General features: G+C 41.6%; 2 protein-coding genes across 2 annotated transcripts; one reads left to right on the top strand and one right to left on the bottom strand.

Annotated features, from left to right (window-relative positions):
* Positions 1 to 2624: 2624 nt before the first annotated feature.
* Nr1i2 (nuclear receptor subfamily 1 group I member 2) lies at positions 2625 to 41729 on the top strand. The gene is made up of 10 exons (XM_038345721.1): positions 2625 to 2960; positions 20921 to 21117; positions 27040 to 27264; positions 35504 to 35637; positions 35951 to 36138; positions 37026 to 37294; positions 38827 to 38969; positions 39099 to 39215; positions 39451 to 39556; positions 40770 to 41729. Exons 2-10 carry the CDS (start codon positions 21077 to 21079, stop codon positions 40912 to 40914), a joined length of 1368 nt encoding a protein of 455 aa, XP_038201649.1. The 5' UTR covers positions 2625 to 2960; positions 20921 to 21076; the 3' UTR covers positions 40915 to 41729.
* A 2172-nt stretch (positions 41730 to 43901) lies between these two features.
* Positions 43902 to 189161, bottom strand: Gsk3b (glycogen synthase kinase 3 beta). The gene is given in 15 exon segments (XM_042055808.1): positions 43902 to 49357; positions 61898 to 61996; positions 70295 to 70481; positions 73344 to 73382; positions 87068 to 87163; positions 98861 to 98958; positions 100943 to 101049; positions 104416 to 104546; positions 107959 to 108069; positions 125780 to 125863; positions 141717 to 141739; positions 141742 to 141787; positions 141789 to 141880; positions 168952 to 169057; positions 189048 to 189161. Coding segments are annotated over 15 exon segments (1401 nt in total). The 3' UTR covers positions 43902 to 49289.
* Positions 189162 to 234338: the final 45177 nt, after the last annotated feature.

Below are 234338 nucleotides of genomic sequence, written 5' to 3'. Positions count from 1 at the left end.
TTTTACCGTAAGTAGTGAGTTGCTTGGTAACCCAGCTGACACATGGCACATGATCTACCAGGAGAACAGAACAGGAGGGTCCTGCATGATCCATGGTTGGTATGTACAATATTTGTCAGTAAGAAAGGAAAGGCAAAACCATAAAAGATATTGGAAGTAAGCCAAAGAGAAACAGGAGAATCGGAAACAGTGCGCATGATCCCCAGTATCTGCATGCCACCTTTGTCCAAACATACTTTGCATAGAACATGCTCTTCAAGGAAGAGAAGGCAGGATGCAAAGAGAAGGTTCCTCATAGAGTAGCGACCATGGCCAAAGTACACTGCAAGTCCTTAGGAAAAGGTCACCTGGGAGCCAGCTTTGTCCTCTACTGCACAGCAATTGACAACAACAACAGGAAACTGTTCTCCATCAACAGCTCTGCCCCAGATTTCTGTGAGAGTCAAGAGTATGATTGAGAATATTTCAAAGTTACAAATCAGTCTAACCTACTATTAGATCACCTGTGCTCTACCCCACCCACTTTAAGGTAACTTTAAAAAGGGAGGTGGGTAGGCAAAAATGTATGTGATATGAACAGAAACCAGGCTGTATACCGTTACAAAGGCATGGATTCTGCTTCAAGTGCCTACTTTGCTGGCGTTCTGGCTGGAGGTCCCTCAGTGATGGATGGTGTCCTGGATGAGAAAGTTAGATAAACCCTTTCCTGGCCTCCCCTGAGTTTCTCTTGGGCACTGTGTTTATCACAGCAACAGAAAGCAAACTAGGGATACGTGTCCTCCAAAGAAGAAAAAGGAGCGGGTCTCTCTGAGTCTACCCCATGGGGACTTCTGTGCTCTGAAGGTCAGCTTGGGCCACACACACCCAAGAAGGATGTTAAGAGATTTTGAGAAAGACCATTGGGCAGGTTGATAAATTCCTGTCTTCCTTCGACTTCACCTGTATTTACACCATCAGTCTGTCTGACTCTGTTTTTTATTTATAACGTTTTGTAAAGTTTTACCAAGGCCCCTGACTGCCTAGGCTTGCCTCTGGTGGGTGCCTCAGGAGCTCATCGTTCTCGTTGTAGCAGAAAGTAGCTGGGGTAGAGGCCAGGGCTTCAGTTTCTCCTTCCCAAAGTCACGCCTGGGAGTAACTCAGACTCCCTCCAGGGCGCCAGTCTGGAGTTCTCAGTGACCACCATGTACAGGGTGTTTTAACTGGCTTCCAAATGAAACCCTGCCTGCATGAACACATGAAGTCTCAGCAACCCTGCCACCTCCGTATGCCCCCAGGAGCTTGATACAGCATACCCAGAGAAAGACTAAACAAACCTTCAGAGACTGAAGGGCATTTCTTTCCTTGGGTAGGCTCCTAACTCATTCTGGTTTCCCCATTTCTGCTGTAAATAACTTGCTCTGTGTGTGTGTGTGTGTGTGTGTGTGTGTGTGTGTGTTTGTGTGTTGTGGTTTTTTGAGACAGGGTTTCTCTGTAGCTTTGGAGCTTGTCCTGGAACTAACTCTTGTAGACCAGGCTGTCCTCACAAAGAGCCGCCTGCCTCTGCCTCGATTAAAGGCATGCGCCTCCACCGCCCGGCTCATAACTTCCCATTTTTATATGAGATGTAAACCTAGACCTTTGTGTGCCAGAAGAGCTTGGAGAGATGATAAAAGCTGTAATAATTTACCTGTGGCTCAAGGACTTCTGGCTTGCTGCCCCGCCTCAGCTGGAATCCAGCCCATTCTCCTCGGCTACGAAAGTGCCAGTCAGAACGGAAAGACCTACCTCTGATCTTGGAAGTCAGTGTCCCTTTTCAGCTTTCCCAGCCTCTTAGGCTGTGACACTCTCCTGCTACCCCAGAGCTCACTAGATAGGCTGTTTCTTCTGGGGACTTCAATCTCTATTTCATGTGTTCTAGGGCCCTGTTGAAGGCTAAGGCAACCTTGAGGGTGGTGGAGTTTATTAGCAACAGCTTCCCAATTCTGGAAGGTTTCGGGGGAGAAAACGTCACTCAAAGCCTTCCTGCTGTCCCAACGGTGGTGGCACACGCCTTTAATCCCAGCACTCAGGAGGCAGAGGCAGGCGAATCTCTATGAGTTCAAGGCCAGCCTGGCTACAAGAGCTAGTTCCAGGACAGCTAGGGTTGTTACACAGAGAAACCCTGTCTTGGAAAAAAAAAAAAGCCTCAAACAAAAAAACCAAAAAACCCTTTCCTGCTGGGCCAGTTCCTAGCCAGTCTTCTAGGAGAGTCTGAGGAAAGAAGAAGCTCTCAGAACTTTCTCAACGGTCCAGTTGTCTGCTCCTAGATAGCGTTCTGCCCTGAGGTTGGAACTGCGAACTCATACCTGTCTCGTAGCCCTCGCCTTTGTTTTCTTGCCCCTCCCCGCTTCTCACATTAACGTGCCAGTGTCAGAACTGCTGTCCCAGAAAGTGACTTAGAAAAATAGCGCGTTAGGAACTGTAGACTCCAAGACACCTTATCTCCAGTGACAAACACCCTCAGAGAGGCAGGCCCAGGCCCAGAATTAGGGCAGACCCTTAAAACACCCTTTCCTTTATGTGTTTTACAGTGTTTGGAACTATGAAAAAAAAAAAGGAGGGTGTAAAACAAGAGTAAATACGGTAATCTGGTCATGACTAGTTCAGGTGCTGGACTTGGGACTTAGGAGTGCCATCTGGGGCCTCTTGGGGTGAAATGTGGGCAAGAAAAACTGTAGCTCCTATGGCCGGGGACGCCGTAGCAGAAAATTAGCCAAGAAGGAGGAGTGGAGACCCTGGTCATTTTTCTAGCAAGAGGCTCACCCTCTCCGTGGGAGCTCGACCTTGGCTCATACGAAACACTACAGGCTTACGGGCGAGACCTCTGTGTGCGACCAGGCAACCACTGCAGGTGTGCCAAGCTCCGAGCAGAGCCATCATTCCTGATTCTTCAAAGTGGACCCTTCGGGAGAAATCCAACGAAAACAGTGGCCTCCAAGCAGGTACGATTTTGCTTTCTTTCTCTTTCTGGGAGTCAAGTGCCTGCTGTCTCTGTACAGAAGGTTTATGGGAGCAGGGCTGAGGTCAGCGATGGGGTATGGAGCAGGGTGCAACCTTGTATTTTCCTCTCCTCCTCCCTGGGTTAAATACAGCGCGAAGACAGTTGCTGGATGTGGAGCCCAAAGGCCCTTCTACCTGGCCTACATTTGTGTTGCAGAGGAATTATCAAAACAGAAGCCTTACTTCTGCAGGTGCTCTCAGGCGTTAGATGGCAGCCAAGCCCCTCTGTAACAGGATTGGAGTCCCTGTAGAAAATAGCACTGCTGAAGACTATGAGAACCAGGAACAATTAACCCTGGCTCCTAGAGCTTGGCAGGTTAGCGTTGGCAGCCCCCAGGGTGGAGAACGGCAGCAGGACAGTCACAAGGCCTCACATCCTCAATACCCACTGTGCCTACCTCTGTAAGGAGCCAACACTTGCCCCCATGTCAGAATCACCCCCATGTATGCTCAGCATCCTGAGGCCCCCTCTCTGCCCCACAGGGCAGCAAGAGACACTGCTGTAAGGCTCCCACACACCTAGGGCTTCTTATGAGACACCTTCAAGACTGCCAAATTTCCCTCTGAGTTTCAAATGTGGTGCTGGCCTTTGCACAGGCTCAGCTGTTTTTCATTGCTGCTGGAAAGGTGAATGGCCACCACCCAGATGAATGGTGGCTGGGCTATCTACCCTGAGATAAATGTTTGGTCTCTAATGATGTGGCCAGAGTCTAAATCATTCTGAGCAAGGCCTCTGAGTCTGTGGCTTACCCAGTTGGCAATAGGAAGACTATTTATTATACTAGGTACTTGCTTAAAAATGCTTCAGTTACCTGGTGAACTTAATCTAAACTGTTATCACCATGTTATAACTCATAGGCCAAATCTGGCCCATCAGCTGTTTTTTTTTATCAATAAAGTTTTATTAGGACACAATGTCATGTGGCTGCTTTTGCCCTAGAACTGCAGAAGCAAGTGGCCTTCACCGAAAACACTTGCCAACTGGTCTAAAGGCGATCAACTTGATGCTAAATGATTGTGAAATAAAAATAGACCGCCACAAAACCAGTTAGGCAGTTTCTGTAGGGGGTCAGTGTTTTACATTGCCAGGTGATTAATGATTGCAGGCTCCTCGTAGAATGAGAAAGCGGTGTAAATTCAGCTAACTGATTTCACCTTTGTCCATTCTGCCAATCCTAATCCTCGGCTCCCACCAAAGCAACTGGCATGATGTGTTTATGCCAGACCACAATTCTGGCATTCATGTTCATATATGTAAACAGAATACACATAAGTCTAACAAACAGAATTGTCCTGTTATCTTCATTCTATTTCTCCACTACACGTGATATAGAGATCTCCCATGTCCACATTAAACCCCATCTCATTTATTTTAAATGCTTTGAGATACTTCAGTGTATATTTAAAATTTTTTTATTTGCATGCATGCGTGTGCATGCATACGTGCCACAGCATGCACGTGGGAGGTCAGGGGACAACTTGCAGGAGTTAGTGCTCTCCTTCCACTTTGTGGGTTCCAGGGAAGGAGCTCACGTCTTCAGGCTTGATGGCAAACCCTATCTCACTGAATATGTTCGTGACTGGTTCCTCCAACCTTCCTGCTGCTCCCCTCTGCAAAGATTCCAAGCCTTGGAGGCAGAGGTGTGATAAGCTGTTCATTTAGAGCTGAACACGCCACTGTCTTACTATCTGTATGCTGACCAGTTGAGCCTAATAATCAAAAACTGCAAGAAAGGAGCTTCTCTGATAAAGGTCGGAAGATACACTAATCCATGCACTCAGGGTGTAGTTTAATACTGTGTTTATTTAGCAGAATACTAACCTTGGGTTCCCCTCTAGAGTCTATGTCCTAGACAGCCATGGGGTCTCGGTGCAGTTAATTAGACCTGGTATGAATTCTGCTTTGTGAAATGGACATTAAACCCAACCAGAAAGCTGTCGCTTACTCCTGTAACATCCCTGCCATGAATGCGCCAAGGAGCAGAAAGCGCCAGGTCAGTCTTTACGGTAGCGTGCAGGGTTCGATTGCAGGGGAGGACGGTAGATGACTTTTCTCCCCTGGTTGCATGCGCTGAGCCTCTCATTACTGTTAAAGCTAATCAATGTTGGTGAAGTTTCCAGGTCAGGACCAGCGTGATTTCTCCATGTCTCAGGACCCGAGTATGCAGGGTCTGCCTCGATAGTCTAGTCATCAGGGTCTGGAGGGAAACCAAGAGCAACCACAGCCACCTGCCATGTTTGGGCGAAGTCTGTGAAACTTACATTGACAACTTGAGGAGAGGTAGCCCACACCAGCTGCAGACCTTTTTATTTTATATAGCCTCTGGTGTGTGGGGAAGGCATTGTCTTTTCCCTTCCCCCATTACAGGGTGGCTCCATTTAAGTTCCTTTAACATATGTGTATATTTTAGGAAGCTTCCATAGCATTTGGTTGCATGTGACTTTTTCAAAGGGCTTTAGTGCCAGTTATCCCTCCTCTACTCTGCCTTCCCATCTTCCACCCCATTTAACCCTTCCTTTTCCATTACTCCTATTTCTTCTTTACACCACCTTGTTCTAACCCTTCCTTGAAACCCTTCCTCTATGCCCCCTTATTAATTCTCTGCCTTCTATGGATACTCCCGCTTAAACACACACATCTAAAGAGTCAAAGCCAGCATCCGCAGAAGAGAAAGAAAATGTGACATTTGTCTTTCTGGGTCTGAGTTAGCTCACTCAGGATGACTATTTCTAGCTCCATCTATTTACCTACAAAGTTCGTTTTTCTTTACAGCTGACTAATATCGCATCGTGTATTATACTACATTTTCTTCTCATCAGCTGATAGACATCTAAGCCATTCCCATGACCTAGTCACTGTGAATAGAGTAGCAATGGGTGTAGATTTTAACTTCCCTGATTATAAGGTGAATATGGGCATTTTAAAAAATTTTAATTTATGGTTATGTGTCTGTTCCTGAAAGTCCATACGTGCACAGAGGTCAAAAGTATTGGGTGCCCTGGAACTGGGGTTCCAGGTGCTTGTGAGCTGCCATGTTGTAGGAACCAAACTCTGATCTTCTGCAGGAGCCGTAAGTGTTCTTATCCTCTGAGGCATCTCTCCAGATTTTATATAATTCTGGGCCATGTGTTTCTTTTTTATTTTGTTCTTTATTTTTAATTATTTTCTCAAGACAGAGTTTCTCTGTATAGCCCTAGCTGTCCTAGAACTCACTCTGTAGACTGGGCTGGCCTCACACTCGGAGATCTTCATACCTCTCTCCCAAGTTCTGGGATTATAGGTGTATGCCACTACCAACCAGCCTGTTTTTCTTTTTCACAAGTTGTCTTTTCACGCCCTTATCTAATTTTTTTTATTTGTTCAGTTTTTGTGATAGGGTCCTATGTAACATAGCCTGGCCTCAAATTTGCTATGTATCTAGGGCTAGCCTTGAACTCCTGACCCTCCGCCCTCCACCTCCTAAATGCTCGCATCACAGGTCTGTGGCTCCATGCCTAGCCTTAGCTCTTTTATTGAGTCTTCTTCCTCATCAGCAGGGCCCTGTTGCTTAGACTTGGAGCTAATGCTTTAGTTCAGAGTTGTGAGTTTCCTCTGAGTAACTTGTTGAGTTTGCAGCATCCTCTGCCACCGGTGCAGTGACCTGACACGGGGGAACTGGCTTTCTGCCCTCTGTCTTTCTCTGGGAAGATTTTTGTCAGCCTCCAGGATTATGAAGGTATTTTAGCAAACTTTTCTTATCATTTGAAAACAGATTTGTAGTTCGCATGGACTATATTTCAGTGGATTATTCTGGTGCCTTCATTTGAAGGGTCATCTGTCCCTGATTGGTCTGAAGCATTACCTTTGTCACACAGTATGACGTTTTGTCTTCTTAGAACCCGCTCCCCCTGAACCCATTCCACTATGGATTTCATATTTTTAAATTTTTCTCCTGGAGACCTATTTTGTGTTAGCTATTTTATCTGGTTACTGTATTGGATTCTCTTAATCTAGACAGATTCTATTAATTCTTAATCCTCTAGAGGATTTCAGTACCGACTAGGACCCCTATTAGCTTGGGAGCTACTGACCACACAGGAGGTATAAACTGGAACTCAGGTCAATTTGATTATGGTCTTGTCAGGAATTCTCAAATTCCCTTTCTACCCCGCCTGGAGCCACACCAGGAAAGGCTATGAGCTGCTGTGTTGGCCTCTGTGGCGTCACACTGAGGCAATAACCCTGAGGATACCCGGGCTCATGAGGAAGGTCATGACCTGACCCATCAGGCCTCCGGTGTTCCTGTATCACCCAGGCTCCAGGTCTGGAGGCAATAACCCTATTTGTATGGTACTAGTGATAAAACCTGTACTTTCACTTTAATGAGGAGCTTGTTTGTGTATAAAGGCCTCTGGGGGACTGGAGAGCTGGCTCAGCGGTTAAGAGCACTACTTGTTCTTTCAAAGGTCCTGAGTTCAATTCCCAGCAACCATATGCTGGCTCACAACCATCTGTAGTGAGATCTGGTGCCCTCTTCTGGCCTGCAGACATACATGTAGGCAGAACACTGTATATATAATAAATACATCTCTGGAAAGTACCCTGCGTTGAGCTCATGAAATTCTTGTCTATTCATCCTGGTTAACCGAGAATTTTAAAATCCTGAGTGGGTGTCGCATCCTAGAGATGACTTTTATCCTCTTAGTCTCTCTGTCTTCTTTGTGAAGAGGAGAAAAAAGACAAGATCTCCTCACCTCTCCTCCTGAGTTCAGAGTTGGGACACTTCTATACCGCCAGGTTCCTGAGAGAATAGTGAGGATGCCTACGAGCGTGTAGTTCACGAGCATGTAGTTCACACACATGTTCCACAGACAGAAAGCAGCCCTCTCAATGCCGCGGTTCAGAGCTCTGTCTTAAATAATTCTAAGAAACAGAGTGTAGTAACAAGGTCTTCCCTGAAAGCTATTACTTGGAAGGCAGGAGTGGGTGGCGGCAGGGGCAGGGGTAGGGGGTGGAGGCAGGGGCAGGGGTAGGGGGTGGCAGCAGGGGAAGGGGGTGGCGGCAGGGGCAGGAGTAGGGGTAAAGGCAGGGGTAGGGGTAGGGGGTGGCAGCAGGGGAAGGGGGTGGCGGCAGGGGTAGGGGGTGGCGGCAGGAGCAGGGGCAGGGGTAGGGGGTGGCGGCAGGGGTAGGGGATGATGGCAGGGGAAGGGGTGGTGGCAGGGGCAGGGGTACGGGGTAGAGGCAGAGGTAGGGGGTGGCGGCAGGGATGGGGGTGGCGGCAGAGGTATGGGGTGCCTGGAGTTTGAGGTTATCATGAGCTCATGGATAGACCCTGTCTTCGATGAAAAAGGGTTTAAAAATGAAGACTCGGCATTGTTAGAAGCACTGCCAAGAGGGCTGAGCTGTATCAGGTTTGCAAATGGGGTGAACTGAGGGGAGGAGTAGTGGGCCCTCAGAATCTATAGGCCCTGCCGGTGTCTCTAAGCTGAAGAAGTTTGTACAGTGTGTGTCTGTGTATGTGTGTGGCTGTGTGTGTATGTCTCTGTGTGTTCATGTATGTGTGTCTATGTGTGTGCATGTGTGTATATGTGCATGCTTGTGCATGTGTGTGTGTATCTATGTGTGCTGGGTGTGTGCATGTGTGTATAGTGTGTGTAAATCTGTGTATGTATGCATCTGTGTGTCTGTGTGTATGTATATGTCTGTGTGTGCATGCACGTGTGTCTGTGTGTCTGTGTGAGCATGTGTGTGTGTGCATGTGTGTTTATGCCTTTGTGTGTATGTGTATGTGTGTGTGCATGTCTGTGTGTGTGCATGTATGTGTGTCTGTGTGTGCATGTGTGTCTGTGTGTGCTTGAGCATATGTATGTGCATATATCTGTGTGTATGTATATGTTTGAGCGTGTGCATGTGCATGTGTGCAGTTCATTCTGTGCAGGAGGAAGAAGGAAGTAAGGGGAAGACCTTTGCTCTCTATGATTCCCTGTACTGGTTTTAATGAGCAGGAAAGGGCAGCATCTTCCTGGGTGGCAACTGCCTTCGGCTCTACGGGCTTCAATACTTTGGGGAGAAATGTTTAGACGGTCTTCATTTTCATTGTGGATGGGCTCCCTCAGTTAGATGGCTTATCCCAAGGTGGGTAGAGGCAGAATGGCCCAACAGCCACTAGGACCTTCAAAAGGGAGACCCTTGATTTCCTGAGAAAGAGCAGAAATCCAGGGAAGCAATGGCATCAGCTCAATGCTTGACGGGGCCGTGCTGATCTGGACTCCACCCCAGAGCCACTCCAGGGATGGGTGCAGGCCCTGGGAGGTGAGCGAGACCTCCTTTGCACATGAGACCTTCCACATGGTCTGTTTGGAGGAGCTGGGAAAATACCCCACTTCCTAGATCCTGTTCACCTACCCATCACACACATTTCTTGCACTCCCAGGGCACGTAGAGAATAGTGTCCCTCTGGTCCACGAGACAGAGAAGCAAATCCAAACCCATGGGTGCACAAACGAACTCCCAGTCTCTCTGAGTCCCACACGAGGAGTCAAAGTAAGAAACCATGGGTGTTATGCACTACACATGCCCACAAAAGATAGGCACCATATCAGAGTTCACTGTGTCCTGTTAGGTACGGGACAGGGGTACGGGGTGTACTTGTACTGACAGCCATGCCAGCTTTCCCCTCTAAACCCTCTGACCTCTTACGTTTGTTGACTCATATCTGGGAAGCACACAGGCTAACTTCTATTGATAGCAACTGAGTTCTAAAAGACTTGGAGTTTCTATCTAAATGACCTCTGGAGGACACCTCCATGGCAGGGATGGTGTGTGTGTGTGTGTGTGTGTGTGTGTGTGTGTGTGTGTGTGTGGTGGGTGTTTACAATACTTAAACCATTTCAAAACAATTTTACCTCCATGGATTTTGTGGCAGTCTATCCATTTCTTGTCCAGAGTACTCGGATAAAGGGGACGGGTGTGGGTCCAACCACTTACAGCCGTCATTAAACCAGACACATCTCAGCCTTCAGTTTCCCTCATTCCTTGCTCTGCTCATCTGGGCATAAATCCTGCTCTGCCCACTTCAAAGGCATATCTCTATATGAAGTCATGATTTTGAAATCATTTTGTAAACAGCAGCAGCCTGTGCAAATGTTAGTTAATACATTTACCAATCTTCTCCCTTTGTTGGACCAAGTTGGTAGTTAATGGTAGTTTTGCAAGCCGCGCTTTCCAGCTTCTGTCTTCTGAGATTTCCCGTTGTTTTTTCTTTCCTTTGCACCCGGCACCGTTCTGTCATGTATACAAGTATGCATCCATGCCCCTCTGGTATCTCCAGTGGTTTCTGTCATAAGATCTTGGTTCCTTCACCATTCGCCTTCTCCTTCAATGAGACTGTTATTTCACCCTCGAATTGTGTGCTCTCCTTCACCAAATCTCGGTAACCTGGTCTTGAAGTTTTTCAGCCATGACTCATTGGGAGCCCAGGGTATCTGCCCAGCCTCCTCGGGGGAAGGGACGGTCTCCTTGTACACTGGCTTTAAGAACTAGCTATCAAGTGAGTTTGTCTACTGAAAGATGTTTTATCAGAGGGGTCACCTCCATCACATCTTTTGTGTGCACTGCTGATTTGGGGTTCTGTTAGCTGGATTTCTGAGGTCCTTCTTTTTCTCCCAGAATGGCAGGCAGGCCAGCACCGTCAGTATCACAGGGAGCCTGTCAGAGCCAGATGAGAAGCTCCCAGGTGACCGAGTCTTCATTAGAACTAGAAGAGCGTACCCCGGGAGTCAACCCAGCTCCGGATTACTACTACCATGGGGACAAGGAAAAGGGAAGGTGGAAAATCTCAGTCGAGGCTGCGGCGCCACAGGGTTCCTGGCACAGTTCATGCCACTCAGATGGAGTCGGCTGGCTGAAGCCAGCTGCCTGTGGGTCCCACATTCCCTGCACTTAAAGTTCAGCTGCTCACTCCCCCGGCGGCTTCCCTGCCTCCTGGCCTGGCTGTCTTGTCTTTGTCTACCCTGGTCTGGCCAACTCCATACACAAGGCAGGGTACTTAATCCAGATTAATAGCTAGATTTTTGTCTTATAAAAGTCTTTAAATATTTGATCAACATTTGTTTTGGCTTTTTTTTTTACATTTTACACAGGATTAAATACTCATAAATTTTTATTATAATTTTGTTTAGCAATGCTATTTGAATTCGGGGTCTCATCCATGGTAGGCAAGCAGTCTACACAGAACCATATCCTCAGACACTTAACTTTTTTTTATGAAATTTTGTTCTTTGACCATTTCATATGTGCATATAATGTATTCTGACTTCTCTGTCCTCTTGTTTATTCCTGTCCCCAGCAACCCCCTCCCTCATCCCTGGGGCCCTTTCCCAGACCCATGTCTTTTGGGTTTTGCTTTGTGGCGCATTTGGTTTAACAGGGCTACCCTATTCAGCCATGAGATTGGAACTATCCGCTGGAGCCTGGTAGAGTCATCAGGGTCCGCAAATGGAGGGCAATGACAGCCCTTCTCCCAGTATCTGCCGTTAATTATTTTTTAAGCGTGTGGTTTAGTAATGATAAGAATATTGACATTGTTTGATTCTATGATGCTGAATCCTGGACCCATTGAGCACCTCCCATTTCCTTCCCCTGCAGCTAGTTGCCTTCTGTTTCTTTGGGTTTGGCTGTGTGTGAGTCTCATTTAAAGAAAACCACACATGATTTGTTTTGCGGTTGGTGTATTTCATGTAGCATACTGTCTGCAGGGCTTGTACACTGTAGCATTCTATAGCGTTTATTTCCTTTAAGCGTCAGCTAGTATTTCATCATTTTGTTGATCCATTCTTCTAGGGGATTAATTAGTTGTTTCCCGAGCAGTGCTAAGGGCGTAACCTAGGGCCTTGCACACACTAGGCAAGGGCTCTGTCGCTAAAGCCACATCCGCCCAGTCGTCATCTGGTGATGGACACGAGTTGCTTCTACCTTTTAGCTCCGCTGAATAAAGCTACTGTGTTCAAAGGTGTGGAAACATCTCTTCAAGACTCCAATTTCAATTTTTTTTTTTTTTTTTTTTACATAGACCTGGAAGTGGTTGTGGATAACATAGCAATTCTGCTATTCATTTTTTGAGAACTGTGGTCCACTGTTATAGTGGCTGTGCCATTTTACATCGCAGCAGCAGAACACAAGGACCCTGGTCTCTCCAGACCATTGCCAGTGCCTTTCGTTGGTTGATTTGGACACGGCTGCCATCCTCACGAACGTGAGGCCGTACCTCATTGTGGTTTTGATTTGCATTTCTCTAATGATTAATAAGGTTAGATATCTTTTCAGGTTCTTTTTGGCAAGTGATACACTTTTATTTATTTTCTTGTTTTTTTTTTTAAAGGTGTGCCATGTTCTTTATGGTGAGCATAATAATTAGTTCTGTGCGATTTCCAGCAACTTGGAGGACATGATTAAGCAGTTAGGTATCATTCCCCTCACGTCCTTCAAATGGCTCTGGGTCGCACGTTATTCTCTTTGCTCTGCCTTCAGCAGGTTGTCCTCTTGGAAGCTTGCTGGAGCAACCCTGTGTGACAGCAGATCAGCACCCCCAACGTACCATAGAGCTTAGTGTCTTACGTCTTCACTCGGCACAATGACAGCTCTGTAGGAGAAAAACAGCTTACCAGTTCTTTTTCATTTTTTTATTAGTTTCTCCCAACATTTTATTTAATGGCTTTGAGGATGGCAACACGGAGGTACAGCCAAAGCGGTCAGCCCTTTCGTGGGGCTCTGTCTCCATGAGTGTCTGATGTCTAGACTCGGTAGGACGGCAACTGAAAGAGTCAGCGGGCCACTTGTCCCTAGGGCACAATCCTACCATTCCTCACAGGCTCCATAAAGCCTCCAGTACTTTCTTCAGGAGACCGACTGATCCTGGACCCACTGGGAGCTCTGTGGGGTGGGCGGAGGAGCAGGAGGGCAGGCTACTGAGCAGCGCCCTGCAAGATCAGGAGGGACAGTTTTTAATAGTCTCCTGTGCAGGGACAAAGGGAGCTGTGGACACGCACATGTGACACCACTGTCTCTGAACTGTAATTGCCTTCTTCTGAGAGGGTCAGAGAGGAAGGAAGTTATTCTTTTGTCTTTCCCTAGTCCTTGTCCTTAGAAGAGGTCAGCTGATGGGCCCCTTCTCCTGTGCCCCCTGTTTCTGTCCTGCTTTTCTTCCCGAGTTTGCTCTCTCCACACTCACGGGAAGTGTGAGTGACCTCAGTCCTTGCAAGAAGGATCAGGAGTGACAGAACAGGGTCCCCCGTGGGGCCCTCCTGTGGGGACTTTCTTTGCAGAATCCTTGCCATCCACCATCCACAACTTCTAGATGGCATACCTTCCTTGAGTCAAGTTCCTCCTCCATGCTGAACGCCAGCAGCTTTAGCACTGACCCTTTCTTTATCGCTGCTCTTTCTGTGACTAACCCCCAGAAAGTTTCTCTGATTTTAGGGTTCCTATGATCAGATTAAACAAAACAACCGCCGCCCCTGCCTCCTGGTCTCTAGGTTCCTCATGTCTGCATAGACCCTTTGGCACACAGTCCCGAGGTTGGGATGCATGTCTTCGGGACCACTATGTGTTTATCTACAAGGCACAATCAGACTAGTGCACTACATGATTAATTTAAGCGTTATGCTATTTTTCAGGGTTTTGCGATGTTTGATTTATTTGTCCTAATACTTGTAATTTCTTATAATTTCTTTTTTCATTTTTTTCTCATAAATACATATTTCCTTTGGTACCTATATTTGTACTTGTAATCTCCCATTCCTTTTTCATTTTACTGGTTTATTTATGTGTTTTTGTTGCTTTGTTTTGTTTTTTGATATGGAGACAAAGAGAGAGTCTCTCTTGCTATGAATCTCAAGGTTCGTGGAATTCTCAACGTAAGCTAGAGTAGCCTCCAACCCATAATCTCAACTGCCTCAGCATCCTGCGCACTGATAAAATTACAGGACTGAGCGTCAAGTCAGCTTGGTATTATTTTCCTTGGGCGGGATTTTTCACACGGTGTCAGCTGCATATAAACTGACTGAGGGCCCATTAGGTAAACTGAGCACCCAATGAATTTCACCCCCCACAATACCACTGACTCAGAAGCTGGCTTGTGGCTAGGGTGGTCAGCAAGGGACCTGGGGAAGAGTAAGATGCAGCAGGCTTCCTTGGTGACCCTCCTTTGTGTGTGATCCCAGAGAACCCCTGGGCAGACAGGCTGCCAGCCTTCACAAGCCTGGAGGTGGGGGCAGGGCAGAGTGCTCACTGAGATAATGCTATTATAAGATTTTGGCAAGGGCCATGATTTGTGCTGGTTGTCCAGGCAGCTGTTTCCCCTCATTTATTGTGCCAAAACTGCAACTTGTGGCCATTTTTTCTGATTCTTCCCAGGCTTCTGCACCAATTGGCTGTCTCGCAGACTTGTTTCGTGCTACCTTATGATACTATGTAGTCTTGACTGGCCTCTCATGCTGCAGACCAGGCTGGTCTTGAACTCTCAGAGATCTGCCTGCCTCTGCCTCTGGTGCTGGGATTAAAGGTGCCTGTCACTAGGTTGCCAGCATCTCTTAACACTGTCTCCCCAGTGCTAACCTCCAGGAGCTCAAGGCCTTGAACTTTCATCCTGTTCCTTGACTCTTTCTAGTTCTCAATCCTGGGTTTTACCCCCTTAGTGTTCTCTGTCTCTGCCGTACTGGGTGACCAGCTTCCTCTCCACCAGCCATCCTTGTCTAGGATTTCAGCCTTCCTCTACTAACAGGAGTTTGCTATTCACCCTATCTCTCTGATAAACTTCCCAACCTACTCTAAACATCTCATTCTTTTTTGCTCCAAAGACCCTACTTCCCATGGCTGTCTGGGATCCCCCCTGCCTTTGTGCATGCAGCCATTAGAAGCATGGCTCACCTTTGTTCTCCAACACTTTCAAATATTTAGCTCCAAAGGTTACTAGTGGAGCTCCCTCCCCACCCTTCCACTTTCCCCAGGACTCAAAGTCTCTTCCAATATCTTCCCTCTGTCCTTCTGCAGGGACAAGTTCTCTCTCTTTCTCCCTCTCCCACTCCCTCTCCCTCCCTCCGTCCTTTCTCCCCCTCCCCCACTATCCTGAACTACAGAGTCATCTGCGATCATTTAAGCATTCACACAGATGTGCTGTTCGCTGTAGCATAATCTCTGTGGGTCAGCAGACTTCAGGTCTATGAAACTGAAGCAGGCAGGGTCTCTGCTGGCCCAAAGCTGAGTCTGAAGTTCCTCTGTAGCTTCTTTCCCAGAACCAAGAACAGTAGCCTGCCAGAGTCCCTGTGCTGAGCTTCTATCGAACTCATTGTCCCTCTCTGTTGGTCATGGCCCTCAGAAACTTCATTTTTAATCCCCCAAGGTGTCTTCTGCCTTCTTTTCTTGCCACCCCCTCTGTCTCTCTCTGTGTCTCTGTCTCTGTCTCTCTCCTTTTTTGGGCCTGAGTCTCTCAAGCCTCGCCCCACGTTCACCTGGGTGTCAATACTTCCAACTCCTCTCTCTCCTCTCCTCTCACTCCTGGAGAGTTTCTTTATAAGCAGTTATTTAACTCCTATAAGCCTAGCCCTCTGCCCTATGGTCCCCTTAAAATTAACCACGCCTTTTCCTCTCCTCAAATTCAAGCATGTGTCATCTGAGGAGCAAGCTCAGCTTTTGAGTGACAGTTGTGCCAACAGTCTCTCTGTCCTCCTGCCCAAAGCCTCGCCAGTTTTATCTTGTGGAAACTGAGCCCCGACAGGCCCGTGGGAGCAGTGAGCAGTCTCACAGCCATGGAGGCAGGGCTCACTTGATCTCCAGCCTCAGGGAGCTAAAAACAAAGTCCTCTGACTGGAGGAGAAAGGTTGGGTCCCATGGTGAATCTGTGTTTAGCATTTTTATTCTCTGAGCATTTGCTTTACTATGGGGCAGCAGCAGTTCACAGGCCTGCCAGCCGCAAGAGGCTCGGTGTCCCCACTTGTCACCTCTACTGGTTACAGTCTTTTTATTGTTGTCATTCCTGGGTGTTGTAGGGGTATTTCTTCTGGTTTTAACCTGTGTTGCTCTAACAGTTCTCTTGAGTGTGCTTTCGTATGTTCATTCATCTCTCACATAGGAGCTGGCTCCGCATTAAGACCTGTCGCCTATGTTGAACAAATTTTTGTGGATGGTATCAGATAAGGGTTTATATTCATTTTTCTCATGTGTGAAATTCCAGTTTTCCCAGTGCCATTTTGAAAGGCTATTCTGCCGGGTGGTGGTGGCACATGCCTTTAATCCCAGCATTTAGGAGGCAAAGGCAGGCGGGTCTCTCTGAGTTCGAGGCCAGCCTGCTCCAGGACAGGCTCCAAAGCCACAGAGAAACCCTGTCTAAGGCTCTTCATTCCTCCATTGAGCTGACCCTGATGAGAACAGGAAGGGTTCGCATCACTAACCTCAATTCTGATGTACCGCATGCTATACCATTTATGCCAATATCGGTGTTTGAGTAATGGGGCTTTGTGAACATTTTATCATTTAAAGAAGTGTAATTCTAAATGAGTTTTTTAAAAAACATTATTTTGATAGTTCTGGGCATTAATACTGGGTACTAACAGAGTACAATTCTCCACTCAATTTTTCTCAACTTTACTCTTTTTGTTCAATCTATTTATTTTGTCATTCATCACTGTTTTTTAAATTTTTCTTATTTCAATATTTGGACCAGTGTAGGCTTGATTTTTTTAAAGAATTATTTTTACTTAAAAGTTTTTTTTTCCAAATATTTTGATCATGTTTTCCCCATCCTCCAACTCCTCCCAGATCCTTCCCACCTCCCCACACACCCAAATTTATATTCTTCTCACTCAAAAAAAACACAAATACAAAAGTCAAAGCAGACAAACAAAAAACAAAACAATAAGACAAAACCAAAACAAGATGAAACAAACCAGCATTGCTTAGTATTTGAGTGTTATGCCTGCATGTATGTTCTACACCACATGATACCTGATACCTGCAAAAGTCAGAGTAAGGCATCAGATCCTCCTGGAACCGCAATTAAAGATGGTTGCTAGCCACCATGTGGGTGCTGGGAACTGAAACTGGGTCCTCGCCAAGAGGAGCAGGTACTCTTACTGCTGAGCCCTCCCTCCAGCCCCAGCTGTTTTCAAATCAGGAGAAATAGATTACATTGTCAGCACCATACTAAGATAGGAAGGTGTCTTATTGCTGTGAGGAGACACCATGTCCACGGTAACTCTTATAAAGGGAAACGTTTAACTGGGGCTGGCTTACAGTTTCAGAGGGTCAACCCATTATTGTCATGGCGGGCAGCAAAGTGGCATGCAGGCAGACACGGTGCTGGAGAAGTAGCCGAGAGTTCTACATCTTGACTGTAACACGAGGGAATACCAACCCTACAGTGACACACTTCCTACAAGGCCATGCCTATTTCAAGAAGGCCACGCCTCTCAATAGCAATATAGAGCACCACTCTCTATAAGCTTTAGGAGGCCAATCACATTGTAACTACCACAGTGTCTCTTCACAGCAATAGGATACTGACTAAGGCACATGGGAATAAGGCCCAGGGAAACAGGTCCTTTTTGACATTGGCCTCTGCTTGTAAACATAGTCTGTGACATTTTACCCAGTGGTATTTATGTCGTGGTACTTGGTGCACCTGAGTTTTGTGTATATTCATTTTGAATTGTGATACCCTCTTGATTGGCTGCTCCCTTATCACTGATTTATTGTAGAAGGAGCGGCGGACTGCGTCCCGCCACCCAGCTAGCTTTACACCCAAAATAATTACACAGAAACTGTATTCACTTAAACACTGCCTGGCCCATTAGCTCTACCCTCTTAATGGCTAACTCTAACATCTTGATTAGCCCATTTCTAATAATCTGTGTGCCACCACGAAGTGGTGGCTTACCGGGAAGATTCTAACCAGTGTCCATCTTGGGTAGGAGAAGCATGGCGTCTGTCTGCTTGTCTCTGCTTTCTTCTTCCCACAATTCTGTTCTGTCTTCCCCATCTACCTATGTTCTGACCTATCAGGCCAAGCAGTTTTCTTTATTAATTAACCAATGAAAGCAACAGATAGATAGAAGACACTCCTACATCAATTTACCTCCTCGGATCAGTTTTGGTTTGGAGTTTATTTTGCTTGCTTGTTTCCTGGTCCCATTTGCTTGGAATACCCTTCACTATACTTTAACATAGTGTCGATGTTGAAATATGTTTCTTTTTTGGGGGCGGGGGGGGGTTTTGAGACAGGGTTTCTCTGTAGCTTCGGAACCTGTCCTGGAACTAGCTCTTGTAGACCAGGCTGGCCTCGAACTCACAGAGATCCGTCTGCCTCTGCCTCCCGAGTGCTGGGATTAAAGGCATGCGCCACCACCGCCCAGCTAGTTGGTGCCTTTTGATTGGGAAACTGAAACTATTAGTTGAGAATAGTTACTTAAAGGTGTGAATTTAATTCTTATCTCCTTGTTGACTTTATCGTGTTTTCTTCAGCCTCTTTTGCTTAATAACTGTCCCAGCATCATTTTTCTCCCTTAGGTCTCTTGGATGTTATTTTCTCCCCTTTACTCTCCATCTGAAGTATTCCTTCCAGTATCTTCTATAGGGATGGTTTGGTGAGCATACATCTTTTTAGCCTCTTCTTATCCTGAGAACTTTTTCTCTTCTCTTCAGTTACGGCTTTGCTGCACATATTAGTATGGGTTTGCATCTATCACCTTTCTGAACCAGAAATATGTTGCTCTACGGCCTTCTGGTTTTTAAAGCTTCTGTTGAAATGTCAGCTGCAAAAAATGATGATGTGGTCTGTGTCTGTGCTGTAGTGAGAATGTTCACACCCACCCACACTCCCACACTACACCTGGTGTGTGTATGAATACCTACAGTATTCCCAGTGGGGTGAGTACCCAATGAGTGCTCTTGACTCACAGGAAAATGCCCACTGGGACATGACTGCTTCTGTTTTCCCATGTGATGTGGTTGCTATCAGTGAAGTGTCCTAATAAGCCTCCCTGCAGGATGGAGCATTTCCATCTCAGATTCACGTACTAGCAACACTATCTTCTATGAGAAGTGACTCTTGCAAACTACCATGGCACTTGATAATTGTAAAAGTCCCTGGGTTTCAACAATAAGTCTATAGGAGTCCCCAGAGGATTCCGGAAACGTCTTTAGTAATTGTTAGTCATGTTTGAACAAAGTCATTTACTGCACCTGTTTTAACAGTATTCTGCCAGCTGAGTCTATTGCTGGCTTATTACATTATCTGTTGTTTTTATAGTGAATCGAGATTTAGAATAAGAACTTTATTTTAGCCGGGTGGTGGTGATGCATGCCTTCAATCCCAGCACTCGGGAGGCAGAGGTAGGTGGATCTCTGTGAGTTTGAGGCCAACCTGGTCTACAAGAGCTAGTTCCAGTTCCAGGACAGATTCCAAAGCTGCAGAGAAACCCTGCCTCAAAAAGAAAAAAGAAGAAAGAAAGAAAAGAAAAGAAAAAAAAGAACTTTATTTTGTGTGTAAAACGGTTTCTTTTTAAAAAAAGAAAAGAAAAAGGTGTTGGCCTCTCATGTCTTTCAACACACCATTTTAGTTTTGTGTCATGTCACACTACCTATGATGTAAGGAGTTTCTTTTCTGGTCCATCTTTTGTTCTGTAGGCCTTACACCTGGACAGGCATCTCTCTCCAGAGATTTGGTTAATTTTCTTCTGTGGTTTTATTGAAAATATTTTCTCTGCATTTGACATGGAATTCTTCTTCTCTGCCCATAATTCAAAAGTTCCATCTTTTCATGGTGTCCCAAAATCTTATATGTACCATGCATGCATTGTATTTTCTTTTTAATGTACATTGGTGTTCTGCCCACATGTATGTCTGTGTGATGGTGTCGGATCCCCTGGAACTGGAATTACAGACAGCTGTGAGCTGCCGTGTGGGTGCTGGGAATTGAACCCAGGTCCTTTGGAAGAGCAGCCACTGCTCTCAACTGCTGAGCTGTCTCTGCAGCCCCTGTGTCTTGCTTTTTAAATTGTTCACTATCTCTGGTGATCCAGTTCCTGTCCCTGGGACTCTGACTCCCACACAATCTCGTCTATTGTTGAGACTTTCCATTAAGCTTTTATTTAACTCATTCGATTTTTCATCCCAAGCTTTATTTCATCTTGGGTTTTCTTTACTGTTTTTAACAATTTACTGGATTCTGTTTTCATATCCTGCATTGTCTTCACTCATTCATCTGTTTGTGTTCTCTTGAATTTATTGAGGAATTTATTCCTGGTCTCTTTAATTTCATTCTGGTGTCTCTGAATTCTTTCAAAATATTTACAGCTGTTCTTTTATGGTCCTTGTCTGGAATTTCGTCTAAATTGTTTTATTGAAGTTTCTTTCTATTCCTTTGGAGGAGACAGTATATCTTGGGTTTTACTGTTGCCTAGGGTTTTAAAATTCAAGTTATGCAACCTTCACTTTGTGACTTTTCGTGTCCGCCTACATTTTGTGTTTGAGTATGCTTGATGTTAACCCTTGATTGGTAGTTTAATCTTGGGGTCGTTTGGTGTTCTTTGGTGGGGGTGGGGCCCATATTGGATAGGGGAAAGTGTGGCCTTAAAACCCCACAAGTGGGTATCCTGGGGGGTGAGCCCCACTCAGGTCCTGATGCTCTGGGAACAGGCTCCATGTGGGTTCTGAAGCGTTTGTGGTTAAGATGCTGGAGGGGGGGGGAGATATGGTTCTAATCTCATTAGAACAAAATCTCATTCAGGTCCCAAGATACAGGGCAATGTGTTTTATGTGGGTTCTAGCGATGGGCTGAGGAAGATGGAACTAATGGCCTGAGATGCTGGGAGTCAGGATGACTAAGGAAGGGAGAAGGAGCCTCTAACCCAGGGTGTGAACTCTGCGCAGATCCTACAATGTGGAGAACAAGCCCCATCCTTCGGAGCTGGGAGTAAGACTGCTGGTGGAAGGAGACATGACCTCACATCTGCAAATCGGCCTCTACTGCGGTAGTCTGGAGATACTGGAAAACGGACTCCACGTCTGTCCTGAGAGATCAAGGCTATGTCCATCCTGAGAGACCAAGGCTATGATGCCGGAGGAAGGTGATGTGGTCTCTAACCTGGCGAGCTAGCTCCAGTGATGTCCGCGGAGCGGGGGAGGGAGTTCCACACCCCTCCTGAAATGCTGGGGTCGGGGGTAGGGTAACCTCTAGGGAGGGAAAGTCATTCAGGTCTTGAGGTGCTTTGGAGAAAAGTCTATTCAGATTATTAATACAGTGTCGCTGTCCCCAGGGCCCCCCTTTTGTGTTTCATTTTGAAAAGGATCTCTTTGTAATCTCAGGCAGATGCCAGGCAAGTGCCATTACACCAGGCTCATTTTCTCATTGTGCCTGCTGTTTAACTTCTGGGTTGTTTCGTGGCGGGTTCTTTATCTAGTCTAGATATTCATCTACTGTCAGTTAAATAGTCTGCAAATATTCTCCCTCTTCTAAAAATTTCTTTTCTGTCCTCTGCTCCTGGCTTCAAAGGGGAAGAGGAGGCGCAAGTTCTCCTTGGCTTATCATCCAGAAGGTGACAGACAGGCTGGGGGAGTCTGAAGTGCTGGGGTAATAGCTTTTGGGAAGGGAGACCCTGTTTACTCAGGAAACTGTGCCCATCTGACTCAGTGGAACTGGGGAATAGGTGATGCCGTCTCCTCAAGGTTAGTTGGTCTTCAACTGCCAACTTGACACAAATCTAGAGACACCTGGGAAGAAGGAACTGTTAGATCAGGATTGATAGAGGCAACTTGGAAATAAAAGGAAAAGGGGATTTGGGGGTGGGAAGGAGGGAGCTTTGGGGATGGACCATTCCTGCTGTCAGTTCCTCTGCAGTCTCTGTGTAAATACCAACCTAGGTATGTTGATCTTACCAGAGCTTCCAGGGTGCTAACAGCTAGTAGGAGTTATTAGTCAAATCAGCTTTCCGGTCTTGATTTTCTCAGCCAGCCTGGCTATGAGGTGATTAACCCTTCAGGAACCTCACCAGAAGAATTGCTTCTTCAGATTGAGATTAGCCTGTAGGACATTTTCCTTATAACTGATGCAGTGGCGCCCAGTGCCATCTCTAGGCAAGGGGGTGGGGGCGGGGCTATGTAAAAGAGGCAGCTGACCCTGAGCCTGGGAGCAGGACGGTAAGCAGCGTCCAGTCAGCAGACCATGAGCCGAGCGTTCCGTCACGGTTTCTGCCTGACATCCCTTGATGAGGAACCTGCAGGATGAAATAAACTCCTCCTCTAAACCGCATGGTGATCAGGTGGCAGTGGGAAGACACGGGGAAGGAAAGTCAGTTTGTCCTTTTACCCAGACGGCTTCATCTTTCTTACCTCATCCTCTCCAATTGCCCTTTGTCGGTGAGGCCTGAAAGTGAGCATATCAAGGGAAATACAAAACAGACCTGGGGAGGCATCCTGTGCCCTTATCTTTCCATATATTACTTTTATTTGACTATCCAGATTTTAGATTTCGGGGTATTTACTTCTATGGGATCCTTTACCTGTTTGTTTCTCTGCGTATGGGATGAGGACTTCAGAGTGCTCTCCTCCAGTGAATGGGATCTTAAATCCCTGTTCCCCCATCCCTGTCTACAACTCAACTCTGGGGGACTAGGGTGGAGGAAACGGCACATTTCCTGAGGGCAGTTTCCATGCTTATAAATAGTTTTCAGCATCTAGGGCATAAGTGTCTCTCTGTTTAACCAGAGCGCTATACATAAGTGTCTCTCTGTTTAACCAGAGCGCTATATTACGTAACTCTCAGCACCATTTATTTAAGATGTATTGTCTACTAGTGATGAATTGTTGGGTGATAATTTCTTGTTCTAATAGCAGGCCATCTCTAGGTTGAAACAATAAGTATGTATGCATACATACATACATACATGCGTGCATGCATACATGAAGCAAACCCCAGAAGCCATGCTCTCCACTCCAGCTGTTTCTAAAACTGATCTTTTACATTTACATTTTAAGAAAATTTTACATTACATTTTCCTAGAAAAAGAGAATAGCCACTTTCTGGACCTTTAAGAAATACAATCTAACCATTTAACCATCCTTTAAATGCAAGATATTAGCTCTCTATTTTGTAAATCCTGGACCATGATTTTTTTTCTTTCTAAAAAATTAACATTTGAAAGCCTCAGACCCAAATCATCCATCCTTCCTATAAGGTCAAAATTAACATTTCAAGTAGTTAACAGTTATGCTTGAGGTAAAGTGCTGTGTAGCCAGTTTTTCTTCAGTTCCAAATTCTACAGTTAAATGCTAGCAAGAAAACACAAATGATAGTTCCAATATGTTACTGTAGTCCCAAATCCTTACACACACACACATACACACACACACACACACACACACACACACACACACTTTTAATTATGCATGCCGGGAACAATATTTTTTATTGGTAACTTTAAATTTTTTACTATTTATTTATTTAGTCCTGGAACTCGCTTTGTAGACCAGGCTGGCTTTGAACTCACAGAGCTCCGCTTGCCTTGCCTCGTGAGTGCTAGAAATAAAGCTGTGCACCACCACCTCCCAGCTAAACTTAAATTTTTAAACATATTTTATTTTTATTTATTCTTTGAGAATGTACTACCTGTATACAAAGTATTTTTCATTATATGGCCCTCTTCCCTTTTCCCAGAATCTCTCTCAGACTCCCTGACCTTGCACTGTCTCTGTAGTGATTGATTTCAGCGTGAGAGGGTCCCTTGGCAGGTGAGGACGATGGAGACAAAGTCGCCCTAGAGAGGAGGGAGGGAGGGAGAGAGAGAGAGAGAGAGAGAGAGAGAGAGAGAGAGAGAGAGAGAGAGAGAGAGAGAGAGAGAGAGAGAGAGAGAGAGAGAGAGAGAGAGAGAGAGAGACAAAAGAAACAAAAACCTGTCTCTTCAGAAAAACCGCTGAATAGGAAGAATGAGGGGGTAGGGAGGAAAGAAGGAAGGGAGGGAGAGGGAAGGAGTAGACGGGACTTGGCTCTTAAAGGGACCTTTGCACCTGCGTACTGACTAGGACCCTGGGCTGGCCAGAGTAATGCCTGGGCGCATCCTACCAGATGACAGGGCAGGCCAGCATAATGCCTGAATTCTAACAGCCCCCCCCCTTTCAAAATCATGTTCTCTTTTTAATTTTTTGATAACTCCTTGAGTCCATTTAGTGCTACTATTATTGGACTTGAAGGTCACAACCTGTGCCCCAAGTCAGGTCCAGCCATCCCAAAAGTGGAAAACAGAATAAGATTTATTCAATGTGGCCATAACGGGGAGAGAAACAAGACCTAGGAACTCAAGTCCGTCCTAAAGTGAGCTCAGTCTAGACAGAGGATCAAGGACGTGCACAGGTACGCAGCGTCACAGTGTGGTCCATGAGCGACCCACCATCATCTGGGCTGCAGTCTCATCCTAAAGCTAGAACTGTATACAATCTCTTTCGGGAGACAAGCCAGCCCTAGTCATCGTGGTTCTGCCCCACAGCCTCCTGCACCGCCCTTCTTTCTCCCAGCATGAGAGTTTAGGAAAATTCCCATTTGTTCGGAGTCCGTTGTTTTAATAATCTGAGGCCAGATTAAGAAACACCCATATCAACAGGGCAGTGGCGGCGCACACCTTTAATCCCAACACTCAGGAAGCAGAGGCAGGCGGATCTGAGTAATAGGTTTTCTGCAAGCTGAGAATTCACGCCCCAGAAGTAAGGCAGGGAGATGATATAGGTTGTTGGTGAGCGGTGGTGACGTGTATGGTGAAAAGCTAACCGCTGTAAAAGGGACGTGGGCTGCTGGGGATCTAGGTGGTTGGAAACTCAGTGGAGGAAGCTGCCATAGCTGCCAAGAATTCAGAACTGGGCTTTTTGGTGCCTTCCCTTTGTTCGGAGACTCTCTGAACGACAAGGTTTCGAGGGACAGAAATGGGTTTTACCCGGATCATGCAGGGGTAAACTGGAGATTCCAACTGAACATTGACTTTGGGGCCAGCCTGGTTTACAGAGAGAGCTCCAGGAAAGCCAGGACAGTTACACAGAGAACCCCTGTCATAAAAAAACAAAACAAAAACAACCACCAAATCTCTTTGGAACATCTTCATTTCTGCCCAGTCTATTACACTACCAGCATGTGTGCACGGAGGCGTGGGAGCATCTACTGGAATTTGGGTGGACCAGCAGGGGTCGCACTCCTGAATAAAACTGACATTTCTCCTTCAGCAGTCATCAACTGTCAATAGCGCCTCAATTTCAAAATCATCAACAACAACAAAAAACAAAAACAAAAAAACCCCAGCGGTTTGCTACTCAGTTATCTTCAGGAACTCCAGAACAATTTTGGCCCCATGCTTCTTTAAACACAAAATGACACAGAAACAAATATATTAAAACAAAATGTACTTTTAGATAAACCATCGTAAATTTACAAAGACTAGTCAGCTAAAATTTTCCCAGGGGGTCCCCGAGACAACACAAACTAGTATTGTCTAAATCGTGATGGTGTGACAGCCAAGGAGCTTTCTCAGCTCTTGATGCTTTCACCAGCGGAGCCAGGGTACCAGGTAATTAACAGTCACCAAAGACACCAACACCAGTGTTTTCCAAGTCTGTTGTCTCGTGTCTTAAGAGAACAAGGAAATGTGGGTAGAAATGAGCAAAGCACACAGAGATTTATTAAGAAAAAACGAGCTAGAACTCCTGAGAATGGAGGTATTCCCAAGGCTGCAGTATCACAGTGATCTTTTAAGACAGAAACTGGGGTTATATTTTGGTTTTCTGTTTTCATTTTTGAGGTTGGCAATTTTTGAGTTCACCCTGGGCAGAGCCAGTAAGTGGCCTACACCCCCCTTTGCATGCACCCTTGGCTAATCAGAGAAGTGATCCTGCACTTCTTCTATAGCAGGGGAGAGGCCACTCATCACGGTCACCTTCACCCACCTGTTCTGCAGACTCTGTTACTCATTTTGTAGATTATTCACTGAGTCACTTCCTGTGTGATTAGCTCATGATTTACAATGGGACCCACCCTTACTTCCTGTGGAGAGCTACTGACCATCTCAACGGTAGAGAGAGACTCAACATCTTTGTTTCTCTGGGTCCTGAGTTGGTTCACAGAACCCAGTGGCTCAAAAGACCAACACACTTAACCTTCCCTATCATCTGGCAGATGCCTAACTGGCTCAAAGGAAAGTCCAAGTAGACAGAATTTGCCATGCAAACAGCACAACAGTCCACATGGCTCACTCAAGAAAACACTAAACAGTTCAGAAGAACCTCCAGGCCAAATGGAAGGCAAAACCCAATGTGCACTGATCAGAGAGAATTTATCAAGGATTAATATTTCTTGAGAGCAGAAAACAGAGTCCAGACATTTATTTCCCTGCTTATAAAATGGGGTATAGAGTAGCTGATGCTGGTTGAAATGGGAAGGTTTTGTTTTTGTTTTTGTTGTTTTTTTTTTTTTTGGAAAGTTTCCTGCAAAGAAACAATTGTGATCCAGGCTCTACTCTCACTGGTTGTCTGGTATTCAATTGAAAATCCTTGGGGGCAGTGTCCTTTCTCTCTTTGTGGAATTTTGGGCTATATCACACCTAAAAAGCCACCACCCTCCCCTGATCTCCCCAGCCCCCAGAAATAATATTGAATGCTAGTCTTTCACATGAGTTGGTCCCCTTTCCACCCTGTGATCAACTCATGACACTCTCAGTCCATTCAGTGACTCCGTAATCCACTCCAGACATCATCCTCTTTGCTCATTTATTCCTTCAATAATAGCCTTTTCTTTCCCATATTTTGGGTTAAGTGTTCTTCCTAGAGTCCCTACTATGCATAAAAATGCAGTGGTTACATCTTTCTTAACAACAATTCAAATAATAACCTACACTTTTTTTCCCCATGGGATGTCAGGTCCTGCGTCAAACCCAAATGTGAGCTTTACTCAAAAGGCTGTGTTCCCAGTATGTCCCTGTACAAAGCCTTCATTTCCTGTGCTTTTTTTTTTTTTTCAGGTCTAGTCCAAGACACACAGATGCAAATCTGGAGATGAGACCTAAAGAAAGTTGGAGCCATGTGAACCTTGTACGCCGTGAAGAAGCAGATTCTGTCTCAGAAAAACCCACCATCAATGTAGATGAGGAAGATGGCGGTCTCCAGATCTGCCGCGTATGTGGGGACAAGGCCAATGGCTATCACTTCAATGTCATGACATGTGAAGGATGCAAGGGATTTTTCAGGTATGATCACCCATCAGTTTTCACATTTGCCAGCACTTACAGACTGGATCACATCTAACATGGCTTTTCCCATTAATTGTTTGGGTGATGTCTCAAGGCCTCAGCTTGATCTGATGTCTAGGGTCATTGTATGGGCTAATGGCCCACCCAAAGCCCTCGTAAATGTTCTAAGACACACATGTCTACATCAGAGGAATCCTCTTCAAGTCTTCTTTGATCTACTACCCAGGAAAACATCATTTCCATTAAGGTGACACTTTATTCCTCTGTATATTCTTGAGTAAAATGAAAGGATAGTAAAAAGTTAAAATAACTCTCATATGGTAGTTATTAAATAAAAGTCATAAAATAAATCAAAACTAAGATAATTTCATCTAGAAACAAATTCTTTTAAAAAGACCAAAAACAAAACAAAACAACCCCCCCCCCCCAAAAAAAACAGCCTAATGCAAGAGAGAAAAAAACCCTACTTCACAGCATGTTAGGTCTGGACAAAAGGGTCACCATCAGAAGAAGAAGGACAGAAAGATTCATGACAGCTTGGCAAAGCCACAGTGGCTCAGATCCGAGGTGGAAGGGAAGGCAGGAAGCAAGATGTGAAGAAACAGCTCCAGTTCACCTCCAGGAAGGGAAGGGCTTTGCAGTTCTCGCCCCAAGGCCACACTTGGGACAGTCAAACATTCCCATGACCGACAGATGGGTAACTTTTTCTAGGGAGACCTCAACAAACATCTGTTCACTACAGATAGTCTGCCAACAATGCACCAAGACGTATTCTAGCCAGTCTACCTTGGAGAACTGCGGGAGGCCGCATACAGCATATGGCAATTGATGATTCAGGTGTCGACCCCTCAGACTCTGTCTTTCAAGGCTTACAGGACCACTGACTCTGAAAACGGGCATCCATAAATTCTCTCATGTGCAACTTCACTCCTTCCCTAGTAGCTTTGGGTACTTTCCTACTGCTTGCATGTTTATTTCATGAAATATTCCATCAGCTGGGCACAGATTTCTGTGGGTGGTATATGTATACACACAAACACACACACACACACACACACACACATACATACTGGGACACGCCTCATAACGGTCCCATGAGGAGGACTACAGACACCTAAAAGCCTGCCTTTCTAACTACACATAATTAGCTCATAATCACCTCAGAACAAGTTCAACTAGACTAAAGACTTTTTGTGAAAAGAAAACTTTATAGCTTACAGAAGGTAGAGTCACAGATGTCTACCAAGATTACTAGAAAAGCATGCCTATTCTTTGCTTGCCAGTCTGTTAACTAAAGACCTGTGCCTGAAAGTTTATCTCACCTTTGAACCCTTATGTTGCCATGGCAATGGCTCTGCCCTTATCGCTTAGCCTAAGCAAAGTGCTTCTGACCAATAAGAACTAACACTGGTATCTCTTCTCGGGTGCTTCAAGCCCAGGGAGAGGAAGAACTTCTAGACTAGATTTTAGAGACGAGACTAGAGAAAGAAGCTGGCAGAAATGAGCAGAAATGTAAAAGGATAAAGAATGTAGGAAAAACGAGAATGTAGGGAAACGAAGAAGAGAAAGAAAAAGAATGTAACAAAGAATTGGAATTGGGATTAGAATTGAGATGAAGAACTAGAGTTAAGAAATTATAGACAGGGGGCTGGAGAAATGGCTCAGCGGTTAAGAGCACTGTCTGCTCTTCCAGAGGACCGGGGTTCAATTCCCAGCATCCACATGGCAGCTCACAACTGTCTGAAAATCCAGTTTCAGGGGATCTGACACCTTCACACCAATGCACATAAAATAAACATAAATAAATCTTAAAAATAAAGCAGTCTTTAAAAAAAGAAATTATAGATAATTAGGACAGAGAACAATAAAGAACACAGGAATAAAAGCTACAGATAAACCCTGTCTTGGGGAAAAAAACACATGAATAGAAAGAAGGTGTACAAGAAGATTCTTTTTCTGTAAATCTCAGATTTTAGTTCCTACACTTCTTGTGGTGTCTCTTTCTGGACCCTGAGTGAAACTTTTAAGGAGGCTCTTGGAAGTTTTCAATAGAGAACCAATGGGTGACTCGGGCCGACACATCCCTGAAACGCATCACCCAGGTACTGGGGAGGGTACAGAGAAGCTTCCTTATTGATATTTCTCTGCACAACTTGGTTGCCCTAGTGCAGTTAATGAGATCCTGGCCCTCTCCACTGTGGGATTAATGCCATACTGGAACTGCTGGCTCAGGTGATTTTTGTCACGCCCCTCCTCCCTCCAACCCTCTGAATGGCTGGTGACACAAAGGGACCCTGAAGTTCTGCAAGACACGACTGTGTAGCCTGTCCTACAAAGATCTTTCTTAGGTGGCTCAAATGCTTCTTTCTGTACCAAATCTATACTGCACCTCCCTCTGATCAAGTTATACAAATGATAGACAACCTGGATAGTATGGGGTACAGACATCCACCGAGACCCCAGGAGACCCAAGAACATCTGTATCTGTTTTAGATTTACAGGCATAGGTTGTAGGATTTTCCCAGTAATACCATCATCTGCCTTAAGCACCTTACCTGGCCATATGTTCCGAAGAATTTGTGCCTTGTGCTAACTGATTTCCCATCCTTATTTCTTTCAATGTACTCTTGTATCTCAGATGGTTTTCCTAACTCCTTGAGACTAACATTCTATCATCTGTGTAGTGAAATCCTCTTTACAGAGGGTAGACAGGATAACAAAGCAAGCACCACTCTGTGACAAACAGTGAGACAAGACTATGGGGGTAATCTTGGGAAGAATGTTTCTGACTGCTCCCTGGAATGCAGGTTGCTCTTGGGATTCAGTAGCTAAGGGCGCAGTGAAGAAAAATGTTGTCGAGGTCCAGGATAACATGACAGGATCCAATCTCTTCTGCTAGTTGTTCTGTCCAAAAAGAGCGATGTTGGGTGCCGTGGCTGCTCAGGGAAGAGGATGGCCTAATTCAGCTCTTCATAATCAACAGTCATTCTCCACCAATCATCTGGCTTCCTCCCAGTCTACACCAGGCTGTTGAGAAGGCCGGAGTAATATCCGCCTTTCCCAATTCTTGATGAAATCAATACTGTTACATACCTTCAGTCCTCGGTGGGCAACTTTACAGGTTCCCATCTTGCCTAACGGGGGAGAAATGCATACTGTAAAGTCCACAGGGTGGAGGGAAGACAAAGACCCACCCCCAGGACAAGCTGACACCCCTGTCTCTGTATCCATCTACTGCTCATGCTATCCCAGTGTTTTGGGGTAGTGCCTGTAATAGGATTCACTTGGCTGTAGACTGCAATTAAACCCAAACGCTTTATACACGAGTAGGCAACCAAGAAACTTAGAATTCAATATGGTGCCTGTGATGTCCATGTACGGCCCTCACTGTGGCCACCATTTGTCACCCCATCAGCAGAGCAGCTGGTCAAGTTCCAATTCCACATCCCCTTCCTACAGTGGGGGCCACCAGTCCTGCTTTATCTCCCATTCCATCTGCCCCGCTTTGGTGCACTGCCATTCAGGTTTTAAAGCCTTCCAGAGACAAGCATGGTGTTTGGCTTTACAACATTCCCACCCCACCCCTTTCCCCCAGAAACCTCTGGCTTGACACAAATACTGCCACATTTGCTTTCATGGGGCCCAGATAGGTCCCACCATTCATTTTCCCCCCTTTCTCCTGTCCATTAATGCTTTAGCACCTTAAGAACCTGATTTTCATGACAGTCTGAATTGTCCAGATCCACCAAAGCCTCTCCTACCCAGTAAAGATCATGTCCCAACCACAAGGCCCAGCAAAGTCACTGAAAAGCCCCAGACCTGCCCTGAGGTCTTTGTAAAGCAACCTCTTAATTTTTGCTTGTTTGTTTGGTTTGGTTTTTGAGGCGGAGTTTCTCTCTGTGTGTGACCTTGGTTATCCTGGAACTCACTCTGTAGACCAGGCTGGCCTCAAACTTACAGAAATCCTCCAGCCTCTGCCTCCCACGTGCTGGGATTAAAGGCGTGCACCACCACTGCTCGGCCTGCCTCTTAATTTCTTAACTCTCACACCAATACATTCTATCCGGCCCTACAAACTGGATACAGAACACTGCCAGTCTCATGCTAATTCTCTCAGTAATTGCTGCCAGTACTCTAATGCCTTCCAGCCCCTGATATTCATGGGGACTTCAGCTGGTGATAACCCCGTGTGTGATGGTCATATGAACCAATCTCTTAGGGACCGGTTCCCTCATATGGCTTCAGCTTACACAGATTTTGCCTCAGAGAATTGGTGGTTGATTGTTTCTCTACTTTTGTCCCACTCAGATTGTTCCTAGTTACTCACACGTCCCACAGCTGCCCAAGCCAGGGTGTGAGAGTATAGGCAGAGTTTTTCTTTTTTCTTTTCTTTATTTTTATTATTTTTATTGCACTATACGTTTTTCTCCGCTCTGCTCCCTTTCTCCTCCTCCCCTTCTACCTTCTCCCATGACCCCCATGTTCCCAATTTACTCAGGAGAGCTTGACTTTTTCTCCTTCCTATTCTAGGGCCCTCTTTGTTGTCTAGTGTCTCTGGGGTTGTGTGGATTGTAGGCTGGTTTTCCTTTGCTTTATGTCTAAAAGCCACTTATGAGTGAATACTTATTATATTTGTCTTCCTGGGTCTGGGTTACCTCACACAATATGATTTTTTTTCTAGATCCATCCATTTACCTGCAAATTTCAAGATGTCATTACTTTTCACCACTGAGTAGTACTTCATTGTGTAACTGTACCACATTTTCTTTATCCATTCTTCAGTTGAGGGGCATCTAGGTTGTTTCCAGGTACTGGCTATTACAAATAATGCTGCTGTGAACATAGGTGAGCACATGTCCTTGTGGTATGAATGAGCTTCCTTTTTTTTATACCCAAAAGTGGTATTGCTGGGTCTTGAGGTAGATTGTTTCCTAATTTCCTGAAAAATGCCATACTGATTTCCAAAGCAGCTATATAAGTTTGCACTCCCACCAGCAATGCAGGAGTGTTCTCCTTACCCCACATCCCCTCCAGCATAAGCTGTCATCAGTGTTTATGATCTTGGCCATTCTGATAAGGTATAAGATGTAATCTCAGAGTTGTTTTGATTTGTATTTCTCTGATGGCCAAGGATGTTGAGCATTTCCTTAGGTGTCTTCAAACCATTTGAGATTTGTCAATTGATAGTTCTCTGTTTAGGTCTGTACTCCATTTTTAAAATTGTATTATTTGTTCTTTTGATGTCAAGTTTCTTGAGTTCTTTGTATATTTTGGAGATCAGTCCTCTGTCCGATGTGGGTTTGGTAAAACTTAATCATTCTGTAGGCTGCCATTTCATCTTGTTGACCGTGTCCTTTGCTTTATGGAAGTTTCTCAGTTTCAGGAGGTCCCATTTATTAATTGTTGTTCTCTCAGTATCTGTGCTACTGGGGTTTTATTTAGGAAGTGATCTCCTGGACCAATGTGTTCAAGTGTACTTCCTACTTTCTCTTCTATGAGGTTCAATATGACTGATTTTATGTTGAGATCTTTGATCCATTTGGACTTGAGTTTTCTGCATGGTGATAGATATGTATCTATTTGAATTCTTCTGTATATTGATATCCAGTTATGCCAGCACCATTTATTGAATATGCTTTCTTTTTTCCATTTTATATTTTTAGCTTCTTTGTCAAAAATCAGGTGTTTGTAGGTGTGTGAATTGATACCTGGGTCTTTGATTTTATTCCATTGGTCCTCCTGTCTGTTTTTGTGCCAATACCAGGCTGTTTTTATTACTATAGCTCTATAGTAGAGTTTGAAGTCAGGGATTGTGATGCCTCCAGAAGTTCCTTTATTGTGCAGGATTGCTTTGGCTATCCTGGGTTTTTTGTTTTTCCATATGAAATTGAATATTGTTCTTTTGGGGTCTGTGAAAAATTTTGCTTGGATTTAGATGGGCATTGCATTGAATCTGTAGATTGCTTTTGCTAAGATTGCCATTTTTACTATGTGAATTCTACCTACCCAAGAGTATGTGAGATCTTTCCATTTTCTGGTGTCTTCTTCAATTTCTTTCTTCAAAGACTTAAAGTTCTTGTCATACAGGTCTTTCACTTGTTTGGTTAGAGTTACCCCAAGCTATTTTATGTTACTTGTGACTCTTGTGATGGGTGATATTTCTCTGATTTCTTTTTCAGCCTGTTTATCATCGTATAAAAGAGGGCTACTGATTTTTTTTTTGAGTTAATCTTGTATCCTGCTCCATTACCAAAGGTGTTTATGAGTTGATCATCTTATTAGATGCTGAAAAAGCCTTTGACAAAATTCAACACCGTTCATGATAAAAAGTCTTGGAGAGAGCAGGGATACAAGCAACATACCTAAACATAATAGGCAGAGTTTTTCATCAGGATCGCCATCAAGTTCTGTCCAGCCAGCCACTCCCAAATAACCACACAGAGATTTAATATTAATATAAATGGTTGGCTGGTAGCTTAGACTTTTTACTAACTAGCTCTTACAAGTTAAATTAATCCACTTTTTAAAATCTAAATTCTACCATGTGGCTCATTACCTCATTTTTCTACATGTACTGCTTCCTCTGCATCTGGCTCACATCCCCTCCAACTTTGCCCTTCTGCCCAGCATTCTCTCAGCCTGGCTTTCACCCAACCTCCTTCTGCAGAGCTATTGGCCAGTAGGCTCTTTATTAAACCAATGAGAGCAACACATCTTCACAGTGTACAAAAGGATTAATCCACAGCATGAGAGACTCTTTCATTTCATGTCTTGTTTTGTTTAAGTCTTTCTCAGTTCACACAGATCCGAGGCAGTGTGTTTCCTGATTATCATGATAAGAATAATGGGTTAATATAAGCTACAAGAGTTAAAAAAAAAAAAGACTTCCTGAAGTGAGCCATTATTAAGGCCTCTTAGTGCTGAGGCACCATGGTGTGATACCCATGAACATACCCCCTAGACTGACAGATGGTCTGAGCCCCTAGAGCTGAGCTCAAGCCTGCCAGTTACAGTGAGTTCAGTCTCTACTTCAGGCCTCCCAGCATGCCCCTGTTCTGTTCCCAGGGTTCCAAACCAGCTTCTCTCATTTCCCGTACTGTTGGACAGAACAAAGAGAGGCCAGGGCCAAGGGACACTAAGGTCATCCAGATGTAGAAATGAAGGGAAACATCCATTTAGGACAGCAGAAGCAGTCCTCGGTAGGAAGCCCAGGATGGCTTGGCTGTGGAGTGGTCTGCCAGAGCCTCTGACATTATGTACTGCCCACTCACAGCTGCCTCTCTGTGAAGGTGGTAGCCCTTCAGCACCCCTCTGGCTGGTGACAAGCTGCAGCAGAGCCCCCCACTCCAATCTCACCCTGAGCTCTGTTCTACAGAGCTTCCAACCTCCCCACCCCAAGCCAATCAGAACCCACTAGAAGGGGAGCTGGGGGAGGGAGGGGACTGCATAGGTCCAGAAGCTGCTGGGAATAGGGCAAGTGAGGGGCGGAGGTGGCAGCGTTTCTCTGGCTCCCTCTTCCAAGTTTGAGAAAACCAGTTAGAAGCACTTCTCCATGGATACCATTAGTAACAAGGTATGAAGACAGATGGGAAGTGATTCGGGAAAGGCCTGCAGCCAGCAGTTGTCTTGTCCTGGAAAGAGGCTCTGGGGCTATAGGTACACATAAAAAGAATGTCTCATTGTCTGCAGAATCATCTCAGAGGTCTCTTCTGAGTCCCAGACTTTGGGGTAGAATGCCAGCCTACACATGTTCTGTAAAATCCCTGATGTGTCTTGTGTCTTGGGCAAGGGCTGGAAAGGCAGGTGGTACGGCCTCTAGCGCCTGACCCAGGAGCTGAGTGCCCTGTAAGAGGCTGCTGCCGGGCAGCTCAGACCCGAAATAACCATACAGATATTGTTTTAATTCAATCACTGCTTGGCCCATTGGCTCTAGCTTTTTATTTGCTAACTCTTACATATTAATTTAACCCATCTCCATTAATCTATGCATCACTACGAGGTTGTGGCCTACCAGCAAAGTTTCAGTACATCTGCCTCCGGGAGGCCCCATGGCTTCTCCCTGACTCTGCCTTTTTCCTCCCAGCATTAAGTTAAGCCGCCCCCCCCCCCCCCCCGCCGCCCCAGCTCTGTTCTGCCCTATCAGGCCAAGCCAGTTTTCTTTATTCATTGATGGTAATCACAGCATACAGAGGGGAATCCTACATCGGTGCCCCTAATGCTCTTTCTTGTCCCACAGAAGAGCTATGAAGCGCAATGTCCGGCTGAGGTGCCCCTTCCGCAAGGGGACCTGCGAGATCACCCGGAAGACACGGCGGCAGTGCCAGGCCTGTCGTTTGCGCAAGTGCCTGGAGAGTGGCATGAAGAAGGAGAGTGAGTGGCGGCAGGGCAGGGGGCTCAAGCTCGGTGGACTGGGACAGGCGCCAGAGAGCTGAGGCACCATGGTACGCCCTGAGCTCGTGTGCATTTGGGAGCCTGTGGGACTTCGGAGATACCGGACATCGGTTCTCTGCTGCAGGAAGTATGGTGGGAGATGCGTGCCAGGGCTGTGTCCTCTTTCCTCTCAGCTGTCCCTGCACAGTTTCTTTAGTCTCCATGTGTAACTCTAGTCCTGGTGGTGTATGGGGGCTGGGGAAGGACGACCCTGACGGGGCACATGTGCTGAACCTGCTTCTTTAACTCACAGTGATCATGTCCGATGCCGCTGTGGAGCAGAGGCGGGCCTTGATTAAGAGGAAGAAGAGGGAAAAGATTGAGGCTCCACCGTCTGGAGGGCAGGGGCTGACGGAAGAGCAGCAGGCACTGATCCAGGAGCTGATGGATGCTCAGATGAAAACCTTTGACACCACTTTCTCCCACTTCAAGAATTTCCGGGTAGGGGCTTAGAGCTGTGACCAATGCCCATGGCTATGCCAGCTCCTCAGTACTGAGACACTTTCCCCGGGTCGCTCATGCTGTGGTGGTCTGCATCACGATTCTCTGAGAACTGGCCAGAAATGGGAAAATCTCAAAATTCTTCCCCTGACCCCAAACTCTGGGGTGAGAAACCCTTTGATCATTCCCCAGCCATCTCAGGTTGGAGAATCTTTACTCTCTGCTCGCAACAGGTAGGAGCCAGGTGAGGGTAGTGGAGGCAGGCATGCTGCCCGTACTGAGGTGTCTCTAGGCTAGGACCGGAAGGGGGATGGCCTGCCGGAATGGTTGTTTGTTGGCTAGCTCTGTCTTCACTCCCAGTGTCACCTTTCCCCCTTCTGGAATTGTCACAAGTAGTTCAGGTGACTGCCCCAGCAAAGAATGGTCTAGCTGCCAGTGTCTGTGTTTCCATTTAAAGCAGTGGTTCTCAACCTTCCCAGTGCTGTGACCTTCTAATACAGTTCATGTGATGCCCCACAACAATAAAATGCTTTACTACTTCATAACTGTAATTTTGCTACTGTTATGAATCGTAATGTAAATATCTGATACACTACCTCCAGGTGAGAGCCACTGATGGACAGCTTCCAAACTCTTACTCTGTCTCCTAGATTAAAAAAGGGGGATGCTTAGGACATACTAGGCAAGGAGGCCTCCCTCACCCTTCACACTGGCCATACAGGGATATAGCTATTCCTTCACAGAACACTGCCTGTCAGACAAGGGCACCTGTGTGCCATGGCTATGATCTTGTTTCTCACATTGCAGCTGGTCACCAGAAGCCTATGTGGGGACATGTCTGTGACAACACACACCCTCCCCTCCTTGCCTCCTGCCCTTTATCCTAGCTGCCTGCGGTGTTTAACAGTGGCTGCGAGCTCCCAGAGTTTCTGCCGGCCTCGCTGTTGGAAGATCCCTGGAGCCAAATCATGAAAGACTCCGTCCCAATGAAGATCTCTCTGAAGCTGCGGGGAGAGGACGGCAGCATCTGGAACTACCAACCCCCCTGCAAGAGCGACGGCAAAGAGATCATCCCTCTGCTGCCACACCTGGCCGACGTGTCAACCTACATGTTCAAGGGTGTCATCAACTTCGCCAAGGTCATCTCCTACTTCAGGTAGGTCCTGAGGGCTGGGCCAATGGGTGTAATCTGCGGTAAAGCCCCACGAACTTGGGAGAAGCTGGGGTCAAAAGACCCTGTGATGTCTCTGCCCCTGGGGGACCATTGCTACTGGGGTACAAAGTCTATATGGCTCCTTAGTTCTGTTGCTGAGGGACAGCCAGCTTTCCCATTTTGGAATGGGAACTGATCTTAGCAACCTTGTAGGGTGTCTTAGTTAGGGTTTCTATTGCTGTCAAGAGACACCACGACCATGGCAACTCTTATAAAGGGAAACATATAATTGGGTGGCTTATAGTTCAGAGGTTCAGGCCATTGTCATCATGGTGGGGCATGGGGTATACAGGCAGACACGGTGCTGGAGAGGCAGCTGAGAGTTCTACATCTTGCCCAGGCAACAGGAAGTGAACTGAGACACTGGGTGGTATCTTGAGCATAGGAGACCTCAACATCTGCTCCCACAGTGCGACACTTCTTCCAGCAAGGCCACACTCTAGTAGTGCCACCCCCTATGAGCTTATGGGGACCAATCACATTCAAGCTACCACACAGGGCTGATGAAATTAAAAAACAAAACAAAACAAAAAACTCTGAAGAACATTTCCCCATGAGGACAGAAACCATAATTGGACATTTGCAGACTAAAAGTTGAGTTGGAAGGAAAAGGAGGGAAGTAGTACCTAGAAGAGAGATGTGGGGTTTCCAGCTGTGGGATATCAAGTAGACCATGGGGAAGGGTAGCCGCTCCTGTAATCCACAGACCACATCTCCCGAGAGCTGGGCATGGAGACAATGACCATGACAAATGGTGTCAGCAAGAGAACCTGGGATCTGATGGAGTAGGAACCAGCACTCCATAACATACAGTCTGTGGTGCTAGGGGTGATGCCCGGTGTCCTCCACCTTGCCTTGCCCAATGTGGGCAAGTAGGGATGAATTACACACACAAGGAGCACACTGTCAGGCAGAGAGCAGATCGCAGGAGTGGGACACCAGGTCTTCATTACTGAAAACAGCTAGGAACATGTATTACATTCAACATCAGGTAGCAGCTCTTTCCAGTGCAAGGTGTGATATGTGTAGGAATTTGCTCTCTAGAAACACTTCTGGGAAGGGAAGACACTTCTTGACCTGAAAAGTCACCAGGATATACTTAAAGGGGCAATCATTGCAGGCAGGCACACAGAGGCAAAAGTTTATGAGGCTAACGAGGAAGACCCAAGACATTAAATGTTGTTCAGAGGCTGACTAGGGTGTTGGAAGAGACAGGGCAGTCTGCAAGGGTCCTGGACACAGAGCTAAGGAAGCATGGAGTGTTCCCTGAGGTGGAGAGAAGACCTCAGTGGGTAAAGTAGCCTGATGGCCTGGATGATGAGGGAGAGATATTGGAGGTAACTTGGAAGGAACTGCATCCTTGGAAGGAGGCTGTTCCATCTCTCTCCCAACTTTTGGATTATGAGCTGGGGACTGGTACCATTCTGTGGACAGTCCGCCTAGGAGCTGTCATCACCTCCTGTCCTTACTGCCAGGGACCTGCCTATTGAGGACCAGATTTCCCTGCTGAAGGGAGCCACTTTTGAGATGTGCCTACTGAGGTTCAACACGATGTTCGACATAGAAACTGGAACCTGGGAGTGCGGTCGGCTGGCCTACTGCTTCGAAGATCCTGATGGTGCCCGAGAGATGCCTGGCAGAGGGAGGGAGGGAGACAACAGCCAAGGGAGACTGGGTGATGAGGGAAGCCTGAGTTCTTGAGGCAGGCTCCTGAGGTGCTGGATGTCTACCCTATACTCACCCCCAGGTGGCTTCCAGAAACTTCTCTTGGATCCAGTGATGAAATTCCACTGCACGCTGAAGAAGTTGCAGCTACACAAAGAGGAGTATGTGCTGATGCAGGCCATCTCCCTCTTTTCCCCAGGTGACGCCCCCCCCCCCAGCTGCTGGCCCCTTCAGTCATCTGCAGGAGGCTGCCAGGCCCCCTTGCTGCCCTGCCCAGGGAAGGGCTCAGCCACCATAAGCTTTGCTTCCCACTGTACAGGCAGACTGCAGTCTTCTGTCTTCTTGTTTGGGGTGGTCGGCCAGCCGTTCCTTTATCCTGGGTGGGACTGAGCTCTCTCTGTCCCTCTCTGTCCCGCCTTCCCTTCCCTTCTCAGACCGTCCTGGTGTGGTGCAGCGCAGTGTGGTGGACGAGCTGCAGGAGCGATTTGCCCTCACCCTGAAGGCCTACATTGAGTGCAGCCGGCCATATCCTGCCCACAGGTGAGGATGAGAAGGGAGGGACAGATATGAGGGGGAGCCTTCTTGCTGCCTCACTTTGGGCCTGATTTCTAAGCCCCTCCCATGCCTGGAGAAGCTTCCGATGACCAAGGCTCTGGGACTGTTTTGTCACCTTTACTGAGACTTCCAGCCTGAGTCAAGCTAAAGGGATACTTGTCTGCCTAGGGTTTCCTACATTTCTGTCAAGATGTGGGGGAGCCTGACTCCTCTGTCTCTCTCATAAGGTCTTCTAAAGAAGACCAGTAGCAACCACTATGACGGTGACTATAGTAATACCGCTCATAATGACAGTACATCTATAATACCTACTACTGATTGCCAAGTGTCCGCCTCAGGGCCAAGAAGCTTATGCATATTACGTATATTATAACCTACAATGTTCAGAACACTCCCCTGAGGTGGATACCAACACCATGATATAAGGGAGTCAAGGCGATGCCCCGGATCCCACAGGGTGGAGGGCTAGAGCCTGGCAGCTAGAAGATTACCAAAGCTCAAGCTTGTCAAGAAAACCTGCTTGGAGATTGGCATGATTAAGAGTCCCCATGCCTTTGCCAGTCCTCGGATTCCCATATCCTAGTGCCCAGTCCATGACCATAGGCATGAAGACAGCAACAAAACTGATCACAATGTGCCTAAGGCTTTGCTTTGAGCATTAAGGCCAGTCTTGGGTATTCTAGCATGAACTTGAAGATCTGCTCTTCACTTGGCCTGCTCAGTATTCTGGGTTGCTGGCGGGAGGGTGGTGGTGGTGGTTACATCTTTATCTGTTCAGTTACTTCTGCAAGAAGGGTGAAGGTGCTAGCTTCCTTACCTATCTTGGGGAGATCAAGGTAAGTGTGTTCAGATGTTGGATGCAGCAAGAGATCCAGGTCAGGAATCCAGCCTGCAGGTCCTAGCTGTATTGACGACTCAGTCAAGAGATTGACCAAATATTAACCTATGAATTTGCCACCTGCAAGGTCTGAACTTTCAACAGGGGTCTCTGTATGCAGGACTCAAGGTGGCAGGGGTGGGAAGAGAAAAGCTAGATTGATGGCAGCTTCTGCCTTCTCATGCACAGGCTGCAGGAATTCCAAATCTTGCGTGGCTGATCTTGGATTTTCTGAGACTGAATTTATGTGCTCTCAGAAGATGGTCAGTCTGGTGGGATGGGAAGGGTGGACTGAAGCCCCTACTTCTCTGCTGCCGACAGGTTCCTGTTCCTGAAGATTATGGGTGTCCTCACTGAGCTGCGCAGCATCAACGCCCAGCAGACCCAGCAGCTGCTACGCATTCAAGACACGCACCCCTTCGCCACCCCCCTCATGCAGGAGTTATTCAGCAGCACAGATGGCTGAGTGGCTGCCCCTGGGCAGTGAGCTCATGGGACAGCCAGATCCAGGCATTCTGAATTGTCACTTCTAGGGCTAGACAGACGGACACACTGAGAGCCAACAATGCCTTATGACTGCAGCTGGCAGGAAAAGGACACGAAGCCCCAAGTTCAGCCTGTGGCAAGTGCTGGCCTTATAGCTTAGCCCCATCCTTGTGGTCGGGAAGAAATCCCTGAATCCCACTAAATTCTAGTGTCCGGTGGGAAGGAAGGGATCAGGTCAAGTTATGTAAGGGTGTACATACCCCACACATTCCCAACCCCCAAGCTTCCTTTGGAGCTGCTTGTGTGTTCCAGACGTGAGCTTACCATCCGGCTCGTCAGGGCCACTGCTGAGTGCCAGGAGCTTGTCATGACCTTGTTCTGGATCCATCACTCAGGTCCTGCATCTGAGCAAACACTGCTAATCACTAACAACCTGACTGCTGTAGGGGATACAGCATAGACTCAGATGTGGATCCCAACCTCAGAGTTGAAGAAGACAAAAATGGCTGCCAATTTGTAAAAAAAAAAAAAATTCTTTTAACAGCTAATGTGGATGGGCACATGACATACAGTCAGGGAGCTTTATGTGGATTCTGTGGGTAACTGGAAGCCAACTGAAGGTTCCGAACGCAAGGTGCTTGCTGAGGAAGGGGTGGGAACTATAGCTGTGGGGACCTGTACGTGACTTAGTGTGGGTACGTCTGCTCCCCAGGGTCTGGCTTGTTTCCAAGACGGAGCACTGGGGTTACCTATGATAAGGCACCAGTGACAGACAATAAACATGTGAAAGCAGAATTACCTGTGTACACCGAACTCCCAAGTACACTGGGATCCTCAAAGCTGAAGGGTATGGAAGCATCTGCCTCATTTGTAATAGTTTGTAGAGCTGTCGTGTCTCTTCACGAGCTACGCCTTACTGCCACACAAGGTATTCCAAGCTTAGGAACTAAGCAAGTATGTTCCTGGGTTTAACGTAAGATCAAGACAAGAGAATTTCAGTAATGAAATTTTGGGTAGAGATATAAAACGTTTTTAAAAAGATTTATTTTCTGTGTGTGCGCGCGCACGTGCGTGTGTGCGTGCGCGTGTGTGTGCTGCGCACGCGCACACTCGCGTGCGTACAGGTGCCTGAGGAGGCCAGAAGAGGGCGCTGCATTCCCTGGAGCTGTAGTTACAGGTGGTTGTGAGCCACCCGATGTGGATGCTTGGAACTGAACTCTGGTCCTCTGGAAGAGCAAGTGCTCTTAAACCGCTGAGCCATCTCTCCAGCCCCTATTTTTTGACTTTTTTTTCTGGGAAAGAAAAAAAAATGTGAGAATGAGAAAACAGAAATAAAAAAACAGAGCCAGGTGAGACTGAGGTAAGAATACAGAGCAGTCTGGGGAAACAGAGAGACGGTATCTCAAACAAAACAAACCAAAGTCCCTCCACCCCCAAACGAAAGCAAAACACACATACACTGTTGTACTCTCAGCATTACCCTTTATAAGCCTGACCATCTGCCTTTACCACAAAAAAAAACCCGAGCTATTCACCTAATTAGCTTTTGTGCTTGATTATTACATATAAAAATATATACATACCATAATATAAATGTAGTAACCAAAGTTTAAATGTGTGAAAATATTCGGTTGCAAAGGAAGTTGAAAGTAACTGAATTTTAACAAACAGGTAGTTACTTGACTCTAACCATCTTACAAACAGGCCAAACCGTACTGGCATCAGATGCACACAAGTCAAAACAGGAAGCTCATCCCCTACCACTCCCCACCCCCATTTCTACACAAAGACGTAAAGAAAGCATTTGTGTTTGGGAGAACATGAAGCCCTTTGCAGCAAAATCATGAATATAGCTTTCACTCTTTGAAATTTGGGATAACTAAAAACTTGGTTATAACTAGCAATACATTTCTCATTTGGAAGTCTAAATTCTATTCAACTATATTCATAAACCACACATGCATCTCTCCTTCCTCTGGGAAGTTACCTTTGGTGCCACTCATTCAAAAGCCTGACAGTAGTTAGACGTGGGTGGGGTCGGAGAAGTGAGTTAAGATTAAGATGTAATACAGAAAACACTCCCTATCCTAGCTGATTTTTAAAACAGCCAGGCAGTGCCCTTAACACTAAACTGGTAAGGGCACAGGAATCACAGACAGTAAACACGTATTCCAAGAATGTGTACGATTCACGGTTGGCAGCACAAGAGTGCAGACAGGTTATACATTCTCTTAGCAACATGGCTAAGTTTTAAGATTCAGAGATCCATCCAACCTTCCTGCTCTCCAACGTCTGGTTTCCTCTACAGCCCCCTCCCCGAGCTTCTGAACAAGTAGAAGCAAGTATTGGTTTCTAGGCATCTTGGTGTCAACAGTTCTTTTTCTGGTTTCCCACTCAAGAGGGGATTGATCAATTTCCAAAGTGCCGGAGAAAAGATCTGTGAGCCACTGTAGGCCTCTGGCTCTCCCATCAAGCAAGAACCACTCAGCAGCCACTGTCTTGACATGAGTGACAGATCTTCATGTGGGAGGCCCAGGAGTGACCCTTGTTTTCTGGAAAGAAAAGAGACTAAAAAAACCAACCAACCCACCCGTAAGCCACCATTAGCTGGCAACCCCAGCTCCAGGGAGCTCACCAGTCAGAGCAGCTTCGATTCACTCAGGCTGCTTTTCTTCCCATAACCACAGCTCTCTAACAGCGCAAAGTGCTCGGAAAGACTAGCCCTGCTGCTGTCCTACGATTCAGCACTATGCCTAGAAGGACCCGGGAATAAAGAACCTTTCGGGTCCTACAGTCGCAACCCAAATGGCCACGGTAGGACCCAAAAATGATGGAAACCACCCCACTGCTGACCCAGCCCCCTTCCCCACTTCTGCCAGTGCTGGAATTATAGGCAGGTGGCACCACAGTGAGTTCCTTCTAAAAATGTTAATAGAACTAGCCCACTAAATAAAAGACCACACTCAATCGAATATAAATTTGTCTTTATTGAAGCAGCAGTCACATGACCTTATATCTAACCTTTAGGCCTGACAACGAGCCAGCCCTAAAAAAAAAGTGTGTTTCTGTTTGCACTAAGAGACATAACATGTTAACATACATTATCCAGTACTGGAAATGAGCAGACTCAAACACGTGTGGGTTATATGGGTGACACAGACCCACTGTCCATGGTGTTCATGTTTTACAGAGACTCCCAAAGACCATTACTAATAAGACGGAAGTGAAAAGAAAATACAGTCACACCAAACCATGGACACAGTAACCAAAGACAGCAGCTTACACACGTTACCACTGTCCCTTTCAGGGACATTTTCTTTCCATAACAGTATCTGCAGAACGTCCTCTCCATTAAGTCCAGGGGTTTCCAGGCCAGAAGCTGCCCCTCCTGTCTATACATCAGAGCAAGGTCATTTCAAAGAATGAGAGTTGTGTGTTCATAACAAAGATTCGTGTTTCCCCAGTTAGAGGAGATGGTGACGTGATTATATATTGCAATGGCAAAGTAGGCAGAGTAAAGAAAGAGGGGTGGGCACTGAAATAAAGACCACACACTTGTGAATTTTAATTTCATTTCCAGGCTAACCTACATTTTATTTAATGCAAATTACAGTACCAGTTAACTATTTCCAAACCAAGTCACATAGAACGAAATGTATTTACAAGGGAATGGGGGGAGGGGAAAAAAACATTGAGCATACTTTCCACAAAAGTTTATATTTAAAATGAAAACAACACATTCAGTCACAGAGGCATTCAAGTAGTAATGTGATACAGCGTTTGCTTTTCCTCTATATCAAGACAGGTCTGCACAAGTGTTTGCAATAGTTCGTATACAACCCACAGTCCTTTATATATATATATATATTATAATAATAATAATAAATTTTGTTTAGATTTGTTTTTAAGATGGAAGTGGTCACGCTAATTGGTATGTGTACAGGCCCAAGTGATCCATCGGCAACACATTTATAAATGCAAATATTACAGGCAAGCACATTTCCATACAACTATCTGTATCTGCCTGTAGACAGATATAGTAAGAAAAAAATAAAAATTAACACAAGGTAGTCTACTTTGTCAAGCTAACCCCTTATGTACTGGCTGTCATTTTGTTTGTATTGTGGAGATACACAATGGAACAACAAGCTTGAATAAAATGGCGTAGCCCCGCGAAAAGGCCCCAGACCCCAGGGATCACTTCCGAAGACTCTCCAAGGAGACCTCGGTCTGGGACTCTCCTGTGCTTCTAGCTGTTTCTCTATTTTCAGTGGCTTCAGTTTTTACCAGAAAAGACAGGCTTCACCATAAAGGATGCTCACTTTCCATACAGGGGAGAAATGTGTTCATCTCTGTGATGAGAACAATCAGTAGTGTCAATAGGAACCAGACACAATTTTGATTTAAACAAAGAAAGAAACAAAAACAAAACTCCAACTCTGGGAGATCTGGCACTGGCCAAACTTCCTTGGAAGACTCCAAAGTTAAAACCCTTAAAAGGGAAGGGAAATGTAACAGAATTGCCAGTGTCTTTACATCCACAGGGATAGAGAACACAGTCCTCTCAGGACCTCTGTATTGGTGTGGACAGGATGACCAGATACATACACTTTGCTAAAACACAAACCTAATAAATGGGTCTAAAAGAATTAAAGACTTCAGTAAAAAACAACACAGAATGTTATGGGAAAGAAGGTGCAGTCTTCTGCCATGTGCAATAAACACACGATTGTCTCAAAATAGCAACCTTTGGTTTGGTTAGTGGCTTCTTTGTTTTTGTTTTCCTCTTCTATCAAGGACATACAAAGTAGTTGGTGGCAAAATGAATACTTTTTTTTCTTTCAAAAGGCCATATTAGGCACAGTTAGGAAACTGATTTTCAAAAAAGAAATTAAAAATGATGCTTCACCAACAAGATGGCAGGAGGGAGGAAGGGTTCAGAGTCCACTTGACAGTCCTCACCAGAACAGCACATGGTACAGCAGCTGCCAACAACTTCACCAGGGCACCCAGACCACTGGCGTATCAAAAACCAAATGCCACCAAGACAGCGTGACTTCTTTTTAAAAAATCAAACAAAACCGATGTCTCTTTCTCTCGGTTGGGAGGGCAGTAGGTGGGGGCAGAGTGAGCGTGGGATCTTCCCAGAACTGCTGCAAGGCCCGCTTGAGGGCTTGGGGAAAAGATGAGCAAAACCCAATGCACCTGACACCCTCCAGGTCTAGGACTCCCTGCGCTCTACCCAGTCCCTGCATGGACTAAGTGTGAGATGAAACCGGTCGCTGTTACTGAGGAGGAGACAGACACACCCAGAACCAAAAAAGGCAAGGCTACAATGAAATGAGAGTTCAAACATAGTCTCCTCTCCCCCACTCAAACTGTGGAGGGGGCAAAGGTGCTGTTATGTTGTAACTTCAGACGGAAAGGGGACTGACAGGGACACATGGATAAAGGAAGTCAATTAAAAAACAAAACGAAACAAAAAAAAAAAAACCCCAAATACATGGAAGCGAAGGCACTCCAAACTATATAGATACACTATACATTGCTAGAGTTATTGTTACAATAATACAGGCCGGTACCTACTGTACAGAGTCAAAACTATATGGCTTTAAAAAGCTCGTCTACATTTTTGTCTGGTTATTAAACAGAATCACTGCCCTGAACAGTAACTTTTTGCTCATAATAACAGTTCCTGGGTCCACATATTTACATACAAAACAATAAAACTTAAATTTAAAAACATCGAAAGAAAATATAATATACAAGCTTGAATTTGGTGAGGAGCTTTTAATTATTATTATTTACAAAAAGATATTCAGACACCTGGATCTCACTTGTATAAGTTCTGTGATCCTGCCATGATCCTTGAGAAAGAAAAATCGTGCACCTCAGCCCACACACACACACACACACACACACACACACACACACACACACACACACAAACACACACGCACGCACACAGGTTCGAGAAAAGCACCTAACCTTGCTCTTCTCTTACCCCATCTGGGCGGTGGGGAATATTTGCTAAAAACAAGCACTGATTTTTCTGGACTCTAGCAAGTACACCAAGTCCAGAGTAGTGTCTGTGTCTGGCTGGGCAGTTTAATCTGAAAGCAGGTTCCCCTCTTAGGCCACAGAACCACTTATTCAGATTCTTTACAAATTCTTTCTGAAAATGGCCTTCCAAGTCACCCCTTCAAGGAACTATGCTGTCAAATACTTTGATTTCAGAATTCTTTCAAACTCTGTCTCTTGGAAGCACTTCACAGAAAGTAAAAGCCTGTCTGTTTGATTTGGTTTGACTAAGCATGCTTCCTTTCTTGTGTGTGCACTTTGATAGAAGCAGAGGTTTGAGAACCCCCTTTTGTGGCCCAAAGAGCTTAGCCGCACAGTGAGGAAAAGTCAGATGGCTCGCTGCTGTCTCTCTGTCGATTCATTTCGGCAGGCAGTGCAACTCTCTTGGAGAGTTACACACACGGTCGAAGAGGCATGACAGGGTGCTAGGGCCTGGACAAGGGCTGCCAAGAGACCCCTCTTTCCACCCACCTGGAGGGCAGGACCCCACCCCAATGACTGAAGGTGGTAATGAGGGCAAAGGTGGCCACACACAGCCAAGGGCTCTGTAGGCATCATCATTCGCTGACCTTAGCAGACACCGGGGAAGGAGAGGAAGGAAGGAAAGGTGGCCATCACTCAAGTGATCTTTAAATGTGAAAGGTAACTGATTGTGCCTTAAAGATTCATAGGTCAAGTAATGGCCCATAAGCACCAAGGTTCATTTTAGAGTATATAAGGCCCACAAAGATACCAACCTTAAAAGGATCAACAAACTAGTTATGAATTCTGTTCCTCACTCAAACGTAATCCTTCAGTCCTCCTTGCTTTCCAAGGAATATTGCTTTGTCTTCAAATAACAAGAGACTGATTCTTACACCATTCATTGATAAACAAAGAAAACTAAAACAAAACTCTTAATGATTGGGGGAACATTCTTTTCATGATTCAGTCAGTCAATTTTGATATTGTAGACAAAAAGAAAAGGCAGTATTGAATATATGTATATATAACATATATACACACATTGATATAATCAGTTTTCCTATAAAGTCACCAGGTACAGGTGACTTTATCATTTTGATGTGTGGTTTTTAATATGCCTACCACTTAAAATCATAATGGCCTATCTGACATGCATCAATAAATAAATTTAAAAAGCATGATGTTAAAAAGCAGAAATTAAATATAGAGTCTAGTTTGGATTTAAAATTATAATTATGTGTAAGAACGTGGAAAGTCTTGCAAGCTTGATTTTCAATTAAAATATGAAAAATAAAGCAGTAGACTGTTACAGTTCACATTATTTAGCTACAAGTGTGTTTTTCTAAGGGAAATAACTTTAGAAAACTCTGGACAAATTCATTCACAGTGGTGAGATCTGCCCCTGGCCTGCTGCCTTCCTGTCATTTGCCTTCTGATGCACCCAGAGCTGCTGGCTCATCACCATCTCCAATCTCATCTCAGGGCACCACCTCAAAACAATATGAAGTTATGCAGACAGCCTTTGGTCAGGTGAACCAAGATCCACCCCAGGGCATGCAGCTGTCGCTCTCCCTGCAGCCTTCCTAAGCCAGCATCTGCAACACTTGCACTGGTCAAGAGCAAAACAAACCTTAAATAATCAATCACAAATCTTCCCTTATAGTTTCAGACTTTAGTGACCTCCCTGGGCTATGAACAATACACATTTCTTCTCTCTCTCTCTCTCTTTTTGGTCTGTCACACCTGCCACCAACCTGCCCAAGGCAAGTCTTCAAATACCCGAGGATATGTATACATTTTACAAGTGACATTAAGTCCCTGTTGACTCTACACCTGCTAAGCTCCCAACCAATTTCAAGCTGTGCACTGTATCAAAGTCCTACACCAGACTTTAAAAGAAAAAAAATTCAGAAAATAAACCAGCACAGAACAGGTTTTCTTCTGCTGTGGTGGGGGCATGAGGCAGGAGTCTGGTCTTTAGTATACAACAGCAGACGTCTGATTTAGAAAGAAAAGAAAAGATTGTCGTGGAGACTGTGTGTTCTAGGGCTCGGCTCCCCCCACCCCAGCCCTCCCGCCCCTTGGATCTCCTGAAAAGTGAGAATACAATGAAACTGGTTTGTATTTATAGATATTTTACAAGGTTAAATAAGAACAACAATAATAAAAAAATTGAACACTAAAATGAACAGGGTTTTTTGTTTTTGTTTTTTTCCTCTTTTTAATTTTCTTTCCAAACGTGACCAGTGTTGCTGAGTGACACTCAAGTAACTGCTGGTTTTTCCTGCGCAGCTGGCTACTTGGGGCTGTTCAGGTGGAGTTGGAAGCTGATGCAGAAGCGGCATTATTGGTCTGTCCACGGTCTCCAGCATTAGTATCTGCAAATCCAAAGTCCCGAGAGAGCGTGAGCAATGTTATGATACCACAAAGAGCACAAGTACACTGCTCCACCCGCACACAGTGCCGTGGCCTTCCAAAGCTGTTAGCTGATATGCTGCTTTCTGTTTGGAGCTAAGTGATGGTACTTTTGTGGGGAAGACAATACATTTAATACATTACAGACTCAGGGGAACAGAAGTCGTTTCTGTCTAGGCATTCGCTATAGCTGGGACCAGCAGTACTCAGGTTGGAGTCTAGCTCCCCGAAAACAAAGGAAGACACACGGATGGGAAACTAGCTAAAGATTTTGAGCCATGCTCCAAAATGTATCTGGTAAAGTTATCCAAGAATACACTTTACTATTTAAGGGTATGTTGTTCAGTTTATCAACTCCATAACCACTGTACTTCCTTCCTTCCTAAACTCTTCGTTTTCGTGTTCCCCAAATAATCTACCCCACATCCATTTATCCCACTGGGGGTCAGGCAACATTAACTTTTACCTCAAAATACTCCTGGCTGCATTCAGTTCTACTTTCATATAAATAAGGTGACCTCAGAGTCATACTACCAGGGCATGGGGACATCTGACATGTGAACCAGAACATACTCTCCAAAGCCACACTAAGCCTTTCCCAGACATCAGTGGATTGCTAGGGATGAGGCTTCATTCATGACGTGATCTGCTGAAAGGGAGTTCCACTGTTGAGTCATCCACATTTGGTGGCCAATAACACAACAATTCCTGTCTAGATAACAGATCCCCAGGTCTTTCTTCATTTTTATGATTCAGGCACAGGCTGTATTAAAAACTGTCAGAAGAAGCCTGAAAAACCAGAGTTACTTCAGAGTTGTAATGTCCCCACAAAGCATCCTTCTTGTAGTATTTCCTGTGTTCTACACAACTGTCAGCAAACACACAACCATCACCAAACACCACACGCCCCCCACTTTCTGCACAAGATCCCAGAAACTGCTGCTCCATCTTTAAGCCCAGGACCTGAGAAGCACCCATTACACCCTCACATAAACTAGCACTGTGACAGCTCTGGCCACGTGGTCTAGCTGTGCCAGCTGATGCCAACCAAGTGTGCACTAAATACCTACCCACACCAGCAAACTGCACATTTATGGCAACTTACTCTTTGGCAAAGTCCTATATAGCTAACAGTTTTCAGATGCCCTTTCATGAGCTATAGCCCATTAGTGTATGACCTAATCCAAACTAATCTCCCCTTCCTTGAGTAAATTCAAAGACTGTTTACAGGATCACCATGAAATGTACAAACCTTCTTATATGATCATACAACTGGAAACTGAATGATAAAATCTGTAAACTCATTTCCAGTTACATGATCAGAAAAAAAATCTGTTCTGAGAAAAGGAAGGAAGGCATAGAATCATCCTAACATACTGTAGCATCCTCCAAAATGACACCAGGGATTCAGGCCTCCTGGCACCTATGCTCTTAATGTAGTTCTTTCCCACACTGAACAAGACTGACCCGCGTAACCAACCAGATACTGCAAAAACAATGGCATGCGATTTCTAAGGCTAGGATATAAAAGACACATGGTTTCCACCTTACTCTCTCTACTGGACCACTTGGTGCAAGGAAATCCAGCTGATAAGATCCAATTAATGCACCATGACGAGGCCCACAGAAAGGGTAGTTAGCCCTCCTGTCAACACATGCTTGCTAGCCACATAAAAGATGCAGCCTGGAAGTACATCTAACCCCAGGAAGCCATCAGATAACTGCAACCCTAGACAAACCCCCCTTATTAAAAACATTTATTTTTTGCTCATATAATATATCCTGATTATGGTTATCCCTCACTCTACTAATCCCAATTGCTCCCCACATCCCCTCCCATCCAAATCTACCCCCTTGCTGTCTCTCATTAGAAAACAGACAGACTTGTAAGGGATAATAAAATAATATAAACATAAAATAAGACAAAACAAAAATTAACACATCAAAATAGGACAAAACACATAGAAGGAAAAGAGTCCGAGAAAAGGTATGAAGAACAGATAGAGACAAAGATACCCACTCAGGAATCCACAGAAACACTAGACTGGAAGCTGTTATATACAGACAGCTTAACCACACCATTGAGACCCTCGCCCAGCCAGGTGGCTTCTGTTCCTAACCCATAGAAGCAATGATAGATAATGTTCAGGATGGTAACTCAGAGCTGTAAACAGCGAATACATCAACATGTTGAAGAACTTAAAATGCCACTAAGGGTTGTACCCAGAGGCCCAGGAAAGCATCAGTGACCAAGCCCCTCTGCACAGACTGTCATAGCTAGGTAAGACAAAGGTGACACCAGATAAACTGCTTCCTCCTCAACTGTTTCCTTAAAAAATTGTTTTCTGAGAAGGGTATGTAGTTCCAGGGTTTTTACGCTAGATCCCATGAAAAACTTACTGTAAGAATTAAAACTACTTTTCTGATTGTTTCTTTTCATGTGCGCTCACATGTGCATGTGTGCATATCACTGTGTAGGTGAGGCTGATGCTGGACCTTCTTTTATTGCTCTTTCATCTTATTCTCTGAGGCACGCTCTCTCAATCAAACCCAGAGCTCACTTCCTTCAAAAGTCTCCTAGCCAGCTGGCAGGCTCTATCTCCACCCTCCAGAGATGGTTGCTTGGCAGCCACACCCACAAGGTGTTCACATGGGTTTGGGGATCCAATCTCTGGCACGCTTGCTTTCTTGCTTGGACAGTAAGTACTTAACCACTGAGACATCTCCCCAGCCTCGAGCTATTTTTTGGTTTGGCTGTATTTTTTTTGAGATAGCACTTTATTCTCAGCCCAAGTTGTACAGGCTGGTCTTGACCTCTCAGTGACCTTCCTGTCTTGGCTCCCCAAGCTTTATTACAAGTCTGTGCCACCACATCAGCTTCTAAGTTTTTGTACATAGAAGTCTGTGTCTGGTAAACATTTTCTAGGAGAGTAGAACAGGTGTGTGTGTGTGTGTGTGTGTGTGTGTGTGTGTGTGTGTGTGTGTGTGTGTGTAAGAAGGCATACTGCCCCTAGCCCCAGATTCTCAGAAATGTGGAAGTTACTAAATTCTGGGGTTATGACTACCACCATCTGTATCAACACTGAACAAACTACTTCACTGGGGGTTTTCAGGCCATAAACTCATCTCGACTTCTTTCTTCTTCACTCATTTAGTATTAGCAATTCCTATCCATTTCGGGGCCAGATGTGATTATCAAATGTAAAAGATGGGAGACAGTGGAGGGTCACACTTTACATTGTTGCAAAAGGTCTTAAAGGCAGAACCCATGGAATAGGTTGGGAGGTAAGAACAGAGAATAAACATAGTTTAGGTTCTAATGGTTCTGCCACCATGAAGCCAATATTCCCAAAGTGTGGGTCTAGAAGAAAATGACCCTAATCCATAGAAATGCCTGTGCTATGGCCCAGTGGTAATGACAGAACATTCTATTTGTACTGACCATACTACATATGGCTACCCAGGCTGCAATTAAACATGAACACAATTTAGTATCTTATTTGTCCTAAACACTTTTCAAGTTCTCAAAAATAGTCATTAAAATTTTAATATTTCTACAACTGGCATATTAGAAGAGGATATTTTGGATAATCAAATTAACCTTGGGCAAATGCATGTGCGCTTGAGAACTCAGATGCATTTCACTTCCTCATTTCCTTTATAATGTTCGACCAACTTTAGTCTAATGCCAGTATGTCTGTACTTATCAGGCTTAAGGTCAGAAATCTCATGACATGTTAGGTCATATAAAACAAATTTTGGCATTCAGAAAATATTATTTATAGTACATAGGTAATTTAGTCAAGCTATTCGGAGTGGAAATAGTCTTAATGTAGAACAATGTCTGGTTATAACCTGTAGGGAAAACAGAAACTACTCTTCACTGGAATCAAAGTGTACCCCCAAACTCACACCGACACTGAGGCTGTAACCTACACCAGTGAGATCAAGCTCCACCTATGGTCAGGTTTTGCTTGTTTCTTCCTAACACTTATTATGATCTTGATAGTTAATCATAAGGGAAGAGACACCCCCTGAGCAACACATCTTCAGCTCTGTGCGTATTATCCCCAGACAGAACCGTGGCAGCTGCCGGTCACTGAGGAGACCGTGAAACACAGACGCTGGGACCCAGTCGGCCACCAGGGCCGTGGTCGGCCAGACTGCTCAGATCTCAGCTGCTGGCAGCGGGCGTCTCAGCTGTCTGGATGCTCAGAAGTAGAGCACATTCTAAGTAAGAGACTTCACTGTTGGGGTAGAGAACCAAAGAACATGGGGTTATGGGTGATATTTTTATTTTTTAAGCCGAAAGTGCTAATTTAGGAATAAAGAAAAAACAAATAAAATCAGGTAACTTCAAGGTGGGGAAGTGAAATGTGAGAAGCACTGGGGACATCTAGAAGAATGACCCGCAAGGCGCTCATCGGCTGAATCAAGATTTTAAACTACTTTAGGAGGAGCGCAAAATCCCCAGATAACATTTGACTTAATAGGACAGGGCACACTTAGGGGTTCAGTTTTGAACCCAACAAGTACCCTTTATCTGTCGAACTATCCCCCTTTGGGACAGGGTCTCTCACTGGCCTGGAGCTCACCAATTAGGCTAGAACGAATAACCAGCAAGTCCCAGGGACCATCCTGCCTCGGCCTTCTCAGCACAACATCAGAGGCACGCACCACCACGCCTGCATTTTAGGGGAACTGAACTAAGGTCTCATGCTTGCAAGGTAGTCTCATACAGCTTAGGTAGGCCTCAAACTCCTAGTCCTCCTACCCCTACCTCCCATGCCCAGTTGGCAGGTTGCATTTTAGCTATTCATATACAAGTTTATATAAACTTAGCTCTAACACAGAGTACATACAAATTTACTGGTGTGAGTTTGTTAAACTGCATTAGTTTAAAACAGAAATCTACGTATCTAGAAGAGCTACACACATTTGGCTGCCAAACTGGTAGCATGCAGAAGAATATGCATATGCACAGTGCAATCTCCCCACCCCACTCTCCTGGGAAATGAAAAAGAACTTTTACTGCAATGGGAGCAGAAACTGGGACAGGCTGTGCAGAAGGCAATTTGACAGAATGTATTAAAACTATAAAATTCCTCACTCCTTTAGCATTACTCCCAAAACTATTTAAAGAGAATAAGCAAGGCGTTATGCAATAAGTTTCAAAGCACTTTTCAGAAGAGCAAAAACAGCAAAAGGCCAAACAATCCTTAAATATAATTCTAAACTAAAAAATAAATAAATAAATAAATAAATAAATAAAATTCAAAACTAAAAAATAAATTAAGTGAACTACCGCAAAGCAAGGCACTCAATACTATTTAGTAACACAGTATGTGTCTATAGCAGTATACTTTCACACTCAAAATAGCATCTCTCTGGTTACTCATATATAGACTAAGAAACAAAACAACATTATCTGTGATTACCTCTGGAAGCAAGGACAGAGAACACGCTATATTCCAAATTAACTATGTATCTTTAGTGAAGGAAAAAAAACTTTAAAGAAGTCATGCAATTTTCTAAAATTCTACATACATCTCAGTGAGGATAAAGAAAAGCAGGGAAGACAGGAACAGGAGGAAAGGATGGTGAGGGATCCAGGGGCAAATGCCCTAATAAGCACTAATACACAACACACTGTGAAACTGGCACAGAGACGGTCTGGAGGGGGAGCTGGAGCAGTGACCCGAGGACAGAATTCACACAAAACAACTGTAAAACTGACAATGAGATGAACTGTTCTGGATCTTTCTTACGCAAGCAGAAAGAAATGGCTAGTGATGTACAAGACAAGAGGAATTTTGGAGTATAAATAGGAGCAAGGAGACCATGCAAAGTGGCTAAACTTACAAAGACTCTAGCAAAATAGATTTCAAGAAGCTTAGAAAATAGGTAAGCTTTAGCCAAGAACTTCCAAAGGAGCTCATAATGGAGAAGAAATAGAGAAGAAACGGTACTTAAAACAGCAATTACTTTGATCGCGTAATTGCAAATAATCTCACTGTGAGGAAAAGGGGAAAAAAATCAACGAAAAGGGTCCAAGTTTTAGAGGAGGGCACACGTGTTCAAAGAACCGAAAAGAACAACATAAACCTACGGGGACAGGCTTACGGGAACAGCCCAGAATTGGTTTAGATCAGGAAACAGCGAGAGCTTTCAAGGCAAGATCTAGAAGTTCAGTCTCCTGACCAGGTACAATGACAGAAGGGAGATCTTATTCAATTCATATCATGAATCCCTTTTTTGTAAAAGATTTTCAGCCAGGAAAGGAAAACAGGAATCCCAATAAACAAATGCAACCTGAAGAAAGGGCAAAACATGGGGCTGGAGAGATGGCTCAGTGGTTAAGAGCACTGACTGCTCTTCCCGAGGACCCAGGTTCAATTCTCAGTACCCACATGGCAGCTCACAACTGTCTGAAAATCCAGTTCCAGGGGGATCTGACACCTTCACACCAATGCACATAAAATAAAGTTAAATAAACCATAAAAATTTAAAAAAAGAAAGGGCAAAACACACAATTAAATGTCTTCTAATTCAGAATCCACAGTACAAGAAACAATTCTAAAATCGATTCCACAATTCATTTAATAAATATTGAAGACACTACAAACTTCACTGACTCGAACTCTCCCAAATAAGACAAACTAGAACAAGTTGAATTTTCATCTTTGACAGGGCTCTTCCCCTACCCCCCGTTGGAAAAAGACTGAGAATTTTCTTGACCACAGCAACTTCCTGAGGGTCTTTGTTTTTGTTCTGAGAGTCATGCGTAAAGAGTATTATATAGTTAGTTTAAAGCTAAGCAAACAAGAGTGGTTACCAGTCACTCTGAGGTGACTAATCTCCAGTAAGACCTGCCTAGTTTCTCATCTTATTAGTAACTGGGGCAAAGGCAATCTTTAGACCCTGTCTTGTGCCTTTTGGTATACTTGGTTTGTTTGATAGAAGAAAATGAGGAAAAAAAATGTGCAAGTGATATACAAGTTATAGAAAGCCAAAGCCTTGACACTATAGAACACTCCCATTCTACAACTGAACATCTTTGTCAGCACTGAGAGCTACTCTTAAGAGTCTGGTTGTTTGAGCGTAATCCTATATGGATTACCAAAGTGATCCACATAGAAATCACTTTTAGGGTGTGTGTGGGCTCAACTTGATAATGGGTGATGCAAAAATGGAATGTGCTGATTTTGCTGGCAGCAGTGGGTTCTGTTACTGGAATAATCGTGAGACAGATTATCTCTGCTCAGTAAACAATGAAGAGGCTAACTGAGATCTCGGCTTTAGAGTTGAAATCATCTGTATTCATTAGACTAACATCCTCAATGGACAGAGAAAAGTTGATCTACTTAAAATATCATAATATCCCTTACATTCAGTTCATTCGATAGTCAATCAAATGATCTTTGAAGAAGTTTGTGTGTGAGTCAATGGTCCAGATAAAATGTTTCCAGACAGGGACTGAGATGATCTGAAGGTGCTGAGAAATTCTAACACACATATAACTCTGGAAGAAATTCACAGAGAGTTCTCTCTATATATTTTCAGGAGATTCTTAAGTCATTTAGAGTCACGCTCAACTATAATGCTCCAAGATACTGAAGCATTTAGAGGTAAAAGTACTGCTAAAACTAAAACATAAATCCAACACTAAAATGGTCTTTTGGGGAGGAATTTCAACACTGACACTCTAATTTAACAAAACATTACACACACACACACACACACACACACACACACCCCTTCTTTACAATTTAGCATTGTCACCAACATGATTTTAAAGATTTACAAGTGCCCCCACAATATTTCCAAAACTGTTCAATCTTCATACAAGAATAGATTCTACAATGAATTCAAACCATTTTCTGCTGTTTGCCATCCAGAACATTGTTGTCCTGTCTATCATACATATAAAATCTGTTACGATAGCCTTTATTGTTATATATGTGATTCCCGTCTCTATATGTAGTGGCGTTTTCTTCTTCTACTAGATATATTAGGAAGCTAAAGCCCTAAACCGAGATTAGTGATTTTTAAATTTGAACTTTGATGGTTGTATATTCTAATATTTTCCAATGCAGTTTTAGTCGCTGTGCCTACTAGAGTGGCTACCTGAACACTAAACACAACAGAAGGAAAAAGTAATCAAAACATTTAATGTAATAGACACACTATCCTTGCAATTTTCAAGAAGGGTGAGAAATTGTGACTACAAAATTTAATAGTCAAAGTTTCTAGAGGCCACACAGTAAGAACTATATGTCCCCAGAGTAACACCAAGAGGACTTTAGGACTCTATCCAGGTATGTAAATATTTATTTTCTTTGCTTTCCCAGAAGCAGCAACAGGAAGAATTCGTTAACATCTAGGCATCTGGAAGCCACTTAGTGATTCTGGCCATTAGTCCAAAGCTTATCTCATGACAGTCAGCAAAATCGTGGTTAACGGCATCTTTTGTCAATCTGTCTGGCTTTTCTACTTCTGTCCCACTTACTTAGGACTGAGCTTTGCTTCCAGGCCAAAAAGAAAGCCAGAACATCCCAATCCTTTCTCTAGACAGCTACAAGCATGGACACTTCTGAGGCAGTCACCCAAGGGCTCGGCAGCTTTGCTCTGGACCACACACTTGCACTGTGTAGAGCAGGAGGAGAAATAATACTTTATAGGTCAGATGGTAATTCAGGGTTATGCCCAAGTTCTGAATTCATTTTTGTACCTAAACCTTTTTAGATGACTGACAGGCACATCCCTGGGCTGCTGAAGACAGGTATCTGCTTTTTGGCGATATGGTTTCATTAAAAACTAAAAGTGACTCAGCCTCAAAACTGATAAATATTTTTGATACAGAGTTTCTATTACAGTGACTTAAATCAAGAAGGGCAATTATTATAATAACTTAGAGGTTCAAATTCTAACTCATTAAACCCAGGACATGCTAGGGTTTATTTAGGTGGTACGATTTGGGTGGATATTAGAAATTCTGACTTTGAAAATTTAATATTTACAATACTTTTAGGTTCAGATATCCAAGCCTAGAGCTTTATGGCTTAAATGTTTATTTCTTTGAAGTATGAAGCAGACTAAGAAATGGTTTCTGAGGAGAGCTTTGTGTATGCCTAAAGGCATTCTTCTGGTATGTCTCTGTGTGGAGATGGACTCCCACTTATCCAAGACGAGAGAGACTTTGCCTTCCATGTATGTGGGACGCTGTATTGCTTTGTTGTGAGATAAAGTCTTGCTTTTAAGTCCTGGTGGCATGGTACTCACTCATGTAGCCCATTATGGCCTTGAACTCATGTCAACCCTTCTGCTTCAGCCTGTCACCTGCTAGTAATACCAGTGTGAGCCACCATGTCCAGTGCTTTTAAAACCATTACTGGACTTGTCTTAGTTTGCAAAAATAATAAAGAGAATTAGTAATGGCATTTTCCTTTCACCGAGGGCCTACTGAGAGGCCACAGGGTCATGCATAGGAGTATGTATGTCTCTCACTTCTCAAAATCCTACCTCTGCTGCTTTACAGATATGGAGCCTGAAGCAAGAAAAACAGATGGCATGTATTTTTAAGGTCATTAAAGAATGTCACTCCCACTGTCACACACCTATAACTAAATAGAGGCAGCTATTTAAGGTCATATAGTTGATCTGTTGGTAGACATCAGTGTTGAGGTATATTTATTTGACCTTCATTTGGCCCCTAGAAAATTCTATTTTTTGTGGTGTCAAACAGTTGGCTTACACGAGAAGGGCTTAAAGAAAGTGTCCATGAGAAATACACGTACTATGTGAAAATGATGAAATCTTCATTGACTGTCATTTTTATCAGTACCAAGTCTGAGGCCTATACGGAGAAAGTGTAGTGCCAGAAACACTCCTCCTAAGCCAATGAGCTTCTTGTCTAACCAATAACAGAAATTCTTAACTACTGGTAATGTTGACTTTACCAGTAGGGCTCTCAGAGAAATATATGCCACCCTCTCTGGTGACCACACATGCACGTCTTTACCCTGACTTTAGTAACTGTTCTTCTACGAACTTCTTCATGTTCTAAGTCACTTCAGCTTGGCCATAAACTTTCAGGGTCACAATCCAATGCCAGTTTTTCAGTTTTCTTTTACAGCTATAAAAAACCATGTATAATACTGCAATATGTTTTGCAAATTATTATAACCTGTACTAAAGCAGTAATGACCAGGTTACAACAGGCTCCTTTCTAAGAATACAGTATATTCTACAACCTGAGTTACAAACATCCTTAATTATTTCAGTATCCCACATTAAGAAAATTATTTTAGAAGCGGGAGAGACGGCTCAGTGGATAAGGGTGCTTATTCTTGAAGAGGACCTGGGTTCCATCCCTAGCATCCACATGGCAACTCACAACCATTCATAACTCCAGTTACAAGGGATCCAATACCTTCTTCTGGCCTGTGGGTACCAGGTATACACATGGTGTACAGACCTACATGCAAGCAAAAACACTTACAAAAAATAAATAAATTTTTAAAAAATTATTTAAAAATTTCTACTCTCTACTAGTTATCATTTATTTGTATTTGTGTGTTCACATTTATGCCATGGTGTTGATGTCAGAGGAAAGCCCATATGAGGCAGTTCTTTCCTTCTACCTAGAAGTTCCTAGAATTGAATTGAGGTCATCAGGCTTGGTGGCAAGTACCTTTACATGCTGAACTATCTTTCTAGCCCATAGTTCTCATTTTTACATATATTCTAAAGCATGACTGTCCAACCTTTGACACAAAGTTGTTATCTATCAATGTGCTGAGCCATACCCTAGCTATTTATCCTGGGATTGCCTGTAGCCTTCAGGGTACAGATTAGACATGTTTGGTTTAAAGCAGCTCTACTCAACCTCCAGGACACAAGCTCAGTGAGTAGATACATCAGCATAGCGCTTGGGTTTATTCCACATGGTCAATGGCCAACCTGATACATGTGGTTAGTGAAGCAATACGTTTATTGATAGTTCAGTTAACCCATAATTTGTTTTAAACAATCAGGCAACAGCACTAAAAAAATAAACCAAAAACCAAAACACCACTGTGTTTCTTTTCTATTTGAAAAAGAGTCTCACTATATACCTTTGGCTGGCCTAAAACTTGCAATGTAGATCAGGTTGGCTTCAAATCTCAGAGAGCTGCCTGCCTCTGCCTCAGGAGTGCTGAGATTTCAGAATGCACTACCATGACCTGCTAAAACTGTATTTTTACACTAAAGAATTTTAAAGCACATTTTGCAGAACACGATTTCAACAGCATTACTCTAGGAGAGCATTGCTATTCAGTGTGCAGTCCGAGTGATCGACATACAAGTATGAAGTTCAAATGCCTTTCTCCAAGTTCCACAGGCTGAAGGAATTAGCAAACAGACTTTTCCTGGAAGGTAGGACAGAGTAGAATGGAACGCTTAATCTTTAAAGATTTACACTGGATAGAAACAGAACTCTTTCAGAGAAGGTGAAGCCTGACCTTTCCTGAGAGCTGAAAGCTAACTACTCATAATAGACTTGTCAGCAAACAAAATATCTGATCTCCTGACGCAGAAATGGCCTCAAAGCCAAATATTTCAGTTCTATGTAATTGATAATGTGGCAAAAAGTAGCTCCTGACACTTGGTGTACTAATGTTTCCCAAGTTCCAAGCTAGCTGGCTCAGGAGCCAGAAACACATTCTATGATCTAGCTATAACTTGGAAATCTTTATGAGTTTTTATTTGTTTTTCTGAGATGGGGTGAGGGGGGAGTGAGAAGGGTGATAGTTTAATCACATTCTGATGTAAAATTAAATCTATCTTCATTGTACTTTTAGCCCCTTCCATGATTTAAGATTATATTAACTTACATCCATACTTCTTAAAAACCTGCCTATTTAGGGTGTTATAATGTAATTGACATCTAGAAGTTAGAACTAAAGTGGAGCATTCCTCACAAAGCTCCATTTATAAAACCTGTTTTCTCCTTTAAACATCTTACACTAAGAAGTCAGGATGTGCCTTATATGTAAAATGCATTATGTATGTGTCCACACTGTTTGTGGGATGCTTTTTCAAATGTTTTAGGTGGAAAGCAGTATTTTATTCTTTTTCACTCATGTGACTGATTTGTTTAGATAAGGGGAATTAAATGTTCATACTTACCACAGGAAATGGAGACAACTGTGTCCTTTTTTGTTTAGATAAGGGGAATTAAATGTTCATACTTACCACAGGAAATGGAGACAACTGTGTCCTTTTTTGTTTTGTTTTGTTTGTTTTTTTGGTTTTTCGAGACAGGGTTTCCCTGTAGTTTCTAGAGCCTGTCCTGGAGCTAGCTCTTGTAGATCAGGCTGGCCTCGAACTCACAAAGATCCGCCTGCCCCTGCCTCCCGAGTGCTGGGATTAAAGGCCTGCGCCACCACCGCCCGGCTCACTGTGTCCTTTTTAAAACTCAGCGTGTGAGAAGAACAAAACAGAGGGACCACTGTACTCACCTGAGGCTGCAGTGGCGTTCGTAGGGGTGGAAGCAGCTGCTTGAATCCGAGCGTGGGGAGGAATAAGGATGGTGGCCAGAGGTGGGTTACTTGACAGTTCTAGAGAAACGGGAACAAAGGTTAGAGTCTAATCCCCATCCTCTACACAGAACTCCCGTATAGTAAAATTAAGTCACGGTAGGAAACACCAGCTTATAGACTGCCCCTGGGAAGCAGTCAGCAATTAGAGAGGATGAGCAGTAGTGCGACACAAAACTGAAGTTTAAGAACTATATTTATCTTTGGCAAAGGTAGCAGCGAAAAGTTTCAGAGTAAGCGCGTACGTAAGAGCCGTCAGTCACCCCGCCACTCCGCAGCACGCGCTGTAAGTGAGAGAGCAGAACTTGAGACAACAGCAAACAGAAATGGTCAAATGAACAAAAAGGCAGTCAAGAAAGTGAGTCAAATAGGATTACTGAAAATAAAAGAATTTTTACCTTATTTCAAAACATTCCTTAAATGATTATTGCTGAAAAGTTTGATTTTTAACCTAAAAGTGGTTATTTCTGCCAATGTTATAGAAATTATCTTCTTTTGAAAAATTAATTTCTATTATGTCTTAAGTATAAGATAAAGTGAAGCTAATGAGATTAACGCTATGCATGGTAAAGAGCGGTGGTGAGCATGCATGTATAACTGGCGATAGTGTCGAGAGTGACTGTCCTTCCTGTCATGCTGGTACTCTAGCATGTACTCTGTGAACTCTGTTCTCATTGAGGTCTGAACACTATGTGCTCATGCTACCTACAGGAAGACATTATCCTCTCAACTACAGCATGCATCTCGACAACTTAAATATATGGCATTATAATAAGTTGAGGAATAAAGGAAGCCTTAAACCCCATAAAGTAGTTTGAGGTTTCCTTTTAATGCCTATTAATCTCTTTTCTCTTTCTTCAAGCTGCTAGAAAGCTGTGTTTTGTCAAAACAGTTTTAAAAGGTTTGAGGGCCAAAACCTTTTTGCCAACAGTGACTTATTTACAGACTGGCAACTAAATACTAATTTTGTGCTATATTAAGATTTTAAGTAAGATTATATTCTAACTAAGAAAAGCAATAAACTGATACCAAGATTTGTGAAAAATTAATGGGAGAGAAAGGCTTAAAAGGCAGAAAGAAGACTCATTTTTCAGTAAGTAAGAACATTTACAAGCTTGGCAAATAGCTGTGCCCTAATTAGGGTGCAAGAGGTACGTGTAACTCCCACTGAGGAACAGGAAGATGCCAGACAGTTTAACAAAAATCCTAACTGGGCCAGCAACAGAATCTGGTATGGCTGATTAAAGCAGTATGTGGTAGTTATTCCTCATTAACCTAAAAGAAATTTAAACTTGCTATCCTAAGTAAAATCTCCTAAAATGAAAAGTTAAAAAAACCCAAACTGTCCATCCATGTACCCATCCATCTAGTAACATTGGACATGAAACGGTATACTAGGTCTCAGGGTGGAGAGATAAGAGGTAACTGTCTCTGTTGGATCAACAGAAAATAGAAATGGTCAGCTGGGTGGTGGTGCACACCTTTAATCTCAGCACTTGGGAGACAGAGGCAGGTAGATCTCTGTGAATTCAAAGCCAGCCTGGTGTACAGAGGGAGTGCCAGGACAGCCAGGGCTACACAGAGAAACCCTATCTCGGAAATAAAGCAAAACAAAAGAAAACAGAAATGGTCAAATAAACAAAAAGGCAGTTCAGAAAAGGACCCAATCTATTAGAACTTTCAAATTAAAGTTCCCAGAAGTTCACCATCTAGCAGAACCTGTAAGAGGAAAGGATGAGTAAGGGATATAGTATGAAGTGTGTGGCAGAGCTACTGTGAAGGGCTGGAGGGATCATGAGCTGCTTTCCTCACAGCCCATGCTGCCCATTTCCCTTTGCTTACTTTTTTTCAGATCACCTGCTAGTTTATGTGCACACTCAGCTTACCTAGACGAAGGAACCTTGCTATCCATTCACAATTCCTTCACCTGACAGTTGTTATCTGGATGCTCTCTACTATGTAATCAGGTGGAGGATTATGTCTCATTCTTCAACCTCCTGAATTACATGGTTCTATTTTGATCATCCATTAATTACTAATTACTCTTATGAAGTCTGCATAGACACACACACACACACACACACACACACACAAGCATCTTAATATATTTAGTCTGATGAGAAATGAGTCCCAGGATATACTTATGGAGTATGCTTGAATAGATAGAAAGGCTCATGTATAATTTTCTCTGATAGTCATAGAATCACCGCTACTGATGATCTACCCACACTATATCCAAATACATGTATAACGTTCAGTTTTAGCTGTCAACCTGATATGACCTAGAGTTGAGAAAAGATTCTTGATGAGGGACAGTCTAGCTGAGACAGAATTGTGGCCACACCGGTGAGGAATTTTAATCATGTAATCTGATTTTAGTAGACCCAGTCTATAGTGTGTGGTACCATTCTCTGGGTTTGATATAGACTATATCAGGGTGGAACTGAGCTGGGCAGTTGTAATCACTCTCTGCTGCAGACTGTGGATATGACTAGATGCTTCAAGTTCCTGACGCCCTGCCCTCTCCCTGCAGTGATGACCTTCCTGGAGTTGTAAGTCAGACCAGCAAATGGAAAGGCAACTAGGACATGTATTCTTCAAACCCTGAAAAGCATATTCATACTCAGACCATGTAGAATACTGTTTATATTTGATACAGAGCAAGTAAAACAGTTTTCAATATAAAAATATTCATTTCTTAAAAAATGTGATTAGATGTATATGGTTAAAGCTTGAACTATAAGAAGGTGAATGCAAAGAAAACCATATAGTTATCCTCCTGGATATTGGAAGTAGACAAGATTGCCGGACAAAAAATGGGAACTTGGGGGTTGGGTGGGGTGGGGAGATGGGGGGAGGGGGAGAGAAAAGTGTGAAATGGAGGATGGGAAGAGCTTGGGGGAATAGGATGGTTGGGATATAGGAAGGGTGGATATGGGAACAAGGAATTATATATCTTAATTAAGGGAGCCATTCTAGGGTTGGCAGAGACTTGACTCTAGAGGGGTTCCCAGGTGTCCAGGAAGACGCCCCCAGCTAGTTCCTTGGGCAGCTGAGGAGAGGGTGCCAGAAATGTCCAGATCCTATTGCCATACTCATGAATATCTTGCATATCACCATAGAACCTTCAGCTGGCGTTGGATGGAGAAAATGACAGAGTCCCACATAGGAGCACCGGACTGAGCTCCCAAGGTCCTGATGAGGAGCAAACGGAGGGAGATCATGAGCAAGGAAGTCAGGACCGTGAGGGGTGCGTTCACCCATTGAAACGGTGGGACAGATCTAACGGAAGACCACCAAGTCCAGTTGGAATGGGACTGATGGAACAGGGGACCAAACCGGACTCTCTGAATGTGGCTGACGGTGGAGGAGGACTGAGAAACCAAGGACAACGGCGATGAGCTTGAACTCTACAGCATGGACGGGCTCACTGTGAGCCTTGTCAGTTTGGTTGCTCACCTTCCTGGACTTAGGGGGAGCTGGGAGGACCTTGGACTTAACATAGTGAAGGGAACCCTGATGGCTCTTTGGCTTGGAGAGGGAGGGAGTGGGGTTATGGGTGAAAGGGAGGGGAGGGAACGGGGAGGAGGAGGGGAGGAGATGGAATTTTTTAATAAAAAAATGAGAAAAAAAAGCTTGAACTATATTATGAGTATTCTTGAGACAGTTTGTTTGTTTGTTTGTTTATTGTTTTTCGAGACAGGGTTTCTCTGCAGCTTTTTAGAGCCTGTCCTGGAGCTAGCTCTTGTAGACCAGGCTGGTCTCGAACTCACAGAGATCCGCCTGCCTCTGCCTCCCGAGTGCTGGGATTACAGGCGTGTGCCACCACAGCCCAGCTCAGAGTTTGTTTTAAAAGACATGTACGAAAGCTAAGCAGAATGACAAACTGTAGGATTATGTGTGCACATGCATGTGCAGGTGCATATGAACATGTGCTAACGTGCACACTCGCGCGTGAGTGTGTGTGTGTGTGCGTGTGTCCTCACACATGCATATGTGGAAGGCAGAGGAAAATCATGGGTGCCTTGGGATTAAAGTGTGCACCACTAGTTTTGACTTATGTGGGTTCTGGAGACCGGCTCTGTCCTCATCCGTGTATGTCAAGCACTTTACCAGTTGAGCTTTATTCTCAGCCCAAGTTCAGAAACTGCCTAGCTAATGGTATATAAAATTGACCTAGTCATGAAAGTCCTTCAGTATTTTCAAGGCCACATTCTAAAGTACAAAGCAATTTCCTTCATGTTTATGGCTGCAATTTTACAAGAGAACAGATACAAAGATGGAGGAAGCTTAGAATGTGTTGTTGACATAATCTGGCCATGTCAAGAATCCCAGAGCCTCAGACCCATGGAAGAATGACGAAGAATCCTCACTTCACCTCAGGATGAGGCTCACAGGAAAAGGGCAAACTTTCCCTTGTGGTCTATGTGTGGATATTGATACTGTGTGCAGAAAATGCCCACCAGTGTTCCCCTACAGAGACTGCTTTAACAAGCTAAACCTGTCTGCTTGATACAGCTGTGTATCATAAACTCTACCACCTTATATCTGCATGTAATTACCCCACCTCCTTTTTCAACTGCATGCAATACCCTGGTTCTCTGTTTACCTCTATATAAGAAACATCCTGAGTTTCCAGAATGCTGAGATCACTCCAGCCAAGAGCCCAGATCACCTGATTCCAGATTCGTTCCACGTGTCCATCTGTCTGTCTCCCCTTTCTTCATTCCCTCAACACCCTAGTCAGGTCCAAGTCCCTAAACATGAGGGACACTGCAGATAGGTAATAGCATTTATTGGACTTTGACTCATCACAGTGTGATAAACAGGGTGATATATCATTTCACACCCGTTAGGAAAACAAAAACACACCAGTAGAGGAATTAAAACTCCTCTACCCTGCCAATGTGGAAAAAAGACATGTTCAGCTGTGGAGATAGTGTGCTAGTTTCTATAAACAGAATTATCATGTGACTGAGTAGTGCCTCAAGTATTCAAACAAAAGTCTACATATAAACTGCTATAACAGTACCCAAAAGTCCATCACAGATGAATGCCTAAGTAAACATAGGATGCAGCCACACAAGAAAGAATGAAGGAAATACATGCTCTATGGATGGAAATAGGTTAAGTGAAGAAATAAGATACTTAGGATCACACATTATGAGGTTCCCAAATAGGTAAATCCATGGAGACAAAAAGCAATTGACTGCTGCTAAGGGCTGCTGATAGACTAATGGGGAATTCATGCTTAATGAGGACATGATTTTCTTCAGGAGCAAAGAAAACGTTTTGGAAGCTGATAAAGGTGTTAGATGCATAGCATGAGGAATATATAATCGACACTACATTGCTTGCCCCTTAAAAGTTATTTGTTTGTTTCCATTCATTCATTCATTCATTTTTATTTATGTATGAGTGCTCTGTTTGCATGTATGCCTGCATGCCAGAAGAGGGCATCATATCCCATTAAAGATGGTAGTGCACTGCCATGTGATTGCTGGGAATTGAACTCAGGACCTCAAGAAGAGCAGCCAGTGTTCCCAACTGCTGAGCCATCTCTCCAGCCCCCAACTGTTTGCTTAAAAAAAAAAAAATCCTTCATAAATTTTATCTTTTTTTTTTTAAATTAAAAAAACCCTCAGGGATTTGGTGAATTGGTAACTTTAAATTTTTATTTCATTAGTAGTAACAGAAAGAAGGTTCTCACTGGTGAGTTAATAATCAAATGAATTACTTCAAAACAGCACAGGAGAACAATGTAAACTTAAGTATGGATTCTGGAATCTAATTAAATAAGACATTTAAGTGGTATTTCACTTTACTTACACATACACCCACACTCACGCATGTGTATTTACACACAGTAAAGAATATGTGCTAAATATGTCTGGAAACAATGAGAACTGCCCTTTCATATCTACCTGTCTAAGGATTAATCAATACTTTTATATGTATTTGTCACATATCTGACCAGGGGTTTTGCTAATTAGTTTATTTTTAATTACAAAAGTATTTATCAAGGATTATCAATGTATTAGAAATCTTGAGAACTATACTGCAGTATGTAACAAAATGATTATTACCCAAACTAACTAATCAGCAAGAGCTGTGCCTTCAGTTTCTCTGCATTTTTTCTGTTTCCAGCATTTTCTTTATGTGCATTGCTATTGGTGAAAACCAAAGCAATAAAAAGTAAAAACAAATTTTCTTTGTCAAGAGAACTGAGAAAGAGGTCATTTAGCATCCTAGTTTAACCCTTTGTCAAACCACATTGCCCTCCCTATCACTGACCTGAAGTTATGCAGCCTTCCCCTGACACTTCCAGCCACAGGGGCTGGTGATAGAGAGACAACTCGCTCCTGAGCTAGCTGGACTCTCATGGATTCACTGGCAACTTGATTCAGCCTATATGTACAGTTGCTCTAATTTTCTGCTATCATTTTCAACCCTATAATCTGGAGAAAGATTACATCCTTTATATGATATACTAAGGAGATGCGGAACCTTCTGTGATCAAGATAGACATTTCCTTTATTGGAAGAAGAACATTTTTCCCTCTGTATTTAGATTATTCTAAATTGAATGTGGAGGAATGCATGAAATAAATATGTAAGATTTGAGTAATGGCCTGTATGGCTTAGTTTACAAGTGTCAACATTATGTGATCACCATCTATGCTGAGGGTGTCTTGAGTCACATTTAAAAGCATATTTAGATGTCCAGAGATTGGTAACTCTTTAAAGCTGATCTGGAACTCTGATGAATTTGGGATCCTTATCACTCCATGTTAAGCAGAACAGTAACAAGTTGGAGGATAGAGTATTCAGAGAAACACTTGAATTATAGAGCCTGGAAAAAGGAATTTGTAGCAGTGTTGGCAGTAGTTCTAAGATGTACCCTCCACATTCAATAAAAGAAATGCCTTTTGATCTCAGAAGGATCCCCATCTCCCTCATGTATTTCCTAGCCTGCCTAATCCTTACCACTCAGTCAGTCAAGATACCCATCACTTCCTTCTCTTGATTTATTGATACGGAATTATAACCTTTTTGTGTTTAGTTTGGGGAGGAAGATGCCATTAGAGGAGGTGAGTTAAAAAGAAAAGGAAGACTGCCTGGAAGTCTTGATGAGGAGGAAGTGAACACCAAACTGACAGGCAGATAATGGGAATCTTTAGATTTCTCAGGAACCAGCAATGAACAAGTGAACTCAGCTTCCTTTTAGTGTTTACTCAGCAGCAATGTTTACAGACATGCAGGTGTGGATGAGTAAGAATGGCTCCCACAGGCTCATATATTTCAATGTTTAGTCATCAAGGAGAGGCACTACTTGAGAAGGACAAGGAGGTGTGGTCTTGTTGGCGTACATGTGTCATTTTGAGGTTTCAGAAGCTCAACCCAGACCCAGTGTCTCTCTCTTCCTGCTACCTGAAGATCAGAATGTAAAGCTCTCAGATTGTTCACCAGCACCAGGTCTGCCTGCAAACAGCCACACTCCCCACCATGATGATAATGGACTAAATCTCTAAGGCTGTAAGTCCCAATTAAGTGCTTTGTTTTATGAGATTTCCATGGTCATATTGTCTCTACAAAGCAAGAGAACTATGACAACAGGCAAAATTAATTCCTAAAGTTTAAAAACCTGTTTTATATGCTTAGGAAATACTAATAGTCTACCTTTTTAAAATTCAAATCTAAGGTTACACTATTGCTTAGTCTTATTGGTAATACTCTAAGCCACTGAAATCTCTATGCATTTTAGTCACATGACCAAATTTAGTACACTGGTAAAAAATGGTCAAACTACAACTGTTTGCAAACTTTTATCTGTCACTCCTCTGTTCAAACACACAAAGACTTGTATAATAAATTACAGGCATTTCTTACTTCCACAAGTACTTAGTATGATCAGTGTCACCTACGGATTCTCACTAACAAAGTGTCATTTCACATCCATTTATCGAGTATTTTAGTTACTTTTCTACTGCTGTGAAAACAGAACCACAGTGACTTATAGAGGTTTAAAAAAAGTTTATTTTTGACTTAATTAGAGTCCATGAGAGTAGATGGGGGTTGGCAGGCAGTTGGAGCAGCAGTGGAGGCCTCACATCTCAGAAAACAAACAGGAAGCAGACAGCACACTGGGAATGAAATCTCAAAGGCCACTCCCAGTGAACTACTTCTCCAGCACCTCTTAATCCTCTCCCAAACAGCTACCAACTAGAGCCCAAATATTCCAATGCTGGAGACTTACGGTGGACATGTCATTCAAATGACCACACCCAGAAACAGATAAAAATGAAGTATCTGGAATTACCTTGAGTGGTAAAGTTGAAGAGTGCAGGTGTGTCTCGCCCATTTGGTAGTTTGACATTTGGGTCCCGTAATTCATCAAAAAACGAATGTGCACAAGCTTCCAGTGGTGTTAATCGGGCAGTTGGTGTATATTCCAGTAGACGGCTACACAGTGCAATTGCCTCTGGTGGAGTTCGGGGCCGGAAGACCTGAAAGGACAAAGAAGTAGAAAGAACAATTAAGTTCTGTTATAAGAACCATCAAAAAAATCCTTTGAGTACTGAGTTAATTCCCACTATATAAAAACATGGCTATAAAATCTAGAATTAAGAGTTAACTGCACGTGATGAACCATTTGCTAATAAAAAACTATCCAAGAAAAGCTCAGGGAATACCCAACCTCTTAAGCAGGACCATAAACTACTGTAGACATAGAAAAGCTGAGATCTGAGGCAAGCACAACTATAAGAATATATTTTTTAACTTAAAGTGTTTACTGCTGTGGCCTCTGGTACTCTTTTTGACGGAACAACTGGTTTTTTGACAATGGGTGGCACTCTTCAAATCTTATTTTTTAAATAAGTATTTATTAAATAATTCAGTCAGTAGTTTTAAGAAAAGTATTTTTTTTTAAAAACCAACAGCTGTTGTTTTAATTGTAAAAATACTAATGGTTTGGTATTATCTTCTTAACTCACAGAGCCTTATTCAAAGTTTCTGGAATACCTAGAGCTTCTCAAACATCTGGCACTGGTCTCTTCAACAGTTGGACAGATCATTCTCACTTGAATTTCTTTCAATGAACAATAATCTAGAGTTTTAAATGTTTTCAGAAAGAGCCAATAATTTACAGAAAGGTCAACTGAAGACTATAATGAAGCAATACTAATTAAATTGATTTGCTTAAAAGAATAGACAGCTTTATACTCACTGTGTCTTAAAATGAATCACTATATATAATGATGAACATAGACTTTATTCTAAATGACAGCTAGTTAAAGGTAAAGAACAGAGGGGAAAACATAAGCATGAACAGATGGAACAGAGAACCTTTGAAATGAAAAGAAAAATAAAACAGATTCCTTGGTAGAAAGCATATATGAGCAAAGCAAAGGCAGGGTTGGTGAGGACGGACAAAATGGGCATACAGGGCCCTGGGCGGTGAAGGCTCCCTAAGGAGAGTGGCTCACATCACTTGGGCTGAAGACAGGAGAACTTGTCGTCACCACAGGGCTCATTAATAGTCAAGGACTCGAGCACTTTCTAAATATTAGTGGTAACTGCAGGGGTTGTTTTCTTTCCCCTTTAAAAAAATACAGTTTGTTATAGAAATACATTATTTTCCACAGAAATTGACAAAGTACCTTGAACAGGATCTTAAGAATTTATTTTGAGGTTTGGTTAATTTAGAACTCTAAGGCTTAATCAATTTTGAGGGCTTGGTCAATTGGCCATTTTAGAGAGCCCTTTGCAAATTCAAAACTGCCTTGTCTTTATGTTTTTGAGTACTGCAATTTGCCTTAGCCAAGGGAATCTCAAAGCTGCCGTACAACTTAAATGTTTCATTTCTCCACCATTTTTAGTCACCACCCTCTCTCCCTTATTTCCAAGTGCCAATCAAATCCAGAATGCAAAAAAGAAAAACAGTAAAAATTGTCATAAAAATATTGAAATTAGCTAGGTGGTTCTTTGTGAGTTCAGGGCTAGTCTGGTCTACATAGTGAGTTATAGGATAATCTGAGCTACATAGTAAGATCCTGATTCCAAATAACAAGAAAAATACTAAAATTACTGGTAGTTTGTATCTACTTGACAATATATGGATTTACTTGCTAGCTAATGCAAAATGTCTTGCCACCAATTATGATATTAGGTGAATAGAATTAGACAGCACTTGAATGCAAAAATAACTCTTGCTAAAATTTAAGAGCAAGAGACACAAATATTAAGTTCTTTGAAATCTAAAAGTTCATGCTTAACTGGGCATAATGACCTGGGAGGCAAAGGCAGAGAATTATCTGTCAGTTTGAGACCAGCCTGGATTATACAGTGAATCTGAGGCCAGGAGGGCACATTGTGAAGCTTTGTCTCAAAATACAAACAAGCAACTGAGTTGTGGTGGCATACATCTTTGACCCCAGCACTTGGAGGGCAGGGGCGGGCACATCTCTGTGAGTTTGAGGGCAGCATGGTCTACACAGAGAGTTCCAGGACAGCCAAGGCTACACAGAAAAACAAGCCAACAAACAAAACATGTTTTGAAAAAACAAAACAACCACAAATAAGCAAAAAGAAAACAAGCATACTAAATTGTGCTATATTAATGAAAAGTTTTCTGCTGAAAGTCTTAATAAATTAGAGTTCTGGTCTTATTTTGGACTATTTAAAAGAATCAATTTCCTGTATCATTTTTGGTATTCTGCTGGCTACAAGTGACCATCTATCATCTGGGTACTAAAGCACATATTTTGTGAAGAAATCCTAACTTGAGGAAACAGAGGGTTAAAAAATAACCTATGCCGAAAGTCTTTATTAGAAAAGTAACCTGCCTTTTAAAAAAGTATTCATTTACTTTGACTTTTCATGAGATTCCTCATGAGAAAAGCTTTAGTTCAGTACCTTATGGATAAAGATTAAGTGGGAAATTACGTGAATCAAAACCTAGCATCTCTCAGAATTCAGACTTCTGACCATAATAAGGGGTATGATTGCATGCAACTTCCAAAATGAATAGTCTCAACTAGACACTAGTTCTTCTAAAGCAAAGGGAACCAACAGCTACTGAAATACAGTTCCACATCATTCCTTACTGAAATAACAGAGAATCTTTGGTTGCATCTAAGAATAACTGAAATTCTCTTAATTCATAAACTTCAATCCAGATGTCAATAGATACTGACATGCTAAATATACTACATGAACCTATACCAAAAAGCACAAACACAGAAACCATCTTCCCAGTGTTTTCATCAGCACATTTCAAAAAGGAGCAGCTGCTCAGCCTTTCCAAGAAACATTTTCCCTAGTGTTATAAAACTGGCCTAAAGTTAAAAAAAAAAAAAAGTACATACCCGCACTCCTGGGGTGGAATGTCCTGTTCCTGACGAGTCCTAAAGGTGACAATGCAGTGGAATAATCCAAACAGGGGAAGTCAATGCAAAAGAGAATAGTCCAGCAAGGAAAATAGATCCAGTGTTATGAGATCCATGGTGTAGGGACATAGAAAATGTGTATACAGTTATAAACTTTAAGCATTCGTCTCCACAGTAGTAAGTCCAAATTTTAAAAATTATTTCACCACAAGTGTATGCAAAAAATTGTTTTGATTTGTGCAATGGTGAGGCACAGTAAAGAAACATTTCTGTTTTAGTTTATCATGTTCCAATGCCAGTGTGTTTATCAAAAAAATATAAAAGCAAAATAAGTTAAAATCAAAATGAAATCTAGAAGTAAAGTAAAGAGGTCTTCTATGACCTGGATTTATCATCCATAGACATGGCTGGGAGGGGGCATATTGGCCTGCTTTTAAAAATGGATGTTCCCAATATGCTAGAATTTCACAATTATTTTTTTCAGTTACACAGTATAAACATTTTTTGCTAAATTATTGGTCATGAGAGAGAAGTATTAAGTTTATTTAATTTATATTACTATAAATTTGAAGCCAGATACTTTTAATTTGTGTGAGCTAAGAAAGAATCAGGCCACCGCGGATTATTCTCCTTTTTTGGATTGACTTCCTTGCTAGAAGATATTTTTTTAAATGATAGTCTTATTATATTAGGACTCTTCAGGAAACTGACATATCACCTCAGGAGTGCAGGTATAAACTTACTTTTTTCTACTACGGGCTTTGCCCCCTCATACCCTTGCACCCATGACTTAGGAAAAAATATAGAGAACATTCTTTCCTTTTTACAAAAACTCACTGAAAAAAAAATCCTTTATCTTTGAGTAATACAAATTCAATACAACTTCACCTGCAAATATGCCCAATTCACCCACCAAAAGCTAAACAAAAATTTATACAATAAACAAAACAACTAAGGGACAGTCACAGTTACAGGTGACATGCAGAATAATGTACACCAACACCTAGGCAAAACGGAGCCACGTATGCAGGGAGGGAGCAGGGTCTATTGTGTCTAGGTATTGAGAACACAAAATTGGCAGAACTCACCAGTAGCTGTGAACTCCCTTGACTAAGCTAAGAGAATGTAACATTCTTTTAGGATAGTTTCCAGTGGGGGAATTAAACATTTTGCAAAAAATAAATAATCCGCGGATTACTTTTAGTCTGCAGACTAAAATTTAGTGCATGGGATTAAAACCCAGTCCATGAGAATAAAAATATAACACAACCAGGTGGACAAAAATAGAAAATCATATCAAAAAAATTAACAGCATAAAGTAAGATTCAATTGGGCAAACTAACAATTAGTATGCAGACTAAATATGGCCAGCCAAGTATGCAGCAAGGCCACAGACACCCCTTTAAAAGCTAAAATAAAAAAAAGTAATAAAAGAACCAAAATGAAACAAAGCAAAAAAGAAAAGAGAGAAAAATGAAACAAAATGAAAAAAGAAAATAATCAAATGAACCAAAACACTGACATGAACTTTTTTGAGTGCTTCAAATACTACCTCACCTCTGCAGCAACACATTTTCTTAAATTCAGACAAAGACACTTATCACAATTTCTAGTCCATAGAAAAACACTAGCATAAAAATTAATTTTCCCCCAAAAGTCTCTGTGATATTGAACAAATGCAAACAAATCCTTAAATGAAGAATTATTCAATGTAAATTTGCATTTGGGTAACTCAGATAACAGAGACAATTTCCTAAGAATTTGGCTATAAAAATTCAACCTGGAGTTAAGTACTATCACTGACCCTGAGGCCCTTCAGAATGGCTCTTTATGAACAACCACATACACATCAAGACCTGCAGTTAAAGCTGCTTCTCTGTCAGCTCCCACCAACGCTGCTGTATTATGCACCCAACCAAAGCAATATAGAATGCCCGCTCTTACAGTTATAGATAGTGGAAAATAATTTACAGAAACAAAAAATAAGTCTGTGGCTGTTCCAAACAGCTGTCCACTAGTAGCTTCCATTATAAGCTTATGAAACTGACACAATTTTTTGGTCATAGGCAGAATATAATCTTCCAGTTCTAGGTTCTAAAAACTGGTAAACTATGAATACTAAAGAGCAATTTCAATACTGGGTCAAGTAATCTAAAGCCTCTTGCAATTAAAAAACTAGATGTAAGATTGAAGTGAGACGGTATCATAGGTCTGTTGAATAGTTATGTAAATTAACAACAAAAGAAACCAACTAAGTAAGTGGTTTTCTAAGTATGTAACCTAATAATTAACACACTATTTAAAATACTCTTTATTAGTATTTTGCAAGCTGTCATACACTGATGTAGTGACATACTGAAATATAGGGTAGCCTAACCCACTATAAACAATGCATTTGTTTCCCCTCAGAAGCTACTTTAAACCAACTTTCAGAGAGTCCACGAGGCAAGTAATAAAGGTATGTCTGAAGTCTCTTCCTAACACGGTGGGCCAAACAGAATGTAGCTAAGCCTAACAGAGGAACACAATTTAACTTTTAAGGATTAGAAAAGCAGAAAAAGAATGCTGAAAACAAGAAACACAAAAAATTCTTTTCTTAGTCATGATAAAACTAGCTCTAGCATTTAATAAATTTCAACTGTACTAATTAAAAGGCTGAATTTTCCAGAATTGCATGACATGGAAGGAAACCTTTATAGACAGCAGCATTTGCTGGTACAATGTATTCCTCTACTAACATCCTCATTGAGCACACATTAGTGCACACCTACACATAAGCATCATTACCAAATGACTACTTACTCAGTTAAACTTTTTATGGTTTTGCAAAACAGCAATTGGAATCAAGCTAGCCTTCCTAAGAGTACACAAGTATCTCCTTTTCATCCACATCTCCCATCGTAAGATGTCTGCCCAGCCTTTTTTTCTATACCTCAGCAAATCATGTCATTCTGTCTCTCTTTCTCTCTTATATTTTAAAAATCCATTTGTGTGTGTGTGTGTGTGTGTGTGTGTGTGTGTGTGCGCGTGCGCGCACGCGCGCGCTTGCTTGCATGTCAGGGGACAACACACTTGACTCAGTTCTTTCCTTCCACCCTGTGGGTTCCAGAGATTGAATCAGGCTGTCCGGCTTGGTGTCTAGAGCCTTCATCAGCTGAGCCATCCCATGGGTCCCACTTAAGCAAATCTTAAATCTGCTTCAATAGCCCTTGTCCTGCATCATCTCTAGGGAGACTTCTTTCATTGCCTTCACTAAAGGTCTGTCTTGTGACAACCACTGGACATAAACAGCTTTGACATTTACAACACAAAATTTATATTACTTAGTACTCGCTGTAACTATGCTTTCAAAGGCAAGGACTGCATATTTCCATCCTTTATGGGACCCAGCATAGCACTGGTGATAAAGAATACATAGTACCTAAAAAACAATGATAAATATATATTTTTAAGACAGGGTTTCCTTGTGTAACAGTCCTAGCTGTCCTAGAACTAGCTCTTATAGGCCTCAAACTCACAAGGATTCACCTGCCTCTGCCTCCCAAGTGCTGGGATTAAAGGCGTGCGCCACCACCACCCGGCCAAATTAAAATATATATTTTTGCCTTCTCCAATCCATCCCCCAACCTCACCCTTTGTCCCCTTAAACAATTAAGCGCACACACACACACACACACACACACACACACACACACACACACACCCTCTTGTCTATGGATTCATCCCTCTAGGAGGTGGAGAGTGTACGTGTGTGCATGTGTTTCTCAGATGAGATGGCAGGTGCACTCACAAGGTAAGTAATAACTAGTTAGTACAACATTCAGGGTAAAGAACATTGAATACATAACATCTGATTCACCACAAGCAATGGAGTACATCTGAACCAACAGACATCCCCAGTATGTTTTATGTTTTCTGGAATACACGCAGATGTAGTGATTATTACAAAAAGAGCAGACAGAATGGGCTTCCAAGAAAAGCTTGTTCTTTGCTCTGTGGGCTTCTCTGAAGGTATTTTCAGTGATGTGCTAAATAAGGAGTTGAAATGGATAAATTTGTCAGGTTCTGAAAAAACATATTAAAGGGTCATGGGAAAAATGTAGTTATCAAGAATCTTAAAAAGGAAACACAATAAAGATTTTGTTTTGTTTTGTTTTAAGCAAAGAACATGACTTACTCACTGTAAAACAATTCCTCTGACAACTAAAAGGTCTCAAAGTCAACTTTCTGTTTCCATCTGGTAGCTAGATGGAAGCAATAGTATTCACTTGTACTGAAGCATGGTCTAACAAATCTAGCACCAGATAACTGCTTGAGTGGATACTATTTTCTGGGGTACTTACCTCACCAAAAACCCATATAACCGATGTACACACTGAACTGCTGAGTATTAAACTACCATGTCAAAAAGTTGGCAATAAACACTTTTTAGAAGTCTTTTCTTTACATTTATTTTATTTATTTACTTATTTGCTGTGCTTGCCTGCCCAAAGCTGGTTCTCTACTTCCACTATGTGGGATCCTGGGATGGCAAGTGCCTTTACCTGCTAAGCCATCTTGTTGGCTCTCATTCTGAAGTCATTTATACCCGTTATCATTATGAAACAAAAAATCAGAAATTGCTGGTAACCTATACAATGACTCAGTGGGTAATAAAGTAGTTACATGATGATGAATAATCAAACTACACAGATGAGAAAATTTCATGAGAGAAGAGAGACCTGAGCTGAATTAGTATTTGCTTGACAGAGAAGAAAAGGAAGAACACTGCATGTGGAACATGGAGAGGGAAAGATACTAACAAGATGGAGAAAAAAAAAATGTAGCTTCTCCTGGATCAATTAGGAAAGTTTAATTACATGATAAACATATACAGCTAACTTATTAAGTAGTTTAATATAAGGATAAACGATGGGACCCTTGGGATTCTGTTCTACTTCTTTCCACAAACCAGTAGACTACAAATGACTTCCACCACTTTATAAAATTACACAGATACCTGTGTTACTTATCTGACCTCAGAATTATTTGTTACTAGTACAACAGAGAATATTTGTCAGAATAATTTAAACAAAAGGTATCAGCTATTCAATACTGGAAATGGGAGACACCCATGACGACTACAGAATGAGAACGATCTGACTAGGGATCCCTGGTGTAAGAGGTCCTTCTGTTTATGTGTTGCTTTCATTGGTTAATCAATAAAGAAACTGCTTGGCCTGATAGGACAGAACTTAGGCAGGCAGAGAAGACAGAACTAAATTCTGGGAGGAAGAAAGCAGAGTCAGAGAGCTGCCAATGGAACTGCCAGGTCAGACATGCTAAATCTTTCCCGGTAAGCCACAACCTCATGGTGACATACAGATGAATAGAAATGGGTTAAATCAAGATGTGAGAGTTAGCCAATAAGAGGCTAGAGATAATGGGCCAGGCAGTGATTTAATTAGTACAATTTCTGTGTGGTTATTTTGGGTGTAAGCTAGCGGCCGGGACAAACAACAGATCCCCTTAATTACACACTGAACTTTAAATTCACTGCCTAATGGTATGTATTTAAAAGATGGAGAAAGTAGATGTGGGAAACTAGTAACTAGATTCCTCAGGAAATCTCAAAGGCTGGAAAGGGCAGCTAGGAAAAGACTGAGACAGTATGACCTAGATGGTCAGCACCCAAAGTGGGGCTGTTCTGAGCATAATGGAGAAGCAGCTAATATCTATGCTGGAAATAATAATAAATCAGGCCATGTGATAACCCTTGTCATAATATGCATTTCACAGCCACCTTTCCTAAAGGCTATGAGGACTAAGAGAAGTAAGAATTTGGGTGTAATGAGGAAGACGGATGGCACTTTCTGACAGTGAAGGATTGAAATCAGTAAGGAGGTAGGAGGTTGTTTTATAGGTCTATACTATCACAATGACCTAAAACAAAACATAATGAGGAAGGAGTAAAAGACAAGGCAGAAGTGTATTGGAAGTAGAATGTTCTCCATTTATTCACAACTAAAATAAGATAATCCTTTATAACTATTATAGCTGTATTTTGAAAAGAACCTGAAGACAAGGCAGATAGATAATCACTATTTTACAAAACAAATAAAAAGAAACAATAGTATTTAAACCCCACTTCATACTTAATGACTCACTGTTTAGCCATGCCTCCATGTACTAAAGGCCAACATTTAAATTTATCTCTTTTTCCAATGAAATCTCTATTCAATTCTCAATCTACTGAAGTATCACTTCCGCTAGCTTTCAGTCCGGGAGCTTCTTTGAAATATACAGCACACACCAAAACATATGCCTTCATTTCCTTTCCCACTTAAGCCATTAAATGCTTTAACAACAGATTAGGCTGCACTATATACTTTATAATTTTTAAGATATATTGAATTTTATGTGCATGAGGGTTTTCCCTCCATGTACATTATGTGTACAGCATGTGTGCCTGTTGCCTGCAGAGGTCAGAGGGTATCAGATGTCCTGGGAGTTCTGGGAATGGAACCCCAGTCCTCTGCAAGAGCAACAAATGTCTTAAGTGCTGAACTAATGCTCTAGTCCCATGCTAGATATTCTGTAATGGCCAAGGGCAACTTGAATGGATTCTTAAATCTGCAAAAACTCTGTAACACAGCATCTGTCTATCTCTCCTGCACACCTGCATCCTTTGTTTGTGAAAAAGACAGTTTTCCCCTTAATCTTTATTTCTCTCTTAATTTCAAAAATACAAATTACTCATCATGCAGAATAGTACATTTGTAAAAATAATTTGTTTTTAGAAAGAGACTGTTAAATAGGATTCCATGGTGGATTTCAGTGTATTTTTAAGACGATGTGAAGGAGTATGTGGTAATTACTGAGTATTACACTGCAGCCAAGATGCCAGGGCTCATATACTCTCATGGCTAGAGAAAAGAGGACTCAAATGAGTTCTAATGGAAGACAGAAGAAAACAAAGGCCTGTCTGTCTTTCCAGACCTGGAGGACAAGTGTTTTTAGAGAACACTATATATACTTTTAAACAACACTACTGGCAACCTAGTGCAGATAGCATTTCTCAGCTGCTGTCAATCAGCATAATAGGAGGAAGATACAATGACACTACCTCTTGGAATCTTGAATTCCACATTTTATTTTTGAAAAATCTTTAAAAAGGAAAATTCAATGCAAGCATATTCTGATCATTTACCCAACTGGAATTTCTGTTTGCAAGTTTGTGTGTATTAATGAGACACTAATGCAAATTTATTTGTTACAGAATATATCTGCATAAAGGGAAAGCTAAATTGTCAAAGGATACTATATAAATGCAGGGTTCATTGCAGTTTTAATATAAAAGGTAAGAAAATGGAACAATTATTCTATACATGTCATAGAAATCAACATCTAAGTAAAAGGGTTCTGCATTTCATTCAAGTTTAGAAAGTATTTGGGGTTTTAGAGAAACATCAAGAATCCAGAAGTCAGAGCAATGTTTAATTTACTGCAGCTTTACTGCTGGCCAGAACTCATAATTAACCGTTCTTCATATTTTATTCTGGCTAATAATTCCTGTGCAGAGATAAAATTGGGGGCGGGGATAAGGGATATGACCACGTGTCAACATTGATGGGTGCTGTGGGAGCTCTTTCAGCCAAAAGCCTAGGGCGTAGTATCTTAAAGGCTATTGGCTGAAGGAGCTGAAGGAGTTCCCACAGCAGATGGCAGTACTGAGTGTTACCGGGGATTCTGTGACTGCGATTGTAGCACTGTTTGGTTTCAACTCCACTGTGTGTGTCAACATGGAGGACAAGTGGTGAACACCTCCTTCTTGCTTCACAAAAATAATGATTACTTAAAAGTATAGAAGTACAGGCAGGCAGAACATAAACTCTCCCAGAATTATATTCTTCCTATACCAATCTATATTTTGGATTATGTCCCTGTCTCCTTAACTTAGTTGGAATTACAGTATACTATACATAGTGGTATATTATTTGTGTTTTAATAAACAAAGAATGCCTAAAGATTAGTGCAAAGCAGACACACTAGTCAGCCATACAGGCCAGGCAGTGGTGGTGCATGCCTTTAATTCCAGCACTAGAGGGGAATATAAAATGAGAGGAGGCAAGTCTTGGTCTGTCTCAGTCTGAGGATTTATGGAGGCAGAGTTGCCCATTTTCAGTCTGAGGTGGAGGTAGGAGCCAGTGGCTGGCTGCTTTGCTTTTCTGATCTTCAGGTTGAATCCCAGTATCTATGTCTGGGTTTTTATTATTTATGCTACATCTGGTGCCCAACATTTGGAGGACAAATTCACAAAAAGCCTGTTTTGTCTGTGGCTTTACAACCACCAGCATAGGCCGAAGCTACATGCATCCAGAGACACTGCCCTACCAGCTAGGTTTTTCTTTTTTCTCTCCTGGAAGGTTCTCCCTGAACCTTCTCAAGCTACTGTCAAACTAGGTAGCTACCTTCAAATCCAGTCAGGCTTTACTGTTCTACCCAACAGCAATAACCATCAACACTGTCAGCAGATTTGGTAGGAAAATTGGAAATTTTTTTGTTTTGGTTTTTTGAGACAAGGTTTCTCTGTTGCTTTGGTGCCTGTCCTGGAACTAACTCTTGTAGACCAGGCTGACCTCGAACTCAAAGAAATCCACCTGTCTCTGCCTCCCAAGTGCTAGAGATTAAAGGTGTGAGCCACCACCGCCTGACTGACAGTTGGGAATTCTTAAAGGGAGGAGTTGGTTAAAAGAGTTTTTTTTTTCTCCAGCATTAAAAACTATTACAATGGAGGGACTTGTATATCTGTATGATAATATGCTAGACAGCTTGAAAAATGGAACAATTAAATGAGAAGACATCTAATTTAGATGGGGTTTATGTAATGTCAATTGTAAATATTATAAGCATTATCATTTTTGTTTTATCACTAAAAACAATGATTAACCTGAGTGCTATGATACAGGACTTAGAAAAAAACCTAATAAAACAGATCACAGAAATATTCAAATCCAGACAGAAGAATTTAATGGGGAGCCAATTTCAGCACTGCATTATAAAAATAGAGAGGAACAGCTTAAGGTTTTCAGACAACCAATCTTAATATATTGAGGAACCTTACAGGAATTGTCAAATGGAAGAGGTTCTGTTACAGCTAACAGGATTCCTGTGCCAATGTTTGATTTAAGGAGATTCAAGGAAGCAATAGTCTCATATGGTGTGCATACACCTGATGTGGGATTTCCCTCTGTGTGCTGTGATTACCATTAATGAAGAAAGAAACTGCTTTGGACCTATAGCAGGGCAGAACTTACATAGGTGGGGAAAACTAAAGAGAATGCTGGGAGAAAGGAAGCAGAGTCAGAGAGAAGCTATGTCACCCTGCCAGAGACAGACATCAGAACTTTATCACCACAGTCACGTGGTGATACACAGATTAATGGAGATGGGTCAAATTAATATGTAAGAGTTAGCCAATAAGAGCTAATGGGACAAGCAGTGATTCAATTAATTAATTTAATTATCACACAGTTTCTGTGTGATTGTTTTGGGGATAAGCGGCTGGGAACAAAAACAAGCGGCCTCCTTACATTCACCTTTTGTGAAGCAAATGTTAAACTTGTGGTCAGTTTGTAATAGAATTATCCCCAAAGACGGGATAGAATTGATTAACAGTGTTTTAGAGTCTAATCCACTATTATAATGGAGGACCTGGTTCAGAGAAGAGGCTAAGATTATTGAACAATGGAGTAAAGCTAGAGGTAGAGAAATCTCCTAAGATCACATTCTTGGAGAAGGAGATTATGCTACTATAGAAAGGCAAGCTGTATATGATGATCACACCCTGGATTTATGCCACGCAGCAGCTCTGAATGCTTGGGACAGAATTGAAGAAATAGGAAAGAAAACTGAGTCATTTACTAAAGTTATAGAGGGGCAAAAGAAAGCCTTTACAGATTTCTTACAAAGACTGACTTCAGCAGCAAATACAATGATACCAGATTCAGAAGCAAGACAAATAATAATTGAAGCTCTGACTCTTGAAAATGCTAATTCTCAATGCAAAAGGATAATAAGGCTGTTAAAGGCAAGGTCAGCACCTTTGGTGAAATGGATCCGAGATAAAACTAATATTGAATTTCATGACCATGATATATTTGGATAGGAGAGTTGGTTTCCAGAGGTTTGAAGAAAAATCAAAATGTCAAGTGTTACAATTATGGCAAACAAGGTCTCCTTAAAAGGGACTGTAAACAGGGTGTTCCTAGAAATGTTTTTTTCTAAGCATAATTTATTAAGAATACTCCAGCATATGTCTCTAAAAACATAAACCATTTTTGTTTATTATAATATAAAGCATATTACAGGTAGATCACACAATCCTACAGGTCAGGCAGTTATAGAAAGATCAAATCGAACTCTAAATGATATGTTAAATAAACATAAAGGGATGATAAATACCCCAGAAATAGATTGCATAATTCGTTATCAACTCTGAATTTTCAAAATGCTAATGAGAAAGGAACAAGAACTGCAAATAAACATTGGATAGTAGAAAAAAACTACAGAATTAAATCAGCAGATATACTTTAAAGATGTACTGACCTCATAATGAAAACCAGGTCATGTGTTACGTTGGGGAAAGGGTTTTGCTTTTGTTTCTAAAGAAGAAATCTATGGATACCATCAAAACTGATAAAGATTCAATTTGAACAAGAGACACATCTTAATTCAAATGAATGATAGTTCATCAAACAGCATGGCTGTTTAATCTAAACTAAACTACACAACTAACCAATACTTTTTATTTGATCAGATATAACTTGCCAAAAGAGAATCTCCTCAAAATTAGGGTTGGGGAAGGGTTTTGTTTCTGTCTTTTCAGGAGAATAAAGGTATCCAGCTAAGGAATCTGAAGACTACTGGACAAATGAGACATCTGAAGAAAAAGGACAAATAATCAACCAGAAAAAAATGTCTCAAGAAAACAAGTAAATGGTCTATTGGTATATCACATTTCCAACAATGAACCATAAGCACGCCTAACAGAAAAATTTGAAGTCTCCATAAGGAGGATGGGGCCCACAATAATGATTCCTCCAGAACTATGATAACACCACTAAGCTGAAAATCACCACATAAAGATTGGCTTTGGACTACAAACTGCTCAGAACAATTTCAAGGTGTCTAGCTAAGATGATCCAGCCTAACAGACTACTCTAGCCAGGACTGAGACAAGCCTTGCACCTTCCCATTACACAGAGACTAAACAACAAATGATACAGTACCTCTCCCAGGATTTGACAATTAACCCCAATTTTTCTTTTCAGGATTTTTTTTTTTTTTTTTTTTTACGACAATGAGTCATGTCTGCTCCTGGCAGCACCAATCTATTTCAGCGAAGATAATGAGCTTCAAAGAAACTCCACATGAAGTTTACTTTATTTGTGGCAAAAGTAAGCCACTAGGCAAGAAAATGCCCTTGCCCTGACTGCTGGCAGTGTGCTGTCCTAATTGGACACAAAAGAGAATGACTGCCAAACACCAGCCCTTCAGAGTATCCTGCTTCACAGAAAACTGTCGGGCATACCAGGCCTGTAAGCTAAAGATAGATGCCCCAACATTGTAGAGAAACTTTGGTTGACAGTCCAGGCAGCCAGCTGTTTCTGTCATTTCTCACATTTTTTGGAAGTCGCTTGTTTGCACTTCCTGCTTACTCAGTTAATAATTATTTCCTTCTTGGGTCTCTGAGGGAGACTAGATAGTCATAGGTTTCCTTGTTTATCAGATACAGAAAACAAGTTATGATAGAAAGTAAATTAGGTACAAGACTTTGGACTCACTAAGAAAGGATAGATAATGGAGTATTTTCTCTGAATTTGTCAAGTGCAAATGGACTAGACTTTGTTGATATATTTATTGCCTATAGATATATTGTATATAGTTATTGTACTTATTGTATAGTTTTCCTTTTATTAGTTATAGCCTTTTTTATTTTAGACAAAAACTGGAAAAAATAACGGCGTTACTATTTGTGTTTTAATAAATAAAGCTTGCCTGAAGATTAGTACAAAGCAGCCACACCAGCCAGCCATACAAGCCAGGCAGTGGTTGCATACACCTTTAATCCCAGCAGTCACACTAGTTAGAAACAGAGGCTGGGCAGCAGTGGTGTATGCCTTTAATTCTGGCTCTAGAGAGGAATATAAGATGGGAGGAGACAGGTCTCACTCTCAGTCTCAATCTAAGGATTGATCACCCTTTTGGTCTGAGATAGAAATAAGAGCCAGTGGCTGGCTGCTTTGCTTTTCTGATCTTTAGGCTGAACCCCAGTATCTGTCTCTGGGTTTTCATTATTTGTGCTACAAGTATAAATGCCTCACAATAGACACTGACCTGTAATAACTCCAGTGGGTCTGTTACTTGACCTCTAAGCACAACAGGTCACCTAGGATCCTCTGGGTTTAGAGCCATGGAAAAGATCCTAAATATTATTTCACTTGGCTCCAAAATAAGCCTTAAACACAAAGATCAAAGACTACTTTATCAAAGACTAGTGTTCGCCATAAAGTTTAAAAAAGAAGGGGTTGGCCTCTTAGGAGAATGAAAGCCTCAATGTGTATTTCTGGCACCAAAATATTACCGTTATCTTTGTTTAAAGTAGAAAAAGGTAGTTGAATGTTAAGTGTTTGTCTGAAGAGAGGCTATGAGACTATTAGAGGAAATACATGTAATCATCATATCATTAAAAACAATAACAGAACAGAAGGAGGAAGAGAGGGCCAAGTATATTGATCTAGTCTTAAATTACTTCATCTCTTACTCTTAAATGTTTTATAATAAGATCTACAAACGTATCGATGTATAAAACCAATTTATGAGGACAATTTAAAAAAGTTGACTGTTTCTCTCCCCCCTTCTCTCTCTCCTACCCACCCACCACATGACTGATCTAAGGACTCAGTATTAGACACACAAGGGCTAGTGTTAGCATTAGCACTGTCACAGCTGCCTGCAGTCTGCATCTATGGATTTCTGTCTTTGGCTAGAGTTTCTGAATCTATAAAATGAGGCAGCCAAAAATGAACACCATCTATAAATTCTGACACATTCTATTTTTTCTTTGCACACTTAATTTCATCATACAACCTGAAGTGGAAAAACTCCTGATTAGGTTTTCCCAAAGGCTAGTGACATCTTATAAACATAAATTACTTTCCAAGTACATATCCAACAAGATTATACCTGCTTTAAAATTACTTCTCCTAAAGTATCAACAGGACAGTAAACAAGGAAAACATGCAACATCTATAAGAAGGTCTATATTTTGATAGTTTAAAAAATAAAGAAAAATTTAAAGACCCTTTTTCTGTGATAATATTGAATTACACATCTCTATTTAAATCAAGAAATTAAGTTTAAAACTTTAAGTTTTTAAAAATCCCATCCCATTATTTTAATGTTATGGGTACTCTGTCCTCTGTTCTTACTTGCAAAAGAAAGCCCAGGCTAGACATTGTCTACAGGCCATCAGTAGGAATAAAGTATACTGTCAGACACTGAACTATAGCCACTGAGCTACCTTCACAGAGGATTGCTGTGTATTTGAAATCAACACAAGGTATGTACTCTCAAAATAGTTTAGCTTAAGTACAATGAAAACCCCAAAATTCAGTTAACTATTAGTTGACGTACTTTCTTAAAAACTCATTTTGACTCACCTTTGTCCAAGGATGTGCCTTGATTTGAGGGAATTTGAATTCTGTATAATTTGGGTTCATTTCTCTAATTTGCTCCCTTGTTGGTGTTCCCAGGACCTAAAGCAAGAAAAACAAATACTGTCAACTTTTCCTATGTGTGTGTATGTATGTATGTGTATGTATGTACATGTGTGTATGTATATATACACACACATACACATGCATGCATGCATGCATACATACATATGTGCATGCACTGGTTTTACTGAAATAAAAAATTCCAAACAAATAAAATATAAAACTCAATAGATTTTGTGAGGACTTTTAAATTTGTATCAGTCTGTAAACCATGCTATACCGCCACAGACTACGGTTCTTCCAGGGACCGGCTTACCAGTTAAGAACACAACTATCTGTAACTCTATCCCAGGAGGTCCTATAACACCACCTGGCCTGTAAAAATGGCCAAGATCAAAAACACTGATGACAAGTTATGCTGGAGAGGTTGTGGGGAAAAGGGAACACTTTTGCATTGCTGGTGGGAATGCAAGCTGGTACAGCTCCTTTGAATGTCAGTGAGGCGATTTCTCAGAAAATTAGGAAACAACCTTCCTCAAGACCCAGTAATACCACTTTTGGGTATATATCCAAAGGATGCTCAATCGTGCCACAAGGACATGTGCTCAACTATGTTCATAGCAGCTTTGTTTGTCATATCCAGAACCTGGAAACAACCTAAATGCCCCTCAATCGAAGAATGGATTAAAAAAAATGTGGTACATTTACACAGTGGATTACTACACAGCAAAAAAAATAATAATAATGACAGCTTGAATTTTGCAGGAAAATGGATGGAGCTACAAAACATTATTTTTAGTGAGGTAACCCAGACACAGAAAGACAATTATCACATGTACTCACTCATAGGTGGTTTTTAAACATAAAGTAAAGAAAACCAGCCTACAAACCACAATCCCAGAGAACTTAGACAACAATGCGGACACTAAAAGAGACTTACATAGATCTAATCTACATGGGAAGTAGAAAGTAGAAAAAGACAAGATCTCCTGAGTAAATTGGGAGCATGGGGACCTTGCGGGGGAGGATCAAAGGGGGAAGGGAAGAGGCAAGGAGGGGAGCAGAGAAAAACATAGAGCTCAATAAATGTCAATAAAAAATGTATTTAAAAAAAACACCACCTGGCCTCTGAGGTTACCGAACACTCTCATGCTGCAGATACACATGCATGCAAAACAGTCATGCATATAAAGTAAATAAAAAATGACAAAATATACAAGTAACCCTGGCTTCCTTCCCCATTGTATTCCAACACTGTCTTAGTAGCTATAAGAAGGAAATGCAACACTTAAGTTGGCCAAACCTAACAATGTTGTAGCCTAAAATCTGTTGGCAAATTTCAAACAGGTCCTTCCTCAAAAGCGAGACTCTAGGCTTGATTCATACATACATAATAACCAAATTTAAAGAAAAGCTAAAAATTCAAGGTAAAAACCAAGCAGATTCTACACTGAGAAAGAATGGATTTGTGAAACAAGTTTGCTGAAGAAAAAAAATCACACTACTTACAATTTAATGGCAGTCTCACAGGAGAGCAATATAATGTTAAATATTTAATTTGTGCTAACAATCAACGAATGATCGGGATAGATCTATAAACATTCTGAACAAAGTAAAGACATTCTTTAAGACAGTCTCACTATGTGGCCCTTGCTGTCCTGGAACTCATGGATAACTATCACCTACGTGCTGGGATTAAAAGCATACCCAAGCATGCCTAAGCCACACTCTTTAGTTTTTAATAGGCTTTAATTCTCTAGACACCATTAAAACTTTCGTAACTTCATTGACTTTTAAAATACTTTTCTTCAAAAGACACTCTTAAGAAAATAAGACAACAAAGACTGAGATAAGATGGTAAAATACATTCTTCAACATATCTAGACTTTATCAGGAACTCTACTGATTCATAAAATCCTGGGGATATCTTCACTCATATGCTTATTGCTTTACAATAGACAAGATCAATCTATGTGCACACTGATGGGTGATGGATACAGGAAAATGTGTCATGCATACACAATGGAGTATTATTTTGCCATAAAACAGATGAAACTTTTCTGTCTTTAGCCATAACATGAACAGAACTAGAGGACATTATAATAAATTAAGTTGGCCACAGAAAAACAATTATCACATGTTCTACTTATTTGGAAGGTAAAAACCAGCCACTCCATTTATACATTTGTAGGACCGTCTCTACATTAACAGTGGAGTAGAATCTACTCAATAGTAGTGATACAACATCCTTTAGTTATTGCTGTTAATCAGAGCTTAACAGCAGTTTTTATCTTTAAAAAATGCACTTGTGACTTTTAAGAAGCTTTAATAACTGACTTGTAGATTGTCATTAAAAATCCTATCATATTTTAAAAATCAATTAAGCAATTAAATTTCCCAGAACACTTTATTTAAATCCATCCAACCTTGAATTTATTAAGGCTATTAGATGTGGGAAAAGACATCCAAACTCACTCCCCTTGCTAAACACTGAAACAGAGTCATTTTTCTACTCTTTAGATTAGCTTTTAAATCTTAAAACCAAAGCACTTCCTAGGCAATTATTTTTTTTGTTGATAAAGCTGGAAAATTGAAATAGTAGAGCCTCCCCCCCCCCTTCCTTAATCCTTATCTCTAGTCTGGGTGTGGTGGCGCTCACCTTTAACTGCAGCACTAGGGAGGCAGCGGCAGGTGGACCTCAGCCTGGTCTGCACAGTGAGTTCTAGGCCAGATGGCCCCACACAGAGAGAAACTTGCTTTCTAAAAAAAACCCCAAACTTCAGTTAACTAGATAAGTGACCTGATCTGCAGGCCAGTGTAGGTTTGTTTTTTCCTAGAAAGAGCCAGAGTAAGCAGTATAGGTTTGTGAGCCATACTTCCTGTTCATTCTTCAGCTCTGAGGCTGCAGCACAAAAGCAATCATAACAGCACGTGTGTAAGACTGGATTCAAGTCTGGGTCCTAGTTGGCCAACCACTTATCTGTTTCAAACATTTTTTGGCATGAAAAATGAAGGCCTAGAAGGAGTATCTTTTCAGAGGTAAGAACTAGCTAGAGATAGAACTTGATGCTTTCCAGAGGAAGATGGGCTATAAAAGTTAGCAGGGAAGTAACAGTTTGGTTTCTAATTGTAGTGGTTATATACAGGAGGTGAGCTGGCACAGACATTTAGAAAAGAGAAATTGGGGCTGAGGAGGTAACTCAGTTGGTGAAGAACCTTCTGCGAGGCAAGCAAGAAGAGCTGAATGTGACTTCTAAGAATGCAGGTGAAAAAGCCAGGCCCGGTAGCATGCTGTTCTGGGAGGTCGAGGGGGCAGAACCCCGGGAGCACACTGGCCAGTTAGCCTGTCATAGAAGGCAAGTTTCAAGTCAGGGAGAGACCTTGCCTCAAGCAACAACAAAAAAATGGAGTGGGGGTCCTGTGTCTGACAAGTGGCACACAGAATCGTACTCTGGCCACTGTAAGACACAGGTGCGTAGGTGCATGCACACGACAAAAAAGAAACTGAGAAAGAAGACTGGTAAGCTGCCTTCTAAAAGTTTATTTTTATGCTTACAGACAAATACTACTCCCAGTCTTAATCAGAGAAGTTTTTCTTTATAATAAACAACAGTAAATATAAAGACTCATGGATACTTAACATGCTGAGGATAGTGACCACCACCAACCAGGATATTTATACCAATACCACTCCCTCTAAGACTCCTGGAGAAAGAATGAGAGCAAGAACAGGGGAAAGGGCTGTGAACACTGCCATCTGGGTGTGATATAGCCACCGCAGTAGTCATCTCAGGAACTGGACTGCTGTATAAGCCTGGGCCTGGCAACAGTCACCGTGGAGCTGAGGCAGGGGGAGGGAGAAGGCTGCCCCTCCTTGCTGGCTACTGCTAAGATTCAGGGGTGGGGGAGTCACGCTCTGCAGTTGTGCTCTCCCTGAAGAGCCTAGCAGGCTCCAGCAGATAGGTCCAAACCCACAGTCACCCAATGGGTCACAAAGCAAAGCAAAACAATGTGAGAGACTCGTAAGGAGGAGGGGAAACTGATGTGGATGACGGGGTGATAGAATAAGAGTGATTTTAATTCATTATATACTTGTATGAAATTGTCAAAAGAACAAATTTAATAAAAGTTTTCAAATAAAACAATTTTAAAGGCTTTGAAAAAAAGAAAAGGTCTGAGACAGAAGTAGATCCCATGAAGAACAGTACCATGGAAGTCAAGGGGGGTAGATGGGAGATAAGACGTGTCTGTCCCTAACTCTTTAAAGTGGTTTCTCTAGAAATAAGGCAAACAATAAGGGTGAGTTTGTAAAAGTGTCAGTTTCTGGATCAGTGATGCAGCAGTGGTCTATCTGCTGCGCAGCACAAGGGCTGGGTTTGACCACCACCAGCACAGAAACCAAAATTAAAAGTCAAAATCTCTTGAACTTCATTGTATCTCGAAAACAAATGAATTTTTTGAGTTGTGTCAACATTTATTTATAATAGTAATAAAATGACAAAGATAGTAAATTGTAAAATAAAACGGTTAAGTCTCAAATCCTAGGACCAATGCCTGAGGTACCTATTTAACATATTAAAGCAGACCTGGCCTCCTGGTCCACACAGCATCCCTCAGTCCCTGTCTGTTACAGGATATGGCTGGCCTGCCCCACCTATACCCAGAACTCTCCAGCCCAGGGGCCAGACTGCTCTTCCCTGTATCTTCCTTTCATCCACAATAAACTTTCTCCTCCACCACACCTAGGAGCAAATCTCTGTGAGTTTGAGGCCAGCCTGGTCTACACTGCAAATTCCAGGACAGCCAAGGCTAGATATATATGCAAAGCCACAAAAACAAAACAAGACAAAAGAATCCCCCAACAATAAAAAATAAAAAGCTTTCAGAAGAAATTTCTATAAGCAAAATGACAGCATATACTATTAGGGTTACAGCAGGTAGAAGAGCTATTAAAATGATACTGAAAAAGATGAGGAGATATAGTTGAAACCAGGTTGTATGTGAGGTTGTACATTACTATTATTATTTAAAACAGACTGACATTTTAAAGAGCTATAGTTTTAATCCTAGAATTCCCTCTCAACAACACAACAAGGAAATAAGGCTTAAAAAGCCATGATGGTTGATGCTTACTGCCACCTCGACAGGATTTACTATCACCAAGGAAGACATCCCTAGATGACTCTGAGCTGCAACAAGCAGGGTCCTGGCAGGCTAAATACCACCATTCATTGCTCTCTGCTTCTTGCCTGAGTGAAATGCGAAGAGCTGCCTGTGCTCCTGCTACCATGCCTTTCTCACCATGATGGGACTGTGTCCTCTGACTCTGAGCCAAAATAAATCCTTCCTTACACACTTTTGTCAGATATTTTGTCATGGCGATAAGAAAAACAACTAATAAAGAAGAAAGCAGAAACAATACCTGGTGGCTCATACCTACAATCCCAGCACTTGGGTGCTAAGACAGAAGGACTACCAAGTCTGACAAGACAGGTCTACACAACAGGTCCAGACTAGGCAAAGCTGGCTAGCTAGTAAATTCTCTATCTAAAATACAAAACCAAGGCCAGTCTGGTCTACAAAACTGTTACACTAAGAAACCTACCTCAAAAATCCAAAATAGATGGTAGGTAGGTAGGTAGGTAGGTAGGTAGGTAGGTAGGTAGGTATAGGCAGATAAAATAAAACATAAAAACAAGTAAAACATAAGCCAATAGAGTCTCTGAAGCCACTGACATATTACAAACACTAGGGCCCAAATACTTGTGCATAAATCAACAACAGCAAAGATCAGTACAAAACCAACACAAATAAGGCGAGGTTAAAGTGCCACACTGCAGTGAGGAAAGGAATGGACTCCTGCAAACATCTGGAAGGAAAGAAAGGAGCTGATGTTTACTTAGAGAAATCTAGGAGGCAGATGGGACAGTAGCAAATTCTGTTCACAACGGCAGCAACTTAGAAAGCAGCATGCTAATAAAAATAATACTCATTGGTTAAAAAAAAATGAATGTAAGTCTAAAAGCCAGTGAGACACTATGACAACAAACTGGGTACAATTATATAAAGGCAACACCACAAGTAAAAGACATTTTAGTAACTCAGCTATTACAGCTCACCTTCAAAACCACATTTTAATAGGTTAGAGAGTATTTCACCTGATTCGCTATGGCTAACTCTGAGCTTTGAAACTGGACAACTGAATTTTTTCATTATATGGATAGGATGTTAAATAAGGGCCTTATCATTTCAGACACAAAAGGAGGTTCAGTTGAGTTTTAAAGAAATGGGATTATTATTTTAGTCTCCAGGAAACCTTGGTGGAAGTTATCCATTCATAAAACTAAGAATACTTCTTTCTGGATTTCTTAAAACTTGAGCTCCTCCCTCCATAACTTAAACTAGTCCTAAAGCTGTATGCGCTTTTCCCCAGGCATGGCATTTCACTGTCCTGGTCAGCTTCAACTGCAAACTTGATGCAGTTTAAAGTCACCCAAGTAGGGAATCTCAACTGAAGAACCGCCTGGGGGAGACTGGTCTGTGAGCATGTCTATGTTTCAGGAGGGCCCAGGCCACCATGGGTCGCAGCACTCCCTGGGCAGGTGGGCTGGTTAGGGTGGATGTGCCAGGGAGTCACAATGGCATGGCACTCTTTCACATTCCTGCTGGACTTCTTTGGCTGTGAATGAGTTTCCTGATCAGAAGAAATGCTGCGTGACACTACAGCAAGCAGGCCTGCCATCAGGTTCCCATCCTGACTTCCTCAATGACGGAATGTGCCCTAGAAGTGTGAGCCAAATAAACCCTTTCCTCACCCAAGGAGTTTTGGTCAGAATGTTTCATACAGTAACAGAAAGGAAACTGGATTATTCACATAATAAAAGAGGAAGGAATAATGATAAAATTATCACTCAAGTGGAAGAGGAATCATTCTTCTATTGTAATAGAGTTTATGACCTTTCCATTTAGGCAAAAGTACCTTCTGTTGCTCACCATTCTCTGACATCATAAAGAAGAGGAGAAAGATTAAAAGAATCGGGGACCTATCTGCTACATTTCTTTGGAATGTTGTTCATCCAAAGAGGAGAAAGATTAAAAGAATCGGGGACCTAACTGCTACATTTCTTTGGAATGTTGTTCATCCCTTAAACAAAATCATTTCAGTTGTATCTGGTCCCATCCACATTTCTTATAGTTTTATTTTTAACCCATTAGCTACAAATCAACCCCCACACAGAAAACATCAAAACAGAAACAGAATTTATCGTTTCAAAGAAGCAAACAAAGACCATAGTAAGCATCTATAGAAAGCTCCACAACAGGTGCTTCTTCCACGAGCTTTATTAATTTTTTTAATTTTTAAATGAGATTTATTTACTTATTTTTGGTTTTTCGAGGCAGGGTTTCTCTGTAGCTTTGGAGCCTGTCCTGGAAACTAGCTCTTGTAGAACAGGCTGGCCTCAAACTCACAGAGATCTGCCTGCCTCTGCCCCCCGAGTGCTGGGATTAAAGGCACACGCCACCACCGCCCAGCTCCACGAGCTTTATTAAACAACAACCAACTAGCTCAAAAACAGATGCTTCTTTCATTGGGCTTCTAAAAAAATATTTTTCTTATTTTTTTGAGATTATAGCATTTCCCCTTTCCTTTCCTTCCCTCCAAACCCTCCCATGTATCACTCTTACCTCTACTCCCTTTCAAATTCGTGGCTTCTTTTTCTTAATCACTGTTTCTTAAACACACGCATGCACACAGCTCAATCCACATAACGTAACTTGTGTACACACATACACATATACACACATACATACACATACATACATACTTTTGGGGGTGACCATATTGGTTGGATAACCAATTAAGTGTACTCTTCCCTGCGAAAGACTATTTCTCCAGCCCTCAGAATTCCTTAGTTGCCTACAGTTCTTTTTTAGGCTGAGGACTCCAGAGCTTTCCCCAGGGTTTCCTAAAAATGACATGAACAAGGACTACAGGAAGAGACATGCTCAGGAGGTATTAGTTGCTTTTTTACAGCTCAACACCAGAGGGCACCAAACTTCAACAATGAAGCTATGCAGGCTGCTAGTTTTGTTTAAAGCCACGGTAGAGTGCAGAAGCCATAATAAAAACATTACTCCTCTGCTTAAAATTCTGCAGCGGCTTTCTAACTCCCTAGCAGCACATTTCTATGGCCGACAGCCCTAGATTCCTCATTCCTGGTACACTCACATTCCATCAACTCCACCATTCACAACTACCAACCACACTGTAACTAAAACACACGGCAGACCTGACTTCAGTTAAACAGCTAAGCACTAGCCTTTTTCAATAGTATTCTTATGAAGCCTTTTCAGACAGCACCATCTCCAGTGGGAATCCAGCCTTTGCTTTTGAAGAATACTCAGCCATCTGAGGTAAACACCTCCCCCCCCCCCCATTGTTCCTGGTTGCTTCCTCCCAATCTCCCTTTGAATTCCTTCAGTGCAAGAACCTCTACATTCTGGGCCCAATACCGAGACAAAAATCCTTCACTGACTCAACAGATGTAGTTAAAGAGGTGAATACTTTGAAAGACTTTTTTAAAAGGCTATGTGGTGTGCTGGCTAGTTTTATGTTACCGTGACACAAGCTAGTGTCATGAAGGAATTCTCAATTCAGAAAACACCGCCATAAGACTAGCCTGTAGAGAAGTTTGTAGTGCATCTTTCCATGATTGATGCTTGATGTGGGAGGGCCCAGTCCACTGTGGGTGGTGCTACCCCTGGGCTGATGGTCCTGTGTGCTGTAAGAAAGCAGGCTGAGCAAGTCATGAGGTGCAAACCAGTAAGCAACACTCCTCCATGGCCTCTGCATCAGTCTCTGCCTCTATAGTCCTTCCTGCCCTGACTTCCCTCAGTGATGGAGTGTGATCCATGGGTTACATGTAACTTAAAAATAAACCACATCTTCATCCATTTACTCAGTGACGAACACTGATTCATTTTCAGGTTGATTCAAATCTTGGTTACTGCAAATGATGCTGCAATGAACATGGGAAAGTACAGCATCCACACACTCGAGTTTGGGGATACACACTTGAGGTAGAGAGGGCTTCATCATGTCGTAATTCAACTTTTAGCTCTTCTAAAGAACCTCCAAATATGTCTTCCATACCGTTGTACTAATTCACATTCCCACTAGCTGATAAGCGTTCTCTCTTCTCCACAGAAGTGTAAGTGAGGTAAAAGGGTTCCAACTTTATTCTTCTCTCTATATATCCAGTACTCCAAGTACTCCTGCCTCTGATGACTGTTTTCTCCTATTGAACTATCTTGGAATCCATGTCAAAAAAAAAGGTCAATTAGCTATAATATAGAGATTTATTTCTTATTGGGGTGCATTATGTGAAACTCCCAAATAATCAACAAAAATATCATATTGGGGAGAGAAAAGGTTCAGGGTACCAATAGTACTCTAAGTTCAAAAACAGAAAAACAATATTTCTTGACTTTCAATTATATCCCACTCATCTGCAACTGAACACTTAATCTTGAGACTAGGACATGAGTCTTCCAATTTATTCTTTATCAAAAGTATTTTAGCTATCATACTTGGGAACAAGTCCCTGTCCTCCCTTAAAAAGTTGACTATTCTGGGGCTACAGAGATGGCTCAGAGGTTCTGAACTGCTCTTCTGGATGTTCTGAGTTCAACTCCCAGCAACCACATGATTGCTCACACCTATCTGTAATAAGATCTGGTGCCCTCTTCTGGCAGGCATGTATGCAGACAGAACACTGTATACATAAAATAGATAAATCATTTTTTTAAAAAAAATTGACTCAAGATATCTTCTTCCCTGCTCCCATATCCGCCCTTCCTCTAGGTCCTTGGGCAGTAGAGGAGAGGGTGCCTGAACTGGCCTTGTCCCATAGTCATACTAATGAATATCTTGAATATCACCATAGAACCTTCATCTGGCGATGGATGGATATAGAGACAGAGACCCAATTGGAGCACTGGACTTAGCTCCCAAGGTCCAGTTGAAGAGCAGAAGGAGGGAGAAGATGAGCAAGGAAGTCAGGACCACGAGGGGTTTGATCCACCCACTGAGACAGTGTGCCTGAGCTAATGGGAGCTCACCAAAGCCAGCTGGACTGGGACTAAACGAGCATGGGGATCAAACTGGACTCTCTGAATGTGGCTGACAATGGGGGCAGACTGAGAAACCAATGATAATGGCACTGGATTTGTCTCTACTGCATGTACTGGCTTTTGAGGATCCTAGTCTGTTTGGACTCACACCTTTCTAGGCCTGGATGGAGAGGGGAGGGCCTTAGACATCCCACAGGGCAGGGTACCCTGCCCTCTCTTAGGACTGGAGGGGGAAGAGGAAGGGTCAATGGGGGAGTGGGAGGAGGAGAGAAAGTGGAAATTTTGAATGGTATTATTTATAAAGCAATAAAAAATAAATGTATCACAATATTAAAAAAATTGACTCATCTGTGAAAATGTAAACCACTGACATAAAAGTGGAAAACTGTTTGTCTGCTATATATTCACAGGAACCAAACATTTAAAAAATTTCTAGGCGAATCTCTGCGTGATTGGAGTAGTTAAGTAGGAAGGGAGTATTAAGTAGGAAGGGAGATGGGAAATATCTGGAAAACCCTGAATTAAACCAAAGCCCAAATAAACAGCAGTCCTGTTTCAGAAGTTCTAAAAGTACCACTCCTTTTAAGACACAGAATCTGTTTACAATGCCCAGTTCTTGTCTCAAAAATACTGAGCAGTATTTTGTACACTTTAAAGTCTTCTACAAGATCGCTTTGTGTTCTTATATGACTTCCACTACTTTTTTCTAATCTTTAAGAAAAAAAGCAGTATTGTTAATAAGGTTAAGGATTCAGTCTGAAATTAAAAAATGGCTACCAAAAAGTGGTCTCAGCTGCATAACCCAACTAAACACAGACTGAAAGATGACCAACCACTGGCCTTTTCAACTGCATCTGGACACAGTGACATTGAGCCTCTATTTTTCCTTATATTAAAAGGAAAAATTTTAATCATGAAATAGATCTTAAAATAATTTAATCATGGGGCTAGAGAGATGTCTCAGTGACCAACATCACTGGCTGCTCTTCTAGAGAATACAGGTTTGATTCCAGAACCCATGTGGCAGCTCACAATGATCTGTAACCCCAGTTTGAGGATCCAAGGGATCAAACACCTTCTTCTAGCTTCTGGGATCACTATGCACACAGGTAAGACACAACTATACAAGCAGGCAAAAAAAAAAAAAAAAATTCATATGGTAAACATAAACTAAATCTTAAAAAACCTAAATGTTTATTAATTATTATTTTAAAAACCTATTCTATACCACAGCAGGCTAAATAACTTACAATTCCTTTCTCCTTTTTTATTCCTATGTGTATACACGTGTACATGAAGGCCCAAGGTCAGCAATCATCCTTGGTCACTATTCCACAATATTCATTTACATAGGTTTCTGGTTTCTAAACCAGAGCTTGCATATATAGCTACTCTTCCCAAACAGCTTACTCTGAGCTCTCTTGGTAGAAACTGTCAGGCCCAGTCAACACTCACATGGGTTTCTGGGGACTCAAACTCTGGTCGGTCCTCATGTTTGTACATGTTTTCGCATCTGGATCATTTCCCCTCTGTTTAAATGTTGTTCTGTATTGGGTGTTTTTTTGGCATTTTTGGTTCAAAAGTATACCTCAACCATCTCACCTTGATTATTTCCACCAACTGATCCACACCACTGTCCCCAGGAAATATTGGTTGTCCTAGCAACAATTCAGCCAACACACAGCCTGCAGACCATACATCTGTAGAAAAAAAAAAAAAAAAAACGGGGGGAGGGTGGTTATAACACTATAATTTGAGGTGAAATCTATATTTTATTTTTATCACATAGCACTGGTTATATCCAAATGACAATAATTTAGTCAGAATCAGTGACAGTTTCATCCCACACATTGCTAACTTTAAAAATCTATACATATGCTTGAACCCTTTTTATTTTTTAACAAATGTGTATTTTTTTTATAAGTATTCATCTCTTACAGTATGTGTGTGTGTGTGTGTGTGTGTGTGTGTGAGTAAAGAAAGAGAGAGACAGAGAAACACACATAGAGAAACTAGAGCTGACTCACTATGTAAGCGCTAGTTTGGCTGGAATTCACAAGAGATCTACTTGCCTCTGGTTCCTGTATGCACATACAAATCTTACACAGCCTTGGGAACCAAGGTCAGGGCTGGAGAGACTGCTCATCCATCAAGAGCACTTTCTGCTCTTGACAAGAACCTCATTAGATCCCCAGCATCCAAATGATGGTTCACAACCATCCATAGTTCCAATTCTAAGAAATTCGACATCCTCTTCTGACCTCTACAGGCACTAAGTATGCATGTGTTATCTGTATACATATACAGGCACATACGTGTGTGTGTGTGTGTGTGTGTGTGTTATATATAAGCAAAACACTTTACACACATAAATTTTAAGAACTTTAAGAAGAAAGCATCTTAGATCTAAAAATGGGCCAAATCCATGCTTGTTGGGGTCCCAAAAGTCTTGGCTTACATAAATGGTCCATGTGTCAGATGATTTGATTGCAATTATTTTAGGTGAGCCTGGCACAACTCAATACAGTATCTTACATATAGGTATATATATTATAGATAACCAATATCAAACATTTGAATAAGACACTAATCAATTAGAATATTGAATGACATTCCCAAGGACAAAGGGTTAAATTTGCTCTTGAGGACCACTTAATTAATAAATATACTAAGAAAGTCACCTTCTATTCCTATAGTACTTTAGTAACATTTTATTTACTCCTCATAGTAACCATGAAAAGTAGGGAGAATTAGCCATCATCTTCATTTTACAGCTCAGAGAGAGGAGACCTGAAGTCAGTCTCAGCTTCCCAACCCCATGCATACACAATTAAAATATGAAATAAAATCATTTTGTCCCTTAAGTTTGATGGATTTTGTCTTGCTTTTCAGATCCAGAGGATCATGGTCTTTGTGCTGATACAGCAAATATACTAGAGCAGGTAAGACAGGTTAATGAAGATTTCAACTGTCTCTAATCCTTGTATCACTAGATATCTCCAGTGAAACTTTTAATCTACCAGTGGGTGTAGCTGAACTAATGAGTTAAGCTGACCAAAAATTAAGTAATGCATACAGTAGAAATTCAAAAAATATTACTGCTCTATCAATTACAGTATTAACATTTTAAAAGTAACATTATTAATTAATCAATTATCTAACTAGGTATCAGGCTCAGAAGTAAATATTTCAGGAGAACTAGAAAACTAATACAGGACCCACGAGATAGCTCAGGAGATAAAAATTCTTGCATTGCATGGCTGAAGGCCTGAGTCTGATCCACAGAACCTACATAAGGACAGAGGTGAGCAGACTCCAAAGTTGTCCTCTGACCTCCGCGTGCATGCCATGGCATGCATCTTCCTGCCATTCATCCCTGCTTCATTAATCTTTAAAAAACTTAATAAAAGAGCTATAGTACTTATACTTCATTTGAAACTTTAAGTTCAAAACAAATGCATTAACCAACTACAATACAAAATAATACTTTTATAATTTGAATGCTAAAAAACACAGAAATAGAAAAATACACGTTAAATTCTAAAAGGTTAATTTTAGTTAAATTTAGTTCTACATATCTGTGCAAAAATATATTGCAGCCATGCCCTTTCCCTGTTGGAGAAACTCTTAAGAATCAGGGCACAATGACCAGTTATAAGCACTATATTTGGGTTTTGTACTCACCTATACTAGAGGTATAATCAGTGGCTCCAAAGATCAACTCTGGTGCCCTATAGTACCGAGAACAGATATATGAAACATTGGGTTCTCCTCGGACCAGCTGCTTTGCACTAATGAAAAAAACAGAAATAAAAAGCAATCTTTAAATCCATACATCAAAGAAACGAGCATTTCACACAGCACATTTACCTACGCCTCAGAAGAGTGCAATAATGCAACAACACACTTGTAACTGTTTACAAGGAAAGAAATACGCACTCTCATCAAAAAAGCAGTGATTTTTAAAGGAAGCATTTGTCAGGTGTTACCTAAAGAACAAAGAGATTAAAAATTACAAAAGGATACACATTTTGAATTTTTTTTTGGTTCCCTGTTTCTGAAATATAAAAATAGTTGCCAGGCACAGTGGTGCAATCCCAGCACTCAGGAGGCAGAGACAGTTGAATCTCTGTGAGATGGAAGCCAGCCTCATCTGCAGTGAGACTTCTTGGTCAGCTAAAGCTACACAGGGAAACCCCATCTCATATATAATAATTAAAATATAAAGATAAGGGGCAAGAAATTTAAAGAGTGAGACTAGATCAGAATAGATGAATGTATCAATACCCTTCACCTACATGCTTTTTTAAAAAGGGTAAGAAACTGCCCACTGCTTTTAAATTGGACTTCTGACTCAGGGTGACCAATTCAAGGTTTGCACAACCAAACTATCCATGCTTTTATATTCTAGTCGGTTTGCTAACTGTCTAAACACCTGTTACTAAACAAACTGCAAAAAGGCATTCAACTTCAGGGGGAAACGACTCAGAACCTATAAATTCTATCTCTGCTTACATATTATTGCAATTTTGCTCCTAAAGTACTCTATAGTATATAGACTTAAACACTGACGTGAACTACAGATGACCCCACTCCAAATCAGCAAGCTGACCTACGAGATACACTGTCACAGGAGATAAATACACACAAAATCAAAGCAGAAAATATCCCAGCTAAAGGTACAGGAAAGCAAAGACACAGCCAGGAGAAATGGTCCTTCAACCTAATGTCTAGGCTTCCTTCCCCCAATTTACTTTTAGTCAATGATGATGATAAACTTGTTTTCCTTTCATTAGCAGTTTCAAAATTTAACCTTCTCAGGCCCACATAAAACAACCACTTGATACAACAAGAATGTTTTCAGCCATCAGAAAATCAAGACACTTAGGACTTTTCTATCTTCAGAAGTACACTTTGGGAGCTTAGAATATAGCTCCTTGATAAAAGTAGCTGCCTAGGATGTAGAATTTAAACTCCAGCTCCCAAACAAATAGCAGGACATGCCCTAAGTCCCATGCCTTAAGTCCCAGCACACCATTGGGAGGCAAAGGCAGTGAGTTTCCAGGACAGACAGGGCTACAGAGAGACTCTGTCTCAAAACCAAAATAAACAAGGCCCACTTTTAATTGACAAACAGATTCTCAAATATTGTAAGAAATTTCACAATAAGTCAAAATTATATAACTGACAGCTTTTACAGCCTGGATATTCTACCCCCTCAATACTGATGAAGTTAATTTTTTCTTTTGCAAGTGAGAGGTTTTGACTCTCTAACTTCTGACCTCAGCGATTCTGGTCCTTAGACATTCCATCCCTTCCTGCTACTACCAGGCCTTTCTTCACCTAGTAAAAAATTATTAAGGAGAACATAAGACTGTTCAACTAAGTTTCTGCCACCCTAGTACCTAAGAGCATAGAGTGTCTCCAAAGTCCTACCTCAGAGTTGGTATGAATGGGCTAGTTCCACACCTGTGTAGGTTCCTTCTCCAACTTAACAGAACAAAGCCACTTTACATCCCAAGAGAATCCCAGTGCCAACAGTGCTCTGACAGTACTTAGCAGCCGCTTTCCACAGTGAGGCACTTCACAAGTAACAAGCCCTAACTGATCCAGGCAGCTTTTCCTACGTGAAATACGCTGTGGGGCTCCGTTCCAACCATCAAATGTGAGTGTTAGATGCTTATTTTCAGAGAGCCACAGCCTGCAGAGTGAGATACTGGGAGGGTTTATAATCAGAAAATTGCAAACAGGGATGTTTGAACAAGGTGCAGAATGAGAGGAAGAACCAACTTACTGACAGAGCAGATTTGTTCACTTTCTTCCAGAATCTCCCTGCACCCAGGGAAAATATATCTGTTGTTAAACCCACAATTCACTCTGCGGTTTGGTGTAAAGTCTTTATAAAAGACGTAGAAGTGTGGGTCAATATATAATTGGTGGTGCTGAACTGAAAAAGAAGAATTTCTAACAAGGATGGAAAAAAATTAGACAGGAGAAAATCCAAGGTATAAAGACAGATGTTTCGGAACAAAAGGGAGAGTTGTGCTGGTGGCTGTCAGAGAGTATGTGATGCTCTATCCTCCCATGGACACAGGCTTGACTGCATGTGGGGAGGCTCACAGCCACTGACTACCAAGAGCAAAAGCATCGAGTGTTTCTACAAGAAACAGTGTATGATCAAAAAATCGGTTTAAGAAATCAAACTAAATACGGTTTCTCGATGTTGTACCTCACTTCTACATTGAGGTTAAAGTGAAGTTAAAAGGATGTGTGTGTGTGTGTGTGTGTGTATATATATATAACTTAAAAATTTTTATTTGTAATGAAAATGGAGCATGTATACACACACATTACATAATTTCAAGCAGTACTAAAGATGAATAAGTATGCAAGTTTCTTGAGTACATAATAATCTGAAAAATGTCCCATCCCACAAGAAATCATGTCTGGGACATTACATATTAACTTAGAAATAAGCCATGCTCAGGCATTCGTGTGTTTTACACCACACTCACGCCCAGTACTGTTCAAACCAAAGCATTCTACCCTGTAGTACTAATGGGGCAGCAGTTCTCTGTTTGCACGGGTTTACCATGTGGCTTAGGTCAGCCTCAAACATCTTAGTCTGCCGAGCACTCGGGTTATCAGCAGGTGTCCCCACAGACATCAGCTTGAATGTCTGTACTCCTGTGGAGGTCAGGGGACAACCTGCAGGACCGCATCAGTTCCAGGGATCAAGCACAAGTTGTCAGTCTTGAGTGCAAATGCCTTTCCCAAGCGAGCCATCTCGCCGGCCCCTGACTTTTCTCCGTTAATACTTCCTAGATGTCATTCCTTTCCAGTTCAGACAGCTCCCTCATGTTTTCCTCAGTGCCATGTAGAACACTGTATTTGTATATATCATAATTTGTTTAGATATCGCTACTAGATATTAATAAACAATTATTATTTTAAAAATCTCTAAACATACTTAATCTCTCAACCTGTATAAGGAAATAATCCTCAAAAGTTACATGTTAGATGAAAGGTACACAAATTTATTATTATACAAATTATCAAAACCTTTCCTTGAGAATGGATTGCTGGGCCTAGACTACCACTGTAATATACTGAAGAGAGTGTGAGGAAAGGGGAAGCGAGTGAGAAAACTAGCTTACCTTCCAAAGTCACAGAGTTTTAATACAGCTGTATCAGGATCCAACAAGAGGTTCTGTGGTTTAATATCTCGATGGCAGATTCCAAAGGAATGGATATAGGCTAAACTTCTGAACAGCTGATACATATACAACTGGAATAAATAACAGACATTAATTTAATATGTCTGGTTTCAAACAACGCTGAATCATTATGCAGTAAATGAATAACATTCTTGGCAGACTTGGAAAATGCTGATGATTATTAGTACAGTTTTCCCCAAACAAGTTTTATGCTATTTCTATATCAATTAGGAAATCAAAGTATCATAAAACATGTATTTATGCTATTCTTTAGTAATTTAGAAAAGGATCCAGGCATGGTGGCATACAACTGAGGCAGGGAAAGTCCAAGTTTAAGGCCTACCTGGGCAACTCAGTGAGACCGTATCTCAAATTAAAATGTACAGAGGCCTGGGGACATAGCTAAGCAGCAGAGAACTTGGTAAAGAGGCCTGGGGACGTAGCTAAGCAGCAGAGAACTTGGTAAAGAGGCCTGGGGATGTAGCTAAGCAGCAGAGAACTTGCTAGGCAGGCACCAAGTCCGGGGCTTAATCCCCTTCACCCACTTTAACATCCCACCTCAAGACAGCTGGATAGATTTTTTTACTTAAAACACAGATGAAGAGCTCAGAGAGAGACCATAAAAGCCATAGGGGTGACAGATAGCAGCTTTTAGATCAGAAGCCAGGCTCATTATTCTTTCTAGTATCTCAGGTTATAAAAGCATAGTGTCATATTTTGTATAATTTATCTTTCTGAAATGTTAGCTTTTTTTTTTTTTTTTTTTTGTCTTTCTGAAATCATTAATCGAGGCCTAGGAAAACTCACAGGTAGAGTAAGAAATCTAATCAACTGCCTATTGAGACATCAGTAACTCCACTAGTAGGTAGTATTATCATCTTTTAGAATAATGTAGATTTCCAATGCCATTTAATAACAGAGGCCAGGGGATCTCCGAGTTCAAAGCCAGCTTGGTCTACAGAGTAATCTTCAGGACAGCCAGGGCTGCACAGAAAAACCTTGTCTTGGAAATCCCAAACAAACAGATGCCACTGACACTCTGATGGTAAATCATTTGTTTGTTTGTTTGTTTTGAGACAGGGTTTCGCTGTAGTATTAGAGCCTGTCCTGGAACTAGACCAGAGCTGGCCTCGAACTCACAGAGAGATCTGCCTGCCTCAGCCTCCTGAGTGCTGGAATTAAAAGCATGTGCCACCACCGCCCGGCTAATGGTAAATCTTAATTGCTAGCTTGATGGTACTTAGAATAACCACGTCTGTAAGGGCATTTCTAGACTGAGAAGGGAAACCATCTGGATGTGGGCTACATTACTCAATGGCGAAGTTCCTGAACTGCATACAAGAAGGGGCGCTCACGCCCGCACCGCATATCATCTGAACGTGAGGGCTGCCTCATGCGCTCCCACGTTGATGCACCTTATCCTTCAGAACTATTAGGTCACATGCACTTCCTTCCTTGAGTTCCCTTTCTCTGTTACATTGCCAGAGCAACCAGAGAAATATCTTTATTGTTTTAAAGCTTTGAAAAATATACCAATGTAGCACCTTCAATATTCTATTTATTTCAAGACCAACCTTGTGATTCATTCTTTTTCTTCTTTCCTTCCTCCCTCCTTCCTTATGTATTTACTTACTTATCTGTAATCTCTCCCAGGACAGACTCCGGCTTTCTACAAGCTGGCCTTCATCCTGTCAGCCCCTCTTACTCCAGACTGCCAAGACTGTAGACACGTGTCCCTTATCCAGTCAGGCTCACTTTAAATCTTTCTACATGCTTACTTTATGAGCTCTACTCCCAGTTAACACAAAGGAAATCACTGCTGTAATGATTCAAATCAGAGACAGTAGCGTCTAATTTAAAAAACAAACAACATACAAAAACAATAGATTGCTGGTGGTGGCACTTGCCTTTAATCCCAGCACTCAGGAGGCAGAGGCAGGTGGGTCTCTGTGACTTCAAGTCCAGCCTGGACTACAGAGTGAGTTCCAGAACAGCCTAAGGCTACACAGAGAAACCCTGTCTCCGTTAAAGCCTGACCATAAAATGATTTTTTAAAGATCCCTGTGAGGAGAGGAGCCCCTTTAGCAGCCCGGTTTCCTCTTTAGTATATATACTATTCTTAACTTCAAGTCAATTATGTACCCTTTCCCACCCCTACCCCGAGCTTTAAATTATTTTCAGTTGAAGATGGCAGTGTTAGGAATATTACTCCAAGACAGCTCTATGTCAAGTGTGGGATAAAATAAGTTAGTAATTATATTGCTGTCATTAAGAAAAAGAAAAGAAAATTCAAACAACTCCTAGTTGATGGCACAGATAATATGTCTCTAACTAGATTCAGTAATTCACAGTTTTAACCCCAGCACTCAGGAAGATGAATGAAGCAAGAGGATTGCTACAAATATCAAAACTTCCAAGCTAATCTGAGCTACAGATAAGATCCTGTTCATCCCTCCCCTACCTCACTCCAAAAGAGAGGAAAAATATGTTTCTAATCATCTACCACAACTGTAATTAGGATTCTACTAGATAAATTACTAGCTACTTTGAAATTAGTTCATATTTTAATAACACTAATATTATTACTTAGTATTAAATACCAAAAACTAAATAATATCTGTTTATGTTTAAAACTGACAAGTTTAAATTTCTACAATTGTAGTAAATATAATAAATATGTCCACAAATAGTAATAAAGCATTAAAATGAATATACTAATAACTATAAATTTACTTAGTAGGTTCCTGCTGTGCTGTGTGGTACAATGAAGACATCTAAAACTAAAATGTTACGGGGCTGGGAGATATCTCGCTGGATTAGAGCATTTGCTGCACACACACGAAAACCTGAGTTTGGATCTCTGGAACCTGTGTAAAAAGTTGGGACTAGTTGCACTTGGCTGTGACCCCAGCACTGTGTGGAAAGGGAGACCCAGGCGAGCCCACACCATGAGCTTCTTTCTGTAAGGTTCAGTAAGAGATCTTCTCAAGGCAAAGGTGGGAGGCTATGGAGGAGAAAGCACGACCTCCTCCTCCAGCCTTGTGCCTCACCCCATACCACACACACACAAGGTGTTATGGCTAACTGTGAAAGTATCTGTATTTTATCAGATTATCTATTCCAATTAATGTATCTCATGTGCATGTGCCTCCAACAGGATGTGTGAGATAGGGCACACAAAACCTAGCACGCGTGTGCAGGCCTAGACGACAGCTTCCTAGAGTTGGTTCTCTTCCACCTCCATGTAGGACCCAGGATAGAACCCGAGTGACCAGTCTTGCACAGCAAGCACTTCTATCCTGGTGGAGTAATGAAAACTTTACAAAGGACTCCATGCCTCAAAACCAAGTAAAAACCTAACAAAATCTAGTTTGCTGCTTTGCTGGAGTAAATGCAGTATCAACAGAGTTGAAACAAATCCAATATTCTGCATAGCTCGTATCAAATGTTTTGCAAACTGGAAGCTGTTACATTGTTACATACCTTGACATAGATCACAGGGAGTGTCTGTTTGGCTCGACTATAGTGTCTGGCAACTCTGTACACTGTTTCCGGAACAAAGTCCAGCACCAGATTAAGGTAGACCTCATCTTTCTGAAAGAGAATGAAAGAACAAAACAACACAAAACAAAAACAGATTAGAGACTGATCTGAAGCATTCAAATTAGAGTATATTCTCCATATATCCATTCATTTTAAAGAAAAGTTTCATGTGGATAATTTTAATTACAGAAAATTACTTTTGAATATAATCAGACCTGTAAAAATGCATTTACCACACTTTATAATCCCAGTATTGTTAAGATTCCCATCATAGTGCCTATGCATATATTTGGATAGTTTATCACATCATAACTTTTACTATTTTCTAGGCTGAAAAACCAATGTCTCCCATCCTATCAGGAAAGACAGCTTGATGGCAGTGTTGAGTCGAAAGCTAAGAAACCAGGCTGCGAGCCCTGGCACTGCTGCTGATTGGTGTGTGTATGTCACAGTCTGTCCCAGTCTCAGTTTCTTCAGTTCATATGAAAGGCTGGGGCAGGTATTCTTTGAAATGTGTTGGTCTCCACACAAGTGTTTTTGTTTGTGTGACAGTCTAAAATTTGTAGAACAATCACTAATACATGCAACAAAACTTACAGCAATGAGATCATACTCACAAGCTTATTAATGGTCTGGGGTGTCAGTTTCTCTTTTTAGTAGCATAAAGACAGCAGCTCAATGTTAGTCAAGATAGAAAAAAGAAAACAAAGCACTAGCCACACCCTGTTCTCTGAACAACACCAGTTAGGTAAACTGAGGCAGAAAATGGTGCTGAGTGGTGACACTGCAGACCAATGTTCACAACTCTCCTGACTAACCCAGGGGAACGGCTTCAGTGTCAGGTTTGTGGGGTCTCTCCTACAGGTCCATGCTGCTACAGAAGGCGTCCCTCCTGTAGGTAAAAGGTGGATGCAGGTATAAAATTACCCAGATGTAACACATTCCTCTACTCCTCCTCTTTTCAACTAAGATAAAATGTAATGTCTATTATCTTTCTTTAAAAGACTTTATTCATTTAGTTTTTTATGTATACAGTGTTCTGCCTCCATGTCTACCTGCACACCAGAAGGGGGCACCAGATCTCATAGATGGTGTTGAGCCACCATGTCATTGCTAGGAATTGAACTCAGGACTTCTGGAAGCGCAGCCAGTGCTCTTAACCTCTGAGTCATCTCTCCAGCCCTGTTCTTAGCTTTTTAAATGAAGTATAAAAATAGCAGAGAAAAAAAACTATATTCAAGATATGAATTCATGCATCCCACAGAGCTCAAGAAACACCTTTTTGTTATCTCTCCCTTCGGTGGTCTTCCTCCTTCGGAAACCACCTGAAATACTAAGGTTTGTCACTCTCACCAGGACAGGGGTAAGCAAGCAAGGGCTCCAACCTGCCGACTATAAACAATCTTTAACTACAACACAGCTATACCCACAATTAAACACTGCCTATTGCTGTTTGGGGCTAAAATGACAAGAGTTAAATATCGTGACAGTGACGGGATCTTGCAATGTGTGTTTTTTATAACCCTGGTGGTATTTATCTTTATGTACAGTTTAGCCTAAACTCAAATGCAACATGGCTACAAAGAAACCTCAATTGTGCTGAGGGATCTCATATTAAAATCATGATCAATAAATTAAATTGGAGTTGAGGGGTGAGGTAGATTCTATCCTGCTTCTAATACTTAAAATCACTACTAAGAATTTTGGGTTCTGGCTAGGTGTGGTATACATGCCTTTAAACCCAGCAAGCGGATCTCTGGGAGGCCAAGCCAGCTAGAGAAACAGTGAACCCCTGCATTCAAAGAAGGAAAGATGGGGTTCTCGGTTCAAAAGAGAGTAGGCAATGGGGAAGAGACAAAAAGCAGTTAATTTATTAATTGACCAGATAGCCCTCAAGTTTGTTTTTAAAACTGGTGGTGGGGAAAGGAAGGTAAAAGTTGGCAGGCAGTGACGCAAGGCCAGGCCAGCCAATGAAAGATCACTGCTGTGCTCCTTGTACTGTTTTTAATGCTTAAACAAGATTGAAATACATTTTTATATTAAGAAGATAAAGGTGAAATTATAAAGGAAAACTGGTAAAATAAGGTTCTACAACAGTGGTTCTCAACCTGTGGGCCAAGACCCTTTGGGTTCATTTGTAATGATGAAAATACATCCTGAATATCAGTTATTTGCACTACAATTCACAACAGTAGCAAGATTACAGTCATGAAGTAACAACAAAAATAATTTTATGGTTGGGGGTCACCACAGCAGGAGAAACTGTAATAAATGGCCAAAGCATGAGAATGGTTGAGAACCACTGGTCTAGAACACAGGAAATGAAAAAAAGAACACAGAGGAGTAAAACAGTATAGTAAAATTTCAAAATGCTCTGAAGTCTGAAACATTTTGAGTACCAACATGACATTGAAAACATATCGTCTCATAGAAAAGGCTGGTCACAGGTGGGCAGGTGAGTAGGATGGTGTGTGTTCTCCAGCCACTGAGGAAGATGGTGCTGAAAGACTAGAATTCAGGGTTTCCAGGCCAGGCCGGGAAGCACACATAGCAAGAAACAGAAGGAGAGGGAGAGCTGGCTTAGTGGTTCAGAGCACGTGTTCTTGGCTTTATTCTCAGCACCCACACGGCAGCTAACAACTGCCCAAGGAGGTCCAATGCCCCCTTCTGGCCTTCCAAGCTCCAAACACATCTAAGTGGTGCACAGCAGACACATATGCAGGAAAACACCCACATACATAAAATAAAATTTAAATTAAAAAACGTAGAAAACTAAACTAAAACTAAATACCACCAGCAAACAACAACAACATCATAAAAGCATAGAAAACAAGAATGTACTGAAGTTTTGATAAAGTTAACGTCAGACTGTGCTTGAGGCACATGTGAAACGCAAGCGCATTTCGTGTTTAGACTCTGAGGCCAGTCTCAAGACACCACACTATGTGATATTCCAAAGTCTTTAAAACTTCAAAACCCAACATCCCTGATCCCAAAGCTTGAATGAGAGAAACTCAACCTGCATAAACAGGACCCTGGCTCAGTGCACCTCAGAACTTAGAAGGGCTGTTAACACATGAAAACCTTTATCTAAAGGACTGTGGACCAGACAAATGGCTAGACAGTGGTTAAGTGGTTAAGAGCACTTGCTGCTCTTGCAAAGGACCTGGATTAATTCCTAGCACCCATATGGTGGCTCATAAACTCTATAACCCCACTTCTGGAAGATCCAAAAGATATGCATACACTTACAGTGTAAAATAAAAAGCATCTCGAAAGAAACTTAAAAATAAAAGATTCCCTGTCTCGAAAAACCAAAAAAAAAAAAAAAAAAAAAAAAAAAAAAAAAAAAAAAAAAAAAAAAAAAAAAGATTACTAAACTCAAGGGTTCCTGATTCTAAAAGTATTTGACAAAGTTTATCATGATACACTTATGAGCAACTCAGGAATGAGGAGAGTATTTGCTAATGAATCGCACCAGGAAGGAAGAACACAAAAACTAAGGATGAATGCTGAATGCTCAGTGGAGGCTTCTAGCTGTAAGGTTCCAAGTCTGTCCTTCATAAGCGCAATGGTTGAGATCAGGGTTTTTCTGCTTTTTTTTTCCTCTCTCTCTTGAAGATAGCAAAATTGGGGGTTTCAATGCTTACTTTTTATTATACTATTGGGATCGCTAATGTTCCCCACTGACTCATGTACTGCATGGTACTGGGAGACAGAAACTTTAGGAAGTGGACTAAGACGGAGGAAGCAGGTCACGGAGGAGTACCTTCAAAGGGCACACCTTGTCCCTACTCCTTTGCATGCTGCTGCTCATTATCAATGCATGCAGTCCCTGGCCCAGAGTCTCACTGCAGGACACTTCTAGCATTGCTGAGAAGTCCAAAGCCAGTCTCCTGAGTCTCAAACCAAACCGTCAGCTATGAGCTCTGTAAAATCAAAACTAAGTTACATACTTTGACAACACAATAGTGGGACAGACAGGATTAACATCCCTGTTGCAAGTGAGAAGAACAGTAGAAAACCAAATCTAAACATGCCCTAGGATTCCCATTCCCCAGTCCTTCCTTCCGCCAAACCTTTTCACAATGCTATTTCAGGTTGTGGAAAGCCTCACAACTGACAGCCTGAAAATACTGCTGCCATCAGTGAAAACCTCTTAAGTTGTGAGTTGAAATAATTTACTATAAACTGTTTTCCTCAGACATTTTTGTCATGCCAGTGTTTTGAAAGCTGACTAACACTGTGTATGAGTCCATTTATTAGAATTTGAAGAAACAAATGTATAGTCCGACTGTGTGATATGGTGAGGAGCAATGGGTGGCGCTTCAGTTTGAGACTTAACTAGATATATTCATAAACAATTCCCAAAGTGCGCTAACTAAAGACAAGCATCAGCAGGAACCTGGTGGTTAGCCTGTAGTATCTCATTTTACCCAGCCACCTAAAACTGACATCACCAGGAAGAATAGCTGAAAATGGAAGACCAAGTTCGGACTGTCAGGCTCTAACAGGCCAGATTGATCTACTGAACTCTTAACATGAAAGTTAACCAAATGGAAAGCCTTATAATGAAAATTCAGAGCATCAATATACAAAGACAGACCAGATGAAACCAAGATCAAACCTGATAGTCACCTGGAAAGTAAATGGCAGGTGTGACTGACAGAGCTGAGCAGGAATCAACAAGACACTTCTAATCAAACACACAGGACTGAGCAGAAGTGCTATGCTCTGGTCAAGAAAGGTAAGTCCACTCTGCTCTGCACAGTTCAGGCCTCGTTACAAGTACTGGCAAAAGTCCCTTTTTAGGCAGCATGGTTCAACAAAGTAGAATGCATCAAAGATAGGTAAATAAAATCATGTCTACTAGAGGGCCAATACTCCAATTTATTATACTATGAGAAATGTGGAGTTTAAATAAAGGTTTTTGTTTTGATGCTTTAATATACATTAAGTAACATGAAGTGAGATGTTCAACCCAGAACACAGGTGGAGAAAAGTGACATTTCACAGTCTCAGTGACTCTTCATTTGGTGGTTTCTGTATAGATTGCTCAGGTAACTCATATTTATGACAGTATTTCACAAAGAAGGAAGGCCCAGGGTTCCGCACTTCTGGCTTCTGGAACCTCAAAACAACCTCCTTTTAATTGCCAGAAAATTCAGGAATTGGATGTAAATTTAAAGCTAATGACAAAAATACAACACAGAAAGAATATGGCTTCAAATGCAGGTGCACAAGTCACCAATCCCAGAGCTGCTGCCGAGCTTCCACTGGCCTGAGGACCAAAACTGCAGGATTCTGTTAGAGCATCTCCTACACAAAGTGGATCTTACTAAGAAACTGTACCCGCTTACATAATGTGAGATTTATGGAGCCTTGGTCTCCACAGTGGCTCAGTTTCCCAGTTCAACGTTGCTCCCTCATCACTGACTATTCGGTCCTCTCTGGATGCCGTGTCTAAGCCACACAACTCGAACATTTAAATGCTACAGTTTAATACCACCTAGCAGCAGTGGCAGCGGTGGCAGCAGAGACAGACTCCAGTTATCACTGTAAAACAGACAGAATTAAGATGCTTCTGTCCCCAGTTGACTGATGAGGTCAAGGAAAGAAAACTGCTTTAGGACAAAGCTTTAAATAGACACAATATCACTCTAAAATGTTCACTGGGAAGCAAAGCAGTGCATCAGAGTTTAGTGATAAGACATCCAACCCAGCATCATGGCAGCCCTGCACTCTCAGAACTGGTGATGGAATTTTAGGTAGCAAATACTTGTAAGCAGTTGTCTTTCCCCTGATGGGTTACAGGGCTAGCACAAGACAGGCAATAGAGCAACAGTAAGGATTGATGGACAATCTTTTTGTTTGGGAAGCTGTGCAAAAGATGCCAAAGGGAAGGAAGGCATTGTAGTTTGAATGAGCAATGTCCCCCACAGGCTGTGTGTTTGCACACTTGGTCTCCAGCTGGGACACAGTTAGGGAAGTGAAGTTACGGAACCTTTAGGAGGCGGAGTGCTGGTGGAGAAAGGACCTTCACCAGAAGCACAGCTGGAGGCCAAGTAGCCTCAGCCCAGTTTCTGGTCTCTCTGTATGGAGATAAAATGCAATCCCTTTTCCTCCTATTCCTGGGCATCCTGGACAGTTTCTCCTTTAAAACTGAAGTCAAAACAAACTGTTTCTCCCCTATGTTGTTTCTGCTAGGGTACTCTACAACAGCACAGAAAATAAACTAACACAGAAGGTAAGCATCTAACAAAAAACCAAAACCAAACAAACAAAAGACAAACATCTAAAACTAAGTATCAAAATTACCAAAACTTTCTTATGGGGAGAAATTAACTTACAAGTAAACCTTGAAGGATGGAGCAGCTCTAAGACATTAAGAAAGGGCAAACCGCAAAACCCAGGAGGAGCCAGCGAGAATCTCTGAGTATTTGAGGTTAGCCTGGTCTACATAGCTAGAGAAACCAGTCTCAAAAGGGGCGGGGGGAGACAATTTGATTACATACAAATACAAAAATTGTGCTTAGAACCAAAGCAAAACACACAAACCATGCCCCCATCCCACCCCAAATGATCATTTTGAAGAAAGGGATCCCTACTATACACGACAAAGGACCAAATAATTCATTTTTATTTAATGGATTGCCTTACAGACAATAAGAAATATAAACATCAAAACTGAAGAAAAATACTCGGCTTCACTCATCCTTACAGTAACAAAATAAGGATATAACAAGCTATAATTTTTTACTTCTCAAATGAGAAAGAAAAATTCAATTTGAGAAAGGTAGGAACTAGAAAAGGTCCCTTTGGAATCTGCATGGCCACATGCCCTGCTAAGTCTGACCATGGAACCTTGTGAGAAGTCAGTGAGTTAATACACTCAAGAAAAAGTGAAGCTACACAGAAGCAGCTGGGACTTACCAATGCCATTTCTTGGAACCATCCACTTAAACTATTGTGTACCTGTGTGTGGTCCCTTAAATATGGTCAAGCTGACGTATTTATGAGGAGCAAGGAATTAAGAATAATCCACATGCCTTATGTCTTAGCTTTCTGCCACTGGCATAAGCCTACCATCAAAGCAACTTGAGGAGAGATGAGTGGGTTTCTGCTTACAACTCTCAGGTCACACTCCATCACTGAGGGAAGTCAGGGCAGAACTCAAGGCAGGGAATGGGAGGAAGACTGCTTACTGGCTTGCTCAGTTTTTCTCACACACTCCAGGACTAGAGTTAGCACCACATGCAATGGACTGGCTCTCCTACAGCAACCTTCAATCAAGAAATTGTCCTACATTTTTGTAGTCCCCGAACTCCCTTGGAGACTGGACCTCTCATAGTGCAGGCTAGCCTTGAACCCTCAAGCTTAGACCAGGATGTCCTTGAACTCCTCCTCTTTCTGCCTCAGCTATCTGAAAGCTAAGGCTACAGATGTGTGCTATCATGTACTTTTGTGTTTATACCTAGATATTTATATAATATCAACAAAATGAAAATGTAAGAATCCAAACCAGGTAGTTGGAAAGGAATGAAGACCTTAGAGATGAGTGTATATCTAAGACCGCATGTATAAAATCTTAGGGATCCTATTGCTTTGATAAAACACCAACACTAAAAGCAATGGGGTGGGGAGGTATTTCAGCTTACAACTTCAAAGGTTGCACTCCACTGCTGTGGGAGTCAGGGCAGGACTCAAAAGTCAGAGCCTGATGCAGAGACCATGGAGAGATGTGGCTTCTTCTGCCTGCTTTCTGTACAGCAAACGACTCCTTGCCCAGGTTTAAAACTGCCCACAGTGGGCTAGGCCCTCCCACATCAAACAGTAATTAAGAAATGCCTCACGGACTTGCCAACAGGCCAAACTTAGGGAGGCATTTTCTCAATGGAAACTCTCTTCCCAAATGACTCCAGCTTGTGTCAAACTGACTAAAATTAGCCAATACATATGGTTATTAACTATAAAAAAAACGAGTAAATTCTGATCACACTAGACTGACTTTCCCAGTAACAAAGCTTACAACACTGTCATATTCCTAGAGGCACAGTTACAGCTAAATATTTTATAAAGAAGAAAAATCTTGGAAATACTTTACAGATCATAATACATTAAAAGAAAATGTTCATATCATTTTCTTTGATAATTTAAAATATTTTGGTATGTTTTATAATATGTTAGTATAGGCTTCTAATTTATTGTGCTTGCTGTTTTAAAATGATGCAGCCACGATATCACTGTAGTACAGCCTGGAGCCACCACAGCTGGAAGCGTCTATTTGTTCATCTTTTATACCCAGCAAAGCAATTTCTCAAAATAGGACTAGAGCAAGTGTAGAAGGAAGTCTAGGAGTCAGGAAGGGACAGGAAGGGCAGAAGACTTCTGGGACAGCAGATTTTGTATCTCAGGAGATTTTGTTCCTTTCATATAAACACCTAACTGGTAACATAATTAGTATATAGAAACTGATCTAAGGGCATACATCAAAAGAAAAAAAGGTTAAATTCTGATAAACCTTGGTAAGACAGCTATGACTGGCTGTGACAGCAGAGTCACAATGCACTGCTGACGAGATAAAGAACTATACATCCAGCGTAGTGGCAAGAGCAGCCTGTAGAGCATCAGGTATGGATAAAAGGATCAACTCACCAAGATGTAACAGTTCCACATGTATATACAAGCAAAGGACAAAGCCACAAACATAGAAAGGACTGCTGGAAACTGTGATACACCACCCGTCATAATGAAAAGAACTCGAGCACTGCAGACCAAGTGAACTGAACACGTCACCCTACACAGCAACTCACATTCTCCCCAAGCAGGTGCGGGGCATTACACAGGACAGACCACAGTAAGCCACAAAACGGTGTTCAGTAAGTTGAAAAGGAGATAAATCTTATGAAATACCTTCTCCAGCCACAATGGATAGTAGCCATCAAAGACAGAAGGAGGGTTGGCGAGATGGCTCAGCTGGTAAGGAAGGTGCTTGCCACCAAGTCTGATGACCTGAGTTCAATCCTGGAATACACGGTGGAGAGAACTGACTCCCACAAGTTGTTCTCTGACCTCTACACTCAGGCTGTGGTACATACAAGCGCGCACGCGCACACATACACACACCTCTCACACACTCGCCACCCCACCCTACCCCATCTTGAGACTTATAGAAAAAAGAAAACTAAATGTAAGGAAATTTTAAATATTTAAATAGAGATAAATAAAATAGAGCATCGACAACCACAGAATGAACAAACAAATTGGGTTGGGGGAGAGGATGGGTGTGCACGCATGTGCGCGTGTGGAGGCCAGGACAGCCTCAGGTGTTATTCCTTAGGAGCCATTTGCAGGTCTCTCGCTGGCCTGGAACTTACCTAGCAGTCCAGTCTAACTGGCCAGGGAACCTCAAGAACCCATCTGTGTGTGTTCAACTACAGATGTGTCACTACATCAATGTGGATTGGGGGACTAACTCTGGTCCTTGCAAGCACTCCCCAATCTAAGCTTTATTGTTTTTCCTAATTGGAAAAATTAAAACAGCTAAAGTAACAAAGAAAAAAAGAAAAGAGTAACTAAAAATTAAAAACAAGCAAATAAATAAATAATGGCGGGGCAGTGGTGGCGCACACCTTTAACCCCAGCAGAGGCAGGCAAATCTCTGAGTTCAAGGCCAGCCTGGTCTACAGAGTGAGTTCCAGATGTGGAAACCCTGCCTGGAAATACCCCAACCCCTACCCCCAAAAGAAAGTTATGGCAAACAATGAATTTAATGCTATCAAATAAGATAGTCTGCATGAAATGGAGCACTTCTCTTGAAGCATAAAAATTACTAAATTAACTCAAGATCAATTAATAAACTTCTAACACAAGACTGAATAATTGAAGACCCCCCAACAAGATAAATTTCAGAACCAGATGAGTTCAACAGTAAATTCTGAAAACCATCTGTAGAAGAAATTAACAGCAGTACAAAACTCTTTTTCTAAAAGCAAAAGAGGAAACTGAGTGTAGTTTCATGTACCTGTAGCACGCTACAGTAGGCGAGGCAGGAGATCACTTAGCCCGTGTGTTTTGAGACCAGGAAAACTCTAGCTCAAAAGAAGGAAAGGGAGAAAAGTTTAAATACAGAAGAGAACAAGCATTTCTTAGCTCAATGAGGTCAATATATCCTAATTCCAAAGCCCAGGTTTAAAACAAATAAAGAAGACAAAAACAGAACAACAGCAACAAACCACAAGAAAACTACAAACCAGTATTCTCTATATAAATGCAAAATTCCTCAACAAAATATGAGAAAAATAATGTCCAAATTTAAAGGATTATATACCATAACCAACTGAGATTACCTTGGGAATTCAAAAGTGATTCAACATAAGAAAATCAATGTAATATGCCATTAGTGGTAAATAGGATCATCACAACTATCGAAAAAGTTATTTAATAAAACTAATCTCTGCTTCAAGATAACATTAAGAAGTTCACAAAATAGTTATGATAGTTAAACAACATTGCAAATGTAACTCATGTTTTTAAATTATACACTTAAAGGACCAGTGCAATGGCTCCGCATGTAACTGCATGCAGACAAGCCTGACAACCTGTGTCCAATCCTGGAGAACCACACATGAGAGAAGAGACTATTAGTTCCTACAAATGCACCTCCACACATGTGCCATGGCACCCCTACATCCAATACACACAATAAATAAATGTAATAAAAACACAATTTTTAAATGGCAGCAAATTTTGTTACATGTATTTTTAAGGCATCACAGTGGATGGGGAGAAGCACAATTATTTCTATTTGTTGATAATAAGGAATTACAAATTTTAAAATTGCAAAAATTTCACTTAAAAGATACTGGAAATGAAGTTCAGTAAGGGTACAATAACTATCTCAAAAAACAAAAAGAAAACAATTACTTTAAAAATAACATAAAATGGGGATAGAGAGAGATCCTCAGTGTTTAAGAGCATTTGCTGCTCTTGCTGAGGACCCACAAGGTGGTTCTCAAGCATCCATGATAACTCAGTCCAGATGATACGACACCATCTTCTCCTGACTGACTGACTTTGGAACAAGGCAACCATGTATTGCACATACATGCACATAGGTAAAAGCACTCACATGCATAAAATTAAATTAAATAAAATTTTAAAAACAATATAAAATAGCCAGGCAGTAGTGATGCACACCTTTAATCAAAGCACTCAGGAGGTAAGAGGCAGGCAGATCTCTGTGAGTTTGAGGTTAGCCCGATGTACAAAGCCAAGTTCTAGGACAGCCAGGGCTGTTACACAGAGAAAAACCTGTCTTAAAAACAAACAAAAAACCTTCACCACCACCACCAACACCTGCTGCTGCTGCTACTACCACTACTACTAAAAATCCTAACTTCAAAGAATAAATACTATTATTTATGCTGAGGTATTTTAGCACTTGGGTTTTTTATTGTGGTGTGTTTGTGCACGCACACACTAACTGTCCTGATCTACCTTAACTCCCTTGGGGCAGGGAGTTTCTCACTAAGCCTTTCCAGCTAGGATGGCTGGCTCATAACTCCCAACTTTTATCTGTTTCTAGCCCACAGGTGCTGGGATTAGAGGATGTGTAGCCGTGCCTGGTTTTATGGACGCTGTGGTTACGCTCGGGTTCTCAAGCTTCCGGCACAGCAAGTACTCTTACCCACTGAACCACGTCCCCGCATAACACTCGGGGTTTCTAAGACTATCTACTAGGCTTTCAACAAATCACCTACAAAACTAACACTGACTCAGGAATTAGAGTAAGTGCTGATGAAACAAAACTGAGTAAGATCTAGGAATGCTTTTGAGAATGATATAGTTAATTAAAAAAAGATCTAGCTTTAAAAATTATGGTAAAAATGTGAGAAAGTATAAAAGTATAAAAGTATAAGCAGGATATGCTTGATGAACTGAGATGAATGATGAGTATAGCAGAAAGAGTGCAGAGAAGACACTCTGAAAAGCCTCCGTAGAAAGTGAAACGGTAACACGTGGAGAGAACGTGCAAGACTAGAATACAGGTGCCTTGTCAGCGGAGGTGAGACAAGTACAGTCACAGCACGGAGATCCAAAGATCTGGGGCTGGAGAGCTGCGTCCACAGGTAAGAGCACATGCTACTCCTACAGTTTGGTTCCCAGCATCCACCTGGCAGCTTCTAATCATCCCTACACCAGTTCCAGGGGAATCCAACAGCCACTGCTTACCTCTGCAGGCATGGGTCTAGACATGAATCTCATACATACACACAGACAAAGCTCCTACACATAAAAAGTAAATAAATATAAAAAATAAAGAGACTGTCCTCTATGGTCAGAGGTCTAAGAAAGCTGGAGTTTCCCTTTCAAGCAAGAAAAGTGATGCAATCGGAAAGCTACCTGCTGAGATTTTACCCTGGAACAGCTGAAACTTCCATCTCCAATGATCACTGATCACAACACTTTTGCTAAGAGTAGACACTGAATTCTCAACACCATGATCCATATAACCCTTTTCAACTGATAATAGTAAATCTAAGATAACTATGAGTTACATATATTTTAAAAGATTGCTTATGTTAGGGACAGAAAAGAACATAATAAAAAATAGATATCCAAGGAGTTTTCAGATGCTACATGTAAAGTCTCGAATAAAACTAAAAGCAGTGGCACCCAGGAAGAACCTCACACATTTTAGCTATTATTATCATTTCTGCTATCACAACTATTACAATCTGCCCTTGTTCAATCATCACTACTAAGTTATTTTAAATATTACATTTCTATTGCACAGTTTCTGAAGAAATCCACATCCTATGCTGAATAATATGGCATCTTTCATATTCTGGATTCAGACTCCCTAGGTTTACTTCCAAATTCCACTTAGTAGCTGCGTAAATCTGAGGTAATTTACTCATAGACTATTATCTCAGTGTAGTTTGCATCTGTAACACTAAGATAACAACAGCATTCTTCACAGAAGGCACCATGCAGTTTGAACTATGAATTACAGGGGAAAGGCCCATGATACCACCTAATGACAGCAAGTACTCTAGGTGTTCACACTATGACTAAATGTAGCAATTTGCTAACAATAAGTTAACATGTGGGGTCCATTACAGTCCAGTGTTACTGGCAATGGAAAAAACATTAATGTTCCTTACAAAGCCCCAACTGTTAAGAAGCAGCAGGTAGACTTAACAAAAGTGAGTAATCTGCCCAGAGTCGTGGTGCTACTCTGTGGCAGAACTGCAAGGCTAACAAACACTTCCAGTTACAAAGCAGGTTATCTAGTCATTTCCAAAAGGATTATATAATTAATTTTCAGAATGGATTTTTGTTACATACCCACAGCCAGTGGAAGACAGAAACATTTAAGCTTAGCCTAACTCTGCCCAACCTCAGCACCACATGAGTTCCTAAAAGTGAGAAAGAAACCACTTGACATCCTTCTACCTACAAAGTCTCCTCTAGGAGCAGAAGAGAAACCTCTTCTCTTCACTTAAATAACCTATGACATCAAATACTTTTGCATGCAAGATGGCAAGAGAAAACAATCTACATAGAACCCAGAACTCCTACAAAATATGGCTTTATTCATTCTACCCCAACTCACAAAATTCTATAGAGTAAGATCTAGCTAAGGACAGGCATACAGCTGCTTCCACATAAAAGCTACTTTGTTCTCCATTTAGTCTATCAGAATTCATACAATTTCATGAGGATAGTTTCTACAGCCAAATACTAAAGTGTTGGGGGGAAATTCCTATTGTACAGACTTGGAATTCGTAAAATTGTTAAGTCTAAGGTTTCAAAACACTCAAAATTCCCACTGTTCCTAACATAACAATCAAGGGAGAGATTAGAGCTCCTAAAACATTACAGGGTGACCTATAATATGCTGATTACATGTTTCAGTTACTACAGCAAAAAATAACCCAACAAGACTAAGAATACCTAGCTAATAGTTCTGATTCCTATCTTGATTGAACAACTCCATCCAGTTACAATAGCTAACATTTCCCTAGTAGAAGTAGAGAGTTGACTGCCCCAAAGAAAAGTCCCTAAGCTATTCCCTAAGCTATGATCAGGGATCTAGAGACATGGCTTAGTAAAAGAAGCACCAGCTGCTCTTCAGAGGACCCAGGTTTGATTCCAGCAGCAACATGGTCACCCACAATTTTCTGTAACTCCCACTCCAGGTGATATTATGCCCACTTCTGGCCTCCCAGGGCAATGCATGCACATGGTGTACAGACATATACAGATAAAAACACCCACAGACATAAGATAAAAATAAACCCTCAAATCTGGTCATTAAAAATGTTTGAATCCTTTTAAACTCTATTCAGATCTGAAATGTACTTACAAACAAAAATTAAGGTGTGAGGTTAGTAACAACTCGAAAGTAAAAAACAATGAAAAAGGTCAAGAGTAATGATAATACAGCTCAAGGAAATAAAATGTAATTCCACAAATTATGACATAATAGAACAAGACGTAATGAGATCAATGTTTAATAAGGTTCAGTGTAACTAGGTATACAACCATGTAAAGATAGAATATTAAAACTGAAGTCAAAAGAAAGGACAGTGCCAGAGAAGGTTTGTTTTGATAATTTTCCAAAAATGGAGTGATAAAAAGTTCAGAGTAGGTGCTGGAAAGATGATACAGTGATTAAGAGCACTGCCTGCTCCTCCAGAGAATGGAGTTTGGCTCCTAGCACTCACAACCAGGTGTAATTTCAATTCCAGATATCTGATGCCCTCTTCTGGCCTCCACAAGCACTGCACAGACACAGCACACATACGCAGGCAGGCAAAACACCCATATACATAAAATATGTATACAATCTTAAAACAATTTTTAAGCTCAGAGTGTTAGGACACAATGAAAGAATAAAAAAACATTCAAGCCAGATAGGGAATCTGCACAAAGATTTAGAAAGAGTTGGAAATGGGGGAAGAGCATCCAAGATAGGTCAAGACCAAAAAAAAAAAAAGAAAAGTCTAGAGGCCCAAATAATAGAATTCATATAGGTTCAAAGACAGAAATATATTAAAAGGAGAGAGAGAGAGAGAGAGAGAGAGAGAGAGAGAGAGAGAGAGAGAGAGAGAGAGAGAGAGAGAGAGAGAGAGAGAGAGAGGGAACAGAAAGAAGAGGAACAAAGAGATAAGAGAAAATAAATTTAGAGAGAGAGAACAAATAAATCTAACCTCAAGTCTAGAATCTGGAGCTGGAAACAACTCCAAACCAAGAAGTATCTTTTTATTTTATTCTGAAAAAATTAAGAGTGCTCAAATTTGAGATATGTGATGTTAAAAATTACGTTTTTTAGTAGACACAGATTTACTGTTCCTCTAATAAACTTGGTAGAGACCTTTAAGCATTTATAAGAATGGTTATGGTAAACATAAAACTGAAGGCAGGAGCAAGGAGAAGGAATCTCCCTCTGGGGTACTCAGATAATAGCCAATCAGCTTTCAGTTGGGATGATGGACCCTCCAGCCAAACCAAAACCTGAACAGCCATTCAGTACCTTGTAAGCCTCCCTGTCTGCACTTTAATTTTGTAAAAGTTAAATTTGTTAATATTTTTTTTCTTTTTTTTTTTTTTCGAGACAGGGTTTCTCTGTAGCTTTGGAGCCTGTCCTGGAACTAGCTCTTGTAGACCAGGCTGGTCTCGAACTCACAGAGATCCGCCTGCCTCAAATTCCCTAAACATGTGTATTAATTACTTTAATAAGCATAGTTCCCGTGTACCAGACACAAAGCATTAAAATAATGTCTGGTACACGGGAACTATGCTTATTAAAGTAATTAATACACATGTTTAGGGAATTTTTAACGAGGCATTTGCAAATGAATCTATATGTTATCTAGTAGATCATGAAACAAGTAAGTCTGACCTTTACTTTCCTCTCTGGGGAATTATAATGTCTAGCATCTAATAATAAAAAAGTCATGAGGATGCAAAATTCCATTATAAAAAGCTGTGGACAAAGCAGAGGCTCTATAATCATATTTGGGAAGGGACAGGAAAAAGTAAAGATATGCCCAAATAAACAGTGATGGGTAGTTTGCTAGGTTAAGACAAAGGAAAAATAAGTAGGTATATCAACCAACTGGCTTTAGAAATAAAAGAACTCCAAATACTTATAAGAGTTTACAAATTCCTAATATTAGTAGACGGATCTTAAAAGCAAAATGAACTAAGAAGCAAGTGTTATTAGATCAAATTGCTAATTACAGATGTTAGACCATTTGTTATGACAATTAATTATAGATCTGTAGACATGGACATTACAAACATGGATCGAGTATCTTCTTGCGTTGTAGGTTTGAGGAGACACACCTCAAATTTCTAAGGGGACCTAAATACAATTTTATGAAAAATCATTAAATAATGATTACACTAGAAATGTTCTGTAAAGTCAAAAGGCAACATTGGCTTAATAACATTAGATATTACAAGCATAAAACATGAAGCCCAAAATATCAAGTGATCTCATTTGAACTAATTAAAAAAAAAAAATCAGATTGTTTGCTTGTGTTACATTGTTGCCTGCCTTGCTTCTTCACTACAAACCAGTATGGGGGGGAGGGGCACAAGAGACTGAAAGTGGAGGGGACAGTGACAGGCCGCAAGAAAAAGACTAGTAAGTACCCCAGGTCTCCTGAAGAGACCAGAGGAAGAGGGTGGGGCTTCTCACCACAAAGCCTTCTGCTGCTCTCAGAGAACTAAATGCTAGCAGAAACAGTGACTATTTGCATCGAGCTTCACAGTTCTGGCCCTGGCTAAGCAAAGTCTTCCACCCCAACTTCTCTTCCTCTTCTAATCAACTTCAACTAACATAAGAGCATAATTTTCCTTCCTCTACTAAACAGATGAACTATCAGAGGTTCATAAGCGCACAAGGAACACAGAAATATCAGTAAAAGATATAAATGTGCGTGAGACTGAAGACATGTTTACTTTAAAGTAGGAAATCCTTTCCCCTCCGTTTTTAAGGGGGCTTAGGGTTTTGGAGTGCATGGGCAGCCTGTTTTACGGCAGGCAGTTCTCCAGTAGTTCCTATCCTGAGCAGTCCTGGATGCTTGGGCTATTGTCACACCCAAGGTTCCACAATGATGATGATCATGATTAGGGTTGACGACTGGGCTGCCTCTATAGAGAGCTTTACGTCTCAATGTTTCAAGTGCTGAGGTTATAGACATATGCTATTGCAGTGAGCTCAGAAAATTTGCTTTATTTTTAAATTGTGTGTGTGTGTGTGTGTGTGTAGGTGCGTGTACATTCATGTGTGCAAGAACATAAGTCCATGCCTATGTGAGGAGGCCAGAAGAGGACACTGAGTGTCCAGCTCTATTATTATTCCGAGACGAGAAGTTCTCTCACTGAACCTCATGCTAGGCTGTCTGTCTCCACGCCCCCACAGAGCTGGGGCTGTAGGTACAAGCAGCCATATCAAGCTTTATATGTGGGCTCTGGAGACTTGAACTAAGGTCCTCATGCTGGTGCGACAGGAGCTGCTAAGCTGTCTCCCAGCAACCCCAGGAAGATTCCTTAAAGTTCATGTTCTCATCAGCTATTTCATATTATAATCAACAATACCCTAGGACCGTTTCTTCAGTTCAGAATCACTGTGGTTTGTGTTCTGAATTCTTCCAATCAGTCAGCAAAGCGATTTGTTGGAGGGATGGAGGGGTTGTTTCTAGAAGAACAGAAGAGTCAGTTCACACTTTTTCATACCTACCTTCTCACCACTTGAGTAGAAGAAATACCGCAATCGGACTATGTTACAATGATCTAGCTTTCTCATGATCTGGAGCTCTCGGTTCTGCAAAAGAAGCACATGCAATAATTAAGAATGACAGCTACTCATCATAATGACCAAGGTACTTCTAAAATAACACTAAGCATAGAAACAGGCTCTGAATATGCTGTCAAAATGTATGGCAAACCAGGCACCCAGTGGCATGCAACTGTAATCTCAGTTCTCCTGAGGTGGAGGCAGGAAGACCATGAGTTCAAGGCCAATTGGGATACTCTACCTACAAAATAAAAAGAAGGGAGAAGAGAAAGACCAGTGTCAGACAGTGAGTCATCGGCCATTACTCCTCAGTAGAACAAATGCAGAAATTAAGGTCTGGATTTCACTCCAACATTACAGGACCACAAAATTCCCTAAATAATCTCTGATAGGGTGGTTTTTATAAGTATCAGGAAAAATCAATGTTCAGTGAAGTCTCGTGTCTGAAATGTACTTAACAGACTACTGCCATCCTCATGTTCTCACTAAGGTGCTCTTTCCTAGCTGAGCACTGATACACCAGCTCCACAGGAAGGGAGCACTGCAGGTCTACAGGTGCAACACATTTATTCTGTGCCACACACTGTTCAATATTATGGACAAAGAAATAAACAAAACTACTCTCAAAAAACTCAAGGGTCTATTATGTATGAGCTCATGTTTTACCTCTGGGTTATGGCTATACCCAAAGGGAAGTTTAAAATATGGAAATTTAATAAGCATAAGCTGACTCGGGGGGTGACACCTGGTTTTCAATGTCCAGCTTCCAAAAAAAGCCCCATGGGACCATGTTTGCCTATAATCTCAGATCCCATAAGTAGAGGCAGGCAGATCCTAGACACTTACTGGCCAGTCAACCTAACCTACACACTTAGTATTTCAGGTTCATGAGAGACCCTGAGGTGCGAGAGCACATTCTGCTCCTTCAGCCAATAACCTTTAAGATACCACACTGGGGCATGGTCTCTTATACTTTAAAAAAGGAGCAGAACCATGCTAGCTCCTGTTCAGGTGACTAGACTCTCTGTTTCCTGTTTGCGACAAGAGGATTGTTGTTTGGGACAGTGATCTCTAAGTTTTTCCCCTTAAAAAAATAATCCCTTTTATTATCCATAATTCTTAACTGGTGTGGGACTGTTTTGCGGCTTCATCTGGCGCCCAACATTTGGTTTAAGAACCCCTGGTTCTACTGCCCGCCACCAGCTCAGTGTGCTCCCAGCTCAGCGTGAGTCCTCCCTCAGCAGGCCATGGCCTGTGCGTGGAGCCAGCAAGAAGAGGGAGAATGGTAAAGACACTCAAGGTTTTCTCCAGTCTCTCTCCCCTCTATTCATTCCCTTTCCCCCCCCCCACACACACCCCACAAACACCCATGATATTTAAGTCCTCTTTATTTGGGTAGTAGTTTTGATCAAAGGTACAATTATCTGTCACCTGTCTGGTCAATTTAGTAGCTTTCTGAGCTCAATGAGTCTAGAAAAACGTGTGTAGGAACTGATGAGTGAAGTAGGTTTTTGTTTTGTTTTGAATTTATATTTTTTAAAATTTCTTTTGGGGGTGGATGCTACAGGGGTGAGGAATGAATATAGAGGGACTAGGAAATGAGCAGAATTAGGGTATATGACATAAAATTCCCAAAGAATCAATTAAAAATGTTAAAATGTCAAATTTACTAGCTATAGATAATAGATATTTTAGATCAAGGTGTGAGGGGGGAACTTTGTAGGAACACACAGGGACTCCTGACCATCAGTGTGACTTAGGAGATGAGCCTCTGGGCACACCTGTGATTCATGATCATGATCAGACCAACCGAGGCGGGAAGACCCCACCCTGAAGTCCATGGCACTACTCCCTGGGCTTATGCCCTAGACTCAATAGAGGGCAATTGCTAGCTAAACACTACCATTACCATTCTCTGCTTCCAGGCTGTGGGTGAAATATGTCACCCCTTCCACAAGGACTTGCCAGTCAAGATGGACTGTACACTTGAACTTTAAGTCAAAGGAAACTCTCCCTGAAGCTGTTCTAGTCAGAGTATTTTATTACAAAACAGGAAAAGTAACGAAGACATATTTGAAGCTGTTAGCAAACAACACAGCAGTTATGAAGAACCTCGGGAATAGGTTTGGATGTTCCAGAAAGAGCTAGAAAGATAAGATGGTTGCATCACTGAGAGTATGAGAGTATGGGGGAGATAAGTTCAGAGAGAGAGACAGTAGGGGGCAAAGAGGAATAAAGTCTCTTCAACCACGGAAAGAAATTCAATTTAAATGTAATGAAAGTCAATAGAGATTTTGACAGGTGGAAGTTATGAGCTGACATACCATTGCAAAAAATTGTTCTAAAAATTGAACAGAATATGTTTGAATAATGGGGGGCAGGAGGAATCTTGAAAAAGAAAGGAAGGAATAATGGAATTTTAAGTGAAGAAGGAAAAGAATTTACCTTGGAGCCATGAAGTCATCATTTTTATTAAAGGACTAAGACAGAAGCAGAAAGCTGACGATACGGCTAATGGAAGATGTTGGTTTCAGAACAGCAATGATGACACAGACTAATGAGGCGGAATTAAAGCACGTGTAGGAGGCACAGGATATTAAAGACGAGAAAGTTTCAGCGGAGCTCCAGCTATGGAAGGTCAGGAAACCCACTCTCCCCAAACACCTGTGAAATGCTTTCCCGGAGACCCAGAGTAACCTCAGGGAAAATGCGAACAACTCAATGTGTTGTCCAACTCACACATACACTACGTACCAAAAACAAAACAAAACAAAAAAAGGAACCTTTATAACTACAAACATAATCTCTCATGTATAACATAACTTATTAACTGTGCCAAGAAATTAATTTTTAACACAGAACTAAAAAGCTAATTACTATGAAAAAAACTCTATAGACTACAATCAGATAAAAGATTAATAAAATAAAAAAAATACTCTAAAACAATCACACAGGTTTTAAAAAATCCACCTCTGGCCGGGTGGTGGTGGCACACGCCTTTAATCCCAGCACTCGAGAGGCAGAGGCGGGCGGATCTCTGTGAGTTTGAGACCAGCCTGGTCTACAAGAGCTAGTTCCAGGACAGGCTCCAAAGCTACAGAGAAACCCTGTCTCGAAAAACCAAAACAAACAAACAAAAAAATCCACCTCCAGGTCTGGAGCAATGGCTCAGTGGTTAAGAGCACAGAATCCTGATTCGATTCCCAGAACCTACATGGTAGTTTTCATGTAACGCCAGGTCCAGGATATCGAACGTGCTCTTCTAGCCTCCACAGGCCCCAGGCACATACATCATGATGCAGATATTTAAGCAGCAAAACGTGCGCATAAAATACAAAAATAATTTTTAAAATCCAATTCCCAAGGCTGGAAAGAAGGCACAGTGGTCAGGATGCTTGATGACCTTGCACAGGACCCAAGTTTGGGTCCCAGCACCCATAAGGTGGCGCCCAACAGTTCCAGGAATATAGCACCCTCTTCTTGCCTTCATGGGCACCAAATGGGCACATACTAATTCAGGCAAAACACTCATAACACAGAAAATAAAAATAAATGAATCTTTTTAAAAAAATCAAACTCTAGAGTTTCCACAGTATAAAAACTATTCTATTTAAAATGTAAAAACACATAAACAACAGGGAAAAATGATATTTGTGCTTAAAACAACCCAACAGACTGGTTCTGAACAAATGCATTCAGCAATGAATATAAAGCAGCTAGTCTAATCATAATGTACACATGTATTCACTTCCTTTAATTTCATCAAAAAAATAAAATACAAGCCATAACATAATATATTGCATAAAACAGTAATGGCACCAAAGAAGGGAAATGAGGCTTATTTGAGCTGTATTTTACTGGAATAAAGGCAGCATTAAGCTGAAACAGACTGTCATAAATTGAAGTGCTGAGTGTAATCCCCAGAACAAACCACTAAAGATTTGAGCTTAAGAGTCTACTTGTGGCATGTCTGCAAGGAGTTTGAGAGATGGCAGGGAGTGGCAAGGACCAAACTGAACGCTGACAGCACCATTACATGGGCTAGGACCCTAGACTGTCTAATGAGCAGAAGGAAAGCAGCCAGTGTTCACCTCTTTCTGCTTCTGACTGAGACACACGTGCCTAGCCGCCGCCACATTTTCCCCCCACAATGGACTACACCCTCAAACTATAAGCCAAAATAAACCCGTTCTCTCTCTCTCTTCCCCCCCCCCCCAGGTATTTAGTCAGAGCAATGAAAAAAACTAACAGTGCACTAAAAGTTTCCACTTGGATTGGAATATGGAAGGAAAGGAGTTCTCAGGAGGCCCCGCCCATCCTTAAGGGACTCCTGACAGCTACTGTTGGCTGAAGGAAGAACTGTCACTTTCTTCGGTGCCGCTGATAATCTCTGCCCATGCTCCACTAAAATCTTCCACACATGCTCATGTAGGCAATCCTAATTAAATGCAGTGGGTAGCACACAAGACATGAGGTAAGAGCGGAACCTGCTGTGGAAAAGGAGGGTTACAGGAGAAGGGAGGGATGAGTAACAGGGTGTGGGGTGAGACTTACTAGAGTTTATTACATACATGTAGGAAACTGTCAAAAATAAAGACAAAGAAGCCAGAAAGTTCTAGAAGGGAGGAACAAACCAACATGAGCTAGAAACCACGAGATGGTACCAGTAACTCCTTATATGAGATTACATAAATTATGAATGAATTAAGTACATGACCAAAAGGCAGAGATTGCCAAACTGGAGATTTTGTTAGCTTTTGAGACAGGGTTTCTCTGTGTAACCCTGGCTGTCCTAGAACTCGCTCTGTAAGCCAGGGCATGCCCCACTACCACCAGGCTAAAACTGGGCATTTTTAAGATATAAATATATTTCTATCTATAGGAGATACAGTTTAAACTGAAACACACAGATCATTTCAAAGCAAAAGAAATACCAAACTATACCCCACAGGACACTTGTCGATATTGTTATCTAGAAGAGGAGACCTGTTTCCTGCCAGTGCCAACTCACTCTGTAATGACTTCTCCTTACCCACACAACCACCCACGCATTAAAATGTGTGCTCTACCTTAGACCTAAATTTTGCTTCGCATTCCAGAGTGGCAATGCTACCTGCTCACAACAGAGACCACTGATCACACTATTACTGGAATGGCACCTAACGAAAATCGCTACACAACCCCCATTTCCTTCACCAGCTTGCGGCCATCCTCAGTTGTTTCAGCACAGACTCTTCTTATAGCATTTAAAAATATTTTCATATTTATTGTATTTCTGCATGTATTCTTACAACTATAGGTCACTGGTGTTATAGAAAATAAAGTATCCCAAAGCTTACAGGATTCAGGTATTATCTGTAATGACCAACATATGCCCTGCCTTAGCAACTATCTACAAACTTCATAGGAGCAAAAACTGAGTTGCTGCCTTTGCTGGTCAACCAGCATGGAGAAGGGAACTGGGAGGGAAGGCAAGAAGACTCATACATACACAATGAAGTCTTGTAATTGTAATAAACTACGTTTATTTTTTAAAAAGCTACCTACTCAAGATATAACTTCTCTACTGAGAAAATCTGAAGAACACAATTTAAGCAAAAATTGTTTTTTTCCTCATTTTCATAAAAAAGTCATTAGAATACATATATCTCTAAAAGGACTGCTATGGTTTAGATATATTACCTATAAAACACGTAAGTTAAAGTCCTGATCCACAGCTGGTAAATTCAAGCACTAAGAGTGATTGAATCAAAGGACTTTGGACTCATCAGAGGACTGATCCTTGATGGACTCATGTTACGATTAGGAGGGACCGGCTGGAAAGGTGCTTTCTGGGAGTGTGCCCTGGAAAGGTGCATTTGTCCCCAGTCCCTCCCTGTGCTCTCTCGGTTACGCTCTTGTGCTGTAACACCAAGCACAGGCCTAGGAACAATAGAACCTGCTAACACTATAAGCCAGAGTCTTTCCTTTCTTTAATTTCTGTGTTTTCATTGGGGCAACAAAAACTAACAGACAAAGGTTTTTTGTTCATTTTTATAATACCTGACAACTTACATTGGGAGTGGAGGTAGGGGGTGAGTTGTCCGGCTTGTTTCTGAAAGACAAGCCATAGAGCCAAGAATTCCTGGAGGTACTTAGGAACCATTATGTAAAACCTGAAGAAAGTTAACTTTTAGGTGAGGAAACAGCCAGCGAGCTTACAACTGTGGGTGTCAAGTAGGCAGCACACGTCTGTCGATCATCTTTCCTTTCTTTACCAAAGTCTGCTCTATTGAGAGATCTTTTCCCTCATCACAGAAAACTCTGCAGTTGCTGCAAAATAGGATTCACCTCAAAGATTTTGTTTTTAAGACTACCTTCCTTAAATGTAACTTCTATAAAAAATGAATGTTATCCAAAGAGCTGAATCAGTTTAATTCCTATCCATAGTAACAATTAGGTGCTACCCAAACACTCTACAATGGCTTTTTAAATATCAGAATAACTCCAAGTGCACAACAAATATTTTCAGTTCATCTATATCAGAACTGAGGGTCTCTGAAAAATGATGTGCTAATGAGCGGGCAAACCCAAGCTTCCAACACAGTGTGATTGACTTTAGCTCACTAACAAACTGCTGTGTTTGTATATAAGTCAACACAAGAGTGTGGGTCTGAATGAGAATGGCACTTATAGGCTTTTGTTTGATGACATGGTCCCCAGTTGGTGAAACTCTCTGGGAAGAATTAGGAGGTGTGGCCTTGGAAAAGATCTGTCACTGAGCAAGGTGGGCTTTGAGGTTTCAAAAGCCCGTGCTATTCCCAGTCAGTTTTCTTTCTGCCTTGTGCTTGTGGATGTAAGCTCTTAGCTACTGCTCCAGTGTCACGCCTGCCTGCTTGCCTGCTGCCATGCTCCCCTCCATGATGGTCATGGACTCTAAGCCTCTAAAACTGTAAGCTCCAAATAAATTACTTTATGCATTGCCTTGGTCATAGTCCCTTATCACAGCAATAGAACAGTAACTAAGAGAAAGGAGAAAAAAGAGACCTGGTCATTATTTTACAAAATTCTGCAACCGTGTCAGAGAAAACATCTTAATACACAAAGATAAAATTCTTAAATATTGCAAGCCATGAGGAACCACTAGTGTGTTCTGAGTAATAGATTTGTTTTGGGAAGATTACCAGCTATGAAAAAGGTTATTAAAGGGACAAGGGAAAGAAAGAAAACCAGGACTGCAGTGAAGGGAAACACTGAAAGGGAACAGGAAACCAAAGACTGAGACGCAGATTAGCAATGGCTAAGTGGAAAGAGAAGGCAATCTCGCAGGCTTCTTACTAACATGGCTATTTTGTTAATACAACAGTGGGAGCCACTGGCCCTGAAAAGGCTTCAGGATACAGAAGGGGCGAGTTCACACTGGTACATGCTACCTGAAGGTGAGAAGCCTAAATATGCCCTCTGTCCTCAGCAAGAGAGCTATATGGCTCCTCAAGTCACAAAAGCACACACAAATGTGTATAAAATTATAAAAGATCCCCAGACTTGACTGGACCCCTAATTAGAAAACGAAAGGTCAGCCGGACGGTGGTGGCGCACGCCTTTAATCCCAGCACTCGGGAGGCAGAGGCAGGCGGGTCTCTGTGAGTTCGAGGCCAGCCTGGTCTACAATAGCTAGTTCCAGGACAGGCTCTAGAAACTACAGGGAAACCCTGTCTCGAAAAACCAAAAAGAAAAAGAAAAAAAAAAAATGAAAGGTCTAAAATAACATCAAAATACACTAGAGAACTAAACAGCGGTGTCACAGCACCCCATAAAACTTCCTGGTATTTGGAAAGGAGCTCTGAGACATATTTACACCAGGTGCATAAGTGATCACACAAGAGGAAAAAAATGATAGAAGTTTTAAGAGAAGAACTGCAACACTAACAGCCTAAAACAAGAGCCGATGAGTGTTTTCTATGAAGGACCAGATGGAAAACACTTCAGGCTGGCAGAACATATGGACTTTGCTCCAACTACTCAACTCTGCAGTTATCAACAAAATGGAAAAGAACGGACATAACTGTGTTCTAATACAACTTTATTCTTTACTTATAAAAACTAGAGGCAGGCCCATAGTTTACCATTACTCTAGAAATAAGAAAGAAAAATTCTTGATACTCAATTTTTACCGATGATACCTACTCCCCCAAACTTGATTTTTTCAGACAAAGTTGTAATTTTTTATTTCTAATTTCAAATTCTATTAAATCCCATTTTTACAAGTTGGCTAAGTCCAATATTAAGGACTTAGTAAAAATGAAGAAATTCTCCTCCCTTTATTCTATTTTTTTGGTCATTTTGTTGTTGTTTTTTCAAGACAGGGTTTCTCTGTGTAGCCCTGACTGTCCTGGAACTCACTCTGTAGACCCGGCTGGCCTTGAACTCAGAGATCTGCCTGCCTCTGCCTCCCTAGTACTGGGATTAAAGGCATGGGCGACTACAGCCGGCTCCCTTCCCTTTATTTTAAAATGAGTTATGTGAGAATTCTCTACAATGCATTTTGATTATATTCACCTCCCTCTACACCTCCCAGATCTACCTCCTCCTTCCGTTCCAATCCAATTTTTGTGTCTCTCCCCCGTCTCACCACCATTCTTTTCTTTCCTCCACGAATATTTGGTGTTCCCCCATGCTACTCTTGGATATGTGGCCTTCCGCTGGAATGTGGTCAACTACCAGGGCTACAGTTTTAAAGTAAACAGACTCTCCCTCCCCAACAGTTTTCAGTTGCCTATAGCTGGGGGTGGAACTACATGCCCACCTTCTCCCTCCATGCTGAGACTGTCTGGCTTGAGCTTGTGGTGGTCCCATGCACGCTGTCTCAATTCATGTGTAACTGCCCAACTCTGTCCAGAAGACACTATTTCCTTTCAGTCACCTACTGACTCTGGCTATTCTTACTGAACTCTCTCTTATCATGACTCCGGAGCCTTGAGAGGAGGAGTGTAATACAAATACCCCATTTAGAGGTAAGCATCCCACAGTCCACTACAAAAAGCAGCTTCTCTGATGACCATAAGACAGGCACTAACTAATCTCTGGATATAATGATAGATCCTTCATAGTCATTTGAATACTATCTCCACTTAGCAGAGGAATAGTAAGCAGTAGGCTCTCCCTAGGGCCTATGACTTACCCACTCACAAGTTCCTGGTCCAGATACGGTTTTAACTTGTGCAGCTTGACTCACTCTAACTTTAAAAGCAGTTGGCTAGCCATATAATGGTCCTGCCACTCTACACCACAGGGAATGTCTTTGCCAGATCAGTCACTGTTGCAGCTGAAGTAAGGCAGATGAGAGAACATGTGCAGCGTTTATCTTTCTAGGTCTGTTACCTCACTCAGAATGACAGTTTATCTGGATTTTGTTTTCCCAGGATCCCACTAAGTAAATGTATATCACATTTTCATTATCTATACATCAGCTAGTGGACATTTAGGCTATTTCCACTCCTTGGCTATTACAAAAAGAAAAATAATATTAAATATGGATGAGCAAGCATCTCTGTAGAAGAGTCCTTTGGGTATATACCGAAGAAGGACATAGCTGGACAGGGTATATATCTAAAAATGGCATTGCTAGACAGTGTGGTAGATCTATTTCTAGCTTTTTGAGGAAATGTCACACTAATTTCACCAGTTTGTACTGCTACAAACATCTTTATCTACATTTGTTGTCCATTTTAGAAAAAAAAGTTATCTTAGACATTCTGATGGGGGTAAGATGAAATTTCATAGTTTAATTCTGAATTTTCCTGATGATGCAGGGATATTTAACATTTTTAAAAAGTATTTCTCAGCCAGTTGTCTTTTTTTTTTCTGAAAATTCTGTTTACTTCCATGCCCACCCCCAACTTTTTTGGTGGGCTCTTTGAACAGGCTTTCCCTACCTTATTCTGGCTATCCTGGAATTCACAGAGACCCACCTGCCTCTACCTTCCCAGTATTGGGATTAAAAGCATGCATCACGAGTCTCCAAGACGAGTCTCCATACCCCAATTTTTAACTGGGGATTTTTTTTTGTTTGTTTAGTTGGTTGGTTTTTTGAGACAGGGTTTCTCTGTGTAGCCCTTGCTGTTCTGGAACTAGCTCTGTAGATCAGGTTGGCTTCGAACTCAGAGATCCACCTGCCTCTGCCTCCTGAATTCTAGGATTAAGGGTGTGTGCCACCACCATCCAGGTTTAACTGGGTTTTCTAGATGTTAAGTTTTTGTCAGTACTTTGTATATTCTAGATACAAAATCTATGTCAAATGTAGAGCTAGTAAAAAGATTCCCCTAGGGACTAAGAAAAAAGTTAGCTTTGACTTCTTCCTTTCACGTTTGATTTCTTTTACCGCCTTCATTTGCCTTATAGCTAAGACTTCAAGTGCTGTACTAATCAGGATTGTAAAGGATGGACATCCTTGTTTTAGTCCTAATATTAGTGGAAATGCTTTGAACTCTTCTCTATGTAGCATGATACTGACTGTGGGCTTCTTGTATGTTATCGTTACTATGTTGATATTTTCTTTCTATTCCTGTATTTTCTAGAATTGACTATGAAGGGATGTTGGATTTTTGCCAAAGCTCATTTGGACTCTATGGAGTAGATTATGTTTATTGATTTATAATGCTAAACCATCCCTGTACTTCTAGGATGAATCAGACTTAATTATGGCATATGTTTTTTATGTGTTACTGAATTCAGTTTATGTGGTGGACTGAGTAAAAATGGTCCCCACAGGCTTATATGTTTCAATGTTTAGTCACTAAGGAGAAACCATTTGAAAGGAGTATAAGAACCAGGAGGTGTGGCTTTGTTGGAATAAGTGTGGCCTTGTTGGAGTAAGTGTGTCACTGGGGTTGGGTTCTGAGAAGTGTCAAAAGCCCATGTCAAGTTCAGTAACTCTCTTCCTGCTGCCCATGGCTCAGGCTGTAGAACCCCCAAAACTTCTCAAGTACTATGTCTGCTTGCATGCCACCATGATGATAATGGACTAACCTCTGAAACTGTAAGCCAGTCCCATTTAAATGTTTCCTAAGGGTTGCTTTGGTCATGGTGTATCTTCATAGCAATAGAATAGTGACTAAGATAGTTGCCAAGCATTTTACTGAAGTTTTTTTTAATCCTTATTCATCTTATGTAAGAAACGTGCTTATAGTTTCCTTTTTCTGTTGGATCTTTATCCTGTACCAAGGTAATACTAACATTGTAAAAAGAATTTGGAACGATTCCTTCATTTTTTATTTTATAAATAATTTTCCTAACATTGGCATTAGTTTTTATTCTTTGAAGGTGTGGTAAAATTCTACACTGAACCCATTTGGCCCTGGTCTTTTCCTATTGGGGAGATTTTTAAGTGCTGCTTCTATCACATTGGTTTTTATGAAACTGTTTAAACTATACACTTTAATACTATAGGACATCAAGAAATCTATCAATTTCTTTTAAAGTTTTCAGTTGAGTGGGGCACATATTTTTAAAGTGTGTCCTTATAATTATCTAAACTTCCTCAGTATCTCCTTTAATGTTTTTATCTCATTTCAGGCCTGGTTTTCGATTATCTCTTCCCATAATGTTTGTGAGCGTTGTTTATTCTTGTTCTTTTAGGGCCTTCAGATGCATTAATTAGCTATGAATTTGAGACCTCTCAGTTTCTGATGTAGGCACTGAGAGCTATAAACTTTCCTCTTAGGGCTGACTTCATCATGTTTCACTGATTTTAGTATGTTGTGTTAACATTTTCATTCAGTTCTTGAAATTTTTTAATTTTCTTCTTGATTTCTCCTTTGGTTCAATTATCATTCAGTAGATATTAGGATATCTGTGGTTTTAGATATAATAAGTATTTTTTTAATGAAGCTGAGTTTTTTTTTAATATGTCTGGGACATATTTAAAATTTCAATACCCTCTTAATGGATTTTCTTATCTCTTCTAATTAGTTTGAAGTCTATTGTCAAATATTAGGATACCTACAACTACTTGTTTTTTAGTTCCATTTGCTTACAATACCTTTTTCTATAATTTTCCTCTAATGTGGTATCAGCTGTTAATGATGTGTATTTGGAAGCATCAAAAATTGATTCTGTTTTCTGTTTTCTAATCCAATTTGCTACTCTACATTAAGAGTTATTGAGAGATATGTTACCTACCACTTTGTAGATTCTGTGTTGTTTCCTTAGATGTCTTTGAATTAGCTGTTCTAGCACTTATTTACTCCTTTTGCCCTCCAGTGTCTTTACCCTTTTCTTCAGATTGAGGTATTCCTTCCAGAATCCTCTGTCGAGCTGGCTTAGTGGTCATAAATTCCTTAAAACTGTTTTTAATCACAGAAAAATTTATGTCTCCTTCAAATTTACTGGATAGTTTTGTTGGGTATAATAGTTTCGTGTTTTTAGTTGTGGTCTGTCAGAGTTTGGATACATCTTTCCCAGACCTTCTGGCTGTGTGTGCCTGTGTTTGACCTCTGCTCTTTTGCAGCATACAATGCCTATGTCCTGATGAGTTTCTTCTCTAGCCCTGTCAATGTAGTGTTCCTAGGTCTCTTGTACCTAGGATATGCACCACTTTCTCTAGGTTTGAGATTTTATTGAAAACAACCTCTATGCCTTTACCATGGTATTCTTCTTCTATGCCCAAGAGTCATCTATTTCATGTGTCCCAATGTTTGTTTTTCCATGTTGCTCTTTCCTTTTTTCTTTTCTTAACTTTCTCATGTGCTTTCCTCTACTTTATCTTCCAGTCCTGATTCCTTTTGCCAAGTAATCCTTCTGTTGGTGAGACTTTCATTACTGAGGTTTTTATTTGGAATTTTCTATTTCCAACATCATTTCACTTTTCTTTCGCAAATCTCTCTCTTTACTGAATTCAATTTTTGTATTGTGAATTGGCTTTCTATTTCATTCAATTTTTGTTGTTGTTGTTGTTTGAGCTATTCAGCCATAGTTATAATCATTCTGTTGAATGGTTCATTACTATGTGATAAACTTTTTTAAGACATGTTCTCTTGGTTTTTCATGTCCCTTTCATTTCTGCACTGGGACTTGTTTGAATCTGAAGTAGTTTGCTAGTTAGATGTTTTTCTTTTTTTTGAAATCACTGTTCTTTCAGTTTAGTCATACACAGTATACAGGAGAGATGGGACTTTTATTGGCAGCTCCAAGTTCTATCTCTAGTCTTCTGAGTTTGCTACTATTTTCCCAAACAAACACTATATCCAAGAGTCAAAGCATGTCTTTTCCTAATCCTCTCCTCTACTATCTTTTGGTGGTTTCTCTAAATCTAGTTGTTTTATCTTGAGTAAGCTCTGGTCAGCCCAAGGTTGGCAACAGTAGATCTTGAGAAACTGGATGTGCAGTGGGGAGGAGGGAAGAGGTGTTTGGTTCTGTGGGGTCCTCAGGTGCTTGGGCTGAAGTCTTCAGGGTGGACTGTCCTACCTGTATGATTGTGTGGCTCTACAAGGGCAATTCTTCAGTTCTTACATGTTCAGTTTTTCTTACATGTATCTTTCAGCTTCCAGTTCATAAACAGAAAGTAAATTCTATGAGTCAATGAACATTTCTATATAGGACATAAAGACTATTTCTCTATCAATTTGACAAGCAATTAAGTTTTTCACAGGGCTTAAATTGCCTGAAAATAAGATTATATATTTAAAACGTACAAAAAAGAGGAAAGACATCCTTAAAAGGTGAGGGGTGGGGGTTCTGGAGAGACTAAAATCCCACGTGACCACCAGCGTGTAGTAACTCAAATCCCTAAGAATACTAGATATTATCTCTCTTTATCTTTCAAAATATGTTATAGATAGGAGTACATATTCACAATAAACAGTACTGATTTCATATCCACTATTTCTCTTTATCCCAACTATAAGTGAAACCAATTGAGAGCCTTAAAACCTGTAACTTACTGCAAAGGAAAACTAAAATAGTTAATGGAACTAAGATCACTAATTTAAAATGCAGTTTACTGATACTCAAACTGTAAAAGCCAGATTCAAACACTAAAAGTCACTTTTCAGAACAACTGACAGTCTGTTTGTCTTAACATTAAAGGCTCCCATATCAATCAGGTAACTAGCTAAAGTTTAGTCCCACATCACAAACATCCCCTACAAAACAACAACTATTTTTAACTAAGTAATGTATTACACTTCAATGGGGGGGTGGGGAACAGAGGACATTCAGATTTTAGGTTAAATACTATTGAAATAGAACTGATATACCAGAAATTGTTCTGTAAGTTCTGCTGATTACTAAAATATGGATAATTATTCTTGGTTTTCTTTTTTCTCTATGGTATTACCTCCCATCCTATTTTTGTACTGAAACAAATTGCTTCACAATACCACTAGCAACATAGGCCAATTTACTTATCTACCTATCTATTCAGTCTTTTCTCTGAACAAACCTAATTCATTAATGTAGTCCTAAGTATGTTATATAAATCCCTAAGTTGTGTAAATCTCTCAGATTAAATGACAGATTCCTAAATTGTAAGAGAAATTATTACTATGATAAAGAAAAGTAAATTAGTCAACAAAGCAAATTTTATTTTTGGCCTCAACTATTTGTATATAGTAAAGAGAACAAGGAGTAAATTGTACAAATAATGATGAGTTAATGTAAAGAACTTGAATAATTTAGTCTATCACTTCTTAGTATGTAAGTGATAAAAAGTAGATAATAACAAAACCAATCAAATACTCAGGAATAAGCTCATCAAGAATAGTCCCTGTAAGAAAAACTGAAAGACACAAAAAGTAGACTTAAATTGGTATTCCTTTTCTTATGCAATTCAACATTTGAAATGCCAGATCTTCCTAATTTATAAGCTTGATGAAATTCCAATTAAAAATGCAACAAAGGGGAAAAGTTTAGGCGTGGCCCAAATAATGTGCCAAGATCATCAACAACTACCAAGAACTCAAGTAGGCACGCCTAAATCCCCTGGGTGTCATCATCCTTTAACCAACCTGGCTCTAGAAAATCATTTTGTTTTGTTTTTTTGGATAGAACTGGGTTTCTCTATGTAGCCCTGGCTGTCCTGGAACTCGCTCTATTGATCAGGCTGACCTCAAACTCAAAGATCTGCCTGCCTCTGCCTCCCAAGTGTTGGTATTAATGGCGTGCACCACCACCATCTGACCCATTTCTTTTTTATATAAAAATAAAAAGCCTGAAATGTTATATCACAGATGCTATCCCTATATAAGGACTAGCCAGGCTTTATGAAATACCCAGGACCTTCTATAAACTGCTTGCTGTCAAGCCTGAGAACCCCCAGGTTTCACAAGTAGAAAAAACAGAGTGCTACAATTTGCCCTCTGACCTCTACATGTGCCCCTAGCATAAATGTCTCCCCTCAACCCTATACATACAACTAAAATAAGTGTAATCAAAAATATTACAGTCAATGAAATGGAGAAGTATCTCAAACTAAATTGTTAAGTAGATATACTTTTCTCCAAACCGACTAATAACTTGATACAATTTTACCGCCACCCCAGCAGTTGTTTCTTAAGATTTAACAAGACAGTAAAACAAAACAGAAACGGTCACAAAGTACACTGCTGGTTCTCATCACTTAGGAAGTACAATGTTAAGTGACTAATCAGTGAAAACTACGTCCAAGCCGGTTGTAGTCTGTCACCTGTAATCACAGCCCTGAGCAGCTGAGCCATAGGAGTGTCTTGAGTTTTCAGAGCAATCTGGACTGTACAGACATAGGAAAGGGGAGGAGAATGGAAGGAAGGGGAAAGGAAAAGGGCAGAGAACAGGAAAAGGAAAGGAAGGGATATGGCCCAGTTGGTAAGAGCAATATAATTAAAAACAAATATATAGAAACAAAGATGCAAACACCAGGTTTTACCTTAAATCGCTTGTCCTGCAAAACTTTTTGATGGCGACCAGTTCTCCTGAATCACAGAGTTTGGCTTGATAACACCACACCAAATGACCCATTTCCAATCACTTTAGTGTCTGTGTAACTGACTTCTTGTGGCCTGTCAGGACCCTGTCCAGGAGTTGCCACCACTGTGGGTCACCTTGCCTGCCATCTTTATCTCCTACAGGAAGAAAGGGATTAAAACAAAAATGAAAACTGCATAGAAATATACCAAAAAAAAAACCTGCCAACAATTTATAAAGTAAATATATTAAATAAATATTTAAGTATTAGCATAAAGAAAGCTTAACTACAGGTAATTTAACCCACCATTTACAAGTTCATTCTGCTTCATTTAAATACATAACGTGACTTGTTGAAAACTGTCACCTATAATGAAAATGTATTGTTCTCATTAATAATGGCATTGAGAAGGTCTGGAGGAGAGTGAATAACAGGACAACAGGGAGAGGAGATATGATCAAAGAAGCATGTGAGCGAAACTGGGAAAGAATAAATAATTTTTTAATACTACTAATGGGAAGCAGATATCATGGCTCATGCCTGGAATCAAGACAAGGTTATCACATGAAGCGTGGTGGTCAGTCAGTAGAGCAAGAGACTCTTAATCTCAGGGTCGTGGGTTTGAGCCCCACGTTGGGTGCCAGATGAAGCATGGCAGTTGGGCAGAAATTGGAAATAACCAAAAATAGCCTTGTTTGAATGAATCAGTTTTAATAAAGGGAGCAAGTGGAGTACACTTACAGAGCCAAGGCTCCAGCAAAGAGCAGAGAACCAAGTAGAAGGAAGGGCCTTCCAAAACCCGGTTCTTTTAAAGGTATGTTTAGCCCCTGGAACGGCCACGCCTCTCAGACAAGGGATTGGTCAGCCGCCCCAACAATCACAAGCGCAATGCCACCCTGGGCACATACTGAGAGTCCATATAAATAAATAAGTGCAACAAAGCTAAAGCTGCCCCCAAGTCACAGTTCAAATGGTGGACTCCTTTTGGGTCTGACTTTCTAACTTATTTTTTTAAGGTTGTTTACTGGAAGACAAAATAAATGTTAACTAAAAAGATGTAAGGACAACAACTCCATTCTGACCACTCTGCCTTTTGGAAAGCAGGACTTTGGGATTTTGCTTTTATCTTATTCCCTTTAACAAATTAAATGTAGTATCTTTGAGAAAATAATCACATGAGAAAATTAACTTTGGGTGTGGTGGTTGGGGGGGTTTCGAGACAGGGTTTCTCTGCATAGCCCTGGCTATCCTGAAACTTACTCTGTAGACCAGGCTAACCTCAAATTCAGAGATCCACTTGCCTCTGTCTCCAAAGTGCTGGAAGGAAAAAAACTTTAATTTGAGGATAACATGTAAAACAAAGCACAATAAAAACCCATTCTAAATTGAGCCCATGAGTGTCTTACCTACATATACCCTCATCTCATTTACAGACCTTTCCTTACCTTTTTGCATTTCCTCATCCTTAGTTAGCAGCAATCCATAGGGGCCCCCTTCAAGCTCAAAACCAACTTTCCATTTGATTGAAAGTCCACAACTGTTTCTGAATTCTAAACTATCCTAGGTTACCTATTGCCTGGTTCTCAAGAGCTTTAAACCATTCTCTTGGTGACTCTTGGGAGTCCTATCTCTGCTAACATTACCTGTCTAAAGCACACCAGGAGCAATGGCTCTCAGGCTATCCATACCAACTCAGTCCTAGAACTTTTATTTGAAAAGCATCACATTTTTCTGACTGTTTTATTCAGAGTTTAACTTAAAAAGACTGTTAACCTGTCTTCAAAAGTGAGTCAGGTGTGGAGGTGCAAGCATTTAAAACTATCACTAGAGAGGCACAAACAAGTGGATCTGAATTCCAGGCTAGTTTTGTGGATACATATAGTGAGTTCCAGGCTAGCTAGAGCTTTGTTGAGAGACCCTGTCTCAAAATAAAATAAATTAAAATAAAACAAAAAAAGACAAAGAAATTAAGATTTCTTTTGAAGCAAAGAAAGAATTTACAGCCAATTGAAAAAGTAATTAAGATGAACACAATCAGATTTCTGATTTCTGAAGTTGGAACATGAGTAGCTTTGTTGCACTTATTTATTTATATGAGTAACAGTGTTGGAGAACACAACAAGGTAATAATACTGGGAGGGAAGTTGACAATATTACCGCACTGGCAACTAGCGACTGGTGTGCCAAGCATGTCACCAGTGGCATTGGCATCAGCTGACTTGGCAATTGCATAACAACCATATAAACTGATACAGTGTTTTCCCAGATAACTTCCCACTTCACTGTTTTGTATTCTTTAACATTAACATAAAAATGAAGACATAGTATGTCTCCTATACAAATAAAAAATAAGTTGAGTAAGAAAGACTCGCTTCTAAATTTTAACACACTGCTTTGTGGTACCTCTCCTGCACTGTATGGCCTAGCTGTGGCCTAAAGACTCATTTCACATGCTTTCCCACTCCCACAGAATGAGAAACTTTGGTAACAGCCAGTGAAAAGATTGGCTCCAGAGTAGCAGAAATATCAGAATACAGAACAATCTTTAAAATTTCCTACCCTTACCTACTTACTCCTAACTAGAAGAAGGTATTTCCAAATGGAGTTTGGCAACATTATGCCCTGAAATGTCTACTTCCCAAAAGCGGATGAAAAATAAAACTCGGAACACTAGACTCTGGGACATCCAAAGAATTCAACATTAACCACTAAAAGATTACTTTGTACAATAGGACAACACTGACATACAGAACTCAGAATCCTCATGAAAAACTAAAAATAACAAATCTGTTAATTAGAAAAAATACTTTATTTAATACTAAATGTCTTAGAATACACAGACAGCATAACAACTGTCAAACTAGTTATATGACATACACCATTAAAATAAAATCGGTCTTCAAAAGCTGTCAGAACTATGGCAATTAGTAGCACAGCTCCAGGTCCTCTCTCTGACTCTTGGATTCTTCTGTAACAATCAGAATCTGGTCACATGGTACACATTTCCTGCTATAATTAGAACAACAGAAAGGTGTATGCACCTTCCTGCTTTCTTATCATAGTAAAGAGATCCTCAACATATCAATCACAATAGATCCCTCACGAAAATAATGGAAAGATCAAATGCAATGTAACAACTACCTTCCAGCCAGCGAGAAGGTCCAGCAGGCAAAGCCCCTGCCATCCTAGTTGGATGCCCTATCCATGTGAGGCAAAAAACCCATGCTGGACAGCCGTCCTCCCTCTGCCTTCCATTCCTGCAGACAGAACATGCTCAGGTTCATATCTCTCTCTCTCTCTCTCTCTCTCTCTCTCTCTCTCTCTCTCTCTCTCTCTCACACACACACACACACACCACACACAAACCACACACACACACACACACACACACACACACACTACATAACAAACTTTTGAAAACTTATCTTAAAAAAAGCAAGGACTATCTCTGATTGGAGACTGTTAAATATAGAATACAAATGTAGAGTGAACATCCAAAAATATCAAGTGCCCATCTCAAGAATAAAAGTCTGAGACTCTAGCACTGTCATTTTAATTTTATGTGAAGTGATAAATCTTAAAGCAACCTTTGCTTATTTAACAAAGTCTTTTTTTCCCCTCCTTAAAGAGGCCAGTTCTCAAGATTCAGAGCTGAGAAACAAGTGAAAGACGTTTAACCACGAGGCTTTTAAAGACTATTACTAAGTTACACAACCCAAACAAATGGCCCTGAAACTGTCCATCCACGTCCCGGGCTGCTCTAGTGACCTGAAGTGGGAAGTGGAGTTGGTAACAACTGCATCTGTAAAATCTCCCTTTGCCTCAAGAACATGGCCTTGATATTAAACACCACAAACTGAAAAGACTGCAACAGGCCATCTGGGGCTACACAGAGAGAACCATTTCCCACCTAAGAACATTACGATGTGGAAAAACAACACCACCTATTATTTCTTGATCATGAAGAGAAATAACAGTAGTTTTCAAGTAAGACTATGGTTGTCAGAGAAAGAAACACTGACTGTAGTCAATCTCTGTCTTAAACAACTGACTAAAGAACAACTATTAAAGCAATATGCTCTCCCAAATAAACAAACAAACCCCCTCAGAAACACAAACAACATAGAAGGCACACAGGAAAATAAAGATTCAGAATGAGACAAATTCTAAAACCTCACAGTGAAAACAAAGTTCCTACTCTTTGTCTGGAACTCTCTAGACCACAGCGCAAATTGTTCATGGGCGCTGGAGCAAATGAAGCTGAAGAAGAAAGAAAAGGAATACCAGGAAATCAGATAAAGTGATCAATTCTAATTAGCAATAGCATTTTTAAAAATTCTAGGGCAATTTGTAAGTAAACCCTTTATTTAATTAAAAAAAAAAAAAAGTCAGACCCACATAAGCCTATCTAAAGCAGTAGAGAATCAACCAAGCAGAAAAGAATCGACTGAACTCGCTTCTGTAAAGGGCTAACCTGGGCTGCACTGTGCTCACTCATACCCTGCAGCGCTGGTTCTAAACACACAGCAGGAGCACTTTGTGCTGCCAACTGCCTACCACGAAATACTGCCCGAAACACCCAAATTCACACTGAAGACTACTGGACATTATGAACTACAGTCTTTTTTACTATATGTACCAAGTTTTCTGCTCTTACAGAAACAACAGCTTAATTACAGAAAACAAGGACTTTTCTTACTTTTCTATCATCATTCCTCAACATGTATTATATTAGAATGTATATATTACTTTAGAATTCTTTTTAAACTGTTGTTGAAGCTAGAGAGATGGCTCAGCAATTTAGAACAATTAATGCTCTTGCAGAGGACCTAAGATTAAGTCCCAGAACCCACATGCTGGACTTAATATTACTAGCTGTAACTCCAGTTCCAAGGGATCCAACACCCACCCTCTTCTGATATCTGTAGGCACCAAGCACACATGTCATGATATACATACATGCAGGCAAACGGAAATCTTAAAAACAGACAATTTTAGAAAGGTTCTATTCAGTATCCCACAATTCTACCGCAAGCTTACAGCACAGGTCCAGAACACTATGACAGAAAAGTCACAGCACAAGAGTTTGAAGCAGGGAAATTAACTGCACGCATCCTAGTGTTCAGCCACTTTCTCCACTCCTACACTCTAGCCTCCCAAGTTTAGGGGATGGGACAACCTACAGTAGATGGGTCTTCTCCCCTCAATCACCATAATCCCCACAGATTCATCCAAAGGCTCATTTCTGGGACAATCCTAACGTCTGCTGTAAGTGACAACACTATGTCAATGTACTTCTGCTATTCTGCCCTGTGTATTAATGCAGTAATCTCAGCACCGACCATCATAAAATCAAACTATTCTACTATGAAAACTTGGAAGCAGGAGGCGCAGCTCAGTGGCCATGTGCTCACCTAGCACACAGAAGCCCAATCCTAGTACTGCAAACAAAAATTCTGAAGTACTCACGTAGCACCAAATATTCACAGATTTAATTATTTATGTAAAAATAAACAAACATCCATCTCAGTGTACAAATTTGATTTTGTCTTTAGTAAGTGGTAAAACTATACTTAAAGAATTTTCTGAAATACATTTGATTTTTTAAAGATTTACTTATTTACTATGTATACAATGTTCTGCCTACGTGTGTCCCTGCAGGCTAGAAGCTGGCACCAGATCTCATTACAGATGGTTGTGAGCTACCATGTGGTTACTAGGAATTGAACTCAGGACCTTAGGAAGAACAACCAGTGCTCTTAACTGCTGAACTACCTCTCCAACCCCTATAATTGACTTATTAAGAGTAAATGTGTGATATAATATGTATATTTGTTTTAGAATTTTAAAATTTCATTGTTTTCAGTGTCTATGTGCACTCTTGTTTTGGGGAGTGGTTTCTCTCCCACCACTATGGGATCCAGGAACTGAACTCACTCACAAGGCTCGTACAATAAGTGCCTTTACCCACTTGGCAATCTTGCTGGTGCCCTATACCTATTTTAGATGGTGATAGACCTGACGTGGCAAAAAAAAAAAAAATTACAAACAAACACCAGTCGCAAGAAAATGTTTAAGAAGGCGGGCTCTAGGAGACCCTGCAATCATTACCACCTAGGTCATAGCAGACAAGGAATGCACTGTCCCTGGTGGCCTAGCAGAAGGATTGCTGTGACTGGTACAAAAAGGACAATGCCATAACTGGTCTAAACACAAACCCTCATCTGTAGGAAAGATTCCTTATGATTGGTGAAAGTGCCCCTTTCACCAATGAAAGTGCCTATATATGAAGACTATCTGGCTCACTTTTTGAGCCAACTAATATACACCCCTGTGTTACCTCCCCTTATGTTGCAACATTAGGCTCGGTAAAAACAATTTCTTGGGTGGGCTTTTCTTGCCTGCTTCTATTAGAGCAAACTGAGCTGGAAGTAGAAAGAGGGCAGTAGTGGCATGAGAGACAGGAAGTGGCCACAGCAGCACTGACCATGACAACGTGGTGGCAGCAACAGTATACCAGCTAAGAGGCTGCAGAGTTTCCAGTTGCTTTGACAGCAGCAGATGAGGACGATCCACCAGCCGAATTGGAAAAGCAAGCCAAACCCACACTCGACTTGATACGCAGCAGAGGCGTGAAGCTGCACAACTACCCAGCGGAGATGGACAGCAGAGGCAGAGCTGAACAGTTGCCAAGCAGAGTTTCAAGTAAAGTGAAGAGGCCAGGTGCACTGACAGTTACAGGAGGGGTTGGCTACAAAATGGGCTGTGGCCCAACAGCCAGCAGAAGCAGCAACAAAACACAAAACAAAACAAGACAAATCAAACAAACAAACTAAGGCAGTGGTAGCTACCTCCCAAGTGGTGGCAGTCATGACACTGGCCAAAGCAAGCTATACCAACTGCTGCTCTGAAGGGCGGAGACACCCAAAACTTAGGCCCCTAAGCTGCAAGGTCAGCTACCTTGAAAGGCTGAGGAATCCTCAGGAACCATAACTATTGTAAAACTAACTGTCCCAGTAAATAAAGCTAACAAGAGCTATATACAAGACACTAGAGGGTGCTACCTACTATTTTTACTGCGTGCCTGCTGCCACCGGTGTCAAACACTAAGACACAGGAAAGGTGGCCAAGAACAATACTTGAAGACCTTCTCCTTGCCTGCCCACATTCCAAGTAAAACAAAGGACTTTAGCCAACTGATGGATAAGGCCACGTCCTGAAGCATCCACTCTCCATAGCTGGCTATCTGAGATACAGCAGGGTGCTGCTTCAAAAGATTCTTGTGAGGAATGCTAACACTGGCAAGTAGCGTTGGCTTTTCTGTTTGTTTTTAACAGCACAATAATTTATATTCTTTGAATTCTGACTTACTGAACAGAAAAGAACAAGACCCCCCGCCCCCCTGCTAAGCTCTTTTACCTCTGTCTGTGACCGACTGCAGTGCTTATCACATGTTCTATACTTAGTAAAGCACCAGCCCCTCACTTCACTAGGAGCTGTTGTGGAAACAGAGGTTATCTTCATCATTTCCCTCTGCTTATTATTAGCACAGGGCTGAGGACAATGAAAATGCTCAGCAGATGTGTGCTCCAGGATTTACAAAGACCGTTCCAGCAGTTACCGTTTGAGAACTGACTGTACTTCGTGCCTTTCCTTTTTCTATGCTTGCCACTGTCAGATCCAGATCCTGAGGGGAAGCATGGAAACACCTTTACAACAGTAAAATATAATCCCAGACTTACTGAGAACAGGTCAGTGTTTGCCACACGTGGGCTTAACACAGGCAGAAGAATAGTTATTCTATTCCAACAACATGCTCCGGCTTTTGCTATTAAGACAACACAACACTCTCCAAGTCCAAACCTAACTGTGTTCAACAAAATTAAAAAGTTTAAATATTTCACAGAAGAGTCTGGTAACAGAACCTACTAGCTACCCAAGATTTTACTTGGAAATAGCTATACTTGTTTTGAGCTAGTTTTAATTAACTTACTTTTATCTTCTCTTAGAAGTATAACTGCACTTTAAAATAAGCAACAACCCCAAAACGAGAATGAACTGTACTAATTTAAGTCTAAACTTCAGTATTATTTTACTAAAAAATCAGAGAATCAAGCATATTTTCTATGTTTTTTCTAGCTTTCATGAACTAGAATAGAATCAAGCCCAAAATGAATAAATATTCCACTTGCTCTAACCCCACACTTGAAATAATTACAATTCAGATTTTAGAAGCAAGTATCCACTGGTATCTAAAAGATCTGCATGGTGTGCACTAGGCACTTTCATGGCCTTTAAATTTTTAATGAGCTTCCCAAGCTGCTCAATTTTGAGAAGGAAGGTTGATAGACGGCTTTTTTTCCTTTAAGGAAGCTAAGTTTCCAGATTACCAAAGTGCTAATATGCCATGTATGAAAGGAAAGAATCAGCTGCAAATGCTTACAGTGTAAGAGCAAACAATTACTCTAGGATCTCTGATTCGATGAGGGTTTGTATGTTGCCCAGCCACAAACCCAAGTGTAGCACCAGAATTAAGACTCTACATGTTTCACAATGGATTGAGTCTGTTTGGACCTACCACCCATCCCTTTCATCCCAAAGGACACCAAGCTAGAGGCTCACTAGATTCTGCCTCCACTGAAGTATGCACCAAAGACAACCAAACTTCTTCGTAATGAGTCTTTCTCTGTATTGCCAGCTCCCAAATACCGACATGGTGACTTCTTAATTATGAAACTTCAGCCTTAGCTTAGGCTTGTCCCTCTAATTCTTTAACTTAAATTAACACCCTTCACATTAATCTACATTTTGCCTGTAGCTTTTTACCTTTCATTCTGCTTATGTCCAACTCCCTCCATGTCTTCTTGGTATCTGACGCTAGCCTAGATTCATCTCCTCCTCTCTCTCTCTCTCTCTCTCTCTCTCTCTCTCTCTCTCTCTCTCTCTCTCCCCCTTCTCTCCTCTCTCTGTCTCTCTCTTTTTCTCTCTGCAGAAAAGACCCACCTATACCTCCTGCCCAGCTATTGGCCATCCAGCTTTTTAATCACACCAATCAAATACATTTTCATACAGTGTACTGACAATAGGGTTTGCATTCTCTGGGTTACTGCTTACTCCAGGTGATCCTATGTGTTTTCTAATCATTATTCAATAACTAGAATCCATTACATGAAAAAAACACTTATGTTCATCACATCTTTCTTGGAATGACCCCCATTTCACACCTACGCACAACAGACTGTCAAGTAACTGCTCATATAAGTAAAAAACTCTGTGGCTGCCAGTACACTTCAGAAACCACACATAGCTGAAGTGACTGCAATAAACAAGTTAGGCTTAAAGATAAGACAAAGACAACTAAACTATTTGACAATGCTGCCTAAGACCAACATCACAAGCAGTACGTTTATGAAGCACTGTATGCTATGCAAAGTATGCTATCAAACAGTATCTCATCTAAGCTAAGCCATAATCCTAAAAGGGAGATTAAAGACCAATTTGAAACCAGGAGAGAGAGGGCTAAAGCTCAAACGAACTTAAAATTATTCAAGATCACACAGTAAAAACAAACAAACATTTTAGCAAATTTATCACAATACAAAAGCAATCAGCTGTTTGAGATCAGCTGTTTACTCTTTTCAAGAACAGAAAGAGCGTGATGTAAAATCAGGCAAAGCGTAATTTTTCTATAAACAAAGGGGAATATGAAGAGCAGATCTTACTTACACAGTAGTTTTCATAAAAAATATTATACTTCTTATAATTCAAAAATATAAATTTACTTACAAATCAGATATTAAATAAAAATGTCCTTAGTTTATGAACTACTTTAATACTTAACATATCAAATTATAAAAACAGAAACAGTAAGGTAGCAAGCACACCATTCCCCACCTCCCACAGAACAGACTCCAAAGACATGCATCAGCGGTTCCTGCACGCACACACGGCTGCCCACCCAACACTGTAATCATCATCAACATCCTTACATCAGTAATCATTCATATATAAACTCTCCCCGTTCCCATGAGCGTACAATATTTTATAACCATTAAAGTCACTCCCAAAATGCACCGATGTGGTGGAGTGTGCCTTAATCCCAGCATTCGGGAGGCAGAGGCAAGCAGATCTCTGTGAGTTTGAGGCCAGCCTGGTCTACAAGAGCTAGTTCCAGAATAGGCTCCAAAGATCCAGAGAAACCCTGTCTCAAAAAAAAAAAAAAAAAAAAAAAAATCATTCCAAACAATTGTCAACTAAATCTCCGGTTACTTTTTCTTTCACAGTTCTTTCAAATCATAAGTTACATGAAATAACCTTTTCTCCTCTACAGATTTCATCACAAATCCCAAGATCTAAAATCAACCTTACCCACAGGTAGGTAGGAAACGGGAGGGAGGGAGGGAGGGAGGGAAGGGAGGGAAGGAAGCACAGGGCTGCTCTTGTGTACCAGTGCCACACAAAAATAGTGGCAATACCTGCTGCGTATATGCAGAAAGACCTATTCACTTCCCACAGCCCCTCCTTTCCAATGTCCCTCCTACTTGCTATTAATGAATTTATTTGCCACTGTAAGTATGCAATATTTATGGAAACCATTGTTCAGTTATTAACTTTTACAGAACAGCCTAGGAAACTACATTTGAAGACATATTGCCACAGGGCAGTGGTGGTACACTTCTTTAATCCCAGCACTCAAAGCAGAGGTAAGAGGATCTCTGAGTTTGAGGTCAGTCTGGTCCATAGAGCAAGTTCAAGGACAGACAGAGCTACACAGAGAAACCCTGTCTCAAAAGAAAACAAACAAACAAAACCAAAAATAAATACAATGAAGTTTTTAAAAAAGATGTTAACTAATAATCAGTTTTAATCACATAGAATCAAATCCATATTCACTTTTATATTTGTCATTATCTTCCGGTAAAAACTGGTTTAAGGTCCCCAACTCTTTTCCTGCTAGCAGGGTAATCTAACAATGCTATGCAGAGAAGACACATCGAAGGACAAGTATGTTGACCGTGTCAGTTCACAGAGCAAAGCCACCAGTGTCTCCCCTCCTGAAGTTGCACTAGAAGAGATGCTACCTGGGTTCTTAGTAAATAAAAAGCCTGAGAAGTATGGCTGCTGATATTGATAGTGAGTCGTGAAAGAAAATATGAGGACACCCTAAATAGAACATCTCCCATATTGCTTACTACTTGAAATGTCAGAAGCTAAGAGAGACATAACAATAGGAAACAGTCTTTGGATGGCCCAAATGTCTACTTTGACCCTTTTCAGATACTGTCATCTCACTCAGTTATTTTAATTGGACTTACAATCAATAAGAAGTGAAGAGCTCCTAATTAAACAACTTATTTGTAAAATCTGGCAGTTTACCACGCTACATTAAGAAAACAATGTCAATGAGTGAGATGAAAACACATATGCTGCTTTAATTTTTAAAAATCATCTAAGCTGAGTAAGATCGATTTGTGTTGCCACTGTTCCCTTCTGCAGCATCCTTTTCTCCTGACGACTGTCTATGACAGTCTTCAAAGTAAGCTGTAAAGTATGCAGGAAAGGGAAGAAAATGTGTAGTAAAAGGTAGCTACAGCATGTGTGTGTGGGGGGGGAGACACATGCCTTTAATCCCAGCACTCGGGAAACAGAGGCAGCCGGATCAAGGCCAGCCTGGTCTACAAGAGCTAGTTCCAGGCCAGGCTCCAAAGCCACAGAGAAACTCTTATCTTGAAAAACCCAAGAGTTCAACACAGTAGCTGGAAGCACGGTAGCAAGTAGCAAGCATGGCAGCAGGGGCTGGAAGGGAGAGATCACCATTTCATCACAAACATGATTTAGAGGAAGCTAGGCTGGAAGCAGAGTGAGGCTATACCATCTCCAAAGTGGCCTCCAGGATAGACTTCCTCCAGCAAAGGTTGCACCACCTAAACTCCCCGACCAGCACCACAAACTGGGAACCAAGTCTGCGGGGGACATTTCATAGTTTAACTACCACAATGATAATTTCAAACACTTAGTGTTCAATCTACTTTCACCTTCCAATTGTTAATAAGTTACAGGTCAGAAAAAGTAAAGAAATTATTTCAATCATTACTCTCACCCACAAATTGCCTATGATATTTTATCTTGCAAATTACCAAATGCATAGTTTCCAATTGTCCAGGCTAGTTTTATGTCAACTTGATACAAGATAGAGTCATCTAAAGGAGAGAACTGCGATTAAGAAAATGCTTCCATACAATCCAGCTATAGGGCATTTTCTTAATTAGTGATCAATGGGGGAGGGTCCAGGGCTACCCCTGGGCTGGTGGTCCTGAGTTCTATAATAAAGCAGCTGAGCAAGCCAGTAAGCAGCACTCCTCCATGGTCTCTGCATCAGCTCCTGTCTCCAGGATCCTCCTTGGTTAAGTTTCTGTTCTAACTTTCTTCAACGATGAACAGTGCTGTGGAAGCGTAAGCCAGATTAACCCTTCCCTCCCCAGGTTGCTGTGGTCATGGTGTTTCATCACAGCAATAGTGACCCTAAGACACGAATTCAACAGTATCTTTGATTTAAGAAGTTTCAACTTCCATATGGTGGGAAAGTGATACACATTCAGTAAGCCATACTTTAAGGCTAACAATTATGTACCATTCTCTTCTGTACTGTTCCCACAGGGGCAGCCTCCCAGTCACAAAGGGAAATAAACACCACTCTACAGTGTTCCATATCGCCAAACTAAGGTAGATTAAGTGTATTAAATGCATTTCAAAATATTCAAGGTTTTAACAAGGGATACAACAAAACTATGCATTTTCAAATGTTTTGGTGGGAGAGGTACAGTCCAGGGGATAGAAGTACTTTCAAACTCCAGGCAAACACTGACTTCTGTCATTAAGCTTATAATGTACCCATAGTCCTCAAATGTAGTTTTTTTTAAAGCAAAACATTCGGGGTGGAGGGATCACTAAATAAGAGGAAAACAAAACCGGTTAATGGCAAGAGCTAATCTTGCCATTCTAGTGAGATTACTTGGAAGAACTAAAGCTAGCTGATTATCCCCAGTAAAATGAGTCTCAATCTGTCAGGACAACGTCATAAAGATCTGTAGTTGCAAAAAAGTGCAAACCCATACACACAAATCAACCACTGTTAAGACAGATGACTAAACTCCACAACCCCAAAACATATGTACATATTAACTTTAAACACTGTTTCTTTTTCAAAATGTAACAGTGAAACCATACTCTGACCCAGTATTTCATTATCTAGGCATGTGACAAAAACCAAAATTGTACATGAAATATATAGACAGACAGACAGACAGACAGATAGAGTGATAGAGATAGATATGTAGATATAGACAGACAGACAGACAGACAGACAGATATCTACGGAATAATGCTTGTACACTGTGAGATTTGTCACTCGTATTGGTTTAGTAAAACACTGGCCAGCAGCCAGGCAGGAAATACAGGCAGGGCAACCAGGCAGGAAGTAGAGGTGGGGCAATGAGAACAGGAGAATTCTGGGAAGAGTCAGTCAGCAGTCGTCACCCAGACACAGAGGGAGCCAGACACAGCAAGCAAGATATGACTGCCTCACCGAAAAAGGTACCAAGCCACATAGCTAACACAGACAAAAATTATGGGCTAATATAAGTTATAAGAGTTAATAAGAAGCCTGAGCTACTAGGCCAATCAGTTTTGATTAATGTAGACCTCTGTGTGTTTATCTGGGACTAAAAGGCTGCAGGATCAGGCAGGACAGAAACCCCTGTCAACAATTAGGAGGTGTGGCTTTGTTGGAGGAAGTATGTCACTATGAAGGCAGGCTTTGAGGTCTTATCTACAGCTCAAGCTATGGACAGTGTAGGACAGTTTCCTTCTGTTGTTTGCAGATCAAGATGTAGAATTCCCAACTCCTTCTCCAGCATATGTCTGCCTGCACACCACTGTGAAGATAATGAACTAACCCTCTGAAACTGTAAGCCAGCCCCAATTCAAAGTTTTCTTTTATAACTGTGCCAGGGTCATGGGCTGTCCTCTTCACAGCAATAAAAAACAATAAGACAATGCCCACATTAAGAACACTTGCTTAAGGCTGATCTCTAATTGCTGTTGCTGTTATGTTTAAACATTCTCAGGATATCATGAATTAGAGGGGCCATGGTTCGTTTAATCATTATGTAGTTCTGAGGAAATTTGAGTTAAAATGAATCTATGCAACCTAGTAGTTCAGAAAGACACAAGTATGCAAAGATCGAAACCACGACACAACTCCAATGAGTACCTTAGAGTCACTCTCAGATACACAAGTTCTTAAATGTAGAAATACAATCAACTTAAACACCAAATTTGCTTTCATTTAAAATTCTAAACTTCAGGTGACTACACAGGTCATTTCTATTGTCTGTCCTGACCACTAAGCACTTCACTACCTGTTCCGTGGATATGCTGGTTATTAGTCAGTTCCTGGAGCCAAACAGCTTCTACTCAGGGTATTATTCTTAAGAAACTCCTGTTTATCCATCTCAGCTACCCAGTGCTAACCTGAAAAACAGGTAAGCATTTCTTAATTATAGTGTAAAGTGTTCCTCTGTCAACTCGGGGAGTTAAAGATCTACCAAAGGGTAAAGATGATAAAACAACAGGAAACATATCACATGCAATGTCAGTTGTTGCTTTTAGAAATGCTGAACCTGTTGAATATAGTAACGAGTTTCTTACTTTCTATCCTTTAAATGTGATTACTTCTAAATAGTCATTAAACTCCCTTAAATAATCTACTTCAGACACAAAGCATAACAAAATGACACCAAACAGTGCGAGCATGCTGTTTATTCTTGTTTAGACTAATATCCTTATTTTTTAAGTTTCTGAGATTTATTTAGTTCACATATGTATGTATGTGTTTTGCCTATGTGTATGATGCATATGTATGTAAATGCCTTGTGCCCATGAGGAGCAGAAGCGGGGAGCCTAACCCTTGGGTCTGGAGTTGTGAGCTACCATATGAGGGATAGGTATCAATCTCGGGCTTTTCAGCAGCAAGTGCTCTTAACTCAATAAGAACACGATGGTGGGCTGGAGAGATGGCTCAGTGGTTAAGAGGTTGTTCTTTCAGAAGACTGGGTCTCAATTACCAGCACGCACAGGGTGGTTTATAACCATCTCAAACTCTAGTTCCAAGGTATCTGATGGCCTCTTGACTCTGAAGGCACAAGGCGCTACCATGGTACCACACATATGCATGCACACAAGCACATGTGCATGCACACAAGCAAAACATTCAAAATTAAGTGACCTTAGCATGCTGGAGCAAGAAGAATCCTAAGTTTAATATTAGCCTAGGATATATAGTGAGACTCTGAAAATATCCATAAAGAGAAAAGAAAAATCATATTAAGCTAAGAAAAGGTATGAAGGAACATTAGATATACATTGCTTAGTGAAAGAAAAACAAAATGTTACATACTGTGAGATTACAACTATATGACCTCTGACAAAGACAAAACTATACATTAAAAAGCTCAGGTTTGCCACAGTATAGTAGTGACTGGTAAACAGATAAAAGATGGATATGAAGGTAGTAAAATAATTCTATATGCTATTTTAATAGTGATAACATGATCTCCTCAATACCAAAACAGACAAAACAGCCTGAGCCTTAATCGCAATAAGGAATGATAAACAACACCTTTGGTTAATAACAACATTGTAATTATAAACATTCATTATAAAAATACACCTCATTGATGCAATGTATACCAAAGGTATGAGCAAGGGGGCACGGGGGCTATAAGGAACCATTTATATGTTTTATTCCTATATTTTAGTAAATCCAGAAGTCCATTATTTTAAAAGAAAAAAATCAGAAAAGGACATAATAGCACAATAAAGTCTTTGGAAATTTCACTAAGATTTTAAGAAGAAAAGAATACTGCTGTGTTTCTGCCGTTTGCCTTGTTTTTGCAACCCTTCTACTCTTGTCTCAGCACGACCTCAAATTTAATAAAAATCAAAGCTCTAGGCGGGGTTACAACGAACACATATCTGTTTAAAAAGCTCCCTAGTTAATTCTACCTTGGCAAGATTTAAAAAAAAAAAAAAAAAAAAAAAAAGTAACCACCAGTGAGCTGAGCAGGCTGTCTTGGTTTTTATTGAGCGGTAAACTACTCTATAACCTAATTTCTTTGTAAAACAAAAGAGACCAAAAAGGAAAATCAAAACTATAAAATTACATTCACCTCAAAATTTCTTTTTTTTTCTACATTAATAAGTTGGAATTAAAATGACTTCTAGGTTAGGGATGTGGCTCAATGGCAGAGGGCTGGCCTAGATATGTGAGTTTCTGATATGATTCCCAGCATTGCCAAAAATAACATTAAAAAGATAAAAGTAAACAGCAGGACTTCTAGCCAGAGCCCTATAGCTTCACTTATCTTAAAACTAATAAAGATAAGCAAGCAGATTTTTCAATTGTTTTCAACCAAAGGACTACAAAAGCAATTAACTACAGCCATAAAGGAACTAATGATTGATGAATTTATTGTGTCTCTATCACAATTCTCTCTCCACAAAAAGCAATCATTTACTATTTTGCAACTGTCTGAGATAACCCAAAGGATCATCAAGAGTGTAAGCTGAGAGGCTGAGATAAACATAAGAAACTGGTCTTAGTAATGCAATCCAACAGATAAGCTGCCACTATCTCTCACTTGATAGCAACCTTCTCCTGCTTCTCAACATTCACAGGAGCAATGATCAGCACAAACTCAGCACAGTGCCTACATAGTTCTACTTTTAAAACTGGCATAAGTATCATACTAAATGTAAAAGTCAAGGCTAAGCAGAGGTGCCAGGGGCACACACACACCTTTGATCCCAGGGCTCAGATGGCAGAGGCAGGCAGATCTCTGTGGGTTCAAGGACAGCCTGGTCTACAGAACAAGTTCCAGGACACCCAGAGCTACTACACAAAGAAACCCTGTGAAAAAGAAAAAAGAAACCCTGTGGAGGGAGGAAAAGAAGTCAGGGCTAGAGAGGTGGCTTAGCAGTTGAGAGCACTACCTGCTCTTTGAAACAGCCAGGGTTTGGTTCCCAGCTCAGGCATGGTGGCTCACAATGGTCACTATTTCCAGTTCAAGGGAATCTGATGCCCTCTTCAGGCCTCCAAGGGCACCAAACACAAATGTGATATACAAACATATACAGGTTAAACATTTCTACACATAAAATAATTTTTGAAAAATATTAAAAGTAACCCTACCAAGACTAATCACCTATTCTAAGCACCTAGAACCAAAACAATACCAGAGCATCATATAATTCAGTTCACAACAGTCATGTGGTTTTCAATAAACTTAATAAGAAAATAATTGTTTTATATATTTTGCATGATATATTTTATATATATTTTGAATGATATATATAACAAACTCATAGGAGTCAAGAGTAATAAACATATTTTTAAATAAAATAAATCAAAGTAAAGGATAGGGTAGTTACTGAGTGGGGAGGCATTTAGAAGAATTCTGAGAAGGGCAGTGGTGGCACATGCCTTTAATTTCCGCACTTGGGAAGCAGAAGCATGTGGATCTCTAAGTTTGAGGCCAGCCTGGTCTACAGAGCTAGTTCTAGGACAGTCAAAGCTACACAGAGAAATCCTGTCTCAAAAACCAACTTCCCACCCCCACCCCAACCCCCCAAAAAAGGCTTCTGAAATAATGATGAAAACCAAGGCCCTGGGTTCTCTGTGCAGGGGCAGAGGGACCTCTGTAGTTCATATAGGTGGAAGTGTATATACCTGGATGTGCACTTAGACCTGTGCAATCTTCTGTATAGCTACATCTGTTTTAAGCCTATTAAAAGCAATACAAAAGAAATCGACTTCATCCCATTCTACTGATGAGTTTTTACCACTTAGCACATCAGTTTTCTTGTTGTTCTTTCCTGATGACCCCAAACTCTATGTTAGAAGAAAACTGAAGGAACACAAGGGCTTTACACTTGATATATTCCGTGATCCATTCAGAGTCTAGCATAGTCAAACTCAGCTAATCAATCCCCCTAGAGTGTGGTTCTCAAGAGGAGTTGCCAAAGACCACTGGAAAAACACAGATGTTGACACTGTGATTCATAACAGTACCAAATAACAGTTATGAAGTAGCGATGAAGATAATTTTATGGTTGGGGACACAACATGAGGAGCTGTATTAAAGGGTCACAGCATTAGGAAGAAAGCACTGAACTAGAGCCAGTCGGATTTCAATTCTGCACCTAACTCTTACCAGCTATACATGGCCAAATTTATTTATTTCAATTCCTTGTGCCTGAAGTTCTTCATCTGTACAAGAAGAATAATAGGATCTTTCCTCAGAGGATTGTTACACAGATTAAATAAGTTAATGTATACACTGTGCTTAGAACAGTGGCTCACATATGAGAAACATTCAAGTGTTTGCGCTACTGCTACACATCTTACTACCAGAACTACCTACAGGCCACAAACCAAACCAAACCAGAACCCGGCAGCATTCGTCCAGTAGGTAAACAGTACAGTAACAACTGTTGGTGACACAGTAGCACTCCATTTCTGCTGCAAACTTTAAAGAGAACAACCAAGCCAGGTGGTGGTGGCGTAGGCCTTTAATCCCAGCACTCGGGAGGCAGAGGCAGGCGGATCTCTGTGAGTTCGAGACCAGCCTGGTCTACAAGAGCTAGTTCCAGGACAGGCTCCAAAGCCACAGAGAAACCCTGTCTCGAAAAACCAAAAAATAAAAAATAAAAAAAATAAAAATAAAGAGAACAACCACATAATTTTGGAATAAAATCCTACAGTAATGAATAAATTTTGCACACTCCATCTAAACTGTTCCTTACATAAGCACTATGTAGGACAGATCTTTGGACGCCTAGCTGGTATTACAACACAATATCTAATGGAAGCCAATGGATTCTAGTATAGGAGAGGAGGAAAATGTCTATGTGGACAAGTAGGGAAATCATTAGTTAGTGGGTAAACAGTTATGGAATCAAGTTCCTTTCAATGGCTTGTCTTATTCTGATGCCCATACCCTCTGTGGTGGTTCATATTAATTGTCAACCTGGAAAGATTTGGAAGCAACTTAGGATCTTATGCTTGGGTGTCTATGGAGACATTTCCAGAAAGGTTTAACCCTCCTGAACATGGGCAACACCATGCCATGGACTGGAGTCCCAGATGAAACAGAATGCAGAAAACAAGTGGAACACTAAGATTCTTCTCTCTGCTTCCTGACCAGACACAATGTGACCAGCCACCTCACACACCTGCTGCTGTGCCTGCCTCACCATGCATGGTAGACTGTTCCCTCTCGAGCCATAAACCAAAATAAACTGTTACATTGCTTTTGTAAGGGGTTTCATCACAGCAATGAGAAAAGCAACTAACTCTGATCTACCTGACAACTGAAAGCAACAATTCAACCAGTATCTGTAGTTACATCAATATAACATCTCCCTATAGTGCACAGCTCTGTTGGGCTTTTAGTCTACTAGGAGAATACTATCTAGCGGGTAAAACCGCACAACGGGTTATTAAACACAACAAAATCCATGGGTGGAGTGAAGAAGAAGCAGGGAAGGCGACATAATCTAGAATGTGAGACAACTCCCTAGTCACTACTATCACTGGGACACAACGCTGTGTAGTGAGAGCGGCGGGCTACGTTCCCGCCCCGCTCCCGGCTGCCTGGCTAGCACTTGGGTGGCGGGTGGGGAGAGCACATCTAACTGTAACCAACTGCAGGAAGACAACATCAGGAAAAGAGGAAAGGACAGCCCAGGAAAGGTAAGGATACCATCTGAATAAAAACGCAAACCCAGACGGGCAGACAGGATCTTATATCATGATAATGGTCTTCAATTTCCTCTATAAGGAATGACTTACTATACACAAAATGCACAGAAGATGATGTGTGCTCAGATTTCTCAATGTTTACCTGGATAGAACAGAAAGGTAGACAAAGCTAGGAACAGAAAACTAATAGCCTGAGAGTAGAGAAATTTGTTCTGTGAAGGGCCAAGTAGTAAATAGTTTAGGTTTTGGATACCATGGGTTATTTGTAATGAACACACAGATTAATGAGAAAGGCAGTATTCAATTACAGCTTGATTTTCACAAATACCAACTGTCCATATTTAGCCTTATAAGCTAATTTGCACAACAGCGATCTAAGCAAAGGGTGCTAACATCCCAAACTTAAAGTTAGGGCAGATCCACAGAGTGACGAAAGGCAGTAAGGTGTCAGGAGCAAACAACTGCCTGTGGAAAACAAACCAAGGAAACCCACGGACGGCAGTGCCACTTCTTCAGAAGAGGAGACAGACACGAGAAGGTCAGAGACTGAAAACAGTTTCTGCTTTAACAGGTTCAGTTTTAGATAGTTATAGAACATCTAGGAGAACATTCAAACAGGTCTGGAATTATGAAGATATAAAAGAGTTTTAAGTCTAAATTTGGCCACAAAAGTGGCAAAGGCCAGCCAAGAAGAGACAAAAGGCAAAAATAAAATCTAAACACTCAATTGGGAAGGGAAGGGGAGGAAAAGACTGTAGGGAAGACTGGGGGTCTGTGAGAATGTTTTATGTGAAGTAGAAACAGCAAGACAGACTCTTCCCAAGAATGACTTCTAATGACCCAAACTGACAGAGTCTAGAAGGTAGGATACTCTGGTTACAAGGAACACATACCAGTGCATAGTAGTTAAATGCAAATGACAGGGCTGGCAAGGAATCAGCGAAGTGCCTGCCACACAAGCAATGATGACCTGAGTTAAGGTGCCCCGCACCCACAAAAAAACAGAGCACAGAAGGGCACCTATAATCCCAGCCCCAAGGAGACAGAGACACCGGGATCCCTGGGACTTGCTGGCTAGCCAGTCTAGCCCAACTGGTGATTTCCAGGTTCAGTGAGAGGTGGAGAATGATGAGCACAGGCCCAAGGTCAACCTCTAGCCTCCACACACTCCCACACAAGCACCACAAACACAGGGACACACGACAAACCAGAGTAAGATAAGAGGCAAAGAGATCGGTAGTCACTGGGTTAGAGGGAGGAGGAAAGGGACAGTGGCTGCACAGCGGGCAGTTTACTTGTGGGGTGCGGAAAGTGTCTGAGAACTTCATTAAGGTGGTAGACGTGTATGATAAATGTACTAAATAACACAGAATCACGCATTTTTAAAGGACAAAGTTTTATGTCCTTTTACCTCAACTTGAGGGGAGAAAAGAGCAGTGGGAAAGCCAAAAACTAGGACGACAAAACAGGATTTATCCAGTGTAGTTTAGGCACATGAAAAATGGACGAGACACATGCGGTATGTAAAGTGTCCTCAGAGATCCCTTGGATCCCTCTAACTGCCTTGGACACTGGGTAATAAACTCTTAACTACTCCAGTACTACAGATAATTATTTTTATCACTAACCAAAATATGAGTTTGGGGTGTTTTTGTTTTTTGCTTTAGTTTAAGTAAGAGGGATCTCCACGAAAGTTACTGAAATTTCCATGCGTTAGTGTGACTAATGCTTTTCAAAAGCACTAAACTATGACAGAAATATCTTTAAATTTTATTTATTTATATGTGTATGGGTGTCTGCCCATGTGTATGTCTATGTATCATATAAATATGACAAGTGCCTGAAGAGGCAGAAGATGACATCAAATCTTCTGAGACAAGTATTAGCTGCCAGGGTGCTGGAATTAAACCCAGGTCATCTGAAAAGTAACCAGTGCTATTTGCTATGGCTAACTGCGGAGCCATCTCTCCAGCTCTGACATCAACTTCTTATTTAAGGCAATCAAAGCTTATTCCAAGTAAAAAATACTAAATCATATTAATTCGATACTTCCATAAATAGTAGTTTCCCCCACTGATAAGCACCGATGCTATGTGAACAATCTGCAGAGATACCGTCTCTTCTTTTCCCTCTTAGGAGAAAAAAAAAAAAAACAGCACTTCAATGGTCAGGCTGCCGACCTAGCACTGTAAATATCAGTGTGTTGTATCTATTGCTGGAAGAATAATTTTGTTTGTAAGGAAAGAACCAAGGCATTTATGAGTCACTTGGATTACTGTAGACAAGGCGTGTAAATAGGAAACACTTCTAAAAGAGGAAATGAAACTCTTACTATGCTAAATCATTGCTGAATCTAACAACATAATCTTTTTTTTTCCTGAACTAGTTATCAATAAAATAAAACCTGGTACTGTAACATTTAAAACAAACTAAAATTTCCATGTGGGGTTGAGCAGTGTTGATGTTTACGAATTAATGTTAACACATTCAAAGAATTCCCAGAACGAACAGCTTACTGTTTTAAATACACCAAGTGACTCTAGCCTTTATACAGTTATAAAGGGGTGCCGCTGGACTTCAGTGGAGAAGGCAACCCACAAAGCACGGTCCCCATGAGTAGTGTTTCTCTTTATCAAGAAGTACCAGTTCTCTGGGTTCTTTAAACAAGGACAACAGTTTGTGGATGGGAGGAAGGAATGACTAAGCTGCAGGTTATTATAAAATAAATACAGACTTTCTCAGACCACGGCACAAATCCTAACTTCCTGTCTTCTAAGTAGTGCCCCCAGGTCAGAATTACAGGCTACCCAGTAGCTCTGTTACTAAACCTGCAATATTCATGAACCCCTCCAGCTAACGTGAAGGTGAAGTTCCTGTCTTAAAATAGCTAGTTCACAAACCCCTACACTGCGATCCCTAAGTAAACACCTCACACAGCATTGCTAGGTCACCCTGCACCTCCCCGTTTTTAAATACTTTATATTATTCAATTAGAAAAAAAAGGATGATAAAAATCATTTTAGGAAACATTGTTTCCAGTGAGTATAAGAAATATTACACTGCAGTTACGACCCACCAATTTCTAACCTATTTATTGCAAATTCTCACTGCCCTCCTAGACTTTAAATCTGTCACATGACTGTTTCACTCTATTCTTTTTACAAAATATATCAATACCCTGAATTACCGTGCAGCTTACTAACACCCTTCTTATCAAGACTTCTATAAATATTAAGCTTGAAAAATCAGAATTTTGAAGACAGAAAAATAATTATTAACTAACAAAATTGAGTATCCACTCTATGTTAATTCCAAACTGGCTTCTATGCATTATATCATTTAACCTCTCACACTTCTATGGGCTGTGTGTTATTACTATTACATTATTTTAAAGATAGAGGAAGTTTTTGTGGAAATTTGGTTCAAAGTTAGAGATGAGTCCTGGACAGAACTCTGCACTGATGAACAAAGCCTGGTTTAAAAGCCACAACTTATCAGCTGTGAACTCTAAACAAGCTACTTAACCTTTCTAAAATCAATTTTGTTATTTGCAAAATATAGGCAACAATTCTTGTCTCTCAGAATTATTTAAAAAATAAATGAAGTGGTGATACATGCCTTTAATCACAGCACTTGGAAGGCAGAGGCAGGGGGATCTCAATGAGTTCAAGACCAGCCTGGTCTACAAAGTAAGTTCCTAGACAGTCATGGCTGTAACACAAAAAAGCCCTGTCTCAAAAAAAACCCAAAAAGAAATGAAAAGGATGCAAGTAAATGTACCAATTCCAATTCCTTCACAAAGACCCATACCCACAAACACTAACTCACCAGAAAATTGGCAATAACATTATACTGATGGTGTATGTCACTATGGCTCACATTCTATTTAAATTGACCCGATGTCTGGGCCAGCATAGGGCTTAGCTGTGACTGATGCTAACCACCAACCAGACAACCAGAGTCCGATGCCCAGGACACACACCAACTCCAGCACATTGTCCTATAAAGTTCAAACACAAATAATAAACTAATGTAATTTTTTAATATTCTTACTTAAACCAGGGACTGGAGAAATGGTTCAGCAGTTAAGGACATGTGCTGCTCTTACAAAGTCCTGGGCCAGTTCCCAACACCCTTATCAGGAGGCACACCTGCCTGTTACTTCAATTCCAAGGAATCTGACACCCTCTCCTGGCCTCCTGGGGCAACTGCAATCACCTGATCAACATGCATTATTTAGGTACACACATACACATAAAAATCTTTTAAAATAATTAAACCTCAAAAAATGATTCAAGATAATAAATTTTTCTGCCTTTTAGAAAACAACAAACTAGAAGAAGTGCTGGGAATAAACCACTTTTACCTTTTTTTCATTATTCAAACTGCCTTATTTGACTTTTTAATCTTCAGGAGTCCAGCAGAGTACCAAGTAGAGTTGGTATTAATGTAGGAAGAATAAATGTGGGTGCTTTATAAAAGGCCTAATCCTTTTCCCCCATAATGAGCCTCATTATCTCTAAGCCTGAAAACCTTCACACAAGGCTTCAGTGCTGAGTGAAGTTGAACAACTAACTGACTGCAGAACAGCATATCCTGCCGTGGGTTTCTCTGCCTGCCTTCCTCACTACACTGTTCCTATGGAATACACTTTAAAGAGCTTGGGGTAAACTTCAGTGAGAACAAGAACACCTGAAATTGTAATTGCAATCCCTTACCAAAAAAAGGCACCTATTGTGTCAAACAGCGTGTGAAAACTCCCTCCACCTTTAAATGCTGTGCCCACCTCACAGAAATGCTGTGGGGTTCAATGATGTGTGGCCTGTCAAAGCCAGCAATCCCAGAAAGCTGGGTTCTCCGCAATACACTCACTCTTTGGCTTTCTAGCTAGCTATTCTTTTTCTTTCTATCATTCATCTAGAGTTATTTAATAAGATACCATGTGCCAAAGAGCAAAGTTCCGAAACTCCAACTGGCCTATAATTCTTTAATTCCATCACTAAACTAGAATAAAAATAGTCACCCTTAAAAGCTACAGAACCCTAACCTGTAAACGCTAAAACTTCATCTCTAACACCAGACAGAGTACCTGACCATCTATGAATACCATGTGCCTACTATTCATTTAAGAAAAAAAAAAGTTGAAATCTCCTGTGCCCACAAGCATCATCCTAAACTCTGGGAAAAAACTTAACAATAAAGTTAAGAAATCAAAATCCTGCAGCCTATATTTTATTTTTTGTTTGTTTGAGACAGGGTTTCTTTGTGTAGTGATGGAGGACTCTCATTGGTTAATAAAGAAACTGCCCTTGGCTTTTTGATAGGGCACGATTTAGATAGGTGGAGTAGACAGAACAGAATGCTGGGAAGGAGGGAATTTAGTCAGATGCCTCAAGCAGTCCCCATGACTCTCCTCTCCGAGATGGATGCAGGCTAGAATCTTCCCGGTAAGCCAGCCCTCGTAGTGCTACACAGATTACTAAAATTGGGTTAATCAAGATGTGAGAATTAGACAATAAGAGGCTGGAACTAATGGGCCAGGCAGTGTTTAAATGAATACAGTTTGTGTGTTGTTTTTTTGGGGCATAAGCTAGCCAGTGGCCGGGAGCTGGGCAGGATGAAAAGCAGGCCTGCCCACAGCTCATCACTACAGGATATCCTGGAATTCACTCTGTAGACTAGATTGGTCTGGAACTCAAGAGATCCACCTGTCTCTGCCTTCCCAGTGGGAGGCATGCGCTACTACTCCCAGGCAGCAGTCTACATTTTAAATAAGAGACGGGCAAAGACAAACAGACAGTAGACACAGACAACTATAGAGTATAAAAACAAGACAACCTTTAAAAATACATAACAAAATCTTAAAGATCAAAGTACTGGCTGGACATGGTGGCACAAGGCTTTAATCCCAGCACTTAGGGAGGCAGAAGATAGATGTCTGAGTTCAAGGCCAGCCTGCTCTATGAATCGAGTTCCAGCATAGCTAGGAGCAACACAGAGAAACCCTGCCAGGAAGGAAGGAAGGAAGGAAGGAAGGAAGGAAGGAAGGAAGGAAGGAAGGAAGGAAGGAAGGAAGGAAGGAAGGAAGGAAGGAAGGGCGGACAAAATACTTAAATCTAGCATAGCTTTTAAGGTTTTAGCCATGAGATCAGAGAATAGATCAGATTCATAAGCAGCAACCTGTTGGACTAAAGTTTGTTTTTTTTGTTTGTTTTTCGAGACAGGGTTTCCCTGTAGTTTCTAGAGCCTATCCTGGAACTAGCTCTTGTAGACCAGGCTGGCCTCGAACTCAGAGATCCGCCTGCCTCTGCCTCCCGAGTGCTGGGATTAAAGGCGTGAGCCACCACTGCCCGGCTTAGACTAAAGTTTTCACTTCAAAAAACCAAATGTTTTATTTTACAGTGTTGGAGAGATGGCTCAATAGTTAAGAGCACTTACTGCTCTTACAAAGGACCTAGGTTTGATTCCCAGAACCTACGTAGTGACTAACAACCATCTTTAACTTCAGACACTGCATGTACATTTAGGCAAGATACTCAAATACAAAATAAAAATTTTTAATATTTTTTATTTTAGTATACTTATTTATTTGTGTAAGATGCATAATAAACAAGACAGTCTACAGGAATCTGTTTTTGCCTTGCAACACATGGGCGTTGGATTCAGGTCATCAGGCTTGGAGCTGGTGCTTTTACCTACTGTCCCATCTCACTAGCCCTAATTTTTTCACTTCTTGATAAAAGTGTAAGACTTAGAAGATTTAGGAAATCAGCCTTTAAAAAGGTGAGTCGGGCATAGAAGCAGATTCCTATAACCCCAGGATGAGGAAAGCTAAACTTAAAGTCAACCTAGGCTAGATAATGAGACTGCCAGAAGAACCAAGTATTAATTACAACAGCTAGCTGTGTTCCTACTGGGAATGAAGAATGATTGCACCATGAAAAAAAGACCAAGTCCACCCACTCATTCATTTTGATAAGGCTTTCCTGCCAGCAACAAACTTCAGATGCTCTGCATTTTTATTATCAAAAAGCAGATACAGTGGTGAGAAGTTGAGTACAGCTTCTGATTTTACTAGGAGGCACAGCAAACTCCCTGATCTTAGGATCTTTCAGCCCCCTCTTCTGCAATGAGCCTTAGCCTTAGCTATGGGAGTGTTTTGTAGATGTATCTACTGGGACTAGGCTTCACAGCTCTGCAGTTCCATTGGTTGTAGCTTTCTATAACATTACAAAGAGAAGTTTCCTTGATGAGGAGCAAGAACTACTCTTATCTGTGAGTATAGGCACATGTTTATAGACTGTTGTTAGGGTGTATGCTGGTTTAGTAACTAGTGCTTGTAGACCCTTCTCCAACAACCAAGACTTCACTCACTAGCACTAAGGAATTTGCTGGGTTTCTGAGTAAAGCTGAGAACAGGAGAGGTGATCCTCCCAAGGAAGAGCATACCAGCTGGTTGCCCAGAGCCAAAAGGGCAGCCCTGAAAACATACACACAAGTAACATCATATGACTCAACAGGTCACATATTTAGGAATTCTTATGTATACAAACACACACACACACGCACACATATATACACACACATGTAATAATTGAAAAAGAGGCTATAATTTGAAGGAAAGCAGGAAGGGCATATGGGAGGGTTTAGAGGAAAGGAAGAGAGCGAAGAAATGTAATTAAACTTTCATCTCAAATATAAACATCAAAAGATGAAAACAGCAGAAATCAAAGGATGTACAAATAAGCTTCACTTTAATTCCATTTTATATACTTGTCAAGACTGTCTTATAGATTTAAACTGTTACTATAGAAATTCTATTTTAGGGGTGCTTTGGAGATTTACTACTTGCAGAAATCCTCAAGTAGGGAATTCCTTCGAGAAAAAAAATGGGGGGGGGGGGATTTTAAACCTAACAGGTTTAAAACAACAAAAGTTCACTGTGAAAAGGAAAATAAACATAACAAAGACAAGACATTTAAAAAAAACAGTAACTACCTGCTCTCCTTTCCTTCCTGTTCCTGTGATGAAGACCATCTGGGCAAGAGGGGTCTAGACCTACACTTCCAGGTCTCAGCCCGGAGGGAAGTCAGGACAGCAACTTTAAGAAACTAAGGCGCATGACTTTAATATCAGCACTCAGGAGGTGGGCTGGTTCCAGGACAGGCTCCAAAGCTACAGAGAAACCCCATCTCAAAATAGATAGATGATGGATGGATGGATGGATGGATGGATGGATGGATGGATGGATGGAAAAAGAAACCATGGAGGTACACAGTACTTGTTGTGTCCAGCTAGTTTTCCTATTCTGCCCAGGACCACCTACCATAAACGATACCTCCCCCAGTAGGCTGGACGCTCCTAAATCGATTAACAATCAAGATAGTCCTGTAAGACATGCCTGTGGCCAATATGCTCTAGGCAGTTCATTAATGACTCTAGGCTGGGACAAACTGACAATTAAAGCAAACTAGGCCACTCTACCAGAAAACTAAAGAATACTGTCTCACAGGTTCTTCATTCAGTGAAAGGCTATAAGACTTTCCTAACTTTCTCATATACTGTAGTTTGGGGTTTGGAATTGTGTTCTACAGAATTATAAAAAAAAATTCAAAATGGGGGGAGCTACTCCTAAAAAATAACAGCAAAATTGGCAGAGGAGCTACTGGCAACTGAAGGATGATAAGAGGGGAGAGTCACTTGCATGGCCACTAGCAGTTTGCTCACACCCCAGTGTGTAGTCCCACACTTGTGCACGTATGGACAGCACTAACTAAACTCACAGGGTTATTAATAACAACAAAAAGACAGGACATGAAAGTGGGAGGGGACAGGGTGGAGGGCAATAAGGGGAGTTGGAAGGAGGTGGTGGTGGATGGATATGATCAAATACATAGTCTAAATGAATGAATTTCTAAAGAATAAATTTAATGGGCTGAAGGGATGGCTCAGCAGGTAAGAGCTCTTAGGGAGGACTTGAGTTTGACTCCTAGAAACTACAGCCATCCATAACTTCAACTCCAGAAGATCTGAACCTTCTAACCTCCATGGGTACTAGGCAAGCACATAGTGCACATACATACATGGAATACATGCATGCAAATACTTGTATGCATAAAAATAAAATCAACTTAAAATATTTTTAAAAGAATAAATTTAAAATATTACTTTGAAAAACACTGGCAGCCTAGTATGATATGTGATAGCACATCCCCAAACTCAGGAGGCAGAGGCAGGTACATCTTTGTGAGTTCAAAACCAGTTAGATCTATATAGTGATCTACATAGTGAGTTTCTGGTCAGCTAGGGCTACAGAGTCAGATGGTCTCCAAAATACAAAAACAAAAAACCACTGACAGAAAGAAACAAATAAGCCTATCGATGTGATGGCTATTCTTAGTTGTCAACTTGACTAAGCTGGAATTAACTAAACTCAAGGGGCTAGGTATACACACTTCTGAGTGATTTTTTTTTTTCTCATCAAATCATTTAAGTAGGAGGACTCACTCATTTTAATCCAGATCTTCTAGATGGGAAGAGCCACCCTGCATCTGGGCCACACCTTATGCTGACAGCCTATATAAAGTACAGGGGAAAGGAAGACTGTTTTCTTTGCCTGCCTGCTCTCACTCTGGCTGGCAAATCCATTCCTTCACTGCATTAGAACCTACTTCTTCTGGATTCAAGTGTACATTGAAGACCAGCTGAGACATCAAGCTTCATGGACTGAACAACTACTGGTTTCTTGGACCTTTTATAGGTAGACAGCCATTGCTGGACTAGCTGGATCACACAGTCTGTAAGCCATTCCAATAAATACCCTAAACAGAGAAAGAGGGAGGGAGGGTGGGAGGGAGGGAGAGAGAGAGAGAGAAAGAAAGAGAGAGAGAGATACATACATACATACATACATACATACATAAATGCTGTTCCTCTAGAGAATCCTAATAATACAGTGTATTATCAAACATGTAGCTTAATCCACATGATCTCTTCAAGTGATTTTAAAACTGTAATCTCGGGGCTGGAGAGATGGCTCAGTGCTTAAGAGTATTGCCTCCTCTTCCAAAGGTCCTGCGTTCAATTCCCAGCAACCACATGGTGGCTTACAACCATCTGTAATGGGGTCTGGTGCCCTCTTCTGGCCTGCAGGCATACACACAGACAGAATATTGTATACATAATAAATAAATAAATAAATAAATAAATAAATAAAATATTTTAAAAACTGTAATCTCCCTATACATCCTTAAAAAATAATTAAAAATGATTCTTAGATTACTGTTAATTTTTTTTGTAACTTCTAAATAACAGTAATGTATTATTCTATTATATGTACAGACATGATTACTCACTACTCTCAAGATTTCCACCATAAGAGAATAGACCTCTAAGTTTAAAACTTAAAATTCTGGCCAGGCGGTGGTGGCGCACACCTTTAATCCCAGCACTCGGGAGGCAGAGGCAGGTGGATCTCTGTGAGTTCGAGGCCAGCCTGGTCTACAAGAGCTAGTTCCAGGACAGGCTCTTAAAAAGCTGCAGATAAACCCTGTCTCGAAAAACCAAAAAAAGAAAAAAGAAAAAAAAAACTTAAAGTTCTGAAAGGGAAATTGTATAATCCAAACCCTTGAAACAGTCAGTTCTGGAAATGCTAAGTCATGAATATATTTCTTACTTAAAATGTATAGTGTCAAACATGGTGGCACACACTCAGGATGCTGAGACAGAAAAATTTCAAGTACCAGACCAGCCTGGGTCACACAGTGAAATTCTGTATTAAAAAAAAGAAAAAAAGAAAAAAAAAAAAAAAAAAAAAAGGTCTAGATGGGGCTGGAGATGGAACTGGCTGCTCTTCCACAGGGCCCAAATAGTAGCTCACAACCATCTGTAACTCCAGTTCCAGGGTATCCAATCCAACTTCCTCTTCTGGCCTCCACCAGGCATGCATTTGTTGCACAAGCATACAGGTAGGCAAAACACCATATACATAATTAAAAAAAATAAAAGAAAGAGAGCTGGAAAGTGGTAGATCTTGCACAGCATTTAGGCAGTCCTAGGTTCAATCCCAGCACTATGAAAAAACAAACTTGAAAGTTTGTGCAGTTTCATACCAAAAGCACAGCAGAGAAGAAAATACTGGATACATTCAACTTAACCAAAATTTAACTTCTGTGCAAAGGGCACTGTCAAGGGACTGAAAAGGTAAACAACAAAAAACTGAATTTTTAAATCTTATTTATAATAAAGGTAAAATACCTTCAGAATAAAAATGAAAATAAACTATTCCTTAGTTCCCATAAAATTCCATAGTAAAATTTAAGCAGTACATTTTTAAAAGGCAAAGGTTTGCACGTCTCCAAAAAAGACAAGTGGACAGTCGAAGAACAAATGAGCAGCAGTGCTCCATCAGCCACAGACAAAAGCAGAGAATCAAGAGCTGGAGAGATGGGCCAGCCACTCAAAGTGCTCACTGCTGTTGCAAAGAACCAGTTTGCTGCCCAGCACCCATATGAGTGGTTGAAAACCACCTACTAGCCGGGCGGTGGTGGCGCACGCCTTTAATCCCAGCACTCAGGAGGCAGAGGCAGGCGGATCTCTGTGAGTTTGAGACCAGCCTGGTCTACAAGAGCTAGTTCCAGGACAGGCTCTAAAGCCACAGAGAAACCCTGTCTCGAAAAACCAAAAAAAAAAAAAAAAAAAACCCACCTACTACTACTCCAGCTCCAAAGGATTCCATGCCCTTTTCTGACCTCCACAGACACCTACACTCACACGCATAGACATATACATAAATATTTTTTAAATAGAAAATAAGTATTAGAGAGGATGGAGAAAAATTAGAACCCAATTACCGGTGGTATTGTCAAATGGCACAACTCCTAAGAAAAACATACTGACTATCCCTTAGGAAAATAAACACTGAAATGTCACATGGCCAAGAATACTACCAGGTATATATCCTCAAAGAAATACCTGTTGTTCAATCAAAATCTTGTACACATATGTTCAGAGTAACTCTATTCAAAATATTCAGAATAGGGAAAAAAGGTAAAATAATCAAAATATCCATTATCTAAACAAAACAATCTAGCCATTAAAATGAAATATGGTGCAATAATGAGCCCTGAAAATATACTAAGAGAAAGAAGCCAAACACAAAAGGCCCCATAACCATACAATGTACGATTACCTTTATATGAAACATCAAGAACAAGAAAGCACATAGGGTTAGCAGGTTAGTGCCAGAGTCTGGTGAGGAGAAACAGGGAGCAACCACTTAATGATCGCAGGTTTCTTTTGAGAACAGAGTTCTGAAGGTACCTAGTATGGATGAACGTGCATAGTGTACTTGCTAGTGTCACTCCAGTGTGTACGTTAAAATGGCCAACTGTGGTAGGATATTTCACAATAAAATCATCCAGATGTGATCCCTAAATAGTATTTCCTATTAAAACAACCAGTCTGTAGACCAGGTTGGCCTTGAATTCAAGAGATCCAACTTTCTCTGCCTTTGAGTGCTGGGATTAAAGATGTGCACCACTAAGGCAGGCCAAATGAAGGACCAGAGTAGTTCAGCAGGAAAAACTGCTTTTCCAAACCCAACAACCTGAGCTCAATCCCAGGGACCCACATAGTGGAACCCTCAAACTGTTGTCTGACCTCCACAAGATCTTGTACCTCTTAATCCTCTTGGAGATTAAGGAACTACACCTCTGAGAAAAGAGAAAAGAGAGAAGAGAAGAGAGAGAAGAGAAGAGAAGAGAAGAGAAGAGAAGAGAAGAGAAGAGAAGAGAAGAGAAGAGAAGAGAAGAGAAGAGAAGAGAAGAGAAGAGAAGAGAAGAGAGAAAAAGAAAAGGAAAGAAAGAATTTGCAAAAGCAACTCAATGCAATTGGGGGGATGAACCTTGTTCTGGATCCCTATCCAAACTTGCTTTTTCTACCTTAAAGGAAAAAAAAAGAAAGCACTGACTGACTCTGATACATAACTTGATTTTTCTTTCAATATTTAAAAGGTGGAATTTCAGGGCTGCCATTGTTATCTGTTTATTGTCTTAAATGTGTTTAACAACTTTTAGAAAATGATAGTGAAGCTGGGCAGTGGTGGTGCACACCTTTAATCTCAGCACTTGGGAGGCAGGGGCAGGTGGATCTGTGAGTTCGAGGCCAGCCTGGTCTACAGAGAGAGTTCCTGGACAGCTAGGAATATTACACAGAAAAACCCTGTCTCCAAAAACAAACAAACAACAACAACAAAAAAAGTGGTTCATTATACTAATCTGCAGTTTATGTAGTTAAAACCTTAATAGAAAAAAAGTTTAAGAAAATACTTCTATCAGAAGTGAATTCAGCAACCATGAAGAGCCAAGTGGAAAGGGAGAGGTAATTCCAAGTCCTCTCTCTAGTTGAGTAACTTGGTGCTGCTAGCTGCTCCTTTAAAAATGTCTTGGCAAGGGCAAAGAGCTTACTTAAAGGTCTCCTATAAAAACCTTCCTGTCACAGTAGTCAGTGCTGTCTGACATCCCTAGCGCTCCTGATGGTGTCAGCTATCTCACAGTCCGGAGCATGGAGAGAAGAGTTTTCAGCAGCACTTTGGCAAAACTGAGACTAAAGCTCAACAGGGAAAACACAACTTTCTGCTTAATTCTTAATTAATAACCTTGATGGTTCTAAGTGACCCAAACTAGTTATCCATACTTCTTAGGGGTTTCTCAGAACAACTACTCCTACTTGTAATACTACAGACATCCCAGCAGGGGAAAAGATTTTTGTATTCCATAATAACCTGGTGTTTCTATCATATTTGGCCATTTTAATGAAACGGTTACTGCCTGGTAGTCAATATATACCATATTGCCACCGTTTGCATATCAGACGAAAAAACAGGGTTTTTTTTAACTGAAGTCTAAAAAGGACGTGTATACAAATATCTGGTGGATCTCTGCTGATTACAACTAATACTAAAAAATGTGCCAGGTCCCTAACAACTACACTTCTTTAAAGCCCTCTAAAACACGTGAGGTGGATTCTACTACTTGAAAAGAGAATGTGGTCATTTTTTTCTCAAATAATTAACAGAAGTCTATTGTACTTGATCAGAGAGGGGCCCAGAATGAACTGATCTTACAAATTCAAAAATTGATTCTAAAAAATACTATAGATCCCGAAAGGTGGTATCAACCCTCACTCAAAAAGCACTGTAATTTATGCAACCTTCCCTGTGGTACACAGAATTCATCTGTACAGAACAAATGATAGAGCCTGCCTCTATCAGTCAGCAAGAACAGTAAGCTCTTGTCCTCTATGCAGTGTATGGAGTCTTCCTCACACCACGACTGAGCTGCTGTTTCTAAGAAGGAAGCCCAATGGTCAGCAACCGCAGAGTAGTCGGATGGGACAAACAGAGCCTAGGAAGCACAGTGGTTATGAACTCATTGTGGCACATTCTCCTTCCTCAGCTAAGATAACAGTTTCACTGCAAAGCTATGGCTCTTGCTAGGTGTGAGGTCCAGAAAGCCTCGGTTTCCCTTACGTACAAATCAGGCGTCTTATTAGATTGTGGTGAAGATCAATCAATTTCCTTAGTGTTGCACAGTGATGTAATAAATACTCAAAGTCTGGAGAGCCCGGATTCAACACAACACCCGAGCTTAGTCTCCAATAGCAGTAAGATTTTGAATACATCAATTAAAGCATGGTTACCTTGCTTCTTCATCTACTAAATACTGACAATAATGTCTCAATGATTTTGGACTTTAAGTGACAGTGCTTGTTACACAGTAGGCCCTCCAAATGGAGCTAAGTCTGACTTATATTGCTAAGACCGACCATCACCTGTATCTCAGGAGACTCAACACAACATAACCAAGCTGGTTTAGTTTCTTCCCCACCCCCCACTTTTGTCCACAGCAGTAGCAGCTTCTTCTCTTCCCCTCAACTTTAGAATGCACACAGGTTTCCTAAGGAATATGTGGACGAGCACAGAAAAACAAAAATGTAGCCAGACATGACATACAACTATGTTTTCAAACACCGTTTCACTTCTAAATTAATTGAAGAAAGTGTGCAATTTATATTGCCACCATACAGAAAGCAGTACAGTCAGTGAGTCTCCTGCTTCTGGGGACCACTCTTTTCTAAGGATGGAGGAAGCTGACCTACTTAGTCCCATTTGTTTTGAGAAAAATTTTCACCATCCTCCAATGTAGAACAAAAGAATTACAACCAGGACGTTGCCTTCCAAGGTGCACAGTTACTCTTGCATCTAAAGTCTCTGAGGAAAGTGACCCCTACTGCATAACTGAATGTAAGTAAGCGGATTGTCCCTTGTTCTTTAATAACTCCTCAGTTCAAGAAAAGCTTAGGTCCAACTCACGGAGAAAGAAAGCAATCTTGCCCGGGTTTCAGAACTGTATCTTAGCCCAGCTACCTCACAATGCACACAAATACTGAGATATACCACACTGACTAGTAAAAACTAATTGTTCCTCATACACAAATAGAGACAGCCAGAGTTTGCAGATATTTAGATTCACATTTTGCAACAAATAATAATACTCTTCACTCCTGGGAAAGCTCAGAAGTGATACACTAATATATACTACTAGTTTATCAAACAACTATTAGCTTAAAGACTACAGCTTTCATAATTCCCTCAAAGGATTATAATTGTTTATCCAAGTTATCCAAAATGAAAGTAACTATTCATATTTAGATATTTGTCTGTTTACTTATTTTCTATTCTTTAACAGAATCAACTACTGGGTGAAAGGAAACTCATGTCATGATTCTTTGTTCTCAATCTCTCTTCTATCCTTATCCACTCCAAATAAAATCCCTGAAGGCTTAAGGTCATTGTAATAACTGAACATGCTCAATGTTTCAAAAGTGCTATGTTTGCTTAGTACAGTCTAACAGCTGCTTTCTAAGTATTACTTTGTTCATTCAACTATAACCCAGAGTTCAAAGCCAATGAATACTAAGCACACAGTTTAATTGAAATGTACATCTATCTTTATCTTTCCATCTGTCTTTCTTCTTTTAATTGTCTTTTTCATTCTCCTTTAAATAACAAGAGTTGGAGACATAGCTCAGTGTTTAAGAGCCTTTGCTGCTCTTCCAGGAGACCTGAGCTCCGATTCCAACACATATACCAGCACCAGACACTATCACATCTTGCACACTGTATTCAACTCAGTGTGTGCGAAGTGACACAATACAGAAAGCACTATTCTGTACACTGCAAGAAACAGAGAGGAATTAAGACACTTTTGAGTCATGCTGTATCTTATAATCTTCTAGAGAGCAAAAAGACTAGCTAGCTAGACTGTAAGGTAGAATGTATGAAAGGTCATTAAGAGTGTTAAATTATACGCAAGTGGATTTCATAACAATAGGTTAAGAAATGGATTGACTAAATGGTTAGGGAGAAGGGTATTTGGGACTAAAAGCTGAGGTCTTTGAAACATCAAAGGAGAGAACACACAACAAAGATAATTTAGCACAGTACAATTTCATTGTGACTGGGGCAATCATAGCAAGGATACATCTAACAAGCAGAGCAGTAAGAATATCAACATATATATTAGCAGTTGTGCTAAAATATGGAGAAAAATTATTACCCTTACAGTAAGCACCCTTTGAAGAACATAAAATTTTCTGAACGTTTGGCAATACAAAATTTCAAAGGAAACAAAAAACACGACTAAAAAGACATGAAACAATGAAGTGTTTTTAACCCATAAACTTTTTTCCTATTACTTGAAAATAACTAAAATACATGAATAGCATGAACTAATTCTTGAACAAAAGTTTAAGCCTGCACTATTCAGTATAATAACCACTGTAGCTACTCAACATTAGTAATTAAGTGTGAAAAACTTGGCTATAGATTTAGTATGAAAAATGAATGTAATAATACTCATAATTATGTTGAAACATTTTAATGTACAGAGTTAAAAACATAAAACACATAAATTTATGTCTTTTTTATGTGACCCATAGAAAATTTCAAGTTGCCTACATGATTTACTTTTGTGGCTTACACAACTCTAAATACTAATATTAGTATTCTTCAGATTTCTATGCTTACTTCATGTTACCAAGGTAAGTGTGATGGCTATTCTTGGTTGTTAACTTGACATCTGGAATTAACTAAAACCGAAAAGTGACAAGACACACCTGTAAGGGATTTTTGCTTAATGTGAAGTGGGACGATCTCTTCTAATCCAGCTCTTTGACGTAGATGGAAAACACACCTCTAATCTGAGCCACACCCTCTGCTGGAAGCCTATCTGAGGACAGGGAAGAAGGAAGCTTTTGCTCTTTGCCTGCCCTCATCTTGCTAGCAAGTCCATCCCTTCACTGGCATGAGATCCCCTACTACTTTGGGATTCCAGCATACATTGAAAAACAGTTGAGACATAAAGTCTCATAGCTGAACAACTACTGGATTCTTGAACCTTCCGTTCATAGGCAGCCATCATTGGATTAGCTAGACTGCAGCCTGTAAGTCATTCAAACAAACTGTCTTTCTATATATAAAGAGATTCGTTCTTTAAGTTTTGTTACCCTTGTGAATCCTGATACAGACTTTGATACCAGAGTGGTTCTAGAGTAACAGAAGTGTTAAGGATAAATCTTTTAAGCATCTAAAATAGGTTTTCCAATTTCCTAACACCAACAGTTACTGATGCTTGGAGAATACTGAAAGCCTATGGTGTGAACTATTTTACAAACTTAAGACAACAGATGCATTTGATTATACTAATTCACCGATTGTAAGAGGCAATGAATTTGGTGTCTCTGTATATAAAATGTTTGACAACTTGCAGAAAAATAAGGAAAATGATAATGCTAGTAGGTTGCTCCTAGCATCTCTGGATAGACTGACAAAGGAAAAGAACCATCGACTTCTAGTTCATCTCAGGATGCCGCATCTCAGGACAAGAATGAACTCAGTGATAAAACTGTCGGGGCTTCAAATGTGCATAAACATAAAGGTTTCTAAGTGAGCCCTAGAAGAGAATCTTCTCTCCAGCAGCCACAGAGCTCAAGTTGCAGAAAATAAAACTAAATATAAGATTGGCTGAGTTACAGCAAAAGTTCAAGTCCCAGTCTTGGAGAATGTTGGTGGTTGGGGGCATTTATTGGTAAAGAATGGGATCCTGTAACTTGGGATAGGAATGTATGGGAGTTTTAAGCTGAGAACTTTGAACTCTCGGATTCTCAAGGGTTTATCTCACCTGAGGAAGTCGTCTCTCCACCCTTAGCAGAAGATGTACTCCCACCTCCCACTGTCTGAAATATTGCCCTTTTTACCTTTGACTGATAAGATTAATCTTTCATTGTCTCCTAAACCATAGTGACTTTCTCTGTAGGTGGTGCCAGGCAAGACAATACTGATGTCCCTCAGGGCCCACCAATAGTTGCCTCTAGATCTAACCAGACTTAATTAAGATTAAGCAGGCTCCTAGAGGAGAGAGAGAAAGTATAGTCCATGAGGAGGTGTGCTATACTACTAAATAGCTTAATGTGCTTTCTAATTTATTCAAGCAAAGTCTGGGGGAAATGTGTGAGAATGAGTTTTAAGGGTGTGGGATAACGGTAAAAGGAACATAAAATAGATCAGGTTGAGTTTATTGATAGGGGCTCACTGAGTGAAGATTCTAAGTTTAATATGAAAGTTTCCACATTTACAAAAGGTGATCAAAGTTTGCCTAAATGGTTGGCTGAAGTTAAACATAGAAGGGGCTATGGACTTCCTCCCCAAGACTAAGAAAAGTCACTGAGGCCAGTCATGTGTCAGGGGTGTCCCTGAACAAAGGCCTAGAGAGGTCAATGCTTGAAGCTGTGAAGGTGAAGTCTCGATTGCGTTGGAGAACCCAAGATATCAGAGATGCCAGAATCATGTGATTCCTGCCAAAGAGAGCTGCTAACAGGGAATGGGACCAGCCCAAGAGAAAGAAGACTGTTGTAGTCAACTAAGAATGGAGTTGGAGATCTGAAGAGCATTTTGACATCAGACATGAAGATGCAGAGTTTAGAGTTTGCTCAGTTGGTTTCAGTCTTGTTTTTGTATAATAAATTTCCTCACTGTGTTCCCTTCCCTACATTTGGAACATTAATGTATATCCTGTGCCATTATATGTTGAAAGTATGTGGGCTTTTTTATTTTGATTTTATAGGGGATTACAGTCAGGAGCTTGCATGCATCTCAGAAGAGACTCTGAACAATGTTTTAAAATGTTGTTGAGACTATGATAGACTATGGGGACTTTTAAGTAGGACTGAATTTATTCTGCATTATGATACTGTTGCAAGCTTATGGGGACCACAGAGTGGAATGTGATCAGTTTGAATATAATTGGCCCCATAAGCTCATAGGGAGTGGCACTATTAGAAAGTGCAGCTTTGCTGGAGTGGCCTTGTTGGAGGAAGTGTGTCACTCTGGAGGTGGGCTTTAAGGTTTCCTATGCCCAGTATCACAGACCACTTCCTGTTCCCTTCTGATCAAGATATAGCCAGCATTATGTCTGCCTGTACATTGCCATGCTCCCTGCCATGATGATAATGGATGGAACCTCTGAACTGTAAGTGATCCACCTGAAATAAATGTGTCCCCTTAGAAGAGTTGCTGTGGTCATGCAACTCTTCAAAAATAGAAACCCTAAAATCTTGGCCCATGAACTGATTTCCAGACTTGAGAGTTCGTAGACCCAGAATCCCTTGATCAAGAATAAGGATAATGTGAAGTACAAGGTTTGATGCAGCAGGTATCTTTACAGCCTGGTCATCACTGAAAGGAAAAGGCAGCCTGGCCCCCTGGTCTGACCTGACAGTGAAGGAGATGAAATAAACCAGACCTCTGCTTTTAACTATTAAATTTCCTGAAAAAGTCAAAAAGAAAGAAATAAGGAAGGAAGGAAGGAAGGAAGGAAGGAAGGAAGGAAGGAAGGAAGAAAGAAAGAAGGAAGGAAGAAAGGAAACTTGGCATGAATTTAGAAAAGGCTTCATAGTTCTTTAAAATGTTAAAACAAGTTACCATATGATCCAGCAGTTCCGTTCCTGGATGCATATCCAGAAGATCTAAAAATACATCCACATCAAAACTTGCTTATGAATGTCCAGAGCACTTATTAGTCGTGCTGGCCAAAAAGCAGAAAACCTAAAAGCTAATGGACTGATGATAAGCACATGACATTTCCATATAACAAAGTATTATTCAGCAATAAAAAGAAAGGAGACCTCGTACATGCTACAACAGGGAAGACCGTGGAGACATGTCAAGTAAAAGAAGCTAGTTATAAAAGAACATGGCAATGACAGATGTTAGTGACGTGTCACATCTACAATTTCAGCCTCCAAGACACTGGAGTAGTAAAGGCATGAAGATCCCACATTCCAGGACAGCCTGGACTGTAGAGTAAAACCGTGAAGGCCAAAGAGGAGCCAGGCAGAGTGGTGTGTGCCTTTAGTCCAGTGGGCAGGGAGTGTCACTTCTCAGATATTTACATTACAATTCATAACAGTAGCAAAATTACAGTTATGAAGTAGCAACAATAGTTTTTTAGGGTCACCACAACATAAGGAACTGTATTAAAGATCTAAGAATCAGGAAAGTTGAGAACCACTGCTTAATCCCAGTATTCAACAGGACATAGATGGATTGAGTTTGAGGCCAAGGCAGTCTACAGAACAAGTTCCAGGGCAGCAAGGAATACATAGTGAGCTACTGCTTCAAAAACTACAACAAAAAAGCAAGGATAAAGGGGGAGAAAAGATCACAGCATGGAAACCCATTTATATGATGAAATCTAGACTAGAGTTATAGGTTAATCATTGTCTATAACTAGGCAATAGAGGATGCAAAGTGATCAGTAATGGACCCAAGGTTTCTTTGTGTGTGTTGGGAGAGGGGTGATAAAAAATATCAACACCAATCCATGGTGATGGCTGCACAACTCTATGAAAATACTAATAACCACTAAAATGTATACTTTCAATGGGTAAACTGTATATGGGTAACATCTCAACACAGCTCTTTTCGAAAAGGAAGTGTGGGCATCACAAACTACTGCTCGATGTCTAGATAGTGAGAATGATTTAAGTTTGACTAAAAATAACAGTTTGATTATATTATAGCCAAAGACAGAAGGACATGACAATGCTATCTACTATGAGAAGTCAAAAGCAATATCTAATGCTAATTTCATTTCTATTTGCCTTGAATTTATTTCTCTTACTACTGGAGAATGAACCAGGGCCTCACACATTCTAGACAAATGCCCCACTACTGAGCCATATAGCCAGAGCTCTTATTTATTTTCATACAGAATGTCAGCTGCCCAAGCAGCCCTTGGATTTGCTAACCTGCCTCAGTCTCCTGAGCAGTCGGGATCAGAGACTTGCACCACCAGTGCTCACTCTCATAATTTTAAAGATAAACTAAAATTATACTAATCAGCCGGGTGGTGGTGGTGCACACCTTTAATTCCAGCCTGGTCTACAGAGCGAGTTCCAGAACAGGCTTCAAAGCTACAGAGAAACCCTGTCTAAAAAAAAAACAAAAAACAAAACAAAACAAACAAAAACAAAACAAAACAAAAAAAGCTACAACTATACTACTCAATAATATGACAAAAACTACTAGAAAAAAAGCTGTCACAATTAAGGCTGCATCAGAGAAGTAGGACCTGAAGGTAGAAGACCAACTTCCATTACGAGAGCCTTGCTCTGCTGCTTGATTTCTTTAAACTTCATGACTACGTAATGTTAGTGACAGACTACAGAACGGCTGCGTAGAAGCAGAAGGAAACCATGCACTCTTAAAGAGGTTAAAGGCACCAGCTTCCTTGACACTGACACACTCTGAGCACTCAAAACAGGTTTTCTCATCTAAGGTGTTAAAAAAAAAAAAAACATAAGGAAAAGGCTAACTTCCTGTGTCTTCTTTACTATGAACAAAGTATCTCCTTCTAGAAAGACAGATGATACACTTGGCACTGCAGACACAAATAGAAAGTGGGAATCGTTTCAGACAGGACACTGAGCACTCACCGTTCAAGACTATTATTAGTATTTACCTGTAATTACCACAAAAGTACTCTCACATCTGTACTTAACTCCCCTTCAAATGGACATTCTGAGTAGAGCCTTCATGATCTATTTGGTTAAAAAAATAACAATTTTCTGCAGGCATCAATTTAAATTTTAATTCTAATCTTTTTCTAGAGCCAGTGTTAGTTTAAATACATATACACAAAATACAGGTCCATCACAGAAATTCATTAATCTGTAAACATTAAGAATAAACTTCAGTTTGAGGCCAGCCTGGTCTACAAGAGCTAGTTCCAGGACAGGCTCTAAAAGCTAGAGAAACCCTGTCTCGAAAAAACCAAAAATAAATAAATAAATAAATAAAATAAACTTCAGTGTTACCTTTAGGAAATGGTAGGCACAAAACATGGAGAAAAGACTTGGCTGAAGCTGGGTGGTAGTGCCACATGCCTTTAATCCAGCACTCAGGAGGCAGAGAGAGGCAGATCTTTGTGAGTTTGAGGCCAGCCTGATCTACAAGAGCTAGTTCCAGGACAGGCTCCAAAATTACAGAGAAAGCCTGTCTCAAAAAACAAACAAACAAACAAAAAAAAAGACTTTGCTGAACATCTCTTAGGTTTTTAAACCATGTTTTATGTGTTAACAAAAAATATGAAAATAAAGCACACAACTGTCTAGAGGACAGTAATCAATAATATTGTGATTAGCACATGCCATGCCTTGCTCCATGAACTTAAAGGCTCCCCCTTCCTTCCAGTTTGACTAATGCCCAGAGAGTCAAAGCTCTGGGACACCTAAAGCCACAAACACAGCTACAACTGTCGCTGAACGTCAGAACAGCACCACACTTAGTTCTTCAGACATTGCCTTCGAAAACTCAGAAAAGCAGAGCATTAGCCATCAGATATTAGAGAAATACTAAAAGGTTATACTAACCAAGAATAAAACAGACTACTAGAGAAAGAAACTGCCTGCCATCTGAGAAGTAAGACTTGGCAAGTAGATGACCAAATACATGTATTTGACTCAACTCAACTACTTCAGCATGCTGCGAAGGAAATGGTTAATTAATTGAAAACCATTAACTGATTCTATAGAACAGGGGAAGCAGAGGATAACACCTGTAAAGAGAGACCTGGTGTTTATGAAGCACGCTAAAATGCTTACTTATATTGGCCAGTTAGCACCTACCAATTTCTCAGACATACACAAGGAAGAGTTCTTTAGCACAAGTAAAATACTCAAATTTGGCTTAGTGATGGTGTATGCATTTAATCCCAGCATTTGATAGGCAGAGACAGGCGGATCTAAACTTGAGGCCAGCCTGGCCTACAGAGTTCCAGGATAGCGAGGGCTACATAGAGAAACCCTGTCTTAAAAAAAGAGAAGGAATAGAAAAAAATAATTCTTATTAATGACTAATTTGGAGAAACACTTTCTAACATTTCCTGGGGACATAAATATAGCAGAAGCAGATTATTCATAGACTGCCAATACTATTCAACATAAACCTGTGCTGACTTAACATTAAACAAATAAATAAACAAAAAGGAGCCACGTAGGATTTTTCCCTTTGTGCTGGCCTATGTCCTAATACTTTTTTCAACGTAATTGTAAGTAAATATTGTAACTGCTAACAGGCATACCTGAAACTAATTTCAAAAAGCTCTATGATGAAAAGTCACATAGTCACTGTCAAATTATTTTTAACAGGCTACCCTAAAAGTTTCTGGTTATAATGGCCAGCTTGTTTTCCCAGCTCCTTAGGCAAGAAGATCACAAGTTTAAAGCCTGCCTGAGCTATGGGTACAGTCAAGGCCAATCAGGGCAACCTTGTCTCAGATTTTAGAAGAGTTAGGGAGGTGCTGGCTGGAAAAATTGCTTAGCAGTTAAGAGCACTGACTGCTCTTCCAGAAGACCTGAGTTCAATTAGCACCACATGGTAGCTCACAACTGTCTGTAACTCTAGACTCAGGGGATCTGAAACCCTTCTCTGGCCTCAGAGGGGCAGAAGACAGATACATTGCATGTATGCAGATACACATGCAGGAAAAACACCCATATACATGAAATAAATTAGCAAAGAAAAATTATTTAAAAAAAAAACTTGGGGTGGTGGTGGCACACACCTTTAATCCCAGCACTTGGGAGGCAAGGCAGGTGGATCTTTCTGAGTTCAAGGCCAACCTGGTCTACACAGCTAGTTCCAGGCCAGGGCTACACAAAGAAACCCTGTCTCCAAAAACAAAACAAAAGGAAAAAAAAAAGTAGCTCGGCAAAATTATTCCGAAGAGAAAGACATCATCAAAAGTGCTGTAAAAAATCACACACACACACACACACACACACACAAACCACACAAAAAAACTCACAAAAGTGTAAGATTCGACCATTTATGAACTGAAACTTGCCAATTCTTCTCCAAAAGACAAGCAAAAGTGCTGCAAAAGATTTGGTAAACTCAGAACCCAAATCTACTAAGCTGTGTCTTTGTAGCTGGCACCAGACCAAGTGCATTACAAGACATAAGCAGCATGTCTTGGAAAGCTTACTGAATGTCAATTAGGTTCTGAATATTGATTGCTTAAAAAACAAACTAGAGCCAGGTGATGGTGGCACACGCCTTTAATCCAGCACTTGGGAGGCAGAAGCAGGCCTATCTCGTGAGTTCAAGGCCAGCCTGGTCTACAGAGCAAGTTCCAGGGTAGGCTCCAAAACTACAGAGAAACCCTGTCTCGAAAAACAAAAAACAAACAAATAGACAAAAAAAAACTAGAATAAAAACCCAATAATAAATACTAGCATGGAATAAATATCTTTCAATTTATATTTTAACTCTTTGCACATTTATTGATGGAAGGGAACATGTATATGGAGGACAGGGGAAAAACTTAAAGAGTTTTTTCCTTCCACCACGTGGTTCCTGGGATCTAACTGAGGCAAGCAAAGAGAGCCTTGACCTTTTGAACGGTGCCACCAGTCTTAATCTTAACAGTAAGGTAATTTCAGGAAAAATGTTTCTCCTTCAACTGTCAGTTTTTCTTTGCTACTCTGTGCACAGCAGCTTTTACATAAACATGCTTTTCTACATTATATTCACAATTTTCAAAGGCAAATTTTATAATAATCAAAGATATGTAAAACCAAAGTTAGATGCCAAGACTGCAACATCCACATTGAAATCCCTGTACCATGAAACTTTTTCTTCTTCAAATTATGCATAGTTTTCCTTTTCACCACTACTGAACATCCCTGAAAGATCAAGCAGAAAATGATGCTAACTGTTCCAACAACTTTATTTTCTCAGAGTGACTATGCTCTTTGCGGAACAGCGCCTGGGGAAGCAGGCTGGTCCTGTCTCAGCACCAGGTCTCACTGCCGTCACCCATGTTACTCTGCTTCCAATCTCTCCATGGAGAGTGGAGTATCCCAAGAGGCACCATTTTCACATCCTGCCTTTCCTCATCTCTGTCTCTCAAGCCCCCGAATCTTATTTAAAAATAATGGAAGAAGGTCAGCCAGTAAAAGTGCTCACCACCAAACCTGAGGTCCTAAGTTCTGGCCTCAGCACCCACATCATGGAAGCAGAGAACGGACTCCTATCCACATGCACACAGACATATGCTAATAGATGCAATGTTTAGTAAGCAAGGGACAAAAACCAGAAATAGAAAAAAAAAGGAACTGTGACCCCAGGGCCAGCATGTTTCTCAGCCCTCTCTATGCACAAAGCTCATACAATAATAGAGTCTCCCCATCTCATAATACACTGCTTCAAGACTTTGGCTTTCCCAGCCTTGTTTACCCAAAACAAAATCTCACACCTGCAACTCAAGTCCAACATAAGAGACTGATGAAACTGGAAGCAAGTACCATCTGAAGGGATAGAAATACGAGAAGACACTTCATCTTCTAAATGCAGTCCCCGATCAGCCATAACAAACTGCTAGGTGTCTGGGTCCCTTTAAAGTTTCAGAGTAATGCTTGTCACTTGAACATTAGCATTCTAAAGGTGCGTGCAGTGAAAGATTGTGCAAATCTTACCTAACTATCTTAAGCTGCTAACAACTATGAGTCAGTCTAGCTGACAGAAGTTAAAAGCAAGGTCCCGGTTTTCAATCTCACACTTGAGCAATGTTTTCTCAATTAAATGGTAAAAATTAAAAAATTAGCTAGTGAGCCAGGCATGGTGGCACATGCCTTTGATTCCAGGCCTTGGGAGACAGAGGCAGGTGGATCCCTATTTCTACAGAGCTAGTTCCAGGACATCTGGGCTACACAGGGAAACTGTCTCAAAAAAAAAAAAAAAAAAAAAAAAAAAAAAAAAAAAAAAAAAAAAAAAAGGAAACAAACTTTCCTTGAAAACTAGAAAGTCTCCAAGTTGCTAACTAGTCTTTGATTTTAAAAGTGTAGTTTGACACTGCAGACTACTATGAGCTACAAATCGGTCTATCTTCCTTAATGACTTTTTTTTGTTTTGAGACAGGGTCCGCCTATGCAATACTGGCTGGCCTGGAACTCACTCGCTATGTAAACTAAGCTGGTCTTACTGAACTCAGTGATCTGCCTGCTGGGCACCTAGTCAAATTTCCTTCCAATAGGTCACCACAAGCACTTACTGACAAAAAGCTAACCAAAATTACCATGCACTTTCTCTATTTTGAGGAAAAGGTATTCCAAGAACCTGTGTATATGTTGATACTCAATCATTTGTAAATCTGGATGTGGATAAAAATACTGACTTCATTACTGCAAGTAAAAAGTATTTGAAATATACTTATTTAGACGGGATAAATGCCTCAACCAAAAAAGAATTATAATCAACTTTTAAATAATATTAAAAGACCATTATTATTTTACAGGCAAAATTTACCTAAGAATCATTACTTGTAAAAAATAACTTTAAGAATGACCCAAAGATTAAGACTATATAAAATGCCTAAAATGTTTAATGTAATCCCAGGACTCCAGAGGCAAAGGTAGCTGGACCTCTGTAAATTCAAGGCCAGACAGGTGTACGAAATAAGTGAGTGCCAGGACAGCCAGGGTACAAAGATCCTGTCTCAAAAACAAAGATTTAAATATAAACTCCTAGTTCCTGCTTTCAAATACTAACTTGACATTTGTGAGTGAAGATCAGAAATTGCAATTAACAAACTAGAAAGCTAGATGTCTTTGCCAGTAACTAACTGCTGTCTGCTGAATTTCAAGGAAACCTATTGTTCATGACATTTTTAAAAGTGAACTCATCTACCCTCTCATCTCAGCATTTTCTCAATTTCCCATTACAATGAACAATGAAACTCAGCGGTCAAGTCTTCCAGACCAATAACCTCAGAATTTATTTTTAACTCCTGACTCCACAAATATTCCCCTTCAGTCCAGTCCAAAAGCCCTGCCAGGTTTTCACTCACAGCCTTCAAATCTGTTCCTTTCGTCCCATTTTCACATTCCCCTTCCTGACTTATAACATCCTCTGCAATCTCCCAGAAAGGCTTCTTATGTCTCTCCAAGTCACCTTGGAACATCCTGTTCAGCAATCCAGTTAGTGCAGATCGCTCTTAGATCCCCACCCAAATTTTTACAGGCCTCTTTTGTTCTTTATTAACTAACTTTCTAAGTCTCAATGCCTAGCCCCTTTTTTGCCCTCTTAGGCCCCTCTAGTTGAGATAGGCAACTCGCTCTCCGCCTCTCAGGGAACGCTGGCTGTCCCTTCTCCTTACACCAGGGCATGCTTCTCCATCAGTTCATGGACACCAGCACCTGTCTAGCACGGGCCATCTCTACAGAAATCTTCCTGCTCGAGCCCCTTTTCCTTTGTTCCTCTGAACAACTGATTCAATTTGCAACTTTATAATCTCGAAGTTATCATGTTATTGTCTTCACTGTTTTCTGAACGTGGGCCTTTTCCTCCCAGGTTCTGGGGACAAGGACTATGTCTTCTGTACCTGAGGTTTTAAGAGTCCCTTTAGGAACAGCAGCCCCCTAAGAAATGCCTGCCTCTTTCATCTACATGTCCTTATCCTGAATGTCAAGGTTATAAAAAAAACAACAAAAACATAATTAGCGTTAAACTCTTTAATATCAACCTCTTTTTAATGTTGGCTCATAAGGTAATACAAAAATTAAAACATTTTAAACTACACTCCTCGAATTTACTCGATCCTAAAGAAACTCTATCAAGAATTAACAAGTTGTTTTCAAGGAAAATCCTGAAAAAAATATATGAAAAGTTCCCAATTTCTGGTATTTTATTCTAGCATTACAGATCTCTGAAACCTAATAAATGGATTGCCTAGAACTGACTGCCTGGTTTAACTAACCAAAGCACACAGCACACACTGGAGCACCACCAAAAGCTCTTCTTCAGCAGCTAGCTATCATGAGGTCGTCAGAGCTGAAAATTACCCTCAAATTTTTAAAAATTCCTTTCAAATGACTCCACAAAGTGCTTAGAAAGCATGACCCTTCCCTGTAAGATTCAAATCAGCTTCCCCCTTTACATACCCTGCAGTCTAAACTAGCTAGTCACGGAAGGAAAAAGTTAACTTGCAAAAATATTTCCCATTCAGCTATCTCTTTGGACTCCCAGTTTCGGGCAAGTTCCAAAAGCCTACACGAACTGAAGTCTCGGGTGCAACAGAAAGGAATCGTTTCCGATTGCTTAATCAATTTCACACAACAGCACACATTTTGACTTTTGAAAATCTCAGTTCTCCAGTTAGCTCAGCTTCTCTCAGCAGCAAAGGGCTTTTGGGTCCTCACTCTTCCTTCTCACAGAATAAGGGAAAGAGCTATTTTTGCCAGAATCTGCAAGTATGCTGTCAAATAAGCTGTCATTAAATACCACATAAACATCTCCACAAACAGATCCATTTAAACGCTGGATACTCAGTATATCAAACACTTCAAGAACACAGACTTTCAACGCAGATAGATCCCCGGGCAAAAGACAGTGACAGATATTGATACATTTTAAATAATCCTAAAAGGGTATCCACTTGTACTCTAAAAATTAACAAGTAATGAATGCAATGACACCTCAAAATTAAACTTAAATGACGAGTCAGGGACAATTAGCACTTAACTTAGTATTTGATACAATGATACTACAATCTCAATCAAACGTTGAATCTACTTCCAAGTTATCTTTTGATTAAAACAAATTATATGGTGGCAGATTGGCGACATCAAAACAGGAAGGTTAAGAGATAACACATCAGACCACTTATCCAATTGAAGACAATGCACTTAGAGATGCAACTGCTGGGATATTTATCTGGGGTATTTCTCATCTTTTACCAGTCCCTAGTAGAGCGAGGAAGGGATGCCAGCTTGCCTCCAGCGGGGATGTGGGTTACCAAGCAAGTCCATCCCCACATTAAGAAATACTTTGTATAGTCACACGGGCAAAAAGAAATATTAGGAGCCTGGGACACTTAGTATCTCTGTTTAGAATACAGAACCATAACCTAGGCTAACTAAAATAACCTCCCTCATTCCAGAAGACACATACTCGGCAAATGTACATCATGGTTTATTAATCAAGTTTTGTCCTCCTTATTCAAAGGGATGGGCAAGCGAACGCTTCCGTCGCTTTTTTGACCTGGAGGCACAGGAGCGCTTGAAAAGACAGCGAGAAGAAAACGAGTTTCAAATTCGACCAGCCAAATAAAACTAATATTCACTCAATTCAAGGTTAATGAGGCTGGGGGATGGGGTACTGACATGAGAGGAGAAAAAGGAGATGCTTCGTCTCGACTCAAGACAGGTTTTGCCCTTTTCCATTACCTCTGCTGGTTCTATCAGGTCTGTTAGTTTAAGGTCCTGGTATTCCAAGGTTTCTTATCTTAATGGTGAGGTGGAGAAAGGGTGTAAAATAAAATCGATACTCACTGCTAACTTTCATGCTACCAAAAGCTGAAGGCTGCTGCACTGGCTTGCAGCTCTCCGCAAAAGAGGTGGTTCTCGGTCGCCCCGACATGACGGCTCTTCTTGAATCACCTTTTCCTTCCTTAATCCTTTTCTTCCTTTTGTTTTATATTAGGGTGCTACGTTAATGATAAATGCAGCATTAAGTTCTCCCGCAAGAAAGAGAAAGAAAAAAAAAGACTCCGTCCTCTTGGCTTTTCACTCCTTTTGTATAGCTATTTTAAAAAAATGAGAGCGATGTATTTCTCCTTCAAGACAGATCAGTACGGATATTTAACACATAGATGATTTAGGGCTGGGGGAAAAAATACAATTCTTTCGCCTCCCTTTCCTGGGAGGGGAGAAAAAGGGTGGAGTGGAATCCTTAAAAATATATATATATATCACGTGAACGAGGGTAAATACTTGATTGAAAATAAGTACTCTGAGTTATTATATTTTCCTCGGGGATTTTTTTCCGAGTCAATGAAGAAGGGAAGCGGCGGAAGGATCACGAGCCTCACGCTTGAAGAGAAGGGGGATGGGAAGGAGGGAGGAGATGGCTCGGAGATGCGACGGCAAACGCTGCGGCTCCAGCGGGATCCGGCGGACTGACGGCGGCGGCCGGGTGAACCGGAGGGCAGCGGAGTCGCGAGTCAGCGGCGGGCGGTGGCGGCGGCTCCTCTCCTCATTGCGCCAGGAGCAGCTGCAGGCGGTGGCTGGATCCAGCGGCCATGGCGGCGGCGGCGGCGGAGGCAGCTCCCTTCAGACCCCAGGCAGCGGCTCCTTGACTGCTCCCCATACGCCGGGGACATGGGAACCCGGCAACCGCTTCCGTCCCTCGGGGTCCCCTCCCCCGTCCGCGGCCCCGGCACGGCCGGCCTCCGCCCCTCGCTTCTGCTCAGCGGCAGCTCAGGAAGTGTCCGCGCTGTGCCCCGAGCCCGAAGCCCTGTCAGCGGCTGCAGGGTCGGCTCCTCCTCACTGCCTTCCTTCCTTTGTCACTCGGCCCAGGCGGCGGCGACGGCGGCGGCACAAGTCCGCATTCGGCCGGGTCGGGGGCTGCTCTGTGTGAGGCGCGCCGTCTGCGCAGCCTCCTAGCCCTTCCCCACTCCCCCTCCCCCTTCCTACTCGTCCTCCGCCTCCTTCCTCCCCCACCCAGCCTTACACCGCCCAGCGCCCCGCCGCCCGCGTAACAGGCGTCTGGGAATCGCCCGCCGAGCCCGCGCCCGCCAGCTTCGGCTGGAAAGCCGAAGCCCAAACCAGAACCAATCAAAGACGTCGTTTGCTTGCGGCTCCTGCCGGAAAAAGCCGAACGGCCTGAATAACCAATGAGAAAACGCCGCCGGGAGACCACGCCCCAGCAACGAGGAATGCCGAAGGCAGCCGAAGCGAAGGAAGGTGGAATCGCCTGGCTCCGTGGCTGGCTGGAGACGAGATTCGACAATAGCAACAGTGGCCAATCAGAGCGGCCGGCCCGCAGGGAAAAGCCTGAGGAGTTAAGGACGGCGAAACTCCCGAGTCGCGGGAGGAACTGCACGGCTGGGCTCCGCGCCCGCCTCCTCATTGGCTGGACAACTCCGCTGGGCGTGTACCTTTCTCCGTGATTGGTGAAGGGACGGGGGCTTCCGAGGACATCCGGCCAGTCAGAACTTCCCCTCCCTCTTTGAGGTGGGGAGAAGAAGAAAGCGGAGGGAGGGCGTCTATAAACTGCCATCTCATTGGTCTGCGCGTCGAACTGAAGCGGGGCGGGGGTTAGGAGGGGAGTGAGGGGTGCGCCATAGCGAGAAAGGAGGGTGTAGGGGGCCCGTGGCGGCAGCCAATGGGTGCTCACTGCCGTGCCATCGCAAGACCGAGCTGCAGTGGGATTGGCCTCGTGTCGTCCCTGGTGCGGGCGGACGGGCTGACTGGTCGCCCGGCGTCTGCTCCCCGACAGGACGCTCGTGCCATCTGTGCAGCCGGTGTGAAAGTGCTGCGGTCGGCGGGCTGCACTCGGAGCGCTCGAGCGGGGCGAGGGGCCGTCCCCATCCCCCGGAGCTCGTCGGGGCGCGCCTCGGCGCGTGCTGAACATCTGAGCCCCTCTCCCCCCCCACCCCCCCGCCCAAAGGCTTAGGGCCGCCGTGGCTTAGGGGTCGAACCCTCTGGCTCCCAAATAGGAACAAAGCGTCCAGAGAGGCAGCGCCTCTGGGCAGCCGCGCCCGCCCATCGCGGGGGACCGCTGCTAACACGGGGCCCTTTGCGGCGGGCGCAAGCAGCCAGGCCCGACCTTCTGGAAACGCCCCCGAGAGATGAGCTCATGCTAGATGCGCGCGCTCCTTGGGCGCGACTGCCCAGCTCAAAAGCAACCCCGAAAACAGGTGAGGGGAAATGTGGTCAAACCCAGTTACCCCGAAGCCTCCGAGGAAGCGCGAGTCAGAATTGCTCGTAGCAGTTTTTCGTCTTTTAGGTGATCTGCACACTGCTGCTTAAGTAGGTTTCACACGTAGTCCAGCGTCCATTGTTCTACAAGGGAACAATTGCCTTGGACCATCCGAGAGCTGTGTGGTATGGCTACAATGACTAGAGTAAGTTAGAGTGGACACTCACAACCCCGATTGGAATCCCGTGATGCTTGTAATATCCACCTGCATAGTCATCTCTTTCTGTTGAGATGCTATCTCCAGAAAGCACATGTAAAAGTACACGTACTTGATCAGATTACCTAGCTGTTGCTTTAAAATCTGATGAGGGACTTGGGTCAGAACAAAGTAAGCTTTGCTGGGAGACAGTAAAGGTCTGGATAGTGTTTGCAGACTCAGATGTCTTCAGGAGGCTTGACACCACGGATGAATGAGACGGCCTGGTAGAAGACAATGGGAATGTTAGGCGATGTGGAAACGGGTGTATCCATCCATGCCCTTCAGGAGAGCAGCTGCTCAGCTTTAGCAGATTATTGCCTTATAGAAACGTTGGTCCTCCATTGAGATAATCGTATTCTCCTTTTTTGTTACCAAAACTATAACGTTGGGTTTTTCTATGAGATCTTTAAATCTTAAGTGTTGGCCACCGGAATGTTAAAACCGTGTAGACCAAAGGAAAATCCCAGAAAACACGTCCCCAAGAAGCAATCAATTTGTAATGTCATCCCTTGGCATAGTTTTGATAGCCCAAGAGCGGTAGAGGCTCTTGCTCTTCACAATTAAAATAGAATATAAGGTCACTGGACGCCATGGGGGAGGGTAAAGAATGTTGCCAAGCAAACGCCTAGCTTGGCAACTTTCTCTTTTGAATGGTGCCTCTTCCGTGCTATTATGAAAAAAAAGACCTTTGCTACTGTTCCTAAAATGCTTCTGTGCAAAACTTTAAATCCTTCCTACCTAATTATACCAACAGCAAAGTAAATAACAAATGCTTAGTTTATAGAAATTGGCAGCATGGCTATTCTTATATATAGAACTAGTACAAAAATAGTCTACCTTAAGGTTAGGATTAGTAACTTTTCTGTTGCCTTCAGATATTTTTAACTCGTGAGTTTTAAATCTGCCCAAGGTTTCCCTTTTCACGGGGAAGAAAAAAAAAATATACATTCCAGTCCACTAATCGGACTTAGGGAAGGAAAAGTTTACTTAATAAAACAGGGAATGACCAGGTGTGGTGACACACACCTTTTATCCTAGTTCTGCAGAGGCAGGTAGCTCTCTGAGTTCAAGACCAGCCTTGTCTACATAATGAGTTCCAGGCGGGGGTAGAAGGGCATGGACACCACAAAAATATTGAAACTTAACATTCAGTCGTGGTTTTCTGAATCTTAACACCTCTTACTTTAACTTCCTATATGGTAGGAACTCCTGGGCATAGTATTAGTGTGCCCAGATAATGCTTTCAAATATTTTTGTATGTACTAGCTCACATAAAAAACAATTTTTTACAGTGATGGGCATGCCAGGGAAACACTCTACCACTGAGCTACACCCCCAGCCTGCCACTTAAATAAAGTGTTATTTTCAGGTTGAGTCTACCGAAGTCTTGAAAGGTGGCTCATTTTTCCAAGATCCACAGAATTAACTGAGCAGAACCAGTATTCACATCCCTTCTTCTTAGCCTCCTCCTTCTTAGCTCTACTTCATAGCTCTCTCCTGACACAGTCCCCACGTCTCCTAGGGTCTGGTAAAGGCACTAGCTTTACAAGCCTGATTACCTAAATTCCATCCTCAGAATCCACCTGACAGTGGAAGGAGAAGACCAAGTCCATGACATTACCTTCTGGCCTCCACATGGGAGTGGCACATACCACTCCCAATAATAATAATAAAGGACAGGTCTCTTACTAAACCAAGAGCTCACCAATATGGCTAAACTGCCTGGCCATTGACCTCTGAGAATCCACCTGCCTGTCCCCCAGCTTTAATGTGGGTTCTTGAAATCTAAACTCGGGTCCTCATGCTTGCACTTTACCCACTGAGTCAGATCCTCAACCCTAAAATACCTAATTTTATTTTCTTAATTATTTTATGATTTAATGTGTTTGGGCGTTTCCTCTGTATGCTTGTCTGTGCTTGGTGCCCACAGATCTACCATCAGATCACCTGGAACTGGAGTTACTGACAGCTGTGAGCTGCCATGTAGGTGCTGGGTCCTTTGGAAGAGCAGTCAGTGTTTTGGGTTTTTTGTCTTGTTTTGTTTTCTAGACGGGGTTTTTCTGTGTATCAGTCCTAGCTGTCCTGGAACTAGCTCTTTTACCAGGCTGGCCTCGAACTCACAGAGATCCGCTTGCCTCTGCCTCCTGAGGACTGGGATTAAAGGTGTACGCTACCTCCACCCAGTAGTACAGCCAGTATTCACTTAACCAACTCTCCAGCCCCCAAATACCTGATTTAAAATTTTTCTGTTTGTACTCAGGCGGTGATGATGCACTCCTTTAATTTCAGTACTTGAAAGACAGGTAGGAGAATCTCAATGAGTTCAAGGCCAGCCCTGTCTACAAAGCAAGTTTCAGGACAGCCAGGACTATTACACAGAGAAACCCTATCTCAAAAAATGGGAAGAAAAAAAAAGACAACGAAGGATTAGGAGGTGTGGCCTTGAAAGGAAGTATGACCCTGGGGTCGATTTTGTGGTTTCAGAATCCTAAGCCAAACCTAGTGGCTCTCTCTATTCCTGTTGCCTGTGGATCTAGATGGAGAACTCTTCAGCTCCTTCTCCACCATGCTCATGATGAGAATGAACTAAACCTCTGAAACTGTAAGCCAGCCCTAGTTAAATGTTTTCCTTTATAAGAATTGTCATAGTCATGGTGTCTCTTCACAGCAATAGAACACTATGACAGTGACATTCTCAACAGGGATGATTATTAAAATATCATTCAACTGAAAAATGTTGAAGATGTTCTTCATTGTGCAACATCAAATATTCCATGAAGATTTAATTCTTGATATTTATTTGTGTAATTGTATGATGAGGATTTCACTAGTGAAAAACAGGACAATGATGTGGGATACTGCTCTTGTATATTGAAAAGATTTGTCACTTGTATTGGTTTAATAAAATGCTGATTGACCACTAGCCAGGAAGGAAATATAGGCAGGGCAACCAGACCAAGAGAATTCTGGAAAGAGGAAAGGCAGAGAGTCCATCACCAGCCAGACACAGAGGAAGCAAGATGAATATGCCTTACTGAGAAAAGGTACCAAGCCATGTGACTAAATATAGGCAAGAATTATGGGTGAATTTAAATCGTAAGCTAGTTAGTAATAAGCCTGAGCAATAGGCCAAACAGTTAATATAATTAAAGGCATTATATTAAAGGTATTAAATATATGGTTTTAAAGGCATGAACCACCACTACCCAGCTTGTTTACTTATTTTATATACCCATATACCTGGGTCATGTAAAATTTTCTCAGGCAAAAAAGGATCACAAATAGAACAATCTTAAGCAGCCTTGCTGAAATTAATACAGCTAAAAAGGAGATTTTTCAAACCTATAACTTTCATGTCCTTCCCCTATCAATTCCTTTTACATTTTCCATAATTAACAAAATACTCAAGTCCATTTGATGACAATTTATTCAGCTCACCATCTTCGTAGGATACCATAATAGGCATTAAAAGTACAGAAGTATTATAATGAATGAAAGCCATCCAGGTATAGCTTATAGCTCTTTTACAGTGATGGAGCAAGCACAAAGGACTGGGAGGGTTCCAGAGATTTGTTCCCAAGTTATAATTAAAACTAATAGTCTCCAGAGCTAAGTACATATGCTATTGGGATTGACCTCTCTCTCTTTCCCTTTCCCTTCCCCTCCCTCTCCCTCCCTCTCTCTCAATAGGGTTTTACTACATAGCCTTGGCTATCCTGGAATTCAACATGAGCCCAAGCTGGCCTCTAGCTCACAAAGATCTGTCACAGCTGCCTCTGCCTCCTTAGTGTTAGGAATAAAGTTATGCCTGACCATACCCAGTCTATTTTTGCCTTAAAAAGTGAACCCTCCACCCCCATAAAAATGTATTTCTAATCATCAGCTAACTGGTAGGCACCAGTACCCTCATTTCGTAGTCTAAAGACCAAGTGTTACTTGATGCACAGTACTATCCTAAGGTTAGGACGAATCCACAGTCTCAGAGGAGACTTGGACCCAGTGTCCTGGGTTTTGTTTTGTTTTCTGTTTTCAGTAGCACATTGCTTATAAAATACAAGGTTTTTTTTTTTAACTAAACAGACTTACTCAGCTTGTTAAAGTAATTTTTATGAACTAAATATAGGATACAGACTTACTAGTGTGTCAAGAGCAAACAATAGCACAAGAGACACCAATTCTTGGTAAGAAGCATTTTATCAGTTATTAGCAAAAAAAAAATAAATAAATTCATGATCAAATATAGCAAATGGGTTTGAAGCTTTTTAAAGCTTTTGATTTACAAGATACCGTTGTATATATTCCTGGGGATCGAAGTGACAATTTTATTGTTATATGGAGTGACTAAATCAGGCTTTTAACTTATGGCCTCAGATATTCATCATTTTTATGTCACAAGAACTCCCCTCTTGATCCTGAGATGTCCCATCTTCAGTTCGTTGTCACATTCAATAAGCTCTGCAGTAGACCTCAAAAAAATGGGGTTGGAGAGATTGATTAAGAGCACTAACTACTCTTCCAGAGGTCCTGAGTTCAATTTCCAGCAACCACTACCATCTGTAACGGAATCTGATTCCCTTTTCTTGTGTGCATGAAGACAAAACAGTTCTCTCTCTCACACACACACAGACACACACACACACATATTTATGTATAATTTTTTTTTTAAAAAAAAAAGGGTTAATAAGTGCTCTCCCAGAAGACCTGGATTCAATTTTGAGCACCACATGGCAGTCGTCTGTATCTCCAGTTCCAGGGTATCCCTTACCTCTTCTGACCTCGGAGCTCCTGCATGTACATGGTACAGACATACACTCAGGCACAAACAAATACACATAAAATAAATACTTCTTTTAAATCCTACCCAATGAAGCTTTTACCCCTTGATTATCATCTCATCACCCTCTTAAGAAAAGGGGTTTTGGTTTTTTTTGTTTTGAGACAGGGATTCATGTTGCTGAGACTGCCCTTAAACTTACTTTGTAGCCAGGGATGACCCTGGATGCCCCTCCTCCTGTATCTACCTCCCAAATGCTGATATTAAAGGCATGTACCATCATGCCAGGTAAGAAAAGCTTTTGAAATATGAAATTACCATCCACTATCATTGAAGTCAAAATGCACCCAAAACTGGGATAAGTTAGAGGTGTAAGCCGTGCTCGTCAGAAGCTTTCATGGTCACCAAAATGAAGGGACCGCCTGAGACTCTGTGAAGAATCTAGGGAGGGATGGTAGAATAAAAAAGGGTGGGTTTGCTGGGCGCGGTGGTGCACGCCTTTAATCCCAGCACTAGGGAGGCAGAGACAGGTGGATCTCTAGAGGTCAGCCTGGTCTACAGAATTCCAGGATAGCTAAGAACTACACAGAGAAAAAAAAATAACAAAACAAAAATTCTGACATGCATTTATGGTGAGAGATGCCATGGCATATATATGTGGCAGTCAGAAGACTTGTTTGAAGTCTACTTTATTAGATATAACATTAACTGTGCATGGCTTCTATTCTCTTGTTAGTATCCATCTTTTGATATTAATCTGGGTTATCTTTGCTAGCTAGGTATGTTTCTTGGAGACAGCATAGCGTTGGTTCTTGTTTTATTTTTTTTTTTTTAAATCCAGTCCCTCAGAGTCTTTTGGGGTAAGTTAAGGCTATTTACATTTAAGATTATAGAAAGGGTTTTTGCTATTTACTATAGATTGTGTGCATTTCTTTTCCTTCTGTATTAGTTTTCAGAGTTTTCAGGTTTGTTGTGTTATGTGTAGTTATTTCCTTCCTGAATCTACTTTTCTTTTTTTTCGAAATAGGGTTTCTCTTTGTAACAGCTTTGGCTGTCCTGGAACTAGCTCTATAGACCAGGCTGGCCTCAAACTCACAGAGATCTACCTGTCTCTGCTTCTCAAGTGCTGGGATTAAAGGTGTGAGCCACCACCTCCTGGAAAATAATGATGTTTTAAGCTTCATTTATCTTTTTATTTTGTGTATATCTTATGTTAATCCAAGGACTAAAGGGTTATACTATTAGTTTAAATAAGGGTTATTTTCCAGATCAATACAGGAGGAAAGAACATTCAAGGGAAAAAAAGAGTTATGTGGTGACAGAAATCTATATTCACGAAAACAGACATTTGGTAGTTTGAGATCATGAAGCATGTAAAGTCAGGTGCAATAGGAAGTAAAGAAAACAGTATTAGCTATTTATTACTTCACTGAGTAAATTAAGATGGATTATATCTGTATTAAGCATCCATTAAAAATAAATGTAACATCCTATCTCTCTGAAGGCAGCAGCCAGCCTGTTCTACACAGCAAGTTCCAGGCTAACCAGAACTACATAGTGAGACCTTATCTGAAAAATAAACAAAGAAACCGGGTGGTGGTGGTGCACGCCTTTAATCCCAGCACTCGGGAGGCAGAGGCAGGCGGATCTCTGTGAGTTCGAGGCCAGCCTGGTCTACAAGAGCTAGTTCCAGGACAGGCTCTAAAAAAGCTGCAGAGAAACCCTGTCTCGAAAAACCAAAAAAAAAAAAAAAAAGAAAAAAAATAAAAAATAAAATAAAAAATAAAAAAATAAACAAAGAAAAGTGCAACTCAGAAATGCCTCTATGAAACAGTGCTGGTGAGAAACAAAATCCAGGGGCTAGAGAGATGGCTCAGTGTTTAACACTGCTTAGTGTCCTTCCAGAAAACCCAAGTTCAGTTCCCAGCACCCACATCCAGCCCCTCAAAACCAGCTCTAGCTCCAAGAGATCCAACATCCTCTTTGAGCCAGCAAGGGCACCTGCCTGCGTGTTCACATATACACAGACTTAAAACACGCTTATACCTAAATAAACGATTAATATTTTAAATGATGTAAATTGGAACAATTTTGTTTCTAAACTTGTGTAAAACCTTTTAAAATGTAGTAGTATGTTATAAAAATACTAATAGGTTTGTACTAACAGGGTTGTAACTCACGCTCAAATCAGTTGCATGAGTGGAGGGCCCTTCTGTCTGAAGTGAGGCTAAGGATTTGGAGATGAAGGAAGGAAAGGGGAAATAAGTCATGCTTCAGTTCCAGCCTGCCAGACAAAGGCCTGCCTTAGTAAACCCTTAGGGGCCAGAGCTGTCAGAGCAATTAAGGACAGTGCGTGTCTGTTCATCTGATTTCAGAAGAACCAGTTTTGCTGAAACAGAAAACTGATAGTGGCGAGTAATGGGAGATAAGGTGTAGAGAGTGCTCTGGGGTCAGACCGAGGGAGCTTGGAGTGCCACACCAAGAAACCTGGGCTCTGGGCTGCAGACTAGAGGATGACGGGAGGTATTTTACAGACAAAGCCTTGTTGTAAGAAAGCCTCTGAAACAGCATGCATTTCATCTTGTTGGTGAAAATGTTCCTCAGGCTAAGACAACATCACGCTTGCTCATGCTTCTTAGAACCATCAAAGTGTGCTCAAGTGGAAAAGCAATGGATGCTCAAGTGGAAAAGCAGAAGGGGGAGAGGGTTTGACACATTGCCATTGTGAGGAGACTGGCTGCATTACACTTCCTGTAAAGCCTTGGGCAGACCGTGGAAATAATGTTAACGTCCAAAGGAATGAGACAAATCTTTTTCATTTTTTATGCTTTCTTGTGTTTTTTGTTCCTAAAGATATAATCATGGGTTTTACTGCTTGATTAGTGGCTAGGTTATTTTGAAGTAATTTGATTTCATTTTACCCCATTTCTGTTCTTTCTTTTTCTTGGGAGGAGGGGTTTAGGACAGGGTTTCTCTATTGAACAGCTCTGGCTGTCTGAACTCGCTCTGTAGATCAGGCTGGCTTTGAACTCACTGAGATCCATCTGCCTCTGCCTCTCCAGTGCTGGGATTAAATTAATGTACCACCACACCTGGCTTGGTTCATATTTTTTAAAAGAGCTTTTTTAAAAATGAGAGAACAAGGGGCTAGAGAGATGGCTCAGCAGTTAAGAACATTGGCTACTCTTCCAGAGGGCCCAGGTTCAATTCCCAGCACCCACATGGCAGCTCACAACTGTCTGTAACTCCAATTCCGAAGATCTGACAGCCTCACACAGACATACATGCAGATAAAACACCAATCAATGCTCATAAAATAAATCTTTTTTGTAAAGAAGAGCACAAATATTTTCACCTTGAATCAAATCAATGAATTTACATGAATTAAATATAATAAGTGTTAATTGAATACTAGAAACACTTTTAAAAACAAGTTCTAGACAACTTGACTTTATGTATATTCAGACATAAAAACAAGTGAGGGCCTGAAACAGTCTCATACTTCAAGCAAGATGTGGTGGTGCACCCCTTTAATTCCAGCACTAGGGAGACACAGGCAGGTGGATCTGTGAGTTGGCCTACATAGTGAGTTTCAGGGCATCCAGGACTGTGTAGAGAGACCCTGTCTCAAAACAACAACAATAACAAAACAAATAATACCTCAATACTCAACAGCAAGTCAGAATCTTTACATGGAGTTACATAGGGAATTCCAGGCCAGCCTGTGATACAGAGAGAAACCAAGGCCCCCTACACAAACACCAAAAAAGTAATAATTTGAGCATGGATAAGGCCCTGGATTCAAACCCAACCCCATGAAACTAAGAAGTGCAGTGGCAATCTAGTAGAGTCATTGTGCCTAGAATAAACATTAGAATATGACAGTTGTTTCTCACTATCTAAGGTAAAGTAGAATGTGCTAGTATTTGTTGAAGGTACCTAGACCTTAAAGAAATCACAGTAGATCACAGTGTTTGTTTTCTGTGATTTATAGAGTTGTTTTTCTGAGGAAGTTTTCCATCTGTTGCTTGAGTGACTTTGGTCACAAAATTATCCAGGCACACTTGGAGGTCTTGAAGTATTGGGTACTGCACACAGTACACAATAAGGACTAAAGGTTGTGGGGCTGTGATGACTTCCTTCAGGGGACATACAGATCAAAGGGGCTTTGGTATAAGGAACGTGTCATACCCCAAACATAACCTCTGTGTACAATCAATAAACATGCTTCTAAATGGAAGCTCGAGGTTCAGTTCACAGAAACTGTTCTCCCTGCTGCCAGCTCCTTTGAACACCCCACACAACACAGAACATCCGACAAGTAAGTATAAGAAATTAGGGGAAATGAGCATTATTTCTCTAAACAATTGTTTCAGCAGTACTGAGGCATCTCAGATACCAGCTCAGGTTTGCTTTTGTTTGTTGTCGTTGTTGCTTTTGGAAAACCTATCTGTTTAAGATAACTGAACACGTGAACCTGCACTTCCTGGCAATTTGAATACATTTTCTTTTCATTTTATTTTATTTTATTTGTCTTGCAAAGAATATCTCAAGTAGGGCCGGAGACTTGACTCCATTATTAAGAGCCTAATGGTTATGGATTTTGCCAAGGTTCCAGGTTCAGTTCCCCTCCCATGTCTTTAATCCCAGCACTCAGAGGCAGATCACAGGGAATTCAAGACCAGCCTCGTCTACATAGTGAATTCCAAGCCAGCCAGGACTATAAAGAGAGACCCTGTCTCAAAAACTAAAAGAATCTCAAATATTTTTGATAGTTTTTAAAATTAAGCACTTTGACTGTGATTCTATAAAAGCCACTGACTTGTACCAATAACATAAAAGACCCAGTACAAGTACCCCAAGTCTGCCAGGAAGTGGTCACTGGTCACAGTGCCCAGAACTGTGTCAGATATGGCGGGAAACAAAATTGCTTACAGCAGTGGGGTAAACTTGTGTGTGTGTTTTCAAAGCTAACTTTAGTCTATTCCGTTAGTTTTGTTTGTTTTGATTTTTTGAATATTTCCAAGGCCAAAATATCACATTGAAAATCAGAGCTCATGCAGAGTCACACAAGCTGGAATGATAAGGAGACTATTGCTAAGCTTTTAACCTCACGTGAGGGGAGTTAAAGTGGAGTTTCTTAGCCAGGAGAAACATCAATAGTGAAAAAGATAATCATGAAACATCTGACAAAAGCAGATTTTATGTGTGTGTGTGTGTGTGTGTGTGTGTGTGTGTGTATGCACGTGTATAAGCAGATATAGCTTTATACCTGTTTAAATGTGCTTGTGTGTGCTGTGGGACAATGGTCTCTTATCCTGTCACTTGTACTATTTTTAATAAAACACTGATTGGCCAGTAGCCAGGCAGGAAGTATAGGTGGGGTGACCAGGCAAGAGGTAAAGGTGGACCAATGAGAATTCTGGGAAGAGGGAAGTTTCAGACTGCAGTTGTGACCCAGACACAGAGGAAGCAAGGTGTGACTGCCTCACCGAATAAGGTACTGAGCCATGTGGCTAACACAGACAAGAATTATGGGCTGATAAAATTATAAGAATTAATTAATAAGAAGCCTGAGCTACTGGGCCGATCAGTTTAGGATTAATGTAGGCCTCTGTGGGTTTCTTTGGGGCTGAACAACTACAGGACCCGGTGGGACAGAAACCTCAGTTAACGTGTGGGTGTGCAAAGTATTCAGATCTTCCCTGATTCTGGGCACATTCTTGCTCAGCAAATATCAGCAGAATGAGTAGCATAATGGTCATTGAAAATGTGACACCTAATGAGATCATTGAAATTATAATTTTATAAAAATTTGCATATGGACCACGTGTTCAGGAAACATACCCAAAAATTTTTTAAAGGTTTTAAAAATAATTTGTTACTTTTCTGACCTTTTTAAACATTTAAAAACTGTACATTATTGTTGATACAATGTAATCTAAGAGCATTTTTTATTAGTATCATTTAAATGTAGCAATCACAGCACAGGACAGACTCTGTCCAGTACTAGGCTTCAACATGTCTTAGTGTATCTGGCAAATTGGTGGCTTCTGCTGCCAAGAGGTGATTTACATAAGAGGGTTTGCAGAAAGACTGCAAAGAAGTGTGGGTGCTGGGGAGGGTTTGTCCCAACTGGTTTTCAGTTTGCACTACTACAATAGCCCAGCCAGAATTGCAGTTGGTCAGTGTGCATGCCATGCCAGCTATTAACCTATTTTGTGTGCCATCTTTGTCTCCAGACAATGCTTACCTTAGTTGCAAACTTATACTTTAGAAGCTTCATGGACTCAGACTGGAGAGCACCAAGCAGTAATAAAGCATACATTGAAATCTCAGTTATATTGCAAAGTATGTATAAAAAGGAGATACTCGGACTTAGCTTCACTTGTGTTGAAAGTATGACATTACTTTTGCAGTGTCAGAGCCTCCAGGAAACACAAGCATTTTGATTCCTTGCAGGCAAAGTGTCAAACATAAATATATCTAGCAGAAGTTGTGGTGACCTAGCTTGCTGGGGGACCAGTGACGACAGAAACCTGAGCAACAGATAGTCAGATGGAAAAATAAGACGGGTATTTTTCTTTTTGATTAATATTTATTATATTAATATGCTATAGTGATAATTTAAAACATATATTTTAAATATACAAATATATATATTAAAGATCAAATCAGGCAAATTATAATTTCCATCTCCTCTAATATCATTTTTTGTGGTGAAACATTCAAACTATTCTTATTTTGGAATGCAAAATTAACTGTTACAATCTGTAGCTTCCCTCTGGTGCTATTTAATATTAGAAGCATGTATTAGTTACTTTTCTGTTACTATGATAAAACACTCTGACCAAGGCAACTTATGGAAGGAAGGGTTTATTTGGGCGTATGGTTCTAGAGGGACAAAAGCTCATCACTATCAAGGCAGAGAGGCATGACTGTAGATGGAATGGCGGAGGGCCGCTTCCCGCCACCCGGCTAGCTTTACCCAAAATAATTAAATGGAAACTGTATTATTTTAAACACTGCCTGGCCCATTAGTTTCAGCCTCTTATTGGTTAATTCTCACATTTTCCTTTAACCCATATTTAGTAATCTGTGTAGCACCACGAGGTGGTCGCTTATCAGGAGAGATCTTAACCTGTGTCTGTCTTGGAGAGGAGAAGCATGGCGACTGCCTGAAGCGTCTGTCTTCTCTCTCCCAGAATTTTGTTCTGTCTACTCCGCCTACCTAATTTTCTGCCCTATTAAAGGGCCAAGGCAGTTTCTTTATTAATTAACCAATGAAAGCAACAGATAGAAAACACTCCCACATCACATGACAGCAGGCAAGCATGGGGCTGGAATAGGAAGCTGAGTGCTCACATCTTAAACCACAAGCACAATGCAGAAAGAGCAAAGAATAAATGGTATGAATCTTTTTAATTCTCAAAGCCTGCCCCCAGTGACATACTTCCTCCAGAAAGGCCATATCTCCTTGACCTCCCCAAATAGTGCCACCAACAGGGGACCAAATGTTCAAACACATGAGCCTATGAGGGACATTGTCATTTGAAACAGCACAAACTACATTCCATTCTCTAACTCGTTTGGTACCCATCATCCACCTTCTAACTATGTCACCTCCTCCCTCCCTTTCCTAGCCTCTACTGCCCTCTATTCTCTCTCTCTCTCTCTCTCTCTCTCTCTCTCTCTCTCTCTCTCTCTCTCTCTCTCTCTCTCTCTCTCTCTCTCTCTCTCTCTCTGCTTCGTCCAAACAGATGAGAACATAGGTTGTCTCTGCTCCTGATTTGTTTCACTTAACACGATATCCCATTCCATCCATTATAACACAAATCAGAGTCTCATCTTTTTCTGTCTAAAGAATGGTATGTGTGTATATTACATTTTTCATCTTTAAAATTTGTTTATTCTGCCAGGCGGTGGTGGCACACACCTTTAATCCCAGCACTCGGGAGGCAGAGGCAGGCGGATCTCTGTGAGTTCGAGACCAGCCTGGTCTACAGAGCTAGTTCCAGGACAGGTTCCAAAGCCACAGAGAAACCCTGTCTCGAAAAACAAAAACAAAAACAATTTGTTTATTCTTTGATAGCTTTTGCATGTGTATCATGTGTCCTGTTGTTTTAACCACCTCCATTATACCCTCCTCTCCTTTGCACTCCCACTGAATCCATTCTTCTCTCCAACAAATCTCCCTTCCTACTTTCTTGTCTTTTTTGTTTTTGTGACCCACTGAGTTAACTAGGGCTGTTGATGTGAGCATGCATGCGGGCTATTTACTGGAGCTTGCACAACTTGCAAAAGAATGTGACCAGACCACAGGCCCCAACATCACCTACTTTCTCAGAGAGAGGTGGGACCTCAAGAGCCTTCCCCCATTCATGGTGGAATGTTGACTACCCCAGCATACTACATTTTAGCCAATCATACATTGATAGATATCTTTGCTAATTGCATATCCTTGTGTGGTAAGTAGTGCTGCAGTAAACCTGAGCATGCTTGTGCACTGTGGCTCTAACAAAGAAGCTTAAGATAAGAAGAATTTATTTTTAGCTCGCAGTTAGTATAAGAAAGGCAAACAGTAGAAGATCACATTGAACTTCCAATCTAGAGGCGGAGATGAATGCTGGTGACCGTCTCGTTTCCCCAGCCTATGGAATCCCGTCTCCCTGCATTTAAAGTGGGTCATCTCACCTATGCTCAACCCAAAAGCTCCCTTGCAAACTCACCTATATATGTGTCTCCCAGGATTCTAGAGCTGGTGCTATTGATCACTGGTAGCCATCACAGTGGTTTTGTGTGTTATGTTAATTCGCTTGTCTTTGAATACATACCCTTTAGTGGAGTTGCCAGATTATATGGTAAACCTATTTTCAGTTTTTAAAGGAACTTCCATAGGAGCTGGGCATGGTCTTTAATCCCAGCACTCAGGAGGCAGATGCTGGCAGATCTCTGTGAGCTCAAGGCCACTTTGGTCTACATAATGAATTTAACTACAGCCTCCTGTCTCAAAAAAAAAAACCCCACAAAACTAAGAAGAAAAAAACCATCATAGTTCTATGCAGTGGTTGTAAATAATAGTGTGTGCAACTTCTGAGTTAAAATTGCAAATGCAAATTAGAAATTGCCTCTAAACTGGGTAGTGGTGGTGGAGCATGTCTTTTTTTTTTTTTTTTTTTTTGGGGGGGGGGGGAGAGTTTCAAGACAGTGCTTAGGAATCAGAGGCAGGCAAATCTCCGAGTTCGAGGCCAGTCTGGTGTTTAGAGCAAGTTCCAGGACAGCCAGAGCTACACAGAAAAACCAAAAAGAAAAAAAGAAAAAGAAATCCCCTCTGTGTGACATGGTGAGTGAGTGAGAAGTCAGGATATCAGCAAATAGACTGTCCCAGTGACGGCTGGGAAGGCACCGGAAATCTCAAAGGAGGCAATTGAACAGATGAGAGTTGAAGAGGTACAGAGGGAGATCGCCCTGCACGTTCTGTCTCCCCAGCCTGGAGGGAAGTCGGAAAGCCCACCCAAAACACAAAGCAAGTAGCCCTGGTTTAGCAACAACAACAAAAGGCTGGCAATCCCCTTTACAGTAAAAAGTTCTTGCCGGCCTGGAAGCTACCTGTTGGGTTTGGGCAGACAGTAAGTTTAAAAACTTGTTTTTTACATTTATTGAGTGATTGATAATTGTGCGTGTTGTTTTATTTGTGTGTGTGTGTGTGTGTGTGTGTGTGTGTGTGAACGCACATGCACAATACTCATACTCTAGAGGTCAGAAGATAACATGCTAGCGTCAGTTTTCTCCTTGCACCATATGGGTTCCAGGGTTCCAGATAATCAAGCCTGGCCTGACTTGCCCACCGTGTCATCACCACTGAGGCGGTGGCTCTTCTGTGATATGTCATCAGCAGTAGAAAAAAGGTTCATCTTGTCCCTCCCTATGTCTTGGAGAGCTATAGCCTGATGTGATATTGAGAGGGGACCGTATTGGTTAAGAGTGAGTTACCCTGGAGACCTGATGCCAAGGAAGAATTACAAGTCGTGTCTGGAATCAATCTGCCGCTGTCCCAGGGAAAGAAAGTAGTTTTGGAGGTCAGAGGTAGGTGGTGGTACTGAAGTCAGGCTGCCTTGGGTGATTGGGAACAGGCCCCATACCTGAGATGACTGCAGTATGATAGCATCAAGACTGAACTCAACAGCTGGACCACCTTCTGCAGCCAACTCTCTGCTGTGTGGGTCACTGCCTGTGGAACTTGTAACTCTGAAGCTCCAGAAGAGGCCTTGGAACCCATAGTCTGATTCCTGTAGCAGGAAGTTCAGTGCTGAGTGGGCTTTGAAAGTACTGGGTCTGGTCTATGTATGAAGATTTCTGAAATGTGTTTGCTTCCCCAACACCCAACATTCAGGCTAGACCATTCACCTTGGCCAGAGCATTCCCCATCCCAGAGTGCACAGAGAGAGGCATCCCAAGAGCATGAGAGTGCCTACCCATTCCACAGACTGCAAAGCTAAGTGTGGCCAGCAGAGATTCCTGGGATACAAAGAATGGAGCTATGGAGTGAAGTCAGCTGTGCCTAACATCTGGCATTGGTCTATCCACACTCCACACAAGCTGAAATGGTAGAGAGTTAGACTCACCAAACCCAGTGAGCCATTGACATCCACCATTTACACGGGGAAGCAGTTTTAGAGCAGCTAGAAAAAGAAAACCTCGACGACACTTCATAGTTCCTTGTTTCTCTCGTCTCTCACCTTTTGCTTATGTTTTTGTCTCTAATTCCTCTTACACTGGCTCTACTGGCATGCTTTTCGTGGGCTGGCCAGAGCTCTCGCTTCACCCAGGGACCACACCCGCCTGCTCCACCTGCAGCAGATCTGCTCTCTTCAACCTGCAAAGAATCGGCTTCCTTTTCTTTGCTCCAAAAACCTAAATATGTCTATCTGTTCTCTTTAAATGCCCTGTCTGCTTGCAGCTTGTCACAATGTGCAAATCAAAGGAGAAGCCAGCTTCCTCTCGCTAAACACACACTGGCTCTCCTTTTCTTATTCTATTCAACTCCTGTTTAATGTGTGTGTGTCTGCATGTGACTTTTGATTTAACTATGTTTGTGAATGTAAGCTAGTTTTTACTCTGTGTGTATGCAGTTTAAATCCAACTGTGCATATATGTTTATATAATTATTGTTAAAAATGCTTTAAACAGTCCTAATGAGCTCTGTTTATTACATCTTCTTCCAGAAAAAGGTCTCAAATATTTTAAATATACTTTTAGATGATAATAAAAAAATATATGGTTAGATCTGTTCCAACATACTGCATTTGTGATTTAACTCTGCTTTAAAATATTTTCTATATACTGATAAAAATTTAAAGTTATGAAGATCTATTTCAGATTAACAAAAGCTAACTTAAAGATTTTCGCCACCTAGCCCTCCATGTAAGCTGTCTTGTAAACACTTCACTATTGTCAGTTTTTACTGCTAAGCTTCTAATGCAAAGGGGAATTTTTCTTTACTTCTTTGTCCTTTGCAAGCCAAAGTCTGACCTGCTAAGTTAAAACCAGATACAGTCAAGCTGACTCTGGGTAAAGCATTCTTCCACAACCCCTCAGCTTGCATTCAGCTCTCCAGGCAGATCCTATACAAATGTCTTTGCAGTAATAACTCAGATATACTCAATAGACAGTCCTCAAATGCTCAGAGAGCTAGAGAATATGGCATTTAAAATGTTTAATTAAAGTGACTTTTTGTAATAAAAAGACAAGTCAGCTCCTGACAGTCCCCTTTCCTCCAAAGAAGATAGATTGGCACTGAAGAACTCCACCCAGGACTGGCTTCATAAGTGGCAATGCTAATCACTGAGAAAAACTGCCTATCACCTCAACTACTGTTAAGTCCCTTTTTAGATTGTGGACAATGAGGCACAGGAATTGACTGCCTCATACTGACTAAGGCAAAAGGTAGGTTGGTCCTCCCAGAAGTCCTTATCCACAGAAGCCTGTGAGATCTTCTGGGGCCTTGCAGGCCTGCCTCTATCAGCCAGAAGACAGGTGTTGCCCTAAGACCTGCCCTCAACTACCATGGAGGACCCTGGGATGACTGTCTAGGTAACCAATCAAGTAAGTCTCTGTCATTTTCAATCATTAACGCAGATAAAATCTATCCTTCTCAAGAACTCTGATGCAGTTTGACAACTAATAGGTTAACCTGTTTTTAAGCAGCAACCAAGGCTTCAGCTGCCTCCTCAGTTCTCTGTAAAGTTCAGCTCACAGGCCTCACTCTCCTGGAGCCAATAATAAGTCTCCACACAGTTCATCTTCCTACCAGACTCAAAGAAGAGATAAACTCACAGAACAGATTTCAGTACAACTTCTTAACATTCCTTTGTTTAAATAAAGGTTATTTTGAGATGCAAAGCTTAAGAGGTGAGGATCTAAGAACGTTTTAGGGTCTAAGAAGGTGTTTTAAGATGTGCAAATGCAAGTTATTAAGGTGTATAAATGCAAGATGTTCAGGTGTAGTAAGAGGCCGCTTGTTTGTTCCCCTGCTGTTCAGCCCCAAAATAATCACACAGAAACCATATTATTTGAAATACCATTTGGCCAATAGCTTAAACATATTTCTATGGCTAACTCATATCTTAAACTAACCCATCTCCATTAATCTGTGTATTGCCATGAGGCTGTGGTAAAGTTCCGGTGTCTGTCTCCAGCAGGGCTACATGGCTTCTCACTGACTCTGCCTTTTTTCTTCCAGTATCCAGTTTAGTTTTTCCTGCCTAGTTCTGTTCTGCCCTGCTGTAGGCTCAAAGGAGTTCCTTATTAATCAGTGGTAATCACAGCAAACAGAGAGGAATCCCACATCATTAAGGTGTGCAGATGCAAGTTATTAAGGTCTGAGAAAAAAGGCTTAAGTGCTGATAATCTTAACATTAATCAATAAAATTCTGATAAGTCATTAATCTAGCTCCGACAGAGTACTACACTTATTATCATAACCACAAGCTCGAGATTTCAAATTCCCTTTGGTTGTTTTTCTAACCATAGGCTTAAAACGTACTTTTCATTGTATAAAAACATCTGTCACAGTTTTCTCGATAGAAGAAAGAGTATTAATGCTTTCAAGCAGAATCATTTCTGGCATGAGTTTACTGCCATTTCTAATGTGTCTAAAACTTATATTTTCACAAACTCAAAGAATTCTTGTAAATCCCATGAAGTCAACTTGAATTCACCTCGAACAGGTTAGATACACCCCCAATTGCCAGGCCCTAAGCAGCCAAAGCCTCCCCACTTTTTCCTGGCCTTGACACCCTCCCTACTTCCTCAATTACCAGGACCTAAGAAAAAAATTTCCTAAACTTAACCTTGTCTTCTTCTCTGCCAACATTTTGCCAGGTCCAAGAGGCACCAGATGGTTTCACATAGCCTGGACAGCAGCCTGGACAGCAGTAAAACAAATACCTCAGGATGTGGCCAGCACCCCAGCCTCCTCAGGTCCAAGATTTTAACACCCACAAATCAGCGGAAGCAGCCTTGAGAACCTGACGCCCCCATCCCTGTCCCATCTGCTATCCTCTTTAGGTTCCCCACCTTTTTATAATAAGAAAAAGGTGGGAATGTTAGGATTCAGGCATTAGGCTGGCCTGTTACCTGGCAGGATGCACTCAGGAACTACCCTGGCCAGCCCAGTATCCTATGGCTGCTAAGTCACTACGTAGTCTGTGCACAGGTGCAAAAGTTCCCTTTAAGAGACAAGCTCAGCCCATTCCCACTCCCCCTGCTTCTGAAGAGGCAAGCAGGTCTTTGCCCCCCTCCCTCCTCCTCCTCTTACTCCTCTTCCCCCTTCTCTCAATAAACTCCCCACTTAAGCTCAGTCTGTATGACATATTTGTCTCTCAGCCACTGTGAGGCCTCTGGGCTCTCACCCTCCAAGGGCCTTCTCCTACCAATCATTACAGTACAATGAGAAAATATCGGACAAAAGGAAGGCCCAAACCCAGCATGACAATCTCCAAATCCTGAATAGATGGCTCCTCAGATCTCCAAATCCTTCCAGCTTTCTTGACTACAACACACTTTTCATTCTTGGGTTGGTTCCAGCCACATTCTGTTCATAGCTCCCCTTGGCAGGTGACGACCCGTGGCTCAGGCATCTCCAGAAACGTGGGGTCTCCAATGCAATCCAGGCTTCATCTTCCCAGCTTCTCAATGGCTTCTCCCGCATGCAGGAACTTCCCTGCCACACATCTGGCCTCAGTGGCTTTGCTTAACCTCAGAAGAAGATTCCACAGCCCATCTATCTATTCCTGTATCCTTCTTGGTAAAGCCAGAACACCATGGTCAAAGCTGCCGAGTTCTGCTGCATTCTGGAGCTGGAACCTGGCCCCATCATTGAATTACAATTGCAGCAGCTTTGAAGTGTTGATGGCTTCCTTTCTGGAATAAACTTTTCACAAGTTCGAAGCTTAACTGGGTAGTCTTGCCCTGCAGGCCCGGCCACTTTTTCAGTTCTGTTGCTCATTGGAGCTTGTCTTAAACTTCTCCTCTCTTTGAGTACAGGACTTGCCTCCCACATTGCATTTCCTGGTACTCTATCTCTTCAAACTGTACATTGTTACTGCCTTCTTGGCACGCTTGCGCTTCTTCACTGTAGAGCTTCGTGAGTGTGACCACTATAACTGTGGACCAGGCAATACTAGGCTTCCTTCTTTTAATCTCCTTTGCCAATGACATGACTTTAAAACTTTTCAGTTTAACCTCAGGCACCCTCCCTCAGCAAAAGGGAATTTGCTTCCTGTCTTCACATTTCGGGAAATAAATCAGGATCACCAAATGTCTGTATTCTGCTATCTGAGATGATCCTGAGATTTATTCCCCACCCCCTTGGTTTTTCAAGAGAGAGTTTCTCTATATAACAACCCTGGCTGCTCTGGAACTTGCTCTGCAGACCAGGCTAGCCTTGAACTCAGAGATCTGCTTGCCTCTGCCTCCTGAGTGCTGGGATTAAAGGTGTGTGCCACTACACTTGGCTACCTCAGACAGATTCTTAGGACAAGGATGAAAAGGCAGACATATTCTTCGTCAAAATAGCACAAGAATGGTCTCTAACATTCTCCTCACCTGAAGGCTCTTGAGCCGGGTCTCCACAGTCCACATTGCCCTCGGTACTACAGTCTTCCAAACTGCTGCTAGGATAGCCTGGTGGGCCTCCTTACCCTAGTCAACCACTTTCCTGTCCCAAAATTCCAAAGACCACGTTCCACCAGCCAGCAACACAGCCAGACCTGCCACAGCAATATGCTACTTCCTGGTCCCGGTTTCTGTCTTAGTTTCTGTCCTCATGTTGTGAAATGACACCAGGACCAAGGCAGCTCATAAAAGGAAGCATTTAATGGAGCTCATAGTTCCAGAAGGTTAGTCCATGATTATCAAGGGAGCACGGTGGCAGGCGTAGCTGGAGCAGGAACTGGGAACTCAAATAGGACCTGTAAGTTTCAGGCAGAGCGAGAACCAGACTGGCCTGGCCTGGGCTTTTGTAACCTCAAAGCCCACCCCTAGAGGACACATATCCTCCAACAAGACCACACCTCCTAACCCTTCCTAAACAGTCTACTAACTGTAATGAGCATAGTAAAAAAAAAAAAAAAAAAAAAAAAAAAAATCTTTTTTTTTTTAGGCATGTAAAAATAGCTTAAGAACCCCACTACACCCAAGGCTGCATCCAATAACCAGAGCCCAGTGACATCACTGACTCAGATAATCTGAACCACATGATGCCCATTGGACAGTATATAAGCAGAGACCAAGAGTAATGCTCTGATCTGCACATCTGGAGAGACACCATCTTGATCCGCCCTGTGCCTGGAGAGTCTCCTCCAGAATCCTGTCCTCAAATGAGAGACTTCTGTTAGAGACCGGACCTGATCTTCAGCTAAGATATATTGCACAGGCGAGCAGCCTTCGGAGACAGGCTTAGGACCTTTGTTAGGAACTTAAAGTGTGAACTTGTGTGATGACCCTCAGCATAATAAAATATAACTTCTGTTATATTCTGTTATACCAACTACACATATCTACCTGGAAATCAAACATTCAAATATATGAGCCTATAGGGATCATCCTCATTCAAACCACAATATGTATGTGTATATGTGCTCTCAAATAATATAAATGCAACCTGCTGAGTCTGGTTTTGCTGTTTGTGTTCATGGTTTCAAGGGTGAACAGTCTTCACTGGGTAACCAATAAAAGAGCTCATCCCGAGGAGAGGCTAATTCCCCTCTCCCAGCAGCTAGTTGCCTATAGCTTCTCGCCTGGAAGTGGGTCAGTTTTCCTCCTTCCACAGTAGCACCTGTGCTGTTACTGCCATTGTTCCAGACTAGCTAATGTGGCCATTTCTGGGAGGGCCTGTTTTACAGTATTTTTCCTGGGATGATGGCCCTTACAATCTTTCTGACTCCTCTTCTGAGATCTTCTCTGAGCCATAGATGCAGATGCTGTGATGGGGATTGTGAGGGCCAAAATTATGTTTAAAGTTTATTTATTTTTATTTTTTTAATTTTATGTACATTGGTGTGAAGGTGTCAGATGCCCTGGAACTGGAGTTAAGAGACAGCTGTGAGCTGCCATGTGGATGCTGGGAATTAAACATGGACCTTCTAGAAGAGCAGCCAGTGCTATTAACTACTAAGACATCGCTCCAGCCCCTATGTTTTAAGTTTAAATGACTGTGCTTAAGAGATCTATAAAACACCCGCGCACTGCTGGGGCTCCTTTTGCCCTGGGCAACTGAAAGATACCCAAGCACTTCCCTAGCCCTGTGGTCCAGGGGTGGGCAGTGCCACTACAACAAATGGAATAATCTTTTTGTATACTGTGAAGATGGGTCTTTGAAAGTGCCTTCGGATTGGCTTAATAAAAAGCTAAACAGCCATTAGCTAGACAGGAGAGTCAGACAGAGAGAAGCCTGGGGAGAAAAAGAGCAGAGTCACAAGGAGATGCCAGGACCCAGAGGAAGCAGCACGGGTAGTACAGAGTAAAGGTAATAAAGACAGGAGTCAAAAAGTAAATGAACGGGAATGGGTTAATTTAAGTTGTAAGAGCTAATTAGTAATGAGCCTAAGCTATCAGCTGATCTTTTATACGTAATAATAAGTCTCCATGTCATTACTGGGGAGCTGGCGGTCCTGACGAAAAGGTCCTACTACATGCGTGATGTAAATATGTGATGGAGATATGGAAAAGACAGAAAAATGGAGCAGTACATGCACCATGGACAGAGGGGGAACTGTAGGTGTGATGTCTGTGACAGGTGAGGGACAGGACTGAGGGTCACAGGCTGTCATTGTACTTTAGGGTCAGTGGGATGGCCTACCACAGCCTGAAGCGTATGCAGGCACAGACTCAGCCTCCAAACCTGCTGCCCTCACAGGATCCCCTGTCTCTGGGCAACAACAGAGGCCTTGGATGAGGAAAGATTCACTTTCTGGATTGGACCTCCTTAAAGGACCACCATGGTGTGCAATACCACAAGAGGACATGGTGGTGTCAGGTGCCATGCTGCTGCCCCAGGCCTCAGTGAAGTCTGAGATCCATGTGGACATATGACATAGGCCTTCTGTGCTGTTGTCTGATGCCTTGGTGTTGTCCTTGGGATTTGCTGCCTCAGGTGCCTTGCTGATATAAGGGACTTGTGTGACTACCAGAGACCAAGTTGTGACTCTTGATCGTGCAGCCACTGAAGGCCACGAGAAGGTCAATGGTCCTGATACAACCAAGGGCCATATTGATGTCTACAGCCCTTGCTGCAGTAAAAGTCGGGTTAATGTTTATAGGCACAGGAGAGCTGGCCCGGCCCCTCACTGGAGTGCTGTGGGGGCAGATGTTGGGATGGGCATAGGAGAGATAGCCTCAGCTGATAACTTTTGGCACAGATACAGGCGAAAAAAGACTCATCCTCCCTTGGGGTCTGGTTACTAGAAATTTGACGATGCTTCAGCAAATATATGGACCACACAAAATGGACTTTTTGGGGGGAGTCACAGGGGACGGAGGGCAGATATAGGAAGACTGGGGAGGTGAGCGTGATGGGGCACATGATGGGGAGATTCCCAAATAATCAATACAAAAATAATTTTAAAAAGAGAGATCTATAAAACAAAAATGCCGCCGGGCAGTGGTGGCGCACGCCTTTAATCCCAGCACTCGGGAGGCAGAGGCAGGCGGATCTCTGAGTTCGAGTCCAGCCTGGTCTACAAGAGCTAGCTCCAGGACAGGCTCTAGAAACTACAGGGAAACCTTGTCTCGAAAAACCAAAAAAAAAAAACAAAAAAAAAAAAAAAACAAAAAAAAACCAAAAAATGCCTCTAACCTATAACCTCCAGGGGCAGATGACTTCTTGGAATGCTGGGGCCTGTTGTTCATGTAAGATAAGAAGCCAGGAGTTGCCCCAACTACATAGAATGGACTTGATGACACAGAGGTGGGTGGTCCATAGGCAGGAAATATGTCATGACATCATGGTAGTGGTCTTATTCTCACGTGGAGGGATTAACAGAGATGTATCTGTTAGGGCTGGGCTCCTTACAGTCTGTCCATCTCTGCATTTTGTCGTTATGGCTTCCCATCATGGTTTTCTATGATGGTCTCCATTTCTATAAAAAGAGCTCTCTTTGATGAGGGCTGGTTGGTCTATCTATGGTATGAAGGTAAGATTTGGAATGTAGTAAGGAATTATACTGCTATAGCAAAGTGATAGTAAGAGATTCTTTTCCAAGGCCCATGACCTCACTAACCTGGGAAGCTGTCTAAGGTTCCAGAACCAGGCATGGATTCCCTACTGTTGTGTCATAAGCCACACATTGTGGGGACATCTGTCAGGGTCCAACCTCAACGAAATTCACATGTTCCTAGGTGGGAGCATGAGGATTAGAATTAAGCAAAAGGAACAGAGATGTGAGAGAAATAAAAGACAGAAACACAGAACTACACCAGGAGGAAAATTGAGTGAATACTGAGCCCACCCACATTTAATTTCCACATGCTTATAGACTTCACTCCAAGAGAGGAGAGGGAGGCAATAGACTTCACTGACATGATATAAGGAATAAATCAAGCACTTGCAGGCAGCCACTCCCTGGAACCTCCTGCCAATCTCCTTGAAAGAGCAGGAATAGCAAAGTGGAACAGATCCACCTCTATACTCAAAATACTAATTAACCACACCCTAGGTCAGGATCCCTTGTTTGTAGGCAAACCTGTTGTCAACAGCTTTGAGAGAGCAAGAATAAGCTCAGACCCCCTGACCTAGGAACAGTCAAGGTGGAACGGACTCATATAACTGAGACTTTGCATTGATTTCCCAGCCACCCAGATCCAAATAATCACACAGAAACTATATTGACTACAACACTGAGCTCAGGCTTTTTATTAACTAACTCTTACATCTTAAATTAACCCCATTTCTACCATTTGATATTCTACCACGAGGCTTGTGGTTTGCTACCTCTTGCTTCTTGGGTGACTACATGGTGTCTCTCTGACTCTGCCTTCTTTCCTCCCCTGTCTCTGCTTAGATTTCCCGTCTTGCTATATTCTGCCCTGCCATTGGCCAAAGCGGCTTCTTTATTAACCAATGGTAATAAAAATAGTCATAACATACGAAGGGAATTCCACATCAGATTCACATCTGTGGGCCCTGGCAATTCCTCCCTTTTTATTTATTTAATAAAGCCTGTGCTTCTGCTATAGGACAGATGACTGTGCGTGACGTAAGGGGCTTCCCCCCCCATTTTCCAGACTTGCCTGTTATCAGTACATACATTCTGTCATGTATGTCCTATCTTAGACTGTCTGGGGGAGGGTCTTTCCCGTCATTGACTATCAGCATATGTAAATGAGGAAAAGTGCATCTCTGGACTCTGTGTACCTTTGAGCCTATTTGCTGTCAAGAGAGTTCACCAACAACTAGATAGTAATATGCAAGCAGATAATGCTTTGCAATACACATACTCCTATGGCTACAATATCTCCTAATAAAGAAGTGAAGGATGACAAGAAATAGGATTGCCTTAAATTGGTCTAGGGTATCTCTAACAGTTTTCAGTTGCAATCAAAATCCAAATTTGTCCTTTTAAATCTATCAAATCTAAGGACTCATTGGAAATATCAAAATTCAGACAAGCTCTAATGTTTTTCTAATTAGCAACATCTTCATAATGAACTAAAACAGTTACAAATATTAACAGGTCAATATCATAATTCTAGTATAGATATTAAAAATAAACACACAATTCGCCAAATCGCAATTCTCTTAAGTCCATTCTAATCAAAAGACAAGAAAACGTTTCTGTGATGTGTGAGATATGAGTCGTATTCCTCTATAGTCCATCTGCATTGCTGCTTCTAAGCTTCAAAGGTAAGTTTGAACTGTCCCAGTCACTGAACAGCAACAAAAACTTTTATGGCGTTCCTCCTCATTCCTGAAGAGGGGCTTCTGTCACTTTTTGTAATGAGTCTCTTTTCCCCAGAAGCGAAAATTGAGGTCTCAGTTCTCAGGTCCCTTATTGAACACAACAGCAGATTGAACACCATACTGGCAAAAATGAGTTCTGTGTCCCAAGATACAGATAGCATGGATAAGCTGGCAAGCATTCAGTCAGCATTCTTGGACCAGCTCCAAAGTAAACAGAACTCACTAAGGTCTGGAAGTTTATGCAGTAGGTCCACCAAGAAGCTAGGAATTTCTCATACAGCAGCATGAGGTCATAAGAAAGTCATGTTCTCATTCTGACTCTTCTGTGGGGGCACCAGCGGCTATGAAATCATCAGGGCCGGCACTCCTTTGTTTTACAGAAGTAAAAAAGACTATGAAAAAAGTCCAAACATATCCTCAACCACATACTAACACGGGATCAGGTCCTTTTCAACATTGACTGAAGGTATAATTCCCTCGGTTGTTGTTTTTTTTTGTTTGTTTGTTTGTTTGTTTGTTTTTTGAGACAGGGTTTCTCTGTAGCTTTTTTTTTTTTTTTTTTTTTTTTTTTTTTTTTTTTTTTTGGTTTTTCGAGACAGGGTTTCTCTGTAGCTTTAGAGCCTGTGCTGGAACTAGCTCTTGTAGACCAGGTTGGTCTCGAGCTCACAAAGATCCGCCTGCCTCTGCCTCCTGAATGCTGGGATTAAAAGTGTGTGCCACCACGGCTGGGCTCCCTTGGTCCCCTCCCCCCCCCCCAGTTTTGTTTTAATCTCACTGAGTTGCTCAAGATCCTCTGTATAAACTATCTTTTTAATTCAAACTGCAAGTCTCACTAGCTGACAGGTTTCCACAGACACCTGGCTCAAGGTACATCTGCATTTCAATAGACACTTGACTGCTTGAGGCTACTTCTCTGCAGGTTGATTGTCAGGCTGGGGTGGCGAGCTGCAGTCTCTGCTGCTTGATGGTCCTGCTGGGAACTGAAAGATAAACTAGCAGCAAGCAGTCTGTTGGGTCCTAAGCATCGCATCAAGTAGCCTCTCTCTTGTGGCTGGCTCTGTGGTTCGGCCATAGACTGGAGACTGCGGCAGCAGCTCCCAGAGGCCTTGGCGGTTCCCTGTAGGCCAGCAGCTCCCAGAGGCCTTGGCAGTTCTCTGTAGGTGTAGGCCAGCAGTGGCCGCAGTGGCTTGCAAACTTAGATGGAGCCTGCTAAGCGTACACACTTGGGTGGCCACCATCTCAGCCAGCCGTTGCTGGGCCATGTGCCCCACGCTCCCTTCAATTCTCTACCCACTCAGCAGCTGTTGTTGTGGCTCCGTCACTACAGCACCGCAGGTTGGCTTGACCGCAGCGCTGACGGCTACTTCTTAGCCTCTCCAAGTCCCGGGAGTCGTCTGGAGATGGTGGCACCTACGCAGCCAGCGTGGAGAAGGGAGCAGAATATTTACACTATCTACAGACTCTAAAAGTCTCTGCATTTGTTTCTGTTCTACCCCAGCTCCTCTGGCTATCAAAATACACCCAAGTACTTGGGCAGACAATTGCCTACTCGTTCCTAGTCCCATACCTACAGTTATATACGATTTTACTCCTGATAGTCACCACACCTCAATTTTACTGTTTTCAACTTTACTTTTTTATCTGAGTGCTTGTCTCTTACCTCTACGACCTATGTTGTCTTATTCATCTATGGTGCTCATCGCTTTTTTTCTCCTGTACCGTTCGTTGGTCACATGTCTGTGCATTATCTGACATGCGTCCTACTTTGAGGGGCTTTGTCAGGGCTCCACATCCAGGTGCCATCTGTCTTAAGCCCCACGTTGGAGGCACGTTGGGGTGACATCTGTCGGGGTCCAACCTCAACGAAATCCACACGTTCCAGAGTAGGAGCATGAGGATTAGAATTATTAAGCAAAAGGAACAGAGATGCCAAAAATAAAAGACAGAAACAAAGATCTGCACTGGGAGGGAAATTCAGTAAATACTGAGCCCGCCCACATTTAATTTCCACATGCTTATAGACTTCACTCCAAAAGGGGAGAGGGAAGGCAACAGACTTCATTGACCTCATATAAGGAATAAACCAAGTATCCTGCAGGCAGCCACTCCCTGGAACCTCCTGCCAATCTCCTTGAAGGAGCAGTAATAGCAAGGTGGAGCAGATCCACCTCTATACTCAAAATACCAATTAACCACACCCTAGGTCAGGACTCCTTGTTTGTAGCCACGCCTGTTGTCAACAACTTTGAGAGAGAAAGAATAAGTTCAGACCTTAGTCAAGAAGGAATAGACTCACATCTGTGGGCCCTGGCACTGTTGAGTGGACTTTAAGTCCAATTAGACAGCTATTGTCTACCAGTGACATGTAAGTGATCCTTATTGCATCTTGATGCCTATCTTACCATGTTGCTACAATTGTCCTGGTTCATAGGTAGGACTATTTAATTGAACTTCATAGATGGTCATAGATGTCTCAGCTAGGTAGGACTATTTGATTAAAAGTCTCCCTTGGCAACTTGCATAGTACTTTCTAGAACTATGGTTGCTAAACCACAGGAAAGCGGCTTTCAGATCAGATCCAGTTCTGGGTTCTAACTGTGAAGAGTCTTCAGCAATAGGGGCCCATTCTCAAGCCCTGAGTAGCAACCGAAGGATACACCTATGATCCATATTGCTTTGGAAGTTACTTGGACTATCCTAAGCAACCATTCAAAAGATTTTTCTGTACCTAGTACAGAGGTTTTGTTAGCCTATGGTTCTTCCAGGGAGCATTGTCAGCCCAAGTGGTTTAGCATCCATATATGTCCATATGCTTAGTCCTCTTTGCTCTGACTTCCTTTTCCCCCTTCCTCAATCTCTTCTTTTATCCATTATTATCTTTACCCTAAATCATTTTTGGCTTCATAGCACCCTCTACATTATTTTTACCATTTTCTGCTTTATGATTCTTGGTGGTATATCTGTTGGCTTTAGCTGATTTCAAGTTTGGCTTGCTATTGCTGTCGTCATAACTGTTTGCTTTCTCCCCTCTGAATCATACTGAGGATAGAGCCCTTGAGAACAGGATGTACACAAAGAATATAACCAAATTTAACCAGAAGAGATAACCAAACTAACAGATGTACAAATTGCAGCACAGAATAAGAAAGAAAGAAAGAAAGAAAGAAAGAAAGAAAGAAAGAAAGAAAGGAAGGAAGGAAGGAAGGAAGAAAGAAAGAAACAGATCATAATTCCTCAGTTACGGTGTCCAAGAACTGAAATGGTTTAAGTGCTGAAATATTTAAAAGTCTGCTTCTGGAGGCTGGTGCTTTTGTTCAGTGATCCAAAGCACATACTTTCAGGAGACCAGAATTCAGTTCTGAGCATCCATCCACACCCGACAACTCCCAATGCTTGTATCTCCAGCTCCAGGAGATCTGCCATCCTCTTCTGGCACAGTATGCATATGCATATATCCCCCCCATATATATATATATGCATAATAAAATGTCATAAATCTTTTTAGTATAAGTTTTGTTTTGTTCGAGACAGGGTTTCTCTGTGTAGGCCTGCCTGTCCTAGAAGTCCTGGAACTAGCTCTGTAGACCAGGCTGGCCTTGAACTCAGAGATCTATCTTCCTCTGTCTCCAGAGGGGTGGGATTAAAGGTGTGCGCCACCAACACTCTCCTAAAAACTTTTTTTTTAAAGTCTACTTCTAAAAGTAATCAACACGAAGAAAAGAAAAGCAAAATGGTGCAGAATTCATCAAGGACATTGAGATCTTTTTTCTCGAGACAGGGTTAATCTGTGTAATAGCCCTAGCTGTTCTAGAACTAGCTCTGTAGACCAGGCTGGCTTCAAACTCACAGAGATCCACCTACCTCTTAAGTGCTGGGACTAAAGGCGTGCGCCACCACTACCTGGCTGGACATCGAGATCTTTAAAACAAAGTTGAGATTAAAAGGTCAATGAATGAAATAAAAGACATGACAGGCACATCACCGAAAGTCTAAGTGAGACAGAAGAAAGAGTATCAATGATGGCGAACAATGTTTGGAAAATAACACAATCAGACACTGCTAAAGAAATAGAGCTGGGCTCCAAAGCTACAGAGAAACTCTGTCTCGAAGATCTCGAAAAACAAAAAATGAAACAACAACAAAAAAAGGAAAGAAAAGAAAAGAAAGGAAGGAAGGAAGGAAGGAAGGAAGGAAGGAAGGAAGGAAGGAAGAAAAAGAAAACAACAACAACAACAACAACAAAAAGCACTTAGCTCTAGAGAGGACTCTCATCTTGCAGAAAGTGGGAGCCATAGCTGAGTTCATGAGCACGGGAGTAGGTTTCTATGCCTCATTTTTCAGGTTTGGCCATTGGCTGTGTGAACTATCCCACATGGAAATGCTGATGACGTCAGGTTGACTGAAAGAATCTGTCCCCGGGTCCCCCAATTTCTTCTTGGTTGTTTCTGTTATTGAAAATATTTGATTGTTGAGAAGTTGAGATGAAATAGCACTTGTAAAAGTTGTAAAAGCTTAAAGAGCTAGTAGTGATTATTGATAAAGGTAGTAGAAGCCTCTGGAGCTAAGGGGAGGACGGCTCAGTGGTTAAGAGCACTGACAGTTTTTCCGGAGGATCTGAGTTTGGTTCCCAGCACCTTTGGTTCCCGGCTTACAATTCTCCATCTCCAGCTCTGGGGGATCAGCCTCCTCTGGCCTCTAGCGGCACCTGCACTCGTGTGCAGACACACATACCTCCACGTGTAATTAAAAATAATCTTAAAACTATTTTTTTCAAGGTAAGCTCTTCCACTTTCATTTCTCCGTCTAGTATGTAATTTATTATTTAATTATCCATTTTCAAGAAGACTAGAATAAAATAATTTCCTTCCTGGGAGGCAAAAGTAAGAGGGAGTGCTTCTCTTCAGTTTGCTGCTGCAGAGTGTCACATCTGTAAGTTCATCCTAGCACATCTAACACATCTGTCATGTTGATCTGACTCTGAACACCACTACCCTTTCCTCATCCCCCCCCTTCTCAGAGTCTACATTGACTCCTCTGTCTAAGAGAAAAGCTAAGCCCTTCACTTTCGAATTCCAGGTCCTGAAATTCCACACCAATGTCGTTCCCCACCAGCTTCCGTGTGAGGGCTAGTCTTTAATTCCCAAACCTACACACAGATCTTCCACTTTGAGCAAGACGCCAGCTTTCCATTCCATGTTCATTGTTTCTCTGTCCTAGGCATAGGGTGTGTAGAACTCGTACCCAGGGGACATGATGTCATGGTGTGAATGACATATGAGGTGATACAGAGAACTTAAAACTCCTGTGAGCTTGCAACACAGGTTTTAGTAAGTGACTGTTGTTTTTTGTTTTTTAACATAGGCTTTCACTGTGGAACTCTGGCTGGCCTAGAACTCTCTAAGATGTGGATCAGAGCGACCTGGAATTTACAGATATCCACCTGCCTTAGAACAGCAAATGACTTTTGAAAAAAATTACTGATGGAGGCCAGGTAAGTTGATGCATGCCTTTGATTCCTGGCATTAAAGCACTTGGAAGGCAGAGGCAGGCAGATCTCTCTGTGATTTCAGGGCCGGCTTGGTCTACAGAGTGAGTTCCAGGACTAATGAGCTACATAGTAAGAGCTTGTCTTTAAAAAACAAAAACAAAACAGAAAGCAAAACAAAAAATCCAAACAAACAAACAAGAACAAATCTGCCATCTTCTTGGGGAAGTTACTAAACCTGAGGCAGAGCGCAGACTTTTGTTCAATGAGCTTTGGAAGGTAAAATTATGCTAATTGTCTTCCATCTAAATTAAATGATTCAGGAATAAAAACAATTAACAGCCTTGTTAAGGTTTCTCTGGGAAAGGTCCTATTGAATTATTAGTGTCTGCGAAGGTTTTCCTCCTAAATTGAAGCTTACAAGGTCATTTCAAGGACAATCATGCTGGGAAATCTCACTGCACTGACCCTGTTACAGTTTGCCCAGTTACAAGTTGGGAAACTACATCTGCAGGTTTCTGTGGTAGCAGCTGGAAGGTGGTTAGTGATTCAAACCTTTCTGGTGATCATGAATGCTGAGAACAGAGGAAAGGAAAAAGCCTTGATTGTAAGAATATTTTTGGCTCATTGGTTAAGAGCAATCACCACTCTTACAGAGGAGCCCAGTTAAGTCCCCAGCACAATGTGGGCTGGCTCACAACCTCCCGGGACTCCAACTTTAAGTCACCTGCTATGTAGTTGTTTTAAGCCTAAGATGTAGGAACAGCAGCAGAATGTGTTTTCTCTGACTGTTCCCTCAGAAGGCTTGTGTCTTTCGGTGTAATTCTAACCTCTCCAGCTGAGCATTAGTCCCTTTCTTATGAACCTTGCCCCCTTGCAATTCTTTATATAATACATATAATACATACAGTATATATGTGCGTACATACATATATATATACATATATATGGATTAGTATATTTTTTTATAGTACTCACATCTCGCCTGACAGTGGTGGCACACACCTTCGATCCCAGCACACAGGAGGCAGGGTCAAGCAGATCTGGAGTTCAAGGCCAGCCTTTTTCTCCAGAATGAGTTCCAGGACAGCCAGGACTATACAGAGAAACTGTCTTGAAAAGCAATACAGTATAAACAAGGAGTACATACATCTCAAGTCTTAGGGCTGGGGGTGTAGCTGGGTGGCAGAATACTTGCTTCGCATGCCTGAAACCATGGGTTCCACTGCCAGCATCCCCAAAACTTGAGTTAAAAATTTTTAGTTTTTCAGTCAGGCAGTGATGGTGCATGCCTTTAATTCCAGCACTCAAAAGGCAGAGGCAGGCGGATCTCTGTGAGTTCAAGGCCAGCCTGGTCTACAGAGTGAGTTCCAGGGCAGGCTCCAAAGCTATACAGAGAAACCCTGTCTTGAAAAACAACAACAAAAAAATTGTTCCTATCTTTGAAATATGTTGGAGAGATTGCTCAACATGAAGAATAATCGCTGCTCTTGTAGAGGGCCAGGTTTTGGGATCCAGCTCCCACAGGGCAGCTCACAATTCTAACTCCAGTTGCACAAGAGCTGACACTATTCTGGCCTCTTCAGACACTGAGTGTACATGACACACATACATGAAAACAAACCCTCATACATACACAATTTTTAAAAATTAAAAAAAATATTTTTGTTTTTTTTTTTTTTTGAGACAGGGTTGCTCTGTGTAACAGAGCCCTGGCTGTCCTGGAACTTGCTTAGTAGACCAGACTGGCCTCAGTCTCACAGAGATCTGCCTCCTTCTACCTCCTGAATGCTGGGATTAAAAGCATGTGTCACCACTCCCAACAAAGAAATATTTTTTGAAAAACATAACATTAAAGCATCATGTTTTCAGTGATACAGCTATGAGAGGACAAGAATGTGTAATATTAATTCATCATAACTGCTAATAGTGAAGATTAATTATGTGGTAGGTATTGTACTGGGTGCTCCATGTGGATTACTGTGCTTAATCTTCACATGAATCATATGATTCTGTATTTCATATGTAGCTACCGTGTGGTAGGTATGATGCCATGCCTTAGAAGGAGCAGCTGAGGCATGAAGGTGTCAAGCAGCTTGCCCAGGGCACAGAGCTGGTAAGTGGAGAGAGATACAGCAGAGACAGGAGGGGAATGTTCTTAATTAAACCAATAGATTATTCTTTCTCCAAGCAGTGAACGTGTCTAACTCATTGCAGATATGTCTAACTCATTGCAGATAATAATGCGTAAGCGTACAGCCTGCTGTCACATTTGTTTGTTGAGTGTCTCATAACACAAACAAACAAACCTTTGAGGAGATCTGCACCAGGGATGATAATAAGAAGAGAAAGATAGTTTCTGCCACTGCTTCCAGAATAAGACAAAACAAAAACTCACAACCAGAAGCCAGGGCACAAGCAGAATAAGAAACAGTGATTTACACAGGGACTACAGTAAGTACCTTAGTACTGCCAATGGCCAGGGGAGGGGAGAGTGTCTTATACTGCCAACAGCCAGTGGAGGAGGGGTGAGTGTCTGGGCAGCCTGATTGAAAACCTTGAGTCAAACCTTCGTGAATCAGTAGGATTTGAACAAGGCTAGTAAGGTAGAGGTATTAAGGCAAGGGAACCAAGCAGGCAAAGGCTCACCCTGTGTCACTGCTGACTCATGAGCCTCACCTAGCAGGCCTTTATAGTTCCTCAGCCTTGGGATATCTGCAGGGAAGTCCTGTTTTGATAGGCGGTAATAGAAAGGGGAAAAACATAAACTTTGGACATTGGAAACCCCCTTATGTTAGTGACCCATCCAAGTGCCCAGATCTCTTAAAAAAAACAAAAAAATAAAAAACAAACAAACAAACAAACAAAAAAACCCTCTCCCGCTGAGTGGACTTCAAAGCCAGGCTCAAATACTCCTGACGTCAGGTTGGTGGTGACCTCTTATCTCAGCAGATTCCGGCAGTTTCTGGCACACCCCTCATTTGCTTGTTTATCTGCCTGTCATGTGTAAATCTAGCTGGAGTTCACTTTTTCTTGGGGTTGGAACCCACTGCCCAGCGATAAGTGAACACATGATGAATTTTTGTTGAGATTTACACATTCCATCTCAGGATAACTCTGACCTTCACAAAGATCGCAGGTGATTTCTGCAAGATCATCCTTTACAGATATGCAGACAACCCTTTTACCCAGTTGTGTCTTCCCCAAGATAGCAATCTCAGGGGGGAAAGCCAGAAATGCTAATGTCTTGTGGTCTGGAGGGAGAGGCACCGGTGGAAAAGAGTACCAGTAGCTACTGTATCAGCCTCTCACAAGTACCATGGATGAAGCCTCAAGTATAGTTTTCTGTTTATCTCCTTGATTTACAGAGCCCTTGCTAGAGAGTTGTTTGGGATTCTTTATTCTCCTGATGGCTCTCTCCAATAAACTCCATTTTGTGTGTCTTTGCTATCACGTGTTGTTTCAAGAGTGTAGTCTCACTTTGTACCCCACCAATGGTGGGTTGCGGGGACATCTTTTCATCTGCTCGCCTAGCTCTTAGGGCAACCCAAGATTGCACTGACCACTGACGCCCTGTACGTGACTGCCCCCTGTTTCGCTAATGGTCAGCTAACCACCTACCTGCCCGTTCTTACCTTCCACCCCTTGTGTTCTACCATTTGACTTGTACAGGTAGATTTGTAAAAAGAAAGCCCTGACCTCTCATTTAGGAGGCTGTTATAATAATCTGGGACAAGATACAAGGTCCTGAATTACAGCAAGGTTGCTGGAAAGGAAATGAAAAGAAAAATACACCCAAGGAATTATCCGTGGGACTTGGAATTTACTGATAAAGTCCCCCTTTCCCAATGAGTGCCTCTCCCTCAAGACCCAAGAAACGAGGAGCACTTCCGGCTTCTCCCTTCCACGCTGTACTCGCAGCAAAGCCTACAGCTCTTTCTCATGTCCATATTTTCCTTGGTTATTATCTAGAAACACGCTGAGGAAAGTCAGAGACAGAATGGAAGCAAGGTCCAGCCTGGTGTCCGAAAGGATGGCAGTCCCATTACAAGGTAGGACATTCAGGAGAAAGAGCAGACTTCAAATTGACAGAAAAGCATTTGGCTTGAGACTTGCTGAATTTGTAGGCCTGAGGCTATCCAGCAAGCAATTATATTTTAGTACCTAAGCTCTGGAACACAAAGCTGAAACAGATCTGTGAGTCACCAACAGAGATACTTAAAACTTCCCCAGGGATGGGAATATTGAATATCATCAAGACTGAAAAAAAAGACAAGGCTAAGGCAAAAACAAACAAAACAAAACAAAACAAAAAAGCCTCAGTGGACACACACAGTGAATGTCTGCAGAAGTCTCCTACAAAGAGAAAGTAGTAGTCAGGGGCCATAGGGAAAGCCTGGTGAGTGTAATGGCAGCTATGCCAAGACTTGGCACTAACAGAGAGAGAAGGTTCATGGGTCACAACAAACACGGCAGAAAGCAGCTGGAGAGCAACAATGCCAGCCTTGTTGAGTTTATCAGTAAAGAGAGAGAAGACTAATCCTGGAGAAAATAACTCCAGTGGACCTGCCAGAGCCAAGTTGGACGTAGTTAAATGAGCGAGTGGATTGCGCCAATGACGTCTAAGTTGTACGTACGGACTGCTATTCTGAGATGCGCAGTGAGTGCAAATGTATCAAATCATGTGATCCATGTGTCCTAATATGACAAGGGGTAGTTATGACTTCACTTTAATTATTAGCTGACTCTAGAAGGGGGCATTTTATAGCTCTTATGATGGTATCTGATATTCAACAGGTCTCACTGAGTATATAAATGAAAATTCATTTTATGGGTAGATTTAGCAAACCTAAGTAAGGCTTTATATAATTTTTTTTTTTAAATTTTCCCCCGCTTCCCATTCAGAGGTTCTGTTGCTAGCTTCCCAGTCCTTTTTTCTCATAAGATCAGACCTATGGAATTCTTCCTGAATTGGGTGTTAGATAAGATTCCTTAGACTTCAACACAACCTAGATTCTGCTGGAATCACCAGGAGGTCTAGTGCATTTCTGTGTGTTTTGCCATCAGCTCCTCTGAGAAGTCTGACCTCTGGGAACCATTAACCTCCTGCCCCAGCCTCCACCACTCAAGGTCTGGTCCAGCTTCTACCACTCAAGGTTGGTTCAGCCTTTACCACTCAAGGCTGGTCCAGCCTCCACCACTCAAGGCTGGCTGGTTGCCAGTCATGAAGTGATGAAGTGAATTCATGTAGCTTGTCTCTTTCTTTTCACCAATGAATAAATTGAGGATCCCTTGGAGAATATGACGTGGTCAATGAAGAACAGTTGCAGCCTGAGCTTAGAGTCAAGGCTTGCATTAAATACTGGATTTGTGATTTCCTAAGCTTGTGACACCAGGCGAGACCCTTTACAGCTGAGCCTCAGTTTCCTCATTTAGGAGCGGGAATAAAGACTGCCACAGCGGCCTTAGTTACCAGATGAATGCAAAGTGAAAACACTTGGTAGGTGCCCAACACGTGGTAGAAATTCGCGAACTGACTTTGCTCCCCGCATCACAGAGGAGGAAGAAAAACTGAAGTAACCCCCCCCCCCCCCGGCCCCCGCCTCCCAGGCCAGAACCTTTCATATTCAGGCCTCAAGTTCAAACATTCCTAGAGCTATGTGATGGCTTCCCAAGGGCTGCAGACGTGCAGGTGGCTCTACAGGGATTGATGTTCAGGTTCTCAAGTTCCATGGGGACTTAGATCCCCAGGCTTGAAGGCAAGCACCTTTACCCGCCGAATCATTTTGTTCATCCCAGCCAAAACCTATTTAAAAGAATTTGGTTATTTGTGGTAGTCCATACTTTAAATCCCAGGACTCAGAAGGCACAAGGAATCTGAGATAGCCAAGAGTACACAGTGAGACCGTGTCTCAAATATAAAATTTTCATAATGACAATATTTATTTATTCTGCATATAGGTGTAGAGATTGGAAGACAATTAGTAGGAGTCGGTTGGTCCTCTCCTTCCTTCCACTCTGTGGGTCCCAATGATGAACCAGGCTGCCAGGCGTGGCTGCAGGTATCTCTACCCACTCAGCCATCCTGCCACTCATCACCTTATTTTAATGGCTGGGGGTGGCATGAGTCCTGGGTTTCATCCCCAGTGCCACATAAACTGGGCGTGGGGATGTGTCACCATCGCTCGGCTCTTTTGGTTCTTAAAGAAGCACACAAATAGCTCACACCTTTAACCCCAGAACTCGGGAGACAGAGGCAGGCAGATCTCTATGAGCATGAGGCCAGTGAATTCCAGAACAGCCAGGGTTACACAGAGAAATCCTGTCAACCCCCCCCCTCCTCCCTGTCCGCCCCACAAAGTGCCAAAACACACACCACACCTCAGGACTTTGCCCTCTATCTCTGATCCCAACTGCCGTCCTTTTCCCTTTTAGAAGTAGCTCTTGTTCCAAATCCCTTTTACAATTATCTTTTACAATTTCTACACACACACACACACACACACACACACACACCTCTGCCATTTCCTTCTGGACTTTGAATTGTACTTCCTTTGAGGATGCCCTTGGCTGTTGAAAGATAGCTGGTTTCTAATCTACCTACTGTCCCAGCACCCTTAAACTTTAGTATGTACTATACTCTCCTGGAAGACTTGCTAACCAACACAGATCTCTATGCCCCTTCCTTAGAATTTCGAATCTGGAATTTCTGTAGTAGAACCCCAAAGTGTGATTTCCAACAAATCTTCGGGTGGCAGTTGTGCTGCTGATCCGAGCCTCCCACTTTGAGCGATAACTTTTCTACACTAATGTCTGGTCTGCCCTGAGTGTCATGTGGCTGAATGGCAGATACATTCACTTGTGGATCTAAGAACAACAACAAAAACAGTGTGCCAGATATGAAGGCTAAAGCAAACATTCTAAAATAGACGCCTGCAGTGTAAAGCTACTTCGGGATTAGATTGAGTTGGTACATAACTCGGAGGAAAGGGAAGGAGGGAGTTAAGAAAACACTGACGAGAGAGAGAGAGAGAGAGAGAGAGAGAGAGAGAGAGAGAGAGAGAGAGAGAGAGAGAGAGAGAGAGAGAGAGAGAGAGAGAGAGAGAGAGAGAGAGAGAGAGAGAGAGAGACCGGGTGGTGGCACACATTTTTAATCTCAGCACTTGGGAGGCAGAGGCAGACATATCTCTGTAAGTTCGAGGCCAGCCTGGTCTACAGAACGAGTTCCAGGACAGATTTCAAAGCTACAGAGAAACCTTGTCTTGAAAAACAAAACAAAGAAGAAAAGAAAATATTAAGTCAACCAAAGGTGATGACACATGCCTGGAGTCTTTGGAGGTTGAAGCAGCTGGGCTGCTACAAAGTAAGTTCCAGGTCAGCCTGGGCTCCAGAATTGAAAAAGAAAAGAAAATAGGAGTTAGGGTTGAGAGTGGATAAGAGAAGCCGAATGCAGATTTCCCGGAACTCCCTTAGAAACCCAGGTGTAGTGCCAGGCGCCTGGAACCCCAGTGCTGGAGGGGTAGAGAGGCGGCTCCTGTGAACGCACTGGCCAGCTTGTCTAGCCAAAAATGGTGATCTCACACACAATTAAGAAGGAAGGGATAGTGGGAAGAGAAAGCACTGACTCAAAGTTCCCACGTCCCCATGGCTGACACCCGAGCGAAGGAACTCATGTTTCCTGCAGAGCTTCTATCTGCCAGGCATCCTGGGAGCGCTCCTTGGACTGTCTCATTTAGTCCATTGACTGTCTTCTATCAGTCCCGATAGCTAAGCTTTCTTATTCTAATTAGCCATAAGAAAACTGATGTTTAGAAAGGTTAAGTCCTCAAAATCTGTTCACTAGAGCTGTGTGGTGGTGCGTACCTATAGTCCTGACAGCTTGACTGGTAGAGGCAGAGACAGAATAAGGTTCAAGGCCAACATGGGCAACTTGGTGAGATTTTTGTCTTAAGAACAGACAAACTCCATTGATCTGCTCACTGATTTGAAGTAGTCACACAGAAGGGTAAAAGCAAAACCAGCAGGTGAGTCTCAGTGAGCTCAAGGACAGCCTGGTTTAAAAAATAAAAATAAATAAATAAAATCAGTTTGTTAGCCAGGCCTACACAGAGAAATCCTGTCTTGAAAAAGTCAAAACAAACAAACAAACAAGCAAAACAAAACAAAGGAAAAGCAAAAAAGATAAGGAAAATTTCAGACATACATACAAGCTGAAAGTTGAAAAATGTCAATAGCATAGCCTACTATAGGAATACAGATATTGTGAGACAAAAACAGGAAAATGTATATACCTTGTAGGGTAAAAGTTCTGTGTACAGTTAAGAATAAGTTCCTGGCTGGGCGTGGTGACTCACACCTTTAATCCCACTCAGGAGGCAGAGGCAGGTGGATTTCTATGAGTTCAGGGCTAGCCTGGTCTATAGAGTAAGTTCCAGGACATCCAAAAATACACAGAGAAACCTTGTCTCGAAACAAAACAAAACGAAACAAAAAATACCAAAAAAAAGACAGAAGAAGAAGAAGAAGAAGAAGAAGAAGAAGAAGAAGAAGAAGAAGAAGAAGAAGAAGAAGAGAATAAATTCCTGCTTGCTTTATGTTTGACCCTCCTGCACCAGAAGTGCTCCATCATATGTGGGCAGGAGGTCAGGAGGTGTGTGTTAGTATCCAGGCATCTGTGCTGGCCTGACCTTGGGGTATTGTGTCCTCAGCAGCAGCCACCAAGGTCACATCCTGTCACATTCATTGTGTTCCCTTTTAAATGGGCCCTGCCCACCTCCCATCTCCATTTCTGTCTGTCTTCTCTCTCTTTCTCTCTCTCTCTCTCTCTCTCTCTCTCTCTCTCTCTCTCTCTCTCTCTCTCTCTCTCTCTCTCTCTCCTCTTTTGCTTCTCCTATCCCCAGAGGCTTGTCTCCCCTCTCCCCTCAGCCCTTTTCCCATTCACTTTCCCCTCAATAAAAACCCTTCCCCTGAGCTCTGTCTCGTGTGTCTTTCTCACACTTTTTCTAAATTACAACAGTGTGCCCTTGTGGAGCTGCATTTTTATGACTTGTGGCCATTTTCTGGAAGTCCAGAGATAGACCTGGCCAGAGCCAAATATCTGGCCAATATTTAATTAAAGTTTGCTTCAAATTTGGTTTTAAATTGTGGTAGTGGTCTTATTCTCGACCAGTGGGATTAGCAATATTTTACAGTGAGTTCCAGAACAGCCAAGGCTACACAGAGAAACCCTGTCTCAAAAAGATTAAAAAAAAAAAAAAAAACAATTGGCCTGGAGAGATGAATCAGTGGTTAGGAGCACTGACTGCTTTTCCAGAGAATCCTGGTTCAATTCCCAGCACCCACGCGGCAGCTCACAACCATCTGTAACTCTAGTTCCAGGGGCTCTGACAGCCTCACCTAGACATAGATGTTGGCAAAACACCAAAGCACATGAAATAATTAAGTCATTAAAAAGCTAAT

This window comes from Arvicola amphibius, chromosome 10 (assembly GCF_903992535.2).
Source record: "Arvicola amphibius chromosome 10, mArvAmp1.2, whole genome shotgun sequence".
NCBI classification, from domain to species: domain Eukaryota; kingdom Metazoa; phylum Chordata; class Mammalia; order Rodentia; family Cricetidae; genus Arvicola; species Arvicola amphibius.
Note: the sequence above shows the minus strand (reverse complement) of the source record. Positions and strands in the feature narration are given on the sequence as shown.

Coding starts and splice junctions, on each gene's coding strand:
- Nr1i2 (XM_038345721.1), top strand. CDS start 21,077: ATGTCCATCCTGAGAGACCAAGGCTATGATGCCGGAGGAAG. Junction 38,970..39,098: donor CTGCTTCGAAGATCCTGATG/GTGCCCGAGAGA, acceptor ACTCACCCCCAG/GTGGCTTCCAGAAACTTCTC. Junction 39,216..39,450: donor CATCTCCCTCTTTTCCCCAG/GTGACGCCCCCC, acceptor TTCCCTTCTCAG/ACCGTCCTGGTGTGGTGCAG.